Source organism: Leucoraja erinacea, chromosome 8 (genome assembly GCF_028641065.1).
Source record: "Leucoraja erinacea ecotype New England chromosome 8, Leri_hhj_1, whole genome shotgun sequence".
Taxonomy (NCBI): domain Eukaryota; kingdom Metazoa; phylum Chordata; class Chondrichthyes; order Rajiformes; family Rajidae; genus Leucoraja; species Leucoraja erinaceus.
The window spans coordinates 11654332-11942689 of record NC_073384.1 but is presented as its reverse complement, the minus strand read 5'-3'; the positions used below and the strand labels follow the sequence as shown (position 1 = coordinate 11942689).

Sequence of the window (288358 nt, the reverse complement as noted above, 5' to 3'; positions counted from 1 at the left end):
TCCTGCAGATTTTAAAAAGGGACTTAACTTGCAGGATTTCAGTATTTAAAAAGGATAAACTGAACCATTATTATCGTACTTAAAAATGGTGTCATGCATTTCCCAGTGCTTATTGTGCTTTGCAGGCTGTAGTTTAATCTACTTCTTCACAGAAGAGCACAAAAGCTCATCAAACCACAAAAGCGCTAAAGTATACAACATGTATTTTATAAGAGCAATAAAGTTTTATCTGCATTCACCAAAGTAGAGTTATTTTCTACATGACCGAGTGAGAACAGGGAATGACTTGTTGGCCTGAAGCAAGGGGATTGGTGATGAATCTTCGGAAGCTGGGTTCATGGCATTCGTTGTCATTTCCCATTGACAGACGGAGGCGAATCGAAGATTGCCATCTTCCAGGAAAATCCCATCACAATAAATGAGCTTGCATTCCGCCTCTTGAATGTAAGCGGCTACTCCAGCTCCTGCTGAAACTGCTGCATTTAATTGCATTGGGAATAAATCTAAAAACTGAGAGGGTCAAAGGTTAAAGGAGCAGGTTTTTTACACAGTGAGTTGTGGATGCCTGGACACAGGTGATGGTAGAGGGAGATATGATAGTGACGTTTTAGATACTGTAGGCACATGAATATGCAGGGAATGGAAGGATATGGACCATGAGCAGGCAGAGGAGATTACTTTAACTTGGCATCATGTTCCATGTCAACATTATGGGCTGAAGGGCCTTTTCCTGTGCTATACTATTCCGTGTTCTATGTTCTAAAATTATTGAGCAGTAGTATAATTGCTACAGAAACCAAAATTATTTGTTCAATGTAACTAATAAGGGCTGTAATTTTGGAAAATAGGCCAAGGCACAAAGATTTGGCTTCCTGCCTTAGACAATCAAACATTTGACAACAGCCAACTTGAAACATTAAAGGGCCTGTCCCACTTACGTAACTTTTCAGCAAACTGTCCGCAACTTTCAAGCTCGGGGGCACTCGCCTGAAAAACTGCGAGGTGGATCGACCGTCAGCGCTGAACACGCGCACACACACATACGCACGCACACACACACACACATCGCAAAGGCGGGGGCCGGGGAAAGTGTGGGAGTGCTGTCTGAAATTCATATGGTGCAAAGCCAAGGTGATACCCGCGATGAACAGGAAGCTTAAAGACGGCTGGCACATTGTATGGTAAGTCCTTTAAAAAGCGGGGCGGGGGGGCGGGGGGGGGGGGGGGTGAAGGGGGAGAGGGAGTGAGGGGAGAGGAGGGGGAAGGAGTGGAGACACTTTTAAGAAGCCAGACAACTTTTAATAAGCCAGAGATACACAGCTGTGAAGTTTAGCGGGCATTTAACATTACCGGTCGGTTTTCCTTGGTCCTGAAAACTTGTGCTGACTCTTTTTTTTCCCAATGAGCCAATTGAAATGCCCGGTCAGCAAAGGAGATTACCTACGGCTACCTACAACGACATGGCAACCCCACTACCACTGCAGTACGAGTTCAAAAGTATCGATTTTCTCCATGCAGACCAATTTTTACTTGCAGAATATTTTTCAGCTTATTGAAAATTTTTCAGCGACCAAACTGAGGCAGCGAGTAGTAACCACTATGCGGGAACTCCTATCAACCATGAAGGAGACTTACCAGTGACCACCTACGACCACGTGTCGACCGTGCTGCGAGCTTGCGGCGAGCGCAAACTCTCCTAAACTCCCAAATAAGGTTGCCATAGTGGGACAGGCCCTTAACTGTTTCTCTTCCCTGTTTCGCTGCCTGATCTTCTGAGTGTTACTAGCACTTTTTGTTTCTATGTGAATCTTATGAAAATATTTGCTTTTCACTGACATCCATTAGGTTCATGTTTCCCTCGAGATGAATTTGACCAAATGGTTCTGGCATTTGGAACCAGGTCAGAAATGATACAAACAAAGAAACAAAGTATTTTGGGCGGCTAAAGTACACCACACAAAGTACGGCGGTAGAGTTGCTGCCTTACAGCACCAGACACCCGGGTTCCATCCTGACTACGGGTGCTGTCTTTTTGGAGTTTGTATGTTCTCCCTGTGACCGTCTGGGTTTTCTCCAGGTGCACCAGTTTTCTCCCACATTTCAAAGACATGCAGGTTTGTAGGTTAATTGTTTTGGTAAATATAAAAATTGTCCCTAGTGGGTGTAGGATAGTGTTTTTGTGCGGGGATCGCTGGTTGGCGCGGACCTGGTGGGCTGAAGGGCCTGTTTCCGTGCTGTATCTCTAAACTAAACTGCACATATGTACACTGAGATGTGTGTACTGCTTTGCTGCCTGAAGTCAATCACTGTCTTGTCTTCATGACATTGAGGGAGTTTGTCAGGTTGGCACCATGTTACAAGTTTCTCAATCTCCTTTCTGTACTTCATTTCCTCATTATTCGATATCCAGCTCACTATGGTGGTGTCATCTGCAAACGTGTAGGTTGGCTGGATTGGTATTTGGCTGCAGTCGTAAGTGTACAAGGAGTATAGTAGGGGATTGAGAACGCATCCCTGCGGAGCACCTGTGTTGAGAATTATCGCGGAGGAACCATTTGTCACCTATCCTCATTAATTGTGGTTTATCTCTCCTCTACCCTCTGCACTGGCAGCAGCCTCTGCCTACAGCCTGTCTGTCATTTCTATCTTTTATTTTATTTTCAGTTAGTCCAGGGTCTGTTTTGGGGGGACATTTTTGCTTTTCTATGTGGGGGAGGGGGGCAGGGTAAGGGGGAAACCGTTTCCCAGTCTCTTCCTGGCGGGGACGCGACTATTTCTCCGAGTCGCGTCCTCGCCCCCCACCTCGCGGCCTACCAGCTGGATCGGAGCGGCCTTTCCTGCCGGGGACCAAGTACCGGACCAGGGCTGCTACAGCGGCGGCGCAGTGTTGGAGTCACCGCGGAGCGGGCGATACCTACCTGGGTCGCCGTTTGGAGCTCCGGAGCGTTGGGCCGTTGCTCCAACATCGTGGAACTCTGGTGTGGAGAGCTTCCAACGCGAGCGGCGCTGAACAACATCGTGGAGTCCTGGGGCGCCTTGCAGAGGGTCTACAGCGGCAGTCTCCACCCGGCGCGGCCTACGGACTTTGGAAGCCGCCGACTCCGGTAGGAGGGGGCCGACTCTGGTGTCCACGCTGCTGAGGACGTCCCGCAGCCCCAACGTCGGACTTGTATCACCCTGGCGAGCGGTCCTGGACATCGGGCCGCCCGTAGCTGCAACTGCGGAGGGCTTGGGGAGGCCCTGACCACGGGGAACAGTGGAGGAAGAGACTGACTTTGGTGCCTTCCCACACAGTGGGAAACTTTGATTCTGCTGTGTGGGGATGTTTTATGTCAAATTCTATAGTGTGTTGTGTTCTTTATTTTTATTGTATGGCTGTATGGGAATTTAATTTATGGGAATTAAATGTATCTTGTATCTTATGGGTCAAGAAGTCGAGGAACCAGTAGCAGAGGAGAGAGCTGATCAAGTTCTACAAGTTTGGAGATGAGCTTTGGAGATGGGAGAATGGTATTGAAAGCAGAGCTTCCTTCCTATCCAGGTGTACCATGGGTGAGTATAGGGTCAGGGAGATGGCATGAGCTATGGACCTGTTGTGGTGGTAGGTGAATTGCAGTTGATATAGGTTGCTTGGTAGACTGGAGGTAATGTGTGCCATATCTACCCTCTCGAAGCACTTCATTATGGCGGCTGTCCTGGTCACTGGACAGTAGTTGTTAAGGCACTTTGTGCTCTTTTGTGTCAACCAGCATCTGGAGTTCCTTGTTTCTACAAGCACTGCAGCTATTGGAAATCTGAATTAAAAGCGAATGCAGGAATGTCATCAGTTCAGGCAGAATCTACAGAGACAGTCTCTTACATTTGATTTAGGCTCCAGAATTACAGAGTACACTAATCTGACCAGGTTTTGGCCGCTTGCCCTTTGTTGACTTCTTATGCTCCTATTTTGGTAACCATGCCCGGGCTTAAACACTGGCAATGCAAAATTCTTCCACCTTCCCTCTCAACCTTAACAACCAACCTCCTTGGCTAAGTGTTTGGTTGCTTGTCCTAATATTTCAAATGTGGCCCTATATCACTTTTTTTTATGATGATGCGCTTGGTTCTGCTACAATACGGGCGACACACGATGGCGTAGTGGTAGAGTTGCTGCCTTACAGAGGCCAGGGTTCGATCCTGACTGCGAGTGCTGTCTGTATGAAGTTTGTACGTTCTCCCCGTGACCTGCGTGGGTTTTCTCCGAGACATTCCGATTCCACCCACACTCCAAAGATGTACAGGTTTGTAACTTAATTGGCTTGGTATAAATGTATAAATGTAGAATTGTCCTTAGTGTGTGTAAGGTAGTGTTAATATGTTGAGATCGCTGGTTGGTGTGGACTCGGTGGGCCGAAGGGCCTGTTTCCGCTCTGTATCTCTAAACTAAACTAAACTAAACTAAACTAATACAGGCACTATATTAATGCTAGTTATTCTTTAAGAAACCCAGCAATCCTATCCCCCATCGTTTTGAGACACATCCCATCTGAATTGACTTGTGAGCAGTATTTTCTAATGATGTCCAGAGGCAGCTTGATAGCTTTTGCCCACAAGAGTGTCAGGTGGTTGTGTTGCTGTCAATGCCGCAAGGTAATGTCAGATTAACTCTTATCAGAGATGTTTCTTCCCTGTCTACGGAGGAATTGACTGGGGGGCTCACATTAAATTCCAATCCAATGTTGCAATCAAGCTTCTATGAACGTCAATGCTGCACAAACATTCAATTTGACAGCAAAGAACTAAAGAGATTGCAGATGCTTGAATCTGAGAAAAAAACACTGTAAGTAGGTCAGTCAGCATCGATGGAAGCAAAAGGTATAAATGAGACTTCGAATCAAAACTTTGAATCAAGACTCTTGCCCAGAGTAGGTGAATCGAGGACCAGAGGACATAGGTTTAAGGTGAAGGGGAAAAGATTTAACATGAATTTGAAGGTAACATTTTCACACAAAGGGTGGTGGGTGTATGGAACAAGCTGTCAGAGGAGGTAGTTGAGGCAGGGACTATCCCAACGTTTAAGAACCCGTTAGACAGGTACATGGATAGGACAGGTTTGGAGGAATATGCACCAAATGCGGGCAGGTGGGACTAGTGTAGCTGGGACATGTTGGCCGGTGTGGGCAAGTTGGGGCGAAGGCCCTGTTTCCACACTGTATCACTCTATGACTATGACTCTGACTCCTTGACTCCCTGCCTCTATGACTGAGAGGAAACAGGACATATTGCCAGTATAATGGTATGTAGGTAAAGATAGAGGGTGGTAGGTAAAAGATGGAAAAGGGGGGAAGAGATGATTGGCAGATGTAATCTGTGGGGGGATGGGGGGATGGGGGGGGGGGGGGGGCAGTGGATGGCGATAACTCCCTGAAAATGAATTTGGAAATATTACATGTTATTTTAGGCAATATGATGGGGGCCATTGTGTTTATGTTACTTGGTTGCCATTTGACTTGATGTTTGATGGAGAAACCATTAGTTCTGTGGTCATCTTGTTGTTCGGTGTCCAGGTACAAACATATGAAGTGCCACCTGCATTTAACTGTTGGAGCATTCACTGCAATGTGGAAGAGATATACATAGAATCTTAGAGTCATGAAGCATAGAAACAGACCCTTAGGCCCAACTTGCCCACGCCGAACTTGACCCCATAGCAAGTTGGGATGGCAATGCTTGCTTATCACCAATGCATCTCAGGCATAAAGAGGCACAAGTTAGGGTCTTATACTGAGGTGGTGGGGCAATGCTGGCAGCAATATAAGCATATTGAGTTCTGAAGTATTGGGAAAAGAAACTTAATGTCCCAGCAGATTTAGCTTCCATAACATAAACTACAATTTTTAACTGATTTAGACACATTCAAAAATGTTTATTAAAGTTGTGTTTTTATTTCTCCTCAAGAGTATTGTTTTTTGAATTGGCATTTTACTGACTGGAAATGCGTTCATCTGAAAATGTTAATATAGATTGAAACCTTTCCAAATAAGGAGCTCGGCTGGACTGGGCGCCGCTCTGGCCTACAGCGGTGCAGTAAAGACTACGCTTGGTCAGGCCAACCCTGCAGCATCGCCAGGACAACGGGCCTTCATGGTCAGGTCAAGAACCCTGCACGTACAGCAACTGGGACTTGAAAATGGTGCCAAACTGCCGACTCTGTATATACTCAGCAGGACAGGCAGCATCTCTGGAGAGAAGGAATGGGTGACGTTTCGAGTCGAGACCCTTCTTTCGACATGAAGAATGGTCTTGACCCGAAACATCACCCATTCCTTCTTGCCAGTGATTCTGCCTGTCCTGCTGAGTTACTCCAGCATTTTGTGTCTATCTTCAATGTAAACCAGCATCTGCAGTTCCTTCCTACATTAATCTGTATATTATCTCTGTGTACTACTGCTATACACTTGTGCTGTATCTGCGACATTTATCTAAGATGTATCTAGGTGCTTATGTATCGTGATACTTGTACTGAACTGTGTACAAAATGAATTTCACTGTACCTTGCTACATGTGATAAATAAAGGACTGTACCGTACCAAATGCATGGTGTCTGCACTATGCCATCTGCACTTTAATTGTGCTGCCCTTGGTAGTGCCATTGACAGATGCATTAGGACTCTAATTAACTGATCAAGCCTATCAATACACAGAAACCATGTGGGTTGAGAATATAAGCAAACAGCCTCACTAGGAGTGGGTATCATAACCAGAGAGCGTGCTCTTGTTCTGCAGTTAAGTGTTTCTTACTTGATCCACTCACTATTACAATAAATCAAACTCCCATTAGACTGTTCAATATTTCTACTTTCAAATATGTTACACTAACTAATTAGACTTACCTTTTCAGACAAAACCCATTGCAGGTAATTTGCTCTCTGATAAACTGAGAACGCAGCTAGCATTGTGAGGCTGGTAGTGCCTTTTAAAACACAGTCAGAGCGCCCAGTCATAATTAACATATTTAGGATTAAGTAGGTTTGCCATCGCTAATCATTCTCTAATTCAGTAAGAACCATCTCTCTTCAATACTGGACATTAATCACAGTTGCGAGAGCATGAATATTACATAATAACTAATTACATTCTGCAGAATTAACAGGCCCTCATCAGTATGAAATGCAAATGGTCAATGTGTCATCAGCCTGTTCCTGCTGAAGAGAAATATAAATATGCTGCATAATTTTCTGATTGTATTAGCATAGAGAAGGGCACAGTTAGGGTTGTTTTCAATCATTAAGTGGTTTAATGCACAGAGTGGATGGAACCAAAGACGTTCTATCTCTGGTTCTGCTTAATGTTCAGACAAGAAAATGAATTTACATTTTGTTTTAAAATGCGTGTTCTTAATTTAAAACTACAATGAATCGCAGTTCCTTTTTGAAACTGGGATTTTTCATGAAGATTGTAAATTATAACTTGCTCTCCGTATAATCAAGTTACAAGCATCAAAGGGACATGAGCTGGATAAATATTTAATTGGGATTTTCAAAGCTTGGAAATTAAAGTAACCGGCAGCATACAACATGAATAAGTGTACAGAAATCATTGTTCAAAAATCTCAGTTCCACTCATTTCAAACGTTAATATTTTTTTTTGTGCAACCACGTTGTTGTAGTGTGAAAGATTGTCAAGTGTTCAGCTGGAAATTTGAAAAGCCTTTTTTAAGCATTTCAACACAGTTGGAGATATCTGGGGGAAAGGAGCTGACTAAATAAAACAATACGAAGGAAGTTAGCATTTCCAAATCAGTCATTTTTCTTTAATCACAAATATGACTGGGGGTTGTAATGTCTATTAAATGTCCTTGGTGCTCATCAGGTAGCTCATAAAATGAGAATGCCACACTTTACTCTCAATGCCTAGTGGAACCAATAGGAGTCAATATTGTTGATGAAAAAAATAACTATCTCTTAATTGGATATCACTGCGACACTCAAAGCCTTTGAGTTATTCAAATAATAACATTTATACAATCATTCCTGCTAACCTGTTGATGTAAAATGCATGAGGGAAGGATGTGATTATGGATCAGATATTGTCAGGGTCTGTCATATTAAATAATGATTCTCACAACATAATTTTAAAAGGCATTTCTGCACAGCGTGGAATTGTTATATGCCACCCTCACATTCCTTTTTTTTCGTGGTTGATTCAAAGCAAAAGTAAATCGCAACAAACTAGAATGGAAAAATCAAAAGCAAGTAAAACAATGAAAAATTAGTGATAGCGCTGTAGGTGACTGCTATTTGTATACATTGGGTATGTAGCAAAGAATTTCACTGTGCCTAGTCACATGTGACAATAAAATATTCCAATCCAGTCTCTAATTGTTCTCGATAGTTTACATGGCAGTTTATCCTGATCATGGGGCTATCAAGGAGATCCGTTGGATGCATTTTAAAGTAGCATTTGTGCATCAGATGGCAAATACTACAGTGCCCTCCATAATGTTTGAGACATAGACGCATCATTTATTTATTTGTTTCTGTACTCCACAATTTGAGATTTATAATTTAAAACATCACTTGTGGTTAAAGTGCACATTGCCTGATTTTATTAAAGGGTATTCTTATACATTTCGGTTTCACCATGTTGAAATTACAATAGTGTTTATACATGGTCCCTCCCATTTCAGGGCACCATAATGTTTGGGACACGTGACTTCACAGGTGTTTGTAATTACTCAGGTGTGTTTAATTGCCTTCTTAATGCAGGTATAAGAGAGCTCTCAGCACTTACTCTTTCTGCCAATCTTTCCATCACCTTTGGAAACTTTTATTGCTGTTTATCAACATGAGGACCAAAGTTGTGCCAATGAAAGTCAAAGAAGCCATTATGATACTGAGAAACAAGAATGAAACTGTTAGAGGCATCAGCGAAACCTTAGGCTTACCAAAATCAACTGTTTGGAACATCATGAAGAAGAAAGTGAGTTTACTAATCGCAAAGGGACGGGCAGGCCAAGGAAGACCTTCACAGCTGATGACAGAAGAATTCTACATATAATAAAGAAAAACTCCCAAACACCTGTCTGACAGATCAGAAACATACTTCAGGAGTCAGGTATGGATTTGTCAATCACCCAGAGCATCACCAGAGAAGACACCCAGCAACTGGTGATGCCCATGAATTGCAGACTTCAAGCAGTCATTGCATGCACAGGATATGCAACAAAATACTAAACATGACTACTTTCATTTACATGACACTACTGTGCCCCAAACATTATGATGCCCTGAAATGGGGGGGATTATGTATAAACACTGCTGTAATTTCTACATGGTGAAACCAAAATGTATAAAAATGGCCTTTATTAAAATCTGACAACGTGCACTTTAACCACATGTACCACATGTGATTTTTTTTCTATTACAAATCTCAAATTGTGGAGTAGAGAGAAAATAAATAAATGATGGGTCTTTGTCCCAAACATTATGGAGGGCACTGTACATTCTCCTACAGTCCTAGCCAGCATTCATCCCTCACCCTTCAACATCGAATAACTAGCGGATCATGCCATTTTTCAGGACCTTGCTATCAGCAATTTGTTTGGCCTAATTAACAAAGAGACAGCATTTCAAAGTCCGATGTTAGATAAATGCTGCTATTCTGCCAGCAGCAGAATATTTTGGCACATTTTGAGAACACACGACGCACTAAATAAGAAAAAAGTCACATTCTCATCCTTATTGTGGATGCAAACCATGTTTTTAAATCCATGACTTCTGTAGCTGTAGCTACGACCAACAAAAGCATTTGCCAAATTGCAAAATTCCATAATAAGTCATTTTACGATTTGCATAAACTCAGGCTGACTTAGACCAATTAGACTTTGTGTCCAAAATGGAACACATCTTATTTTAGAGTACTGTCTGATAGGCAGCAGTGGAATAATCTGTCCATCATATTAGTTTAGTTTAGTTTAGAGACACATCGTGGAAACAGGCCCTTTGGCCCATCGAGTCCGCACCGACCAGCGATCCCTTCACACTAACACTACCCTACACACACTAGGGACAATTTACAATTTTAACAAGACAATTGTTGGCTATAAACTAGTATGACTGGGATGTGGGAGGAAACCATGGCTCCCGGAAAAAACCCACGCAGCTCATGAGGAGAACGTGCAAACTCCGTACAGACAGCACCCGTAGTCAGGATTGAACCCGGGTCTCTGGCACTGTAAGGCAGCAACTCTACTGCTGCGCCACTGTGCCACATATGATAAACATGTTTCAGAATGTCGACAAGATGTCTCGACATTAAAGCTACATCGAAGATAGACACAAAAAACTGGAATAATTCAGCGGGACAAGCAGCATCTCTGGAAAGAAGGAATGGGTGATGTTTCGGGTCGAGACCCTTCTTCAGACCTGAAACGTTACCCATTCCTTCGCTCCAGAGATGCTGCCTGTCCCACTGAGTTACTCCAGATTTTTGTGTCTATCTTCGGTTTAAACCAGCATCTGCAGTTCCTTCCTACATATTAAAGCTGCAGGTCGCTCCTCTGTTTCACTTCCGATTCATTTCCCTGGGTTTGTGTTTTGAATCATCTTATTATGCTTGTTCTAAGATTTTCTGTCGGATGTCAGCAGTCTTAGAAATAAATGTAATGCTGGCACCTTCTGAGGATCAGTCAAAAATGGGCATATATTTTACCAGGCTCCCTTCCCAAACAGCAAATGAAGTTAGACTAAACGAGCGATTATAACCTTATTCTGCATTGTGGAAATGAGACTCACCCATTAACCATATGAAAGCATCACCTTCAAGCAGGCTCCTTTGTAGATATTATGAAAGAGAGGGCTCACCCGCTATTGGCAAAAGGCTGATTGATATACGCAGTCAAGGTTTCTGAAATGTCATTAGTTTCCAATCATGCAGATTGAATGCATAGCCTTGGACAGTAAAATCCATCAGAATGGAGCTATAGGAATTAAGGTTTAAACTTATCATTGTGGGGATCGTAAGATCATAAGTGATAGGAGCAGAATTTGGCCATTAGGCCCATCAAGTCTACTCCGCCATTCAATCATGGCTGATCTATCTTTCCCTCCTATCCCCATTCTCCTGTCTTTTCCCCACAACCTCCGACACCTGTACTAATCAAGAATCAACTTATCTCTGCCTTAAAAAATATCCACTAACTTGGCCCCCACAGTCTTCTGTTGCAAAGAATTCTACAGATTCACCACCCTCTGACTAACGAAATTCCTCCTCATCTCTTTCCTAAAAGAATATCCTTTAATTCAGAGACTGACCTTTAGTCCTAGACTCTCCCACCAGTGGAAACATAGTGGATCAGAGGTACATTAGTGATCTGCAAATCGTTCAGCTTAGTTTAATTTAGTTTAGTTTAGTTTAGTGTAGTTTAGTTTAGCTTAGTTTAGTTTAGTTTAATTTAGAGATACAGCATGGAAATAGGCCCTTCGGCCCAATGAGTCTGCACCGACCAATGATCACCCGTACACTATGGTTCTATGTTATCCCAGTTTCACATCCCATACACTAGGAGACATTTGCAGAAGCCAATTATGCCCCTGTCTCACTTAGGAAACCTGAACGGAAACCTCTGGAGACTTTGCGCCCCACCCAAGGTTTCCGTGCGGTTCCCGGAGGTTCCCGGAGGTTTTTGTCAGTCTCCCTACCTGCTTCCACCACCTGCAACCTCCGGCAACCACCTGCAACCTCCGGGAACCGCACGGAAACCTTGAGTGGGGCGCAAAGTCTCCAGAGGTTTACGTTCAGGTTTCCTAAGTGGGACAGGGGCTTTAATCTACGAACCTGCAGGTATTTGGAATGTGGGAGGAAACCAGAGCACCAGGAAAAAACCCACGAGGTCACGGGGAAACGTACAAACTCCATACAGACAGTACCTGTGGTTAGATTCGCCATCCTCTCTGGCACTGTAAGACAGCAGCACTACTGCTACTCCACTGTGCCACCCTAATTCTTGCAAATGCAAACTCTATGGCAACGTTGATTCTGGTCTCTACTGCCTTCCAGCATGGTACAGTGCGGCCCAAAACAATTTCAGCTATCTTATTGTATTTTGTTTTACAATGAATGATCCTGCAATAAGAATCCCAGTTAATTTATGTAAGTTCATGTGATAGAAGCAGAATTCGGCCATTCGGCCATTCGGCCCATCAAGTTTATCTATCTCTCCTTCTCAACCCCACTCTCCTGCCTTCCCCCCATAACCACTGACACCCGTACTTTTGATTCCTATCACTGTCATTTAAGCAAAGAATTTCAGAACACAAATGACCCCATAGCCAGGATTGGCAAATAATAGGCAGAAATCTGATGTTCATAAGTGATAGGAGTAGAATCAGGCCATTCGGTCCATCAAGTTTATTCCGCTATTCAATCATCTCTCCCTCCAAACCCCATTTTCCTGCCTCCTCCCCATTACCTCTGACACCCGTACTAATCAAGAATCTATCTATCTCTGCCTTAAATATATCCACTGACTTGGCCTCCACAGACCTCTGTAGCAATGAATTCCACAGATTCACCATCCTCTGACTAACCCTGTGATAACCCTGTTGTTTGCAAATACATCAAATTATAAAATATAATAAAATATAGAAATTAGAAACCTGAAATGAAAACGGAAATGCTGGAATTACTCTGTCAGAAAGACCATTAACTTGAGACATTAACTTCATTTCTTTCTCCAAAATGCTGCCTGTCCAGCTGACTATTTCTAATACTTACAAACCTAGGCACCCACCAACCTCTGTGTAAAAACTTGCCCCATGCAACTCCTTTAAACTTTGCCCACTCACATTACAGTTATACCCTCTAGTCTTTGACATTTCCACTCTGGGGAAAAAGGATCTGTCTACACTTTCTATGCCTCTCATAACTTTATAGTTATGCAGGCCCGGTGGACAGGAACATCGGGAGCTCCAGGTCCCTGGTGGGAGACCGCTTTTCGGAGCTCCCGCGACGGCAGCTTCTCCCGCTGGAATCGCGGGGTTGAAAGGACACGGAAGCGGGGCGTAACATCGCCCGGTGCGGGTTAGTGGCCACGGGACTTACCATCGCCCGCCGGGGGCTTTAACATCGGAGCCCCAGTTCGCCTAGATGCTGCAGTTGGACCGCGGGTGAAGAATAAAGGAAAGAGATAAGACTTTGCCTTCCATCACAGTGAGGAGGTGTTGGAGACTCACTGTGATGGATGTTTATGTAAACTGTGTTAAGTGTGCGTCTTGGTTTTTTTTGTAATGTACAAAAACTGTAGTAAATGTAATTTCGTTCAAACCTAGGTTTGAATGACAATAAATAGCGTTCCATTCCATAGCAGTCTATCAGGCCTCCCCAGAGAAAACAATGCAAATCTGTGCAACCTCTCTCCTTGCCGCTAATATCCTCTAATCCCAAACAACATTTTGGTAAACCGCTTCTGCACACTTTTTCGAAAGCCTCCACAGATACGAACGTATTGTGGTCACATGCAATATTTCTGGCCCCATAGCAGGAGCGTCCATGTCGCGGGGCTGGAAACTGGAAGCATCCCGAGCTAATTCTGCTACCACCATCATCTATTGCAACAAGTGATGGCTTGCACTGATTGTCGCCAGAAGCTTGCGCCCTTTTCAGGACGGACGATGACAGCGAGGTCAACATTTGTAACAAGACGGACACGAAAAGAAAAGAAGAAAAAGAAGGAGCAATATTTCTGTGGAAAACACTGATAAATTACCTGGGCACAAAATTGAATACTCTACCTCATTGTGTATGTGACTCAGGATTCCTTATATACTGGTAATTAATTTCATGTTTCATGTATATTGTTGGCAGATCAATTTTCCTCCTGGGATAAATAAAGTTCTATCGTATCGTTCTTGCAAATCACTAGCTGTGCTGTGCCTCGTTGCATGAATTTACTTTTGTTTCCTTTCTTGGTAGGTGATTAGCCAGACGTCACAACATCAGATTTATTGTTAAATGGTAAAAAAAAATGATGTCGGATGGAATTAGTTTTCAATGTTTATAATACTGGCCCAACCAATTTGAACCCTTCTTCAACCAATCCTTTCTTACAAAACATTGGACAAAGACTGCACTCTGGTCCCTACACATCAACAAGAACTGCAAAAATTCCCCACGAGTGAGAAGATAACGGTTCTGTTGTGAGGCTGCTAGTGGCTGACTACAAAAGCATATTTATCTCACTTTGTGAGTTTGAGAATGTAAGTGGTGCTTCCTGATGAGAAACCGGAATTCTGCATTACAGTGGATTTTGAAAGACCGGTAGAGATAACACCACACCATAATAGAAAGCTTTCAGCATGCGGGAAAAGGTCATGTGTTGTCAGAAACACAATGTCTACAGCTTTGTATTAAAATAAGATAATTTTCAGTACTGCATCATTTTCACTTCAGCATTCCTCTGAAAGTCAAGCACAGGTTGACTCTACCCACATTTATTAGAGTACCATACTTGGCCATTAACTTAATAGTAATTTTCTTAAAGGTTATTTGCTTCTTTGTAAAGAAATGCACCTCGCTTTTCCATCTCTTTTCTCTTTAATAATTTACACATGGTATATTCAGTTCCCTGACCACAAGTGAATGTCGGCCACATGCCAGTGTTGATTTGAAGCCTTGCTAGACAATAGACAATAGACATTGGGTGCAGGAGTAGGCCATTCGGCCCTTCAAGCCAGCACCGCCATTCAATGTGATCATGGCTGTATCCAATCAGTATCCCGTTCCTGACTTCTCCCCATATCCCACCGACTCCGCTATCTTTAAGAGCCCCATCTAGCTCTCCTTTGAAAGTGTCCAGAGAACCTGCCTCCACCGCCCTCTGAGGCAGAGAATTCCGCAGGCTCACAACTCTCTGTGTGAAAAAGTGTTTCCTCATCTCCGTTCCAAATGGTTTACCCTTTATTTTAAACAGTGGTCCTTAGTTCTGGACTTCCCAACATCGGGAACATGTTTCCTGCCTCTAACGTGTCCAAACCCTGAATAATCTTATATGTTTCAATAAGATCTCCTTCTAAACTCCAGAGTGTACAAGCCCAGCCACTCCATTCTCTCAGCATATGACAGTCCCGCCATCCCGGGAATTAACCTTGTAAACCTATGCTGTACTCCCTCAATAGCAATAATGTCCTTCCACAAATTAGGGGACCAAAACTGCACACAATACCCCAGGTGTGGTCCCACTAAGGCCCGATACAATTGCAGAAGGACCTATTTGCTTCTATACTCAACTCCTCTTGTTATGAAGGTCAACATGTCATTCGCTTTCTTCACTGCCTGCTGTAGCTGCATGCTTACTTTCATTGGCTGATTAACAAGGATCCCCAGATCCCGTTGTACTTCCCCTTTTCCCAACTTGACACCATTTAGATAATAATCTGCCTTCCTGTTTTTGCTACCAAAGTGGATAACCTCACATTTATCCACATTAAACTGTGTCTGCCATGCATTGTTGCTAGGAATTGTTCAGAGTGAGTTGACCTGATTTTTTCCTTCCTTTCTTTCTACGAAATATTGCTTGTTCTCTCTTTCCATGTCAGAAACTTTGTTTCCGGAAATTGTAGATTTGGAAGAGTAACTTATGGTGTAAGATACTACAGTCTAAATAAGGTTAGTGCATTTCATTCATGTTACTTTTGGTGACACAGTGGCGTAGCGGTAAAGCTACTGCCTTGCAGCGCTAGAAACCCGGGTTTGATCCTGACTATGGGTGCTGCATGTGCGGAGTTTGTACTTTCTGCCCGTGACCTGCGTGGGTTTTCTCAGAGATCTTCGTTTATCTCCCACACCCCATAGACGTATAGGTTTGTAGGTTAATTGGCTTGGTATAGTCAAGTCACGTCAAGTCACATTTATTTATATAGCACATTTAAAAAACAACTCTCGTTGGCCAAAGTGCTTTACATATGTTTTAAGAATAGTATAGACAAACAAACTACATACATATATACATATAACCCTTGCTCAGTGGACGTCAGGAAAGGCTTGGGAGTATAGATAAGATTTTAGTCTTGACTTAAAGGAGTCGATGGAGGGGGCAGTTCTGGTGGGAAGGGGGATGCTGTTCCACAGTCTAGGAGCTGCAACCGCAAAGGCGCAGTCGCCCCTAAGCTTGTACCTAGACCGCGGGATATTCAGCAGCCGCAAGTCGGCCGATCTGAGGGATCTGGAGGTGGAGTGGTGGGTGAGAAGACTTTTAATGTAGGAGGGGGCAAGCCCATTGAGGGCTTTGTAGACATAGAGGAGGGTCTTGAAATGTATACGGAACCGCACAGGGAGCCAGTGGAGAGAGGCCAGGATCGGGGTGATGTGGTCCCTTTTTCGGGTGCCCGTCAGGAGTCTCGCTGCGGTGTTTTGGACCAGTTGCAGGCGGGACAGGGAAGATTGGCTGATGCCAGTGTAAAGAGAGTTGCGGTAATCTAGGCGGGAGGAGATAAATGTGTGGATGATCTTTTCGAGGTCATCAAAGTGGAGGAAATGTTTTATTTTAGCTATCGTCCGAAGCTGAAAGAAGCTAGGCATTGACTTGTTTGTCAAATTTCAGTGCTGAGTCAAATATCACGCTGAGGTTTTTGACGTGAGATTTTAGTGGGGTAAGGCTTCCAAGACTGCCTGCTATCATTTTGATTGAGTCCGAGGGGCCGAGAAGGATGGTCTCAGACTTACTCTCATGTATAAATGTACAATTGTCCTAGTGTGTGTAAGGTACTTAATGTGCGGGGATCGCTATTCAATCGCGGACTCGGTGGGCTGAAGAGCCTGTTTCTGTGCTGTATCTCTCAACTAAACTAAACTAAACTTTTGGAAATCTAGTGGTCTTTTGGTGGTACTATTTATGAAAATACAGAAAGGAATAAGATGAAGAAACAAGCAAATGTAAACGAAGGAAGAAAGATACGAATGAAAGCCATATCAACGGAACCATCCCTTTATATGAGTCATCTGCATTGCAGTCTGATACGAAGAGAGATTTTTTGAAGAAAATTAAATGGTTAGATAGTTTCATGTAATGTGTTAGTTCAATGACTTTGTGAATTTTACCACCGATTGAAGTCATTCCCTCATTTAAACGTGCAAACAGTAACTGAACGTATGGTTCTTTAAACTCAAACTGAAAGGATATTTTTAGTTTAGTTTAGAGATACAGCATTGAAATGGGCCATTCGGCCCACCGACCAACAATCACTAGCTCTATCCTACACAGTTCTACCTACTGTTCTATACACTAGTTCCATCTTATCCTATCCCAGGGAAAATTTACAGAAGCCAATTAACCTACAAACTTATTATTGTCACGTGCACAGTGGTACAGTGAAAAGCTTTTATTGTGTGTTATCCAGTCAGCAGAAAGACAATACATGACTACAATCAAGCCATGTGTATAGATACATGATAAGGGAATAATGTTTAGTTCAAGGTAAAGCCAGCAAAGTCCAATCAAGGATAGTCTGAGTGTCAATAGACAATAGGTGCTGGAGTAGGCCATTCGGCCCCTCAAGCTAGCACCGCCATTTAATGTGATCATGGCTGATCATCCACAATCAGTACCCCGTTCCAGCCTTCTCCCCATTATCCCATATAATTTATATAAGAGCTTTGCCTAGCTGTCTCTTGAAAGCATCCAGAGAACCACCCTGGTTCTGCACACTCCAACATCGGGAACATGTTTCCTGCCACTAGCGTGTCCAAACCGTTAATAATCTTATATATTTCAATAAGATATCCTCTCATCCTTCTAAATTCCAGAGTATACAAGCCCAACCGCTCCATTCTATCAACATATGACAGTCCCGCCATCCCGGGAACCAAAGAGGTAGCTAGTAGTTCAGCACTACTCTCTGGTTGTGGTAGGATGAATCAGTTGCCTGATAACAGCTGGGAAGTATCTGTCCCTGAATCTGGAGGTGTGCATTTTCACACTTCTATAACTTTTGCCTGATGGCAGAGGGGGGCGAGGGAATGGCCAGGGTGCAACTCATCCGTGATTATGCTGCTGGCCTTGCTGAGGCAGCATGAGGCATCAATCAATATTTGATTGATTAGTGAAAATATATATTCTCTTTACCTGGATGAATTACTCTCATGCTTTGTATTAGATTTGTATCATTTTCTGTAATTTTAAAATAATGCTCATGTTTTGCTGTTTTTTAAATGGCTGGTGCAGTGGTGTATGTATTTATTTGTGGGGGGGAAATTATTCCAGCTGTGAAAGTCTCTTTAGGCTGAGAACCAGAATTCATTTCCATTCACTCAGTCTTCTTTGCAAACATGACATGCTGTGCTTGAAACTGTTTATTTCCAAATTCAGACCTGTTCTGCATCAATCATCAGCTTCAATTACTAGCGTTCCTCAGCCAACCCATCAGCCACTCTGACACTGAGGTCCAACCTAATTCCCACCTTCTCCAAAGTCAAGAGCATAATGTGCAGATAAAAAAGGTGGAAAATAGCTTTGTGTTCATTAGCATGCAGAGCCTGGCTGATCATTTGCTTGCTGCAAATGGAAGTTCTGACACTCAGAACCTCCTGGAATATGAGAAAAGTCCTCTTCAGATGATATGATGTCCTTACTGGATAGGAAAGGTCATTGAAAAGGCAGGCTGTGACCTTGCTACCTATTCTTCATGACTAGTCTATTGATTCCAGGGACACCTCATTACATGCAGGATCTACATATTATTCCCATGTTCTGTGAGTGAATTGTTTACAAGTGTCTTTATCATGTAAAAACCCCTTTCAGATAGGCCAAGGCCACACTCATTTGTCTGTGACCTGCCAATTAGATGTTATCCGATATGTGACTATTTGTCCTGATCTTTAACCAGGTCCGCTGCCCTGCATCAACATAGACCCATTACTGGAACCTATAAACACTGCTTGTGAAATCATCCATTAGCTTGGCAATGTGCAAGTCGTTGTCAGCTCCAGTACTAGCAGACTGAAGGTTATTGTTCAATCATTTCCCAGGCATAAGGTTTAATATCAGGTTTCAGACAGTGCCTTCCATTGCCATCACTGATTCCTATATAATACATTGAAAGAAAGAAAAAATATAAGATATTGTTTTTCATCATCTAGCAACTGTAAATACATTGTACTTTAATTATCTTACATAACATTGATTTTTAAACTGCACAATGTTGCATTCTGAATATTGAATTAATATTACATATAAGCATATGTTAAAAATATATTATAATATTGTGTTTTCAAAATGAATTTGCACAACATAATTTTATGCAATTAGTACTGTTATGATAGGAAAAGATCAGGGTAGATGTACAGAATCTCTTGCCCAGAATAGGGGAATCAAGGACCAGAGGACATAGGTTTAAGGTGAGGTGGGGAAAGATTTAATAGGAACCTGAGGGCTAACATTTTAACACAAAGGGTGATGGGTGTATGAAACAAGCTGCTGGATGAGGTAATTGAGGCATGGAATATCCTAACGTTTAGACATGCACAAGGACAGGTTTAGAGGGATATGGGCGAAATGCAAGCAGGTGGGACTAGTTTAGATGGGACATGTTGGTCGGTGTGGGCAAATTGGGCCGAAGGGTCTGTTTCCACACTATATCACTCCATGACTCTAGTATTCTTGACAAGTGAACATTAGCAGCAATGTGAATATTACTATCATATTGTAAATGGATAGACAGGCATGTTAACTTTATTGGAGATTTGTAATCAGGATGCAAAAGAAAGTTAGAAAGGATCCCCGCCTTTAACGTAGACCACCGAGTGTGGGGTTGTTCAGAAATGGAAAGTGAAGCAATTAGCATTAGGGCATTCGCAGTCTAATATTTGAATTCCAGGCCCATATGAAATGACTCAGTCGGAAAAAAATTCCAGCAATGTGGAGTAACAGTTCCGGGATAAGTGGTGAGCTCCCCCCTATGCCTTAAACAATATCTTCACTCCTGTGACATCAGTGAGATTGCATATTATCTTAATGCTATTTGTATGATCTTGCTGTGTCCAAATTTCTCACTGAATATCAAATACTTCAACAATTTCACAGTAAAATGCTTTAGTTTAGTTTAGCTTAGTTTGGTCTAGTTTAGTTCAGTTTAGTTTAATTTAGTTGAGTTTAGAAAAACAGCACGGAAACAGGCCCTTCAGCCCACCAAGTCCACACACCGAGCAGCGGTTCCCGCACACTAGCACCATCCTACATACTAGGAACAATTTACAATTTTACTGAAACCAATTAATCTACAAACCAGTATGTCTTTGAATTGTGGGTGAAACCCATCCCTCCTTCTCCACCCCACCCTACCCTTCTCCCCTCCCCTCTCCCCCTTTCTTCCCTTCCCCCTCTTCCTCCTTTCTCCCTGCTCCATTCTTTTCCCCCTTCTTCACTAACCCCTCCCCTCACATCCCCTTCTCCCCCTCCCTTCTCCCATTTTCCAACCCGCCCAACTTTCCCTGACACCCCCCCATTTGTGGACCCAGCCTGCGCCCAGCGATCCGCCGCAGATGGTCAAGGGTAGAGTCAAGAGTCAATAGTGTTTTATTGGCATATGTTCCAAAACGGAACAATGAAATTCTTACTTGCAGCAGCACAACAGATATGTAAACATAGCACTCTGTAAACCACAAAATAAACAACAAAACATTTAAGTATATTTTATAAATAAATAAATAAATGATGATGATAATAATAATTATAATAATAGTGCTAAGACAAAAACAATGCCCCCAAGTCTATGTAGTTCAGAGCTTATTTGGAGATAGTAGTGTTTGATTAATTGCCTGATGGCGGTAGGGTAAAAAATGTTCCTGAACCTGGATGTTCTGCAATCTTCTTCGTTCCTGGGTATTTGAGATGCTGAACCAGGCCCTGATGCAACCAGTCAATATGCTCTCTACTGCACACCTGAAGAAGTTCAAGAGAGTATTTGGTGACATACCGAATCTCCTCATTCTTCTAAGGAAACAGGGACTCCCTTTAATATTGCATCAATGTGCTAGGTCCATGGCAGATCTTCAGTGATATACACGTCCAGGAATTTGAAGTTTTGATTCTCTCCTCCTCTGTCCCATTGATGAAGACAGGTTAGTGGATCCTTGACCTTCCTCTTCCAAAGTCAACAATCAGTTCCTTGGTTTTACTGACGTCGAGAGCATGTTTGTTGTTCTGGCACCATTTGGTCAGTCGATCGATCTTCCTCCTATGTTCTGACTCATTGTCATCCGTAATTCGCCCAACAACGATGGTGTCATCGGCGAATTTTAAGATGGAGTTGGAATTGCATCCAGTATAAAGTGAGTAGAGCAAGGGGGGCTGAGCACACAACCTTGAGGTGCTCTTGTGCTGATGGTTATTGAGGTGAAAGCGTTGCTGCCAATTTGAACAGATTGTGGTCTGTTGATGAGGAAGTAGCGGGTCCAATTGCAGAAGGATGCGCGGAGACCCAGTTCTGTGAGCTTGGTAACCAGTTTGGAAGGGATGATGGTACTGAATGCCGAGCTGTCATCTATCAACAGCCTGCCATATGTGTTTTTATTGTCCAAGTGGTCCAGTGCAGATTGGAGACCCAGTGAGATTGCATCCTCCATTGACATGTTGCGGTGGTAGGCAAATTATAGTGGTCCAGTTTCTTGTTGAGGTTGGAGTTGATACACGCTATAGCCAACCTCTCAAAGCACTTCATCACCACAGACATTAGTGCCATGGGTCGTAGTCATTGAGGCAAGTCACCTTACTCCCTTTGATCACCGATATTATTGATGCCCTTTAAAAGCAGGTGGGAACCTCGAACCTCAGTAATTGGAGGTTGAAATTGCCAACAAGAATTCCTGCCAGTTGGTTTGCACAGTACAAGACTAGGTATACCACCAGGTCCAGGCGTTTAGAATACCGGGAAAACTAATCGGGAATGGGTTTGTTCTCAAGAGCTTGCTGTTCTCAAGGGTGGCATGGTGGCATAACGGTAGAGATGCTGCCTTACAGCGCTTGCAGCTCCAGTGACCCAGGTTAGATCCCGACTACAGGCGCTGTCTGTACGCAGTTTGTACGTTCTGCCTGTGATCGTGTGGTTTTTCTCCGCGATCTTCTGTTTCCTCTCACACTTCAAAGACATACAAGTATGTAGGTTAATTGATTTGGTTTAAATGTTTTTTAAAAATCCCTAGTGTGTGTAGGATAGTGTTAATGTGTGGGGATCGCTGATCGGTGCCAATTCGGTGGGCCGAAGGACCTGTTTCCGCACTGTATCTCTGAACTAAAACTAAAAAAGCTGGTATAATCTAATTGGGCTAAAATAGCTTTCTATGTTGATGTAAATGTGGTAATTACTTACATTTTCCATCTTGAATGACTGGGCTGTCTATATTTAAATGATTCTCCTTTTAGAATGCCTTCTGAATTATTTCTTTATGTTGGTTATAACTCTACAGGATTAATAGTTTTGTACAACTATCTAATGTAACAATCTTCAATTCTGCCACACTGTTATTTATTTCTCTGCAACAATAAATATGTTAACATTATGGAATTTGATTTAATAAGTAAACAGAATTTTCAACAGAGATAGACAAAAATGCTGGATAAACTCAGCGGGTGAGGTAGCATCTATGAAGCGAAGGAAATAGGCAAACCTTTCTTCATCAGAGATGCTAGTGTCATGAATAGGACACAATTGGCATTTAAAGCTTCTACTGTAGTAGAATAAATTAACAATTAAAGCTGTTAAAATTCATTGGGGTAGAATTTCTCCTCAGACACATCTGGTAAACTTACAACATTATAGTGTTGAAACCCTTCTTCAGAAGAAGGGTTTCAGCCCGAAACGTTGCCTATTTCCTTTGCTCCATATGCTGTTGCACCCACTGAGTTTCTCCAGCATTTTTGTGTACCTTCGATTTTCCAGCATCTGCAGTTCCTTCTTAAAACATTATAGTGTCTTCTGGTATTCTACTTTTGAAATTCTGTTCCATATTAAACCTCAGAAGCAGGCTGCAAAAAGCAATCACAAGTTTAATGTGATGGGAAATATCTAACCCAATTGGCTTACACAAAGGAAAATTTAACGTCAGACATATAGATACTCAGAAATTATCTCCCTAAGTCTTTCCACATTGGTACCTCTCCCTTAATGTTTAAGGCACTCCTTATAATCCACCTCTAAGACTGAGTTCTTGGTTGGTGTGATTTTGTTTTTAATTGTTATCTCATTCAAGGGATTTGTCTACATTTACCGTAAAACACCTTGGCATGTTTTGCACTATAATGTAGGCAGTACATAAATGCAAGTTGATATTTTCAGGATAGAATTAAAAACTGAACAAAACAAGAAGGATTACATTGTTATGAGTTGCCTTGATATTGGGTAATTGTGCTCCTGCTAGCGAAATAGTCACATTTTTTAAGGAATTAGGGAGAAATGTGGCAATAAATTAGGTTGGATATGTTGGAAAGATTACGTAAACTGTTATTCAGCTGATCTTTGTGTAATCTTGTCAGTAGACAACCATGAATCACCCTGTGAAAATCAATAGATATTTCTGAGATTAACTTCTCTTTATTAATGCTTCTGGTACATTTAGAGTCGTAGAGTCATAGAGTGATACAGCGTGGAAACAGGCCCTTCGGCCCAACTTGCCCACACTGACCAACATGTCCCATCTACACAAGTCTCACCTGCCTGCGTTAGGCCCGTATCCCGCCAAACCTGTCCTCTTGCAAGAGAAAGAGAACGCCATGCTCGCTGTTCGGATGATCTTCCTGTCCTGGTTGAATAGCTGACAAAGCATTCAAGATATGAGATTAACAGGAGGTAAATCTTGCAAGTATGGTCTATTGAACAGAGTTTGAGGAAAGTGACAGACATAAAATGCTGGAGTAATTCAACAGTTGGATCAGTTCCTGCGGACTGGAGGGTAGCCAATGTAACCGTACTTTTTAAGAAAGGAGGGAGAGTGAAAATGGGGAATTATAGACCAGTTAGCCTCACATCAGTAGTGGGGAACATGCTCGAGTCGATTGTTAATGATGCTATAGCAGTGCATTTGGAGAGCAGTGACAGGATCAATCAAAGTCAGCATGGATTTATGAAGGGAAATCATGCTTGACTAATCTTCTGGATTTCTTTGAGGATGTAACAAGTAGAATGGATAAGGGAGAGCCAGTGGGTGTGGTGTATCTGGACTTTCAAAAAGCCTTTGACAAGGTCCCACACAAGAGATCAGTGTGCAAAATTAGAGCACATGGTATTGGGGGTAGGTTATTGACATGGATAGAGAACTGGTTGGCAAGACAGGAAGCAAAGAGTAGAAATCAATGGGTCCTTTTCAGAATGACAGGCAGTGACTAGTGGGGTGCCGCAAGGCTCGGTTCTGGGACCCATGTTATTTTACCTCTCCACCAATTCCAATATTGCTGGCCAGTGGGGGGGGGGGGGGGCTTTCTGGAGCGCTAGTATGGGTGCTGTGGGCCAAAGGGACATGTTTCCAGAGGGACTGGGGTCAGATTAGGAAAAGGGGATGGACATTGTGGGCTGAATAGATTCTTGGGCTGGCAGCTCAGTCACTCATTGCTGGCCTGGTGGGCTGGCAGCTCAGTCACTCATACCTGGTGGGCTGGCAGCTCAGTCACTCAGGCCTGGTGGGCTGGCAGCTCAGAAACTGCCAGAAGGTCTGCCCAAAACAGATGAGAGACTCTGTGAGAGAGAAGGAAGGGGGAGAGGGTGGAGAATCAATTTTAGACCTTTTTCATCTTTTTCTGCAGATCACAGCAATGAAGGAGGAAAGTGATCTCACAGGGAGCAAATGAAGGGAGGGAGAAAAATATGGAGGTGAGGTTTAATACTTGCAGGGGAATACTTACTGATGGGCGGAAGGGATTCCTGGGCTAGTACAGGGCTGATGGGCTGAAGGAGCTCTTTAAAAAAAAAATCTGTGAAATCTCAGTGAAAGGCACTATTTCTGGACTTTCCTCCTGGGCTAATACGGGCATTTTGGGCAAAAGGGATTGGTTTCTTGGCTAATTGGGGCCTTGTGGGCTGGAATTAATGGTTTCAGGCAGGCCAAACAACTAATTGCTATACTGCACTGCTATAAGATCATTAACAATCGACTCGAACATCTTCCTCATTACTGAAGTAACAACTTTCATTTTCCAATTGCATTGCAGTTTCAGGCACAAGGCAGGCCGAATAGCTCATTGCATTTTCATTTCACTTCCATTGCCATTGCAGTTTCAAGCACAGGGCAGGCCAAGCCAAGCAGCTGATTGCATTTTCACTTCATTTCCATTGCCATTGCACTTTCAAGCACAGGGCAGGCCAAACAACTACTTTATTTTTCATTAAGGGCTTACAAATCATTTATTCAAGTACATTGCATACTCACAGTGTTCTGTAGTCTCCCAGTTCAGACAGAGAGTTGTGACCTCTCCCTCGCCATCTTGCAGACAGACTGAGCCACGCCCACACTTCCAGGTTTTATAATCCCTCCCCCCCTCCCACCAGAAGGGGCATGGCCTACATGGCGATTGACAGGAGAGAGAATCTCAAGATTTTTTTAGACACTAATAAGTCTTTTATTTTTCATCGATGGGAAAAATCCTCAGGGCCTGTGCAGCAGAGTAAGATGGCTAAAAATTCACAGACATATGTGGTAGCGTTTTTTTCTAAAATCAAAGCACTGTGCAAACAGGAAGTGGTCAAAATGATACTTTTAATTATATAGATAAAAATTGTAAAGGATTGGGGAAGGCAAGATGCAGGAAAATTGTTCCTGATGTTGGGGGAGTTCAGAGCCAGGGATCACAGTTTACGAATAAGAGGTTGGCTGTTTAGGACTGAGATGAGGAAAAACCTCTTCACCTAGAGAGTTGTGAATCTGTGGAATACTCTGCCACAGAAGGCAGTGGAGGCCGAGTCACTTGAAGTTTTCATGAGAAAGTTAGATCTAGCTCCTAGGGCTAAAGGAATCAAGGGATTTGGGGAAAAAGCAGGAATGGGGCACTGATTTTAGATGTTCAGCCATGGTCATATTGAATAGTGATGCTGGCTTGAAGTGCCGAATGGCCTACTCCTGCGCCTATTTTTCTATGTTTCAGCCCACATCTCTGGAGAAAAAGGGTTGTTGCCATTTCTGGTCGGGTCCCTCCTTCAGACTTGAGGCAAGTGGTGCAGTTGGTTGTTTGTGGCATAAGCAAATGCTTTCACTATCCTTGACCACGTGAACAAAGGTAATCGATCCTCCTGTGGCACTACACTCAGAGCTCAATTCCAGTGAGTAGGGCATCTCCCCTTCTCTCCAGTATTTAACCCACGTCCTCCACCAAGTCTTGACATGGGGCTACCTATCTTCAATAATGCCATGTATTTTTCCAAGTTAAAACCAACTCTACAGGGACTTTCACTTAAGAACAGCCATAGTGCCACTCTCCCTTAACAAATGCAGAATGATTTGAGATAGTATCAACTGGTGTTTGCCCAAGAAATTGGGCCCCCTGCAGAAGTGATAATATACTCAACAGCACATTGGGAGTGACCTCCATTGTGACTTTGGTGTGCTGCCTTAATTAGGGCAAACAGAATTGGGTTAGTTGCACATCATACTGTAATCCCAGTTCCTGTATTCAGACACTATCTAGTCCCTTCCCCACACGCCCAAACACCCTCCATCCACAGTAGCTTAATCAGAAAGGCCATGAAATCAGTATTTTTTAATTTTGATTATCTAACAGACATCAAGAACTACTACCTCTTCAGTTGCGAGGAATTGACTATCAAATCAAAGTTGCTGTGACTTTCTCCTTATGTGTTGTGCATTCTCGCTGTTACCTCCGGGTGCTCTGGTTTTGTCTAACACCCCAAAGATGTACAGCTTTGTAGGCTGATTGGCCTGGTAAATTTATAAATTGTCCCTGGTGTGTTTAGGACAGTGTGGGGATCGCTGGTTGGCGTGGACTCGATGGGCTAAATGACCTGTTTCTGTGCTGTATCTCTAAGCTAAACTAAAAGACTTCACTGCAAGTTGTCAAATGCAGTTTGAGTAATCTGATGCAACAGCATGACATTGTAAAATATTTATGGTCACATTCAAAATAAAATGAATCCATTTGGTTGAATGGGTAAGCTCGTTGTCTGGTGTACTGAGTTGAACATTCTGCTCAGGGTACACTCCATCCTTGGTCTCTACTGAATTACCTGATGTCAACTGAGGCAGCCATTAGGTCATGTGCAAAAGGTTAAGTCACTTCATGGACATGACTTCACTGAGCTAGTGAAGTACTAATTATCCGCTATTCCCATCCTTACCATCTGCCTGTTGATATTGATGGGAAATTTCTTCTAGTGAACACACTAGTAGGTGTGAAACTGCAATGGTCAGGTTACATGCCAGCATTTAGCAGAGGGTTGTTAGGTCGGATGTGTATCTCACCAGAAATCGTCATGTTCACAAGAAAAGGGACAAAAACTTGAATTCCAAAGAAAATCAAAATTATCAATGATTTGTCGGAACTAGGAACTGCAGATGGTGGTTTACAAAGAAAGACACAGAGTGCTGGAATAGCTCAGCGGGACAGGCATCACCTCAGGAGAATATGCAACGTTTGAGATGGTGACCCCAAAATGTCACCTATCCATGTTCTCCTGAGCTACTCCAGCACTCTGTGTCTTCCTCTATCAAAGATTTGCCTATGATACATTCATCTTATGCTCCATTTGATAGTTGAAATATGGTATCCCTTGAAATAGAGTAATCGCAAAACCAATTTTAAAGGTGATCCTTACTTTAAGCAATTAAAAAATATTCTATGATCAAATTCTTCTTTGAGTATTTCAGTGAGAATTTTGTCGTTTTTGTGAAAGAATGCTTTATCATTCTGCTTCAGAACGTTTCAAATTTCATCCCACAGTACAAATGATCTTAGTAATGAGGAAAATATAGCAATTGGATGGATTTGAGTGACTGAAAAATAAGCTGCCAAATAGATTGTGCTTCATTAAGCATTCATGAGATTTATATCTGATTTTTTTAGGTAAAGCTATATTTCACTATGTGCTATTATTTCCCTATTCTAGCATAATTATCTTACAAAAACTAAACCTATATCACAAAACCATGCAAAAATACTTAGTAGCTGTTATGATAGCCTGCATATAAAAATACCAGCAGAACAAAGACAACATCTGATTCTAAAATATCAGAATCATTAAAATTAATAGAAATAAATAGTTTAAAAATATTTGAAGTTGTAACAAACTTTGATTGTTTATTTCTAACAACAGTAATTTGTTTTATATTACTTTTTCTCTAAAGGGAATACTTTATAATCTAAACTTCAAGAAAAGGTTTGTTGAATCGATACCTTTTATTTATGTAAAATTACTGTAAACATTATTTTTTTTAATTCAGTTTATGTTTGAAATATTTTCAGTCTTCTATGCTGATTTTTTTCATTATTTTTTAAAATGAAATATGATCACATGATAAGCTGAAAACATAATTAAGCATATTGGATATTCTGGTACTTTTTAAAATATTTAATTGTGTATCTAGCATTAGGTTTGGACATGAACATTTGTTCGAATGTCAAAATTTAGCAACAATGGATTTCACCAGTCTTTGTGTAGAAAGGAATTGTAGATGCTGGTTTATAATGGAGATCTCAGTCTTTACTGGTGAAGTTAAGAAGATTGAATTGAAACTTAGTTACAACATACAATTAACCATGACTACTCACAACATTGATTGGATCCAGTCTCCAATCTCTCAGTGTTCAATGGTTATTTTATTAGCAAGATACAATGAACTTCTTTTTTTGCATACAGATCAGTAAGATTATTGCCATATACAAGTATAATCCCTGATGCTGAGAAACAGCCCACTGACGCTATATGCAGAAGTCACCAGGTTTTGGTGTCTCTACGCCACAAGATTCCTGTATGCAGGATGTGCAGGATTTTTTGCCTCATTCCACCAAGATATGTTTAATAGATGTCTCGATATATATCTCTAGATGTCTCTAGATGTCTTAGTAGATGCCATGCAACCACTGCCACCAAGAAAATAAAAACAGCAATGACATGGGAAATACCATCATTGTCCAAAGTTACTTACCGTTCTCAGGGAGAAATACTGATGTTCTTTCACTGTTAATAGGCAAGTGTGGAATTCACTCAGGACCACAAAGAGTGGAGCAATTCAGAAAGACCATGTAGGAATTTGCAATAAATATGGTCAGCCTTATCAATATCCCAGGGACAGATTAATAAGATTGAAAAGTGATAATGCAAAGCTTATTACAAAAATGTTGTAAACTGAACAAAATATTGAACAATGTGAATAAACAAGGATGTTGTCAGGACTAGAGGGACTGAGCTATAGGGAGAGGTTGAGTAGGCTGGGACTCCATCCCTTGAAGCAGAGAAGGATGAGGGGTGATCTGAAAGATGTATAAAATCATAAGAGGAATAGTTTGGGTAGATGCCCAGAGTAGGTGAATTGAGGACCAGAGGACATAGGTTTAAGGTGAAGGAAAAAAGATTTAACAGGAATCTGAAGGATAACTTTTTCACGCAAAGCGTGGTGGATGTATGGACCAAGATGCCAAAGGAGGTAGTTGAGGCTGGGACTATACCAACGTGTAAGAAACAGTTAGACAGGTGTATAGACAGCAGTCTGAAGAAGGGTTTTGGCCCAAAACGTTGCCTATTTCCTTTGCTCCATAGATGCTGCTGCACCCGCGGAGTTTCTCCAGCATTTTTGTGTACCTTCGATTTTCCAGCATCTGCAGTTTCTTCTTAAACAGGTATATGGATAGGATAGGTTTGGAGGGATATGGGCCAAATGCGGGCAGATGGGACTATAGCTGGGACATGTTGGCCGGTGCGGGCAAGTTGGGCGAAGGGCCTGATTCCATGCTATGATGCTGTGACTCTATGAAACGAATGCGCTGTCGCAATGAAAGGTTATGCAACAACAATGCAACATCGAGTAGCTTCCAGACAGGCAATTGTTTCAGACTACATTTCTGTGTAGGTTTATAAGCAGATATTTAGGAGGAAGGGGCCACTAATCTTTGTTTTGTGAGCTCAGTTGATATTCATCCTTCTCCAGTTGTCCTTTGGGACATGTGCTTGCAAAAGAGCAAATAAAAAATAGCATTGGCTGCACCATACCCTGAGTGATATGAAGTGATAAAAAGTGACAATGTAACCAAAACAGCGACTTAAATAAAATACTTACTTTGCATAGTCATTGCATAATTTTGGATTTTAATTGATACAAACCCAACCAAATTCTGACATTTTCTTTTATTTCCTGCGTGATTTATAAGACTAACATTTGTGTCAGTAGCAATAGATTAATAGGTCAAACAAACTTCTATATGAATTGGTTTAAAACTGAAGCAGTTTGATATGCTATATTGGGCTGACCAATATAGGGAAAGTGTATTGTACCATGGTATGGTATATTGTATCGTGTGATATATAGGTATGGTATAAATATACCAATTATATTGAAGAACTGATGTAATTTTAAGGTGAATAAGCAAATTACTGTTCCCCAAAATGAAAAAAAGTACTGACTACTTAATGCTTGAAAAAAAAAATGAACCAAAGTAGCATGTGATATTTCACGGTGAGAAAGCAAATCAGATTTTTAAATCAGGATAGTTACAATAGACAATAGACAATAGGTGCAGGAGTAGGCCATTCGGCCCTTCGAGCCAGCACCGCCATTCAATGTGATCATGGTTGATCATCCCCAATCAGACCCCATTCTCCCCATATCCCCTGACTCCGCTATCTTTAAGACCCCTATCTAGCGCTCTCTTGAAAGTATCCAGTAACCTGCTTCCGCCGCTTTCTGACGCAAAATAAATTCTACTTTTAAACTCTGGTCTTATTATTCTGATGTTATTCAACTCCTCTTTAAAGTGTAGCCACTTTTCTCGCCACTGCTGAATGGTTAATTCCAATTTCTAGGATATTTCTAGATCCCATCATACACGATTGAAATGTAAAAAAATACTGTGAGAAAGTAAGTTATTTAAAGTACAATCAGACCCTTTCTTTGTCAGGCAAAGGTGAGACAAATAAAAGCAACCTGGTTGAACATAAGAAGAATTTAGAAGGTAGACAAAAATGCTGGAGAAACTCAGCGGGTGAAGCAGCATCTATGAAGCGAAGGAATAGGCGACGTTTCGGGTTGAGACCCTTCTTCAGACGTTAGAAGTCAGTTTGCAATTTGAGCATCGAAAACAAGTTAGCAGGTGTGAAATAGCCTTCTGAGAATAAATATGGTTCCAAATTTTACAGTAACAACTTTTAGTTAAAAATACATTGCTATCAATTATAGAACCATATTAAGCCAGAATAATTACTTAAATGTGATGTATTGTGTATGTATGTACACGCTGAATCTCCAGCATTCAATAACTTCTTCCATATCAAGAATGATTAGTTGATTGATCCTAGAAAGATAGAAAAATAGGTCCAGGAGTAGGCCATTCGGCCCTTCGAGCCAGCCAATATGATCATGGCTGATCATCTAAAATCAGTACCCGTTCCTGCTTTTTCCCCAAATCCCTTGATTCCTTTAGCTCTCAGACCTAAATCTATCTCTAAATCCTAACGCATTTAGGGACATTCTGGGACACGAAAAAAATGGCGAAAGTAATGATTCATAGTCTGCAAAGCCTTCTTATCCTTCCGCAGTTTATACATTAAAATTGAAATGGTAGAGTGAAGATGTCCATACCACCTGCGCAAGGATAACACGCAAACTTAAAGGGGCCGAGTTGCCTGCTTATGTTTTGTTACAATGCTATTGTTATAAAGTTCCCTGACATTACATTGTATTAAAAAAATAATCTCATCGATTCCCAGAGAATACAGTCCCCTGAGATTAAAGCGCTATTAGAATTCTTCAACCAGTTTCAAGGCTTCTTCTTCTTCTTGCGTATGGCGTGCACAGCCTGAAGTTGTAGGACAACTTGTTCTATTCGATCTTATTTGATTGTGCACACCAGGTTAATTGCATTCGTCGAAACATGACGGACCGCGTGAAGGTTGCAATCTCCCACCCCAAGGCAATGGCACATATCCAATGGCTTTTGTAAATGTTGCAAACTGTCCGGTAATTGAATGTTTTTCCTTTAACGGAGATCCGTCGCATACAGCTACAAATAAATCTGGTGAAGAATTGAAGGAGGTTCTGCAATGTATTGTGTATCCCAGCCCCCCCGCCTGGCGCCAGAATTAGTCACAGCACAGAAACAGGTCCTCCGGCCCAATTTACCCAAGCTGATCAACATGCCCCATCTACACTTAGTCCCACAAGTCTGCGTTTGGCCCATATCCCTCTAAATCTTTCTTTCCCACCCACCTGCCCAAACTTCCACCATTGAGTATTGTTTGGATAATTCAATGTTCTACCTGACTGGTATCCAAAATATCTGACTGATAGTTATTCTCAAATTAAACCTTGGTGTTAATCCTCATTGTACACAAATATCAACCCAATCCGCCCGTCTCCAGCCCGGACTGCCACTTCAACCCAGAGCAACGCCGCAGGAGATTAATGAAGTATATGGAATTAGATTTTTTTTAAAAGCAGAAGTGTTCAAGAGCTTCACTCTTCATACATTTGTGATCTTGTTCTGTGCCCACGTAGGTATTATATTTGTCATGCATTATACAATCTACAATCGTTTGTGTTGTCAGGTGTTTGATCATAATAATATTTTATCATATTAAATCAGCCTCATGTACAACATAATTTCAATACGTCTTTCCTGTTCGGGAATCTGTTCTCCTGGTGAATACAGTGCTTAGCTTACTGCCGCTTTCTTAAACCACTTCGAGATGACGATGAGTATGTATCTTTCAGGTGGCGCGCTTAACGCTGTTTAAAATTTATCGCAGGTGTAACATGAACGTTCATGTAAAATATAGGTAAGTTGAATTCGAAAAGGACGGCACACATAAGGTTGGAACAGTTCTCTTCGAGTGAGGAGGAGCGTTCCGTGCAGTCATTGCCACCTAATGCTACCACAAAGCGTTACTCTTTTAAATTGATGAAAATAAGAATGTACAGATATTGGGGAAACTGCGGTTTCACTCTGTTGACAATTTAAACCAAAATTGTTTTAGTTTGTCATCACTGCATTTACCAGATCGCAAAACTTTATGGAATCACAATGGGTGTTTTGAAGATATTTTGCTCAACGCGGAGCTGTTAAACGCTCTCTTCATTTCTGTTACACATTTGGAGCCGAGCATCAGATGCCTAGTAGTAAGGATTTGGTTGCTAGGTTGATATGAATACGAATCATAGCTCTGGAAAGAGATCTCCGATGCAGACTAGTATAGGTGGGTAATTATTAACTTACACCAATATATAACAAAGGTTAATTTTTACGCAGAGCTGGATATTTCCTATCAAGCTCAATAATTAACTCCAATCTTCCAAACAAATGAACGGCAGTATTTCCCCGCCATGGCAGAATAAATGACTATATCGAAGTACTTTTTGTTGAAAAGAATGTTGGCCATTTTAGTGCCACGGCACCCATTAGTAAATGGTAACATTCTCATATTTCCAATCACTAAATGACTAAAACATTATTGTTCGCAGCTGTCGCGTGGAATATAACGACTTCAGTTCAAGATAATTTATACTCGCCATTACTGGTGTGAAATCTTCTAATTAAACTGTACCTTAAATTCAAAATTGATCTTTAACTTTACGTCGCCAACTTTTACTTCTACTACGGAGATGATTTGCAAGTCTTCTTTCAGTGAAACATCCGAAGATCCCTTTAAATTAGTAGGCACTTGTTATTTCTGTTGAATGAAATACGCTCACGTAAAGAGAGATAATCAAATAACGTATTGAACTGGAATCTACTTTTCCTTTTATATCTGATCTATCTATATAAATGTGTACGTTTAACGGTTGTAATTGTTGTTTTATCTTAAATTAGGAAAAATATCGCCGCATCCTGATAACGATCACGGTACAAGGTATGAATGTAACAGCAGATAACGTTATATTAATCCACTGGTTTATCTCGTGTGTTAATCCGGCAGTGCATAATTGCCAATGGGACAGGGAGCATGTCATCGCAATTACTACTTGGTACTGTTTTAAAAGGGGAAGTCTGTGATTTTATTTTGCTATTTATATCCTCCCAGAACCTAGCGTGTAGTCCCGATCTTCCAACCTGCCTCATTGCGGACCTTGGACTTTTCCCTCTGTAAGGGTCATGTTATAAAGTTGTAACATTATATTTTGTACTCCGGTGCTGATTTGATCGTACTCGTGTGTGGTGTGACTTGACTGGATAGCACACAAACAAAAGCGTTTCACTGTATCTCTGTAACTGTCTGCGCCAGAAACGTGGCGACTATTGTGGACTGCCTGGGTGAGGTCTGCTGGATGATTTTACGATGGTTCCAGGTTGTAGGCAAAACAAAGCATTTCACTGTACCTGGGCACATGTGACAATGAAGTGTCATTGGATCATTGAATGATTGAACATTGAATTACACGTGACAATAATACACCAACACCAAGCTCGTGTTCATGACAATGCAAGGATATTAACATCCAAACAGGCGAAGTAAACTACAAATGAACCTAAAAAAAAGTTAGATTGGGTTGTACACACGTTTTGCTGCCCTATTGTTGTCAATGGGGGGAAAAGGGAGATTCAAGATTTTTAAGTCTATTGCACACATGGACCTTATTGATTCGTTTGTTAGACACGCCCCCCGGAAACGGTAATGTGTGAGAACATTGTCTGAAAGTCTATACTTATCGTATGGTTGATTAATTGCAACCCCCCCCTTCAAGTGAAGATATTCAATGAATTGTACATTTCTCAGAAGAAACACATTTTCAGTTTCAATGCGACTCGCTAGATTAAAAAAAAAAGCCCCTATATTCATGCACGCACGCGAATGAAACAGGTAAGGTCAATATTCCCTGTCGTTTTTGAAATAACTATGTAATTTATCTCCAAGGCTTGCGCTTTCTCTCCATTCTCAATAAGGTGTAATTTCTTTCCACTAGGTATTTAATATGATGTCAATAGACTGAAAGGAACACGCGGCCCGCTGAACTAATCGAAACCTTGACAAATGATTACAGCAAAGAGACTAATCCAAGATTCCACCCCCCCCCCCTTGCTCAAGTACATCACGTGGAACGCGGCACAAGTTTTCAATTTCTATATTATTATTGAAAAATATATAAAATGTCAATACTGCCAGTCAAATACCCATAGTATGTATAGCCAGGCAGTAAACGGAAATGCTTTATCTCATCAACTGATGAAATCTAAAATATGTTAATATTAATTATGAATGTCCCAAAAGCAGCAGGTCGGCCGGTTAAATGGCGTGTAAAGAAGATTTGTGGAAATGGACAATGTTACACATTATTCAAACTGTGCACGCATCTTAAAAAAAGAAAAAGAAATGGTACATGAATGAACACCCGATAAACAAAATGACTCGTCTGGGTGGTTTCTTATCCGTTGCCTGAATCAAACGAACGATTAAATCCAAAATTGTGGCGAATGAATTTCGGCAGTCGTCAGATAAAGCCAGCTCTACATAAAACGCCATGCCAAATGTCGCAAGTCCCAATGACTTGCCCCTGGGCAGCCAGATGATTCGGAAACCATTTGTATTAGCTGTTTATCAAATTATTAACTGCACAGATGTTGTTTGGCTGAAGAGCAGCTGAACCTCTATCTATGAGACAGTGAAACAAAGGTCTGCAGGAATAATTGTAGATGTGCATGGAATATTAAATTAATTTACTGCACTTAATTCTTATGCAAATCCTGACCTCTGATGCAGCATATCAATTACCCCTCTGAACAGGAAAGGGATTTCCCCCCCTTTTTTTGTAATTCAGGGGAAAAAAACATTGAAAAGCTTCAGACACCAAGACCGTGGTATTACCATATTAATTTACAACAGATGAGAAATACAGTTCTTCAGACATATGCAGTTTTAGATAGCTTTAGTGTTGGCAACAAAGACAAAAAAAAATCTAAACAAGAGGCTTGCAGAAAGCTGCAGCTGTCTAAATTTGTGTGATCAGGCTGTTTCTATATGGCTGAAGGGACTGGTCAATAAAACCTCGAGCCCCCTATTTTAAGCTTTCATCATATTTTTAATGAGGAAAAATGAATACGTTGAATAATGCAGTTGAAACCTTCCTCGACCTTTCGGAGACCCCAGCGGTGAAATGATGTTTCTGCCTCCCTTCGTCACATACAATATGTGCTGCCTTTCAGCTCCCGGTAGCACAAACAAAAGCCATATAACAATATCAATTAATCATGCGGCAGGCAAACAAGGGTATTTATTCCACTACAAATAGCCTCACAGTGAGCGCATGAATGGCCGTGATTAGCATGAGAAAAGAGGAGCAAAACTCTACAGTTCAACAGCTAAAGAGCAATTTGATGGGGCTGGGATGGGGAAATTGCTTGATTAGTGGCTGTTGAAGGAGCTGACAATTAGGCACCTCAGCTGCGAAACACAGTCGGGAAATAGCCAGTGCATCTAGTCAAAACAAGAGAGTGTGCATTTCAGAAGTGAACCTTGTCATTTCAATATTCCGAGCGTGGTTCGAAACACGGGAACACATATAGGGTGGAATTCAATATTGTAATTCACATTTCATACGCATCATGCTTAATTTATAATTAAAAGGAACTTACAGGACATCATAGTCAACGCGGTGTTAATTATTGCAAAATAATTTCTTGATTTTGAGATATCCGCGTTGAGATTTCAACTTCAGTTTGCTATGGTTGGCTTGTTATCTCAATATAATATTGACTGTTACCATTTTAATGACCGAAGAAGTGAACGCTCCGTCGACTTGACAGATATATAATTCCAAAGTCAATATCGTAATTGTGTATTTAGTGCATGTGCACACTTACCAAGGACGTGCAGTTAATTTTAAGAAAATACTTTGGTTATCCCCCATAGTATTATTTTGATTCGTGCTTGAAGCACAAGAATGCCGTTGTATAGATGAAACTGCGAGCAATAAGCAACACTTGTTCACAAATGTTTTTCAGTTTTCATATTCAGACAACTTTTCTTTCGATTTTGTAGCACAAATTGCCTACACAGTTAATTGCAGTTAATATTGAAACTAATTTGAGTAGTATCTGAGCACACGATTCTTTTTTTTCCAGCTGTGTTTATATATATTTTTTGCATTAACTCACTCTGGGAAGCTATACATTTCAGTAACACAAATTAAGTATAAAATGGCAATTCTACGGCTATTGCAGAAAGTAGGAGAGAGAGAGAGAGTGGGGTACGATGAATTAAATTCGGCGAAAGCAGGGAAAAATATCTAACCCAGAAAACGGCAATAATAATATTATAATAATATATTTTATTGTCATTGCACATAAGTGCAACGAGATTTGGGTATGCAGCTTCCATCCGACATCATAACTTAAGCAACTACTAAAATTTAGATTTAGATACCCCAAATGATGGGAGGAAATAATAATGAGGTAAATTGCAGTTGGATCGGGAATTCGATGCACTTAATTATCTCCCTTTGGTGATGAAAATATCACCCATAAGACCCAGGTTCTTATTTATTAGTTATCATATCGTGCTTGCGTCGTTCACTCGCTGCAGTAGTCAGGACGTGGGTGAGATCCCTGTAACTCAGCGCAGCGCAGTCGCTGCGTCTCTTGCATGGCACCTGATCCTTCAGATAGGAAGGCAGTTGCACTTCTCAAGACGAAAGTAAAGTTGAGAAGCAGAACTCAACTGAGTTGGACGTATATACATTGAGAGCACCGCTTACAACGCTGCCAGAACGGCGCAGTAATACGCAGCCAGTCTATCTGGCAACGGTGACGGCAGCTGCAAGCAAATAAAGCCTTTAGTATTCAGCCTGCACCTCACAGTTAGCAAATCATACATTGTTCATGTACACATAGTAAGGATACATAGTAATTTTGGCCTGACTTAAACAAAAATCTGCATTAATCCATGGAATTTGATCTACAATGCAAACTGATAAACAAGATATATTTTCCATAGATAGTCTGAACTTGATGCGCAACATTACTGATTAAGGTAACATTTTTGAGTGAAGCAGGTTGAAAGATAGGCCAAAATTAAATCTCAGCCGCTGATTATCGTGACCTGTTCATTTTAAGATCCAACTTTTCAATAAAGCAGTAAATACGATGGAAACCTTAACTCGCATGGGAACGTCAGGAAAAGATATAGAAATGACAAATTAATGTGTAGTTTTCGTGTACCCTTCCCCCATTATTAACATATTAGCCGCACAGAGCGTTTCCAGGCACACGAGAAGGTGCGCTTCTGTTGTACTTGGGAAGTCTGTTGTTTGAATTCTGCCGGATTTCGTTCGCCAGAGATGCACAGCGCGATAAACGCAGCAATTTTCTCCAAAGGGTAGTTTTGAAGAACATGGCAATTTCAAGCTGCTGGATGTTATTTAGTGTAATAAGGAATAAAACGACCCAATTTCTGAAATAACAGTGTCTATCATCAGTTGAGCTGCGCTGAAAAGGTAATTGTTTCCTGATGATGGATCCATTACAGCTGATCGTGGCCTGAAATCATCCAATGCACCGTGAAAATGAAGGGCAAAATCGGTCTTTGCACTTTAATCATCAGTGTAAGTTTGTCCCGAGACGAATAGCTAAATGTTACACTCAATCGAGACAGCCCTCGGCCCTAGCCATTGAATTGTTAAGTCGCAAAAGCTATAACACCTCGTATTAGATCAGCTTTGCTTTCTCATCACCACAATTACAATCAGAGGGCGGAATTCAGGACACACACGCATTGAAATTGCTCATGTAAGATGACTTACAATTGAAGCAAGATATTTTCACATCTAATTTTCGATAAGATTCTGTGTTTGGAATATTTTTGAACGAGACAACATCGGCGCACATTGATGAAAAGACAGAATGGCATCGCATTTAGATAAAATTAAGGAGCGAGATCGAGCCCAATGAACGTTCAAAGTTTTTCAGTTTCATGATTTAGTTTTTATTTTCTGAGGTTCCACTGACCATAACACTGCCAGTCACCACTCACACGAAGCATGGTCAACGACCCCTTTAGGGAATAAAACATTTTATTTGTGCTAGCGATTGGTTTATATATCAACAACGATCAACCTTTACCAGAAACTATATGTAATCAGTTCATGACATTCGGCCAATAATCTATTTTTTTATACTTTAAGAGGTCTCTTATATAACCAATTAGCCTCACTATAAGCAATTATTATTATTTATTTTTTTGCAGGCTATTTCATACCACATAACTGATTGAGGCAATTGCCAACTCTGTACTCGAGAGAGACAAATATTTATCTGAATAACGAATTGCCATCCATATATTTAATAGGGCGAGGGAAGTATCGCCTTTACTTTACTAAATGTGTTTTGTGATTTGTTAGGTCCCCATAGAAATAAATAGTTTTCGGGGTTGGTTTGGGGGCATTCAGACATCAGATGTACCGCACACGGGATCCTATTAACTCGGGTTGTAATTCCTAAAAAATGGCGGAAGCTGAAGATTCCGTGCAAGCGCCGTTTTGGTGCTGACATTATTTATAGAACCTGCCAATAGTGCTATAACGGTGGAAACCTGTGCTAATTAAACGCTGTGTCGGATGCTCGCACTTTTTTGACCCGTGTTCCCATTGCCATCCTAGAGTGCAAACGCAAAGGGATGGAAAAGAGAGTAGAATTACTGAACTAATTCATATGACTTAAGTATGACTATCGCTTCTAATTTATCATCTACTGATCTATAGATTTAATCGATTAATTAACTGTTTGTGCTTGACTACGAAACTTACCTTGTGAATAATGTTTATGCGTTGGGTGATTCCGAACACGACGAATTCTTAAGCTGAAATCCCATTTCCCAATTTGGCGGCCGTTATAGCAGAACAATGAATTAAGTAGCAAATAAAGACAACAATAAAACAAATCTGTCAATTCAGCGTAGTGATATTACTATTCATATATGTACTTTATTTCTAAATACTATACCTTAATAATTAGAAATATAACAGTGATATTAACATATAGTCTCAGCTCGAATATTGTTTCAAGGTGTTTAAATAGATTCAACTATCATACTTTAGAGGTATTAACAGGAGAGGAAAACATTTTAACAAATGTTGGGCACTTTATTCCTATTTAAAACAAATCTTAAAAATATCATAATCGATCTTAAAATTCCACGAAACTTAAAAAAAAATCTATTTGCATGTGGCATAAATGAACAATATTAATTTGAGGCTAACGTGGGTTTTATATATTCCTTTATGAAACCACGGACAACTGTTGATCCGTGATGATTATAGCTGTATATCATGTCGCCACAAACCATTTTAAAGACCTGCGTTAAATATTCCCATCAATGTCTTGTTCAATTAATTATCGTTGCATTTATTGTTGATTGGTCTTTGTGAGGTTGTTGATCGCGATCTTTTATTTATTGCGAGGTTATATGCCTGGAGTAAAGTGAAACAGATGCTCCCGTTCAGCCACTGTGTTTGTCAGCTGTTACTGTTTGTTAAAGGTCATAGTGGGAGTTGGAGAAGGACCGACAACGAAGCAATTAAGTGGAGAAGGCAGAATGTTATAGACTGGTTCCAGCTTTGCACACAGAGAGATGGGGCAAAAAAGATATAGAAGTATCTGTGTGACATAACATCAAAAGAGTTTCATCCTCTACATTATCATTGTTATTTATTCATTGATTTTTTTTGCGCTTTCTATCTATATTCAACACATACAGGATATGCACTTCAAAGGGACTCATTATCGGAGTATAATGGACACGTTTTATTTCGGCAGATATGCTTACATATTTTCCCGTGAAGCAGGGTTTATTTAGTCATGTAATATACCGCTTAATTGTGTCTGTCATAAATTTGAGGTATATTTGTCGTTGACAGCACGTCATGAATAACCCCAACGCTTGATCCTCACTGTTAACCCATTCTCAGAAAGATACCTGGCATTGTCCTTAGTGTACACAACAAAGCTGGAGAAACTCTTCGTTTGAATGACATAATTGCATAACTTTCACAGTTTGCACTAAACTTTATCAAATAGGGAAACACATACTGATCTTGGCGCTAAACCTGGGCCTTGCACCTTTATAAATTGATTTTAAGGATAGTTTTGTTTAATTTCTGTAAAATGTTCTCTTTGCATGTGACATAAATGAACAATGTTAATTTGAGTCTCAACGTGGGTTTTATATATTCCTTTAAGGAACCATAATCATATCCATATCCCATGGAGAGTTTTGTAGGTGTATTACTTAAAATATTGAAACAAACCCGAATATTTCCACGTATCTTCAGTTAGATAGAGTAATTTGTAAGATGCTAACCTACAAAAAGTTCTGCTTTCAAATTAAATGAATCAGTGTTAAACTCCTACCTGTACATGTTTTTTACATATGGACCTTCATTGCTTTAACAAACAGATATGGTGATATTTTTCATGACATGGCAGTGGCAGAAATAAAATAACAAAAGACAAATGATTATCAACTAAACTTCACATCTGCTGCACATTATTTGGCCAACCTCTGGATACTCCCATTACGTATGCAGTAATGCACGATATAATGACTATATATTGCTGTGTGGAACGCAAATGAGAGCCTTTAGATACTTAGCTGCCATTGACAAAGTTTCCCTGATAAGTATTAGGAATGTCAGATCAGCATGAACACAAACTAGTGAGTCCCCATTGCCTTTGCCACTGTACAAATTTTCTACAATTAACCCTTTGCCTCAGTTATATCAATTACATATGTGTGGCACCTTTTCAGTATTCAGTATTCACTTTATTGTCATTTCACCGAGTACTTGTATACACAGAAGAAACAAAACAATTATTTCTCACCTTTTGTAGTTTAAGAACATGCCTCTTGCTTTTGGTGCCATCATTCCCAATAGCATCCAGCAGCCTATTTCTATGCCCATTTCTCTAATTATTCACAACTATTGTAGTATTTTTAATGACAGAAATCTAACCGCTAAGCTTATATAATGGTTTAACTAGTTTGACAATTAACCATTTTACAGTCGCCGATGTCAGATTAAAGAAAACAATCACTCTTCTATAACTTGATGGGTGGGGAAAATTAACTTCCCGGGAAGAGTACAAAGTAAATATTCCATAATAAGAATTAAATATTTGTATTATCATTTAAGCCATTTCTGTATTTGTGTTTAGAAATATGTTTCTGTTAAAAAGATACTCAGTTTCTTCATTTGTAGCATTTTTTAATTGTTTTCCTGATCTGATTGTCAGCATTACGATCAAGGAGGTGATGAAGGTCCTAACATGTATGAAGGTAGACAGAACTTTTGGGACTGATCAGATACTACGATCCAGCTGCTACGGTCAGGCAAACGCCTCCGTTGCCATCCGGTGAGAACGGAGAGGTTGAGAAGGAGTTTCTTCCCAGAGGCCATTCGGACTGTAAACGCCTATCTCACCAGGGACTAACTCTACTGAACGTTTTTCCTTCCATTATTTATTATGTAAAAGAATATGTGTGTTATGATTGTGTTTATAGTTTGTTTGGTTGTTTGTCTTTTTGCACAAAAGTCCGCGAGCATTGCCACTTTCATTTCACTGCACATCTCGTATGTGTATGTGACAAATAAACTTGACTTGACTTGATATATCCAAAGACACTGTAGGAAGTTAGGGAGAATATGCCAATGCCCTGGCTAAATGTATAAGTTGTCATTAAGACTGGACGGTGGCAAATGTTGTGTCTCTATTCAAGAAGGGCTACAGGGAAATGCTTGAGAACTACACCAGTGAGTCTAATATCTGTGGTATGAAAGTTATAAGAGTATTCTGAGGGATAATCTGAATGGTGGCCGATTAGGAAAAGGGGAGATGCAACGAGACCTGGGTGTCATGGTACAGCAGTCATTGAAAGTAGGCATGCAGGTGCAGCAGGCAGTGAAGAAAGCGAATGGTATGTTAACATAGCAAAAGGATTTGAGTATAAGAGCAAGGAGGTTCTACTGCAGTTGTACAGAGTCTTGGTGAGACCACACCTGGAGTATTGCGTACAGTTTTGGTCTCCTAATCTGAGAAAAGACATTCTTGCCATAGAGGGAGTACAGAGAAGGTTCACCAGACTGATTCCTGGGATGGCAGGACTTTCATATGAAGAAAGACTGGATAGACTAGGCTTGTACTCGCTAGAATTTAGAAAATTGAGGGGGGATCTTATAGAAATTTACAAAATTCTTAAGCGGTTGGACAGGCTAGATGCAGGAAGATTATTCCCGATGTTGGGGAAGTCCAGAACAAGGGGTCACAGTTTAAGGATAAGGGGGGTGTCTTTTAGGACCAAGATGAGAAAATCATTTTTTACACAGAGAGTGGTGAATCTGTGGAATTCTCTGCCACAGAAGGTAGTTGAGGCCAGTTCATTGGCTATATTTAAGAGGGAGTTAGATGTGGCCCTTGTGGCTAAAGGGATCAGGGGGAATGGAGAGAAGGCAGGTACAGGATACTGAGTTGGATGATCAGCCATGATCATATTGAATGGAGGTGCAGGCTCGAAGGGCCAAATGGCCTACTCCTGCACCTATTTTCTATGTTTCTATGATAAGATATACATGCATTTAAATAGATGGGGGCTGGTTAGGGATAGTCAATATGTATTTATTACAACGGAGATCCTGTCTCACAACTCTTATTGAGTTTTTTGAAGATGTGACGAAAAAGGTTGAAGGCAGAGCTGTAGACATTGTATATTTGGATTTCAGCAAGGCATTTGACAAGGCCTTGCATTGTAGGCTACATTGGAAGGTTAGATCACATGAGATCCAAGGAGAGATGGCCGACTGAACAGAGAATTGGCTTCATGGAAGGAAGCAGAGAGTGATGATGGTAGGTTGCTTTTCAGACTGGAGGCCAGTGACTAGTGGTGTGCCTCATGGTTCAGTGCTGGGACCATTGCTGTTTGTCACCTATATCTATGATTTGGATGGGAACGTACGAGACATCATTAACAAGTTTACAGATGACACTTTAGTGGGTGGTGTTGTGAATTACAAAGATGATTGTCAAAAATTGCAGCAGGATCTTGATTGGTTGGGAAGGTGGGCTGAGAAATGGTTGATGGAATCTAATACAGAGAAGTGCGATGTATTGCATTTGGAAAGTCTAACATGGGCAGGCCCTACACAGTGAATGTCAGGGCTCTGGGGAGTGCTGTAGAGCTGAGGGATCTGGGAGTGCAGGTACATAATTCCTTGAAAGTGGTGTCACAGGTAGATAGGGTGGTCAAGAAGGCTATTGTCACATTGGCCATCAGTCAGAGTACTGAGTATAGAAGTAGGGATGTCATGTTACAGTTGTACAATATATTATTGAGATCACATTTAGACTTTTGTGTTCAAGAATATTTGTGTTCTGTTATAGGAAAGATGTTGTTAAAATGGAAAGGGTGCAGAGAAGATTTCTGAGTATGTTGCCACAACTTGAGGGCCTGCGCTATCGGGAGAGGTTGATCAAGCTAGGACTTTATTCCATCGAGCGCAGGGGTGATTTTATTGTGGTATATAAGAAATAGATAGGATAAATGGCACAGTCTTTTACTTAGAGGAGGGGAATCAAGAACCAGAGGACACGTTTAAGGTGAGGGGGGAAAGATTTAAAAGGAACCTGAGGAACAATGTTTTTACACAAAAGGGTAATAAATTATCCCCATAATGTTTAAAAAACATTTGGACGGGTACATGGGTAGGACAGATTTAGAGGGATATATGGGTCGAACTCAGGCAGGTGGGACTGGTGTAGATCGGGAATTTTGGTCCGTGTGGGCAAGTTGGGCTGAAGGGCCTGTTTCCATACTGTAATACTCTATGACTCTATGTTGATAAGCTTGGCACTCCCAATTATTCAATGAGATATGTGAACAGAAGGATTTGAAACAAAGGAAGACAAAAGTGCTGGAGAAACTCAGTGGGTGCGGCAGCATCTATGGAGCGAAGGAAATGCTGCCACACCCGCTGAGTTTCTCCAGCACTTTTGTCTACCTTCGATTTTCCAGCATCTGTAGTTCCTTCTTAAGGATTTGGAACAACATAACTTTTGTCGGACCTACCACTGCAAATGTTTTCATAAGTAGATGAAATATGACTGATCCAACACATAATAACTTAAATGCAAAACATGCTCCTGTATTGAGCACAAAGTTTACTTTGAAAATACTCATCTTTCATATTTTTAAAATGACCAAAACAGGATAATTATTTGTTCAGAAATAAATAGATAAAACTGAATGTACTCAAGAAGTGAATGACTAACTGTGGAAAAAGCTAACATTTTAGATCAAAGGCAGCATCAAAGAGGAATAGAATTAACATTTCTGAGAACCTTTGTTGGACCACAAATGCAGACCTTTATGCTAAATGCATAGGTGCAATTTTTATAGGTGTCCAAAAGTACTTAAGTGATCGCATAAAATCTATCAAACATTAAAGTGTGCTATAGTTGTAACTTGTACTTATTTTATGCAACCTAAAAGAAACACCAAGTTGGTTATGTTAAGAATTTGATTGAACAGGGCCAAATTCATTTCACATGGATGAAACTTCATTCCATCAGTGTCTGGAATGGGGACTGGGTTATGAATCTGGTACTAGAGATATTCTGATTATATTTTTGAGGAACATATTTTTGATAAGTAAACAATGGAGCATTTCAGAATATATTTCCATGGCAGGACTTTTCTATGTAGGGACATTGTCATATCAGGAACTGGTAATTGAACTTAAGATGAAGTAGCAAGTCATGATAGGATTTATCCCAGAAACATAGAAACATAGAAAATAGGTGCAGGAGTAGGCCATTTGGCCCTTCGAGCCTGCACCACCATTCAATATGATCATGGCTGATCATCCAACTCAGTATCCTGTACCTGCTTTCTCTCCATACCCCCTTGATCCCTTTAGCCACAAGGGCCACATCTAACTCCCTCTTAAATATAGCCAATGAACTGGCCTCAATTACATTCTGTGCAGAGAATTCCAGAGATTCACCACTCTCTGTGTATTAAGAGAGGCAAGAGAGGAGTTTGCAAGAGCATTGACAAAGATCTTTGCATCTTCTCTTGCCACAAGCAAGTTCCCGGAGGACTGGAGAGTAACTAGTGTTGTTTTTTTTTAATTTAAGGAGGGATGTAGAGAGATTCCAGGGAATTATAGGCAGATGAACCTTACATCAGGGGGTGTGAAACTACTGGAGAGGATTCAAAAGGACACAAAGTGCAGGTGTCACATCATTTCTGGTGACCATAGATAGGTGATGTTTCAGGTCAGGACCCTTCTTCAGATTTTGCGGGGGGGGGGGGGGGGGGGTGGGGGTGGGGGTGGGGGTGGGGGGGGCAAGAAAGCTGGAAGAGAGGAGGTCGGACAAAGGATCACGGGTAATAGGCATATACAGTAGTGTGATTGCTTTCATAGGTTAGGGCGGCAGGAAGGAAGAGTCAGGAAGTTATGATGCAGATTTATAGGACTTTATAGGTTTACCAAAATGATGTGGAAAGGAACTGCAGATGTTGGTTTACACGAAAGATAGACACTAAATGCTGGAGTAACTGGCTCTATGACTAAGTTTACATTCAAATGACCCATTAACTTATTAAATAGTGGAGAAGGGTTGTGGGGCTAATTGGCCTATTCCATCTCTCTAATTTGCACGAATTAAGAACCATGAAAGCCAAATTCCACACCATTTAAGTAAAATGGTTTATTTTTATATTTGGGCAAAATGAGCAAATTTATGTTTTACCTGTAATACCCCATTTGCCAGATCTTTATTTTCACTTAATCTATCTATTTCCTTTGGAACTGCATTGTATTCTCCACAAATTACTTTCCTGCCTATAGTTTTGTCATTAGCAAATTTATCAACCTATCTTTGGTAACTTTACACAAGTTATTTTGATACATTGCAAAATGTTTGAAGCCCTAGCACTGATCTCTGTGGCACACCATTTATCACATTTTATCAACTAAAAGACGACCCATTTATGCCTATTTTCCGTTTCTTGTTAGGCAGCTAATCTTCTATCCACATCAAAATGCTACTTCCTACGCCGTATGATTTTATTTTCTGCAATAACCTTTGATGCAGCACCTTATTAAATGCTTTCCCGCAGAAATCAGGTTCTAAAACTGTACATAATTTCCTTCCTGTCCCTAGTAGTTGGTTGTGGAGGTTAATCACAATATTGATTCCAGATGTGACAAGTTTTTCGTACATTGATTATTGAATATCAAACCTTTCTACTCCACAGTCCTCATGAATAATCATTAAATAGTATATTTGGCAGTATTATTTTAGGTGAAACTTTTCTAATCAACTGACAAGCTCAAAGAAAATAATGAGAATGGGTTTTTACTTTATTACTTATAAATTGATTAACTGGAATGAAGCAGAAAAAAGGGAATTGACAGCAAAATCAAATTAGCCATGATTGAATAGTAGAGGCAGTCTGAGCGACTTTATGATCTCCTCAGGCTACTTTTTCTTATGTTCTTTTGTTCTTCCATTGCCTGGAGCTTAACAAATCTAGATAAACAAACATTAAAGGATACAGTATAGTGTCGTTTTTATCTGATGAATTTGATGTAAAAGATTCCTGATTCTTTTAAGGCTACATCATGGTCGGAAGAATTGTATAAAAAGCCACCTTCCTTTCAAAGTTTACATAATTCATAATGACCAGATCTAATAAGCTTCAAGCAACTCTACTTATGAAGTTTGTTTTAATATTATGCACTTTTTCATCGATCTTACGCTTCCCCTCACTCTTCACAGCAGATTTTTCATTCCTGATATTCAAGGTTGTGATAGCTGCTCATTTTCAAACATTTTCCTCTTTACCATTTGGAAAGAAAAGGAAAAGACCTGCATCGATATAACGTATATCAGAACCTCCTGAGTATCCAAAGCATTGAACAAATAATCTGCATTTTATAACATACTAGACCAGGTGCGGACCCGTTGGGCCCCATCCCCCAACGCAATATTCCACCACTGACCCATAGCCCCCAACTGCGCACGCGTGGCTGAGGGGTTCCCATTGTGAGGCCAGAGATTCCTGTTGCGATGTGAGTCATGGCAACCCTCCCAAACTGTGCCTCGCCATCCCTCTTCCTACCCCTATCCTCCTCCATTCCCCCTCATCCCTAGCACTCCCTCCCCCTCTTCACCTTTCCTCTCCTATCCCCTCTCCTCCTCTCCTCCCCCACTCCGTCCGTCCTCCCTTCCCCTACCTTCAGTCACTCCCTCCTTCCCTCCATAACCCCTCTCCCATCCCTACCCCCCTCCTCTTCCTATATTCCCCCCCCCCCCTCATCTCCCGTTACCCCCCTCCCCCCACTCCGAATCCAAGGATCCCGAGCGAGGCGGCGGGCGGGTGTTGACCCGAGGGGGTCGACCCAAGTTTGTCATCTTGAATAACCGGGGGGGAGAGGAAGGGGTTGGGGGGTTGACATAACTCTTTGGATATTTTTTTTTCAGTAATAAGCTGAGAAATAAAGCATGAAATGTTCAGATAACGTGATCCCGGCCTTGACGGGAAAAATGTCAACTGGAATATGTAAAAATGTTATCGTTACCGTGTAGTTTTTTCGCAAAGATGTAAAGACATATACACATATATACGGTTAGAGGATAGATAGATAGATAGATAGATAGATAGATAGATAGATAGATAGATAGATAGATAGATAGATAGATAGATAGATAGATAGATAGATAGATAGATAGATAGATAGATAGATAGATAGATAGATAGATAGATAGATAGATAGATAGATAGATAGATAGATAGATAGATAGATAGATAGAAGATAGATAGATAGATAGATAGATAGATAGATAGATAGATAGATAGATAGATAGATAGATAGATAGATAGATAGATAGATAGATAGATAGATAGATAGATAGATAGATAGATAGATAGATAGATAGATAGATAGATAGATAGATAGATAGATAGATAGATAGATAGATAGATAGATAGATAGATAGATAGATAGATAGATGATAGATAGATAGATAGATAGATAGATAGATAGATAGATAGATAGATAGATAGATAGATAGATAGATAGATAGATAGATAGATAGATAGATAGATAGATAGATAGATAGATAGATAGATAGATAGAGATAGATAGATAGATAGATAGATAGATAGATAGATAGATAGATAGATAGATAGATAGATAGATAGATAGATAGATAGATAGATAGATAGATAGATAGATAGATAGATAGATAGATAGATAGATAGATAGATAGATAGATAGATAGATAGATAGATAGATAGATAGATAGATAGATAGATAGATAGATAGATAGATAGATAGATAGATAGATAGATGATAGATAGATAGATAGATAGATAGATAGATAGATAGATAGATAGATAGATAGATAGATAGATAGATAGATAGATAGATAGATAGATAGATAGATAGATAGATAGATAGATAGATAGATAGATAGATAGATAGATAGATAGATAGATAGATAGATAGATTAGATTAGATAGATAGATAGATAGATAGATAGATAGATCTTACAGTGAAGGAGGCCCAGGACAGAAAAGTCAGTATGGGAATAGGAGGGGGTGGTAAAGTGTAGGAAGGAACTGCAAATGCAGGTTTAAACCAAAGATAGACACAAAATGTTGGAGTAACTCAGTGGGTCAGGCAGCATCTCTGGAGAAAAGGAATAGGTGACGTTGCACCCTTTTTAAAATACCTCAAAGTTTTTGCCACATTTTGGTATACTGTGAATATTTTAATATTTTAAATAATGTATGTCTATTGTCTATTTTTTATTGGTATGTTGTCTGTCTGTGTTTTTAATATTACTTGCACATTTGGAGTATGGGGAAACGTAATTTCGATCCTCTGTGTAACTACTGTTGCATAATTGAATTGACAATAAAGTTACTTTGAACTTTGAAATTTGAACTCGAGACCCTTCTTCATACTGAGAGTTAGGGGATAAGGGAAACGAGAGATGTAGATGGTGATATAGAACAAATAAGTGAAAGATATGCAAAAAAGTTATTATAATAAAGGAAACAGTCCATTGTTGGCTGTGGGCTATGTGAAAACAAGTTATGCAGACAATGAAGCTCAACAGTACAACAGTGAAACCAGTACAATGACTAGGGTGAGGGAGGGACAGAGAGTGTGCGGGTGCAAGGGTTAGTTTATGTTAGAGAAATCAATATTCAGACAGGTGGGTTGTAAGCTGCCCAAGCGAAATGCGAAGTGCTGTTCCTCCAATTTGCGTGTGTCTTCACTCTGACCATGGACGAAGGCCAGAATGGGAATGGGATGGGGAGTTACAGCGACAGAGACCCAGGTTCAATCCTGACTACGGATGCTGTCTGTACGGAGTTTTAACGTTTTCCTATGACTGCGACTGTTCCAGTTTCCTCCCACACTCCAAAGACCCACAGGTTTGTAGGCTAATTGGCTTCGGCAAAATTGTAAAATTGGCCCTAGGATAGCGCTAGTATGCGGGGATCGCTGGTCGGCACGGACTCGATGGGCCGAAGGTCCCGTTTCCGCGGTGTATCTCTAAACTAAACTAAAACAATGTCATCCAGAGGGGTGTGGGGACTAGGCCTGAGGTTGGGGCTTCAACAGCCTGACTTTGAAACATTGCTGCTTAAAATTCAGAGTAGAGCAAGGAGATTGAGAACCTTGTGTGCTGGTGCCAAGACAACAAACTTTCTCTCAATGTACACAAGACTAAGGAGATAGTGATCGACTTCAGGAAGCAAAGCGGTACACATACCCCAGTTTGCAATGACAGCGCCGAAGTAGAAATGGTTGAAAACATCAAATTCCTAGGAGTAAATATCACCAGTCACTTCTCCCGGAACACCCATATTGAAGCAACGACCAAGAAATCACACCAACGCCTCGGCATGCCCCTAACAACTCTCACCAACTAATACAGATGCGCTTTAGAATTTTTTTATCGGGATGAATCACAGCTTGTTTTGGGAACAGTTCCATCCATGACCGCATGAAATTGCAGCGAATTGTGGACGCAGCCCAGACCATCACACAAACCAACATCCCTTCCATTGACTCCATTTATACCTCACGCTGCCTGGGCAAGGCCAGCAGCAAAATCAAGGACGAGCCGCACCCTGGCCACTCCATTGTCTCCCTTCTCACATCGGGCAAAACGTGTGAAAACGCACACCATCGGATTCAGGGACAGTTTTTTTCCCAGCTGTTATCCGGCAAAGGAATCATCCCACCACAACTAGAGAGCAGTCCTGAACCACTATCTACCTCGTTGGTGACCCTCGGACTATCTTTGATCTGACTTTGTGTTTAAGAAGGAACTGCAGGTGCTGGAAAATCGAAGATACACAAAAATGCTGGAGAAACTCAGCGGATGCAGCGGCATCTATGGAGCGAAGGAGATAGGCAACGTTTCGGGCCGAAACCCAAGTTGCCTATCTCCTTCGCACCATAGATGCCGCTGCACCCGCTGAGTTTCTCCAGCATTTTTGTGTACCTTTGATCTGACTTTACTGACTTTACCTTGCACTGACGTTGTATCTGTCCAATGGCTCCATTGTAATCATGTATTGTCTTTCCGCTGACTGGTTAGCACGCAACACAAACTTTTCACTTTTCACTGTACCTCGGTAAACGTGGCGATAACAAACTAAACTAAAGGTTAAATTAAACTACGCCGTCGGAGGCATAGGGGGTGCGATTTTAAGCAGCGATGGTAATGAAATGAAGGTAGCAGCTCATCGCCGAGTGAAGGCCGCGACCACCTCCGGGAGCGCAGCGCAGCACAGCGCCGTTGCCCTTGGCAACGGTAGTCAAGCGGCGGCGAACATGGCGGCCAGCGAGCTGGACACCCTGGAGAAGGTGGCTGAACTTCAGCGGCAGCTGCACGCCAGGTGAGCCTCGGCTCTCGACCCACTCCTCTGCTGTACGTACCCCGGCAGGAATTCTTCCCGGCTCACGACAGCCGCTGGCCGCGATTCAGCAACACCTCCCCTGGTAGGCCTGACCTGCAGCCTCGGGCTCGGGTGGCGTTCTGTCCCGAAGTGGCTTGACTCTCTTCCCGCCGGAGGGCGGGGGATTGGACCGGGAGGTTGCTTTGTTCTTTTTGCAGTCGGTACGGATGGGACGCCGCAAAGGCATAGATTCAGCAGCGTCCCATCAGCGTGCGGGATACTGCTTAGCTGTGATGAGCAAATGCTGTCAAATCAAGAGTCAATCCTAATCATATCCTGCTTTGCCAGCAAGGAGCCTGAGGTGGTGAATTTATGCAGCGATTTCAGGCGCCTCAGAGCACTTTACAGCCTTTAAAGTGCTTTTGTATTTACTCATGCAATGTAGTCTATGCTTTGCTAAACGGTAACATTGTTTAGGGCGAATGAATGTTGGCAAGAACCACAGGAGTGGGCCACAGTGCCTCGCGTCTGGTTTTCCACATTCAACATTCATTGGAAACACGATAGGGTAGCAAAGGAAATGGTTTCTGGCTGTAGGACGACTGAACATTGAACTACAGGAAAGTATAAGAGAGGATGCAAGGAGTGAGAGGAGAGTGACTGATGTAGGTAATTAGGGGGAAGGTGATGGAGGTAGGAAGACTAAGCGAGGGAATACCATGCTGACTGATGGAGGCAAGGTGGATAAGGTGTATATGTACAGAGAGTGAATCTTTAAAAGGTACGCAAAATGTGCATGCACTGAAGAAGTCTGTGCAACAGTCACCAATTGTTTTGGAACCTCCATGAAGTTATGGCAGGACTTCACTTCATCAAGTGCAGGAGAAGGCCATTTGCCCCTTCAAGCCAGCACCGCCATTCAATATGATCATGGCTGATCATCCAAAATCAGTACCCCGTTCTGGCTTTTCCCCCCATATCCCTTGATTCCCTTAGCCCAAACAACTAAATCTCGCTTGAAAACATCTAGTGAATTGGCCTCCACTGCCTTCCGTTGCAGAGAATTCCACAGATTCACATCGAACTGGTGAAAACGGTTTTCCTCAAAGTCATAAATGGCCTACCTCTTAATCTTCAACTGTGACCCCTGGTTCTGGACTCTCCCAACATCAGGAACATTTTTCCTGCATCTACCCTGTCCAATACTCTAAGAATTTTACACGTTTCTCTAAGATGCCCTCTCATGTTTCTACATTCCAGCGAATACAAGCCCAGTCGACCCATTCCTTCATCACACGTCAGTTCCGCCATCCCGGGAATTAACCTGGTGAACCTACGCTGCACTCCCTCACTAGCAGTAATGTCCTTCCTCAAATTAGAAGACCAAAATTGCACACAATACTCCAGGTTCAGTCTCACCAGTGTCCTGTACATCTGCAGTTGGACCTCCTTGCTCCTAAACTCAAATCCTCTTGCACTGAAGGCCAATGCCATTGCCTTTCTTCACTGCCTGCTGTACCTGCATGCTTACTTTCAGTGATTAATTTACAAGTACACCCAGGTCTTGTTGCACCTCCCCTTCTCCTAATCTGACACCCTTCAGGGCAGCAATCTGCCTTTCTGTTCTTGCCACCAAAGTAGGTAACCTCACATTTATCCACATTATACTGCATCTAGAAACATAGAAACATAGAAATTAGGTGCAGGAGTAGGCCATTCGGCCCTTCGAGCCTGCACCGCCATTCAATATGATCATGGCTGATCATCCAACTCAGTATCCCGTACCTGCCTTCTCGCCATACCCCCTGATCCCCTTAGCCACAAGGGCCACATCTTACTCCCTCTTAAATATAGCCAGTGAACTGGCCTCAACTACCCTCTGTGGCAGAGAGTTACAGAGATTCACCACTCCTGTGTGAAAAAAGTTCTTCTCATCTCGGTTTTAAAGGATTTCCCCCTTATGTTAAGCTTTGTGACCCCTTGTCCTGGACTTCCCTAACATCGGGAACAATCTTCCTGCATCTAGCCTGTCCAATAAGAATTTTGTAACTATAAGATCCCCATCTCATTCTAGAGAATATAAACCAAGTCTATCCAGTCTTTCTTCATAAGACAGTCCTGACATCCCAGGAATCAGTCTGGTTAAACGTCTCTGCACTCCCTCTATGGCAATAATGTCCTTCCTCAGATTTGGGACCAAAACTGTACGCAATACTCCAGGTGTGGTCTCACCAAGACCCTGTACAACTGCAGTAGAACCCCCCTGCTCCTATACTCAAATCATTTTGCAATGAAAGCTAACATACCATTTGCTTTCTTTACCTGCCATGCTTCTGCCCATCACCCAACCTATCTAAGTCACTCGGCAGCCTCATGCAATCCTCCTCGCAACACACACCCAGCTTTTCGAGATGTTACATTTAATTCCCTCGTCTAAATCGTTAATATATAATAAACAACTGGGGTCCCAGCACCAAGGCTTGCGAGTTACATGGTTAAGAGTTTTCATTGAATGAAAACTGATGTGGGAGCAATATCACCGTCTATGTCTCTTGTTTCCCTTTCCCCTGACTCTTGAGAAGGTACCTACAGTATTCTTGAGAAGGTCTTGAGAAGGTACCTACAGTATTCCTTTTCTGCAGAGTTGGGGTCTGACCCGCTGAGATACTCCTGTTTTTTTGTGTCTATCTTCAGTTTAAGCCAGCATCTGCATTTCCTTCCGACACAAGTCATCCAGATCAACTGAAGAAACAAAAAACAGCAGATGTTGGTTAATACACAATATTGCTGGAGTAACTCAGCAGGTCAGGAGCATATCTGGAGAACTTGGATATCCAGAGATGCTGCCTGACCTGCTGAGGTACTCCAGCACTTTATGTCCTAAGGAGATAAGGACATTGTGTGCTAAGGAGATGATCTTTGCAATTCAATGTTTAAGACCTATAGTAATCAAAGAGTGTAAATTAATAAAGCTGGGCATGAGTGGAATGCATTGATTTTGTAGCAGTAAAAACAATTAATTTGTTTTACATTCAACTTAGATTTTAATGAGTTCAGTGGGTAGTCTCAAAATTGTGGCCAGTGATTCTCATTGCTGTTTACAGCATTATCCAATACTCATGAATGAACCAATTTGCAATGAATTTATGCTAATTGTGTTTTGGTTGCACACACGGTGTCGTGAATATCTTACTTCATGATATAAGGGTAAGAGATTTTAATGGTATAATACACAATCGTTACTGTTCAGTGAACAACTTCACCATAAAATAAAAAACACCTTAATTTTATATATTTAAGAGGGAGTTAGATGTGGCCCTTGTGGCTAAAGGGATCAGGGGGTATGGAGAGAAGGCAGGGATGGGATACCGAGTTGGATGATCAGCCATGATCATATCAAATGGCGGTGCAGGTTCGAAGGGCCGAATGGCCTACTCCTGCACCTATTTTCTATGTTTCTATATTTTCCATGTTTATTTTTTATTTTTGTAAACTGCTGTTAAAATGAAATTAAATCATCTATTTGTAATTGACTTCCAATTTTGAATTAGGGAAGACAAATGTTAGTTACATTTCTTGCCTTTGATCATACTTTTGAGTTTCTGGAGGTGCATTGATGACTTTAGCTGAAGATGTATTGGGTGGGCATCAACGTGATGACTTTCCCACTCAATAATCATGGCTCTGACAGTGTGTTAATACTGACCTCTTCAGCAAGATGCAAATGTTTTGCCACTGGAGTTGAACACTACAGTGTGTTTGCTGCGTTCAAGGAAAAGAGGCCTTGTATTGTAAAACTTTATGCTATATTGTAAAACTTTATGCATTTCTAGCATGAAATGTATTTCTTTGTCATTCATGTGGAATTCTCTAATTCTAACAGGTCTGTGTTCTTCAGTCAATTCTACTCCAATTTTCAGTAAATCAATAAATAATTTGCTTCTGTTTTAAAAGAAAACCAATTTGTCCAAATATTCCCATGGAAGAGAAATGTTTGACCTTCAAATTAATTTATTGTTTGTTATGCATTTTAAAGGCCTGAGAAACATTAAAAGATTTAATGTAATCCTCAGCAATCGTTGGTTTTCTCTTTCTTAATTAAGTTTGAATGCTCTGAATATACACGTTCAAGTTCACATTTATTGCCACATGCACCAATTAAGGTACAGTGGAATTTGACTTACCATGCCACAGCCACAAAGAACACAATACACAACAGAATAAAACATGAACATTCACCACAGTGGAATCAACATTCTTCATTGTGGTGGAAGGCAATTACTTTGTCGGTCCTCCTTTTTTCATCCATGGTTGGGGCCATGAACCATCCACAGTCGCCGCTACGGATGGCCCGATGTAAAGGCCCTCTCATCAGGATGCTCCGACTTTGGGACGGATGGACACTCTTGGAGGTTCCGATTCGGCCGCTTACTACTGGAGACCGGGGCTTCACTATGTTATAGGCCGTAGGTCGCAGCACTTTTTCTAGAGACCCCCAACAAGGGCTCGCCCGGCTCCGCGATGGAAAGTTTGCGCTGCGCCCGCTGCTGAAGCTCTGGACCCACTCCGGGAAAGGCCATACCAATCCAAGTTGTTAGGCCGCGAGGGAGGGCGAAATGCAACTAGGAGAAAAGTCGCATTCCACCGAGGTAAGTGACTAAAAAACAGTTTCCCCCAATTCACTCCCCCACCACCCCCCACATTAAAACACACTTAAACACACTTTTAGACATACTAAAAACAAAAAAAAAGTTCAAAGGACAAACAGCTACTGGCGAGGCTGCCGGCTCATGGCGCCACCCATCCTTTACCATTGTGTTATCTCTGAATAGCGATTAATGATAAGCATTTTCTGTTAAAGTTATATTCCCTTCCAATTTGGGACAGTTTTTTAATTAATAACACATGCTAAACTATTTATGTGATTTCAAATAGACTGTGCTAATTTAGATAACAAATTACTGGGTATCACCAAACTTTGAAATATGTTTATCTTTGAAAAGCAATCTAAGTACTAAAGAATAAGTACTGGAAATGCTCGAAATGTGAACTAAATGCTAAAATCTAAAATGCTGAAATGAATCTGTAGATATAATGCAACTTTGGCATTTGTAAAGTGAATAAAGAATAATGCTGCACAGTGTTTTTGTTGGTGGCAAGTGCCATGGCCAATGTCAAGTTCCCACAATCATAACTTCAATTAAAATGAAGCAGTGTGCTTTAGAAATGTTGTGCATCATTCCCTATGATGGAGAATTCCAAATGTTATAATAACCTTTGCTGGAGAGCCTGCAACTTTGATTTTGTATCAGAAAATCGTGTGATTATTCTTGGGAAGATTTTTAATTAAGATATTTTAAATAAAGGACAGTATAATTATCAGATTTTATGCTCTGAAATTCCTTGTGCTGATTATAATTTCTAAGACAACCCTCTCAATGCATTTGGAACAGATGATTATTTCACTGGTCAAAATTACTGTGCATACGGTTTGTGTGAATAAAATAGACATGTGCCATAACCAAGAAGTAGAAATAATAGGCTATTTTAATGAGTGCTGTGAGGAGTGTCCAATCCATTGTACTGATTAAAGCTATTGACTACAGTCACCGGATGCACTTGTACAAGTTATTAAGATACTGGCCATTCCTGCTATCCAAGCATAATGGTGTTGCTTCAGCAACGCAGAGTCACAGCATAATATACCAATCAGTTTGTAACTTCATTCTGTACGTGACCTTCAGTTCAACTTAAAAATAATCAGTTGGAAACAGTATGGTCATTATCGTTGGGGAAGGACATTCAGATTTACTTGTACTTTGGAAATTTGGCAGATAAAATGCAAATGTAGTATCTCAAATGTAAAGTCTAACAGAAATATAGATTAGTAAACAAGTGTTGAATGCCTTTGATTGCAACAAGATTCAGGTGTTTACTCTTTCAAGACTGGACCGTGTTTCATCTACTTGCAAGATCAACAGTAACCAACAGAAAACTCATGAATTGAAGGAAATAAATGTTATTTTATTGAAGATGCAAATTAATTAACTGATACAAAAAATTAAAATGGCTGTGCAGTTCAATTATATTGCATTTTGTTCATCATATTTGGTTACACAAAGTTGTGAATCACATTTAGAAAAAGTTTGATGGGGACACGGACGATTCTGTGGTCTGAGGTTTGCGTGAGAGCAACCTTCACAGTGGGTGAATCTACACCAAGTGTCTGGCCCAGTTAGCAGAGGGTGTGCCTGGCTGAGCACTAAAGGCCTGCGAAGACCAACTGGCTAGAGTACTCAACAATGTCTTTAACCTCTTGCTTTTATGGTATGAGGTTCCCACCTGCCTCAAAGAGCAATCTATCATACAATGCCCAAGAAGAGTATGATGACCTGCCTTAGTGACTGCTGTCCAGTATCACTTACATCTACCCTAATAATGTGCTTCAAACGGTTGGATATTGTGCAAATCAATTTCTGCCTCAGAAATGATCTGGATCGCACCAGGCTTCAATTTGCCTTTCGCCACAAAGTTCAACCATAGGTGATATCTCACTGGCTCCCCACTCTGGATCATCTGGATAACAGGAACACATACGTTAGGATGCTGTTGATTGACTACAGCTCAGCGTTCAATCATCCCCTCCAACTCAGCACTAAGCTTCAAGACCTGGGCCTCTTTACCTCCCTTTGCCACTGAATCCTTGACTTCCTCATAATCAGACCTCAACAATGTGAATTGATAACAATATCGTCTCCTCAATGACCTTCACAACGGGTGCCATTCAAGGCTGCGTACCTAGCATCCTGCTCTATTTTCTTTACAACCATGACTGTATGGCATTGGAGCTGCGCTCAACCTCATATAAATTTGACGATACACCACTGTTGTTGGCCAAATCACAGGTGACAATGAGCCAGCATATAGTAGATAGACAGAAGACTTGATTGAATGGTGCCAATGTTATACCAGTTTTCATTAGTGAGCCAGCGATGGAGAGAATGAAGAATTCTCATTCCTGGACGTTAACATCTAGGATGACCTGTCTTGGGCCTAGCACATGGATGTAATCATGAAGATAGTTTCTACTTCTTTAAAATTTAACGAGTCTTGGCACATCTTCGAATTCTTTAACAAAACTTTGATTGATGCACTGTAGAAAATATCCTGACTGGTTGCATGATGGCCTGTTATGGCAATTCCCATGCACAAGAACACAAGAGGCTGCAGAGTGTGATGGACCTAGCACGGTCCATCACAGTCACAGTCCTCCCACCATCGGAAGCATCTACATGAGGTACTGCCTCTAGAAGGCAGCATCTATCATTAAAAATCCCCACCATTCAGGCCATGCTCCCTTCTTGCTGCTACTATTGTGCAGGAGTTACAGAAGCCTGAAGTCCCACACCACTGAGTTCAGGAACAGCTTTCCCACAACTTTTATGTAATTGGTATTTTGAACAGCAGTAAAAGTCGTCCATTCAACACACATCGTATATATCTAAGGTAGACAAAAATGCTGGAGAAACTCAGCAGGTGAGGCAGCATCTATGGGGCGAAGGAATAGGCGACGTTTCGGGTTGAGACCCGTCTTTCTTTGCGTCTATACTTTTCATTGTCTTATTTAATTTATGTTTTTTGTGTGTTGTCCGAGTGTGCACCTCAGATAACACTGCAAGCAAATTTTTTTTTAATATACCTGTACCTCACCATACTTGTTCACTATGACAATAAGATTGGCTTCACTTGTTTTTGGTTATTTGGTACAAATGGGCTGTTTGATTTATAACTCCTTGAAAAGACAATGGCCTCAATTGTCTATTCACTAATATTTGGGTCATTGATGATAAATATATTTGTTCAGACTGATTATGATGTACAAAGACTAATCATTTTAATTAAATGGGAATATATTAAAAACAATCTTACCAGTTAAAAAGAGAGTAGTCGTTCCTTAATTTACAAATGTTTAATTTGCAAAGTATTGTTACAACAGAATTAATTAATTGTCTTCAATTGAATAACTAGCCTCAAATAACTACATTGCATTTCTGATTTCCAAAATTTCAATGAAAACTTTTTAGGAATGCATTTTTGTTGTGTAGTATTGTCTGGTTTTAGAGAAAGAATACTAATTTAAAGTTTAAACCACAAACAACCTTCACTTGGACCTAAGTATCAAAATAGCTGCTGGTACAAATTCTCTAATGTGCTACAATGATACTACAAATTTGAATGAATGAATGTGGTCCTCCTTGATGATATAAGATGATATATATGGAAGCCATGCGCTATGTGCATTTGATCTTTGGTGGACAGGCTATTTATACCAAAGCAGCCTTGAACTGTAGAGTTGAGGTTTGCATTGGAATAAGTCAAAGTAATCTTAACCTTGCTTTGTCTGCAGTTGCAGAGTTAGTTTTTATTAGTTTAAGAATAAGGGGTAGGCCATTTGAGACTGAGAAGAGGAAAAACCTCACCCAGAGAATTGTGAATCTGTGGAATTCTCTGCCACAGAAGGCAGTGGAGGCCAATTCACTGGATGTTTTCAAGAGAGAGTTATGCCCCTGTCCCACTTCCCACTTAGGAGACCTGAACGGAAACCTCTGGAGATTTTGCGCCCCACCCAAGGTTTCTGTGCGGTTCCTGGAGGTTCCCGGAGGTTTTTGTCAGTGTCCCTACCTGCTTCCACTACCTGCAACCTCCGGCAACCACCTGCAACCTCCGGGAACCACACGGAAACCTTGCGTGGGGCGCAAAGTCTCCAGAGGTTTCCGTTCAGGTTTCCTAGGTGGGACAGGGGCATTAGGAAACCTGAACAGAAACCTCTGGAGACTTTGCGCCCCACCCAAGTTTTCCGTGCAGTTCCCGGAGGTTGCAGGTAGTGGAAGCAGGTAGGGAGATTGACAAAAACCTCCGGGAACTGCACCGAAACCTTGGGTGGGGCGCAAAGTCTCCAGAGGTTTCCGTTCAGGTTTCCTAAGTGGGAGAGGGGCATTAGATTTAACTCTTAGTGCTAAAGGAATCTAGGGATATGGGGAGAAAAAAGCAGGAACGGGGTACAGATGTTAGATGGTCAGCCATGATCAAATTGAATGGCAGTGCTGGCTCGAAGGGCCGAATGGCTTACTGCACCTATTTTTCCATGTTTCTATTTGCTATGTAGGCCCTCCTATAAGGGTTGGACAAGAATGGCATTGGAACCAATCGATTAAAAACTTCAGAGATACATTTGGTTGTTGCATTTGCAATGTTTCCTTTTCAATGTGAACTTGGTGTTTGCTTTCAACTATCTCACCCATCTCATTGCCAATTTCTGTGGGGCTCATGTTTACACATCCAACTGATGCCCACCAAATAACCCACTCACTCCCCCAACCCACCCAACCTCCCCCCGTTTATTTGATTGACCTTCTCCCGAAACACTAATGCTCCCAAACCAAAAAGGCAAATTAAGAAATTGTATTTTGCAGCTTAGAATATCACATGGATATTATTGGAAATTATATTTTATATTTATGTTGATTGATATTGATGTGCCAATTGGCTTTGGAACCATTTGGTTTAGAAAATAAATCAACGATGCAAATGATTGCAGCATTTGAAGTGTTTGCTTTTGCACGTGATCTTAGGCAATTGATATTTCAGTGAATTAAATGTAAATGTGTTGCATGCTTGTTTTTATTCTACTGCATGTACAAATGGACAAATCAGAAATCTTAGTTTATGATATCCAATACTGTCTATTTAGATATATACAATAACTGTTGGATAAACATGGATTTCTATGTTTCTATTTTGCTCAAAATACAAATTTGATTAAAAAAAGTCTAATTATATGGTAACAATTATAATAATTCAATGGATGCACAAATCCATCATGGGATGATGGTCCATGACCAAGCATCTGCAACATCATATATATTTCCAACCTACAACCCCTGTGTATTCAGCTTTACATTTTTACAAGAATTTCAAATACAAAATAATTAACTTTCGGTATTTAAAAAAATCATAGGAGAAAATCAATTAATTGTGTGTTTTGTGGCCCTGACTGTGGTGATAATGTTGGAAATAGAATGACTGTGCCTTCGCCAGTCAGGTTTGTTGATAATTAAGTTACGTAGCGATATGGCTGGGGAGAGGATGTGGAGACACTTCAGATATGATATGGACAGGTGTTTGTGAATTGGTGAGGACGTGACAGATGGGACATAAAGTAGAAAAATGCAAGGTCATCCACTTTGATAGAAAAAATAGAAAGGCAGAGCACTTTTTAAATAATTGGTGAGAGATTGAATGATGTCGCTGTTGAGGAGGACGTGAATGTTCACACAAGAAAACCAATGAAAGTCCAGCAAAAAAATTAGTCAGCCTATATAGATGGTTTGTGCAGGGATGGTTCTGATTACATAAAACCCTGAGATAGCATCTGGAATATTGCACACAGGTCGGGAGTCTCTACCCAAGAAAGGATTTACTTGAGATGGGTAGTAGTGCAGTGAATGTTCACCAACCTGTTTTGTGGGAAAGGCAGGTTTGTCATAATAGGAAAGATAAAGCAGAATATGCAAGTAATTATAATGTAGAAGGATGGAAGTGATCACTTTGAAAGAAAATTCGAGTTATTGAGTAATTCAGTTTAGAATTAGACCATTCTGGCCTCCATGTCTAAGCCAACCATTAAGTCCTATCTATACTAATCCCATTTACTAAGACTTGGTCCATTGCCTACTCTGCTTTGGTAATAAAAATACTTGTTCAGATGCTTAAATATTACTAAATTCTAATGGGGCTTCATATGGTTGATGCAGGGATGATTCTTCCACTGCTGGGGTGACATGCACTGGGGCCAGTCCCAAAATAAGGTGTTGCCATTAGGACAACAATTAGATTTATTCCTCCAGCAAGTATGGATTTTTGAAATCCTCAACCCGAGAGGGATATGGAAATTCAGCATCTTCAAGGAGACGTAAATAGTTTTTAGATATCAAGGGAATCAAAGGATATGGGATTAGTGCAGGAAAGCAGCTCTGAAGCAAAATATCTTATTTCTGCTTCTCTTTATGATCTTATTTCCAGACCTCCGCTCTGGAAATAAGTCACTGAGCCTCTGCACCTTGTCATTGAAGATGTAATATTATATTCTGATCAAGCTAGGTAGTCCATATAACTTGAAATTAAAATAAATAAATTGAAGAAAGGAAAATTAATGTACAGTTTAAATATTCAAAAGAGAAATATAGAATAGAAATGCAAGTGGAAATGGAAATATGTATTTAAAATTTTAATGATACCATCTTATGCCTTATAATCTGAATAGAGTTATTGTATGTAAAACTTAAATTAAATAAGAAAAGTATCTTTAGTCCTTTGCAAGAAATGTCTTCCTTTTTCAGGTAATGTGCTCATGATTCAGGCAGCATTGGGCATCTCAGCTGTTCCAGTGTACATGTAATTGTAGTGGGCAGAGATCATTTTCAAAAAGTGATCAAAAAGCAGTCCTGGGTGCTTTTCCTTTTATCTCCATTCTAGTTCCAGTCACAGACTGATATACAGTTTAATCACAGACCATCTAGCTCACCTTGGATTGAAAGACAAATCCAGAAGCATACAAATCAAGATGGTTCACAACGTCACACAATATCAGACAATGTCAACTAAATTTTCTAAGTAAAATCACAAAGTTGCATAAAATTTCACCCAATCAATATTTAGTTCTGTACACGGTAGACACAAAATGCTGGACTAAGCTGAAGAAAGCAAATGGCATGTTGGCCTTTATAACAAGAGGAATAGAATATAGGAGCAAAGAGGTCCTTCTGCAGTTGTACAGAGCCCTAGTGAGACCCCACCTGGAGTATTGTGTGCAGTTTTGGTCCCCTAAATTGAGGAAGGACATTCTTGCTATTGGAGTGCAGCGTAGGTTTACAAGGTTAATTCCCGGGATTTGCGGGGCTGTCATATGCTGAGAGAATGGCGCAGCTGGGCTTGTACACTCTGGAGTTTAGACGGATGAGAGGGGATCTCAATGAAGCATACAAGATTGGTAAGGGCTTGGACACACTAGAGGCAGGAAACATGTTCCCGATGTTGGGGGAGTCCAGAACAAGGGGCCACAGTTTAAGAAGAAGGAGTGAGCCATTTAGAACGGAGACGAGGAAACACTTTTTCTCACAGAGAGTGGTGAGTCTGTGGAATTCTCTGCCTCAGATGGCGGTGGAGGCAGGTTCTCTGGATGCTTTCAAGAGGGAGCTAGATAAGGCTTTTAAAAATAGTGGAGTCAGGGGATATGGGGACAAGGCAGGAACGGGGTACTGATTGTGGATGATCAGCCATGATCACATTGAATGGCGGTGCTGGCTTGATGGGCCAAAATAGCCTGCTCCTGCACCCATTGTCTATTGTCTAATTCAGCGGAACAGGCAGCATCTCTGGAGAGAAGGAATAGGTGATGTTTCGGGTCGATTTTATTTCTAAACAAGATTGAACCGACCTTCATTATATTGCTAAGATACTGTAAAGCGGAAATATTTATAGATTGTGGGAAGGCTAATACTCTAAGTTTATTTTTAAATATATAAAACAAATCTTAAGTAAACCATTGTGACCAGACATGCTACAGAAGCAGGAGAGAGGAAAGTACCATTATGACACAAAAAGTTGGAGTAACTCAGTGGGTCAGACAGCATCTCTGGAGAAAAGGAATAGATACCATCATGCTGGAATCCTGGTCACTTTGAGAACAGATATCTTTTTTTGAAAAAAATTTGAAAACCATGTATCATTTTCCTTCCACTTCATAATTATGCGCCACTTTGTGTTGGTCTATCACATAAAATCCCAATAAAATACATTTACGTTTGTGGTTGTAACGTGACAAAATGTGGAAAAGTTCAAGGGGTATGAATACTTTTGCAAGCCACTGTAGGCAGTTATAAATTGTGATAATGTGAATACATGGTTCCATCATACCACTCATTTGTTATTGAGCACAAATGAGATGGACACAATTATAATTACTGTATTATAAAATCATGGACAGCATTATTAGGCATATCGGAGAAAGAAGATTAACCCAGTCCATTGTATTTAATTCATTTCTCAACCCACTGAAGTTCGCCTTGCTAAATGTTGGGAACCTAGGTTTATGACACTTGCTTCTTCCTCTCAAATAACAACATGACATTTAATGCTATTGTCACTTTTTGCAAGATGTTCCATTGTTATCATTTGCTAATTCTTGCTTGTCTCTCTTCATTAAATCCTGTTCCCATGTCTCTCAGAAAACATATTGTTTTAGAAAATTGACTTGAATATATTCCAGGAACTCATTGTTTTTCTCCATTGTGAAAATTCAAAATTTGCAACAGTGCCATATTGTTGTAGCTACATGTTTTCTTGATCTCCACATTTACATATCCATATTGACAGAAAATCTGCAGCTTCACCTCAAAATCTTGACTCGTTGCATAGTGCTTATCTACTCTCTTATCAGATCTTTTTGCATCAGTAGATCAGAATATTGGTCCTTTTTGGCAATGATACTTAGTCCAACTCCGATTAACGAAAAAAGGGAAATTGTCTTTAATTAGCACAACAGGAAGTAAACATCTGTGGTGGAATAAAAAGGCGGGATGCAGAGATATGTTGTCCAGTGATCAATCCCAATGGCGACACAAGAGACTGCAGATGCTGCAATCATGAGTGAAATACAAAATACTGAAGGAACTCTGGGTCAGGCAGCATCTATGGACGGAATAGAGAGATGACGTTTCATGTTGGGACTCTTCTTTCTCCAGCACTTTGATTTTAACTCATCAATCCCAATGTCAATGGTTTACAAGCATACCACTTTGATCCTGATTTGAACTGCTATGTGAATGTGGTGACACTATTAAATAAGCCAGCGAACAGGCTTGATGAGGAGCTGTGTATTACTCTCTGGCAGTGAGGGAGATCTGCCAATATAATGGGGTCCCTGCTGCAGAGTGCAAACCATTACATGAAGTCCTTGCCAGCAAGTGGTCGAAAAGGTACTGATCATATTGCATCCTTCGTTCTTGTAGCTATAAGTTGTGCCATTGCAGAATTTAGTTTAGAGATACCGTGTGGAAACTTGTGCCGACCAGCAATCACCTGTACACTAATTTCTTACCTTAGTTCTAGATCTACCTCACTGTTTAAATGAAAGGAAAAGGAAAGAAACAGTGCAATTTGTACCAATGCTGTAGTCAGTAGATTGCTTTTCCATGACGCCAAGGACTCTTGTCTTGCACACTGGTAATCAATTCCATCAATCTCAAATGCGTCTGCCGAAGGCTGCTGATTAAAAAATGTTGGTTAAAATTGATACCATCATAGAGGTCACAATAGAACTATTTATTTTTAATTCCATTCAAAAACCTTTATTTTTCTCTCCCTGCAGTAAGTGATTAATGTATTCAGGACACGTTAATTTGTTTTCATGACAACAGTACACATTGATCGAAGGCAGTCCCTCTGGACCGAGGATGACATGTTAATGATGCTTAATTGACAGCACTGAAGCCATTGCATATACAATCCACGGTTGGAAAGAGTAAATGCATTGCAGTACTATTGCAGTACTATGCAGTATAGAATAATAAAATCCCCTTTTCTTTGTAAATGTAGAAATCAGTTCTCTCAATTTATAAATGTAACCCATTTGTGGAATATTAAAACAACAAATCCAATTTACAACATATGCATTGAAGGAATAAGATGTAGGCAATAGAATTTGCTGCTTTCATGTATAATGTAAAATCTGGGGCTATTTCACCTATTCAACAACTTTATTTATACCAACTCACATTATATGATTTTACCTTGCACCTTACCTGGCTGGTCTTTGAAGTTGTGTATTATCCTTTTCAAGATTTTGTATGTGGCTACAAGGAATTTTTTATTGTTGCAGTCTTATTAAGATATTTCTTCTTAGTCATTGTACACTATGTGGAACAATGCAAGTCAAATCCTGATGAAATTGCAGCTTTTCAAAATAGCACTATTGTATCCTAATACACATTGTTCTGTTCATCTCCGAGCTGACTTAAGCTTATTTAGCAACGCCTTGAATTCAAAACTTCTATGTTTTTGCTTAATTTAATCCATAGACTTATACATCTTATGCCTATAACCTTGTCCAGTCTTACAGGCCTTTGAAATCACTGCACTGCGTGTAACCAATTCCTGCACATTACCGATTTATGTTGCCTTATCTTTGTGGCCCAAGCCTAGCCCATGAATTCCAGTCCATCTAAATCTTTTTGCCACTTTACCTTTCTCCAGTAAGAAGTTGCTTAAAATCTACTTTGGATTCCCATTTCCTAATTATTTTATGGCTTGTGGCAGGTTTTGTTAAACAATGTTCCTTTGAAGAACCTTGGCACATTTTTTTCTTACAATAAGTTGCAATACGATTGCTGTTTCTAAGCAAGCATTCCCACGATAGCAGTGATGTTGAAGTAGCAGACTGTCCTGATTATATAGTTATGGCCCTGTCCCACGATGCGAGTTTACCCAAGAGCTCTCCCGAGTTTAAAAAAAAAATCAAACTCGTGGTAGAATGTACGTAGCGGGTACGTCGGAGCTCATGGATGTCTCGTAGCGCTCGTAATGCTAACGGCAGGGAAACGCCAAAACTCGTGCTGTTTTTTCAACAGTGTGAAAAATTTCCAAGAGTAAAAAAAATACTCGTGATGAGGTACCACGAGTTTGATTTTTTTTTTAATCTTGGGAGAGCCCTTGGGTGAACTCGCATAGTGGGACAGACCCTTAATGATGCAGGTGCAGACTGTCTAGAATCCTGCCCTTATCTGGCACTAGTTTATGAAGGAGTCAGACTATTTGGGAGGAGTTTGTTTCAATACTTCACTTTAGAGTTAATTCAAACATGATATGAAAAATCATTGTGCACCAGCCCTTCACTTGAAAGCACTGAATATTTATTTTTTTGCTTTAAAATGTTCAGAATAATTATTTAAAGATGACTACAAAGAATATCAAATTTGGCCAAGTGGTGATCTCAAAGAACCAAATTGTCAAAACTGATGTCATCCTTGTCTTTCGTATTGCAATGTATTTGCAGTAATATATTAATTGCTGAGCACCATTTTTGAAATATTTGTTTTCAAAGTTGTTGGGGTTGTGGATTGTGAAGAAGGCTATCAAAGTATACAATGAGATATAGATCAGCTACAGAATGAGGTGTTGCACTTCGGGAGATTGAATGCAAGGGGAGAATAGACCATTAATGGCAAGACCTTTAACAGCATTAATATACAAAGGGATCTTGGGATCCAAGTCCATAACTCCCTAAAAGTGGCATCACAAGTAGATTGGGTGGTAAAGAAAGCATCTGGCAGGGACAGGACTTTGGTCAAGACAGAGAGTCAAGAAGTCGTGTTGTAGTTTTATATAACTTTAGTTAGACTACATTTGCAGTATTGTGTGCAGTCTGGTCGCCCCAATTCAGGAAGGATGGGAGGCTTTGGAAAGGGTGCAGAGGAGGTTTATCAGAATGTTGCCTGGTTTAGGGGGCATTAGCTACTGGGAGTAGTAGGTACGGGGAGATGTCGGACAGACTTGGATTGCTTTCTCTGGAATGGCGGATGTTGGGGGGGGGGCGATCTGATAGAACTAGATAAGATTATGAAAAACAAAGGGTAGATAATGTGAATATTTTTCTCATGAGGGAAATATCAGATACTATAGGGCATAGCTTTAAGGTGATAGGTGCAAAATCAAAGCAATTCTGCTGGCAATAAATGCATATTATTTTCAGATTTGTGAAATGTATTATTTGTGTATTTTATGTATTTCAGCATTTGTAATTATTATGTCCCTACAATGAAAACTGCTTTGCTATTCCCATACTTCCTTGCTAATAATGAGCCTTGCATTAGTTTGAAAGTCCCTTAATCTTATTCTCTGATGTCCAATGCTTTAACTAATGGTGAATTTCCTTTTTTTTAATATAGCGAATGTAAAAGACTGGAGTTGGAAAAGAACCTTTTGGCATGCAGCAAGTCAGATCAGTGGATGTAAGTAAAGGATTGTATTGTACTATTACCATTGTATATCCTTTTGGATCATTAATTAACATTAATTGTGAATATAAGTCCTGTTAAAATTAATTGGGCGATATTGTTTTTGTGTAGTTTTATACCAAATGCAGAGCTATCACATCTCCTATAAGATGACTCGTCCTTGGTTTGTCCCACAGGTTTGGCACCTATTGTGATTGTATTGGTCAACCATGGCCTTACGGCTGCACAGAGACAGACTTCCTACATTATCCATTAGAACAGCTTCCACCTCCCAGCTTTAGTCAAAATTTGCATTGTTCCATGCTTTCGCTCCCACTGTAAGATTCATCTTAGGAGAGTGACAATAATTTAAACAGATATCATAGTTATTAAGATCAGTTAGTTTTGTTTGTCTTACCATTATTAATATGCAGGAGTATTAAAGCAATAGCATCAATAACAGAGCATATTGTAGGTGATATTGCCCATTTAGTGTCTGGGAATGCATATGCCAGTGAAACCCATCAGGATGAAGTTCTGTGAATGTGTTCTTGGTGAGTCCAGCCATGACACACATCTTTCCCCTGGGACCAAAGAGAGAGATTAGACCAGCCAGCATCAATCCCTTCCTAATCTGATGTCAAGAGGTTTGGATCTGGACAGTAATAACATCCACTTTAGAAGCATCAGAATGCTGCTTCTTTCCCAACTAAAATAGAACTGCATACCTACCGTTAATATATACTAAAGGTTTGCTCAGAAATAAGTCAAATAGTGTCAAAACCATTTTTAAAATCTCAGATGGTCAAATAAAGCTGATACAGTATATCTGGTTCTCTTCTCCACTTAAGGTGTAAAAATATATTATCTCTGTATCTCATTTAATGTCTTAATCTCTTGGTTGTTAAACAACTCCAGGTTTCCAATAGCTTGTGATCAAATGGCTCAGAATTTTAAAACTTAACCTCTCTGGCTTGGTCTTTCTTTCCTGCATTCTTCTTGGCTGTCAGTGTTTTGTGGTTTCATGATTTTACTATAAATGCTTATTCCTGTGATCCTGAATTTAGGAGGAGATGTCCACAGCAGCTCTTACATGTTTAGAGACACAGGAGACTGTAAATTGAACCTTGAGCAAAAACAAAAGGCTGGAGGAACTCAATGGGTCAGGCAGCATCCGTGATGGAAATGACCAGATGACATTTCAAGTCGGGACCTTACTTCAGCTTGGGCATTTGTCAAGATACTATTTGACCAGCCTGAAGAAGGAAGGGTCTGACCTGAAATGTGCTCTGACCCATTGCCTCCACAGATATTGCCTTGACTCGCTGAGTTACTCCAGTTGTTTATTTTTAACTAATTTTATTTTAATAAACATTATTTCTAGTGGATTTATCTACTTGTTAATTTTTCTAAGGAAGTCCAGTATTATAAATGTTGTTATTTCTGACATATAGAAAATGTCAGCGCCCAGTGGAGCATCGAAATGTTTTTCCAATGTTACACCAATGATCATCTAGTTCTCAGGCAGCAGATGGGAAACAGAGAGGGAAGCAAAAGTTGGCATTCTTTTACTTTGTGGTCTATTTGCTAATGCATTTCTCCATGTTCTTATTTCAAGGCGAAGCAGTGCCAGATTAAAAAGTTATTTAAATGAAGTGCGTGAACGGGAGAGAACAGCCCAACTTCGCAACCAACAATTGCTGAACGATTTTGAGAGTTTTCAAGCTCAGGTCACAGCATTGACAGCAAGCTCAGACACATGGAAACAAATGAAGGTAGAAGATTGCCAATTGCTAACCCAATAGTTTACTATTCAGTAGGTTGACATTTTTAGAATATTAAGTATTTAATTACGCGACAGGCAAAAAGAATGCCTAATTGTGATTATAAGACAGTGCCTTGAGCCGAATTTCACATCCCAACTCTATTTGTTCATATCTTTAGCATTATAGAAGAGTTTAAACTTAAGTCTCATATTTTGCTCCTCACCTAAAATACCTGTAGCTTGATAAAACAGCTCTTAAGATGAGTTATTTCAATAAAAAACACATGCAGCATTGTAAAGAACTATAAAATGGAGACACAAGAGATTGTATTATTATGAGTGGAGAATGGATTGAATGAGTTAGGTCGACATTGGAAAACTCTAATTGAACAGATAATTCTAAATTTAAAATTACTTAATAGTTATGATGTTTGGTGTTTTTATCATTAGTTTACCTTTGCAAGTGAGAAAATAGATGCATCTCAGTAAACAATATATGGATAGTTCACTGCATTATGATTGAAACATCAAGATAACAAGGACACACTATGTCAAACTCCTATGTATTGACAATAGCTCTGCCTTCAACACCATGATTCCAACTAAACTCATCCAAACTCCGGCACTCAGGAGTCAGTGCCCCCCTCTGCAGCTGGATCCTCGACTCCTGACCCATAAACTATAATCAGTTAGGATAGGCGACTAAACATTCTCCATTATATTTCGCAACACCAGTGCTTCACAGGGATGTATTTTCAGCCCCTTACTGCAGTTTCTAAACTCTCACGACTGCAGCCAAATTCTGCTTTAATTCCATCTGCAAGTGTACAGATGGCTCCACTTTGGTGGGCTGGATCTCGAACAATGACAAGTAAGGTAAGGAGAATGTGTGCTTCGTAACATGGTGTCAAGACAACAACCTCTTCCTTAATTTACAGCAAGACGAATGAGCTAGTTTTTGACGGCAAAAACCAAGGTGGTGTACATGCCACTATCAGCATCGATGGTGCTGAAGTGGAGATGTTCAAGAGCTTCAAGTTCCAAGGCATAAATATGACCACCAATTTGTTGGTTACTTGTTGGCTCCCTGCTGGTCTCCTAGTGCAAACCTCCCCAACCCCCTCCCTTCCATGGTCTCCAATACATTCGCATTCCTAAGAACTTTTATCCAGCCAGAATTATTTCCTCCCAAGTTACCTGACATCTGTTTCCTGATACCACCTTCCTAATCTCCATGACCAAACTGATCCATTCCTCTGATCCATTCCATGCTATAACTCCCCAAGTGACCTGCTGCAGTGTTATAAACATGCCCAGAGTTAAATGCTCTTGCATCTTGTAAATTAAATCTTCCCTTTTGTGTACATTTACAGATGCTTGGTTTAAGTTCTTCTTTCTAAAGTATTTAAATTAGAATGTTATTAAATATTAAGTGCAATACTTTGTATTTTTATTTGATGTTGAAAGTTCCACCATGATGTATTTTATGCACTAACACCAGAAGTTGCAAGGAGATCGAAGACCTTTTCTACCTAAATAAAATTTTTGGACATTTTTATTTTATTCAAATGGCAAGCTATTTACTGAGATCATCAAAAAATATGAATAGATGGTCAAGGAAAATTGCAACATTCACCACTTAATTACACCACTGAATTATATTTTGACCTATGTAAAGGTTAGTGCAGTGACATAGTCTGTTCAACCTATTAAATAATGGAAACAAATCCTTCATAGGATAAGAACTGTGACTACCTATTGAAATAATCTTGCTTCTTTTTTGGAAGCAGAAATTGTAATTAGTATGATTATATGGAATCTAAATGGAATTTATGCCAAATTTGATCAAAATGGAATTTATGCCAAATTTCTCTCGTCTCTTACTGAATGGCTATGGCTCTATAGGCCTTATTTTAGCACAAGACCTGTGCATTGTGTGGTATCAGTATCATTTTAACTTGCAGGTCATCATGGGTCAGTACTATCTTTATTTGATATCATATAGGAACTTAAGTCACTGGATAGTTATTAGGATCAAAAACTTCTATTGTTTTTTCTCTTCAAATATATATAAGCACTTCCCAGGTTATGACAGGGTTACTTTCCTGAGGTATTCTTATTCCGAATTATTTCTAAGTCAGAAATAACTGAAAAACAGTGTGTGCGGGAGGACAACAGAAATAACTGTAACTGGAGAGTGACCAGGCGCAGAGAGCGGAGCGGCCACCAGCTGGCCCCAGTGACTTTGTGAATGTGTCTGCACTGCGCTCCCAGCTCTGCTTGGCTAGACCCAACCCCTGACCTATCACTTGCCAGGCCTTGTCCAGCCCCCACCACTTTGCCAGCTTTCTCCCCCCTACTATAATTAGTCTGAAGAAGGGTCCCAACCTGAAAGGTTGTCTATCCATTCCATTCAGAGATGCTGCCTGACCCACTGAGTTACTCCAGCACTTTGTGTTTTGCTCAAGATTCCAACATTTGCAGTACCTTGTGTCTCTCTGATTGTTGTGATTCGTTGGGGGCGGCGGGCGTGTCACCAGTGATGGAAAGGGGAGAAGGCATGCAGAAATGCCTCGTTCCCATCCTGTAGAAGATGCCAGCTAATCTGTCCTACCGGTCTCCCAATGCTCGTTCATTTGCATGGGGTGCTCATAGGCTTTTTGTTCATAACCTGGGGAGGACCTGTATCCACAAGGCCAGATTGCCTTTAAGAAAGAAGGGTCTTGACCCGAAACATCTCCCATTCCTTCTCTCCAGAGATGCTGCCTGTCCCGCTGAGTTATTGAATTGAATAACCTTTAATAATCCTTTACAGGAAATTACAGAGTTACTCCAGCTTTTTGTGTCTATCTTTGCTTTTAAGGAATCTTTTTAATGAATACATTTATTACCTGTGCATGACAATCACAAACTTTTAAAGTACAGCAGCAGAATACCTCTAGCTCAGCATCCGGTGCAAAGTATTGACTACCAGCATACATCAAGTGATATTGGATTTGCATATCTGCAGTAGCATTCTCTCATTGTTAAACCATTTATACCGAAAGAACAATCTTCTGTAAAAGTGAAACAAATGTAAGTGATAGAAGGACAATTTTGAGGTCACTCAGAACATCAGATGTGTGTTTTTTCATTCTAAAGGATACAACAATTAATTTGCCATTTTATTGGTGCTACTTATGAAAACTGTAGTCATATATTGTTTTTTATTAGAGTGCTGCTTTGTTGAATGTAGAGGTCAATATATTTAGTGTAACAGTGCAATTTCCTCTGAAATCATTGGCGTTACAATAACATTTTTAACTTGAATAATTGACATGGTATATGATCTGTAATGTTTGCTTCAAAAAGCAAAATTACTAATTAAAGTTCACCAGCAGTTAATTGATTTTCAATTATCTTCAGCATTTGTACTAATTATGTCTGCACTATTATTTGGAACCGAATAATGGACTCAGTCCCTAAATTTTCAGAATCTGAGACAAATGTATTGTCGTGGATCTGCTCATTTGCTTTACTCCATATATAGCATGTTATTAGTCCAAAAGAACAAACCGACTTGTCAGACTTGTTAAATTGGCAAATAATATCACAAATACAATTTAATCAGCTATTGTTTGCACTGTTTCTTTCTCCCCACCCTCAAACATGGTGTACATTTTTATTTCTATTATTTATCTACTATTATTTCACTCTTGTTTCTTTTCACAACTAAACATGTGCCAGGTTTTATATTTTGTATTTCCTATTGATAGAGAAGGCCATTTGGCCTGTCAAGTCCATGCCAGCTCAAAGAGTTATTCTCCCACTAATATTCTCCTCATATTTCCGTCAATTCCACCACTTTCTTGCACACCAAGAGCAATTTACAGGGCCAACCATCCAACTAACTTGCATGGTCTTTGGGATGTGAGAGGAAACCTCACGATCCAGAGAAAATCCATGCAATCCCTGGGGGAACATGCAAACCTCACCCAAGGTCAGGTTTGCACTGGGACTGTGACTGGAGCCACAGCTCTACTAATTGTACTACCATGCACCTCATCACTCAGGATTGGGGATTGGTTGAGGAAAGATGGAGAGTTTGCAACTTTCGAATGAAAATATGCAATCATATTGTTTTGAAATGTAATATTTGTGAATATAATTTAGTTAGTAGCCTGTTAACTATGAAGAAAAGCAGGACTATGTCCATTATTTTCTTAAGGAAGAATATAAATATTTATCATAATTTAAGCTATGAAAAATAGGAAGGTGGAACTCTCAAAAGACATATGTAATTCTCTGAAAAATATCCTATAACAACTCTGATCGGATTTGCTAAACTTTTAATATATTGCCTTCCATTTTGAATGTTTCAATGAGCCCTATGTCACCACAGAAGATAGCAGTCTGCCACATAAGTAGACAACCTGTGGAGTGAAGTGTCATCTAGATTAGGAAATGTATCTTCAGAAAATAGTTTAAATGGATTGATGTTGTCAAAATTGCTTGTTGACACTCAGTTTCTAAATGTAATAGAATTGAGGAATATTAAATGTTAGGAGGGCAGTGAGATTAAACTAGGCGGCCCATGTGGAGCAAGGGCCTGTTTCTGTGCCATAACATTCTGTGATGTCTTGGGATTCATCTTAATCTTACTTGCTAAGGTATTTAGATAGAGCTCTTAGGGATAGCGGAGTTAAGGGATATGGGGAGAAGGCAGGAACGGGGTACTGATTGTGGATGATCAGCCATGATCACATTGAATGGCGGGACTGGCTCGAAGGGCCAAATGCCCTACTTCTGCACCTATTGTCTATTGTATTTCATGGCATTTTTTGCCATCCTATCCTTTCTCTAGAAATCTGAGTAACCATCTTTCCCCTCTAAATACTTCATGCCTGTTAGGTTTTTTATTTCTGATTTTCTGCATCTGCAATCTTTGATTTCTGTGACAACTGCATTAGCAGTTGATAAATGTATTGTAATGTAAAATTTTGCAATGTCTTGGATACCATTTTAGGATAGAAGCAGGAGTTGGCTTTTGATGAGAGGCAATTATTTACTGCTCATTTTTCTGTTTACTTGCTGAGGCCAGAGTAGATTAGACCTTATCACATTGACTGGCAGGTTCTACCAATTGGGTGACCAGGTAGCTTAATCCTGCCCCTGCTATCTTTTGTTCAATTAGATATTAGAGGGACAGCATGGAAACAGGCCATTCAGCCTACCAGGTCCACACCGAGCACGCGATCCCCGTACACTAGCATTACTCTACACACTTGCAATTTTACCGACGCCAATTAACCTACAAACCTGCACGTCTTTGGAGTGTGGGAAGAAACCGGAGCACTCGGAGAAAACCCACGTGGTCACAGGAAGAACGTACAAACTCCGTACAGACAGCACCCGTAGTCAGGATGGAACCCGGTCTCTGGAGCTGTATGGCAGCAACTCTACCGCTGAGCCACTGTGCTCCCCTACTCATGGCATTCACACTGTTCTATCAGGATAGAGGTTTCAGTTTATAAGAGAAGTCGGAAAACTTATTTTGCTATTACATGCTGTTACCAAAGTCACTGCCCAGTTGCAACATTCATACAGCTGCAGACATGGTATTTCTGAACCACATGGGCAAGATCTCACTCAGAGGTGCTTCCAGTGTCAATAGTCCAGCTATAATAATCATCTGATGCTATAAATGACTATGAATTACTTTGGTAACCATGAGATGAAAACAATATTAACTCCTATGCGTTACACCTTTTCACAGATGGAATATGAAAAGCAGGTGGAAAGGTTACTTCCAGTTTGGAAGGAGAAGTTAAAGACTCAAGGAATGGACAAGGAAAAAAACATACAACAAGTAAGGCTGGAAAACTTTGCTTTGATTAAAGGAAAAGCAAAGATATGCTCATGTGCAATTCCATTTATTATTCATGTGATTATTAAGAAGACAGTAATTATAAAATGAATATTGCCAAGATTGTGTATATTCAGTAGATTTACATGTTTCAGGATTGGGATGATCACAGATAAAGATTGAAAACTTTCAGACATTTGGAGATGTCATTGTTGATTTACAATTGTGTGGTACTGTACTTGGAACTCCTCATTTTTAATCACACCATCTTTTGATGTAGTTTGGTGAGTGAGGCGATATTACATAGACAATGACTTTGTTGAGTGGTGTGGGCTGAATCACCTGCAGACTCACACCAACAAGACTAAGGAGTTACTGGTGGACTTTACAAGGAGGGGGACACCCCTGCCCTCTGTCTCTATCATTAGCGTGGATGTGCAGTTTACCAAGGAGTACAAATACCTTGGAGTGTACCTGGACAGTAAACCGGACTGGTCCAGGTACACTGAGGCCCTGTACGCAAAGAGATAAAGCCAGCTGTACTTTTTGAGAAGGCTCCATTCCTTCAATGTCTGCAATAAGATGCTGCAGATGTTCTACCAATCGGTGGTACCCAGTGCCATCTTCTTTGGTGTCGTGTGCAGGGCCAGCAGGGCGAAGGCCGCGGATGCCAACAGTATTAAAACACTCATCAGGAAGGCTGGCTCCGTCCTGGGGGCGGAGTTGGATTCATGGGAGGTGATCTTGGAGGGGAGGATGCTCCTCAAACTGTGGAGCATCTTCGACATACAGCTCGCCCCCTTCATGACACACTAGTCAACCTGAGGAGTACCTTCAGCACAGACTGGTTCCACTGAGATGTAGTACAGAATGCCACAGGAGATCCTTCTTCCCAGTCGCTGTCAAACTGTACAACTCCTCCCACTTCTGTCGTGGGATAGATTGACTCTCCTCCCCAAATCTTTGTACATCCCCAATCCTTTCATTAACATATATATTAATGATAACCCCCTTATCCCAGGCATCCATCTCCAGGGCCTTCATCATCTATATCCTTCCTTATGATTTGAGATCAAAGCCGCACACATTACTCCATACATGGTCAGAAGAACCATGCGTAATTACAACACAATTATCTTACCTTTTGTGGCAGCCTTTTGCCAAAAAAGGCGAAAATGCCATTTCTTGATGTACCAGCATGTATGTTTTCAACATTTAATGAACATGGCACACAGATTGGTTTATGCGCCCATGTTTGCTTGCCTGTTTCCTTCCTATCAAAGTAAATAACGTTCTCTTTCTCACTGTGTATTCCATTTGTGATCATCTTAAACCATGAGTGAAGTTTTTCACTGCCAAGTTTAAGAGTTTCTTCAAGAAAACAATCTGCTTCCAGGGTCTTATTATTGTTTTGGATTTGGCCTTCTTGACGTGTGATGGAATCAAGGTTGTACATGTCAAGTACACAGGTTGAGGTCTTTGATGTGTTCCTTCCACCAGGTGTTGACTGTCTCAATAGACATGATCAGCCATGATCATATATGATCATATTGAATGGCGGTGCAGGCTCGAAGGGCCGTATGGCCTACTCCTGCGCCTATTTTCTATGTTTCTTTGTTTCTACAATAGGCGCAGGAGTAGGCCATTCGGCCCTTCGAGCCAACACCGCCATTCAATGTGATCATAGCTGATCATCCCTAATCAGTACCCCGTTACTGCCTTCTCGCTATATCCTCTGACTCTGCTATCTTTAAGAGCCCTATCTAGCTCTCTCTTGAAAGTATCCAGAGAACCGCCCTCTGAGGCAGAGAATTCCACAGACTCACAACTCTCTGTGTGAAGAAGTGTTTCCTCATCTCCGTTCTAAATGGCTTACCCCTTATTCTTAAACTGTAGCCCCTGGTTCTGGACTCCCCCAACATTGGGAGGATGTTTCCTGCCTCCAGCTTGCCAAAACCCTTAATAATCTTATATGTGTCAATAAGATTCCCTCTCATTCTTCTAAACTCCAGAGTATACAAGCCCAGCTGCTCCATTCTCTCAGCATATGACAGTCCCGCCACCCCGGGAATTAACCTTGTAAACCTACCCACTCCCTGAGTAGTAAGAATGTCCTTCCTCAAATTAGGAGACCAAAACTGCACACAATACTCCAGGTGTGGTCTCACTAGGGCCCTATACAACTGCAGAAGGACCTCTTTGCTCCTATACTCAACCCCTATTGTTATGAAGGCCAACATGCCATTCGCTTTCTTCACTGCCTGCTGTACCTGCATACTTATTTTTATTGACTGATGAACAAGGACCCCCAGATCCCGTGGTACTTCCACTTTTCCCAACTTGACACCATTTAGATAATAATCTGCCTTCCTATTTTTGCTACCAAAGTGGATAACCTCACATTTATCCACATTAAACTGCATCTGCCATGCATCTGCCCACTCACCCAACCTGTCCAAGTTACCCCACATTCTCATAGCATCCTCCTCACAGTTCACACTGCAACCCAGCTTTGTGTCATATCGTCTTCCTGAAGCGTTCGCCCACCTTTAATTGTTGGTCAAACTGACAAAGATTCATTTATTGACAGTTGAGAACAGCTCTCATTCTCTGTTTTAGAGTCATAGTGATGCAATGTGGAAAAAGGCCCTTCGGCTCAACTTGCCCACACCGGCCAACATGTCCCAGCTACACCAGTCCCATCTGCCTGTGTTTGGCCATATCTCTACAAACCTTTCCTATCCATGTACCTGACTAACTGTTTCTTAAATGTTGGGATAATCCCTGCCTCAAATACCTCATCTACCAGTCTGAAGAAGGGTCTCGACCCGAAACATCAACCATTCCTTCTCTCCAGAGATGCTGCCTGTCCTGCTGAGTTACTCCAGTTTTTTGTGTCTATCTTCAGTGTAAACCAGCATCTGTAGTTTCTTCTGACATATACCTCATCTGGTAACTCGTTCCATATACCGATCACCATTTGTGAGAATTTTTTGAGTCTGTTAATCAATGACCTATCCATGTGAATCTGTTGTTCCACCAAACTTTGAGTTCATTGTAGAAAAGATGGGAGAAATAGGGAGGACAAAGGTTATATTGGTGATAAGCTGTGCTGAAAGAACCTCATTGATAGATTCATGAGAGATATTAGAGAGGGGAAAGACTAACATAGGGGCATGTACACACTGTGAAATGAAGATCACAGCTATAGTTAAGTTCAGAGATTGGGTAATGTCAGGGGAAAGTAATAAACTGAGTAAATTTTACAAATGGATATAACCTAGAATAGGACTGTGTAATTCTGCCACAAACAGAGAAAGCAAGTTTCCGAAAATTGTTGAATTTGATAATGAGTCATGAAAGCTCAAATGTACTTGGGCAGTCGATGAAGTGCTGCTCCTCACGTTTACATAGGGTGTAAGTTGAAATGGTGAACAAGCTACAGAATGGTCAGAGTGAGAGTGGAAATGGAAATTTAACTGTCCATCCATAATGGATTTCAAGTTCTGGGACATATCTCTATCTCAAACAAGAGTAGACAACAATCTCTGGTGTCTGATCTCATGGTTAATCTGCTCCTCAGGCCTTGTTTAAGCCTGGCAGGCGTAGGCCTAAAGGGGCTGTCCCACTTGGGCGACCTAATTGGCGAGTTTAGAAGAGTTTAGGAGAGTTTGAATAAATGACATGTTGAAGACCTCCTTCGACTATGTTGAAGACTAGCTTCGACTAGCTACGTCTAACTTCAGGAAAATTGGACACCGAATAGTGGAGAGTGGAGATGACCTCCTTTGATCTCCTTCGACCTCCCTTCGACTATGATGAAGACTATCTACGACCACCTTTGACTACCTTCGATCACCGTTGACTACCTTCGATTACCTACGAATAACATGACGACCTACTACGACTAAACCTACGTAAAAAAAGTATTGATTTTTTTCCATGGCGACCATTTTTTACTCGTGGGCATTTTTTAACATGTTGAAAAAACCGGCGCGACCTACCTGAGGTCTCGAGTACACGGAGACCACTCTCGAGCATGAAGGAGAGATGCAAAGACCTACGACCTCGTGTTGACCATGCTGTGAGTATGAATCGAGGGCAAACTCGCCAGAACTCGCGGATTAGGTCGCCCAAGTGGGTCAGGCCCTTAAGGCTGGATCTCGTCCATGGGGCATACATGGAATATCATTGGTTAATGTTTTGTATTGTTTTGTTTTTTAATGTTATTTTTATACAACTTGAAATATTTTTTATTGTTTTTAGAACTTTCTGTTTTCAATATTTCTAAAAGCCAGGAATGTTCAATAATAGAGGATTGTGTTAAATCTGTATTTATATAAATAAGACCTACCTTTTTGCTTGAATTTGCCGTGGGGATGTACTGCACAACTACTAAATTGTGCCCATTTAGCATTGCTCCCTGACCCCCAGTTTTCATTATATCTCTTTTAGTTCCAAGAGTCATGTCACTAATGCCAGTAATAACTGTCAACAGAGCTGTAATCTTATATATAAATAAAGAAAGCCTTCCCAGTAACCCTTGTTGCTTTTAATCACATTGTGCTTCAGGTATGTATGTGGCACTTGTGAAAATCGTATATCTAGAATTTTCCAAATATTGCTAAGTCAAGATATGCCTTGACCAAGCAGTAATTTGTGGTCCAGTTCTAACTTGAAAATAATTATGCACAGCAATACTTGATATAGTGTCTGTAAATAAATCTAAGATTGAATTCAATATTATGCTCATTTGAAGACAGCTGACACTGTGTTTTACACAGAAAGGTATTTGTCTTCTATAAATGACCACAACCCATTCCCTGGAGGAAACAGAAGATGACAGAGTACCATCACAAAACAAAAAGATGAGGTGAAATATGACTAAATCATGGACTGGTTATTATTTTATTTTGAAGCTCCCTTAAGAGTCAGGTATGCTTTTTAAATTTTGAATGAAGGTGTGTTTTTGTTCTGTTTAAAAAAAAAAAAAAGAAAAGAATATATTCACATCTATAAGGAAATCTAGCTGCTCGGAAGTAAACTAAGAATTAAATAATTTTGTTCTATACTGAGGTCAATAATTGAATACATTACAAATGTATGTGGACACGCTACATTTCAAGTGCTCTGCATCAAGAGCATTCTGGTACCAAGTCATGGGGTGCAATATAATATACCTCAGCCGAGCAATGCCTTCATTCTTTTTAATCACAAATAAGGCATCCTACTGATTTTGCAGTATGAATTTCAGTCCAGGTTGTGCCATACAGTCTGTTTGTTTTCACTTCAGATTGCACCCCCCCCCCTCAACAGGACCACTGTTTGTGCCATTTTTTAAATTTTTATTTGACCCCCAATGCCCATTTAGTGAAAGAATCATTGTGGCCTAATCCCACTTATCATGAAGAGCAATAGCTGCAAAATACAGACATTGGCAGCCATTCTCTTTCGGTTGTTGCTCAATGCTGTCGCCTCTAACCCTTCTTATGCTGTCTGCAGAAAATGCCTTCAGCACTGGGGGTGCTGTCAAAATAATTAGGTTGATGATGCCAGCACATTTCTCTAAGATCCAATATTACCAAGGGGATGATTATTAATTAATTTGAAGGTTTACTCTTGGCTACCTGCTGTTATGCCGATAGGTTGCTCCTCAGTGACATCATCCAAAAATATATCAGATATTTGTTGGCTTTTGTTTTGTTTTTCACTTAGCACATTTTAATATGTTCTGGTTAAATTGCTGAAGATGAGAACAAATTGTTTGTGATTAAAAGTAATTAAAAGCTTATATGAAAACTGTTGATGCTGGGGATAGACACAAAATGCTGGGGTAACTCAGCAGGACAGGCAGCATCTCGAGTCGAGACCCTTCGTCAGATTGCTTCAGACTTCAGATGCTGGGGATATATTCATCAGAAAAGTGGAAGAGCAATGTTTTGCAGAAGGTATTATTGGTGATTGGAATGTCAAATATTGCATTGGTCTCAATACACAATTTCATTTAATTAAATAATGTTTAATGAAGGAAACTATCTATTATGTGTTTCTCTTTGGAGGATTCCCCTTTTTATTATTTTCTATGAAGATGGTTATAGTAGGAATATATCATTGATGTCAACAAAATAGACATCTGTCATTAGTTTAGAGCTAGATTTGTGCATTTGGAACTGATCATATTTATTTTTATATTTGCCTGTTTATTGTATTACTTGTGTCAGATTGACAAATGTTGTTTTAAGAAACCACTAGAAGAGTGCAGAAAATGATGTCCAAAGTAGTGCTTGAGCAGAGAGGTTCGAGTCACTATAAAAATTGAAAAGATTGAAAAGTAGTCTGATATATGACCTGAGAAAAGGCTTTAGGAATATGTTTTTTCAGAGTGTAGACATGAAAAAGATGCTTCAACTTGTGGATTGGGTCAAAAGCAGGGGCAAAAAAATAAGATTTGTTTTATTCCTTCATTTTTGGTATCACTAACAAAGCCAGCATTTATTGTCCATTTGTAATTGCTATTGATAAGATGGCGGTGAGCCACTGTCTTAATCTGGTGCAGTTTTTCTGATAGAAGGTTGTTTGCGAGGTTTCTAGACTTTAGATCCAGTGCTGATAAAGGAATAAAGGTGAAGGACCAAGTCAAGCTGAGGTACAACTTGGAGGGGAACATGCGAGTAGTTGTGTTTCCAAGTGTCAGCTGCTCGTGGTGATAGAAGCCAAGGTTTTGGGAGATACTGTCGGATTAGATGAGGTGAGTGGATTTTTGTAGATCGTGGAGGAAATGAATGTGTAACGTGCTTACTGGGGCACCAGTAATGAGAGCTGCTGTGTACTGGATATTGTTCAGATTCATGAATATGTCTCTGGGGTAACAAGAGCTGTCATTCAGTGCAGGATACCTGGATTTTGACGAGCTCCTGTGACCATTGTAAATGGCCCAGCTGAGTTTCTGGTGGGGGCAAAGATGTGGATGGTGGGGACTTGATTTTTTTTTAATGCAATTGAATATCAAGGGTGGGTGGTTATTCTGCCACTTTACAAAGACGGTCATTCATTGGCATTTTTGTTGGGCCAATGCTATTTCTCAGATTTCAACCTTTAGGTGAGTGTTTTGAGGCTCTTGTTGTATGGAGAGAGAAGCTGCTTCATTGAGCTGTGAATGTGCAAACTTCAAAGGAAGACCACTGTTCAAGCAACTGAAGAGCACTGTTGAAGCATTTGAGAGCAGCGTTGATGGCATTATTTATCACTTGCTGATGATTGAAAGCAGACTGGTGTAGTGATTTGTCAGATTGGATTTGTCCTGCCTTTCGTGATCAAAATAAACCTGGGTATTTTTTCATCATTGCTCTTTGATAGTTACTCAAAAATAAAAAGTGGAATTCAGAAGGAATTTCTTAACTGAGATAATAATTGGGGCAGTGGCACCCAGATTTTATGTTTGTGGGACAATTTTTATGAAAATAAACTGTTGGGGAAAGTTGTTGCAGATTTTTCATGTGCATGTTTAGGGAGTGCATTGGGCATGCACAGTGACGTTGAGTGCAATATAATGTATTTTTGCACCCGAGTCCTCTGAAGCTCCCCACCTCTTCACAACCATTTGAGTTTGAGTTTAGTTTATTGTCACGTGTACGAGGTGAGGGAAAAGCTTTTGTTCCATGCTAACCAGTCAGCAGAAAGGCAATACATCATTACAATCGAGCTATCCACAGTGTGCAGATACACGATAAAAGGAATAATGTGAATAGCATTTAGTGCAAGATAAAGCCCATAAATTCCGATCAAAGATAGTTCGAGGGCCTACAATGAGATGGATAGTAGTTCAGGACTGCTCTCTAGTTGTTGGTAATATGGTTCAGACACCTGATAACAGCTGGCCTTAAATCTAGAGGTGTGCGTTTTCACACTTCTATACCTTTTCCCCAAGGGGGGAGGGGAGAAGAGTGAGTGGCTAGGGTTCGATTCGTCCTTGATTATGTTAGTGGCCTTTCCAAGGTAGCTTGAGGTGTAAATGGAGTCACTGGAAGGGAGATTGGTTGGTGTAATGGTCTGGGCTGCGTCCACAAATCTTTGCAGCTTCTTGTGGTCTTGGATGGAGCTGTTCCCAAACCTTGCTGTGATACATCCCCATAAAATGCTTTCTGTGGTATATTTGTAGAACTTGGTGAGAGTTGTCGGGGTATGCCAAACTTCCTAAGCCTTCTACGGGAGTAGAGTCCTTGGTGTGACCTCTTGGCCTTTGCTTCAATATGGGTCCAGGAGAATTTATTGGTAATATCTACTCCTAGGAATTTGAAGCTTTCAACTATCTCTACTTCGGTGCCGTCAATGCAAATGGGCTATGTGTACTTTCGCTTCCTGAAGTCGATTACTATCTCCTTAATCTTGCTGACGTTGAGTGAAATATTGTTGTCTCGACACCAAATCATGAGGTTCTCAATCTTTTGCTTGTTCTCAATCAAGCTTTTGATTCTTGCTTTAATCCTCATTAGTCCCTGTTTCTTTGTGCTGACCTCTCTGTAATCTGCTCACCATACCATAGTTATTCACAACCTCCTCAATCTTTAGCACAGAGGAAATTATATATCCAAGCTCAGGGGTAACTCAGCAGGTCAGTCTAGCTGAGGAGTTGTGTTAAATCCTGCTATGGAAAGATTGAAACAGCCAATGTCACTAATTCTATTAAATGTGAGACAGCCAATGCCACTAATTCTATTAAATGTCTAACCTTAAGATTTGAGCTTGCATGTGCAAAAAGCCTACTAACACAAATAGCAGAACCACGTCTGAAGAAGGGTTTCGGCCCGAAACGTTGCCTATTTCCTTCGCTCCATAGATGCTGCTGCACCCGCTGAGTTTCTCCAGCTTTTTTGTGTAACCTAGCAGAACCACTACCCTTGTACAACTTGCAGACATGCAGAATGACTAACCGCAGAGAACTGATTTTAACAAAGAATGGAAAACAAACAACTTCTTAATTGGAGGTGATCAACTTTAAGCAATTTTGCTGATAACCAACCTCAAACAAAGGGTGAAAAACAACCCCATATTTGAAGAAGACTGATAACATCATGCTAATGGATGACTGATGTAAAGGACTATGTGGAAGAAATGTAATTGGATAAGAAGGGGGAAGGAAAGCTTTGTTTAAAAGGTATATAAGGTAATGCCTGCAGAAGAGGAGTAGCGACTCTTTGCAGGGTTACCTGGCCTGCAGCCGGGTGAACTGATGTAAAGACTCTGTTCAATAAAAATGTACGTTTTTGGGAACCCAGTGATCTGGTCGATTATTGTCGCAACAAACGATGAAAAAGTCTTGAATCCTCATAGCCTTGCAGTGGCCAACAGATAGGAAGCCCATTGTTTACAGAAATAACTACACATGGAATAGTTGAGTCAAATTGCAATGATGCACTTTAGAGAAAGCTACTTATGAGAAAGGAATATGCTAATAAAGTTATATGACATAGGGAGCATAAACTTGGATCAGACCTGAATGGACCAACAGCATACTGTCATGTATTTTTGCCCCACCCTCAATCCCTCAATCACTTTAAACTATCAGACTGTGTTTTATCTTAATATTTCTCGATCTATGAATTGGTTTTAAATTAGTACCTGTTTTTTTCCCTCTATATTTAAAATGTGGCTAACTTTCTCAAAGCCACAATATTGCCATTCAACTGAGAAGTTCTTTGTGGTTCTTTCAGGTCATCCGAAGTGCAAGTACAGATTTGTAGCTTGTATGGGCTCGACAGAAGATATTTAGAGTCAATCTCGTAGTGTGACTAAAATCATGAGTTTGGTGGCATGTATTCTCTCTGTTAGTATTTGAGCATTTTCTGATGTTCAACTCTCTGCTGTGCGACTTGAACTCACAAATTAAGGCCCAGTTGAGGGTATTCCCAACTGAGCCCCAACGAACTGATTTTGAATACATTTCTAGCTCACGGATCTAGTTATTTTTCTTCTTCAAGAGGTGCATCCAGTATACAGGAGACACATGAGTTTAAAATGAATGTTCTTTTCTAGGCATTTTAAAATAATTTTATTTAGTTACCTTTATTTAGATAATGATATGAGGTTTCACATGTGTGCAAGACACCATGTAATATTGGTGACATTTAAATAAATGCTATGGTCTTGAAATTGAAAATAAATGAAGAAGGTTGCAATAAAATGAACCATACCACAATGACAATTTTAAGTTAACCAAAACATTATCTCAATTTTGTAGCAATATTTTGGTGGTTTAAAATGAAATTATATTTGATGTTTTCTATAGCACAATTAAAAATAATGAACTGTGAAATCAGCCATGCATTTATGCCAACTGCTGGCTGGCTGATCTTTTGTAGTGTTGTCAAATAAATGATGCAGTTGAAATCCACAGATTATTCCATGTATAGAGGCAGCAAAGCTCTTTTGAATTAAATGGCTGTAATATCTTGTAATAACTTGGAGCACACTGCCAAGAGTAGTCACTTGTAAATGCGTGCACAAACCCTCAGTTAGCGGATAATGGTATAAATAAAATGGCTCCAGCTCTATATTATTCAGGGAAGTTGCGATGCTGGCAGCACTTGTCCCTTAGGCTGCTTCATTCATTACAAGAAGCTGCCTATGCTGAAGCTGGAACGAGATGATAACATGTTATGATTTTCATATTTAATACATTCCTTGGAAGAGTGTGTGTGCTGTAGGTTGATAGAAGAATCAACTGCTACTTTCTGTGAAAGACTTTCTACTTTGCCCCAGAGCTAAAGATGGAATCACTCAGCCAAGAAATTAACTTTGTGTCTTTTACCTGCCTTGTATATCAACTCGGCTGGTTCTGTCGAAACCAATGAACACTATTATACAGTTAACTGTTTTATATTTAAGACTCTTATCAGAAAAGAAACAGAATCCATGCTCTTTGTTGTTGGGGAGGTAGTTATTTTACTGCAGTGCATCAGCAGAGATTAATCAGAAATTGTTTGAATTTTATTTTTAAATTTATAACGATAAACATGGATCTTAGAGGGGCTTTTTTTTAAAGTACAATATGATCTTATGGATAGCATTGGCAAAATTAATTTGTGTGTTCTTTAAGGTGTCAGACAGGTCACCTTTACTCAATAGTTCTTCCAATAAAACATTAATTTTAATTGAAGGTTATGACAAACTGTACTAGCAGAAGATGTATATTTAAATAACGACTTCAGCCATGCAGTCATTTTTAACAACCATATTGTTAAGATGCATTTATAGAAAGATATATCACATATATAATTTACCGCTAAAGCAATCTGACATTAAAATAGCATGGAAATGAAATTTGTAATGTTGTCTGTGTTAAACTTACAATGCAGCAATATATGCAGAATGGGTTTCTTTTCTTTGATTAAGACAATATACAATAGGTGCAGTAGGCCATTCGGCCCTTCGAGCCAGCACCGCCATTCAATGTGATCATGGCTGATCATCCACAATCAGTACCCCGTTCCTGCCTTCTCCCCATATCATCTGACTCCGCTATCTTAAAGAGCCGTATCACGCTCTCTCTTGAAAGTATCCAGAGAACCAGCCTCCACTGCCCACTGAGGCAGAGAATTTCACAGACTCACAACTGTGTGAAAAAGTGTTTCCTCATCTCCGTTCTAAATGCCTTATCCTTTATTCTCAAACTGTGGTCCCTGGTTCTGGACTCCCCCCAACATCGGGAATGTGTTTCCTGCCTCTAGCATATCCAAACCCTTAATAACCTTAAATTTCAATAAGATCCCCTCTCAGCCTTCTAAATTCCAGAGAATACATGCCCATTCTCTCAGCATATGACAGTCCCGCTATCCCGGGAATTAACCTTGTGAACCTACGTTGCACTCCCCGAATAGCACGAATATCCTTCCTCTAATAAGGAGACCAAAACTGCACACAATACTCCAGGTGTGGTCTCACTGGGGCCCTGTACAACTGCAGAAGGACTGCTTTGCTCCTATACTCAACTCCTCTTGTTATGAAGGCCAACATGCCATTTGCTTTCTGTACAGCCTGCTGTACCTGCATGCTTACTTTCATTGACTAATGAACAGGGACCCCCCAGATCCCGTTGTACTTCCCCTTTTCACAACTTTACACCATTTAGATAATAAACTGCCTTCCTGTTTTTGCTACCAAAGTGGATAACCTTACATTTATCCAAATTAAACTGCATCTGCCATGCATCTGCCCACTCGCCCAACCTGTCCAAGTCACCCTGCATTCTCATAGCATCCTCACAGTTCACACTGCCGCCAGCTTTGTATCATCTGCAAATTTATGTTACTTTAAATCCCTTCATCTAAATCATTGATGTACATGTAAAATTATAAAAGGACTGAACAAGCTAGATGCAGGAAAAATGTTCCCAATGTTGGGCGAGTCCAGAACCAGGGACCACAATCTTAGAATAAAGGGGAGGCCAATTAAGACTGAGGTGTGAAAAAACTTTTTCTCCCAGAGAATTGTGAATTTGTGGAATTCCCTGCCACAGAGGGCAGTGGAGGCCAAATCACTGGATGGATTTAAGAGAGAGTTAGATAGAGCTCTAGGGGCTAGTGGAATCAAGGGATATGGGGAGAAGGCAGGCACGGGTTGTTGATTTGTAATGATCAGCCATGATCACAATAAATGGCACTGCTGGCTCGAAGGGCCGAATGGCCTCCTCCTGCACCTATTTTCTATGTTTCTATGTAAATAGCTGCGGTCCCAGCATCCGAGCCTGGCGGTACCCCACTAGTGACTGCCTGCCATTCTGAAATGGACCCATTAATTCCTACTCTTTGTTTCCTGTCTGCCAACCAATTTTCTATCCATGTCAGCACTCTGCCCCCAATACCATGTGCCCTAGTTTTGCCCACTAATTTCCTATGAGAGACCTTATAAAATACTTTCTGAAAGTCCAGGTACACTACATCCACTGGCTCTCCCTTGTCCATTTTCCTTGTTACATCCTCAAAAAATTCCAGAAGATTAGTCAAGCATGATTTCCCCTTTGTAAACCCATGCTGACTCGGACCAATTCTGTTACTGCTATCCAAATGTGCCACTATTTCATCTTTTATAATTGACTCCAGCATCTTCCCCACCATCGATGTCAGGCTAACTGGTCTATAATTCCCCGTTTTGTCTCTCCCATCTTTCTTAAAAAGTGGAATAACATTAGCTACCCTCCAATCCACAGGAACTGATCCTGAATCTATAGAACATTGGAAAATGAACACCAATGCGTCCACAATTTCTAGAGCCACTTCCTTAAATACCCTGGGATGCAGACCATCAGGCCCTGCGGATTTATCAGCCTTCAGTCCCATCAGTCTACCAAAAAACCATTTCCTGCCTAATTAGGATTTCCTTCAGTTGCTCCTTCATCCCAGATTGTCTGGCCACTAGTACATCAGGAAGATTGTTTGTGTCCTCCTTAATGAAGCCTGATCCAAAGTACCTATTCAACTCATCTGCCATTTTCTTGTTCCCCATAATAAATTCACTTTTTTCAGTCTTCAAGGGTCCAACTTTGGTCTTAACTATTTTTTCCTCTTCACATACCTAAATAAGCTTTTAAAAGCTTTGTAGCTCTTTGCTAGAGGTAAAAGAAGTGAATGTCAAAACTATTTTTTACTCAGAGAGTGGTAGTGGTGTGGAATGAGCTTCCAGTGGAAGTGGTGTCGGCAGGTTCTTTGGTATCATTTAAAAATAAATTGGATAGGCATAGGGATGAGAAGGGAATGGAGGGTTATGGTATGAGTGCAGGCAGGTGGGACTAAGGGAAAAAAAGTTGTTCGGCACGGACTTGTAGGGCCGAGATGACCTGTTTCCGCGCTGTAATTGTTATATGGTTATTATATGGTTATATCAAATTACTGCATTGGGCAATTCGCACAGGGAACTGTTTGAAGTTCTGTGCCAATTATAAAACATTTAGCATAGATTTTATGGTAGCTGCCGTTCTTTTCACATTTTAAACTATGATGCCAAAATCCCGATTACCTCCAGTAGTCGGCAGGACGTTCGAAGGGATAAAAGGCTGGAAAAATACAAATTTACACTGGCCTTTAGAGGTGGAGAATGATATTAGCGATGATTTTTCATCCAAGTTATCTGATTACCCTCATTTGCCTCTCACTTTCATTTACTAAATCTTGTTAGTCCATCTCCCTAGAATGCTGTAGTCTTCCAAACACTGGTACTGATTCTTGTCAACGAGGGAAAATACTCACCACAATTGATGGTATGACAAGCTGTTGAAAAGACTCAATGCATTTTTCTACATCCTAATTTTAGACCCTCACTTCAGCTCACGATTTGTTAATTTTCCTACTTCTCTACATAATGTATTTTTTATGGTTCAGATTTTCATATTTCTTGGTGTTATCTCACAGCTGTATTATCATCCTGGCTTTTATCTACTTTCATGTTTCCAATCTTTTCCATCTTGATTGCTTTATTGGTGGCTTATTTTCACTGATGGCTTACTGATATTATTTTTATTTTAGCTAACTTGCTTTCTTTTTTTTCTTAGGCAGCCACTCAGAATCAGGGATGATTTATTTCCACTCAGTATGTAGGTTCAGATGCGGCTGGCGAGGCCAGTGTGGGAACTGCAGGCTTCTCCTTAGATGAGGCAAATGGTGTCTGATGAGGGAGGCAGATAGGTTGCTTATTTTTTAAATTATAAAGTTAAAAGTGAATCTTAGAGGGCTTTTTTAAAGTACAATTTGACAGACTGTAGTGATCTTATGGATAGCGTTGACTAAATTAATTTGTATCATCTCTAAGCTGACAGGCAAATCATCTTCATGCAAGGATTTCTCCAATAATATTTTCATTCCAATTGAAGTTTATGACAAATGGTATTTGCAAAGATGTATATTAAATAAAATTTTTTAGCCATGTAGTCGTTTTTAATAGTGATATCCTACTTTTAAGACAACACAGTGCTATGAACATTGAATTCTCCAATTTCAAGTAATTTGACATATTAATATATTTTCACGATTAAACAAATGTGTATAAATCATGCACCATTGTTTTTATTACTTTATAAAAGTGAAAAATACTTAAATGTATGCACTTAAAAAGCTGCAAAATAATCATGACGTCTGTACCTATTGATTTTCCCACTTGATAAAAATGTTCATGAAATTGCATTGTTCAAAAAAAACTCTAATACTTTTACTTGAACAGATATAACCCTCTCCAGAAACTAAAATTTATAGTCTGTTCTTTGGTTACAAGAGTTCAAGTGTCGAAACAAATTATACCAGATGCTTTTTTCACTGACATTTTTTTTCATATCTCAAGGACATAAATGCACTGCAGTAAATTGTAGCATCTTTTTCACTTCAAGAATTTTAGCTGAATAGAACAACACAAGATATAGTGCAACAATTACTTTGGAATAATACCACAGATTGCTTCAGTGCCACTCTGTACTTTTTCTTTGCTGATTTCATAACATCTCTGTAATTTTTAGTTTCTATAATATAAATAGAGAAATTAGGTTACTATGCAGTGTGCAGGTACAGGAAGTAATAAGGAAGCCCAATAAATTCTAACCGTTTATTGCCGAGGAGGTGGAAAAAGTCAGGGGGTTTATGGTTTAGGTATACAGGGCATTGGTTGGACCAAATCTGGGACACTGTATACATTATTGATCTCTTTATATAGGGAGAATCTTAATATGTTGGAAAGGATGGTCAGGATATGTTTATGTCTGCTGAAGGTTAGAAGAGCGAATAGGGACCTAATTGAAACACATAGGATCCTATACAAGTAAGATCTTGGCAGGATGGATTTGGAAAGGCGCCTTCTCTTGAAGGAAAATCTAGAACCAAGGGTCATTGATTAAACATAAGTGGTCACACACTTAAATCAGAGAAGAGATAATTTATTTTCTCGTAGACATTTCTGGGTCATTGGAAATCTCTTCCCAAAGTGGCGGGAGAAGTAGTCTTTGAATATTTTCTAAGGCAAAGGTAGATCGATACTGGGTAAACAAGATGGAAGATTATCAAGGAAAGACAGACATGCTGGGTTAAGGTTACAATTAGATGAGCCATGATCCTATCAAGTGTCAGAATGGACTCGAGGGGCTGTGTGGCCTACCCCACCTCCTCATTCACATGTTTTTAGGTTTGTATGTTTTAAATCAGAATATTGTCCTTGCATTTGGGAATTAGAACAGTTAAAGTCTTCATATTTATCCATAATGTTTGTATTATCTGAAATAAATGTTAAAGAAATATTTACATTATCCGGATTTGATATTTCCTCCATCATAAAATCTAAAAGTAGATTTCAAGAGAAGAATATAACCAATAAAATAAAAATTTCCTTCACTCAGAAGATTGTTACTACATGCATCAAACTTTGCCTTTTTCGAGGTTTAATATTCAATCTAAAACTGTGGTCTTCACCGGAATTAACCTGAAGGGTTATTCTGGTTATTTGGTATATCTGAAGGTTGTTCCTTCAGTTCACTGATTTGAGTCATACCACCTCTTGATATTATTATTCCATTATCTGCAATAATTTTTTCATGATTTTTGTGAGTCTTGATAATCAAATTTTAACCGAGGTTAGAAGTATGCCATAGATGAGGGATTTTAGGCGCTGGAATCTGGAGTGAAAGAAAGAGAGTTGCTGGAGGAACTCGGCGTGCAAGGAAATGGACAGTCAATACTTTGGGTCTCAACCTGAAGCATTGACTGTCCAGTTTCCTCCAAGGCTGCTGCCTAACCCGCTGATTTCCTCCAAACACCTCTTACAGAGTTATACAACATGGAAACAGGCCTTTCAGCTAAGCTCGTCCATGCCAACCAAGCTACTCTATCTAATCTAGTCCCATTGCCTGTGGTTGGCCCATATCCCCCTAAATCTTTCCTATCCATGTACCTGTCCAAATATCTTTTAAATGTTGTTATTGCACCTGCCTCAACTGCTTCCTCTGGCGACTTTTTCCATATATAAGCACCACCTTCTGTCAAAACATTTTCCTTCAGGTTCTAATTCATTCTTTTTCTCACCTCTCACCTGCTTCACCTTAAACCATGCCCTTTAGTAGTGTCAGGTCAAGGCGTAGCCTTGCAACTGGTACCATGTAGTCCAGTTCAACTTCTGGGACGCTCATCCTTCATGGAAAGTCTGCTTTGGCGGACCAGGCAGACAATAGACAATAGGTGCAGGATTAGGCCATTTGGCTCTTCGAGCCAGCACCATTCAGTGATCATGGCTGATCATCCACAATCAGTACCCCGTTCCTGCCTTCTCCCCATATCCCCTGACTACGCTATCTTTAAGAGCCCTATCAAGCTATCCAGAGAACCGCAGAAGAGATCTTTATGAACCAAAGGCTGGAAAGGCGACGCAGCAACGGACTGTGGAATGCAAAGGGGTAGTCAGAGCACTAAAGACGACATGGCCATCCACTACAGCCATGAAGTCTCCAGCCGTGATGATTTCTCATACCACTGGACTTTGACTTCTGCGGCCGAGAAGGTGGGGTTGTTACAGCGCAACAGCTTCTCCACCTTAAACTCATTCACGCACAGGTTTTTGTGCAGCCCTCTTCTCTACACAAAGCCCTGTGGCGATGGGCTAGGAGCAAAACGACAGGTAGAGGTTACTACTGGAAGTCGTAGTTCCGAACCTGCACGTCGTCGGCCTATGGTCGCTCTTCTTTGTACCAGGGCAGCAAGGAAGTTCGGCAGCATCCCAGGCGACTGAGCAGCCGTTCAAGACACCACTGCTCACCCTAGTAAGGGAGTGGACTGGACTCATGGGCCATGTCAGAACTCACCAGAATTGAGACTGCACAAACAGCCATCGTCGTTACCGACGGGCCACCACCCCTACACAAGGACAAGTGCATTCACCCTATCCCTCTCACTATTTCATACTAAGATCATCACTCAGCCTCCAGTGCTCCAAGGAATGTCGCCCTAGCTGGCCCAAATTCTCCTTATAACTTCAAGGAACATTGTCATAAATATTCTCTGCACTCTTTCCAGCTTGATGGTATATTTCCTACAGTAGGGTAACTACAACTGAACATAATACTGCAAACGTGGCCTCATCAATATCTTGTACAACTATAGCATAACATCCAGGAGCTACACTCAATTCCTCGACTGAAGGCCAATTTTTTTCAGGGAACCATGTACTTGTATTCTTCAATCCTTCTACTCTGCAACACTGCCCAGGACCCCACTGTGAACGTCCTGTACTATATTAACTTCCCAATATGCAACATTTTGCACATATCTGAATTAAGCTCCATTAGCCATTCCTTGACCCACTTGCCCAACTGCTCACGATACACCTATAATTCCTGATAATCATCGTCTCTGTCTACGATACCTCCTCTATAAGATTACCCTGCGCTCCTGGACCTGCTCAAACTTTCTGCTTCCCAAAAGTGCACATTTTGCAGACTTGCTGCATATGTAGAGCAGAGAGAATGAGAAAGAAAGCAGCAACGACTATGAGCATCAATCCTTAGATAATTCCATATCAACTTAAGTTGGTTTCATGTGTTAGTAAATAAATGCATTGCTGTTATGTTTGGCAATGTGGCTGGCAGCTAACTGGATCACGATGGCTACGGTGGAAGCTTTAACAAACCCGCAAGTTCCTGTTTCTGTGATATGAAATTGCCTGGGTATTACTGAATTACTGTTAAAACACAAAGTACATGTGCTACAACACCAGGATAAGTGCTCATCCAGGAAAACCAAGCCCAATGCCGAAGTCGTTTTCTAAACTACCTATACACGCCTATGCTGTAGAACAATAACTAATTTCACATTCAGTAATAAGCTATCTACTGTACATGTTAACAAACACACAAGCTAAATGTTTAACCAAGAACACAATCTCAATGCCACATGAGAATCTAAAACACCTTTGCACAGTTAAATGATGCAGCAGCAAAAACTAGGTGTGTATATGTCACTATATCATTTGGGTCATCAAGTGGGCACCTCCCTTCACTGGTGTTTTGTTGAGTTAGACAATAGGTGCAGGAGTAGGCCATTTGGCCCTTCGAGCCAGCACCGCCATTCAATGTGATCATGGTTGATCATTCCCAATCAGTACTCCTTTCCTGCTTTCTCCCCATATCCCCTGACTCCGCTATTTTTAAGAGCCCTATCTAGCTCTCTCTTGAAAGCATCCAGTGAACCTGTCTGAGGCAGAGGGTGGTGTTAGGCATTGTCCTTGCAGCTAACTTTATCACAATGGCTACTGTGGAACAAACCTGCAGGGTCTTCTTTCTGTTATATGAAATTACCAGGATATTAATAATATTTGCACTTTTTTTGGTAAGCTTGTTATCTTAATGCCATGGACAACCTGGGAAACTGTCAGGAATGAAGTGGAAAGTCTTGTATCTCAATGTAACAAGCCCATACTTTTTCGTGGCAGCTAGTTGAAATCTACTTTTGTATGTTTGGTTAATACATGACTAAGTTCAGACTAAGTTTAATTTTAAAGAAAAAGAATAGCTTTGATAATTTATTTGTTAGATGAGTATCCTGCTGCAGAAAAAAAACAATATCTCTGATCTCCAAGAGTAAATGTTGAGTATCTTATCTATAAATTACATAAATTGTAGAAGCTGATTAACTATGAGTAAAAGAAATAATCAACTTCTCATGTATTTACACTTGCTGGTAAAACATAATAATCAAACGACATTTTTAACAAAATATATTTTTTAAACTGTTACACATTTTGTTACAATATATATCATCTCATTATAATTCTCTGAGTTCTGGGACTCTGCTTGAGACTGACCTTGAGTCATGTTTCTTTTATGTTGTATTTCATTGCAAGTTATGCTTATGGTTTGTTCACTACAGCTCACAACTCATTAGAGCATGCAAAATCCTTGGCTCCCAAGGCTTCCTATAATGAGGGTGGAGCATACCATCAATGCAGCTTTAGCTTTTGTTCAGAGTAAGGGTTCTGAAAATTGCTTTCTCAGTTGTGTTTAGGGAGGGCAAGTTTTCCAGTTCCCCCATTGCTGATTGCTACAGGCTTACCTCTACTGGATGAGCACATCTGTTAGTGCAGAGTGGGGGAAAGATCAGACTTAGACTTAGCTGTATTGTGCTCTGTAATTGGATAGCCTGCTGGCACTCACTGCTAAGAATGATGCATGAATAATGACCACTTGGGCGAGATATTAGAAGGCAGTAAGAGTCGATGAAAAATGGTCCAATGGTAGTGCCTTCAGGAACGAAGAGGATATGAGAATATTTAAACAAAAATTCCACTGATCTTTACTGTCACCACACTAATTACAGAACTGGATTTATGGAAAAGGATCTTTCTGATGTGAATAGAAAGTAAACAATTTCTATTCCATGATTATTAAATTACAGAAAACACACTGAGGTTCTTACTTTGAAATACATTTTACTTCTTATGGAACTGGGAAATACGGTTCAGTGGTACTTTATTGTCACGTGTACCGAGGGGCAGTGAAATTTATTTTTGCATATAGTTCACTACAAGTGTTACTATACATAAGCACATATTAGTACACTGAGATAGTATACGAGTGTCGTCAGATTTGGTACCATTTTTAAGTCACAGTTGTTGTAAGTGCAGTGTTTCATAACCCGACCATGAAGGTCCGAGTCGTGGAGGCATTGTTGTGTCGGCCTGGCCAAGTGCTGTCGGTGATAGACACAAAAAGCTGGAGTAACTCAGTGGGACAGGCAGCATCTCTGGAGAGAAGGAATGGGTGACGTTTCGGTTTGATCCAAAACTAAAATGAATCGCGTACTACAAAGGTACTCCACACCTTATGTAAGGGTTAGGTTCCGTGAACCCTTAAGTAAGTCACATTTTAACGTAAGTGGGAATCATCATCCCCCTCCCCTGCCTGAAATAACTCATTAAGCCTGAAGAAGGGTCTCGACCCAAAACGTCGCCTGTCGTGTTCTCCAAAAATGCTGCCTGGCACGCTGAGTTATTCTAGCACATTGTGTCAGTCACTGAGAGTATTAACTGCATCAGCGGCATCTGACTGCATCCAGGACACTTTCTGCGGTGCACGGCCTTCTGAGAAAGCACCGCTGCCATTATCGGCTTGAGTTCCATCTCGTTGTTTGGGCATTTTCTTGCAGCACGTGGCCTTCTGGATAAGCCATAGCTGGCTTGTTTCGAGGTAAAATTTGAGTGATCGCACAATGTCATGGAAATTATAAACTGCCTTGATTGTACTAGGGACTGGGTATGTAATTGTTTACGTTGCCTATTTTTCTGTAAGTTGGGGAGTGTCTGTATATAATTGCAAGGCTATGAGAAAAGAGCAGGGAGAAGTGAACAGATGCATTACTCATGCAATCTCTCAAGTGGACTATGAGGGAAAAATGGCCTTCTCATGTGTTGTTATTATTCTAACAACCTCCAAGACAATAATCAGTAGAAAACAATGTCTCCTTGATTATAATCTGAAAGAGGAAGAATGGTATACCAATATCTATGATATTGACCTAAATTACATTGGTGATGCCACTGTGCAAACTTGCATGTTTACATAACTAACATCACCACTGCATCATTGAACAGTACTTTCCATGTCAAAACCTGGAAGGAAATAATGAATAGGACCTCAAGGATGTTGAACATTTTGCATCCTATGACCAATCTATGTCAGTCCATTTCAAGAGAATGTTGTTACAACATAAGTTCGGAATTTGAGGAGAACCAATTTAGTTTCATGCAACCTTCACGGTAGAATTCTTGGTCACAATTGATGCACATTTGAGTTTACTATGATTAATTTATCAGTTGTTATTTACAGTTTTGCTCCCCTTTTCAATAATTTCTGATAGACAAAATTAAAAATATATGTTTTCTTTGAACTGTTATGAGAGTCATTTTTTCTGTTGAAAACTAAACTGTATATTTCTTTTTGCAATAATAGTTTAGCAATAATATTGTTTATTTCTACCTGAACATTGGTGACCAGAATATGTTACAATTGCAAAACATTTATAGGAGCAGGGAGGTTTACTTGTTGTACAGGGTTTCTGGAGTATGCGTACAGTTTTTGTCTCCAAATCTGAGGAAGGACATATTGAGCTGTTAAGGTGTCACCAGACTGATTTGGGATGTCAGGACTGTTTATTCTTCTGTACAGCACTCTTAGAATTTAGAAGATTGGGGATCTTATAGAAACTTACAAAATTCTTAAGGGGTTACACCGATGTTAGGGAAGTCCAGGACAAGGGGTCACAGCTTAAGGATAAGGGGGAAATCCTTTAAAACCGAGATGAGAAGAACTTTTTTCACACAGAGAGTGGTGAATCTGTGGAACTCTCTGCCACAGAGGGTAGTTGAGGCCAGTCATTGGCTATATTTAAGACATTTTATGTGGCCCTTGTGGCTAAGGGGATCAGGGGGTATGGGTCGACGGGGGATACTGAGTTGGATGATCAGCCTATCATATTGAATGGCTGCAGGCTACGAAATCCTGGTATGTTTCTATGACACATTTTTGCGCCTCATGTGAGCTGTTAAGGTGTCTGTTTATGATGTCTTGTTTATTCTTCTGTACAGCACTTTGGTCAACATTGGCTGTTTTAAAGTGCTTAACAAATAAAGTTGGATTGGATTGGATGGAACATAGCAATGTGCGACAGGAAGTCACAAACATTTTATCCTTACACAATGGGTCGAGGTTCTATAATATTCTTACAATCCGGTATTTCTGACACACCTTTTGCGCCTCCAACACTTCAAAATTCTTGCAACCAAGTTTGTAGGGTTGTGGAAACGAGCCACTGCAGATTCTGGTTTACAAAATAAAAGTGCTGGAGTAACTCAGCAGGTCAAACAGCATCACTGTAGAACATGGTTAGGTGATGTTTCGGTTCTGGACCATTGTTCAGATTAGCCATGTATGAAAAGCAGTGGTCAAACCACTGTTCCAAAAACTTTCTTTCCAATAATCGAAATCTTGAAATTACTTCAGCAGTGATGTGGCATAGGGAATGAGGAACGAATGAAGAAACATGGATAGGGGAAAGGGAGAAAAATAATATCATCCATGATCTTTCTACTTGAGAGCACAGTACACAACACCCAGATTCAATCTGGACTGCGGGTGCTGTCTGTACAGAGTTTGTATATTCTTCCCCTGAACGCGTGGGTTTTCTCCGACACTTCGGCTTCCGAGATCTTCTGTTTTCTCCCACACTCCAAAGACGTACAGGTATGTTGGTAAAGTGTGTGTAGGATAGTGTTAGTGTGCGGGGATCGCTGGTAGCCATGGACCCAGTGGGCCGAAGGGCCTGTTTCCGTGCTGTTTCTCTAAACTAAACTAAACTAAAAGAATGGAGAGAACCCTGTCATATTGAATCTGCAACATCTCTCGGGACATCTGTGGATATATTGAATGTAAAATAACACTGTTAATGCTGCTATTGTGCCAGCCCGCACAAACCATAATATCCTCTAACAGAGTAATGCATTGGGAGTTTCAGCATTGGTTTAAGATGTAAGTAATGATATAAACAAAAATGGAAAAATTGGGTTAAAATGCATCAGCCGAGTCAGGTGTCACCTAATGGTGTATTTTTCTATATTTCACCACGCACTGTTGTGTCTAATCATACCACTTGATGGGGTTACAGATAATTTCATAATTAGATTTAATATAAGAATATTTTATTTGCATAATATATTGTGTTATGTGAAGTGCAGCTAATTTTCCCATTTCCAGTCATTATACAAACTGTTTCAATTAATGTTCTGAAAATAGTACAGTGGAACAACTTAGCACTGTAAGTTTTTATTTCTATGATTTAATGTGATGCATATGAATAGATTTTTTAATGGTCTTTTTGAAAACATGATTCTCACTTGATTCCTGAATCAATGTTCTGAATGTTTGAAAGTATATTTTCATTTGTTTAATGATAACAAAAAAAACCTTGTGTAAATGAATGTTACTGCTTCAGCGTCAAAAAGGTGGAGACTTAGGTTCATCAAACAGTTAATTATTCAGACGTTTTTTACTTAGTTAAGAATTCTTTCCCACAAACTCCGGCTTTAATCAACTTATTTGCATTAAGATATTAAATGACTCAAAAAATTGAGATCTATTATATAGCAAAATGTAATTATTAACATTGAAGCAGCATGCGATAAAAATATATGGTAATTTCTGCTGCACATTGCATTTTATATAAATCTCACTTTCGGGAATGAAGCACTGAATGTAACCCTCATTGCACAAATAAATGGAGAAGTGTACTGTCTACATATTTAATTGGAAGGAATTTGCCAAACTGAATTTTAACATGTTTGACTGAAAACGAACACATTTTCTGTACAAACATAATTATAGACTGTTAGAATTGCACTGAGAGATTTGTTTATTGTGGTGGAAAAATATTTCAAAATGCAAAATATACTTTTTTGTGTGAATGAATGCCAATATCATGGACCATATATTTAATTGCAAAGAATTTCATATATGATTTATTTATGGAATAGTTCCAGCGGTTAAATGAAATAAAACTGCATTGATTGCTAAGTAATATTTGATGTTTTTTTTACCAGGAAAGAAATTCATCAAATCAAACAAGCACAAATGTTGGCAAATACCTGTCAAAGGGATTATATCACACTGCCACTCACTTTATGGGCCAGCCAACATCAGAGACTGCAAATGGAACATGTTTGAGTCCACAACAAAACTATTACCTGCCCATGGAGAGCATTTTATCTCCTCAGCCAAACAGGCAGGTGGCAGCAATGCAGTGTAATTCAGTGATGGACAACTTGAAGGTACTCACGTCAAGCAAGGGAAGGCAAAACTTCCATACTGTTTCTGACACAATGGACAGGAAGACAGGGCTTCCAGACTGTGAAGTAATGCCACTCACTCCCATAATCTCTTCTAAAACTGCAAGACATAACAATGAAGCGATCGAAATTAACAGGAACATTCGAGCAAAAGGTTCAGTTGGCAGTCTGGAATTAGCTTCACCTGCGGCTCAGTTAGGGCCCATTAAGGAAGAAATGAAAGAAGGCACAATGCAAAAGGACGTTAAGAATCAACTGCCAGATAAAGATAATATTCGTAACAATCCTGCTACGCCTAAACAGACACCTGAGCAGTTTCAGAAATTGCCCATGGATCCAGCACACGACTCTGGTAGTTTTGCCATGACCCGACAAAGAAGCAAAGTATTTTATTTAGGTAATACTTTCTTTGCTCAGTATTCTCTTCTCTGTTCATGTAGGTACAATGTGGTTTATGCAAAATATCAGAAGACAGTTTATTAAGTTAATGCAAATTATAATGCAGAATTTGAGTTATTACAGCTTTTATTGGCAGCAGATAGACCAAATGCTGTAGTACTGTAGTACAGGCAGCATCTCTGGACAAAAGGAATAGGTGACGTTTCAGGTCGAGACCTTTCTTCAGACTGTGGCAGAACTTCTGTTACAAAGACATGATTTGGCATTTCCCATTTGCATTACCATGAGCTGAAAGTCATCTGTTTAACTTTGTATGGAACTTAAATAACCTGTTGTTGAGAAGTAGGAGTATCTTTGTGCAGAATTTAATTCAGCATTTGCATGCTTTTATTAAAAGCTGTAATGGATAGTCCAGATGTGAAATGCTGGAAGCTATTAGTTCTTTTTTAGTTGCCAAATACATGGCAATTTTACATTAATTCAAAAAATTAATAAGATCACTGGTCAAGCCACTTTGGAGATATTTTACAGCATTGAGTAACTATAAGTGTAAGCACTATTTAACCACAAGTTTGGAGAGCAATGGAAATTGGAAAATAATCTATTCAGTGGATTTGGAAACATCTTTAGAGTGAGTCAGAGGAATTGTGCCTCCCAATTGTCCAGGATATATTGCACTGAAGTCCACGGATAAGAATTTTGAAATGGAGACATTGGTTGATCAAAATCCAATCCAGATCAGCATGCGTGGAACTTGGCCTGGATAAAATGCAGATAGGCAGTGGTATGTTGAATGGAGCTCATGAAGTGTGAGGAATGAGAGAGTAGTATGAGAGAACCAAAAGCATGGATGAGTGGATCATCGCCAGGTGGACTGAGACAAGACAGAGGTATGCATTGTTATGTAGGTGGAAAGAGTACATTCAGAGAGAAATTCAGTGGGTCAGAGGCAGCATCTCTGGAGAACATGGATAGGTGATGTTTCCAGTCGAACCCTTCTTCCAACCCAAAACATCACCTATCCATGTTCTCCAGAGATGCTGCTTGGCCCATGAGATACTCAAGCACTTTGTGTCCTTTTGTGTAAACCAGCATCTGCATTTCACGGTTTCTAAATTCTGTCAGCAACCTAGTTCACTCAGATTTGGAGTTAATCAAGAGTGATTGAAGTTTGTGATGGAGAATGAAGCCAATGGCTTTGGTATTATTATTTATTTGGAGAAAACTGCCGCATCTCAGTTTGGGTATCAGGCAACAGGGACAGCTGTAGATCAACAGATATTTTGATGATGGAGAGTTATTTCATCATCAAAAGTGAGCATGTAGAAATCAGAGAATCCCAAGAGTAAATCCTTCATAGAGAGACAATTGGGTTAAAAAAAATGCATAGGTTGCAAGTGGTCTAAATTAGGTGTTATTAAATTGTTTGCAAATTATTACAAATAAAAGCTCACAATGAGTAATATCAATTTTGTAGGCATTTCAGCAAAAGGTCATATTATTAAATACCAGCATGATTAAGATATCTCAACTAAAGGAAAATGAAGCAAGCAGGCAACTAGACAGAATAAATAAAATTATCTTATGGATGTTGGCACTTGTAACTTCGGATAAGGACACAATCTGAAACAGTCAAAATTCACTTTTGCAGTCAAACTCTAAAGAATCTGTGGATCAATTTATCTTATTGCCACCAGATATTAGTAACAGATTTCATTTTCAAGCCTTGTCCGCTATCTTATACTGTACCCTTTCATCAGTGATACATTCTTAAGACAATTAAAATGATGTATTTAACATAAACCGACAGAACACTTCATGCATCCGCCTTGGACGTGAGCAAATACATTTGTTTTACAGGAGGTGGCGCTGCAGGAAAATTTGTGAGAAAATCACCTAACTTCGAAATATACACGTCTACCTTAGATACATACATCCTGTATTAACCTATTCTCTACATTTTGTTAATTGAGAAAGTAATATCATTTTTAAGCTGTTTCTGAAAACTAAGAACTGAAAGACATTGTTTTTTCCTTAATGGCAACATGGTCATATTTGAGACAGTCAATATTGATTTTCGGACTTCTTGCCTACATTGCCCACTTAAGATGTTCTATTGCAGTTGTCTTGCAGTAAACCATAATGTAAGTCACTCTTGGTCTTGTGTTCACAATGATCTTCACCTCGAGACGAACACTGTGTTGCACTCTCTTGTTATGCCTTCCTTTTTCATCCTATTTGCATCCATTTAAATGATCTTTGACAAAACAAATCGCAATCAGCAGCAGCAGACCTGCTAGGACAATTCCATGACCTGTTTCTCTCTTCCTAAGCTCCATGTTCTACATTTGCTCCTCTCAACCCCAATCTCTTCCCAATTAACCTCCATTCTGCTTCTCCATTACCATTTTCGTTCTTGTCCTCTCATATCCCATCACACTTTGTTCCCCCCTCCTTTCTCTTTGTCTCCTTTTCCCACTCCTTCTAACATTTTTCAACTCCTTTCTATTCTTGTCTCTCCCATTGCAAAATAGTCTGGAATGTCAAAATACCTTGCACATTCTCCTATGTATTTACTTTGACTCTTGAGGTACAAACGGTTCTTCTCACTAATCGTACATGAGCTGAACATTGCTCTTGATCGTGACTTTCCAAGTGGAAGTTGAAGGGCCAGTCTGGCATCATGGAATCCTTACAGCTGAATTGATTTTGTACCTTAAAATGAAAGTACAATGTATTGGAGATAGGTCAGTCTGAAGAAGAGTCCCAACCCAAAATGTCACCTATCCAGAGTTGCCGTGTGATCGGCTGAGTTACTCCAGCACTTTGTGTCCCATTGGAGACAACCTTTAGTCTGGATAACAAATCAGTGTAGTACATTAATTCCTCAGTAACAAACTGACTTACTAAAATATAGTATTTAAATTCCCTTGGTAATTTTTACTCTTAACCCCACTCCCATCCTCCCCAAAAGGTCACAAACTGCTAGAGTAACTCAGCAGGTTAGGTAGCATCTGGCACTTGATCCAAAATTTCACCTATCTATGTTATCCAGAGATGTTGCCTGACCTGCTGAGTTACTCCAGCACTTTGTGTCTTTTTGTGTATTAACCAGCATCTGCAGTTCTTTGTTTCTCCCATCCTCAACGCCAGCTTCAAGTCAATGACACTTAATGTGCATTGCCGTCTGAAATCTCGGCCAATGAAAGATATTAGTCAAAAGGTCAGTACCAGGCTGCTAGCCATTTGACGTTGACAGACTTTGGTCTTAACTTTGATTGTCTGCATACAGATCTTCATCTGTTTGCTTCCATCATGGGTTGCTGTACACCATCTGAACAGAAATCCTATCTGACTTTTCACACTGCATTCCTGCAAAATTATTTGCAGTGCCCTTAATGCGGACCCAATTTACAGTACATCAGTATAATGGCAGTCATGGTGGTGCAGCGGTATCGTTGCTGCCTTACAGCAAAATGCGGAGCCAGAGACCCGGGTTCGATCCCGACTACGGGTGCTGTCTGTATGGAGTTTGTACGTTATCTGCGTGGGTTTTCTCCAAGATCTTCAGTTCCCCCCCCCCCACTCCAAAGACGTACAGGTTTGTAGGTTAATTGGCTTGTTAAATGTAAAAATTGTCCAGTGCTGAGTGATGCTCTACCTGGAGCTTTTCAGCGTACTACATCCAGATCCAGTTAATTTGTCAATTTTAAATATATGTGTGATTTTTTTTTACCTTTCTTACTTAGAACATAGACTACATCCAAATTGTTGAGTCAATCTGAACAAACTACACCTGTATCTGAAGTACAAATGCACAGAAGCATTTGATAAGGTTCCCTGATAGAAACTCTAAACAAGTAGTAAATGTTCAGCATTCAGTCACCTTTTGATGTTGGGTACTAATTAAGCCACAGCCAGGAAATAGAACTAGACATAATTAATGTTCTGTGTTGAATTATTACTATTTATGTTTAATGTTTTATGTTTACTTTAATTGCTATTACTATCAATGTTTAATGTTTTATGTGTCATTCCTAACTGTCACTGGATGTCATGTTGCCACTTGCGGGCGGAGCACCAAGGCAAATTCCTCGTATGTGAATACTTGGCCAATAAACATTCATTCATTTATGAACAGGTTCTAAGAGGAGATGTTTCACAATATCTCAGTTTTTCACCCGATATAATTAATGATTTCCCTGATGGGAAGTACACACTGGATGCTGGTATAACTCAGCGGGTCAGGCAGCACCTTTGGAGAAAAGCAGTAGGTGACATTTGGGATCCTTCAGAAACCTTCTTCAGATCTGAAATGCCACCTACTACTTTTCTTCAGAGATGCTGTTACTCCAGCATTTTGTGTCAATCTTCAATGTAAACCAGCATTTGTAGTTCCTTCCTACACACTTTGTGTTCTACTCTCATTTTTTAAGAAACTTACTCTGTGTGTGTGAGCAGACTCAGTTGCTTGTTAATTACATATGTCAAGTGGGTATATAACCTTCTCACTTTTGAAGTGCAAAGCAAAATCTCTAGAGGACTTGGGCGTGAGGAAAGTTTAAATGTGACAGTAAAATATTACAGGAAGTGTTCAGACATTATCATTTCATAATAATCAATTGTTTTGTTTTTACAGAATCAAAAAATTGCCAGAATCAGAATAAGGATGCAGCCGAGGCTCTGAAATCAAGAGAGGATGTGCAGAGACTGGCAGATGAGCTGTATAATTCAGAAAGTGGTGCAAGTACTTCTGGTAGCAGTGAAGAATTGCACATGGAGGAATGTCTCGAAGACCCTTATGCTTCCGTTCAATATCCTAAAACAACTGTAAATGGTAATTTAGTAAAGAGCAACAAGTCACCTTTTACCAAAGATGAAAGGACTTCATCTTCCAAAAAAGAACACGGTGTGCATTCCATAACTCTGCCACCAGTAATAGACGGTGGCAAATCAGTGAACAGCACTCTTTGTGGAGAACCACATGGACCCCCAGAACAATCCCAGAAAGATGAGTAAGTATTGTTCTATCATATATATATACAAAGTAAGAGTACCTGTATTATATCTGTAAATATTTATTTAAATAATCTGCAATAATTTTTAAAGGTGGTTTCAAATCATGTTGTTATTAAAAAATATAGTTATCCAAAGAAAAACAGATATGTTACCTGTGCAGTGGTTCTCCGCTGATTGAGATTGCTGCGACCTCAACTTCTCCCAGCTTCTTTGGAGGAAGATGGACTGACGATGTTTCAGGTTGAGAACTGAGGGGTCCCAACCTGAAATGTCATTTGTCCTTTTCCCTCCACAGATGCTGCTTGACCTGCTGAGTTCCCCCAACAGTTTTTTTTTTTTTTTTTTGCTCAGGATTACAGCATCTGCAGTGTCTTGTGTCCCCCTCCCCTATTTTCTTGGTGTTATAAGGATATAAGAACATAAGGAATAGGAGTAAAATTCTCTATTTCGGCCCATCAAGTCTACTCCGCCAGTCATTGCATCTGCATTGAAGCAGTGCATAAAGGAAGGGCCTTCCTTGAACAAGGCTGACTCAATAATACCTGATTCCAAGAGCAATATGGTTTTGAGAATGCTGCACAATGACATTTTAAGGTGCTATTGCAGGCAGCAAAATGTGCTTGCTATAATCTGCTGTTGAAACAACCACATAAGGCTTTACACAAGTCAACCACGGAAGAATTAGCCTTCTCATTGGAACCTCAGTGCAAGTTTTCCAACTGTTTCTGTGGACTCTTCATGATGAGAAGGGTCAATTTGCATCAAATATCTATTGTCATCATAAATAGAAATTAGAAAGCTTTTCAAATCTAAATTGCTATATTGGAGCCACCACATAGAAACATAGAAATTAGGTGCAGGAGTAGGCCATTCGGCCCTTCGAGCCTGCACCGCCATTCAATATGATCATGGCTGATCATCCAACTCAGTATCCCGTACCTGCCTTCTCTCCATACCCTCTGATCCCCTTAGCCACAAGGGCCACATCTAACTCCCTCTTAAATATAGCCAATGAACTGGCCTCGACTACCCTCTGTGGCAGCGAGTTCCAGAGGTATTAAAAGCAATAAATACATTTGTGGAATTCAAATTTATGTTTGTATAGCATTCTTCCAGCTGGCACTGTAACATGACCAGCACCTCATCAAATTGAAGCCCTGTTCTTCAATTTAGAAAGATTGCTACATAATTTGCCCTACCCAGTTATTTTGTTCATTTACTTGTTAATTATAATTTCCCATCATTTCCCAAAGCATATTAGAAGTCAGCACCCGTAATGCTATCATTTGTGGTAATGTCTCCACCATTTTATATCCTTCCTAGTACAGTGAGGTCATTTTAAGGATCTGCTGACAGATGGAATTCTTGACCATCAAGCTCTCAACTGGGAACTCTGACAAAAGTGGTTGCAGATTAGAAATAAAAGACATGTAGCAATTTTACTCGTAGATGCTCATTGTTGACTAGTGAATAATAACTACCTGGCACATTTAATTGGCATATTATTGTTAGCTATTCTCCAACATGATCTTCTGTCCCCTCACAACTCGTTTTGCTTTACTATTGTGCAGAGATTAGCATGGGGTCATGGAGAGATTAGCATGCAGTTTGATTGCCTTTTTGAAAGTATACATTTGAATATTAAGTAAAGATGGAATGACCTAGATTTGCATGTTCTCTTAATATTCACATGTATATGTTCTTGGAAAATGATCAAACACTGACTATTTTCATTAGTCTGCATTCCCTATCTTACTCCAAAATTGATATGTATGTGCCTGTCACCACTGTTCCCTTAGCCAGTTCACAGGCCGAAACTAATGTCTTGTACGAGAATGATCCCAGGAATGATTGGGTTAACATATGATGAGCATTTGAAGGGACTGGGACTGTACTCGCTCTTTGAAATGTACAGAATCGTGAAAGGATAAACACAAAATGCTGGAGTAACTCAGCGGGACAGGCAGCATCTCTGGATCCCATTGCTTCTATCCTGAGATGCTGCCTGTCCCGCTGCTTGCGGGCTTGAGTTGGGTAGGCTGCAATTTTTTTCTTTATAGCATAGGAAGCCTTATTGAGGTATACAGATCATGAGGGCCATGGATAAAGGGGGGGGGGGGGGGGGGGGGGGGGGGGGGGGACAGCGGAACTGGCAACATCTCTGGAGAGAAGGTATAGGTGACGTTTCGAGCTGAGACCCTTCTTCAGACCATGATTTGTTCAGGGTCTTATATTGGTTCTATCCAAATGGTAATGAAACCAATGGGCATGTCATCTACCCTGCTTTTCCTAAATAAAGTGTACAAACTGGGGAGTTATGGAGCTAACCCTGGGAATTCCATGTTCTACAATTTCACATCGTTGCACACAGACATGATTCCTGTTCAGAGTCTTGAGATGGTTTTGAGATATTGTTCAACAAAGGGCCCATTTTCTATCATTAGAAAACTAAACAAGTTTCTTAATGAACCCTGTTAAACAATCCTCACTTTCAAAGTAATATAATATCTCTTCAGTATTCCTGGCACCACTGTAGTGTCATGATGTGGCTTTCCTAGGTATATATGCTTTTGCATCTTCATACATGGGTAGAGAGGTGGTTTCAGTTTAGTTAAAGTACACTGCAGAACAGAGCACAAACGTAGACTGGGCGATCGTTTCGCTGAACACCATCTCTCAGTCTGCTTGGACCTACCTGATCTCCTGGTTGCCAAATACTTTAATTCTTTAGTATTGCACTAACAACTGGTGCGAATAAAATGGCTAATTTTCCTGAATGAGCCCTTGCCACCTACTATTGTGTTTTCCATTCACCCTCATTAGATACATTTGCATGAACAAGCCAGAACAAGCAATGACCACAAAGCTGTTCCTGAAAGTTTTAATCTACATCGGCATTCCTTCCCTTGTTTTGTCAAAGCAATAACACAAAATGATAACTAAAATAGGACAAGAAAATGTAATACTTGGAAATATTTTAAATTAAAATCATGAAACCAGGCTCAGATTATCGCGGACTCCGGTGGAAGGTGGCCGATTCAGAGGTCCAGGCCGCTGCGGATGTTCTCCCGTTCGACGTCGTGGTTCCATTGTTTCTGGCGAGAGGGCCTGAACATCGGGTCGCCTGTAGCGGCGACTATAGGGTGCTCGGGAGGCCCCGACCATGGGTGAACATTGGGGAACATCAGTGAGGAGGTTGACTGGACTTTGGCCCACAGTGGACTGCTGTGGGGGTTGTTGTGTTGTGGAACTGTGTTTTTGGGGTTTTTTTTTATTTTACATGACTGTAAGGGAAAGGATTTTGTTGTTGACTGGATTTTTTTGGTTCCTTCCCTCACAGTGGCCGCCAGGCCTGGCTGCTGTCGGGGGGAGCTACCGGAGTGAAGGAAGTCGGCGGGCCGGATGTGAAAAATAAATACGCCTGTGGACTACTGTGGCCTCATTCGGTCGGGGGCCGTAGGTTGCCGACCCCTGATCTAAAATGTATGTTTTAATGTTTTCTATATCGGGTTGGTAGCCTTTTTTGTATGACTTTTGTAAGGGTCTAAAAGAGAATTCCTTGTTGTCATCTTAATTGAAGACAATGACATAATCCCGCCCTCATCCCGCCCCGGATGTCAGGCATCAAATTTTTTCCAAAGCCAGAGTTCGGCGCTCGGCGTACCAACGGACCCCGATGTGGGCGCTCCCCGGCCGGACAATCCCAAACCTGACAATTGTCCAGACACGCCCGTGCAGGCTTTGACCTCGACGCTCGCTCCGCAATTGTGGCCACCAGCACAGGCCTCCTTGCGTCCTTGCATCACCGCGCCTGGGCGCCTCGGGCCCGGGAGCTACCGGAGATGAAGGAAGTCTGCGGGCCGGATGACTACAGAAAAATAAATACGCCTGCGGGCCGGATGATTTCGGGTTACGGGCCTCATTCGGTCGGGGGCCGTAGGTTGCCGATCCCTGGTCTAAAATGTATGTTTTAATGTTTCTCTGTATGTTTTTATGTGGGGGGTGAGAGGGGCAATAGGGGGAAACCGTTTTCAGTCAATTACCTCGACGGAGATGTGATCTTTCTCTGTCCCCTTCCCGTGGCCTAACAACTGGATTGGTGCGGCCTTTCCTGGAGTTCGGTCTGCGGCTTCAAGCCGCAAGCGCGGCGCAGACTTACCATCGCGGAGCCTGCGATCCTCTGCCGAGGATCACTGTGGAAGTGCTTCAACCGAGGGGCTTGTGGACTTCAACACCGTGAACCGTAGTCTCCGGTAAGAAAAGGCCAACTCTGGAGCTCCCTGCTGCGGAGCGTTTCCGTTCCGTCCTGATGCCGGAGCCTCCTTCATCCCGACAAGAGGGCTTTAACATCGGGCCGTCGGCAGAGGCAATGCTGAGGGTTCAAGGCCCCGACCCTGACCACCACGGGTGAACAAAGGAGGAAGATGAGTGAACTTTATTGCCTTCCATCACAGTGAGGAATGTTGATTGCACTGTGGTGGATGTTTATGTTAAAATTATTGTGTATTGCTTTTTTTATCTGTATGGCTGTATGGTAACTCAAAAATCACTGGACCTTAATTGGTGCATGTGACAATAAATGTGAACTTGAACTAAAATGTAACGTATTACTTTCCCGCTTTCAACTTAATAGCCTGCTGGATCATGCACACTCTAACAAACACTGGGAAAAATCAGCAAGCTCTGGCTCTGGCTTTCTCACTTGACTCCACATGGTCTTAATTTAGTTTAGGATGCAGTGCGAAAACAGGCCCTTCGGCCCACCGAGTCCATGCCGGCAAGTGATCCCCGCACACTAGCACTATCCTACACACACTGGGCACAATTTACATTTATACCAAGCCAATTAGCCTACAAAGCTGTACGTCTTTGGAATCATGTGGCAGAGTACAGCCATGGAATCACTAGTGGAGCTCAGCCAGTGACTCTGGCATTTCCACTTTTCTGCAGATGTGCTGACAGCGGCCTGCGGTTTCTGTGGAGAATTGATATCAAAGCTCAACAAAACCCCTTTCCACAGTGATGGTTGGAAACCTTTGGCTGATATATCAATGGAATAAGTGGATATATTTAATGTGTGGGAACACATTAGAAATGTTACAGCTAAGCACAGCCTGCTGACTCCTCGACCACAGAATGCATTCTGCCCAGAAGTGGATTGGTAATTTAAATATTTTAAAAGAGTTTGGTAGGATTCACTGAATTTCTAGGAAACCCAGATGTCCAGGCTAAAACTATCTGTAAGATAAGATAGATTTACCTCTGGCCATCTGGATTTCTTAGACCTTAGAAGATCCGTCAATTGGAGAGAAGAACAGACAACTTGGGGAAGAAGTTAGATGCTTTTCCCCTTTCCACAGTCCCCCCCAAAAGGCTCTCCACAATCAGCCATACCTCACCATCCCCCTTCCAAGCTTGAGACTCAGACACCTTCCTACCCGCCCTCTATTCCTTGAAGCGCAGCAGAATGAAGGGTGATCTTATAGAAATGTACAAAGTCATGAGAGGAATAGATTGGGTAAATGCACAGTCTCTTGCCCAGGGTAGGGGAATTGAACCAGAGGACATAGGTTTAAGGTGAACGGGAACAATTTAATAGGAATATGAGGGTTAACCTTTTCACATAAAGGTTGGTGGGTGTATGGGACAAGCTGCCGGGGGAGGTAGTTGAGGCAGATGCCATCGCAATGTTTAAGAAACATTTAGACTGGTACATGGAAAGGATCAGGTGGGACATGGTAGATGCGACATGTGGGCAAGTTGGGCTGAAGTCCACACTATAGCTCCTTCCAATGACACTAGCAAAAGTGGGCAACTTACCTGCTTTGGCTTGTCACAACGGGAGTAAATGCTGCTATCCAACCAGAATCCAATCTTGTCAACTAGGCTGACTTTCAGATGGTGAATGGTCAAAGGGAAGGTTCTGAAGTTGTGGAGCTAAGACTGCTCATTTCACTGTGAAGTTCAAGAGGCCAGTGTGTGCATGTGCATTGTGGAGACAGTGTGCAGGTTTGGGAACACTTTGACTTGGAACTGATGCACTCGTGTTCTGCAGTATTTTTTACTGTAATCCACAGATTTTAGAGTAACAGTAGGCTTTGTCCCTTTGAAGGAAATATAGTTGCTTGAAATTTAACTACCTGCTCTCCTATCCCCTAGCTCATATCCCCACCACCGACTTTCCCAGTCTTGTTTCTTTGTGTTCTCTTTGTCACTCAATTTGCCCTTCTTGCCTACTTCATAATGAAACTCTCGGTAGCCAATGTTAATTTGCTAAAATTGAGACACTGTACCTTAAAACAGATCTAACAGTTTGTAGCTAATGTTTTTCAAATGCACGCTGATTTAATATGCAGCAGTGAAGCCAAGTCTGGTGACTTGAAAATCATATATATGCAAGTTATATGAATGGGAATAAAACCTGAGAATTTTTGCTGCACTTTTAAATAATATTTATTTATATAAAAACATGCCCAACAATATAAAAATAAAGAAAAATCCAGGGATTAAAAAAAATCTGATATAAAATATCTTTTGCAGGTTTTATTTTTTCTCATTTACTGCAAAATCTTTCTTAATTTACTTACGTATGATTGATGATTATTTAATTATTCAATTACACACACAAAGTGATGGGATTCTACTGTTATTCTACACAACCAAGCAGTTCATTGTAATATCGTTCTGAGAAAGATATTTAGTTTCACGAAATATATGGATGTTTCACATCAAGATGTATGAATGTTGACGATATCACTTCCAGTCTTTTGTAAATGATACGCTATGTATCTTTAGTTAAATATCAATGATTATAAAAGTAAAATTAAAACAGCCCTAATGTTCTCCATTTTCCTCACAATTACTTGCTTCAAGCTGCTTCATTGTAGTCTGTCAAATGGTTCTGTAGGGCTTCAGATCCGAGTGCACCATGGCAACAGAATCTAAATATATCACTTGAAAGGTTCAATCTCCAGCATGTTTTTTTGTGTAACAGAGCCAGGGTTAGGCTTGATGCCAAGGACCAGAAATAATTTGATGACAATCCAACAATTAAACTAAATCTGAGAGATAGAGACAGAACAGGGGTGTAGTCCTGGCTGCATTTGAGAGACTAACAATACTGTGGGCTTGATGCACACAACACATTCAGTTTGTTAAAGGTCTCTTTGAAGAGGACTGACAAATAAAGAGTATAGAAATGAGATGACTGCTTTGAGGCCCATGGTAAAGGAAGAAAGACCAAGCTTTTGCCCAAGCTTCTTCAGCAGCATTGAAGAGGACTTAGCACAGATGGATTGTCTACTGCAGAATGTAACAGATATAATTCAAGCTGTCAGCTTAATCAGGATGTTACCAGGAAGCAACCTGATGAAGAGAAGGATCCCTTGTTTCCTGACCTCTAACCCTCAGCCCATTACAGATTGTCATACATTCTGTTTTTTCTTTATATTGGTTTCTCTTTTTTCTTCCTCTTGTTGCCATTCTGTTTTCATGCTGCTGTTTCATTTGTAACACACAATTGCCTCCAGTGTGGACCACCCAGATTTTACCATGGGCCGGTGGTGGGTGGGGGTGGAAGTGATATGCTTTTAAGGATGAATGAGCCAAGTAGTATGAGAAATATTAGGACGATTAAGGGTAGTGGATGCGTAGTACAAAAAAAAGACGTAAAACTTTCTTGGAACATTGTCGGGATTGCCATTTTATGTTTAATCCACGGAGTGAAACATTCACTTCAACGTTTTTAAAAATGAACATATTACAGGTATTGTATGCATGGAAAAGCTGGGACCACATATTATGCAACAAGATGTGGCAGAATGATAAAAAACAGTCTAAAACTTTAACGTTATAACTTTTTTCTAAATATCTTGGGACCCTGGGTGAGAAGTGTACTGAATGCTTGCTGTTTGTTTGTTTATCTCATGGGTACTTGTACTCTTAAGAAAAAGTTTATAGAGAGAACTGTCACTAAAGTGCCTATGATTTTTTTCAGTGATCTTTTATGAATGGCAAATTGTCAATGATAAAGATAAAAATAGACAAAGTTGTAAAGTTTAATTTTGTAAAACAAGGTTAAAATGTTTTTTTCATACATGTGTTTGATACAGGCAGTTGGCATGCAATAGATGTGTACAATTTGTATATTGATATTAGCATTGATTGTTCTTCCACCACCAATGGCCACTATTTCCCCTCATTTGCAGGTCTTGCTTTGATTGATATTTCTGTTAACTAGAGATAAACTGTGCAGTACTAATTATCACAATAGGTGTTTTGGATCAAAAGACTCAAGTGAAGGAGCATTTTGTTAGTCATAAGATGGAGAATTGAGGAAAGTGCCGTAGAAAAGCTAATGGTAGCAGCAAGAGTAGCTTTTGAAGAGCGAAATGGAGCAGTGTAAGTAAGAGAGGCCAGTAGGACCAAGAATAGATATAGAAACATAGAAAATAGGTGCAGGAGTAGGCCATTCGGCCCTTCGAGCCTGCACCGCCATTCGATATGATCATGGCTGATCATCCAACTCAGTATCCCGTCCCTGCCTTCTCTCCATACCCCCTGATCCCTTTAGCCACAAGGGCCACATCTAACTCCCTCTTAAATATATGGCCTCAACTGGCCTTCTGTGGCAGAGAATTTCACAGATTCACCACTCTCTGTGTAAACAATGATTTTCTCATCAATCTCATATAATAGGCAAAATATTGGATGAAGAGATAAATATCAGTGCTAGGTGGACCATGTGACGGGTGAAACATTAGGAACAGGAGCAGGAGCAGGAGCAGAAATAGTTTGTCCTCAAGAATGTCCTGCCATTCAATATGATCTGGTTGATCTGCCCCAAGCCTCATCACCTATACAAGTTCTCAATTCTCAGAAGCATTTGTTGTTGGGTGTTCACAGTAGTACTTTGAGCCAAAGAATTGGTAGTGCAATGAAAGACAGCAGCATTATTTATTAGCAGAAAGTTAAAGAGTTCTTTATGGACAAGCAAGACTCTTCAAGACTGAACACAGGTTCTGATGGAGGAGACAGGGAATAGGAGGTATTCTATTGTATTCTTATGGAGAATGACAGACACTGCATTTTGAGATAGCTGAATCAAATTGATTATTAATAGGAAAAATATATTTGTTTTTTTTAGAAAGACAATTTTACTGATAGAAACATAAATTAATATTATGTTATCAAGGACCTTCTGTTTATATCTGAATTTTTGTAGTTTACTGTCAAAGGCTATTTCTGTTCTTCCCATTGTCCCAAAAAAGTACACCACTATTAAATGGTGAATGCGACATTTTGACAATCTGTTTGATTCTAAATTTGATAACTAAAATTCTCAATGTGAATCTCTATTCGTTTTTGTTTGAAACGTAAACATTTACCTCAATCGTGGATTATCAGTTGCTTTGATGAGAAATGGGAATTCACGTTTTCATGTACTTAGTGAAATAATGTTGGGGGTATGCACAGCATATTACATGCAGATTAGAAACATGTTTAATTTATTATTGTACAACTATATTTTCCAAGCATAAATGTAGGAACAACTCAACAATTAGAAGTGTGTAAAGCTTGTATTTTTAATCTCTTGATAATGAACTATAATAAACCAAATGCTGAATGAGCCGTGATATTTATGCAGGGATCCCCCTCTGCACATTTACTTTGGGTACAGTCATTTGATTGCAGGTGTCAAAAATGTATTTGATTGGGAAAAAGCCCACAGCCTGTAGCACAAAAGCAATGAGGAGCAACATATTATCACCACCATACTATTGACTGATGGGACTTAAGCGTGTTAATTAGGCATTGACCGCACAATACAGTCATGCTTCTGCATCAGTGAATGTCAGGTAACTCTGAGACTGGCCCCATGTACGACTGGTCACTTTTGGGTGGATAACATGTTCAGTGAATATTATACAAAACCTAGGGTCAACTAAGGCAGCGTTTCTGTGCTGAGAATCTGGCCTTTACCTAACCTGAGAAAAAGTCAATAAAAATGTAAATAAATTTGCATGTGTATTTTAATTCATGATACTAGATGTGATGGTGCATTTATATATGGATGTTTAGAAGTTTAAAATGCAACACCTATCTTATAATTTGGAAATATATGTGCAAACAATTAGATTATAATACATGGGCTCGAGAATGGAGTGTATATGTTTATTTAATTCTAACGGAAAGGAGATGAAGAAGTATGTTATCTGTAATTACAATATTGTTTGTGCAAAGCTCAATAGTTAAATACAATATATTTTGTGGTCTTTCCTTCACAGAAGGTAAATATATTGTATCTGTGATTAATAGCAGTGCAATTATATATTACATCTCAAATTATCATTCAGAAAGTTTTCATTAGCAGTTTAGAATTATTGCACATGGAGAGTAGTTAATGCGAAGCAAAATATTTAGTTTCACTGCGCAGTTAACTCACGCAAGCTATTATGTACACCAGCTGATAACATATTGTAAAATCAGTTTTGTTCGCAAAATTAGGTTGCAATTGAAAGAACTACAAGTATTTATCAATCAACAGATTATATAGTTGCAATCAATTATCTGCTGAATATTAAACTATTTGATATCAAATGCATGTACACATAAAATATAATCTGTTACTGCTGTGTCTGTTAATATTCCTATTACACCATGTTTAATCCATATGTGATATGAATGCAATGCATTTTAAGAATCCATGTCTAGTATTTTGAATCAATCCACTAAGTATGTTTTATTTACGCACCATTCCGAGTGGTACAATTGAATTAGTGTTATGTTAAAATCATGACAGTAATATCTTCATTATCCATTGCTCCATTAAGCTTTATTTGGTGCTAAAATGTGTCCATTTATTATTGTTGGCTGGATGCTTGAGTGAGAAGGATGTAATTTAGTTACAGGAAAGTAATTCTTATATTGCAACTAAGAGAATGTGCCCTTGTGAATGTGGAAAGACAGTTTATATCCTCATATTGTTGGTACCAGACATGGTGTAAAAAGGACTGGTACTTCAAGGGCATAGAGAACTCAGCTTCAATGTCACTTCAAATATTTTTTTGGAGATGACCTTGGGAACCCGCCCTCAAACAAAATACACAGTTGCTGATGTTCAGCTTTCAATGATTCATTATTGCTAAAGTTAGATAAGTGCACACTTTGGATACTAAATGTATTTTATAGATTCAAAAAGCTATTCTGTTTTCACATTAGCTTTTTGTTTCACATCATATGGTCCAATTTGCAATCATATTTTTGATTCTGAATGGACTAACAAGGATCTATAGAAATGTATGAAAATGTGAAACCTTGCCCAGTTTCTTGGATCAAATAGCTATTCGCTTACTGGTACTTTCTGTCACAGAAGTACCCCAAGAAAAAGGTTATTTCTGAGAAAGTAAGCAGCGTGTTTTTTAGAAGTATTTCTGAAGAAAACAATATGCTTCAATATTTTTTAATAGCCATTGGTTAATTGTACGGATGTAGCAGAAGAATGAATGTCATAATTTGAGAATCAAAAAGCGAACTTATTTTTAACTTGTCTCCCATTAGAATAGAGAGAAAACTTTTCTTTTTAAACAGACTCATTCTGTCAAAATCAGTGATGAAACCAGAAACTACAAAGCTTTCAAAGAAGAAGATGAATTAAAAAAAGAAATAAATTGTGGGGCATGGGCTAGGGACAGGTAAATAGGTTAAGGTGGATACCATTTTAAGGCCTCTCACATAGACACGATGAGGAGAATGGTTTCCATCTGTGGTATGAAGTTCTTTGGTGCTTAGATTTTGATGTTTATTGGATGAAGCACCTCAGAGAAAAGGGCGCCACAAATCTCAACCATTTTTAGACTATTTAGATTATTGATTTGTACTACATGGGAAATATCAGCTTTTACTGGTTGAATAATTAATCTCTGAAACATATTCCCCTTAAGTATTGCCTTTGAACCGTGCTGAATGCTTAGCTTCAAAGCATGGACGGATACTTGAAGGAAAATGTACAATAGATATTTAACTGGAAGATTCACCAGGTAGACAGTCCCAAAACAACAGTAGCAGAGCCCGGCCTTCCTTTCTGGATTTTGAAGTAAATGAGTGACTAAAAGATAAAAATTAAAATAAAAACATTAAAACGGTAAGTCTCAGCTCCAAGGTAGACAAAAATGCTGGAGAAACTCAGCGGGTGCAGCAGCATCTATGGAGCGAAGGAGATAGGCAACGTTTTGTGTTTCCAATATGTATTTTTTTTTCATCTTTCAGACTACAATTCATATACTTTAATATATAAACAACTATTAATAAGGCATTGACTTTTGATCAGGTAACATACTTATCTCTTTCATCCATAAAAACTGTGTGATGTCCTATTGTACATATTGACAAAAATGCAATTGTCCTCATTTGTAAGAAGGTTTAAGGTTAATTACTATATTTTATGATGCCAATTTACCTTTCTACTATTTTATATAAATGTTTGATTAAATAACATGAATAAATATTATCATGAACTTGATTTTTTCATTTTTATCTGCAGAGAGTGCCTTTCATTTGAAGGGTTTTGTCACTTACTTCACTCAATAGAAGATGCTGTAGGGGGAAGAAAGGCTACCTATTCAGAACTGTATCATATTTCTGCAATAAGTATTGAAAAACTGAAGGAAATCACAAGGTGATTATAAATCTGCTAAAAATGTAGTGCCAGAAATCAGTGTTTGCTCGTGTAAATGTTGCTTTTTTTTCAAGATATAATATAAACTGTCTGCCTAATATCTAGATCCAGGAATAGAAATGTATCAATTTTAAAGTTCTCACAGTTAATACATTAGTTCATAAATTCCACAACAGCACTGCTGACAATATTTTGTCAATAGTTGAGTAAACAAAATTACTTATCACACAAAATGAATACATTAATCGGACTTTATTATACACAGAAGTATGCATGATTATGTATTCTAAATTGACTAATTAATTAAAAGAAATATTTGTTTCTTTGAACACTCTAACTGTTATACCTCCATTGCTCTGGTTGTTTCTGTGCATTCTGATGGTGAAAAAAAGCATTGACTTTGCAATACCGACAGAGGAAGAACAACGAACATGCATACTAACAAACAAATTAGGAGCAACATTAACTTGTTTGGGCTCTTCAGCCTGCACCTGCATATATTAATGGCTGATCTAACTGTCCCCTCAAATGCACAGTCTAATAACCATTTTCACAACCCTTTTCACAAATCTATCTGCCTCTGCTGCAGACTGCTTCTGCCATCCTTGGATGAAGAGAGTAAGAAGATTGACAATTAGAAATAAAAAAACGTTCTCTGTCTGAATTGGTAGATCATTATTTTTAAACAATTACCCATGATTGTAGATTTGTTCAAAATAAGAAACGTCTTCCCCACAGTCACCTTGTCAAGACCTCTCAGGATCTTGTATGCTTCAAACGTATCTCCATTCTTCCTCTCCCCCCCAACTCTTCACTCCCTCTTTTCACTCTCTCGCTCTTCACTTTCACTCCCACCCTCTCTCCCTCTCTTTCCACTTCCTCTTCTTCTGCCTGTTACTCCCCCACTCTTTCTTTCCTTGTCCTCTTTCAAGAACATGGAACAGGACAGCTGAAGAATAGACCCTTCAGACCATAATGTCTGTGTCGGACATGATGCAGAGATCATCTCTTATAGACAATAGACAATAGGTGCAGGAGTACAAACTAATAACATTAACAAATGATTACGCACATACATATCCAATCAGGTCATTAACAAATACTGTATAAGGGGACAATTTTATCATCTTATGGACAGATGATGGACAGCTCTGTCATCCTATGATTATCTGACTGCCTCTTTCGTGTCTCTGAGCCAGAACAATGGCCCTAGTATTCATTGACCTTGTGTATCCAGCTTGAACTGCTTCTACTGATAATCAAAGAACCAACTAGTTAGTTCTATCTCTGAGACCGCTGAAATGGAATGTAATCAAGCCCCACAATAACTAGTCAGTTATCTATTTTGTAAAATATCTACTTGTGCATTTCTACAAGTCTATGTTTGCAATGCTCATTACAAACTGGATACTTCTCATAACTTGATCTACAATTGTACATACACTTTTGTTTTATCTCTGTCATAGTAGTACAACAGTAAATTATGTTCTTTTGTTATTTTGTTGGCAAATTGTATTCTGTCTAAATTATGCACGGTGAATGATTAGACTTTGAGAATAAACAATAATTGTTCAACTGTTGCCTCAGAATTGTTGACCAATTGGTACCATACATATTTGCCACTTATTGGTTGCGTTGATTACATTTCAGATTTATCAATTTCTTTTACAGGATATGCAACAGGAAAGGCAGTTTGAACAAGGAAAGCCTAGAAGCCTGTGGAGCAGTTGTTCTTCACCAGCTCAGGGAACTGTCACGGGGTTCTTCAAATGGCGCTCTGTTTCCTGACGAACTTTTGAATAAGTGCTGCGAAGCAGTTGATGAAATTAATTATAGGTATAGTCAGCCGAAGAATTTAAAAATAAACCAAAACTACTAGAGCAAAATAATCATGTATTGTCTTTCCGCTGACTGTTTAGAATGCAACAAAAGCTTTTCACTGTACTTTGGTGCATATGACAATAAACTAAACTTAAACTCAAAGCTTAAAGTCAGTGAGTCAGGCAGCATCTGTAGAGGAAATGGGCAGAGGACAAAATGTGGGGTCGGGATCCTTTTTCAGATGTAGGTAGTGGGGGGGGGTGGGGGTTGGTGTGGGAGGGGAGAGGCGCAGAAGCAGGAAAAAAGGCGTGGGTGGAGCAAAGCATGGGAAGTAATAGGCGGGTAGATGTGAGAGTTGGGAGGGGGGGGGGAGAGATTGGTAGATGGGTTAAGTAAATAAGTAAAGGGTAGAGGGCTTCTTTTGTACTTTGCTGTTGCCCATTATACTGACCATTTGAATTATCTCTTAACTGATTTGAACAGGTTGGTGAGGGATGATTCTTAATAGAATCAGGAGTAGGTGCAATCATTAAAGTTAACCTGCAGGTATACCAAGCAATTAAGAATACAAACAGTATGTTATCTGATATTCCAAGAGGGTATCAAGTGAAGTCGAGATTATTGTCACATGCACAAGTATGGTGAGGAAAAGAGTAAAGATACTGTTCCAGTTATAAGGAGCTCTTATATCCTGTTGGGATTGCATCTGGGTCTGCAGTCTCATCTTTATGAAGGTTATACTTATAATATATGTGGTACATCTAAGTTTCTTCAGATTGATTCCTGGATTGGCAAGTTTATTGTGTGAAGGGAGATTAAGGAAACCGTGCCTGCACTCTCCCGAGCTTGGAAGTACAAGACAATCTCATTAAATTATATAAAACTCTTCAGGGGCTTGACACGGTAATAGAGGATGATAGGGTGATATAGTTGAGTTGAGATGAGTAGAACTAGAGGTCGCAGTTTCAAATTAAGGAATTTACACAGAGAGTGGTAAATCTGTGGAATTCTCTGCCACAGAAGGTAGTTGAGGCCAGTTCATTGGCTATATTTAAGAGGGAGTTAGATGTGGCCCTTGTGGCTAAAGGGATCAGGGGGTATGGAGAGAAAGCAGGTACAGGATACTGTTGGATGATCAGCCATGGTCATATTGAATGGCGGTGCAGGCTCCTATTTTCTAAGTTTCTATGGTAATTCAGGGTGGATTTGGAAGAAATTTCTGATTCAAGATTCAAGAGAGTTTATTGTCATGTGATAGGACAATGAAATTCTTGCTTTGCTTCTGCACAAGAGAATATAGAATCTCCAACTTAGTAAATCTTCAGCGTTCTCTACCCAAGATGCTCATTAGATTTTTTTGCTATTACAGAACAAGGATTGAGAGGAGCAGTGTGGTGGTTAGTACAGGAAAGTAGGGTTGAGACAAAAGATAGCCATGACCTTATGGGTAGAGCAGGCACTCCTGACGTTTCGGGTCGAGACCCTTCTTCAGACTGGAATGTCTCGACCCGAAGCGCCACCTATTCCTTCGCTCCATTGATGCTGCCTCACCCGCTGAGTTTCTCCAGCATTTTTGTCTACCTTTGACTTTTCCAGCATCTGCAGTTCTTTTTTAAATATTATAAATGTATATAATTTTTATCTCTCACGACCTCCAGTTTGTCAATGTTGCTAAATTAGTAACCACCTGCTAACTAACATTTCCCCAAAAATACATCTTACCTTGATGCTACTGTAGTTTCCTTCCAGTCACTCTCAGCAACAGAAAATGTTTAATTTCTTAGATGTTGTATTATTTCTATGCTTTGAATCTGCAGCTTGTCGAAACTACCTGCTGAATCTGCCAGACTGTGGGACCATTGGTACTCTCACATTCTTTCTTTGTTGGAACATCAATTACTGAATATAGATGAAGCAGCAGAGATATTTGGACCTTTATTGGTTGCAGAGAACAGTAACTCAAAAAAGGTAACAATATTATTGTATTGTGTTCTTGGAGATTACAATATAAGGACTGAGCTGCATTTGTAAACAATGGATTTTAATTTGCAAATGTTAATTATTTTCTATTCTTGTGAATATTTCATATGCATGTCATATGCATACTTAAATGTAGTTTGTTGCTGGCTTGATAACATATTAGCAATTCATAGAAGTAGAACTCACCTGTTAATTTATTACCTGATAAACAAAGTGTTTAATTATATGAACTTTTTCAATCAGTCAGTTGACAGCTTTTGAACAATTTAATCAATTACATATAGAATAACAGAAGATTGTATAAGATGATTTTTTAATGATTGGAAACAGTCAATAGACAATAGACAATAGGTGCAGGAGTAGTCCATTCGGCCCTTCGAGCCAGCACCGCCATTCAATGTAAGCATGGCTGATCACCCCCAATCAGTACCCCGTTCCTGCCTTCTCCCCATATCCCCTGACTACGCTATTTTTAAGAGCCCTATCTAGCTTTCTCTTGAAAGCATCCAGAGAACCAGCCTCTGAGGCAGAGAATTCCACAGTCTATATTTGTTAATTTGCAAAAATGAATAAAACATAAATGTATTTTATAGGCAATACAGAGAAAGGCCTATTCTGCGTCATTCACATTCTGCCCCTTGTTGTATTAATTAGCTTCAGTCCATTTCCTTTCCAATCAAAAATCGAGTGGAAGGAAATGAACCTCAAATTGTTGAAAAACTTACAAATGTAATTCAGGAGAGAGGATGTAACACAATGTATTTTAAAGATGTTTCTCAAGGATGAAGAGTAGAAGTTTATTCTATGTGAATAGATAAATGTGTTTTCATTTTTGGAGGCAACATAGTTATATTTTACTAATTGCTCTGTGAAGATGTAGCATATTTCATTTTTTCTTTTTGTTGGCCAGGCAACAGAGTTACTGAAGAAAATCCTTTCAAAAGCAATTGAAAACCAGTCTGTTCAAAGCAACGACTCTTCTTGCAATTTATCATCCATTTTCAATGACAGTGCAGAAATTAACACAGTAGACCCCATGCCATGGCTCCACGTTAATAAAACGAAGCAGCAAGGTTAGTATGATACTAGTTATATAATGATTGAGAACGGCATTAAAAATTAACTAAATTGTATGATGTTACAGTGCCCTCCATAATGTTTTGGACAAAGACCCATCATTTATTTATTTACCTCTGTCAACAGTTTGAGATTTGTAATAGAAAAAATGCACATTGTTAGATTTTAATAAAGGCCATTTTTATACATTTTGCTTTCACCATGTAGAGATTACAGCAGTGTCCCCATTTCAGGGCACCATAATGTTTGGGACACAGCAATGTCATGTAAATGAAAGTAGTCATATTTAATATTTTGTTGCATATCTTTTGCATGCAATGGCTGCTTGAAGTCTGTGATTCATGGACATCACCAGTTGCTGGGTGTCTTCTCTGGTGATGCTCTGCCAGGCCTGTATTGCAGCCATCTTTAGCTTATGCTTGTTTTGGGGGCTAGTTCCCTTCAGTTTTCTCTTCAGCATAAAAAAGGCATGCTCTATTGGGTTCAGACCAAGTGATTGACTTGGCCTCTTAAGAATTGACCATTTTTTAGTTTTGAAAATCTCCTTTGTTGCTATAGCAGTATGTTTGGGATCATTGTCTTGCTGTAGAATGAACCGCCGGCTAATGAGTTTTGATGCATTTGCTTGTACTTGAGCAGATAGGATATGTCTATACACTTCAGAATTCATTATGCTACTACCATCAGCAGTTGTATCATCAATGAAGATAAGTGAGCCAGTACCTTCAGCAGCCATACAGGCCCAAGCCATAACATCCCCACCACCATGTTTCACAGATGAGGTGGTATACTTTGGATCTTGGGCAGTTCCTTCTCTCCTCCATAATTTGCTCTTACCAATACTCTGATATAAGTTAATCTTCGTCTCATCTGTCCACAAGACATTTTTCCAGAACTGTGGTTGCTCTTTTAAATACTTCTTGGCAAACTGTAACCCGGCCATCCTATGTTTTCTGCTAACCAGTGGTTTGCATCTTGCAGTGTAGCTTCTGTATTTCTGTTCATGAAGTCTTCTGCAGACAGTGGTCATTGACAAATCCACACCTGACTCCTGAAGAGTGTTTCGGATCTGTCGGACAGGGTGTTTGAGGATCTTTCTTTATTATAGAGAGAATATTTATGTCATCAACTGTGGAGGTCTTCCTTGGCCTGTCAGTCCTTTACCAGTGATCTCTTTCTTCTTAATGATGTTCCAAACAGTTGATTTTGATAAACCTAAAGTTGTCTGATGTCTCTAACAGTTTTATTCTTGTTTCTCTCTTGTAATGGCTTCTTTGACTTTCATGGCCACAACTATGGTCCTCATGTTGATAAACAGCAATAAAAGTTTCCAAAGGTGATGGAAAGACTGGTGGAAAGACTAGGTGCGGAGAGCTCTCTTGTACCCGCATTAAGGAGACATTTAAACACACCTTAGCAATTACAAACGCCTGTGAAGCCATGTGTCCCAAACATCATGGTGCCCTGAAATGGGGGGACTATGCATAAACACAGGTGTAATTTCTACATGGCGTAACCAAATGTATAAAAATACCTTTTAATAAAATCTGACAATGTGCACTTTAACCACATGTTTTTTTCTATTACAAATCTCAAATTGTGGAGTACAGAGGCAAATAAATAAATGATTGCTCTTTGTCCCAAACATTATGGAGGGCACTGTATGTAGCCTAACATCATGTGTGAAATTTTGGACAATTTGCACAGTTATAGTAATGATAATTTTGCCTGCTTACATTTTCTTTAAACATTGTGGTTGTAAATATATATTTTCTTCAGAGTACACCCAGTATAAATTTAGGAAGAGTAAACTGGAAGGTCTGCATAAGAGTTGATATCCAAATCTACTCAGGTTCTGTTTATCACTGAATACAGTAATCGTCAAAGAAAGGAGCAAGCCTGGGGGCTCAACAGTTCTTTAGTGATTGAAGCATCATGCATGCATGCATGCATACACAGCGACTAGAGATCTCTCTTCATGAGAAAACAGTGTTGGTTGTGATTGGGAGTCAGATACCTTGGCTAAGGACAGAGCTTCAGGAACCTCAATTTCCATGTGGCCACTGGAGCTCCCTTGCAAGTGCACAGCTTTTGCTGAACCCTAAATGCTTAAGCTGCCCTCGCTGCCAAGCGCATCGGAAAATCCCACAAATCCTCCTTCTGAATCCGCACACATTTCCTTCTATCCAGAAATGCTGCCTGTCCCGCTGGGTTACTCCAGCATTGCAAGGTTTAGTTTAGTTTAGAGATTCAGCGCGGAAACAGGCCTTTCGACCCACTGAGTCCACGCTGACCAATGATCTCCAAACACTGACACTATCCTACACACTGGGGACTATTTACAATTTTGACCGAAGCCAATTAACCATCAAACCCAAACATCTTTGGAGTGTGGGAAGAAACTAGTGCACCCGGTGAAAACCCACATGGTCACGGGTAGAAGGTACAAACTTCGTACAGACAGCAACCGTAGTCAGGATCGAACCTCGGTCTCTGGCGCTGTATGGCCGTACAGTTCTACTGTTGCCCCTAGTTTGATGACCAAGATTATGCCTTTTATTATTTATTGCAGTTTGTGGAAAACTGATATGTTAAAAGCTTGTGCATTTATCTGAAGTGCTCTGGATACCTTGTTAAACTGAATTTTCAGAGTTTCTCGTGTTCACCAGATCAAAACATAGGCTGAAGAAAGGTTATAAGGTAATTTCATGGAATCATTAATAGATGTCTTCTCATCTTTCTGCGAAAGGCAGCATTACTCCTCCGCATTCACTCTACATTGAACACAGAACAGTGCAGCACAGGAAGAAACCCTTCGGCCCACAATGTCTGAACCAAACACACTATCAAGATCAACTTTTATCTGCCTCCACATAATCCATATCACTCCATTTCTTGCATAACTATGTGCCTGTCCAAAACTCTCTCAAATTACACTATCGTATCTGCCTCCACCACTACCCCCGGTAGCACATTCCAGGCACTCATCACCCTCTGTGTTAGTGTGAAAGATACTTCTAGATGCGCTGGGACACATCCTCAGTGATGTGACCTGGGGTCATCGGGTGTTTCGGGTCTCACAACATCAGACATCCTCGCCCAGGCGACCCAGCCGGGGTTGATCAGGCCCCGACTTGCGTCCCAGCAGCAACCGCCCACGGATCAGCCCTCTTAATCCAAAGCCACCTAGTGGCTTTCTCTGCGGCTTCGCTTGCGGATTGAATGGCCCTCTTCTTTGCCAGCCCCGTAATGCCCAACTGGTTGAGGACTTTGCAGAGTGAGCGTCCTGCAAAGTCTCTACAGCCCACCTCTATGGGCTCATTGTATGTCTTCCAGCCACTGTCCTGGCACATCTCCACCAGTTCCTGGTACTTTGCGCGTTTCCTCTCGTTAGCCTCTTCAATACGCTCTTCCCAGGGCACTGTCAGCTCCAGAATGATCTGCTGTTTTGTCACTTCGGAGGTGATGATCATGTCTGGCCGGAGTGATGTTGCTTTGATGTTGCTGTGGACGTCGATCTGGGCAAACAGCTGAAATTTCCACAGCACATCAAAGCAACATCACTGCCATCGGTAACAGCAAACACCACCACGTCCCAAAGAAATCAATCACTTTTGTCAAAGCTGGTGAGAAGCCCCGACCACAACCAAAAACAAGGATGGGCCAGTCAGTGGCTGTGTAGAGGAGGCCAGTCCTTGTTTTTGGTTGTGGTCGGGGCTTCTCTCCAGCTTTGACAAAAGTGATTGGTTTCTTTGAGACATGGTGGTGTTTGCTGTTACCGATGGCAGTGGCTATGCTCTCAGCAACCACCTTGAGCACCTGGTCATTTCATCACCGATGGCGACTTTCCCCAAGAGACTTTGGGCAGCTGCTGAGGAGATGTTCTAATGATCCTCTTCCAGAGCAAAGTGGGCAGGAAGGTGTCTCGCTCTTGCCCCAGACGTGGAGGTTTGCTGGACTTGGTAGGGCATCGTAGATAGCTAGGACAAGGAACCGGACCCGCTGGAAGTCTGCCTGCATGATGTTTGACCAGGTAATCCTGCGCTGCGGTATACTCCCCCACCTTGTCCACGCTCCCTGCTGCCTGAGCCCCACCGTCCTGCTCAGACGCTCTTCCTCCACACCTGCTTGGACCTCTTCCTGGATTAGATGGTGTCTCTCCTTGCCCTGGGCCTTGCCAACTTGCCTTCCCTTGTCTTTGGGAAGTTTCCCAAACCCGCTCTACCAGTTGCCATGACTCCTACCAATGCCTTTTGCCTCAGGCGTAACTCTGCCACCTCCACTGCTTTCTCTGCCCTCCATTTCCTCCCTGTTCTCACCTCGATGCCAGCCGATGACACCTTCTGGTCCCTGGAGTCCCTGTACTGCAGAGCTTCTCTTGTTCGTGCCACCATAAACTTCCGTGAGGCCACTGAATGGGAGCTGCAAGATGTTGCTGGTCCCATACAGTGCAGCACTGTTGAGGCTGCGGGGAAGGCCGAGCCACCTATCTTGCACATCTCCTTTAAATTTTGCCCCTCTCACCTTGGATTCATGGCAGGTGGTCTTGGAGGGCAGGATGTTCCTCAAACTGCGGCAATACAGCTCACCCCCTCCATGACACACTAGTCAACCTGAGGATCACCTTCAGCAAAGACTGGTTCCACCAAGATGCAGGACAGAATGCCACAGGAGATCCTTCTTCCCTGTGGCTATCAAACTTTACAACCCCCCCCTTCTGCCATGAGGTAGACTGAGACTGAGACTGAGACTGACTTCCCTCCCCAATCTTTGCACATCCCCCAAGCCTTTCCACTCGTCATTTTAATTTCATGTTTCATGTATTTTGTGGTTTTTAGGACTTGGCAGATCAATTTCCTTCCTGGGATAAAGAAGGTTCTATCGTATCGTAAAGCTCTTTCCTCTAGGGAATCGGCGCTCCTCTCAACCTCTGGGGTTCCAGAGAAAACAATCCAAGTCTACCCAACCTCTTCCTGTTTCTAATATCCACGAATCCAGGCATCATTTTGGTAAAGATACCAAAGGTCCCCACTCAAAACATCATCTATCCATTTTCTCCAGAGATGCTGCCTGGCCTGCTGAGTTGCTTAAGCATTTTGTGTCTATCGTTGGTATAAATCAGCATCTGCAGTTCCTTTCTATATTGTTTTGGTAATCCTCATCTGCACCCTTTCCAAATCCTCCACATAATTCCTGCTGCTGTTCCTGTCAGACAAGAGGCCCAGACTGCAGGAGCCTACACTGAGATGGTGCAACCTGAGACAGAGGTTTTAATTTGCATATCTTCCCTTTGGTTTTGCAGAGAACAATTTCACTGCATTTTTGGGGTTCTGAGCATCTGCCCCTCTCCACAGTGTTCATTTCAAGCAAGGTGTTCAAATAGATGACGTAGAGCACCATCTCAAAGCATGCCCTACTTACCTGACTGCCTCTGATGCTCCCAGAGTTTTTCCCTCTTCTCCATTTCATACCCCTCCGCTCTCATCCATCTCTCCTTAAACCTCATGAGCTTGATCTACTGGCACGGGGGAATTGCGGAACATGGAACACATGTTGACCAAGTTTTGGAAGGTAGTTCCTGGCTTCTCATACCTTCTAAAATGTCTGCTGGAAGACTCCTGATTGTATGAGTCCTAACTGGTGTTTCTCAAGGGTGGTGTGAGATATGGTATTAAATGGTATTTGTTGTTACTTTGTGGTAAAATGTTGATTTAACCTCAAGAATGAGTGGAATTCACAGCTGTCTCGGTATAAGCACCCTGTGCAGATCGCTGGAGAGTTGGTACTATTTGTGCACTTGATGGTTACAGACAAGCTTTGTTTTGGGGAGTATAATCCTTCATTTAAAATATGGTGCATGATTTATTATTGGATACCATTGAAATAAAACCTATTTAATCAATTTTTAAATTCACTCAACTGCAATGCACTTTAGAATGCACTGACACTTTGTATAGCATATAATTGTTGAAAAAATATCTTTAAAGGTAGAATCACGTATTACACTACAATTTAGTTGGGAATCACGATGTGATATTTTAACATCCTTTTAGATAAATACATTTGTTATCAATCTTGTATAAACTGTGCTAGTTACATTTAGAAAAATATTCAAAAGTATGTAAGCATATTAACTTTAACTGGGTATGAATATAACAATGTAAGCTAATTAATTTTCAGAAAGTCTGGTACCCTACTGTTGATTCCAGCCAACTGCAGAGGCAAAATTAATTTAAAAGAAAGGCTTCACAAATGTCATATCCTCACAAGATTAAGATATGGTTTATATTCAACTTAATAGAGCAATTCCTGTTTTGAAGACATCTAAAGAGCATTCAACATGCTGATTTCCTAGTCTCATAGTATGTTTGTACATTTAAGCTGTTTTGATCAGTTGAAGCAAAAACCTCCAAAAAAAAGTTCATATAATGCTTCTGATCTAGTGATTTGTTTTCATCCGAGAATGGCCTGGTGGATAAGATTTGCAAACATGGCTTATATATGTTTCTAAGGTCAAACATCCAGCTGAAATGTCCTTATAATTACCTGTTACATTGCAGATATTTTTGTTCCTGTTATTTTCATGATAGTTCAAAGATTTGTTTCACATGATATGATGCAACAGTTTTTGCATATTACAGAGGTCCTTGTTTTAATTTGTGGCGCTAATTATGGATGCTGTGTGGTTTATGAAGCCTTAATTTGTTCTCATTAAGTTTGGAGAGCAGAAGGATGTGCAATGAAGAAATCTTCTCATCGCGACATTTCTGTTTATTTATTATCTGTGAAATTTTTACAGCGTACATTAGTAGGGTAGAAAGTGATGAGTAACAGAGAGTGACTGTTAATCGGTCTTTCAAGTGTCATGCTAATTGTGCACTACAGCTGTTTAGCATTCAAGGTTTTTCTCATTGTAAATATGAAAGTGCTCTGTTTTAGAGCTAGGTAAAATGAAAAAGGAAAATTGTGTGTTGGCAATTGCAAAAGAGGTTGTTCAGCATCTGAAAGAATGTTCAGATCAATGTTTCGTAAATGAACTTACTGTAGTATTCAATTAATTGGTATTTAAAAATTGAATGGTTCTTTTGTGTACCTGATCTGTAAACACAAAGCAAAAAGGGATCTGAGTGATTTGAGTCACTAGGGATATACCTGAAAGCATGATATGGTTTTAAATTTATCTGAGCGCGATCTATTTGATTGCCAAATAGGCTTGTAAACATTTTGATGCATCAACCATGCATGCCCATTTGCCCAGCTGCTTGGATTATTTATATGAGAGAATCTGCAGTTGATAGAAGATTTCAAGCTGCAAACTGAGTTTTTACATGTACCTTTATGAAAAAACAAATCTGGCATAATTTATGAAACTTTAATTTATTTTCAGATTCTTGGGTAATATATCATTTTGATCAATTATTCTGTAAGCACTGTGGAATTGTAGTCAAAGTGTGCATATTTCTAACTCTTTTTGAATGGAATACTTAGATTGGCATTAGTTTATAGAAGTTTTATCATAATTAATCACTGTCAAGCTTACTATAGAGAAATATATTGTGAAACAGTAATTAGAAAAGTTAATGTCAGGACATTGACATAATACAAGAGACTGTTTTTCTTTTTTCAGTATCTCTCCACCATTGACTTTGGGCATCCCTTTGTAATCTCTATCACAGTCCAAAGACTGAGAAAACATGTAGAATACTGTGTCTGTGATGAACATTTACTAGCTGTTATTGCTTCTGCATAAAGTTTAGCTCTTGCATATAAAGCAGAGAGACAAAAAGCACAAATCTGTACTAAGTAGACCTCTGCAATTGTTTTCAACTTTCATGCTATTTCCACAAAGAGATTGTGTTTTCATAACTGAATCAGGTGCAAGTAATCTAATATCGTCCAGTACATACATGGTGAGCAGATGTGATGACACTGCCAATCTCATTTACTTTTGGCAGGATCGGTTGAAAATTAGGTATTAGGTCCTCTAGTCTACAGAGCTCAGCCTGAAGGCCACAGAAGCCAAAATCAGAACCTGTTACCTTTTTCCAGGCTCACTGGAAAAACGTTTGGGATTAGAAGCCTGGAGCTTGTGTGAGGACTGCAGCTAGAAGACATTACTGTAACGTTTCCATGTAGGAGTCCAAGCAAGAAAACATTGGTCAATTAAATTGTACGTTGTTCTTTTTAGTTTTTAGTTTAGAGATACAGAACGGAAACAGGCCCTTCGGCCCTCCGGGTCTGCGTCGACCAGCGATCCCCGCACCGTGGGTGGCACGGTGGCGCAGCGTGTGGGGCTGCTGCCTTACAGTGTTTGCAGCACCAGAGACCTGGGTTCGATCCCGACTACGGCTGTTGTCTGTACGGGCTTTGTACGTTCTCCCCGTGTCTGAGTGGGTTTTCTCCAGGATCTTCGGTTTCCTCCCACACTCCAAAGATGTACAGATTTGTAGGTTAATTTACTTGGTATAAGTGTAAGAAAAATTTGTCCCTAGTGTGTGTAGGGTATTGTTAATGTAGTGGATCGCCGCTCGTCTCGGACTTGGTGGGCCGAACGGCCTGTTTCTGCGCTGTATTTCTAAACTAAACTAACACTATCCTACGCACACTAAGGACAATTTACAATTTTACCAAGCCAATTAACCTACAAACTTGTACATCTTTTCTTCTTATGTTTTATCCAGGACAAAATTATGAAAAATACTTTGGTACAGTTTTTTTTAATTTTCTGTGACTGAATAAGAGCAAACTTTGAGAGCTATTTTAAATTTTTTTGTTTGATTCTCATGTTAGTTTGGAAGTTTGTTACATCTGTTTTGGTGTATATCACACCAATAACATTTCACATTACTCATTCAAGCAGAAACAAGAGCATATGAACTTTTGAAACAATCAGCGATGCAGCCAAATAAGAAGAATGATTCAGACTTGCATTCACCAGGTAATGATCAACAAAATGATCTAGTAATTGCAACTAGATAATTGCATGTAATAATGACCTCCTTTATTTGAAGATATAGAGTACTTGCAAGTATAAAGATACCTTGTATAAAAATAATTTGATGGTATATCCATTTGTAATGAAAGGAAAGCATTCCTTTTTCCTTCCCTATGCAGCTTTCTTGTTTGCTGTGCCATATAATTTTGTTCTGACATGATATGTTGTACAGGCATATATGATTTTACTTATTGTTACTTAAGGTGTGGGGATTTCTTGCTATATGGAGGGGTGGAAAGGATTGGGCTGTGTTCAGGTGAGAGGTCGTGTGAGGAGTAGGTGGGGCATTATATTACATGGATAGGAAAAATTTAGAGGGATGCAGGCCAAACAGGGGTAAATGGGGCAAGCTTAGATGGGGCATCTTGGTCATCATTGACAAATTGGGCCGAAAGTCCTATTTCCAAGCTGTATGACTCTTTGACTATCAGGGAGAGGATCAAGGGGAGAGGATCTGCAAGAGGATATAGCCAGTACCACAAAGCCAGAAAGGATGGATGATGAGAGATCAAAGATGCAGACAACATTTTATTTTGGAAAATCTGCTACTCTGTCCCAATTCAAATTCAAATTCTGAGGCAATGAGGCTCCAAGGTCAAATTTTCTTGGCCAGAGAGGTTGTTTTGATATGATGACTGATCTCATCCTTTCATGCACTTCAATATTGAGATTGTTGTGGAGCGATTACCAAGTCACAGCCGGTGGAGGCATAGAGTAAATCAGACTACAGCTTTTTGTGTAGTGTAGACTACAGAAGTGTCTACCAAGGTTACTGTGTAATAATGGTGAGTGCTGTTCACCTTGCCATTATTTCCACTGCAAAGTCAGGGCCTATGTCAGTTCTGAATTACCAAAACCCACTATTGTGTGAAACTAAGCATTTTTACCGAGGGATCATTGCTTTTTCTGTATCTTTTATTTTCAATTGTATGTACACCAAAGGGTTTTGATAACATGGTTGCAGCACAAGCACAATAGCAGTGAAAAATTGCACTGCTGTGGCCAAAAATCGAAAGTAAAGCGATGGAAATTACTCCTTGAATGCCAGAAGTGCTTTAACGAAACAATATAATCCTGGCGTTTCATTGAAATAAATATTCAACAATTGTTTTGACCCATGCTTTCTTCTAGTGAAAAGGAACAAAAAATATACCAAGAAGGTGAAAAGTAATAATGATGATAATCATGAAACTGATTCCAGTGAAGAAAGTGCACCTTTCAGGTAAGACATTGACAATTAAATTAAACCATTGTGTGACACATTTTTCAAATAAATACGCACACAAATCTCTTCAGAGCTGTGGGTTTACAGCAGCAAAGGTGAGGAAGCTTCTTTACCATCACCTATACTTTCACTGGAGAATTAGAGAAACAGAAAACTCTGATATGTTGTCCCCCTGAGCTTATACAGACACGTTTCCACCCAGTGTGTGTATCCATTCTGATTTGCAGAGTGTTTACATTTTGGTGTGAGGTGGTGCTTTGGGCTCTTCTCCACCTTTTATCTGAGGAATGACAGACATAGTATAACACATTAAACTGTGATTCAAATTTACCTTTAACAACTTCTGCTGAAGTATGACAATGATAAATGTCTCAGAAAGTGATTTCTTATAAGTCAGTACCACACAAAATTCATGCGGTGACTGTTTCATCTCGAATCTACTCTTCAATGTATCACACACTGAACTTTTTTTTCTTCTCTCGTTTATTATATTGTGTACAGTGTACTATGTTTACATATTCTGTTGTGCTGCTCCAATTAAGAATTTCATTGTTCTATCTGGGACATACGACAATAAAACACTTGACTCTCAATGTCATGGAGTCACTCTGATTTATTCCAATGCAAAATATCAGCTGCCTGATAGGATCATGGAAAGAGATTTGAAGAACAATTTAAAATAAGGTATGATTTCGTAGAAACATTTTACAAAGTTTCAAATTCTTTCACATTTTTAAAACTATGAAGCATATCATTAGATTTCTCTTCCATGGGATCAATTAAGTTTGCTTTTTACCCAAGGAATGGCTTTGCTTTAAATGGTTTTTAATTATTTCAGCTGGAGGTTTTGCAGCACAGACAAATGTATTTGTGACATCTAGTGGGGGAAATTGGCACTGCATAATCATCTTTTTGTTTTGTTTTTCTTTACTAAAAATACAACTCTGCAAGATTAAGATCAAGTCTCATCCACCAGTTTGGAAAAACGTTTTGATTCACTACAGTTAGAATTTTCCCACTAATCCTGGATTTATGTATTTTCCAATTATATGCTTTTGGAATTGAATTTCAAAGTTATGAGTGCAGTTATATTATTGCCACCATCAATTTTCAACTTTTATGTTTAACTCTTTCTCCATTGGCAGACCAATATTTGCATTACAACTAATTTCTGTGCCAATTATAGTCTGAGCTTAACTCTTCAAAAGTCCCTGGTTGTCATGGCAGTATACACCGGGATAAATTAAGCAGGGAGCTATGCTCAAAATGTGCATGGGTTTGAATACGTGTGTGCGTAACTCCATCTCCCACCCACGTTGCCTTTGCAAACATGGCAAAAATTAATCTGCAATTTATCTTTTATATAGTATCTCTGTAATCAATCACATACTTATCAAGATTATATCTAATTTGTGTTACTTATGTTATCTGTAATTTTTTATCTACCCGTTTCAAACTAAAAAATATCTGTTTTTTTGATGAAAGATATCTTTGTAATCTCCTCACCAGGACTTTTAATAACTAATTCAGGTATTAATGAGGAAATTGGAAAAATAATCACTCAAAATATTTCTTTTTATAGTCTAACCTTACGTTATGTAGTATGTCTCTTTAAAACAAATCTAAATTGACCTTATTCCCCTTCAATAAGATCTGGAATCCACAAACCGGGTACAGACACTTTTTTTTGCTAGTGCCAAAAGCAGCTGCTTTGTCAACAGGGAATACAACCAAGCCATTTAATACAGAGCACGTCCATTGGAAATAACAAATGACCTTTCAAACAAAATGCAGCACCATCCAAACTTTACCCATGGAAAATAGTGTTTCCTCGGCCTTTTCTATGCAGTGCACGATGGGCTCAGTGAACTAACTATATCATGCTAATCATTACATTATATTTGTGCTTTAACTTTTTAAATTGTGATTTGAGGAGAATACATAAACAATGTAAACTGTCTATTAAGGCTTACTTAATAATCATGTGCATAATCTATATATGTCCTTCTTGACCATCTCTTTTGTATATGTGCTCTACTCCAATTGTGTACATATGGCTTTCCATTCAGTATACTTTATTTACATGTAAACCACAATATAGCATCATTAATTACGGCACTTCTTTGCAAGTCAATAATAGTCTTCCAAGATCTCTGAAAGAATTCATTCTCTCTTTATGTGTTCTGTTGACAATTGCAAAGTACATGTCTGACAACCAGCCCTATTCAGAAAAATACTGTTTCTATTTCTGAAGGGTTTTGTTGATTTGGATTGTTGGGGTAAATGGCAGCTGGCAACCTTCACACTTTCAGCAAAAGTTTGGAATGAAACCAGGTGCAGCAAGAGTAATTCATGTTCAGACTCCTTTGACTTAATGGTTAACTGCAAATGAGTGTATACAGCTGCTCCCAGTAGGGTTACTGGGTGACCAAACAATGAAAGGTTTGGCAAAAAGGTCTGAAAAGATAAATGCAGGAAGGAATGCATCAGCTGAAATGCAATGTATTAAAAATCTTATTGATTTAAAAAATTTTCTAGAAGCTGCACACCGTGCCATTTGGATCACTCTTAAAAACTAGTCATTACTGATACGCTATTTTATTTGCTTTTGTCTACGTTTGCATGCAAACTCCCTGTTGCCCATGATTAACATTTGAGAAAATTAATGTGCCATTTGGATCACTCTTAAAAACTAGTCATTACTGATACGCTATTTTATTTGCTTTTGTCTACGTTTGCATGCAAACACCCTGTTGCCCATGATTAACATTTGAGAAAATTAATGTAAAAGTTTAAAAGAAACAAAACCTTATATTTATGTCAAATTTAGAAGCTTGATGGGGGGGCCCTCATTGAAACATACAGAATAGTGAAAGGCTTGGAGAGAGTGGATGTGGAGAGGATGTTTCCCCTAGTGGGAGAGTTTAGGACTAGAGGTTATAGCCTCAGAATTAAAGGACATTCCTTTAGGAAGGAGATGATAAATAATTTCTTTAGTTAGAGGGAGGTGAGTCTATGGAATTCTTTTGCCACAGAAGGCTGTGGAGGCCAAGTGAATGGATATTTTTAAATTAGCAGAGATAGATTCTTGATTGGTACAAGTGTCAGGGGCTATGGGAAGAAGGCAGGAGAATGTGGTTAGGAGGGAGAGATAGATCAGCCATGATAGAATGGTGGAGTAAACTTGATGGGCCGTTTGGCCCACATTTCCGTTCCTATTACCTATGACCTTGTGACTTATGACCTTAAATCGTTCACAATCTGAGGGTATCCCAAAGTACTTCACAGCCAACAAAACTCTATGGAATTCCAATCACTGTTGTAACAATGGAAATAGAACCTGGGAGAACAGGACTGTCCTTCAACAGTACCAAATTACCATAATCTCTACTTCCTCGTACTACTTATACCTGTCTACATGCTAGAACATCTGGATCAGGTGGTAAAATTAAATACTAGATGGCATAGCTTTAAGGTGAGAGGGGCAAAGGTTAAAGGGGATGTTTGGGGCAGGTTTTTTGCACTGAGTGCCTGGGACGTACTGCTGGGGGTGGTGGTTGAGCAGATATGACAGTGGTAGTTAAGAGACTTTTGAATAAGCTTATGGATATGTAGGAATGGAGCGATATGTATTATGTGTAGGCAGACAAGAGTCGGTCTTGACATCATGTTCGGCACAGACATTGTAGGCTGAAGGGCTTATTTCAGTGCTGTACTGCTCTATGTTCTATCTGCATTCTTAGGATTTGAGTATAGGAGCAGGGAGGTTCGACTGCAGTTGTACAGGGTCTTGGTGAGGCCACACCTGGAGTTTTGTGTACAGTTTTGGTCTCCAAATCTGAGGAAAGACCTTCTTGCCTTAGAGGGAGTAAAGAGAAGGTTCACCAGACTGATTCCTGGGATGTCAGGACTTTCATATGAAGAAAGTCTGGATAGACTCGGCTTGTACTCGCTAGAATTCAGAAGATGGAGGGGGTTCTTATAGAAACTTACAAAATTCTTAGGGGGTTGGACAGGCTAGATGCAAGAAGATTGTTCCCGATGTTGGGGAAGTCCAGGACAAGGGGTCACAATTTAAGGATAAAGGGGAAATCCTTTAGGACCGAGATGAGAAAAACATTTTTCACACAGAGAGTGGTGAGTCTCTGGAACTCTCTGCCACAGAAGGTAGTTGTGGCCAGTTCATTGGCTATATTTAAGAGGGAGTTAGATGTGGCCCTTGTGGCTAAAGGGATCAGGGGGTATGGAGAGAAGGCAGGTACAGGATATTGAGTTGGATGATCAGCCATGATCATATTGAATGGTGGTGCAGGCTCGAAGGGCCGAATGGCCTACTCCTGCACCTATTTTCTATGTTTCTATGTTTAGGAACAACAGAAAATTGCCAAGACAGGGCAGAGATGCACACTTTTATAAAGGGCAGATCATGATTGATTAATCTGCTTTTGATAAACTACCTAAAGTAAAAGATGAAAGAATAACTCTCAATATTTTTTTTATACCATTTTTGAGAAGGCATATGAAAAATTCCTTTTGAGGGAAGATTATCCACAATTGAAGTTCATGGAATGAATGATTTCAGATTTGCCAGTGACACAGGAAAGGTGGCATAGTGAGCAGTATGGACGGGATAACTATAGAAGAGCAAAGAAGGAGTTCTTTACTCCTGTTCGGCTGCACTAGTTTACCTCCATGCCTTTGCACTTTTCTTCAATCATCATCGCAGTTCAAATGCCGGTTATATGAATTCATATCTTCAAATCAGTTAATTTCTCTGCAGCATACAAAAGTAAACAAAAGCATCATCTAGGTAGTTAATTTCCTGCTTTAAATACACCTATCAAATGAATCATAATTGTTACATTAAATGCTCCGTTTATCCCGAATGTACTTTGATCTATAGGGTAAAATAACACCTCGTGGGCTGATTGTCTATTGACATGCACTATGTCATCTCTCACCATGAAGCTGACCAGTTGAGACTTTTTAAAAAAGGATTCGTAGAACATAAAGTGCTGGAATAACTCAGCTGGTCAGGCAGCATCTCAGGAGGACTTGGAAAGGTGGCATTTTGTGTCAAAATGTTTCTTCAGACTGATTGTAGTGGGGCGGGGATGGGGGATGGCAGGCAAAGGTGAGGGGCGGGACAAGGACTGGCGATTTTAAAAAAGGATTTGTATTTAGAGAACCCTGGTCAATTCTGCAAAAAAGAAATGAAAACGGAGAGTTAAAATGCTTAAACAATTTCCGGCTGATTAGCCTGAAGTATAATATGGGATGGCACAGTGGTGTGAGGTAGAGCTACTGCCTACAGAGCCAGAGTTCGATCCTGACTACGGGGCTGGCTGTAGGAGTTTGTACATTCTAGAAACCTTGAACTTTCTTCTGAACCTTTATTTGAGTCCAGGGGTTCGCATATCCTGCATACTAACGTGGTAGTGTCCCCCCTAAAACTGTCTCTGAAGGTGGACTATTTGAACTAGTTTGAACCCTTGCATGGGTTCCTTCCCATTCCAAAGAAAACCTTGAGGCTGGGGCAGAAGAAGGCTTTCTAAGTCTGAGGACCTTCACTTGCAAATTTGTAGTCGGCAGAGCAGACCATTGTGGCAGCGTACTCTGCATATTGCCAAAGTTTTGACAGATTTTTGTGAACATTTTCAGTAATACTAACATAAAGCCTGAAATTTTCAGATAAGGCGATTTTGGACTCCACGGGAAAAATCTCTACCGGAATATGTTAACATTTTACTGTTACCGTATCGTTTTTTCGCGAAGATGTGATTACACACAAACACACAACAAATAAATACACATCCAAGATCAGAGTTTTATAAGTATAGAGATATGTGTATGGGTGGGTATGTGTATATATACAGTGCATTCAGAAAGTATTCAGACCCCTTCACTCTTTCCACATTTTGTTACGTTACAGCCATATTCTAAAATGAATTAAATTATTTTTTTATCATCAATCTACAAAATATAAAAAAGCATAAACAGGTGTTTATAAATTTTTGCTAATTAATTAAAAAGAAATAACTGAAATATCACATTTACATAAGTATTCAGACATTTTATTCAGTACTTTGTTGAGACACCTTTGGCAGCGATTACAGCCTCAAGTCTTCTTGGGTATTACGCTACAAGCTTAGCACACCTGTATTTGGGTAATTTCTCCCATTCTTCTCTGCAGATCCTCTCAAGCTCTGTGGGGTTGGAAGACGAACGTCGATGCACAGCTATTTTCAGGTCCCTCCAGAGATGTTCGATCAGGTTCAAGTCCGGGCTCTGGCTGGGCAACTCAAGGATATTCACAGACATGTCACAAAGCCACTCCTGCATTGTCTCGGCTGTGCGCTTAGGGTCGTTGTCCTGTTGAAAGATGAACTCCGGCCTAGTCTGAGGTCCAGAACGCTCTGGAGCAGTGTTTTCATCAAAGATCTCTCTGTACTCTGCTCCGTTCATCTTTCCCTCGATCCTGACTAGGCTCCCAGTTCCTGCCGCTGAAAAACATCCCCACAGCATGATGCTGCCACCACCATGCGTCACCGTAGATATGGCATTGGCCAGGTTATGAGCGGTGCCTGGTTTCCTGCAGGCGTGACGCTCGGCATTCAGGCCAAAAAGTTCAATCTTGGTTTCATCAGAGCAGGGAATCTCCTTTAGGTACCTTTTGGTAAACTCCAAGCGGGCTGTCATGTGCCTTTTACTGAGGAGTGGCATCCGTCTGGCTACTCTTTATGGTAAAGGCCTGATTGGTGGATTGCTGCAGATAAAGTTGTCCTTCTGGAAGGTTCTCCCATCTCCACTGAAGAACTCTGGAGCTCTGTCACCTCCCTGACCAAGGCCCTTCTCCCCCGATTGCTCAGTTTGGCCAGGTGGCCAGCTCTATGAAGAGTCCTGGTGGTTCCAAAGTTCTTCCATTGAAGAATGACAAAGGCCACTATGCCCTTCGGGGCATGCAATGCTGCAGAAATCGTTTTATACCCTTCCCCACATCTGTGCCTCGACACAATTTTGTCTTGGAGGTCTACGGACAATTCCTTTGTCTTCATGGCTTGGTTTTTGCTCTGACATGCACTGTCAACTGTGGGTCCTTATATAGACAGGTGTGTGCTGTTCAAAATCATGTCCAATCAATTTAATTTACCTCTGGTGAACTCCAATCAATTGCAGAAACATCTCAAGGATAATCAATGGAAACAAGATGAACCTAAGTTGAATTTTGAGTGTCATGGCAAAGGGTCTGAATACTTATGTAAAGATGATATTTCTGTTATTTCTTTTTAAATTACAAACATTTCTAAACACCTGTTTTTGCTTCTTCATTCTGGGGTATGATGATTAAAAAAAAAAGAATTTAAACAATTTTAAAATAGGGTGTAATGTAACAAAATGTGGAAAATGTGAAAGGGTCTGAATACTTTCTGAATACACTATACTTACCAAAGATCTTAGAGCTCTAAGATGAACCTAACTTACACTGAACTTTTTTTTTCGTGTTTATTATATTTATTCTGTTGTGCTGCTGCAAGTAAGAGTTTCGTTGTTCCATCTGGGCCATGTGACAATTAAAAAAAACTCAACTCTTGACTGTCTTGATTAATGCTTGTACTGAAGTTTTCACAGAAATATGATTCTTATTCATCTTGAATTCACTCTTAAAAATAACATTGAGTTTCGAGTGTATATATGCCATCTTGTTGGTTGGGTTCTCCTTGTTGAATTGGAAAGTTGTGGGATCAAGTCCCACTCCAGGGACTTAAGCACAATAATCTTAGCTGACTGAGGCAATGCTGAGGCTGTGCCGTCTTTCTAGGCCCTGCCTGCATTTCCGTGTTAACATAAAATATTTTATGGTACCATTCGGAAGAAAGGGTATGGAAGCTAATCCCTCTTATTCACAAAAGCATTATCCCTCAACTAGTATCAATTAAATAATGATTATTGGGCATTGGCATATTGTTATTTGTGAGAGCTTTCCTAGTGCAAATCTGTTGCCTCTATTTCTGCTTTCCAAGATGATTCCAAAGTGTTTAGGCAGAGATAGAAAGATTTTTGATTAGTACAGGGGTCAATGGTTATGGGGAGAAGGCAGGAGAATGGGGTGAGAAGGGAGAGATAGATCAGCCATAATTGAATGGCTGAGTAGACCTGGTTGGCTGAATGGCCTAATTATACTCCTCTTCCTTATGACCTTATGATTAGCTGTAAAATGTTTTTGGGACAACCTGACATTGTGCAAAATGCAATATGAAGCCAAAAGATATATTTTTCAAGTTATCGGAATGTGGAAAATTCAACAGTTTATGGTGTAAAAACGATACACAGAGATTTGTAAATTGTCTCAATCTATTGCACAATTTATGCAGCTCCACGGTTAAACATTATAATCGGGAGGCTCATTATTGATTTGTTTATGAGCCAAGAAACTGTTGGATTCAGGCAAGTTTAGCATGTTAGAACCACTATGAATCGTGTAAGGATTCAGCAATGAAATTATTAATGTTCTTTTATGTCACACAACCTTGAAAGCAACCTTGAAAGCATGCATCTCATGCCTTCAAATAGTAACCTGTTTCAGAAGGCTTTGCAATTTTTTGAAGTTTAGCTTTGTGTTTGAACTTTCATTATCTTAATTCATTTTTGCATCACTCCAATTCTTTTTTGCATCTAATTTCCTTCTTTACTGTTTGCTCTTTTTTCTGTCCTTAAACTTATTAAGACTATTTCTTCCATCATTCACTAAGGTCCCATAAATGAATTTAACCTCACAGTACTATAATCATATCACACAAATGCTGTTTGAATAGCTTCATTTATTTGACATTGTTTTTAAGAGATGTAATAAATATTGCCTATTTAGAAATAGAACATAGAACAGCACAGGTTCCTTGGCATATAATTTCTGTGCAGAAAATGGTGCCAAATTAAACAAACCCTACCTGCCTACCCGAGATTCATATCCTGCCGATATTTATGTGCCTATCTCCTTCAAAAATCAATCTGGTCCCAAGCAAATCAATGTTATTTTTTAAATTGTTTTTTATCAGTTACACTAACAGTTTATTGCTGTATGTTCTGCTCAGAGTGCGATATTACTTGCAACTAAATCCTTTAGTTTTAATGGGAAAATAATATGACATTGGTTTGGAGAGCATGGGTGACTGGCATCAGTTGTAATCCTTAGAGAGATTCCTAATGCTGGGGAGACAACTGGGCCCAAGTCCTGCCATTCTACTTAAAAGATAAAGGTCTTGGTTGGGAGAAGACTCCATCTTCTATAGTACCCATATATAATGAAAATAATGAATCCCATTGAGAACAGTGTGTAAACAATCACAGTTATGTAACTGTACAAATGAAAATTATATCTATACATTAGTATGTTTTAAATAAATATTATACAGGTAAACTCTGACAACCCAACATCTGATTATTTGGAAATCTTAAGATAGACACAAAAATCTGGAATAACTCAGAGGGTCAGATAGCATCTCTGGAGAAAAGGAAGAGTTGATGTTTCAAATCGAGACCCAAATAGAAACATAAAAACATAGAAAATAGGTGCAGGAGGAGGCCATTCGGCCCTTCGAGCCAGTACCATCATTCATTGTGTTCATGGCTGATCGTCCCCTATCAATAAACCATGCCTGCCTTCTCCCCTTATCCGTTGACTCCACTAGCCCCTAGAGCTCTATCTAACTCTCTCTTAAATCCATCCAGTGACTTGGCCTCCACTGCCCTCCGTGGCATAACTCTCTAGGTGAAAAAGTTTTAGATAAATGTGTAGCAAGAGCAGAAATCAAAATGTGACTGATTACCACAGGCATTCATATTTTAACCTACAACTTCACCAGATTCTGGAGTAGCAATGCCGTCATCTAATGTAACACGTTGCAATAAACTGTTGCACTTACATTATTATTATTTTTTTTAAATGTTTTAAAAACATTTATTGTCAAATATTATCATATACATGAGGGATCAAAGATAAATATCTTCAAACATATGATAAAGGGTTTTTTTATTGTGTGAATGCTCTCAATAAAGAACCTGTATTTCCAAATTATTCTGATTGTGCGCTATATTATAGGAACCAGAAGACTTCAGTAGTAATCTAATTAATCGGACAGTGGTCTCCACTGGGACCATTATTGTGTGTGCAGCCAGCCACTTTAAGATATGGATGCAGATGACTGATCCATCTGGCCTTCCACAACCTTTAGTTGGGCAGGTGTTCTCAGGAGCAACTGGGCCTCAAGTAGCAATGTGCAGGAGCTCTATAACCCATTGCCACCCATCTTCCTACATTCCCAGTCCTTGCTTACCATCTCTCTGAAACATTCTGGAAGCCCCTTACAAAACCGGCACTGATTTTAAGACTTTTTAAATATCTTGGAAATTGGATACCAGTAGCAAAATGAACATTTAAAGTCTTAATATTCATGATTTTTAAAAACATTAGAAATATTTAAATCGTTAAATTAAAGTGTCCTTCAATCCTCTCTAAATTCAAAGGAGGTATCTGAAGACTGGAAGTAGCAAAAGTGACATCCTGGTTGAAAAATCGGCACAAAGATATGTCTAGAATATGCCAATCAGTTTAACTATGGAGGTGGGGAAACATTTAGAATTGACATATGGGCAAAATTAGACTGGGGAAATCAAAGTTAATACAAATGAAGCAACATAGATTTGCTAAAGGAAAACAGTGTGTGAATAACCGGACTTATTTATTTGGATGTGGTAATCAAGAAAGTTGAGGAAGGAAATGCAATAGATATCTATTTGAATTTTCGGATAACTACACTAAAATCTGGCTTTCAAAACTGAGGTCCATGGAATAAAAAAGGATACTGATTTCATGGATAGCCAAATGGAGAAATTGGTAAACAGTTGTTTGTCAGCCCAGGGACTGGTTGATGATGATGTTCTCTTGGGATCAATTCTAGAAATGCTGATTTTGTTTTTGTTATGCATTAATATCCAGGTAAGATTTGAAAATCTGCAGATGAGGTGCAGTAAACAGTGAAGTGGATATTAATAGATGGCAAAAATACATAGATGGGTAAGGAGATTAGGAAAATAAATGATTCTTTAAATTGCGACATGACACACTGGCAGAGAGAATGAGGAGAAATAAAGTACCATATAACCATATAACCATTTCTAACGGATGTGCAAGAATGAGGAGTCTGATCAATTTGAAAATGGTTAGAAAAGTAGGTGGCCTTCATAAATAGTGGATTCACGAGTCAAGAGTGTTTTATTAACATATGTCCAAGACTGGGCAGTGTTCGCCACTTTTTGCAGGCTGATTCAAGATGTTGCTAGCGAATGGCGATTCTTTGCATGCTGGTCCCTGTAGAGGATCTACTGTCATCCACAACAATCATTCTGCTCCTTTAAATCACTACTTGTTGTACTTGTGTATGACCCGATTGTATTCATTCATGTATGGTATGATTAGAATGGATCGTGAGCAAACAAGGATTTTCAGTCTGTCTCAATACATGTGACAATAATAAACCAAGAGAAATGCCACAGAATACCAAAGGCAAGTTGACCCTTTATCAAACACTGGTTAGACAACAAGTAGAGAAGTAGATCCAGTTCTGGTCACCAAATGCATGAAGGATTTGAAGGACCTTGAGTGGGTGCAGATAATGTCTATTATTACTTTTCCTAATTGAAATGATTTAAGCAAAAAGGAAAATCAGCCAAGATTAGACTGGAAAGATGGGGTAGCCCTCTTATTCCTCATAATAGTACACCTACATGTATATATATAAATGTGTGTGTGTGAAATTGTGAGTAGGTGTATATATGCACACTGAACTTTTTTCTCTCTCTCATTTATCATATCCAGATCAAGGGGTCACAGTTTAAGGATAAGGGGGAAATCTTTTAGGACCGAGATGAGGAAAACATTTTTCACACAGAGAGTGGTGAATCTGTGGAATTCTCTGCCACAAAAGGTAGTTGAGGCCAGTTGATTGGCTACATTTAAGAGGGAGTTAGATGTGGCCCTTGTGGCTAAAGGGATCAGGGGGTATGGAGAGAAGGCAGGTACAGGATACTGAGTTGGATGATCAGCCATGATCATATTGAAAGGCGGTGCAGGCTCGAAGGGCCGAATGGCCTACTCCTGCACCTATTTTCTATGTTTCTATATTGCTTACAGTGTACTATGTTTACATATTCTGTTGTGCTGCAGCAAGTAAGAATTTCATTTTTCTATCTGGGACATATGACATTAAAACACTCTTGACTCTTATTCGAGCAAAGAGAAGATTTGATGGAGTCCTGCAAGCTCATGACAGGTATAAATTGAATAAATAGATAGATGTTCCCTTCAGCAGATGGTTCAAGAACTAGAACCACATTGGACGCCATTGAAATGAGGGTGAAGTGTACTGGGTGGGATATGCTGAAAAATGAGTGTTGTTATCGCTGCTGATAAGGAAATAGTCAATAGAGCTTTCAAACAAAATTGGATCAGTATTTGAGGGAAAATTAAATGCAGTAAAAGGATATTGGGGGAGTCCAGAACTAGGGTCCACAGTTTTAAGAATAAGGGGTCGGCCATTTAGTACTGAGATGAGGAAAAACTTTGTGAATTTATGGAATTCCCTGCCTCAGAACGCAGTTGTGGCCGATTCACTAGAGAGTTAGATAGAGAATTCAAAAGAGATTTAGATAGAGCTCTTAGGGCTAGCGGAATCAAGGGGTATGGGGAGAAGGTAGGAATGGGGTACTGATTGGGATGATCAGCCATGATCACATTGAATGGCGGTGCTGGCACGAATGGCCGGATGACCTACTCCTGCACCTTTTTAGGCCGCCTTCGGTCATGGCTGACCATGGATGACCAGGGTTGGAGGACGCCAGTGCGTGACTTTGATAACGTGGGGAGATTGGTGCACAGATAGAACCACACGGTCCTTGACAGACCTGGGTCAGGATCCTGTGGCATGGGGTCCAAGACGACCGGAGACCCTTTTCTGCTGCAGTCTTCATCCGCCTTCCCAGCCGTTGTGACACTCTACTAAGATTACCACAGGTGTGCCCATTAGCGACGGCAGGGATATGTGTTCTGAACCTTCCTTTGCTTGAGATATGGCGCTAACATTCCATTTCAGGCAGGTGCTACATGGAATAACCAAGTTGGTGGCAAGGGAGTTCTAGAGTCATTTAGTAAAATGTGTAGTGTTTAATGTCATTACATACCATCAAGGGCTTTTTGATTTCTGTAAGTTTAATTCTTTTTGGACTAATGCAAATTCTCCAAAGTTGTCATTGAAATAATAGCAAGAGTATTTTTTAATTCCATATAACCTAATGCCTTATTATATTTATGTAACAGTTTGCTGGTAACATTTAAGGATAATATATTATCCCAGAGTACTTTCTGTAGAAGTTGTGTCTCACTCTCCACGTTCCTTCCATTGTTTGTTCTTAAGGTATTCACCTTTGAATTCTTGTGCACTGAAAGTGACTTCAACCCATGATTACAACCTACTAATAGGAAGTTGCAACACAGTGTGGCAATAATGATTATCCCACAATCTCTCAAAACCTACTGATTATGCTGACAGGCAATAAGACATGCTAGACCCCTGTTTGGCCGTGTCTCCAAACTCTTTGCAAGTTTCTGCTGTCTCTTAGTTAAAGATCCATCCTGCAGATACTGAAACACACATATTGGCTATAATCGTGTCTCTCAATATTATCTTATTTATTAGTTTAATTAGAGGAAATATATATAACCATGGCTTATCAAAGCTATAATCTGGAATCTACCAAGGTTTAATATTGTAAACTAAAACTAATCAAAGTGAATGTAAATTTTCCAAAGATTTAAAATGCAAGCATATGACTAGAAAAATCTATTATTAATTATCATATTTTTAGGTGAATCCACTATTTCAGACAAGGCTGCAGTTTCTCCAATAACTTCAAATCCACGTTTTCTCACAGTGTCTAATTTTAAAATAGCTGCTGTGGTCATCTTTGAGTGCTTTAGGAAGAGTAGTTGGTCTTTTGACAGATGGAGAAGCAACACATGGTGCTTGGCATTTGACACCCATCTTCAAGTAAAGAGATTAGCAGTCAGAGGAAAAGGTTGCAATGGAACAGAATAGAAAACGATGGTGCTTTACTCCCTTTTCAGGATTAGCAATTGGGGCATTTCTTGGGTGCTTACAGGGGAAGATTCAACATACTTCAGTCACCTCTTGCGCTCTATTGCTTCCACAAGTGGTCTTCAAGCTAAGCACTTGAGCCTAAAAAATAAGGATATTGGCCGCCAGTGATACTTCTCCCTCTGGCCCTCCCCGAATCTGCCTTGCTCTTGTCAGTGAGCTGATTTGTGAATTAAAAAGCTGACCCAGCTAGACTCGTCTTACACCCAAAACTCTTCCAGAAAAAGAGTATATTCTGAAGCTCGGGCAACAATAATGAAATGCCAGTTAAGCCTGAGTATAGCTGAGGGATTTTGGTTTAAAGCAGAGGCTTTGGAGAAAAAATGCATTTATAACTCTTTGTGTGGTGTCTCATTATGTGTGGGCCTGATTCATTAAGTAATTGGTTTGCAGTTGTTTACATGGGTATTAAGGCCTTCTATTCAGAAGCTTTTGAGTGATACATTGTCCAAATGTAGCATGTTATAAATGCAGAATGAGAAATGGAACCGTGTCCTATTGGCTAGACACAGCACTTGGTTGAATAGAGAAAGTAAGACAGTGGGTTATGCTTTGCATAGCAATGACTCTTAATAAACTTTAGAGATTAATAAATGCATTTACAAAAGGAATAAATATACACGCCACATTTAAATGTGCCTATTTAATTATTATTCTTAGAAAGATAGGGAGGAAATTGAGTTCATTCATACTCCAGTTCCTTTACCACAACATCTTACTGCTGAAGTGTTAGTAGTATTTGATGTTTATTGTATTATAAATCATGGGGAAGCAGATAGATCGCAACACTTTATTATTAAGGATTCATTCATTGTAAATCTTTTACAGCTATAGTAGTTTCCAAAGGAAAATCATTTTGTGGTTGAGCAGGGATGAAAGGCATAATGTACGAAGGAGTGAGTCTTAATAACCAGCTGCACTCCATGTAAAGACCACTTGTTCCCTTTTGTTCCGAGGTGCATGCCACTGCTTCCTCTTCACTAAGAATCATTGTTCCATTTAACCAAAGGCATCTAAAACAGTTTTTTTTTTATTGCTGATTTATTTTACTGAGAATATCTTCCAAATTGTTTGATACCTATTCTTGACTTTGTAAAATCTTAAGAGTTGAGGCGCTTTTTTGTTATGAAGAGACTGAGTTTTGCATTGATTTGTGCAAAAACAAAACCACGCACAGCCATAGTGGAGTCTCGTATAACAGGAGCAGGTGTGCCGTACCACAGTACAGTGTAGCAGTAACAGCAAGCAGCCAGTGGAGGTCACTGTCTTTCTAAATACTGTTACTTCTGCACTTGGCTAGATTGCAGATGCACTTGTTTGAAAATGCATTCACAAACACGATAATAAAAAAGTGATTGTTTCTCTTTTCTTTCAATGTACTCAGAAATAAATATGTGTTGTTCCAAGCACAAAAAAGAGCATTTGTTACGTGGGTCTAATGTCTGGCACTTGAAAGACGTGTTTCCTGTTTTCTTGTTGTATAACATCAAGGCTCAATGCTCATTAATAAATTCCCACCATCTATCCCTGATTCCCCTATTACCCATTTCGCTCAGAAATTTACTAAATTAATTAGCAAGTGTTTGAGAGAAGAATATGCAATCTCCATACAAAAGGCACCATTCCTCAGAATTAAACTCAAGTCACTGAAACTGTGAGACAGCTGCACTTTCTGCATTGCCACTATATTACTTTACTGTAATTATATTTGCTGCATCTTGATCAATATTTTTGGTAAATCGTTACTTAATCCTAAAATCTTCACAATCTTCAGGCTTGGTAACATTATAAGCCTTTTCTCTGGAGTGCCAGAGGTTGAGGTAAGATCGAATAGAAGCATATATATGTGTCCCGCTGAGTTACTCCAGCATTTTCTGTCTATCTTCTCTTGGGCGAGACAGTTTGTAGCATGTGCTTGGCATGAGGCAACCAAAATTACTCATGCTCCAAGTCTTATCTGGGACTATCAAAGAATCACATTTTTTTTTAGTAATTTGGTTATTTCTTTTACATTTGCAAGTACAGTAAGAAAATTAGTAGTGGTTAAAATGTGCCTTTAAAAACATTTTTTTTTCAAAAAGACATTTAAAGACTTCAAAAAGATCTATTTTTACAAGCCATTTGAGGTTCTAAAAACATATGAAAGATTTAAGAGTATTTTTCAACATTATTATCTCAGCCTTTTTGAACTGTTCCAATCTCTAACCATGGGCCCCACAGCTTTTCCTTTCCATTCAAATCAAAGGTAAACTGTTTTTCAGACCTAGTTCTACAGTTTGTAGCTGAAGGTTAAGGCATTAACCCAAGTTCTCATTTTCACACCAAATTCCTTGTGGACTCTAGATCTGGAACACCTCCTGCTGCATCGTGGTGAATTGGTGATGGGTTCTGGATTTGCACATGCATTTGTGGAAATCTTAAAGTTACTCTCACTTATGCAAGGTAACTATGGCGAATACCAATAGCATTTTCATTGTAATTCAGCAACATCTGATCAATGAGAATCTCCGGCAATTTACGGAAGTAAAGATCTGGGAAATTCTCAGATCCCCTTTGGAAATGGAAGCTATTCTAGGAGTCTCTAGCCTTTAATGACATAGGGTACCTACGACATGCTCTGTGACCCAGCCTTAAACAACTCCAGGTTTCAATAGAAACAGTTCAATGAATCACTGACCAGGCAAGAGTCAATGGTCTATCCTGTGGAGGCCAATTGGCCAAGTATTCTGCAGTGAGTGTTCTTTCATCCTTCTGCAAAATATCATAAATACTAAACTAAAATTAAACAAATTCTATATGCCAACAGAAAATGTTGTTGTGGTTTCTAAACACAGTTATTCATTAAATAAGATTTGTCATTCAACAAAATGTTTGCAAACTGATTGTATGCCTCGTTGTCATCTTCCCCTCAGCTAACAATGATCCATTCTACATTTCCCTTTGTCCACATCCTCTTTGATCTTGTTTTCACATCCTGTCCTTCCATATCTCTGTCTCCCTCTCCCCTGACTCTCAGTCTGAAGAAGGGTCTCGACCCAAAACATCACCCATTCCTTCTCTCCAGAGGTGCTGCCTGTCCCGATGAGTTACTCCAGCATTGTGTCTATCTTCTTTTGTATTTCAATGTTTTTCTTTAGAAAATTGTCTTTTTCTGCAGCAGTTCAAATGTTCTTTAAAGTGGAATTCTGTATAATAAAATGTTAACTCGAGGATTCCGTTTAAGAATTTGCCAAACTTTAGCAGGGAAAGGAACAAAAATACACATTGTTTAAAGATGTACAGATTACAAATTAGGACCATGATTGGTGAATGCAGGGAAAGTTAGGGAAGAGGGTGAATTCTGAACATAATAAATGATTTCTGTAATTTTTAAATTTGTGTTAGAGAACAGCAACTCGAAAGCAGCAAGCTTTGATAATCACAGTTATTCATTGAAATTGCTCACAATTAAACATTAAAAGCAGGAAATTAATGAGCATAATGAATTTTAGATTAGCTATTTAATGTAATCAAGTACTGCTGAATTACTTCAAATTGTATGGTGTAATTGGCACACTATAAAATTCCTTCTACTTTAAATACTGATTACGAAGATTGCTTGGTAGTAATTAACATGAAGATAAAAAAAACATTGTTTTCTTACATCTCATATAATTCCCTGAATACAAAAGTAGATATGTATGTTTTTTAACATTAATGACATTAGATATATTTCCTGCAACAGAGTAGAGATTTTTCATACTTATTGTCAAAAATATGGTGAATACTAGCTCGATTGTTTGCTAGCTGAGGACAATTTAAAGGGGATCAGAGGGATAGATTTTTCACAGAGAAAAAAAAAGTTGGTATCAATAATGAGCTGGGAGAGGAGATGGTGGAGGCAGGAACAGCAAGATTTAAAAGGCATCTGGGCAGGTACTTGAATAAGCAGGTCGTAAAGAGATTTAGAATGAATGCAAGCAATTTGAATTACCGTATTTACCGGCGATGAAGACGCTATTTTGTACCCAAAAATAAGGCCCAAAAATTTACCTGCGTCTTGGAGGCCGAAGGTTAGATTGTTAGCCAAGAAAGATAGGGGGGGTGAGAGGGGGGGGGGGGGGGGGGGGGGGGGGGTGGTGTGGGGGTGGGTTGGGGGGGTGGTGGTGGGAGTGCGGTTCGGAGGGAAAATGTTCCTTCCACAGCGTGTGGGGAGTCTGGCCCGGGTCAGCACGGCTGGGCGACCAGAGGTAAACTTGCGGGAAGGGCAGGAGCGTTGAGAAGGAGGGGGTCGGGGATCATGCCAGCAACTAACTCAGTAGCTCGGGTGGCTGCGAGCGGCCACCAGGACCGGACACCGGAACCGGCCGCCACCTCAGCGCCTACTGCCAGTCCGCCCACCAGCCAGCCACGGTGTCCTTCGGCACAGGCGCAACCAGTGGAGGTAGTGGTTGGTGGGTAGCAATTGGATGGAAGACTGGCTGCTCCATCCCGGGCTCTCTCTCTCCCCATTATGTGATCTCCCCGAGCCAGGAAGTCCCCATCCCTCTGACCTGAATCGCACAGCGCGTTGTGGGACAGGCGAAGATGGAGACTCCCGGTCCTCATTGCTTCCGTGAAGGTGTCTTCCTTTCTTAACCAAACCCTTGATTTGTCCCGCCAGCCTTTTTCCAAAATGTAGATTCATATTCACGTTTATTGCCACATGCACCATGAAGGTACAGTGATATTGGAGTTACCATGCAGCCATACAATTAAAAGAACGATAGAACTTAACATAAACATCCACCACAGTGATCACTGTGATGAAAGGCAAAGTTCAGTCAGCCTTTTGTTTGCCTGTGTTTGGGGCCTTGACCCTCCGTAGTCGCTTCACGGACGGAACGATTGTACAGGCCCTCTCGTTGGGATGATCGAAGCTCCGATGTCGGGACGGATGGAACACACAAATTTAGCAACTCAAAATGGGGGTGCGTCTTTGAGGCAGGTGCGTCTTCATTGCCGGGAAATACGGTAGTATACAGTGCTTTCCATAATGTTTGGGACAAAGACCCATCATTTATTTATTTGCCTCTGTGCTCCACAATTTGAGATTTGTAATAGGAAAAAAAAATCACATGTGGTTAAAGTGCACATTGTCAGATTTTAATAAAGCCCATTTTTATGCATTTTGGTTTCACCATGTAGAAATTACAGCAGTGTTTATACATAGTCCTCCCATTTCAAGGCACCATAATGTTTGGGACACAACAATGTCATGTAAACGAAAGTAGTCATGTTTAGTATTTTGTTGCATATCCTTTGCATGCAATGACTGCTTGAAGACTGCGATTCATGGACATCACCAGTTGCTGGGTGTCTACTCTGGTGATGCTCTGCCAGGCCCGTATTGCAGCCATCTTTAGCTTATGCTTGTTTTGGGGGCTAGACCCCTTCAGTTTTCTCTTCAGCATATAAAAGGAATGCTTAATTGGGTTCAGATCAGGTGATTGACTTGGCCACTCAAGAATTGACCATTTTTTAGCTTTTAAAAACTCCTTTGTTGCTTTAGCCGAATATTTGGGATCATTGTCTTGCTGTAAAATGAACCGCCGGCCAATGAGTTTTGAGGCATTTGTTTGAACTTCAGATAGGATGTGTCTATACACTTTAGAATTCATTATGCTACTACCATCAGCAGTCAGCGTCAAAGAGTCATAGAGTGATACAGTGTGGAAACAGGCCGTTCGGCCCAACTCGTTACACCGGACAAAAAATGTCCCAGCTATCCTAGTCCCACTTGCCTGCGCTTGGTCCATATCCCTCCAAACCTGTCCTATCCATGTACCTGTCCAACTGTTTCTTAAACAACGGGATAGTCCCAGCCTCAACTACTTCCTCTGGCAGCTTGTTCCATACATCCACCACCCTCTGTGTGAAAAAGCTACCCCTCGAATTCCTATTAAATCTTTTCCCCTTCACCTTGAATACTATGTCCACTGGTCCTCGATTCCCCTACTCTGGGTAAAAGACTCTGTGCATCTACCAGATCTATTCCTCTCATGATTTTGTATACCTCTATAAGATCTCCCCTCATCCTCCTACGCTCCATGGAATTGCGACCCAGCCTACTCAACCTCTCCCTATAGCTCACACCCTCTAGTCCTGGCAACATCATTGTAAATCTTCTCTGAACCATTTCAAGTTTGACAATATCTTTCCCATAACATGGTGCCCAGAACTGAACACAATATTCTAAATGCGGTCTCACCAATGTCTCATACAACTGCAACATGACCTCCCAACTTCTATATAATACTCTGACTGATGAAGCCCATAGCGCCAAAAGCCTTTTTGGCCACCTTGTCCACCTGCGACTCGACCTTCACGGAACCATGCACTTGTACTCCTAGATCCCTTTGCTCTACAACACTACCCAGAGGCCAGCCATTTACTGTGTCCGTCCTGCCCTTGTTTGACGACCCAAAATGCAACACCTCACACTTCTCTGTATTAAATTCCATCAACCATTCTTCTGCCCACCTGGCCATTCGATCCGGATCCTGCTGCAATCGTTCACAACCATCTTCACTATCTGCAAAACCACTAACTTTTGTATCATCAGCAAACTTGCTAATCTTGCCCTGTATGTTCTCATCCAAATCATTGATATAGATGACCAACAGTAACGGGCCCAGCACCGAACCCTGTGGCACACCACTAGTCACAGGCATCCAGTCTGAGAAGCAACCTTCCACCATCACCTTCCATGGATCCAATTTGCTATCCATTCAACTATCTCTCCTTGGATGCCATGAGATCTAACCTTCCAGAGCAGCCTACCATGCGGCACCTTGTCGAAAGCCTTACTAAAGTCCATGTACACAACATCTATAGCTCTGACTTCATCAATCTTTTTGCGCATGTCTTCAAAAAAATCAATCAGATTTGTGAGACACGACCTCCCACTTACAAAACCATGCTGACTGTCCCTAATCAACCCTTGCCCATCCAAATGCATGTATATCCTGTCCCTCCGAATACTCTCCAGTATCTTACCAACTTACCAGCCTACACTTCCCAGCATTTCCATTGCTGGCACAACATTCAAAGTGGCACAACATTTGCCACCCTCTAATCTTCTGGCACCTCTCCTGTTTTTAAGGACGACTCATAAATTTCAACCAGAGCTCCCGTAATTTCCTTTCTAGTTTCCCGAAATGTCCTTGGATATAACTGATCAGGCCCCGGAGATTAGTCTAACTTCAAACACGACAGCACCTTCAGTACTTCCTCGACAGAAACCCGGACTGCCCTCATGACACTTCCAGTGACTGCTCCAATTTCCTCCGTCCTACTGTTTTTCTCCTCGGTAAATACAGAGGAGAAATACTCATTGAGGATCTTGCCCATCTCTTGTTGCTCCCCACAGAGGTGACCACTTTTATTCCTGAGAGGTCCCACTCTCTCTCTCTCTCTCTAGTTACCCTTTTCCCTCTTATGTATTTATAAAATCTTTTGGGATTGTCTATTATACTACCCGCCAGAGCTATCTCCTGGCCCCTTTTTGCCCTTCTTTTTTAGTTTGCTCCTTAGTTCCTGAAACTCCTCCAGGGAAACCCTCTTTCCCACCTGCTTATACCTGTCCCATACATCCTTCTTGTTTTTGACTAATGTCTCAATTTCCCTCATCAGCCAAGCTTCCTAACGTTTGCCTGCTTTGCCTTTCACTATAACGGGAACGTACACATCCTGAGCTTTCTTCAGCACACTTTTAAAAACATCACACTTGGCCGATGTTCCTTTCCCCTCAAATAACCTGCTCCAGTCAACTTGAGCGAGACCTTCTCTCATACCCTCAAAGTTGGCCTTACCCCAGTTGAGCATTTTAACACATGGACCCTCTCCGTCCCGATCCATAACTATCTTAAACTTAAGTTGTATCATCAATGAAAATAAGTGAGCCAGTACCTTCAGCAGCCATACATGCCCAGGCCATAACACCCCCACCACCGTGTTTCACAGATGAGGTGGTATGCTCTGGATCTTGGGCAGTTCCTGCTCCCCTCCATATTTTACTCTTGCCATCACTCTGATATGTTAATCTTCATCTTATTTGTCCACTATACCTTTTTCCAGGACTGTGGTTGCTCTTTTAAGTACATCTTGGCAAACTGTAACCAGGCCATCCTATTTTGGGGGCTAACCAGTGGTTTGCATCTTGCAGTGTAGCCTATGTATTTCTGTTCATGAAGTCTTCTCTGCACAGTGGTCATTGACAAATCCACACCTGAAGAGTGTTTCTGATCTGTCGGACAGGTGTTTGGGGATTTTTCTTTATTGTCGAGAGAATTCTTCTGTCATCAGCTGTGGAGGTCTTCCTTGGCCTGCCAGTCCCTTTGCGATTAGTAAGCTCACCAGCTCTCTTTCTTCTTAATGATGTTCCAAACAGTTGATTTTGGTAAGCCTAAGGTTTGGCTGATGTCTCAGTTTTATTATTATTTCTCAGTCTCACAATGGCTTCTTTGACTTTCAATAGACAATAGGTGCAGGAGTAGGCCATTCGGCCCTTCAAGCCAGCACCGACATTGACTGTGACCATGGCTGATCATCCACAATCAGTACCCTGTTCCTGCCTTCTCCTCACATCCCTTCATTCCTCTATCTTTAAGAGATCTAACTAATAGACAACTTTGGTCCTCATGTTGATAAACAGCAATAAATGTTTCCAAAGGTGATGGACAGACTGGAGGAAAGACTCGGTGCTGAGAGCTCTCTTATACCTGCATTAAGGAGGCAATTAAACACACCTGAGCAATTACAAACACCTGTGAAGCCATGTGTCACAAACATTATGGTGCCTGAAAAATGTAGAATTAATTTCTGCATGGTGAAACCAAAATGTATAAAAATGGCCTTTAATAAAATCTGACAATGTGTACTTTAACCACATGTGATTTTTTTTCTATTACAAATCTCAAATTGTGGAGTACAGAGGTAAATATATAAAAGATGGGTCTTTGTCCCAAACATTATGGAGGGCACTGTAGATAGGCATAGTGATCAGCAGAGATGCAGTGGAGCGAAGAAGGGCCTGTTTCAATGCTGTACGACTGTATTTATTAACATCTTTATCGACTGCCTTTAAAAATTGAGATGATGCACCGTTTATAATATCTGTGGGGTCTTACATCATGAAGCATGTTAAAAGGAAGATCTGACATTGTACCACCTCCAATTGCCATGTTCTAGTGGCCAGAATTGTGGCAGATCAAATTTCCTTCACAAGTTATGTGTCATTGTACCCATTTCCCTTTTGAATAGGTTTTTGATAGCTCCTCTTGCCCAATGTTGATTTTTGTTTAACAGTGTTTCTGTAAAGTGGTTTGGCAATTTTTAGTCAAGTCAAATCAAGTGTAGGCACAAAATACCGGAGTAACTCAGCGGGACAGGCAGCATCTCTGGATAGTAGGAATGGGTGCCTTTTCGGGTCGAGATCATTCTTCAGTCTAAACGTCACCCATTCCTTCGATCCAGAGATGCTGCCTGTCCTGCTTCAGTCACGTCTTGCACTCTATTGCTTCCAACATGGTCTTCAAGCTTTGCACTTGTGCCTAAAATATAAGGATGTTGTACTCCAGTGATACTTCTCCCTCTGCCCCTCCCCGATTCTGCCTTGCTCCTGTCAGTGAGCTGATTTGTGAATTAAAAAGCTGACCCAGATAGACTCTCCATACATCCAAAACGCTTCCAGAAAAAACATATATTCTGAAGCCAGGGCAACAATAATGAAATGCCAGTTAAACTTGTTGTTGACTTTAATCTTAAGGGTGCAAAGGATCCTGAACATTTCTTGATGTCATAAAGCATTAAAATATTACAAACAACGTTAGCAGTTACTGTTTTCAACCTTTATGCTGCTCTCACCCCAACCATGGACTGTTTACCCTCCTACCATCCGGGAGGCGCTACAGGTCTCTCCGTTGCCGAACCAGCAGGTCGAGGAACAGCTTCTTTCCGGCGGCTGTCACTCTACTAAACAACGTACCTCGGTGACTGCCAATCACCACCCCCCCCCGGACACTTATTATTTTTTTATTCAAATCGTTTGCTATGTCGTTCTTCAAGGGAGATGCTAAATGCATTTCGTTGTCTCTGTACTGTACACTGACAATGACAATTAAAATTGAATCTGAATCCGAATCTGAATCGGATTTATGTTACCTGAACCAGTTATGTGATGTAAAGATGAAAATAAAAACAGAAATTGCTGGAAATAATCAGCATGTATCTTGAAAGAAGTGTAAGTGAATTGTTGATTCACCTGGAAAGACTGTTTGGGCTCCTGGATGGTGGGAAGGGAGAAATGGGAGTACAAGTGTTGTGGTTGCAAGGAAAGTGCCATGAGAATGGGAGTGGTTGGTGGGAATAGAATAATGTACCAGAGCATCACGTAGGGACTAAATCTTGTGACCTGCTGGGAGAGGAGGAGAGGGAAAGCTGTCTCTTGTGGTGAAATCTCTTTGAAGGTGATTGAAATTGCAGATAATTATTCATTGAATGCAGAGGCTGGAGAGAGTGGTCCTGAGTTACTAACTACTTCATTGGAGGCCCTCGGACTATCTTTAATTGGACTTTACTGGGCTTTATCTTGCGCTAAATGTCATTCCTTTATCATGTATCTGCATGTACACTGCGGATGGCTCAATTGTAATCATGAATAGTCTTTTCTCTGACTGGTTAGCACACAACAAAAGCTTTTCACTGTACCTCAGTACACGTGACAATAAACTAAACTAAACAGGTGGCAAGGCAGGCGAGGAGCAGGAAAACTCTATCCTTGTTTTGTCTGCGAAGGAGAGTGGGTGAAAGCAGAGGCACAGGAAATGCACGAGATAGGGTCAAGGGCTTTGTTAACAATGTGAGGTGAAGATATATACTTTCTAATGCATTTTTCTAATTTGGCACTTTTGCAGTATCTAAGCTATGTATATATTGCACACAATAGATCAAAACACATCTAATTTGCTTGACAGTTTTAGAAGGCTAGTGATACTGCAGACAGACAATTGGTCGTTTGTCAGCTGTGCTGAATGCAGCCTGCATATGTATCAAGTCAGATCAAAGCTTTTTTGGAGACCTCATTTGCATAGTTATATTGATACTATGGGAACCCAGCAATCTTATTCTGAAACACTCGCAAAATGGGAATCTTATGAAAATCCTCACAAATTATTGAGTCATTTGTGCTTCATTGCTCTGTGTCTGTATATAAAAAAAAATAATTTAAAATAAATTCCACTTTCTAATAAATTAAAATTTAATTTGTAAAAATCTTGCATCTCCCATCCCTATTTAAACATCACATTCGGGAGAAATTATATCTTCTGGTTGTTATTGACTGGCAGCCTCTCACAAGAGGAAATTCAAAACGCTTCAACCAATTTTGTCTCAATATCCTAATTATTAATGAAACGATTACATGTGTCTACATGCCAATATACACATGAGATTGCTGCCACAGTAACATAAAGACTTATTTTTAAACCCCAACAAATCATGTTCTTTTGATAACTGAAGCAACTGTAGGAAATCTGAAGGTAAACACAAAATACTGGAGTAACAGGCAACATCTCTGGAGAAAAGGAATAGATGCCATTTTGGGTTGACACCCTTCTTCGGTAAATCTGAGTCAGCTCTCTCAATATACACTCCCCAAATACATTAGCTATGATTAACAAACATACAATAGACAATAGGTGCAGGAGTAGGCCATTCGGCCCTTTAAGCCAGCATCGCCATTCACTGTGATCATGGCTGATCATCCACAATCAGTACCCCGTTCCAGCCTTCTCCCATCCAGAGAATTGGCCTCCACTGCCTTCTGAGGCAGATTCACAACCCTCTGGATGAAAATGTTTTTCTGGACTCCACCAACATCGGGAACGTTTCCTGCCTCTAGCGTGTCCAATCCCTTAATAATCTTATATGTTTCAATAAGATATCCTCTCATCCTTCTAAATTCCAGTGTATACAAGCCCAGTCGCTCCATTCTTTCAACATATGACAGTCCTGCCATCCTGGGAATTAACCTTGTGAACCTTCACTGCACTGCCTCAATAGCAAGAATGTCCTTCCTCGAATTTGGAGACCAGAACTGCATACAATTCTCTCGGTGTGATCTCACTAGGGGCCTGTACAACTGTAGAAGGACCTCTTTGCTCCTATACTCAACTCCTCTTGTTATGAAGGCCATCATGCCATTAGCTTTTTTCACTTCCTGCTGTACCTGCATGCTTACTTTCAGTGACTGATGAACAAGGACACCCAGATCTTGTTGTACTTCCCCTTTTCCTAACTTGACACCATTCAGATAAATAATCTGCATTCCTGTTCTTGCCACCAAAGTGGATAGCCTCACATTATCCATATTAAACTGAATCTGCCTTGCATCTGCCCACTCACCCAACCTGTCCAAGTCACCCAGCATTCTCATAGCATCCTCCTCACAGTTCACACTGCCACTCAGCTTTGTGTCATCTGCAAATTTGCTAATGTTACTTTGAATCACTTCATCCAACTTTTGTAACTTTTCCTGTACTCACTTCCCCTTTCCTCCATCTTTATACTCCCAATTTGTCAACCCCTCCCCCCCCCCTGCTATTCAGTTTAAACCACATGTGTAACACCAGCAAACCTGCCTGCCAGAACGTAGGTCCCCCTCCAGTTAAGGTGTAACCCGTGCCTTTTGTACAGGTCACCCCTACCCCAGAAGAGATCCCAGTGGTCTACAAATGTAAATCCTTACTCCCGGCACCAGCTACCCAGCCATCCATTCAGATCCCCTATCTCCCTGTTCCTGCCTTCACCAGCACGAGGTACAGGAACAAATCCGGAGATAACCACCCTAGAAGGGTGCAGTCTGAAGAAGGGTTTCAGCCCGAAACGTCACCTATTTCCTTCACTCCATAGATGCTGCTGCACCCGCTGAGTTTCTCCAGCATTTTTGTGTACCTACCACCCTAGAAGTCCTGCTTTTCAGTCTTCTTTCTAACTCCCGAAACTCACGTTGCAGAACCTCCTTCCCCGTCTTCCCGACGTTGTTTGTGCCCACGTGCACAATTACTTCCACCTTCCCTCTTGAGGATGTTCTGAAGTCGGCCCGTGACATCTTGAACCCTGGCACCAGGGAGGCAACAGACCATCCTCGAGTCTCGCCTGCCGCCACAGAATCTCCTGTCTGCAGCTCAGACAATTGAGTCACCCATGAGTATTGAGTCACTCACCAATATGGCTCTGCCCGAAGTCGGTCTCACCGGTCGAGTCTCATCACAAGGATTGGAGCCACCGACCTGTCCGTTGCTCGGACTGGAAACGTCGTCTGCCCCGACAGCTGGGGTCTCCTGCACTCCACGTTTACTCTCATTTCTCACAGTCACCCATCTTCATTCTTCCTGTATCCTTGGTGTGACAAACTCAATGTAGGTCCTGTCCAGGAAACTCTCAGATGGCCCTGAGGTCATCCAGCTGCTTCTCCAGTTCCCCAACACGTTCATTCAGGAGCTGCACCGGGACACAATTTCTGCAGGTGTAGTTTCCAGAAGCTCCAGCAGTGTCCCTGACTTCCACATCCTGCAGGAAACACACTGCACCAACTTGCCTGCCATTTTTTCAATGGACAAAAATCACAAATTTTGATCAAGTTTAGCCTCCTTGAGTCAGCCTCCTCGCCGAAGACTCTCAAGCCAAAGACTCACACTTTACTCACCAAGACACTTCATCTCAACAAGGCCGCTCCTCTACAGCTGCACTTATTTATCTGTTATCTAATCAACTACTTTAGGGCTAAATAGTAAATTACTCGAACCCGGACCTTTGACGTTCTTTTTAAATCTTCTTTCACGCTTACTCACCTACTTCCAGCCAATACTAACTCTCGCTGCTTCTGGCTGCTGCTTCTCTCTGGCCTTCACGGAAAACACTTGAACCGGGCCTTTGGGGCTCTTTTTAAATCTTCTTTCCCTCTGCCTCACCGACTTCCAGCCAATACTAGCTCCCGCTGCTTCTGGCTGCTGCTTCTCGGTAAACCATTCATTACCCACTGTGCGATACTCCAAACAACACTCGTGTCACGTGGGCAAGCTTGGTCTCCACTCTAACACAAACATTCCCCTTCTACTTTATACTCCTCCCCATCTCTGCAACTTAAAATACACTTGTTTTCTTTTCACTTCTCCAGTTCTGAGAAAATAATTGCAGAGAAACATTAATGTTTGTATTCTCTTGGAATTTTCTTGAGAAAATGAACACCATGGGTGTAACTTAGCTATTGAAATTCTCTTCTTCTTCTTCCCAACTCCACCAGAGGCAATTTACTGTTACCCAACTAACTAGCAGCCCATTTTTAGAATGTGGGAAGTACCTGGGTCATGGGGAGAATGTGCAAACTCCACACAGATAGCATTGAAGATCGGAATTGAAGCTAAATTGCTGCAGCTGTTAGACAGCTGCACTACCTTCAGCATCATGTTGTGCTCTGAACCTGAGAATGATATGGTGCACCAAGAAATGGAAATGTTGGAGGGAATTATTGTCATTTGCTGAAACATTTACGTTCAATTGAGTGATATTTTTGAAGAGCTTTTATTCCATTTTTCCAAAATTACAAGTGTAAATGATATCAGTACTTCAGATTGGAATATATCTACATTGCTTCTGTGACGAAGCCGAATATGACCAGCTCAATTGTAGCGTGAATTAGGTAAAAGGGACAAAATGCTCTGTGCCAATGAAGGTGTTTTATAATCATACCATTATCAGTCATATTGATAATAATGTCTCCAAAAAATAACTCCTGCGATAACATGATATTCATTTTACATACCAGTTATCATTGTGAACAATAGAGACAATTTAATGCCAGTTAGAGACGATTGATGGGTAATTTTGAGCTGTAGCTCAAAATTACAATAAATTGGTTTGCACTTTGTCCAATCTAGACTTGGAAAGCTTTCATTCCATCAGTTTATATGGGGTTCAAACCCAGGATCTATACTTAAAATGATATGGTTCTTTTTCAGTCCATAATTCAACACCCTTTCAAACATATATAGAAAACTTGGAACAAACAGGTTTTAAGACTGAGGTAAAAATTATACATTTTTTCTTTCCAGATCAAGTAATAGATCAAAGATGATAATTTATTTCCTGATCTTGTTTAATGGACTGATTCTGCATCAATGAGTGCAAACCACCATACAACAACATCTCATTTTGGGTGCCGATGCGGTGTAGACAGAGGAATTGGGAGTAGGGGATCGAGTCTTTGCTGGAGGCAGGTGGGAAGAAGTGTACTAGATAGATTTGGGAGTTAGTAGGTTTATAATAGATGTCAGTCGATAGTCTATCTCCTGTGATGGAGACGGTGAGATCAAGAAACGGTAGAGATGTCGGAGAGATGGTCCAAGTGAATTTGAGTGCTGGATGGAAATTAGTAGTGAAGTTAATGAAGTCCGTGAGTTCAGCATGGATGCAGCCGTCAATGTAGCGGAAATAGAGTTGGGGGATAGGCCTGGAACAGGGATTGTTCGATATTCCCTGTTCCAGGTGCACACTGGCCTTATCCCCAAACTCCAGTTTTACAACACTGATGACTATCCTTCAGTGTTTGACCAAATTTAAATATGTTGGGGAGGAGGTTTCACTTACTTCTACTATTCATATCGTTGTAATCCACAGAGAAACTGCCCAATTAGATAATAAAATGGTGGAATTAGAGATGAGTAATGTTCAAAAACACTGCACCTGTATTTTCCCCAATTTGGAAAATGTTTGCCCTTCATTCGGTCCACTTTGTAGGCTTGATCACAAGTTGACATCCCAGTCTGAGTTTGCACAATTCCATTCATGGCACTACCTTCGAAGACTTTTCTTATTGCACTCATCTTCTTTGGTCTGCAGCAAGAATAGATGTGTCTTCAGACTGTTTTCTTCTACAAAACGAATAAAGTCTAAAAAACAAATAAATGGTTCATTATAGATTTCAAGTAGTCTTCAGTATTTTTGAAATCTATGTTCTCACAGGGTCTTTCTGCTGTATAAATGAGGCATTACCAATATAGCAAGGAACAGTATTTACTGGAAGGAATAAAAATAAACAATTGTGCTTTATTGCTTTCCCCAAAGTCATGCAAATCTCATGTTTATGATTGTCCAAACTGAAGAGAACATTTTATTTACAATCGCTGACACCATTCCAGTTGCCTGCCACAATTTGAAACAATGGGCAGATTGAACAACTAGACTTTCATCACTGAACATTTTATGGGTTTTTCCCCCCGTCTAATTTCCATATATACATACAGATTTGAATGAATATAATAATAATAATAATAATAATAATAATAATACATTATACTTATGGGCGCCTTTCAAGGACTCTCAAGGACACCTTACAAAATTTAGTAAACAGATTACAATACATGTAAGCGGAATGAGACAAAACAAAAAAAACACCAACAAAAAAAAGAAATTAAAAAAAATAAATAAAATAGTAAAGACATCAACAATACACAATTCAAAGAGAGAGCAGCGGCAGCTAATCGCGCCAGCGTTCACTCTCCCTTCCGGCAGCCATCTTGGAAACGGAACAATAAGAATCTTTAACATAAAAACATCCCCCCACAATGGTTTCCATTATGAGGGAAGGCACAATGTACCTTAGATGAAATGTATTCTGAAAGGCTGGTCATTGAAGCTCACAGAGAAATGGTTTTAATATATAAATGCAATACAGGTATTTTCTGGAACTCTGCTACATGCATGTTAAAATGAAAAATAATCTTTTTATTATGAAGATGTTGGTTTAGAAAACTGTGGTTGTTATGAACATTGCGCAACAATGTTTACTTCAAGGAAGAAATTACAATATTCCTTACGATTGCAGTATTTAGTTTGTGTGGTCAAACAATATACTGCCCTGAAGTCTACACTGCACCTAAAGAACTCATCATGACACATCCCAGTTCAATCGTGCAAACATAAAAGGTGGTGGCATTGGAACATACACTGTGCTCAAAGCCAATTACATTTGTCAAAACTCCACATAAAGTAATCAGGATGGCTGAAAAGTGCTTTAATTACTCAGAAAGCCACAGGATTCACCTGAGCCGAATATAAAATGTCATTTGTTGTTCTGCATTTTTCTCCCATATAATGTTACTGATAATTTACGGCTATCAGTTTTGTTTGCACCCAGAGTACACTCTCCTCCTGCCCTTGTTCAACCTTATGAATTAACGAAGCAGGAAAAATAAACCATGTGAACTGCTCGTGTATAACTGTGCAGGCTAAGCTTATTAGAGGCAGGTATGCATAGCATCTGCAAAGCCTCACTGTCGTGGTGAATACAGGTTTCATTTTCGGGATTATTAAATATAACCATATAACAATTACAGCACGGAAACAGGCCATCTCGGCCCTTCTAGCCCGTGCCGAACACTTACTCTCACCTAGTTCCATCTACCTGCACTCAAACCATAACCCTCCATTCCTTTCCCGTCCATATACCTATCCAATTTATTTTTAAATGATAAAATAGAACCTGCCTCCACCACTTCCACTGGAAGCTCATTCCACACAGCTACCACTCTCTGAGTAAAGAAGTTCCCCCTCATGTTACCCCTAAACGTTTGTCCCTTAATTCTCAAGTCATGTCCTCTTGTTTGAATCTTCTCTACTCTCAATGGAAAAAGCTTGTCCACGTCAACTCTGTCTATCCCTCTCATAATTTTAAAAACCGCTATCAAGTCCCCCCTTAACCTTCTGTGCTCCAAAGAATAAAGACCTATCTTGTTCAACCTTTCTCTGTAACTTAGGTGCTGAAACCCAGGCCACATTCTAGTAAATCTCCTCTGTACTCTCTCTATTGTGTTGACATCTTTCCTATAATTTGGCGACCAAAATTGTACACCATACTCCAGAATTGGCCTCACCAATGCCTTGTACAATTTTAACATTACATCCCAACTTCTATACTCAATGCTCTGATTTATAACGGCCAGCACACCAAAAGCTTTCTTTACCACCCTATCTACACGAGATTCCACCTTCGGGGAACTATGCACAGTTATTCCTAGATCCCTCTGTTCAACTGCATTCCTCAATTCGTTATCATTTACCATGTACGTCCTATTTTGATTTGTCCTTCCAAGATGTAGCACCTCACATTTATATGTATCTAATTTTATCTCCATAGGTGTAAAAACAAACGTGTGGGAAGTAATCCAGCAAAATCTAAAGGTAAGTTTGCGAATTAATACAGAAAACTGGTCAGTCACTGTTTGCTGCTCGTTCTTTATACTTTGGATTTGTTTCAAAATAGTTAGATCATATTTCCTAGACTTCTCAAATTCATTCCCAGTTGTATCAGGAAGTCATTATTACCTATTTGAGTCCATCAACCAAATCACAAATTCCTCTACATATTTCAACAAGCTTTATTAATTTTGTTGTTATATAGTTGCCTCAATTAATAGCAATATTTAATGTATAAGCTTGGTCGCTGTGTTCATGTATAAGTTTGGTTGCCATTACTACCAACCCCAATCATAGCTTTATTGGATATTCATATTATTATTTCCAAATACCATGAATAAAAATTAAGAATCCAGGACAGAGCTCTGATCCAGGATGGAGCTTGATTTTACACTTAAATAGCACTGTAAATTTTGTTTGCAGCTCCTCAAGTCAGTAACACTAAGATCAACTGTACTTTGCCGCTCCATTAGCATGACACAAGCCAGAGATTCACCCTGGATTCCAGTTACAGGTCCTCCCCCATTTATGCTGGCTAAGTTGTATTAAAAAAATAGATATGCATTTGTATTTATTTAAGTCTAGTCGTATGACAGCTTTGGGAAGAAACTAGGTCTTACTGGTGCTGTGCCATCATTTGGACTTGGATTTGGTTCTTGGATAGAGAGAAGGAATGCAATAAAACTCCTCATTCTTAATTATTGAATTGAATTGAATACTTCATTGTCACATGTGACAAGTCACAGTGAAATTCCTTGCTTGCACACGCAAGGTATGCAAATAGTCACCCATGAAGAGTGCTTACAAGGTTACAAATCCCCCCCCCCCCACCCGCGCTAGGTCCCCCTTTGTTCTCCCCCACCCCCCTCCCCCCTCATGACGGTCCCCCCACACTGGGTCCCCCATTCTCCATTGTTTTTCTCCATCCCTCACAGCGGTCCCCCCCATACCGTGTCCTCCATTGTTCTTCCCCCTGTCTCACAGCGGTTCCCCACGCCTGTTCCTCCATTGTCCATTGTTCTCCCCCCCCCCCCCCCCCATGGCGGTCCCCCCCCGCTGGGGTCCTCCATTGTTCCTTCCCTCGGCAGCGACGTCCTCACTTCCACATGTCCGTCCGTCGGCGCCATCATCGACCGCCGCAACGACCTCTCCACTAACGCTGCCGGGTCCTCTCCGGATTCCTCCGTGGAGCCGACCCAGGTCCCAGCCGCGGGGTCCGTCGATCCAGGCACCGTTGGCCGTGGGCTTCGTCGACCCACGAGCCTCCTTCGACCCGAGAGGTCCGGACTCCGGCCTACGAGGCTCCATCTCCGGCTCATCAGGCTCAGGCCCACGAGGCCCGCGAGGCCCGGGCTGTGAGGCTCCGGCCTCTGCTTCTCAGTGGCACCTCTGGCAGAAGTCTGCGGCTGCAGCACCTCATAGAAACATAGAAAAATAGGTGCAGGAGTAGGCCATTCGGCCCTTCGAGCCTCAGGAATGTGGCTGCTTTAAATGAAATTAAGTTGGTCAACCCCAATTAAGTGCACATTGGGTACATAACCATTATTTGACACTATTCCGTTTGAGTCTGGCTTGAATAGGGAATACCAATGTGCAGAAACTCAAACTCAGACACTTGGCAGATATTGTTTTAAGTTACTGCGCATTGATGGTGCCATCTAGAGGAGAGTCTAATTTGTACTTGACAACCATTTTGTCTGGCCCGACAATGAATCTCCCATCTGGTCAAAAATACGAATCTTACACATTTGAGAAGGCATGGTGTTGCAGAAAATATTTATTTATATAAACCATTGAAGCTAATAATTGATTAACGCCCTATATTTATTCAGCAAGCAAAAATGTCATTGTCCTACCTGGGACACATGACAATAAACTCTCTTGACTTGACTATTTACACATTGTTCAATATGTAAACCAATTATTTTAAAAAAAAATTAAGCATCCTTGTATTCCACATCCATCTTCTTGGCAAGCAGTGACAAATTATTGACTTTAATTAGAAGTGCATGTGCACTTTTTTGATTTCATTTTGACTACCTGGTGTATTCTACCATCACTAATCGCTGTCAGGACTTTGTGTTGCCATTGAGACTTTTAGTTGGGATTCCATTGAGATCCATTTGGGGGATCACCCATTCCAATATATGAGAATGGTATCTAAACTTATACGTAAGATTATATTCATAAAGTCAACCTGTAGCCTGTTTAAAGCACAAAAAAGAGAACACACTTCCTCAATGAAGTGGTTTTCAAATTTCTCTGCTCTGGAGCTGGTTCTATTGTTAATGCCACTGTAGTAGACTGCAATACATACTAAACCCTGGACCTAATTTTTAGACAAATAATGTCAGCTGAACAAATCATTGTGATGCAGGGTGTTACCAGACTGATTCCTGGGATGGCAGGCCTTTCATATGAAGAAAGACTGGATAGACTCGGCTTGTACACGCTAGAATTTAGAAGATTGAGGGGAGTCTTATAGAAACTTACAAAATTCTTAAGGGGTTGAACAGGCTAGATGCAGGAAGATTATTCCCGGTGTTGGGGAAGTCCAGAACTAGGGGTCACAGTTTAAGGATAAGAGGGAAGTCTTTTAGGAGCGAGATGAGAAAATCATTTTTTACACAGAGAGTAGTGAATCTGTGGAATTCTCTGCCACAGACGGTAGTTGAGGCCAGTTCATTGGCTATATTTAAGAGGGAGTTAGATGTGGCCCTTGTGGCTAAAGGGATCAGGGGGTATGGAGAGAAGGCAGGTACAGGATACTGAGCTGGATGATCAGCCATGATCATATTGAATGGCCGTGCAGGCTCGAAGGGCCGATTGTCCTACTCCTGCACCTATTTTCTATGTTTCGATGTTTCTATGTTTTGAATTCAAAAATAACAAAACTGAGAATCCATGAATTTCATTGAAGAAGAAAATCTATTGACTTTAAGAATTTGTTGAGATTCACATAACATCATGTCTGTGGGAGACCCCAATTAGAAAGGAAATCTCAATAAATGTTATAATGCATAAACTCTGTAGCTAAGTCACTGAAAAATTTCTGACTTTGACACTGGGCTTCCTTGCAAAGAGAACATAAATGAAAATAATTAAAACTAAATTTTTGCCCTATTTCTTGATTGAGGTTCTTTCAGCCTTTCTTGTAAAGATCAAAATTATTGTCAATTCATTTGATGAAGTGCAGCACATAAAATGGATTTTGAAATTGAAATTTTCAACCAGAGCCTACTCCGAAGACGATAAATTAAATGAGAATTAAACTGATTTGCAAGTATTGTTTAATGCTCTTTCATTGTCAAACCACAATTTCTCAAATAATGAGTGATGAATTGCAAATGTGCAATTGCTGATGTCATCTGAGTTTTTGGCATGTTAATGTTGACTTTTGTTTTGTGTGTTTCAGCTGCTAAATATTTATTGTCATAAATATTAACATTCTTAATTCTTAAATCTCATTTAACTATTTTTCGTGGCTTCCGAATGCTCCAAAAATAAGCATGGACACCATATCTTCTTTGTTAGCAGTTATTTGTATTTATTCTTCTCTAATCAAAACAAAAAAGATAATCAAAGATCAAAGGTAAATATATAAAAGTCAGTCACATCGCTAAAATGAAAGGAGAGCCTGATCCTCTTGTTTATTTTATTTGTACAGCTTTTTGGGGTGAATCTGATGACAGTGCATCTGATATTGAAGCAATTCTTCACCCTAAAACTTCAGATGTCTCAAAGGATGAAGATGATTTTGACGATTTCTTTTCGTAACAAAGACTGATTCTTTTACTTGCCAGAAGAGACACTATAACATAACCAGGATATGAATATGAATGTCATGTGTTGAAACAAAAAAATACTACAATTCCTAATGCTTATTTCTCTAATATTTGATATGTATGCAAACGTGAGAAAGCTAACAATAGTGAATCTTGCACAGTCGTGCAACATTGCTGTGCTTAACCTGTGCTGAGGCCACATTCATGGATATTTACACATAGACCCAAGGTATTCCTTGCCAACATAAATTGTGCTTCAACCAAGTGAACATTATTGGAAGGATGGAAGGAAGTCAGGTATACAAAAATAATAAGATACATTTTTTTAAAGGTTGTTTGTGATTGTGTTTGGATTTGTGGTAAAATGTTTTAATATGTTTAATTATTCCTTTAATTTTCATGGTTTTTAAGTGTTTCCAGAAGAGAGGGGTTGTATCTGAACTACCTCTAAAGTTCAATGGCATTTTGTAGGTGATCCGGTGGGAGATGGGAAGCCAGTGAAGTTCTTTGAGGACTGGAGTGATGTGATGCCAGGATTTGGTGTGGGTGATGAGTTAGGCGGCTGCGTTCTGGACCAGTTGGAGTCGGTTGATGTAGGTGGAGCTGATGCCAAGGAGAAGTGAGTTGCAGTAGTCCAGTCGGGAGGAGATGAAGGCATGGATGAGTCTTTCAACAGCGGGAGGTGTGAGAGAGGGTCTGATTTTGGCGATGTTGCGGAGGTGAAAGTAAGCCACACCTGGAGTCGATGAGGTTAGAGGACGCGCATGTGAGCCTCTGCTCACCTGGAAGGACTGCTGAGGTCCTTGGATGAATGTGAGGGAGGGGCTATAGAACTCTATCCTTGTTCCATCTGGCGGGGAGAGGGAGCGAGTGCAGTTCTATGGACGCAGAGGACTCACGGGAGAGGGAACCATTTATGACAGCAGGAGAGAAACCACGTTTACTAATCGGAGAGGACATCCAATGCAAAGCCTCATCTTGGGAGCAGATGCAACGGAGGCAGAGAAATTGAGAGTAAAGGGAGGACATCTTGGATGTCCTAGAATGGAAAGCCTAATCCTGAGGGCAAATGCAGCCGGCTTTGATGGACATCAAAGGTGGGAGAAGGGCTTTGTTTGTTGCCAGAGACTTTTAAAAACGTTTCATCGGACTTGTGCTGCTCACCCTTATATCATTGCATGAGATTCTGCTACCATGTAGGGCCCCTCTTCACCCTTTGGTATGTTGCTTCCATTTCTGCAAGAGATAAATGCCTCCTCTATGTTTTAAACTCACAGTATTATTTTAGTTACCATTTTTCTTTGCATAACATCTGTTCTGGAGATATCATATATACAGAAACCAATTCTCTAATACACAATGTAACATGGACACGTATTTCCTCCAGATACAATACCCATTCAAATATATCTACAACCTTTGTGAATATGCCTTAATGTGTTTGTAGGAATTTTAGGTCAGACAATAGGAAGATGCAAGATAATATTACAATGAATTAAAATCTGGTACTTTGAGAGGGACAGAATATTCGCTAAAGGCAGATTTGTGCTGGAATGAGCTAATTCAGTATTTATATTTCCTGTGTATCCCAGAGGTTTGTTCAAAAATCTTTCCGATGCCCTGGTGTGGAACGTCTCATCCTGGGAACAGATGCGGCATAGGCGGAGGAATTAGGAGTAGGGGATGGAGTCTTTACAGGGGACAGGGTGGGAAGTGTAGTCCAGAAAGCCATGTGAGTCAGTGGGTTTGTAGTGTATGTCGGTCAGAAGTCTGTCATCGTTGCTTTTTGCATATCTTTCATTCATTTGTTCTGTTCACATTCTATATCTCGTCTCCCATTCCCCTGCCTCTCAGTCTGAAGAAGGGGCTCGACCCGATACGTTACCTATTCCTTTTCTCTAGAGGTGCTGCCTGATCCGCTGAGTTACTCCGTTTTTTGTGTCTATCTTCATGAAAAGCATTATATCTTTCCAAGCATTGTGTTTTTTTGTTCTCACTTTCTTTCCCTGTTTGACGCTTATTTCTATTCTGCGGATTTTGTACATGGAACTTGAGCAGATGTTCCTATTCTTATTCATGTTCCTGTATCACCGATGGATAGAGAAGCCTAATAAATTGAATTCAGGATCCTCGTCATCAATTTGAAAAACCTTCATTAACACAGTCCCCTCTTTGACCCATAAATCCCAGGAGACACATATTCCACATTTCTCATGATGAAAGGTTTAAACCCAGTTACAGAACTTTCTTCTGCTCTCCCTTCCCAAAACCATTTATCATGCCCTGGGTTAAAGAACCTCCAAATTCCACTTGTTTCAACAATACTGTTGCTCATCATCTTTAGATTTTTCTATTTGATCATTTCACCATGACAATGTACGGTGCTCTGAGAAGCCTGTTTTTACATGAAAAATGCTGGAGAAATATAAATTGTTAACGCTATTTTTTGCATGGATATAAGATGAATTCCATGACTTGCTTGTATGATATTAAAAAAAAATCAAACCTAACTTTGATGGGAAAATTGTTCTTTTCTGTCATTTGATAGCAATCTGAAGTCAAATATCTTTCAGCCCAAGTGGCTTGTCCACAGCACAATACTAAAGTAGGAAAACTGCCAGTGTTGCAGGGAGTATATTTTTGTGAGGTTATAGATCATAACTGTTTGTTACTGCATAATTTATAAAACCATGTGCAATGCTCCTAAACGATACTCTATTTTTGTCTGTAAACATCATTATCTACTTTGTGCTTCAAAATGCAAATAGGATTTTACGACTGTAATGATCAAGTTACTTCAAAGAATGAATTAGAAGAAGGATCCTGACCCGAAAGGTCGCCCATCCACTTCCTCCACAGATGTTGCCTGACCCGCTGAATTCCTCCAGCGCTTTGTGTTTTGCTCAAGATTCCAACGTCTGCAGTTCCTTGTGCCTCTACTTCAAACAATGTTAGCCTCCAAACAACCTGAAGAACATACATGAAGAATATTTAAGGAACCTTAAAGGATGTAACAACGTTTCAACATACGTGTTAACATATCTGCATCATGAAATTCATCTGTGAGTGGGCAGTGCCCAAGTCAAACTCATTCAGGCCAATTATCAAGTGCTGAAGCTTGTTAAAATAAACATACTGCAGTACTCACTGTGCTGATCCTTTCTGACTTTTGGACCTGCCAGTGACCTTTACAACCAATTAAATACTGTAAGAATTCAATTCCAACTTGTGGAAATGCAGCAATCAATTTGCACAATGCAAGGCCCAACAGAACGCAGTTGGAAGGTAACCAAATAGCCAATTTACACACATTAATTCAGAGATAGCTATTTTTTGCTCTGCAATTTCATTGAAAATAACAAGTATATTTATACATAGAAAAGTATGATGCCTTTTTCAATTTTCCTTGTGAATTAGTTAATAGGAATGTGTGCTGGCTGTGTTATAATAAAGTGACCCTTCTAAGTGCTTGCACAATGCATAAAACACATTGATTAAAAAAAGACAAAAGGCTCACTGTAACTTGTTGAGAAAAATGGGAATTTACTCGAATTTGAACACAATTGTGTATTGGAGAACAGGAAGTTCTTAGAATGCTCTCCACATAAAAAACTATTTTGTTCTTTGCACCACGTGTCAGTAATATATATCACTCATGCTAATGCATATTAAAAACCAAAGCATTTGCACTTGCCCCTGCTTTGCTCAAAGGTTTTTTTGTTGTGGTCTTCCGATGTCAAGATGATTCTCTGAATGTCAAGTGTTGATTCTAATGAATGATATTTTCTGTTACAAGAATGTCTAAATGGAGTTTAGATTCCAGTAATAGGAAGTTTTGAAGAATGAAATGCATTAATTAGTTATTTCTGCCACAGTGGTTGCCTTTTTAATCATAAATAGATCAGGACATGGTTCAATAAAACAAAATACTCAATCTCTTTTGACAGCTTGTATAGTTACAATTGCTATACTCTTATCTAATCACAAGCAAACTATTAATTTTATTTGAAATCAACCGGAACTATCCTATTAACTATTGTGCTGCTATTTATAGAAACACATTTCTTATGCTGGAAGCCTATCTGGCAGTATATTGGAATAAAGCATTTTGTGTTGTTTTTTCAATTAATATTCAAGCTTTTGCCATAAAAGCAGCATTATATTTAGTAAATGGCATAATCCTATTGGACTCCATTCAATGGTTAGAAGCTGCAGCATTGGTGGTTTTAATTTGTATATATATATGACTTAATATGAGTTAATACATTAACACATTTAAGTATCATCTTAGAAAATACAATTGAAAATATGACCCCAGAATTTAATGGGTTTCATGTTTGCTCCACTGTTCACTCTTGCTTCTCTCTCCAAGTGCTCAATTGCAATGAATCTAAGCACCTTGCGTATGCCCATAATGAGGAACTTGCTGTAGCATTGGTCCTATCATTTCTTCTTCCATATTACCTCTAACCTATCCATCCATTTGATGAGATCTCCAGACTTGGACCATGTTATCTTTATCTCCTGCCTCGTCTAGAGATTCTGTTCTTATCTGTCAGATTTCCTTTCATAATCAAGCATTAAAACATTAATGATTACTAATTTATCTGGAAGAATTAATGTCCCTAGGGTCTGTTACAGTAGATAGGGAGTGTACTTTCTCAGACAATGTTAATTCCATTCACTGTTGCTTTACAAATTACCCTAGATATCTCAAGAAACTGCTGTTTGCTCGAGACAGCTTCCTTGACTAGAAACTATCTTGAGGACTGTAGCGGCAGATTTTCATATCTTTCAGGTAATTAGCACCCTAGCCACTATTTGGATGAGCATGGTTGAAGGGGGTGTCTTCTAAACGCACGCAAGCTCACTCACAGAGACCTTCAGATTCTCAGATATGACTTAAAAACAGTTTTTTGATGAATAAATGCTTTATTGTTGCTAGAAAACAGTGAAATACATCCAAGTTTCTCCCGACTCGTTACTACAATCTTCTTCGAACTCCAGCTTATTACTTTAGACATTAGCAAACTCCTTGTGTCTCCGTAACACTGACAAGATCCGCCTGTTCTCACATGATCTTACATGTTCTTACATGTAGCTCTTCCATGGTAGAAGGATTAACCTTCCCCATGGTCTCTCCAAACAAATCTAAAAACTAAACTTCTGCGCGAGCATCTAAGCTCCAAAGACGCCCCCAAAACACGTCATAAATCCCACCCACAATATAACGGGCAGTTTAAAATTTAAAGGCACATGCCATCCACAATGACATGCAAAACAGTTCCATTTGGCCACTACAAGGACCACAGAAAATACGGCAGGATCAAGTCTGATTGTGGGGTTCTTTGTCTGTAGTATTTAATGAGAGTTGGAGTATCTCCGTTCCTTCCAACCTAAAACCTTTCCAACCTGAAAAAAAAACTAAACTGAATTGAACTGAACCACTAAGCAATGGTATCAAGGCACTTCTCTTTTCCTCAAATTTCTCCTCACTTTTCAGCTGCTGGGTTTTCAAAGACCAATGCAATTTGGCCATTACTGTTAGACCTGCAAGCAGGTTGTATCAGAGACGGTCATTGTACTGAAATATCTACCAGCATCATTATCTTGCTGCCCTCCCAACTCGCGTTTAGATGCTGCTGCTGGCCCTTGTCATTTGAAAATAAACCATAATTTTAACCCAGTTTTATTTCACCAACTGTCTAAATTTTGTTCACTCTTTAAATTGTCAACCTGCAACCTGCAGAAATGGTCTCCAAGTGAATACTGAGAACACAAAAATTAATGCATCATAAACCGCACCGTGCATGTATGATCTCCCCTTTACTTCCCTAACCACATGATCCCCATCATGAATCCAACGTAACCACCAATCCCCAGCTCACATCACCACCAATTCATCAAGATTTCCTGTAAATAGTGCAGGTGAGAGAGGGCTACTGCCTGCTGTTAATCATGGACTTCTCAGTGCATGATATACACATCGAAGAGCGAGGAGGGCTATCAGAGATTGAGGAAGGCTATTGGAGAGCTAGTAGGCCCTTCGCAGAGCGAGACAGGCCATCGGAGAGTGAAGATAACCGCCGAGAATGAAGGAGGTCCCAGCAGGGGTGGGTTCCATCAAGAATGAAGGAGGGACCATTGAGGGGGGTGAGGTCTGCTGCCACACGCAGCGGCAGGCAGTAGATATGACTGTTCCCGACTGACTGGACATGTCAGCACCAAAACGTGGCGGCACTCGTGTGCTGCCTAGGTGAGATCTACTACCTGATTTTACCAGGTTGTATGCAAGCAAGGCATTTCACTATACCTAGGTACATATGACAATAAACTATCATTGAAACATGCGTGGCATTGGTTGGGTCATCACCACTCAATTTGGCAAACCAGCATCAAATGAGACAATTGTCTATCGCCCAGCCTAATGGGCATTATATGGGCAGCCGCAAGCAATCTGTTTCTTCACAACCTATTTTCCGATCAGTGTGAATCAAAGATTATACAGGAGCCCTTTGGTGTGAATCATATTAAAAATGTGCAAACAAGGTGGGAGAAAATCTGTGCCTCTGAGGCACTTTTGTGAGCAGATATTTTCAGTAACTCCATGATATGTATTGCAAAAGGGAAGATTAACCTGACAAGAAATCCAGCCGTATGGCCAGGAAATGTAAATTCACTAAATTAATCTGGAATTGAAAAGACAGGAGCGGTAGTGGTGAATATCAAACTAGCATTCTCGTTCACTGTTGATCTTAGTGAACCATGATAACTGGTTACCAAATAGTGCAAAGCCGAAGCCCATAGTCCAACCAAAGGCACAGTCCGCAGCAGATCATAGTTGCTGACGTTAGTATCGTGCAGTGTTCAAGAGCCTGATGGTTGCTGGGCAGAAATTGTTCTTGAACCTTGTGATCATGGTTTTCATGTTCCTCCCAATGGCAAGAGTGAAGTGAGAGCATAGCCAGGCTGATGTGGGTCTTTGATTATATTAGCTTTTTTTTTGAGGCACCTCCTCCTATAAATCCCTTTGATGGTGAGGAGATCAGTATCTGTTATGGACCAGGCAGTTTCTATCACTCTCTATAGTCTCCTCCATGCTTGGGCAACTGAGTTGCTGAACCAAGCAATGATGCAACTAGTCAGTATGCTTTTTACCAAATCACCTCACTCTTCTCAGGAAGTTGAGATGTTACTGAGCTTTCTTTGTAATTGCATTGATGTGCTAGGCCCAAGATAGATCTTCTGAGATATACACGCTCAGGAAGCTGAAGCTGTTCACTCTTCACCACTGAGGAAGTTAATCAAACAAGGGCATCAACCAATACAATGAGGAGTGCAGAAGGGAAGAATAGCACCGTGCAACTCATCAGCCATGTGAAGTTGCAATACAGGATAAATAAGTTCCAGGAGCAGAATGAGGCCATTTGGCCCATCACGTCTACTCCGCCATTCAATCATGGCTGATCTATTTTTTCCCTCTTAACGCCTTCCTCCTGCCTTCTCCCCATAACCCCTGACACCCAGACCAATCAAGAATCTATCTATCTCTGCCTTAAATATATCCATTGACTTGGTCACCACAGCCATCTGGGGCAATGAATACCACAGATTCATGACACTCTGACTAAATGTAAGCTAAGCAGCACAAACTGTAGACAACAGAATTAAGCAATCCCACAATCAAGGATTCAGATCAAAGTTCAACAATACTGCCATATCTATCGTGAATGCTGGTGGACAAATGGAGAATAATTAGAAGGAGTAGGCTAAAAGGACATTCCCACATCCTTACCATTCCAGAAATGAGCTTGTGAGTGCTGATGTCAAGGCTAAAGCATTCACAGCCACCTGAAGGTGGGGGTGTGGTGTGGATGACATATTCTGAAACGTCACCTATGCATGTTCTCCAGAGATGCTGCCCGATCTGCTGAGTTACTCCAGCACTTTGTGACGAATCGAGGACCATAGGACCCTTTCTGGCTTAAGTCCTCCCTCCACCACCTCCAGTTTAAATTCCATTTGGAATATTTTGGAGGACCAAGAACCAAGACCATAGGTTTAAGGTGAAGGGGAAAAGATTTAATAGGAATCTGAGGGGTATCTTTTTCACATGAAGGATGGTGGGTGTGTGGAACAAGCTGCCAGAGAAGGTAGTTGAGGCTGGGACAATCCCAACATTTAAGAAGCAGTTAGACAGGTACATGGAAAGGACATGTTTGGATGATATGGACTGAACACAGGCAAGTGGGTCTAGTGTAGCTGGGACATGTTGGCCGGTATGGGCAAGTTGTGCCGAAGGGCCTGTTTCCACGCTGTATCACTCTATGACTCAATATATATATATATTTTTTAATTACAGTTTTACAGTATTGTATAAGGAACTGAACTGAACAAGTGTATTAATTTAACAGAATCGCTATTTTAAGATGCTCATTGGGAATATGGCCTTAAACAAAGCACATTGAATTACTTTGTAGCTGACTGCATCTCCGTTTTGACCTCTCTCTCTTCAATATCCTATTATCCTTCCTATGGTACTAAATGCTACATTTTAATCTTTTTGAGCAATTAAATTGATTAAACATAAACAATCAAAAACAAAAACATTTTTACAATCCTTGCTGCTACTGTTTAGAAGTAGCATTTTCGAAAAGATAACAAGATGAGCAAGATGTGTACATTTTTTATGGTAAATCTACAAATTTGCTTGAAAGATTGTTCTGATCTTGAACATTCAGGTTCTTCACTAGTCTCTCTGACAATATGCCTTTGAAAACTACTCTGTGCTGAGAAAGTCAAGAGCATTGCCTTCAGGCATTATATTTCAAACAGATATTGCCTTGACAACATGAATCTAGATCAGTTCTTTACAAATCATCCATTATCCCTTTTATATTCAGAATTTTCTGAATAGATATTGCACAGATTACTGTTTCATAACTAGTGCAAATAAATTTGTTTAAAAAAAAACGTAATTGATCGTGAGTATAAACAGCAGGTTTAGTCGCTGACGATTTAAAGCCAGAATCAACAATTTTTACAGTTTTACCTACTGACAAATATTTACTTGGGCAGAATTATTTATGTCAAATAGAACAAGTTGTCCTACAACTTTAGGCTGTGCACGCCATACGCAAGAAGAAGATTTATCTTGCTTTTTAGCAAAGTAAGCAAATTGCTTTTTTTTAAAAAACTAGAACTGGAGCTCCCGGAGAAAACCCACGTGGTCACAGGGAAAACGTACAAACTCCACACAGACAGCATCCATTGTCAGGATTGAACCTGGGTCTCAGGCGCTGTAAGCCAGCAACTCTACAGCTGTTCCACTGTACTGCCCTTTAACTAATGCAATAAAACCAGTTTAAACCAGATGTCTCATTGAGGATATAACATTATCCCTTTAAATGGTGGTTTTTCTTAATCTTAGGAAGGGCCATGCAAGACTTTTTGCTAAAGCATTCACTTATGTATATTGAAAGGTAGTAGATCCCGGTGGCTTTGTTCGATGGGGTTTGGAGGTTATATGTGCGGGAGTGGAGGGAGGCATTGAAAATGGATGCAAGTATTATCAACATGAAGAGAAATAAGTTTTCATTGGCTCCAGGAAAATTGAGTGTAGTTTTCTTTTGCAGTAGGAACGTAAATTATTTCTCCTTGCATCCAAATGAATCTGAAGTCTGAAAGCTATCAAGCGGATTGGGCTGCAACATACAGGCCACAGCCAAAATCAGGGGCAATCCCTAGCAATCGGGCATCTCTACCAGATGAGCTCTATACCTTTTACACCAATTTTGAACAGGCAAACATGCAAAGTTCCCCATCCCAACCCCATCTTCCAGTCCCGCCTCAAGACCCATCTCGTCACCTCTGCCTATCCTTAGCCCCACGTGCCATCCCTTTTCATCTGTGCGTTAATTGCCCCATACTGTATTTTGAATTGTATTCTGTCTTTACTTTGTGTACTAGTCATGTCTCTACTATTTATTTCATTCCCCTTACATGTTTTTCCTCTACCTGCTAAATTTTTGTAAGGTGTCCTTGAGACTCTTGAAAGGCACCCATAAATAAAATTTATTATTATTATTATCTCCCGGTGGGTCGATCCCATACATCAAGTCAAGACAAGTTGAGTTAATTGTCATATACACAAATGCAGTGAGATATAGATGCAATGAAAATCTTGTTTGCAACAGCATCACAGGCACATAGATGGATGGATGGAGGGAGGGAGGGAGGAGGGAGGGAGGGAGGGAGGGAGGGAGGGAGGGAACCCCCCCCCCCCCCCCCCACAATTATACGACAGTTAAAATATGGGTGTAGAAACAAGACATCAGTACAAATCAAATCTATGGTGGTACAAGGGGCTCAGTCTATGGTGGTACAAGAGATAGGATGAGGATTGTGCAGATCGGTTTAAGAGCCTGATAGTTGTAGGAAAGTAGCTGTTCTTGAACGTGGTGGAATGGGACGTCAGACTTCTGTACCTCCTGCCCGACAGTAGCAGAGAGTAGAGGACTTTACCTGGAAGGTTGGGATGTCGCCTCATGTAAGTGCTTACAATGGAGGGGAGGGCAGTACCAGTGATAGACCGAGCTGAATCCACTATTATCTGCAACCTCTTACGTTCCTGTGCAGGGGAATTGCCATAACATGGCCATGGTCTTGGTGGCAGAAGTCAGATATGCTTCCACAAAGGTACCCATCCAGAAAGTGTTGGCAGGGTTGGAATCCCTAGATTAAGGAACAACTGGCCAGTCTTTATCGACATCTTCAATTTCTCATTTCACCAGTTCATTGTCTCCATTCACTTCAAGGAATCCTCCGTTATTCCAGTCTCCAAGTAAAATAAAGGAATCTTTTCCAATACCTACTGTCCAGTACTCAAACATCAACTAAAATGAAGTGCTTTGAAAGACTGAAAATTGCTCACATCTGTACCAGTCTTCCAAACAATCTACACCACTTACAATTATTGTACAGGAAAAATTGTTTAATGGAGGACACAATCTTGCTTACCCTATATCATGTTTAGTTGAGTTTACAGATGCAGTGTGGAAACAGGCCCTTTGGCCCACTAAATCCATGCCAACCAACAATCATCAGTACACTACTAATCTATACACTCAAGACAATTTACACAAGCCAATTAACCTACAAACCTGCACGTCGTCGGAATGTTGAAGTAAAGCAGAGTACCCGGAGTAAATCCACAGGGAGAACGTGCAGATTCTGCGCAGTCAACACCCAAGGTCACGATCAAACCCAGGTCTCTGGCACTGTGAGGCAGCAACTCTATCACTGTGCTGCCCACTAGACATCAGAGATACAGCACATAAACAGGCCATTCAGCCCACCAAGTCCGTGCCGATCAGCCTACATCTGGATTGCCTTGATAATAAGAACACCTCTGTCAGAATGCTGTTCATTGATTGTAGCCAGTCTTCAACACCATAACACCAAATAAGCTCATCCACAAATTTGTGAATTTTGGCCTTGGGACCTCCATCTTCAACTGCCCTGGACATTCTAATCAGCAGACCTCAATCTGTTAATATTTCCTTCACCATGACCCACAACACTGGTGCCCGTTGCTGTTGTGTGTTCAATCCCTTGCTCTAATCCCTCTATGACCCCAAACGTGGTTGAATCAACCTGAAGAAGGTTCAATCCTGAAACATCGTTTGTCTATTCCTTCAACAGATGCTGCCTGACCAGCTGAGTTCTTCCAGTGCTTTGTGTTTCACTTAAGATTTCAGCCGTGGTGCAGCTGGTGGAGCTGCTGTCTCACAGTGCCAATGACCCAGGTTCAATCCTGACCTCAGCTATTGTGTGTGTGTGTGTGTAATTTGCATATTCTCCCTTTGACCGTGTGGGTTTCCTCCCACATCTCAAAGAGGCAGGTTAATTGACCTGGTCAAAAAGAAGAACCAAAAGAGTCATAAGAATGTTTTGTTGTCGTATGTACCAAAACGGAACAATGACATTCTTACCTGCAGCAGCACAAATTGTAAACATAGTACTCAATAGATAACATAATAAACAAACACAAATAGTATGTATATATATATAATCTTATTTATATAGCACATTTTTAGTCAACTTGCATTGACCCCAAAGTGCTTCACATAATTACATTACATTTACACACAGGCAAAGGTGGGTGAAGTGTCTTGCCCCAAGGACACAATGACAGTATGCACTCCAAGCGGGATTCGAACCAGCTACCTTCCGATCGCCAGCCAAACACTTAGCCCATTGTGCATCTGTCGTCCCTTGTAGGGAGCGATAAGACAAAACTAGTGTGAACGGGTGATCGATGGTCAGGGTGGGCCAAAGGGCCTTGTTCCATGCTGCATCTTTCAAACTGCAGTCGCTTGCCAAACACAAAATGCTGGAGTAACTCAGCAGGACAGGCAGCAGTGTTCAAGAAGGAACTGCAGATGCTGGAAAATCGAAGGTACACAAAAAAAGCTGGAGAAACTCCATAACACCAAATGTGGACAGGACAGGCAGCATCTCTAGTGAGAAGGAAGAGGTGATGTTTCAGATCAAGATCCTTCTTCAGACTGAAATATATTAGTAACACTATCTTCTACAATCTGGTATTTTTCTATTTACACTATCTGTGATACTGAAGAAGGGTCTTGACCTCAAACATCACCTATTCCTTCTCTCCAGAGATGGTGCCTGACTTGCTGAGTTACTCCAGAATTTTGTATCTATCTTCGCCGTAAACTAACATCTGCAGTTCCTTCTTACACATAACTAGTATGATCACGGCTCAGGCAAACCCTTGGCATTTCCTGACCCCAGTGGCTTGCGTTCGATTTCATAGCCAGCTCTAATTATTCAGACGAAATGTGTAGGAAGGAACTACAGATGCTGGTTTACACTGAAGATAGACACAAAATGCTGGAGTAACTCAACGAGGCAGGCGGCATCTCTGGAGAAAAGGAATAGGTGACGTTTCGGGTCGAGACCCTTATAGGGGGGTTGCACGTAAGGTCATTGGGTATTAGGGCTTGACGCACGGAGCCGCTCAATCCATCTGGAAGACATCCGTAACTTCTGGTATATATTATTAATGCAAGAAACGCGTACTTTCCTACCTGTTAAAAACCGCCAAAATGTTGAATTTTTTAACTGTAAAAAATTGTGGAAGTCGGGGTAAGTGTGAGAGACATGTACCCAACTTCAGAATTCCAAACGTGAAGCGAAATGAAGGTAAAGAGAAGCGAGAGCTGAAGGGACAACACAGCTAACGTGCTTGCCGAACATTGGCCGTGCAGATATCAGAATTAAAAAGTTTGCTCACTGCATTTCATCAACAGTAAGGCATTATTTGTGTTTTTTCTTGATTCCTTTGGTATCTAAAAAGTCTCAGGTGATAAATCTGGCTGTAAATTTTGCTTCAGAGGCGTTTTCTTTTTCTATGTAAAAACCCATTTGAGAACCATGGGCGATTTAAAACATTTACAGCCAGATTTATCACTTTGAAACTTTTTAGATGCCAAAGGAATCAAGAAAAAACACAAATAATGCCTTAGTTGATGAAATGCAGTGAGGAAACGGCCAATGTTCGCCAAGCAGCTCTCGCTTCTATCTACCGTCATTTCTCCTCACTTTTTTAAATTCTGAAGTAGGCTAAATATCTCTCACGCTTATCCCGATTTCCATAATAATTTACAGCGCAAAAATTGACAATTTGGGCGGGTTTTAACGGGCCCGCTATGCTGGAAACAATGGTAAGTGCCTACCTGCACTACATCGCGTGTACTCCACTTGGAGTAGCGTGACCCGACTGCCGTGAAACCTCCCTATTAAGACCATTATTCCGCGTCTGCAGTTCCTTCCTACACATGCAGTTGTTGGCTGAAGATAGATACAAAATGCCGGATTAATCCGCGGGGCAGGCAGCATCTCTGGAGAGAAGGAATGGATGACGTCTCGGGTCGAGCCCCTGCTTCAGACAGTTTGGTAGCTTCTGCTCTCAAGGTGGGGCAATGGCCGGCGAGCGGAGGTGGTTGTGACGTCATGCAGAAAGGGCTCTATGCCGACAGCGCTGGTGGAAGTCGCGCTTCGCCATTGGTGGAGCCGAGGCCCGGGTCCCACAATTCCTGGCGCAGGGAGCGACGGCAGCAGCGGCGGCGAATCCAACTCTCCCCCCCCACCGACCACCGCTACCTCCACCTCCACCTCCACCTCCACCTCCACCCCCCTGCCACCCGATCCACCCCGAGCCCGGCCTTCGAAGCCATGGGAGTGCCGGCGTTTTTCCGCTGGCTGAGCCGCAAGTACCCGTCCATCGTGGTGCACTGCGTGGAGGAGAAGGTGCGTATGTGATCCTGCAGGCCTCACTCACCGCACTAGGCCGCAAGCCCCGCTTTCCCCGCCACCGCTACTGATGCGCCCCCGGCCCGGCCCGCCCTCGCTCCCCTCCCTCCCTTATTGTGTGTGTGTGTGGCGGGGGTGGGAGATAAAATCCGCAGGGTTTTTTTATTTTCGTACTTGGATTGTCTTATTGTCGATGATTAAGAACCATATCACGTGATGGGGAATCGATGGGCTCCTCCCTCCAAAGATGGACGCACAAAGTGCTGGAGTAACTCAGCGGGTCGGGCAGCATCTCTGTCTATAGACGCCAAAAGCTGGAGTAACTCAGCGGGTCGGGCAGCATCTCTGTCTATAGACGCCAAAAGCTGGAGTAACTCAGCGGGTCGGGCAGCATCTCTGTCTATAGACGCCAAAAGCTGGAGTAACTCAGCGGGTCGGGCAGCATCTCTGTCTATAGACGCCAAAAGCTGGAGTAACTCAGCGGGTCGGGCAGCGTTTTGTTTTGTAGACACAAAGTCCCACAGGCTATAAGACTGTTAAATGGACTTTGCCCCCTGCCAAGTATCGCGCACAAACCCCCACACTGCAGCAGAGCCACTGTTGTGCCGCTGCCGGTCGGAACGGCTGTTGAATGTTTAGTAGAGTGTTAAATTTGTTCATGACATGTATTTTTTATTTTTATTTCTATTTATTTTTTCATGTACACTGAATGGACACTGGTTGAGCAACGTTTTTTTGTTTCCTCTGGGTATGCGAATACTCAGGAAATGACAATAAAGATATACATACATACATACATACAAGTGCTGGAGTAACTCAGCGGGTCGGGCAGCATCTCTGTCTATAGACAGCAAAAGCTGGAGTAACTCAGCGGGTCGGGCAGCATCTCTGTCTATAGACACCAAAAGCTGGAGTAACTCAGCGGGAGTAAAAACTTTCCCCTGACTCTCAGCCTGAAGAAAGGTCTCAAGCTGAAACGTCACCTATTCCTTTTCTCCAGAGATGCTGACTGACCGGCTGAGTTACTCCAGCTTTTTGTGGCTATCTTTGGTTTAAACCAGCATCTGTAGTTCCTTCTGTTTATCTTTATTTATCACATGTACTGAGGTACAGTGAAAAGTTTTTGTTGTGTGCTAATCAGTCAGCGGAAAGACAATACATAATTGTAATTGAGCCACCATCAATGCACAGAGAAATGATAAGGGGATATAATGTGAATAACGTTTAGTGCAAGGTAAAGTCTGAGGGTCTCCAATGAACCTGGAGAACATGGATAAGTGACATTTGTGGTCGGGACCCTTCAGACTTCAAACGAGGGCTCCTCCCTTGTTTTACTGCCTGGAGTCTCAAACGTTTCTGTAGGAGTACAGAGAAGGTTCACCAGACTGATTCCTGGGATGTCAGGACTTTCATATGAAGAAAGACTGGATAGACTCGGTTTGTACTCGCTAGAATTTAAAAGATTGAGGGGGGATCTTATAGAAACTTACAAAATTCTTAAGGGGTTGGACAGGCTAGATGCAGGAAGATTGTTCCCGATGCTGGGGAAGTCCAGAACAAGGGGTCATAGTTTAAGGATAAGGGGGAAATCTTTTAGGACCGAGATGAGGAAAACTTTTTTCACGCAGAGAGTGGTGAATCTCTGGAATTCTCTGCCACAGAAGGTAGTTGAGGCCAGTTCATTGGCTATATTTAGGAGGGAGTTAGATGTGGCCCTTGTGGCTAAAGGGATTGGGGGGTATGGAGAGAAGGCAAGAACAGGATACTGAGTTGGATGATCAGCCATGATCATATTGAATGGCGGTGCAGGCTCCGAAGGGCCTAATGGCCTATTCCTGCACCTATTTTCTATGTTTCTATGAACTGCAGGTGTTGGTTTACAAAAAAAAAAGACACAAAGTGCTAGAACAAGTCAGTGGGTCAGGCTGCATCACTGATGGCATTTTGGGGTTAGGACCCTTCAATCTGTAAAAAAATCCTGACCATAAACATTATCTGTGACCTTTAGAGATGCTGTCTGACCTGTTGAGTTATCTGCAATTCCTTGTTTCTTCTAATTCAAACAAGTACTAGTCTTCAAATCAAGACGAGGATACTTGCACAAATACTATCTCTCAATGCGGTGATCAAAGTAAAAGTAGGCTGCTTTGCTGTCTGGATTCCCAACTAAGGTGTTTAAACATGCAAGGTGTTCTCAACAGTTGAAATGGCAGAAAGGAAAAAAGAAATTAGGGCATATTTGGGTCCTGACCCAAAAAACATAATCTATCCGTGTTCTCCAGGGATACTAGCTCGTGGAGTTACCCCAGCACTTTCTTTTATTCCCTAAACGTTTCTCTTCATTGCTCGCTTTTAGTAAGCTAAACCTTTTCAGTGATGATACAAGAGACTACAGATATTGACTTCAAGAGACTGAAGTACAATCATGTACTGTCTTTCTGTTGACTGGATAGCACACAACAAAAGCTTTTCGCTGTACCTCGGTACATGTGACAATAAACCAAACTGATTTTGAGCAAAAAAACAATCTGTTGGTGGAATTCAGCTGAGGCAATGAGATATTAAGCAATGGAAAGATCTTGGTGTGGATATCACACAAAAGTGAAAGGAATAGGCCTGATAGTGAAGGTGTTTATTAACGCAAGTGAGATACCTATTGTTATTCACTGAAGGATGCATTGAAAGCACAAGGAAGTGCTAGTGGAATTGTTTGAAACACTCATTCAACCACAAATGGAATACCATTTCCATTTCTCTTTACTTTAGTGAAAGAAAAAAATAATGGCACTGGAAATAATGCAGTGATTTTGGGTTGAAGGATTACTGTTCTGAGGAGAAATTAAGAAGGTTGGAATTGGTTTCTTTGGAACAGAAATATTGGAGCTTTTAAAAGGAATGTAGGAAAGTATACTATGGATAAACTGGAAGGATTTATTTTGGCAAAAGGGACAAGAATTAGAACATGTAAAATGCAAGTTAGTGGAGAGAAGAGTTGGAAGGTTTTTTGGGAGTACAGGTTTTTGCTCAGTGAGGACTTGTAAATCAATCCCTGAACAGATGTTGAAGAACAAACTCTGTTTTACATGCAACTGTAGCTGACTAGTTAAAGACTTGTAACATAGAAGGGTACCATTAGAGAACTGGGGAGAAATGAGTGATCTAAAAAAAAAAGAGGACACAGCCTATGTGCTATCAACCAGTAGCTACTGACTACCACAGTCTGAAGAAGGATCTCGACCCAAAATGTCGCCTATTCCTTTTCTCCAGAGATGCTGCCTGACCCGCTAAGTTACCCCAGTTTTCTTTTTGTCTGTCTTTGGTTTAAAGCAGCATCTGCAGTTCCTTCCTACACGCCACAGTTTTCTTGTCTGACTTCCTTCGACCCAATTTTCTGAAGACTAATCCATTCTTTATCTCTGATTTTGTCACATCTTGCTCTGACTACCACCTCCCAGGCCAGTGCTTCTGAAGTATTCCTTTCCTCATTCCTCAATGAGGTTTATGGGATTCTACAGTATCTGCTCTAGTTCCTCCAATATCTCGCATCCTGAGAAACAAATAGGTTTCACTTGCCTCTGACTTCTACCCCATCTACGTCCATTCAAAGATGACACGAGCTGCAGGAGTAAAACGTATATAACAAAAAGGAAGGTCTGGAACTTCTAGTTTGTTCCAAACATCAAACATACCTTTCCCTTCTCTTTATAAAGTATTTGGTCCTTAGCCAAGGTATGGGCTCACATCTCATAATTGGAGAAGTGATGCTATCACTAATACTGCAGTAAAACATGGTAACGGATTTAAATTAAAAAAACTATTCACTAGGAACATTTTCTGAAGAAAGGTCTTGACCCGAAATGTCACCCATTCCTTCTCACCAGAGATGCTGCCTGTCCTGCTGAGTTACTCCAGCATTATGTGTCTCACTTGGAACATAATCAGAAACCTCATGTAATTGAGAATATTTAGTTCAACAGACATTGTGCAGGGGAAAAAATCAGTATCAAAACATGTTAAGCTATGGAAAATAATGAGTCAGACAATGAGCTAATTGTATCGGGTGGGTCAATTTGCACCTGGCACCTCTGTTTACAGTGCAGAAGTCAGTGCATTACAGTGCAGAAGTCAGAAATGAGCTGCAGTTTGGGTGCCTGTGGTTGAGGCCAAGTCACTGCTTGCAATCTTGTGGGATAGCAATAGGTTGAGGACGATTAAAACTGCTAGGCTTCAGGAATGATGCAGACAATTAGCCACGTTGAAAAAGTTCTCATCCATTACAAACACAGTGTTTTTGTTAGGACCATGTAGCTGCTGCTGCCTTGGTGCCAGCGACCTGGGTTTTATCCTGACCTCGGATGCTGTCTGTGGTATTGTGACTGTGGGTTTCTTGCCACATCCCAAGGATGTTCCTTTGTTGGTTAATGGGCCTCTTTAAAATTGCCCCAGTGTGTTGGGAGTGGATTGGAAAATGGGATAATATAGAACTAGCGTGAGTGGGTGATTAATGGTCAGTCTGGACTCGGTGTTTAGAAGGGCCTGTTTCCAGGCTGTATCACTGAACAGAACACTTTTTTGTTGCTCTTGATCCATCTCTGATTATTAGTCAGATTTATTGAAATGCTCCTGTGATTTTATTTCTGGATCTGTTCCTTTTAGTTCTGACTTTAGTTTTCTTAAGCTACAGCCAAACAAATTAGATAGTCCCCATAAGATGTTATAAGTCTTTCCTCGTCATGATATCTTGGGATCATCCTTACTTTAAACTAAAATGTCCTCATGATGGACAACAGCAAGGCAAGTCTGGTAAACTTGGAGGGGTGGAGATGAGTTGCAAAATAATGAACATCTAGGAGGGTAACTTTTTATTCAATAATTATTAGTATTTTATATTGCACAACTTTTTGTTACTTGTAAAGTAACTTACATGACATATTTAAAAATCTAACAAAAATATTAATTTTACAAATTCTCCAGTAGTATAATAATCAGAGTTCCCACTTATACTTGAAGCTTGAACAGAAATGTTAGCTTGTACTCTGGAGACATGCTTACCTCAGAGTCAAAGGATTTTGGTTTTGTAGTCCCACTGTAGAGACTTTAGGAAGAAATCTTCCAGTAGCCTCATGTTCAAAAAAACACTACTACATTGCATCTCAGTAAAAATCTCTTGGGGAAAATTAATTATTGTATTTTGAAATGTGACAATCTTTTATTGATGTGTTGGGGCATAATTATTGCTGAATAATCTCTTGCTCTGAAAAGGCATAATATGTCCGGTCCCCTATAAAATGAGCATCCTCGGAATACAATGGGTGTGTAATGACTGTTTGTTGATACTTGAGGTCCTTGCCACCAAAGGAGCCTATTTTCAATCAATTTGATTAATTCCGTATGATAGCAAGAAGTGGCTGAGTGATCTGGATGTGGCAAGGTGTGGGCCTATAACAATTTGGGGTGGTGTGCCTAAAGAAGCAGGATACACCCATTTTGCCAACTATTGTCCCTTTAGTTAGCAGAGTTAGGGAAGGGATTGTCAACTATCATTTGGTATTTGTTTATTACTTACTTACTTTTTATTACAGACTCAAGTTCCAGATAAAAGACAATACATTACATTGAATAAATTGCATCCAAAAGCACAATAAATTACATACAAAAGCATAGTAAATTACTTACAAAAGCATAATAAATTACATACAAAGGCACAATACATGGTTTAAGATCAATAATTTAAAAAATCAGTGTCCTACAACTATACCAATATCCCCACAGGTGGGATTGGTAGCGTGTAGTGTTAAACCTTATGTTTGATTAGGCCAAGATGATTTCATTTTCCGAGTCATCAATCCGGTAAATTTATACATAAGATTTCTTAAGACAGTTTGTAAAGTATTGGCTCCTGCAGCCATAAGCATTTCACTTGCACTACACCATGTAAGTCGCTTAAGTAATATTCTCATGGCATCATTATAAGCTACTTCAAGTCTCTATAAGCTTGCTTTTCTGTGGTTTGACCATAGATATGCAGTATAGAGTGGTGTACAATATGCTCTGAACAGATACTTCTTCACTCCATTTGTACACACACTAAACTTGCGTAAGAGAATGTTTGCTTGTGTATTCATCATAGGTGTTGCCTATAAATATCCTCATCATCTGTCAGTTGTTCTGTAATAAAATGTCCAAAATATTTTACCTTATTACAGACACTAAAATCATTATCAGACAATTTAAAATCAGGAAATTTTAGACTTTTATCCTCTTTGGTTCTACAGATCATAACAGCACTCTTACCAGCATTATATTTAATATCATGTTCCACACCATACACAGAACATGGAGCTGCTAGAGACCAGCGCTAGATAGACTAAAGACCACAATATAATCTCCATACAAAATATGGTCCACTAGAGTATTACCAATCGTGTATGGAGATACAGTGGAAAATATTGTGTAATATCCAGGCAGATCAGATCATACACAATGGGTATATTTTAAAGAACTGTGATTAAAAATTGGAAATCCAGAGGAATTGAGGAGACCTTTGGATGGAGAAAAACAAGTTTAATAATTCAGTACAACAAAACATACGCAGGTACCTCATTGGAAGACTTCCAAACAAAATATGCCCCTGAGCTATATTAGGTATGTGAGTGCAGATGGTGAACAGCTTGGCTGAGGAGATAGGTTTTAAGTGTTGTAATGGAGGGAATAAATGGAGTGAAGACACAAAGTGCTGGAGTAGCTTAGTGGGTCAGGCAGCATCTCGGCAGAACATGACTAGGCGACGTTGTCTAAAATTGGATTACCTACCTAGAAGTGGAGAGGTTCGGCGAAGTCTTGGAGTACTTGAGGCCTTGTCCAATTTGGAATGAATTAAACTTTGTGGCAATCTTGAAACCAGATTGGAGGGAGGCAAAGAGCTTGCACTTGAGTTGGGCTGCCGTAAATCGGAGAGAACAGTGAGTTCAGAGGGTAAAAAAATAAGAAGATCATTTTTTTTTTAAGGTACTGTAAGTCAGCAAGCATGGGAGATAATGGGTGTTTGGGAATATGATATTAGCCTGTCCCTCAGAGTTACTCCAGCATTTTGTGTCGACACAAATTAATAGAATGATTCTAGGGTTAAACTATAAGAACAGATTCATACACTAGACTTGCTTTACCTTCAGCATGGTAGCTAAAAGGTTGACCTCATGAGTGCATTTTTAAAAGGAATTGAAGAAATAACTTCCTAGGTTGGGGGTATTAACCAAAGATACTAGAGGGACAGGCAGCATCTCTGGAGAGAAGGAATGGGTGACGTTTCGGGTCGAGACACTTCAGACACTATTAAATTGTGTGCTGCTTTAAAAAAGGCAATATCTTTTGAGGCATATTGTCCATAACATTATTTCAAACTTTAAATGACATCCACCATACCATACACCATAACATTTCTGATCTTTTAATATAATAAATGTTGGCTTTTTTTATGATTAGATTTTGTAGCTGCGCAGTAACTATTATTTATATAAATTAACTCCCTTAACCTCTGATTCTTTCATCCGCTTATCACATTTAGAGAATGCACCGTTCCACGTGCTTTAAGTTGATGACCATGCACCTTCCTATGTTGGAGTCACATCCACCATTGTTTTACCCACTTGTCTAATCAAACAAATATCTATTTGCAGCTCCTTCTCCATCCATGTTATTACTGGCTGTTGATAAATGGCTATAAAATGTGTGTTGCTGATGATGGGCCTGGAGAGGTTTGCTAATCTTCTTGAAAAAAGTCTATGACATAGAATATTCAGAGGGAAAATGTATCCTCTTTCAGTTAAAGAAAATAAGATAATTAAACATGGGTCATAATTTAGACAAAAAATAATCAAACATTTATTCGGCATCTTATCTGGTTGTTCAGCTTGAAGAGCAATTAAATACTCTGTTGTGGCGTAGCACAGTCATTACATTCACCTGAGCACCATTATGTAGTATGATCGTGCTGTCATGATGGAAAACTTTTTAATTTTATATGTGGAAGATTTTTTTTTAATGTTTTGAAATCATGGTGATGATTCTGATGGAAATCTGGCATAAATGTGGTAGAGATAAGGTGGATGGAAAATCTGCCCTATAGGTATGAGGTATTTGAGACTTTAACTGTACATGATCCACACGATTGGCTTCACTTCTCTAGTAGAATCTGGCACAGAGCACATCCTGGTGAAGGAAGAGAATATTTGGAAGTTGGTTCCGGAGGTGAGTGCAGTGGGATGCACTCATAATATCCAAAAGAACAATCTCTGGTACAATTCATGAGTTTAGAGGGGAAGAAGATGTCTGGCACAGGGTCAGATCACAGGTTATTTGTGATAAAATAAAAATACTTTAATTAATTTTTACCACTTGGAATGGTTATGCTGCTATTGGTCTCACGATAACTACCTGGTGTAATCAAGCCCAATCTGTATATTTAAACATTCAGGATTATAACACATGGCACAAGATAGGAAAGGTTTAGAGGAATGTGTGCCGAATGTGGAGAGATGGGATTAGCATAAATGGGGTAGCTTGGTTGGCATGGGCAAGTTGGGCTGAAGGGCTTGTTTACATGCTATATGACTGACTATGACACTAATAACGGATTAAGATCAGGGCCCGTGGGTTTAAATAACATCAAGCATGTTTCCTTGCTAGCTGGATGGGGTTAAATTCGGCCTTGTGTTGTAGTGTATTGTTTGACAATAATTGTATAATTGCTTCTACCATGTTCAAATGATGCACTAATGTTGATGAAGGTAGTTTGCACAATGGTTCCCCAATTAGCATCACTGCCCAGCGATCCATTGTAGAATTCTTGGCGTAGAGTGATTTTGTTTCATGAAAAATGGTATAAAACAAAACAAAATCCTTAATCTATCAACTTCCCAGTTTACAAGGTGATTAAGTGCACCCAGGTAGATTACAAAATATGGCCATATTGTACATATATACCTGGCCAATTGGAACATGTTAAATCATTGTCACTTGGCCATTGAGTGCAGAATATATGATATTTCCTTTCAGTTGATTAAATTAGTATTCCTGGAAAGACATCCTGTACACTATGCAGTTTCAGGATAATCACCTGTTTAGTCTTTTGCATTGGAGCAACATAATTGGTATTAAAGGGAAGTTTAATTTTAACATCAATAATTTTCTTCCCTTAATTATACTCAAGAGATAACTGAAAGAAAATAATTTCCATAACTTTGCATTTGTGTATTTATGACTTTTCTATATTCAATCTTGTGCAGGCTAAGGAAGTCAATGGAGTCAAAGTTCCAGTGGACTGCAGTAAACCTAATCCAAATGACGTGGAGTTTGATAATCTGTACTTGGACATGAATGGCATTATTCACCCTTGCACCCATCCTGAAAACAAGTAATATTTATTTTTAATTTTCATTTCTCTTATCGTTCTGTTTTTCTCTTGTACTGAGTCTAACCTTTATTTTTAAATGCGTCTTACAGGCCAGCTCCCAAGAACGAAGATGAAATGATGGTGGCCATATTTGAATATATTGATCGATTGTTCAACATTATTAGACCAAGGCGCCTACTTTACATGGCAATAGATGGAGTTGTAAGTATCTTTTTCTACATTCTACAGCCTGGTTGCATGCACTTGGTTTATAATCTATTTCCATTGATCTAGATCTAACTCGTTTGATAGTCCGTATATTAAGATTAAATCTTGACACGAATGGTTCCATGTTATGATCAATCTATGACCTCTGCCATGTGCTACTGGTAACATCAGAAATAAAATGATAGATTTTTAATCATGTTAAATTTCATTTACGAGGATGTCTGTTGAAACAGTTATTTTACATATATATACTCTGTCTCAAGCTGTAAAAATTAAAAAAATAAATTTGGAGTATCAGCATAGAAAACATCTATTGCATATTGCTTTCATTTATTGTATCTTTTCATTTATGGTACCAAAATGATTTATTCATGTAGAAAATGTTGGCATATACTGTACAAATGATTTACTGTTGGAAAATTTTCTGTGGAAGTGATACACAACAGTGAAATTGGCATTAAATTATTTTAACAATTGGAGATCCTATCAACATTTAAATGTTGGCGGCTCAGTAGCGCAGTGGTAAATTTGCCTCCTCAGAGGGCCTGAGACCCAGGTTTGATCATGACTACGGGTGCTGTCTGAGTTTGAGTTTGTAAGTTCTCCCTATGACTGGGTTTTCTCCGGGTGCTCTGGTTTCCTCCCACACCACAAAAACATACAATTTTTTAGTTTAATTGCCTTCTCTAAAATTGTCCCTCGTGTGTAGGATAGAACTAGTGTACGGGTGATTGTTGGTCGGCGGGGACTCAATGGGCCAAAGGGCCTGTTTCCACACTGTCTCTATACTAAACTAAACCAAACTTTGAACTGGCATTTTTTTGTTCCGGTCAAAAATATTTTATGCATTCAATAGCATAGTGGTATCAATTAATAAATGTAGCAGTCTATTATTTGTAAGTTGGCTTATTTTTGTAGTAGTTCTATTATTTGAAAATTTCAGAATTATCGTACAAATGAAGAGCCTATAAACTAAGAGAATGTTTAGTGAGTCAAATTTCCATGGGAATGTTTTTTGCATTATACTGATTCTTAGCTATTATTCTAGGCTAATAAGCTGTATTGTAGGTTTATCGAATGTGATTGTACTGATCAATTAATGAGATTTTAAAAGGAATGTTTCACGTGCCCAATTCAAGTGCTTCTAAATAACAATGCTCTGGCACAGAGGCGGTGAACATTCAGGAAAATTAACCACTAAATACTGTATATTTATACTGAATTATTTTATAGTTGTAATCACATTTTTATTTGCTAATTACATGGGCCTTTACACAGGCAGTTACGTATAATAAGGGTGGTAATTTTATTTGCAATACCACTGTGTATCTGTGAAACAAGATGATATTCTGTCCTGTTATATAATTTGGCGCAAAATTGAAAAGTCAAATCACAAAGATTTTTAATTCTTTTTTGAGCAACTTTTATCTTTCAAACTGCTGTTAAATCTGAATTTTAAATTAGCAAAGGAAAATTGTCTTCATATTTGACCTCAATCAATGTTGGTGAACTTGGTGGTCTACAAAATTTTCAGCAATTTACTTCAGTTTAGATTTCTTTGGCCTAGATTTCTTTGGTTTCGAGCACCCATCACTTGTTTTGTAGTTAATTATAAATAAATTGAGGTTAATTAAATTAAGGTTGCACTAAACCTTATTCTTATGTGAAACAATTATTTAATTCTGAGATTACAGTGATTGAAGTTAATTAATTTGATCTTTTTGTGATAAAGTAGACGCACAGAGTGTTTAGTTGTCTGTTTTTAAGTGGACACAAGCACAAGAGATATTCATGTTAACAATTGCTGAACACCGTTTGCAATTAGGTAATTGATAGTCCTCGAGTGTATATCTTTTATTATTTCTGTCATCAATTACCTCTGCATAGGTTGGGGTTAATTGTTTCCAGAGAAAAAATATCACCAGATTATCTTTTATTTTGATTCATTTTCTATATTTGTAATATTCTTATCTTGTGTATATAAATAATGCACTGAAATTATGGACTTTCTTATCCTTTACAGTAATAGTATATAACTAGTAATGCAGACAATGAATAGCAATGCACACAGGTAGATTCAAGATTCAAGATAGATTTAATTGTCACGTGTGCCTGATGGCACAGTGAAATTAATTTCCATACAGCCATACAATAAAAATCAACAGGACACAACACACTATAGAGTTTGACATAAAACATCCCCACACAACGGAATCAAAGTTCCCCACTGTGTGGGAAGGCACCAAAGTCAGTCTTCTTCCTCCACTATTCCCCGTGGTCAGGGCCTCCCCAAGCCCTCCGCAGTTGCCGCTACGGGCGGCCCGATGTTCAGGACCGCATGCCGGGGTGTTAAAAGTCCAACGTCGGGGCTGCGGGACGTCCTCAGTGGCGTGGACACAGAGTCGGCCCCCTCCTACCGGAGTCTGCGGCTTCCAAAGTCCGCAGGCCGCGCCGGGTGGAGACTGCTGCTGGCGGCCCTCTGCAAGGCGCCCCAGGACTCCACGATGCCGTAGGCAGAGGCTGCTGCCAGTGCAGCGCCCCTACAAAGGTACAGCTGTAACCAAGGGTTAACAGATTATAAAGTTGAATTTAGCGATCATTAATAATTACGGCATAATCAGCAGGTAACTGCATAAATGTTGTGGAGTTGCATAAATATTACAAAATATCCTACTTTCTCCCTTAACCACCCACCCCCACTAGTTAGAACATGGTAGAATTGAATATAGCTTAAGTCGTAAGAATACTTGTAACGAGCAGACTGACTGTTTTAGGCTCCACGCGCCAAAATGAACCAGCAGCGATCTAGACGTTTCCGAGCATCGAAAGAAGGAATGGAGCTTGTGGAGGAGAAGAAAAAAGTGAGAGAAGAAGTGCTTTCTAAAGGTATGCCATAATTCTGTTGTGAGAAATAGAATCGGTAGTACGATCTGTCCCCGGCACCTGTTTGGCCATTTTGCAAGTCCAGGTAGCTTGTCAATGTCAAAGGGTATGATTTTCCTCAAATTCAAATATCCAACCTTGGTTTTGAGCATCCAAGCTTCAATGGGATAGAGAATTTTGCTGATTTGCAAGCTCCCAGTTGATTGAATTTCTCTTGATTGCATCTGGAAATGTAGTATTTTGTACCATGATCTTGCAACTGAGTTGCATGCTTTCTATCTAGTACATGGAGCTCCTCAGCAATCGGATAAGTGCTCTCAGAATCTTACACCTTTCAACGAGTTTACCTTTCCTTCCAAACTCCAGTGAATATCTCACAATCTCTTCCCATTAGACAACTCTCATATCCAAGAATAATTGAACAAAACATTTGTTGCTCCTCTGAAGCTTGGTATATGTTCCCTTATTACAGAGAACAAAAATTCCCGGAATACATAAGAATGCAAGGAGTATACCTGTTGATCCCTTGAGCCTGCTGTTCCTTTTGGAAAACTCCCAGTTGATCCAATCTTTGCCTCATCGCCATTTTCCAAATCTTTCATACCTCTTTATTCTTGAAGATACAAGGAGCTGCAGGTGCTAGTTAAACAAAAAACCTTAATTTGAAATGATAAACCTCGAAAGTTAATCTTTGCATTTCACCAGCTGCAGTCAGCCAAACTGGAAGTAATCTGTGTTCCTATTTTTTTTTTTAACCCTTTATACTAATACGCTTTCACACGTTTGTCGCCTTTTCATCTCCAGCCTTTGCCACTTACTCTGTCCACCTGACTATCGTACCCCTTCACCTGTGTCCGCCTATCACTTGTTAGGCTGTATCACCCCACCCTCTCTTCCAGCTTTCTCCTCCCGACTATAATCAGTCTAAAAAAAGGTCTTGATCTAAATCCATCTTTTTCACATATGCAGCCTGACCTGCTAAGTTACACTAACACTTTGTGTTTTACTCAAGAAAGGAAGGTATGTAAATAACATTCTAATTGTCATAGAATCATGAAAAGCTATGGTTACAGATGAAAGCCATTTAGTTTATCATGTCCATGGTGGTCAAAGATGAATTGGATTAATCCCACATTCCAACTCCTGATCCCTTGCCATTGTGCGGAATGCTTTAATGGATGCAGGAGGGAGAAGACTGGGAGATTACAATGGTCCTTGAGATTGAATGAAATGCAGCAAAGGATTTGTTAGCATACTTTTACTATTCTCCTTGCAAAGGTCTTATTGAAACGTAATTTGCTTGTGACTATGGCATTTCTCCTTTTTGCTATCAACAGAATGAAATTAGACATGAATTTCACAGCATTTTGGGGAGTAATCCTGCAGATGTTTTTCAAATACAATTTGTGATATTTGTTGTGTATTTGCAGGTGGACATCTTCCTTCAGATGAAGCTAAAGAACGGTTTGACAGCAACTGCATTACTCCTGTAAGTATTATTCATCAGAGAATGGACGTGAATTTTCAGTGTAGATATGGTATTAAGGTTTTATCGTTGAAATCTTTATTCTAGGGAACAGAATTCATGGATAACTTGGCACAATGCCTACGATACTATGTGGCCGATCGCCTAAATAGCGATCCTGGATGGAAAGACTTAACAGTGAGTGTTGGCTCATTTTAATTTTAATAATGTGAATGATTACAAGCGGGTCAATGTGAATGATTGTTAAACCGGTCAAATTTATCGTATGGAAATCTTCCATCTTGTATTTATAATGCTCTTTAAATTGGGAATAAAAAAAATATGATAATAAGTAGGAACAAGAATGGACCATTCAGACCTCGTCTGCTCTACTATTCAGTAGTAATGGATGATCCAACCATGCTTGAATCCTTTTATTTGCCTTTCTCCAAAACTAGTCTGATGAAGGGTTCCGACCCAAAACGTCACGTATCCATTTTCTCCAGATATGCTGTCTGACCCGCTTGGTTGCTCCAGCAATTTCTACATTATTAAGTTTCGACATTAAGTTTCTACATTATTCCTCAATCTATCGGTTGTATTTTTTGCTGATTTGATGATGCTGTTTCAGTATACTGCTGCTAATCTTTACAACATCCCACACTTTTTTTTAAAATTGGATATCATAACCATTTCCCCTGTGTTATGATATCCAATTTATGTTATGAGATTCACTGACATCATCCACCAGTATGCCAGTCATATACACATGAAATCTTTTTCGGTTGTCCAAAGAACATCTTTATTTGCAAACTGATAATAAGGTGGCATTTATTACCCCATGGCCACTGCAGAAAAAGCCATTGGCCAAGTGCAACATGAGATCTACATTGTTGTAACCATTCATCATTCCGTCTTATTTTGTCTTGCACTGCACTGATAAGCTATTATGCTACAACCTCCAGATACAATCCATGTTGACCTGATGCTTTGGTTATTGAACATTACTGGTATCGCGCTTGCTTCTGAGCCAAATGGTTGAGTTCACATTACACACCAGAAAGTGAAGCGCAGGTTTATACTGACAGTCTGTGAACTGCCCAGACAATGGTCCCAACTCGGCACAAGCCAAATAATAAAAATCTATTAGTGCAACAATGAATTTTAAGTGCAGCATTGAGTTTCCAAGCAGATCCCACAGATAGATATTTAAATGCCAGTTTCACTACTTGTGGTATAATTTCCAGTGCAATTGGGCTAACTGGACTGCATGTACTGCCACTGCCATAGAGCACCTAAATGCATTATAATTAATCAAAACTGTTTAGACATTTGCCCGGTATTTTGATTTGACCAATTTAAACAGCAGGTACTAAATTGTGACCAGTTTTCAAAATGTGATGCCAAATTTTGATTAATGCCCATCTTGGCTTACTTTTCAAAATACTGTATGATGCTGCCATTGTCTCGAAATGTGCACTATTTTAGAGTGAACACATGATTCCAATGGATGCATATCTCTATTTAAAAAAACATCTTTGCATCTATAACGTGAGGAACCTTCTGTGGGCTAATGATCTTAATGCCATCAATACAGAAATCTAGTCTGTTTTAATATTTGGATTGCTTTTAGGTGCTTTTGTCAGATGCAAGTGTTCCTGGTGAGGGTGAACACAAGATCATGGATTACATAAGAAGACAACGAGGTACATGTGCTGCTTTATTATTGGGTGTGGTGTTTTAATGGGGTGGAGTGGGGGGAGCGCAGTTGGGAGGAGGGGCAGCGGCATGAGAAGCATTGATTGTATTTTGTTACAACTATTAATTTTTGTCTTGCAGCTCAGCCAAACCACGATCCAAACACTCGGCATTGCTTGTGTGGAGCTGATGGTCAGTGGTTCTTATTCCCCTCGTGTGAACAATGTAGATTTAATCCTGTTAAAAGGTCAAGTTCATCTTTCAGTATTACTTGATGCAAATGGCCAATAAAATAATGCTAATCCTGTTGTTTTTTGCATAGCTGATCTTATCATGTTGGGATTGGCAACTCATGAAGTGAGCTTCACCATAATCAGAGAAGAGTTCAAGCCAAACCAGCCAAGACCATGTCCTCTTTGTGCCCAGGTCGGTCATGAACTCAGCGAGTGCCAAGGTTTGCCAAAAGAGAAGCAAGGAGAGGTAAATTCAGTCAAATTCCTTTCATGATAAATTGTTACCATTTATGCTTCATAAAAATCAATTTTCAATATAGCTGGGAGCTGATATTCACTGCATTTCTGAAATGAGGCATGATTTGGATTGAAATTTGGATTGAAATAAGAGGTTATGTATGATGCTGTAAATTGGGTAACAACACTGGCAAACATTAACATTAACAAATCTCAGCTCTGGTATTAGAATGCCAAGATGCTTGTTCTTGCTCCCAGGCTATTGCATTTCAGAAAATCTCTCGCTATTTAAATAACATTCTACTTATCCTCTTTGTTGTGAGGTATGGAAAACTTAATTTCTTGCAAGTGAAGAAATGATATGGATAGGAAAAATTGAGGGGTCTGGGCCAAATATGGGTAAATACGGCTAGCTTAGATGGGGCATCTTGGTTGACATGAATGAGTAGGGCCGAAAGGCTTGTTGTCGCTCTCCACGACTCTGGATCGAGTGACCTGCAGCTGCTGCTTAAAATCAGAACTTTTTATTCTCTTGCTCTTCTCACAGATCCCCTATCTATCTTTGCGTTAGGAAACATGGATACATTTCATTCGGACCTTTTATCCAAGTTACTAATATCAGTTGTAAGAACTTTATAAAATTTACTTGTTATGGCTTGCCCATCTGAAAATGATCCTTTTTGTTTGTTAACCAGTTTTCCTTTTTGTATTTGTATACCATGATCATCTTCACAAACCCTTTCCTGTGGCATTGTATGATTTGCCTTTTGGAAATTCAAATGCATTACACCCCTTGCATATTAGCTCCCCTGTTATATACCCTGTGCGTTATGCAAAAGCAAAGAACTTAATAAATTAGGTGAATCTGATTTCCCTTTTGTAATAACACATTGAACTGAAATTGAAAGATATAGTATGGAAATGGGCCCCTTGGCCCACCGAGTCCACGCTGATCATTGATCATCAGTTCACACAAGTCAGACACAAAAAGCTGGCGTAACTCAGCAGAACTGGCAGCATCTCTGGAGAGAAGGAATCGGTGACATTTCGGCTCTGAAGAAGGGTCTCGACCCGGAACATCACCCATTCATTCTCTCCGGAGATGCTGCCTGTCCCGCTGAGTTACTCCAGCTTTTTGTGACTATCTTCAGTTTCAACCAACATCTGAAGTTCCTTCCTACACAGTTGACACAAGTTCTTCATTATACCATTTTTGCATCCATTCCCTACACGCAAGGTGCAATTGAGGGGCCAATTAATCTTCAAACCTGCACTACTTTGGGGTGTGGGAGGAAACCAGAGCACCCACATAATCAGAGGGAGAACGTGCAAACTCCATACAGACAGCACCTGCGATTGGGATGGAATCTGGGTCTCTGGTGCAATGAGGCAACAGCTTGACCAGCTGCACCACTGCATAATCTGACTAATCAGACCCTTTAAAACATAAGGATGCAGGATATTTAGTCCCATTAATGTTTGTTTTACTGTAGTGATGTGAACTGATTTCTCACTCTCTTTTCCTATGTTTTCCAATTTTTTGCTTGCTTTTGGTGCCTTTTGTAACATGTTGTTTGATCACTAGATTAATTTTGCTATAGTTACTCTTTTTGAGGAGCATATTATTGCATTTTCTCTGGTATTTTAAAAGGAGCATTTAGTTGGCACTAGAAGTAACCCTTGCTTTCCCGCTCTCCATCCCTTCCCCTTCCCAGTTCTCTGACCAGCCTGACTGTCCCCAATTACATTTTATCTCTGTTTGCTTTGTCATCTTCCCCTAGCTAGCAATGATCTATTCTACATTTTCTTTGAACCGCATCTCTTTTGATGACTCATTTTCGCACCTTACCCTTCGTCATCTCCATGCCTCCGTCCTCCTAGACTCGGTCTCAAGCAGGGTCTCAACTCGAAACATCACCCATTACTTCTATCCAGAGATACTGTCTGTCCCGGCTGAGTTACTCTAGCATTTTGTGTCAATCTTTGGTGTAAACCAGCATCTGTGGTTCCTTCTTACACATTTAGCTGGCACTTCATGGTCTTTAGCAAATTATACAAATAAAATTGTTTCCCGATAGGAAAGACTGGATGGGCCATTAAGATCATGTTGAAATATGAAACTGTAACTGGAATTTACACAGTATCAAATGCTACCATGCACATTGAGATGCTGTTATAGATGGCTAAATTGTTGAAGTGGCCTTATGATTTTAGAGCGTGTGTGCTAAGTCCTAGGGCTTGGCATCTTGGCAGCAGAGGTGCCAGTGATGGAGTGAAGAAAATTGGAGATGTGTTACAAGACAAGGTTGAAAGATCAGCGTTCCAGCGGGTTGGGGTAACAATTGCGAGACTAATTGTGGTCTTCATTGGAAAATGTATTTTGAACTGGACCCAATGTATTTTCCGTTTTAAATTCATGCTTTGGTTTATTTTTTCTTTAGTTTGACCAGTTTGCTGCTCCGAGTGGTTCAGATACCGAGTTCATATTTATCCGATTACCTGTTCTGCGTGAGGTAGGTCAATTCAAGAAATATTTAAATTGATTAAAGTATTGAATATTTGCCGTGGACTATGATTAAATACTTTTTTTCAATTACCAGTACCTGGAAAAAGAATTGACGATGGCAAGTCTGCCCTTCACATTCGATTTTGAGAGGAGCATTGATGACTGGGTTTTCATGTGTTTCTTTGTGGGAAATGATTTCCTGCCTCATCTGCCTTCGCTGGAAATTAGGTATGTTTATTTAAAAATGGGAATATCCCTTGTCTTTTATTGGTGTTGATATTGATTTACTGGGGATATGTAATTTCACAATTAGCTTTTTCTCCCCCAGGGACTTGACACCATGCAAACAATTTGGAGAACCTCAAACGAGCATTTAAAAAATAAAAGATTTTTTTTACTCCAGTTTTAAGATATTATCGTTAAATATGTTCTGTTAACATCTGGTATGTTGGCCTAGACAATTAACAAAGAAGGCCAGTAGAGCTAAATTTACATCTAATAAATAAAAAAAAATCCTTATTTCCAATTCCAACTGTAATTGCTGCTTTTTCTATCTAACCTTTTGAGGAGAAGCTTTATGTCGGCATCTGATCAATTTTGGGGACGTGGCTTTGCTGTTCATGTTCACTCTTACTGTCTTGTGCTCCTGATTGTATATAATTGGAGCACAAGACAGCTCCAGATTTCATTATTGGTTTCACTATGTTCTCAAATGTAATCTCATTAAGATCAAATATGGATCTCAAAGTGGTGGTAGTAAGAGCACTGCCCACGAGAGCCGTGATTCTTCTGCCCTCCATTTTACTTTCAGATTTCCTGAACCCTTGAATATATCAAGCAGCTGCAAAACTTAAGTTAGCCCCCAACTGTATCAAAATAGATATAGATATGCATATGGACGTATAGAAGGTAGACACAAAATACTGGAGTAACCCTGCAGAGAAAGAATGGGTGATGTTTTGGGTCGAGACCCTTCTTCAGACTCTTCCCCCTATGGATAATAGATTTGGAGAGAGTGTTTTTTGAAATGCAAACAGTTCTGTAAAATTGACAGTTTTTACTGAGAGTTCAGATGTGGTGGCTGAAATCTTGATCTCTTTCTTGAAACTGAGCTGGGTACTTTCTGCTTATTTTTTAGGGAAGGTGCAATTGATCGACTAGTGGGGATTTACAAGAATGTAGTACACAAGACTGGAGTAAGTACAATTTTTAAAAGGTGTCGCTCGCTGTATTTCACTCCCAAGCCAAATTCAGATGAAATTAAAACATTCTTCTTCTTTTCAGGGATATCTCACAGAGAATGGTTTTGTCAACTTGGAACGCGTTCAGATGATTATGACTGCAGTTGGAGAAGCTGAGGATAATATCTTTAAGAGGAGAAGAGAGGATGATGTAGGTTGATTCATGTTTTAGGTCTATTTTATGTTAAAGATATGATAATCAATAGTTCAATTTAATCTAATCATGGAGGACTTCTTCAGATATTTTTGAATTTAATTGAATAACGAATGAAATATATGAGTCAAAAATCACTGCACACTAGAAGTGTGTAAAAGTCTATCGAAAATCTTTTCATGGGGTTGGCATAAAAAAAGGTAATGTCTGCTTCACTGTTATGAAACTTGGGCGTAAAATGGGTATCGAGGCTTCAACAGACGGAACAGTTGAACCATAGTGTTCTGGATCTAAGTCCTCTTTGCTCTCAATGCTGGTGAGCATACATATTGAATGCAAATACTCACGATTGTAGAACAAAAGTGCTTTAAAGGAATTAAGCTTCTGTAAATAGATATTTTTTAAGTCCACTGTTAAACTAGTATCACACTTGAAATCTACTTACAGGTGTCATTTCGAAGAAGGATGAAGGAAAAAAACAAGAGGATGAAAGTAAGTAATTTCCTGATTGTGTCGCAGATGTGCTATTAACATTTGTTGGATTTTTAAGAATGTTTAATCCAAAATAATTCTATTGGCTGAAATGTTCTCATTATAACTGCTGAGATAATGGGTGCATTTTAATGTTGGTTAAATATATCCCTCACTTGTTTAGTTTTAGAAACAGTATTGGAAAAACTTGTAAGAATTTCTACTGTGCTCTTTGAAATAGATATTGCTTTCCCATAGTAAAATACTCAACTATTCCAGATAATTCGTGTTAACAAAGTCAAAGTTTTAAGGCCTGTCCAAGTGCATAGTGTTGAAAGAATGTAGATTCAATCCCTATTTCTACACTATGTTACAATGAAACTGAATAGGTGTAACTATCAGAGATACCATTTTAAGATGGAATGTTACATTGACAGGTTATTTGTCCACATGTGGATTTTTTCACACAGAGTTGTGAATCTGTGGAATTCTCTGACTCAGTGGGCGGTGGAGGACGGTTCTCTGGATACTTTCAAGAGAGAACTAGATAGGGCACTTGAAGATAGCGGAGTCAGGGGTTTGGGGAGAAGGTAGGAACGGGGTGCTGATTGTGGATGATCGGCCATGATCACATTGAATGGCGATGCTGGCTTGAAGGGTCGAATGGCCTACTCCTGCACCTATTGTCTATTGGATGCAGAATATATTTTGTTTATTTCAGTCAACGTTCCTGAGAACAGATTATTTTATTATTGAATAGTAGTTTGTGAGCTTTCTATATGATTCTATACGAGCAGCTTTCAGTTTCACTGTACATGTATAGTGACAATAAATGGCATATCATCATTATTGGCTGCTACATTTATAAAAATGCAACTGTGCTCTTGTTTCAAATGTTCTTTATTAATTCTAAAGTATTTTGGGATTGTTGTGAAAAGAACACATAAATATATCCAAATTCCACGTTTTGTATAAATTACTTGAATATAGACAATGAATTTGCTGATAGAAACATAGAAAATAGGTGCAGGAGTAGGCCATTCGGCCCTTCGAGCCTGCACCGCCATTCAGTACCCCTGATCCCTTTAGCCACAAGGGCCACATCTAACTCCCTCTTAAATATAGCCAATGAACTGGCCTCAACTACCTTCTGTGGCAGAGAATTCCACAGATTCACCGCTCTCTGTGTGAAAAAATGTTTTCCTCATCTCGGTCCTAAAAGACTTCCCCCTTATCCTTAAACTGTGACCTCTTGTTCTGGACCTCCCCAACATTGGGAACAATCTTCCTGCATCTAGCCTGTCCAACCCATTAAGAATTTTGTACGTTTCTATAATATCTCCCCTCAATCTTCTAAATTCTAGCGAGTACAAGCCGAGTCTATCCAGTCTTTCTTCTTATGAAAGTCCTGCCATGCCAGGAATCAGTCTGGTGATCCTTCTCTGTATTCCCTCTATGACAAGAATGTCTTTCCTCAGATTAGGAGACCAAAACTGTACACAATACTCCAGGTGTGGTCTCACCAAGGCCCTGTACAACTGCAGTAGAATCTCCTTGCTCCTATACTCAAATCATAGAAACATAGAAAATAGGTGCAGGAGGAGGCCATTCGGCCCTTCGAGCCAGCAACACCATTCTTTAATTCAATTTAATTGTCATTTGGACCCCTTGAGGTCCAAACGAAATGCCGTTTCTGCAGCCATACATTACAAACAAATAGACCCAAGACACAACATAATTTACATTTTACATAAACATCCATCACATCGCTGTGATGGAAGGCCAAAAAAACGTATCTCTCCACTGCACTCTCCCCCCCCCCCCCCCCCCCATGTCAGAGTCAAAGTCAAAGCCCCCTGGCGATGGCGATGGCGATTGTCCCGCGGCCATTAAAGCCACGCCGGGTGATGCAAGGTCGCACACCGGGTCTTGGTGTTAGAGCCCCCGGCGTGCGCTCGCAGAGTCCCGCGGCCATTCCAAGCCGCGCGGGGCAGTGATGTCAGGCCCCGCTCCAGGAGCTCTTCAACCCCGCAACTCGGGCGGGAGAAGTCGCCGTTGCAGGAGCCCTGAAAAGCGGTCTCCCTCCAGGGACCCGCGGGCTCCCGGTGCCGCCGTCCGCCAGACCCGCAGTTGCAGCCTCCGAATCTCCGGAGGTCGGGCCGCAGCAGCAGCAGCAGCAGCGCTCCACCACCGCTCCACCCGCTCCAGACTCGGCCAGCTCCGCGACGAGGTGAGTCGGCACCAGAGTCCCTGGTCTTCTCCTGTTGGAGGCCGCTCCACATTGCAGCCCCAACCGTGCAGGGAGAGATTTAAAAGTTACCCCCTCCCTCCCACCCCCCCCACACACACACACCCCAACAAAAAATAACAAAAACTACATAAAAACATAGACAAAAATAATAAAAACGCGGACGGGCTGCAGAGGTCGCGCCGCCTACCGATTCATTGTGATCATGGCTGATCGTCCCCTATCAATCCTTTTGCTATGAATGTTAACATACCAATCGCTTTCTTCACTGCCTGCTACACCTGCATGCCTACTTTCAATGACTGGTGTATCATGACACCCAGGTCTTGTTGGATCTCCCCTTTTCCTAATCGGCCACCATTCAGATAATAGTCTACTGTCCTGTTCTTGCCACGAAGTGGATAACCTCACATTTATCCACATTATACTGCATCTGCCATGCATTTATAGGGCTCTCACTTAACTTTTTTTCCCTGTTGCCAGCCGGGCAACCTTGGCAGCTTTTTAGGTTGCCAAATGACAGTTTAGGTGGTCATTTAAGATGGCTTGCATGACGCGTGCGATAATGTGCTCGGACGAAGTGCGTAGTTACCAGTCGGAATTATGGTCAATGAAGCATTCACATATTATTTCTGCTTCAAATAAAGTCACAAACAAAACATATTCACCAACCAAGACATGATATATACCACAATGATATGCAGCAAAATTACAGTACAGTATCTCATCTCTTTTTACACGTTGCAATGAATGCAATTTTTATTATCTCTTTCCTCTTCCAAACAAAAATATGGTTACTCAGCATATGATCAACCTCGGTGAGACCAAGCACAGGCTTGGCGATCGCTTCGCACAACGCCTCCACTCAGTTCGCAATAACCAATCTGATCTTCCGGTGGCTCAGCACTTCAACTCCCCCTCTCATTCCGAATCCGACCTTTCTGTCCTGGGCCTCCTCCATGGCCAGAGTGAGGCCCACCGCAAATTGGACGAACAGCACCTCGTATTTTGCTTGGGTAATTTACACCCGTGGTATGAACATTGGCTTCTCCAATTTCAGGTAGTCCTTGCTTTCTCCCTCCCGCGCGCACCCCCCCCCCTCTCGACATCAGTCTGAAGAAAGGTCTTGATTCAAAACGTCGCCTATTTCCTTCGCTCCATAGATTCTGCCTCACCTGCTGAGTTTCTCCAGCATTTTTGTCTACCCATTCACACATGTTCTGTTATCCCACTTTCCTCACCCACTCCCTGCACATTAGGGGCAATTTTACAGTGACAAGTTAACCTACAAAGCCAATGCGTCTTTGGGATGTGGGAGGAAACCCACAGGCTTGCAGGGAGAATGTGCAAATTCAATACACAGTGCCCGAGAACAGGATCGAACACAGATCTCTGGCGTGTGAGGCAGCAAGTCCACCAGCTGTGCCACTATATTTTATTTTCCAACACACAAAAAATTATACGTTGATAACTTTGGTTACTTAAAAAAAGAAACTACCCATTTTCTGTCTTAAATCTCTAAGTGACGCTATGTCCCCCTTTACAGCGACTGTGTGTTCAGTACATTGGCCATAAATTTGCTGCCTAAAATTGCCGGAGACCCGGAATTGAACCTGAATATGGGTGCTGTCTGTATGGAGTTTTGTTTTCTCGTTTATAACATTGCTTACAGAGTGCTATGTTTACATATTGTGTTGTGCTGCTGCAAGTAAGGATTTCATTGTTCTAACTGGCACGTGAGAGAATAAAACACTCTTGACTATCCCTGATGTGTGGGATAGAACTAGAGCACTGGTCATCGGTGCTCGGCGTGGACTCAGTGGGCGGAAGGGCCTGTTTCCATGCTGTATCTATAAATTAACCTGAAAACACTAAAACCAGAGGAAATGTAAAGAAGGGTTTCTACCCGAAACGTCACCCAATTTTTTCTATCCAGTGATGCTGGCTGCTCCATGTAGTTCCCCCGCACAATTAAAACATGGAAGAGTCTTCACCTTACCATAGGTACCAGCCACATGCAACTAAATTTAAGGTAGCTTTTTTTTCCCCCCCAAGAACCCTTTTTTTGCTTAAGTCCAAGTCAAGAGTCAACAGAGTTTTATTGTCATGAGTCCCAGATAGGCCAATTAAATTCTTGCTTGCTGCAGCACAACAGAATATGTAAACATAATACGGAACAGGAGATAAAAGTTCAGTGTGTCTATATACTATAGACCATATATATACACAATAAATAAACAGATAAAATGCAATAGGCTGTTATTTTTCAGAGTTTGGTGGTGGTGGGTCCACCAGTTTAAATTCCATTTTGAATATTTTTGGAGGACCAGGAAACCAAGAATCAAGAGTTACTCCAGCTCCAGGGAGTGATTCTGCGTTGTTTTGCAGGGGTCGTGGTGAGGCAGCGACCAGACAGCAATGGCGGCCAGAACTCCCACAATGCAAAGGGAGGGAGAAAGTGGCCGACGCCAACCAGTTGCCGTGGCAGTGTGCATGTGCAGGGCCACACATGCGCACAACCACGGCCGATGATGTGCTCGGCGTCCGGCCGTGCCGAGCGGAGACCTGAGACCCGAGCCGAGAGCTAGCGCCGAGCGGAGAACCGTGTATTCATAGCGATAGGCTTTGAGTATAGGAGCAAGGGGGTCCTACTGCAGTTGTACAGGGTGCTGGTGAGACCACACCTGGAGTATTGTGTACAGTTTGGGTCTCTTAATTTGAGGAAGGGCATTCTTGCTATTGTGGGAGAACAGCCTAGGTTCACTGGGTTAATTCCCGGGATGGCGGGACTTGCATATGAAAGAATGGATCAAATGGGCTTATATTCACTGGAATATAGAAGGATCAGAAGGGATCATATAGAAACATATAAGATTCTTACGGGATTGGACAGGCTAGATGCAGGAAAAATGTTCCCGATGTTGTGGGGAGCCCAGAACCAGGGGTTACAGTTTAAGAATAAGGGGTAGCCCATTTAGGACTGAGATGAAGAAAAAAACAATTCACGTAGAGAGTTGTGAATCTGGAATTCTCTGCCACAGAGGGCAGTGGAGGCTAATTCACTGGATTTATTCAAGAGAGAGTTGGAAATAGCTATTGAGGCTAACGGAAACAAGGGATATGGGGAGAAAGCATGAACGAGGTACTGAATTTGTATGATCAGCTATGATCATATTGAATGGCCTATTACTGTGCCTATTTTTCATGTTGTATCTGGGGAAAATGTGCATTCCATTATAGATTTGTTACAGTTTTGGGACAAGATTGCTTCTTAAAGTTGGTTGATATTGGTCTGATCTGTGCCCCTCTGGTTGTGCTTTTTGCTTGATTTTCTTTTCTTTGGGGAAACTCAACCTGCTGATCTACCTTTTGCAGTCATTTGGGTGTGCTTTGTGATTCTGTTGCACTCTGCTTATCTTGAAATTGTGTTGATTGCTGGTGTGTTGTAGATTTTTTACTTTTTTTTAATCAATGCTCTATCTATTGCTTTTTTTTCTTTCATCAGACCGATGCACCATCCTTTATTCCAGGTGGACAGCTTGCTCCACAACCTTTGGGCCAGCGAAGTGGCGGAAGTAAACCTCAGGCCGTTCAGAACCCGAGACAGACGGCCTATGACATGAGAGTACAGAATAGGGTGAGATTATGATAGGCATTAGGAACAAAAGCAAGTGTTTTGTATGATGATCAGATGTTCAAATAGAGTTTATCACCTATTAAAGTAATAGACTTTATATCAGAAGAATGATTTTAACTATTTGCTGCACTATTAACTATTTAACTAAGATGCTGCAGCTCTTGAACAAATTTTGAGGCCTCAACTGGGGGTATTGTTTTGTGGAGACTTGTATTTATTTTGTCGAATTTGTCATGTTAGTTCTCTGCCCACTGTTATTTAATAAGAACATCATCCCATGTCTAGAAATAATATTTTGTGTTTTTGTAACAAGTACACTCTCAGCTTTGTGGGATTGTTGACTTGGGTGAGATCTGGATTAACTGAAGTCTGTCCATTCTTTGGCTACATCCATGTTTTCCTGTGTCAGATGATAAAGTGAGAGAAACGGCCTGCTTGTCCAAGCAGTTTTGAAATTGATCTGAATGTTTTTTTCCTCAAACACTCGAGAGACATGGGTTGCTACAACAGTTACATTGAAAATTCAGTAGCTTCCTCATTGCTTGCTGCTCAAATGATCATGTAAAGCAAATGCACACGAAGCAGTGGCCGTAAAAAACTAGATTTCCATGTTTTAGATTCATGGATTTATGGAAAGAAGAATGAGCTTTGGTAAAATGACAATGAACAAATGTAAAAAGCAACAGACCCTTCTGAAAGGAATTCAAGAACATGAGTGGGAAAACATTGTGAAACTTATTGACTAATGATTCCCAGTTTTCAAATGGTTGCCTGAAAAGGCATTTTTCATGGGAAAGGAAACAATTTGAGACTGAAGAAAATGGCCTTGAAATCTAGAATGCGTGGATTTAGCTTTGGAAGAAAATGCACTGTAATTCTGTTGGAATTCTTACTGGATACAATGGTTGGTAGACGAGGAGAAAATTGAATTTATGCCTTTCAGAAAATGTTTGATAGGGTATCTTGACAATCTTGGTATGAGTTGGTGTTGTTTTATAGCTTTTCCATTTGGAAAAAATAGTTACTAATGAGCCTAAAGAACATATTTTCTCTAATCTCTGGAGCTAGAATTTACTTCCTTTTGTAATTTTTTATTTTGTGTTGTTTTTCTTCCCTCTTGAAAATGGTTGGGTAGAGACTCGGATGTGTGGAGTTTGTATGTTCTCCCTGTGACCATGATCGTTTTCTCTGGATGCTCTGGCTTCCTGTCACACTCCAAAGGCATGCAGCTGTGTAGGTTAATTGGCTTCTGTAAATTAGCCCTAGTGTGTAGGATAAACCTTGGTGATCGCAGGTTGGAGCTACCCTGGTGGGCCCAAGGGCCTGTTTCCACACTGTATCTCTAAAACTAAAGAATAGCCATTCTTGAATGAGCCAGTCTTACCAAATTGTGACAGAACAATAGCCACAGTTGGTGAAGCATTGAATTCTAGTTGCCGTATGGTAATGAGCATATCGGGGCTGTGTATGAGAAAATCAAACTGATAACGAGGATAATCACAAGGAGAGAGATTAAAGAAGACAAAAGAGACTACAGATGTTGGAAATAAACTGCTGGAGGAAATCAGCAGGTCAGGAGGGAAATGGACAGGCAGTATTTTGGGTCAGGACCCTTCAATTCTTCCCCCTCCCCCCCCCCCCCCTCCGACGATATTGCCTATTGATTTCACTCCACAGATGCTGTCCGACCACTGAGTTCCTCCAATAGTGTGTTTTTTTGTAGGAAATTAAAGAGACATGGTTATTTGAAAATTCATTTTTTATAGGAAAAAATAACACTTTTAGGATTGCTCCAAACTCTAGAGATTTGGAAACATAGAAAATATGTCAGGTGTCTTTAAACCCGGCAACAGTAATTTTTGAGTTTCATTGTAGGATGTTGTCAAGACAGTTGAAACATTCAGAAATTATTATTATTGTTGTGCACTGTGTACAAAATAAAACGAGAGAGAGATTTTTTAAAATGGGTCAGCCCAGATGAGTACTGATCTAGCCTATGTAATGTTGTCGGAAGAAACTGCAGCTAGATACAAAATGCTGGAGCAACTCAGCGGGTCATCTCTGGAGAAAAGGAATAGGTGACTTTTCAGGTCGAGACCCTTCAGACTGAAGAAGAGTCTCGACCCGAAACGTATTCCTTTTCTCCAGAGACGCTGTCTGACCTGCTGAGTTACTCCAGCATTTTGTGTGTATCTTGCGTACTTTCATTACTTTGTTATCCATTCATGTGGATATTTATATGAACTCTTTGTGTGCTGCCCTTCAGATATTGGTTTTTATTTAATCTATACACAGAAGCAGAATTGAGGTTTTGAACCACTTTGTTTTACTTGATGTCATACCTTAAATTCATCTAATGTACCAAACTGATTGGGCATCAATAGCGGCAACTACATGTGTTCTTCATTGCTATCTTGACCATAAAATGGGGAGAACTGCTGTTAACAGAATGGACAGTACACAAAAATGCTGGAGAAACTCAGCGGGTGCAGCAGTGTCTATGGAGCGAAGGAGATAGGCAACGTTTCGGGCCATGTTGGACAGTGTTGTCTTCAACTTTGTTCTTAATCTACAAGTCGTCTTAACTTGCAGAGCTTAGGGTGTTCTACCTGAATAGATGTTGTTCTATATGCTGGCTCGATAGGCCAGGCAAAGTTGATATTCTATAATGCAGGCTAGCAGTACACAATTAATATTAATTTGACATTTTCTTTTGTAGAAGTAAAGAGCTGAGTAGAGGTAGACTTGCTTTCCATCTCCCTCTGTAGTAATTTACCTCAGGGGGCTTTTGTTGTGTTCCTGGATGCCTGAAATGAGAGGAATACAAGTCCTCAGCATAATTTCCTGTTTGGTTGAGCACAGTTCAAGTCCCTTGCATTTCAGAATGGTTGTCTGTCACTATGATAATGGCTATTCATTCGTCACAAGAGGTCTACAGCACAGAAACAAGCCCTTGAACTAAAATAATGTTTCCACACTAATGTTAGCGTACTGGGCCTTATTCTTTAGAGCCTTTTTATTTAGAAAGCACCCTCCCATCATCTGGCACCACACTCACGGCGATCAATGATATAAATATCTCTGCCAGCGTCCCTGTAAGTTCTTCCCTCACTGCTCACAACGTCTGAGGATATACTTGATCAGGTCTCGGGCTTTTTTCGATCTCTGTGTATTAAGACCCCCAGCACCACATTATTCAATTACAAGAGAGTAAGGATACTGAGGAGCAGCTTGCTATGTATGCTGGCCTTCCCAAATCTCTTAAAGGGGCAAGACATTATCAGTTCCTCCTGCTGGTCACCTGTTTCTGGGGAGCTACATTACCTTTTGCTGTCTTCTTCCCTTTCTGAAGGGGTCTGTGCATTCTTTTACCTCACTCTCAGACAGTGTCTCATTGATATACTGTCCTGCAGGCACAAACTCAGTAACACATTAATATAATATCTTGTGTTCCCCACTCCCGTTTTTATTTGAAGTCAGTCCTTTAAAGTGGGGCTTGTCCCAAAAGTCGTATGGGTCGTCGGTGTTGTTTCTTTATTTAATTTTGGGTTATCAGCCGTGATCACAATGAATGGCAGTGCTGGCTCGAATGGCCTCCTCCTGCACCTATTTATAAATTTTGGATTCGGTCTTGAAATTGTATAGTACTCCTGCACAGTAAGTTTGTTTCTTCTCTCCCTAGTGCCATTTCCATCCCTTAGATGCCATCCCTTCTCATACTAGCTACTATGTTTCCCTGTCTTGCTGCTTCCTTTCAGTGTGGGTTTCTCGAGAATTGGATTCTATGTATCTGCTTCCTACTTGGAAGGGGTGGTGTTCTTTCTGATTTATAGTGCTGTTTATTTGAACCTTTAATAGCCAGGCTGCCTTGAGGTCTGACTGTCTGTGTTCTGGGGAACATTTATATCTGATGCGGGCATCTCCTTACAAGCACACTGTCTATGTGGAGTCTGTTCTAAATCCCCTTCATTGGTGAATTGCTCTGACATAATGATATTATCCATGTCTGGATCAATCCCTCCATATTCTCCTCCTTTCCCACCCTCTGAAAAACTATTTGTTCTATCGCGGTACTTAACGAAGAATTCTTTCATCCTCCTGCTACTGGAGTTCCTAATTAATTTCGGCACCCATGTCGATGGAGTCTTCCTTCTAGCTCCTTGATTTCCCCAACTGTCCTCCACTTGTGGGGCAATCATCGGAGATAGAGGATCTCTCCCCGATGTCTCTACTTCAGATTTAAATTTAGGGGGAGGAGCCGAAGATAACGCCGATTCCTCCCGTGTGCCCTGCTCGCAAGCTGTGCATGGTTTCTCCGAATTGGGAACATGAGAGTTCTGTGAGGAATGCTGTGGCTCTAGCTCCACTCCAAAAAATTCTGGACATATGATAAATATCTCTCCCTTCAAGATATGCAGGCACTGTTTCACTCTTACCGAATTTAACAGATTTAGGTTTCATCGGCACCTCATCTTTAAGAGCCGTCTCAGTAGTCTCCCTTTCAAAAGATGATACTCTCTCCTGCTCCTGCTGTTGGCTCGCTAGTTCTCCCTGTCCCTGCTCTGGAATGTCCTGAGAAGGATCAGTTCTATCGTGTTCTCCTATTCCCAATTTACAAGCCGCCATTCTTCGGGTGGACAGCAAAACAATTTCTTTATTTTTCTTTTAGTGAGGAACGTTCTCCACATCCCAATTAACTCATTTTCTTCTTCACTATTCCCATATTTTTTAACGATCATTTCTATATAGTTTATTCCTATTACAGATTTTAGTCCACCCAACGGCCAAAGTTCGTCTTTCAAAATTGCATTTAATTCCCCAGGTGATCCTCTTAGTCTATCCGCTTCATGTGGAAGCTCCTCGTAAATTATCCGTATCGGACTTTCTAATCTGTTTGATCGGTCCTTCTCGGAGACATTCCCCGTTCTCAGAACAATGCTCACAACACAAATTGCAAGCATCTTTGGAAACGTTTATTGCTATTTATCAACATGAGGACCAAAGTTGTACCAATGAAAGTCAAAGAAGCTATTATGAGACAGAGAAACACAAATAAAACTGTTAGAGACATTAGCCAAACCTAAGGCTTACCAAAATTAACTGTTTGGAACATCATTAAGAAGAAAGAGAGCATTGGTGAGCTTACTAATTGCAAAGGGACTGGCAGGCCAAGCAAGACCTCCCCAGCTGATGACAGAAGAATTCTCTCTAAAGTAAAGAAAAAACCCCAAACACCTGTCCCTCAGATCAGAAACACTCTTCAGTAGTCAGGTGTGGATTTGTCAAAGACCACTGTCTGCAGAAGACATAATGAACAGAAATACAGAGGCTACACTGCAAGATGCAAACCACTGGTTAGCCGCAAAAATAGGATTGCCAGGATACAGTTTGCCAAGAAGTACTTAAAAGAGCAACCACAATTCTGGAAAACGGTCTTGTGGACAGATGAGATGAAGATTAACTTATATCAGAGTGATGGCAAGAGCAAAGTATGGACCAGAGAAGGAACTGCCCAAGATCCAAAGCATACCACCTCATCTGTGAAACACGGTGGTGGGGGTGTCATGGCCTGGGCATTTATGGCTGCTGAATGTACTGGCTCACTTATCTTCATTGATGATACAACTGCTGATGGTAGTAGCATAATGAATTCTGAAGTGCATAGACACATCCTATCTGCTCGGGTTCAAAGGAATGCCTCAAAACTCATTGGCCGGCGGTTCATTCTACAGCAAGACATTGCTCCCAAACATACTGCAAAAGCAACAAAGGAGTTTTTCAAAGCTAAAAAATGGTAAATTCTTGAGTGGCCAAGTCAATCACCCGATCTGAAGCCAATTGAGCATACCTTTTATATGCTGAAGAGAAAACTGAAAGGGACTAGCCCCCAAAACAATCATGCTAAAGATGGCTGCAATACAGGCCTGGCAGAGCATCACCTGAGAAGACACCCAGCAACTGGTGATGTCCATGAATCACACACATCAAGCAGTCATTGCATGCAAAGGATCTGCAACAAAATACTAAACGTGACTACTTTCATTTACATGACATTGCTGTGTTCCAAACGTTATGGTGCCCTGAAATGTGGGGACTATGTATAAACACTGCTGTAATTTCTACATGGTGAAACCAAAAAATATAAAAAACATCGTTTATTAAATCTGACAAATGTGCACTTTAATCACGTGTGATTTTTCCTATTACAAATCTCAAATTGTGGAGCACAGAAAAAAATAAATGATGGGTCTTTGTCCCAAACATTATGGGGGGCACTGTAGATGACATCATTGATTTTTAAAAGGCCGTTTTCTCTCCCTTGGTACCCATTTGCCCATGGTATACATAGCATCCTTTTCGATTGTCCTTTTCATCTTATTTGCTAAAGCTGTCTCGGGTCCTCATTTTGACCTTCTGAGGTGTCGAGGTGTTGCCACACCACTATTGAGCAGTACGTAGAACCCCTGCATCATTGCAACAAATCATTTGCTAAGTTGTGATTTGTTTGAGTCAGATATTCACTTTTGAAATACCATTATTAAAATCTGTTCCATATTAATTTTCTAGACTCCATCGCAAAACAGCAGTTCAAATTCGGATGGGAGCCCAGTTCCACTGGGAATGAAGAGGAAGAATGGCGATAATGAGGACGATGATGATGAACCACCAGATAATATCAGGTTCGTTTATCCTGTGGTCGCCTTGTTTAACCATTCAATATATTCCCAAAATAGACACTAATTAGTACCACTTAATTTGAAGTAGCTAATGCCATAATCTCTCCATCACTGCTTTTCCATTTGTTGAGCAATAATTAATATGGAAAGGATGGGAATGCAGAGCAAAGTACTTTGAGACGTTGGAGCTATTAATTCTGTGTAGTGAAATTAGTATGCAAGTAGTTGTTCAATTAAAAGTTCTTTCTCCCACAGAGATCAAACTACAAATTAGGTAGACATATCACCATTTTATGAATATGTGATTATATAAACTGAAAGCATATGTGGATACCAAGTAGTTCTGTTCATTTGCAGTGCTTAACATTGTATTAAGTTACCTTAAGACTGTAATATCTGTACTGGTGGTGGTGACATGAGAAATACTTTTAAAAGTTGAATGTTTGTCTAAGATTGGCCCTTGGGAATAAGAGTGTTTTTAGAATAAACTCATTTTCTCAAGCCAATAATGTCAATTTATACTGAAGTCTTTACATTTGGATTCTGGCATCTGTAGTAATTGTAATTCATGCCACATGTCAACTCTTTATGCGCTGCGCATCCAAGCAGTGTGTATCTTCATAAGATCATGAGATCATAAGAGCATGCAATGAAGGTGTTCTGTTGTTCACAGCTAGCTGTCATGCTTTTTATCCAGTTTCAATGGTGAGCTTTGAGCTTCTATATCTTCTCTTAAACCCGGTGTGAATGTCAAAATAAAATGGATGACAATTATTCAGGAACCATTGTCTACATTGTTTCTTAACTTCCACGAGCTGAATTTCGTCTCTGGCTTTCTAGATTGTCAATGCTCGAAAAATTATGTATCCATATATCACTTTGTATATTTCAGTGTGTTTAACAAAAACTTCAATAATTGGCTCTTGAGGGAATGCTTGAATTGGTTTGGTTAATAGTTTATAAATGGCCACCTAAACTCTGCTTGTCAGGAAAATGAGTGATTTGGTTAGAATTACTAGGGTAGTGGTGTAGGACCAATTCAAATGTCAAGATTTTATACTGCATCAAGCATTTTGTGCTTTTGTTGGGTGTTGAAAATATTGGTTTGAAGATAATTCCATTTTGTTCAGTGCTTTCAGAACAGGACTAGTTTTGCCTATACTTGCTCTTTTTCTTTAGGTGCTCAATGACTTGGATTCATATGCCTGTGCATGGGTACCCAAAAGATTCAGTGTGATTTCTGTTCATTAAAAATCTTGCCTTCTTGCTTTTTCATAAGGCTGTGTTTTTTTTCAGTCATGTTTATATCTGCCCAGCTTTTAATGCTTTAGCCAAACAAGAAATTGTTGCAGGGCTTTGCGTAAACCTACTAGTACTGCTATACTTACCATGGTGGGTATTGCTGGAGGAATAATGGCCAAATTGGCCAAACAATGAGGGTTTGCCAACATACAGATTCATGTCATAGAATTCTTCAATTCTGTGCCACAGAGAGGCTGATTGAATTTTTGGACTCTCAATGTCAGGAAAGTAGCGATTTAAAAGTTCATCTAAAGTCATGAATGATGGAACAGGCTTGAGTTTGCCTTCATTTTGCTTTTATTTATTATGTTTTTAAAGTGCATTTTGATATCCTACCAAGCCAGTTTGTGAATTTGAATTTTGTTTATTAAATTATATTTGTTTAAAAATCCAAGAAAAAGTTGTGATCTCATGTTTCCGATGCAAGTTCAAGAAGCATTCTTAACTTATTCTCTTTTAAATATGATTCCAATGTTGCACCAATGTAGTTCACTTTTAAGGGCCTTGCAATGAGTCTAAGCAAGCAGTTCAGTTATATCACACTTTTGCTAGTGATAATAATAATATTTTTAAATTTTATTTTGCAGGTTGTGGGAAGATGGTTGGAAGCAACGTTACTATAAAAGAAAGTTTGATGTTGATGCTACTGATGAATCATTCCGCAGAAAAGTTGTAGAATCGTATGTTGAAGGTTTGTGTTGGGTTCTTCAATATTATTATCAGGTATGTACGATTTTTTGCTTCTGATCTATCTATTGAAGTAATATTACAGCAGATTCCAAATGTCTTTTTTAAGTGAGCATATTTTGAAATATTTCCCATTTTACTGAAATTCACAATCAAGAATCCTTGAGGCCAAGTAAAGGCATGCTGTGCAGCACCCTCTTGCAAATAGCAGGTGGAGGCGAAGAAGACATTTCCAAGCATGCTGATAGTTATTAATCCAGATGAAAATGCATTAATTGTCATTAAGCTTTTACTAGTTGTTTGTTGGAGGTATAAATTAGAACTTGCAGAAGAACCATCCATTTTGTCTGCTATGGCACTTGTCGCCGTAGCAGCCCATCGGGGAGTGGGTTCCTCTGTAGTTGAAGTGGGGTTGGGCTGGAGTTGCCACTGGCTGTGGGCCTCGAGTGTGAGCGGGGGGGTAACCGGGGACGGTCCAGTGGTGGTTTGGCAGCGCTTGCGATGCCGGGTTCTATCCTGGCTGCGGATGGGGTGCAGCAGCTGCCGGGAGCCGGTCCAGTCTTCCCCCCTCCCTTGCCCTCCGGGTGCCCGCCCCCCAGTCTCCCGCTGAAAAAATACAAAAAAATCGGACCCAAACTATACTCATCGCTTCGTTCGATTTTTATTTATAGCGTTCGCCCTTTGACAAATCCCATGATTTCTGGCGTTTTTCGGAATACCGTGCTCGCTTATTACATGAGTAGCTTACTGTCCATCCTTGTGATTAAAAATCTAAATACAAATATTTTTGTTTCCAAGGTAAATTGCATATAATTTTTAAGATCATTAAACGAAAGGGATTTAAAATAAAATTACATTCGATTTGCAGGGGTGTGCTTCCTGGAAATGGTTCTACCCGTTCCACTATGCGCCATTTGCTTCAGACTTCACAGACATTAAGGATTTGCCTTCCACGTTTGAAAAAGGAACACTGCCGGTGAGAAATTGACATTCGACACAAACGCATACTGCATACTGCGTGTTGCCTCTTGGTGACTTTTCCCCCTTTGTGTAAAAGTTAATAAAAACTACAGGAATGTAGATAATCCATTATGTAACTTGATGTTTTAAACAAATAGGGCAGATTTAGGTTGTACAATTTCCAGTGTTTATTGTCTGTGAATGCAGGATTCCCACTCCTAGCCAGGCCTAATGGTCTACCACAGCAGGCTGAAATGGTCTTGAGCATTTGAATGCAAGAAATAGATGCTTAGTTTGTTCCTCGTGACTTATTGAAAATACTCTACATGGGATAGATGATATTCAGCTATACTTGAAATGGTGTTCAGCTGAACTTGAAGTAATCTGTATTGTTAATCTGACTGTACAAACTTTCAAACTAAGCTATTTACATGTTTACCAAATAGATAATAGAGCCATTTTTGGTCATGTATGCTTGCTTGTTTGCATACATCTGCTTTTTTTGTCGGTGACAGTACATATTTTATGCTTAATTTTGAATAATGTGAACATATTTGAAATTTTGTTTGCAGTTCAAACCGCTGGAACAATTGATGGGAGTATTTCCTGCTGCAAGTGGTAACTTCCTCCCAAAGACCTGGCGGGTCCTGATGGAAGATCCAGTGAGTTGTTATGAAAAAAATGTCGACCTTTGTGGAAGACTGGTGTAAAAAACATATAATCTGCAAGTTATTGTCATAAAATGAACACTTCATTTAGTGTAGATGGAAAATATTTTAAAGTTTCAGTCCATTATCATTTCAATTATTTGTAATATTGTATTTGAAACTTGTTTATCTTTCAACCATCATTTCCTAAATATCAATATTCAATTACTAATCTTTCAATTCTATGGCCAATGTTTCTTTTCCGTCAGTTATGTTATTTTTTGTAACTTTACAGGATGTGGCTGGTGCTTTTGGAGTCCTTTGCCAATCATAAGTTCTAGCTGAATTAGGGCATTTGACACATCGTCTACCCGGTCATTCAATCATGGCTGATCTATCTTTCCCTCTCAACCCCATTCTCCTGACTTCTCCCCACAACCGCATTCTCCTGCCTTCTCCCCACAACCCCTGACACCCTTACTAATCAAGAATCCTGCTACTGTTGGTAGTGATAAACCTTATGTTGACACCGCCTTGGTTTACTAGGTCATCTCAGTGAGCAGTGAACACACACATTGCTTCAAAGTTTAGGGTCACACATAGGCTGTGTCACGTATCAGGAAAGGTTGGAGATTTCCTTGCCTGAATGACAATGACAAGTTTCTGACAATTTGGTACTCTCATGGTTGCCATTATTAATATAAACTTTTTATTCTACGTTTTTTAAATTGTGCTTGAATTAAACTCCCTTACTGCATTGAGATTTAAATTATTGTCTGGTGCTTCTAGAGTCCTTTACCAATTCCTGCTAGAGTTGAATTGTCAATCCTGGTCTGTGGTTTATCAGTTCAGTAACTTACATCCCCATGGATGGTAATGTAATTATTTAAGTCATCTAGAAATAGGATAACTAGTATATTGTGAGAAGAGTTGAGGTAACACATATCTTAATATATTTATTATGTCAGTATTCTCAGACGGATGTTGAAATTGGGTTTTGATGAGTCACTGCATTTAACCAAGGTACAAATAATTAAAAGATTTAAAATTGATTTGATAAAGAATTCAATGTTTAGGAAAATTCAAATCATGTACAAAATAAAACATCTTCCCATCATTTCTATCGACTATCCATACCACTTGGTATCTTACTGTATAGATGGCATGCCTGCTTCAAACGTTTAAAATCTAGTGTGTTTAATGTAATAATTTAGATAATTTCCTATCTCACAATGTTAGTGGAACTTGTTTTTTTTAAAAAAATACAAAATGCGATTTTAATTTCCATTTCTTAAGTCACTTAATTTTTACACAAATGATAAAGCTGGAGTTAATGTACATTAATGAGAACGGAGATGAAATAAATAACCTTTTCTTTGTTAACTACTTGAGAAATAGATGGAAATTAATAAGAATGTATGCTGTAATTCTGTACAAACAGATTTTAAGCTGTTTGTGATAACCTACATAAACCACAAATCCAGCTTTTTGGAGGAAAATGTCTGTGGTTGTTTTTGTATAGACTGAGATTGCCCAGAATACAGCTGAAAATGCAAATTTTATTTAACAGGACTCTTCAATCATTGACTTCTATCCTGATGACTTTGCACTTGATTTAAATGGAAAGAAATATGCTTGGCAAGGTATGATTTTTGACTTTCCATTAATATTCTCTCATATCCTAATGTGTTTCTCCTTTTGTTAATTTTAAATCAGGATTAAAGACAACTGTATTTTTTCATGAATTTATATGTACAAGCAGTAGGATATGCAAAACCCTGTGTACAAATTAAAAGTGGAAGTAGATATGAGAAAGGATGTCTTGTGTTGGAAGCAATTTGACTATATTATGATTCAGGAGCTGAACAAGGATCAGCAATGAGTGGGTAATTTTGCCTGTCATTAGTAACATGAATAAGTATGAGTCAGGTGGTAGTATTCCTGTTATTTCTTTCTTGTGTTATAATTAGATTGTATTTTTTATTTTCTATTAATATTCAGCTTAGAAAGAAATATTGAACTCCTGAGTACCGAGCTAGAATTTTCATGTTTCAAAGTTAATAAGGAAAATAGGTATTATTTAATGTGAACAATTTTGATCTCCATATTATAAAATGGAGGCACTGGAGAAGGTCAAAAATGATTTACTGGAATGGTGTCAGAACTGGAGATTGCACCTAAAAGGAGGATTAATGAAGGTCTTCAGGGTCATGGAAAGGTAGGTGCAGAGAAAATATATTATTACTAGCAGGCAAGACCACAATGAGAGGCTATGAATACAAGGTCATAACAGCAGTGAGTGGAATGTCAATCTAAACAGTCATAATAGCCCTGGTTGTTTTTTGTGTGTTAAGCAACCTCCCTTGCAGACTCGCTACAAACAACGGTTTGTTGTTCGGCTAAAACTCCAAAGAATTTTGCGAATGATCTTTTTTTTAAATCAATGTCTCGGCAGGAAAGGGCAACTAACCTTCGAAACAAAATGGAAATTGGAGGCAATAGACTTTGGAGATGGTCAAGATAAATAACTACAATTTACTTTGCTGACAGCACATATTGCAGCCACAGTGGTGGAGAGAATTAATGTACATTGCAGTGGTGGCTGTGGTAGTGATCAGGAAGGCAGCTTTACTGAAGATGGTGCTGAGGTTCTTTAGAAACATAGAAAATAGGTGCAGGAGGAGGCTATTCGACCAGCACCACCATTCATTGTGATCATGGCTGATCGTCCCCAATCAATAACACGTGCCTTCTCCCCATATCCCTTGATTCCATTAGCCCCTAGAGCTCTATCTAACTCTCTCTTAAATCCATCCAGTGATTTGGCCTCCACTGCCCTCTGTGGCAGGGAATTCCACAAATTCACAACTCACTGGGTGAAAAAGTTTTTTCTCACCTCAGTCTTAAATGGACTCCCCTTTATTCCAAGACTGTGGCCCCTAGTTCTGGACTCGCCCAACATTGGGAACATTTTTCCTGCATCTAGCTTGTCCGGTCCTTTTATAATTGTATATGTTTCTATAAAATCCCCCTCATCCTTCTAAACTCCAGTGAATACAAGCCCAGTCTTTTCCATCTTTCCTCATACGACAGTCCCAGGGATCAATCTCGTGAACCTACGCTGCACGAGGTTCACAAGGATGTCCTTCCTCAAATTAGGAGACCAAAACTGTAACACAATACTCTAGATGTGGTCTTACCAGAGCCCTACACAACTGCAGAAGAACCTCTTTACTCCTATACTGAAATCCTTTTGTTATTAAGGCCAACTTTCCTTCGGCTTTCTTCACTACCTGCTGTACCTGCACACCAACTTTCAGTGACAGGTGTACAATGTCACCCAGGTCTCGCTGCACCTCCCACTTACCTAACCTAACCCCATTGAGATAATAATCTGCCCCCTTGTTTTTGCCGCTAAAGTGGATAAACTCACATTTATCTATATTATACTGCATCTGCCCACTCACTCAATCTGTCCAGGTCACCCTGCAACCTCCTAACATCCTCTTCACAGTTCACACTGCCACCCAGCTTTGTGTCATCAGCAAACTTGCTAGTTTTGCTCCTAATTCCCTCTTCCAAATCATTAATATATATGGTAAACAGTTGTGGCCCCAACGCCGAGCCTTACGGCACTCCACTCGCCACTGCCTACCAGTCTGAAATGGACCCGTTCACTCCTTTTTGCTTCCTGTGCCAACCAATTTTCTATCCATGTCAACACCCTACCCCCAATACCATGTGCTCTAATTTTAGTCACCAGTCTCCCCTGTGGGACCTTATCAAAGGCTTTCTGAAAGTCTAGGTACTCTACATCCACTGGCTCCCTTTCATCCATTTTACTTGTCACATCCTCAAAAAATTCCGGAAGATTAGTCAAGCACGATTCCCTTTCATAACTCCATGCTGACTTGGACTGATCCTTTTACTGCTATCCAAATGCCCCATTATTACCTCTTTAATAATTGACTCCAGCATCTTTCCCACCACTGATCAGGCTAACTGGTTTGTAATTCCCTGTTTTCTCTCTCGCTCCTTTCTTGAAAAGTGGGATAACATTAGCTATCCTCCAATCCACAGGAACTGATCCTGAATCTATTGAACATTGGAAAATGATCACCAATGCGTCCACTATTTCTAAAGCCACCTCCCTGAGGACCCTGGGATGCAGACCATCCGGCTCAGGGGATTTATCATCCTTCTGTCCCATTAGCCTACCCAATACTATTTCTCGCCTAATGAAAATTTCTTTCAGTTCCTCTTCCCCCTTAGATCCTCTGTCCTCCAGTATATCTGGGAGATTGTTTGTATCTTCCTTCATGAAGACAGGATTGAAGCAGCACTCAATCCAGGGGAAGGGTCCACCACAGATAAACATTTTACTTCCAATATACCATCAATTCAAATGTGTGCATGGAAAAACATTCCAGACCTGCATTGTCATTGATGCATTTCATTTATTCTACTTCTCAATCTGATGCACTAATATTTAAGGTGTTCGTGACTACGAAGGATGTTTTGGCTACTCTTTATAATATCTGTCCAATTATATACATCTTTTACAGGGCTTCTAAAGTAAGTCAAAATTTTAGTTTTGTCTCTTCTCCCATACATTTATTTCCTCTGGCCATAGCAGTCATTTTCAGAGGCAAATTAGCCAGCTCTTCCATTTTCTTGATCGCAGTTAACATTGAGTTCTCTGGCAGTTAAATGTTGTGTAAGAACATTACTTGCCACAAACTCAAGTCACCCATAGCTGTTAATGTCTTCTGCTGTCTTCCAGTATTGCAATACCTATGCAGCAATATGCGTTTGAAAGGTTTCAGATGGGCTTGAAAGCTTCTTTGTTAACATCTGTTTAGGTTATGGGGAAGGAATGTCTACACTGGTTCCTTTGAAGGTGCATTTTTGTCCAGATTGCATGAAGAATTGTGTTTAGCCCAGCATTGTCTCTTGGTCAGAGTTATTTTGAGAAGCAGGTGATGCTGTTGTCAATCATGATTGAAATAGCTCAATCATTTAAAACTATTGAAAGTTGACCATATTTGCATCAGGCTACATATAGAGTAAACTACACAAAAGAGTTTTTGTGTGCAACTTTTGGAATAATGTTGGGAGTATCTGTGAGAACCACAATACATCCCTGATACCTATTCTCTGAGCATATTAAAATGGTGCAACATCACTATTGAGATTTGGAATTTGTATTCTGAATGATTAAATATAGAGTAGGATAAATACCAGAGTATTTAAGAGGCACTTTGGATCTTGCTTGGATTGCCACTTTGGATGAGTAATAAGAGATTTTCAATTGCTATGCAAGCCCAATCGATGTGTATTACCTAGTTATTTCATGTACTAATAGGAGTCTTGTCTGCCTCTTTAGGTGTTGCACTTCTACCATTTGTTGATGAAAGGCGGCTTAGAGCAGCTCTAGAAAAAGTTTACCCTGATCTCGCCGCCGATGAAAGTAAGTATGTTCATTCAGTTTTTAGTATCTAAAACACAAAACGTCAACAATAGTAAAGGTGGACAATTGATTTGGTTTAATCATTTCACATAAGATTAGTTGGGTTTTTTTTTAATTCTTGTACGTCATAAATGCAGATTATTTTGATAAACTTAAGTTTAAGATTTTTCTTTCGGTACTATTTTTAAGTTGCGTTTACATTTCATGTGTCAATGTGGTGAGGTACAGTTAGTGAAGATCTTGTTACAGCATCACAGGAATATTTACTTAGACAACACACAAAGCCATGAATAATACATAAACTACACAAATTCTACAAGACAGAGAAAGGAAGAAAACTGTAACCAAAAAAGTAGTGCAAAAACACAATTAGAAAATTTCTGTAACTCCTGCTTAATGTTAGCCGTGAAGGTTTGGTCCGGATGGTAGGGATCCTTGATGATAGATGGCGTAATTGAATTCAGAAGAAAAGATGCTTGAAATAGTTGTATTGAACTAAAATTTTGAGTATCTTAATTGCAGCTCGACGTAATAGCCTTGGGAGCGATGTGATATTTGTTGGAAAGCACCACAAAGTATTTGACTTTATTGCTGAGTTGCAAAATGGTGATGCTGAGGTAAATTTGAAACATTTAATTTATATTGCTACTTGCTGCGTATTTTCCTCCATGTATTTTTACCTACCCTTATAAAATGAAACTTGTCGTTAAAGGGTGTAGAGATGCCTCCTGAACTTTGCCATGGCATAAAAGGTCTTCTAACATTGGCTAGTGATGTAATAAAGCCAGGAAAGTAAGTGCTTATTCTATCAAAATATTTATAATGTAGTAAATAGTGTGATCATATTATGCAATAATATCATATGTGACCTGTGGCGCCGACGATGGCTGCCACAGTGTACTGCTCCTTGCTGTTGTTTGTTTTTGTTCGTTTATGTCGTCTGTGAAAATCCAACAAAGATCGCTTTCATGAGAGAGGTGCTTGTTAACATCAGATATTCAGTATCGCCAAACATTGTTCCGGATTTCTCTCACTCGCTGGATTATTTGGACATGCTCGTCGGCGTGGCTGTGTTCAAGGTCTTGAGGCGGAGGAGGACCCGTGGAAAGTGCTCCAGAGCACTAGCCCGACTCTGGTGACGAGGATTACGCACACTGCTCCCGAGTATATTCCTTGTAAAACTACGTTCTCTCAACAACAAAGTGGACGAACTGCAACTCCTGTGCCAAACAAACAAGGACAGATATCACAAGCTGCTGCCCTGTGTTTCACCGAGACATGACTGTGTGAGTCGACCCCGGACAATGCGCTGCAACTGACTGACTTTCAACTACACAGAATGGACCGCAAAGCGGGTAAAATCAAGAGGCCGGTGGAATATGCTTCTATACTAACCAGGGCTGGTGCTGTGACATCACGGTACTGTCTAACTTCTCTTCAGCTAATCTGGAATCTTTTTTTATAAATTGCGAACCCTTTTATTCTCCGAGGGAATTTACCTCATTTATCCTCGCATTTATCCCCCCTCCCCCCAAGCCTGCTTAGGTGACGCGCAAATGCATCTCGCTAACATCATCCGGGAGCTTCCAAAAACCAGACATCACGTTACCTGCCCCACTAGAGGGGAGAGACCACTCGATCATTGTTATACTACAATCAGGAACGCATATCGCTCTGTTCCCCTTGTGGCTCTGGCACTCTCTGGTCATTGTTTAGTTCACCTTATTTCGACCTAAGCAGAAACTAATCTGCTATACCTGTGGTCAGAACAATGAAAAAGTGGACAAGCGAGGGCATTGAAAACCTACAGACTGTACTGATTGGAATGTGTTCAGGGAAGCAACCACAAGCCTCGATGAATATACAGACACTGTGACATCATATGTCAGCTTTTCTGTACACCAACAACTGCACATCCACAGACTCCTGTCAAGCTTCTCAAGTTTGCGGACGACACAACACTGATTGGACTGACCCAGGATGGGGAGAAATCTGCCTACAGACAGGAAGTGACACAGCTGGCTTCCTGGTGCCATCACAACAACCTGGAGCTCAATGCTCTTAAGAAGGTGAAATTGATTGTAGACTTTAGGAGAGTTTCCTCTCCCCTCCCCCCACTCAACATCAACAACCCGCAGTTACATCTGTGGAGTCATTTAAGTTCTTTGGAACCATTATCTCCAGGGACCTTAAATGGGAGGCCACCGTTGACTACATAGTCAAAAAGGGCTATGTAGTCAATAGAAACACATTCTGCCACAGGCAACAATGGTCCAGTTTTATACCGCCATCAAAGAACCTGTCCTCGACTCCATCATGGCCTGGTTTGGCTCAGCCGCCAAGCATGACATCCGGAGGCTGAAACGCATCGTTCGATCAGCCGAGAATGTTGTTGGCTGCAACCCCCCCCCCCCCCCCCCCCCCCCCCCCCCCAATCAACGAACTGTACACTGCAAGGGCCAGGAAGTGAGCGGGTAAGATCACCTCTGAACCCTTTCACCCTGGCCACAAACTCTGAAGCACTTCCCTCTGGAAGGCGACTCCGGACTATCAAAGCCACCACAGCCAGACATAAAAACAGCTTTTTTCTGCGAGCAGTGGCTCTACTCAACAGCCAAAAGTCTGTAGCCTCCTTTTGCTCTGGTATTTTATTTAATTCTTCACATGATTAAATTATAATGTTTTATTTTTAATTGTATACTGTATATCGTGTTGTTACTTGCGAGCAAAGCACCAAGGCAAATTCCTTGTATGTATACATACTTGGCTAATAACATTTATTCAATTCAATGTAGATCTAATTGTATATTTGAGTGACAGAAAAGCTGTGTCTGGATTTGCAGGATTCATTTAATAAGTGTAATATTTTGTTTCTGTCAAAAAAAAAACACTCATCTCCTATGCAGGAGGAGTACTAGAAAGATGAATGTAATTCATATAGTGAAAATGCACTTCATTATTCAAGGTAGTCAAGTGTTCCTTTGTGGGCTGGAAGGGGTGAGGTCCAAACTTGTCAACAGATACAACCAGTTTCCCAATTATTTTTTGTGCACTGAGCTGAATCCTAATTTGAAAGGAAATGGGTGTGTGTGTTTATTTGTAGGATAAGGGATTTGCCATGTACACATAATATAAATGATCGGTAACTTGAGGTGTGTTGATTTAATGTGAATGCAGGGTAATTAATGACTTTTAAAATGCTTAGATGGCTTTGCAAGACACTCCTTTGATATTTGATTGCACAATTTTTTTTCCCTCCTTAGGCCGGTTGCTTCTCCCATTCCAGCATTGAACGACATTGTTGAGAATAATGCATGCAGGTGCGTGAAAATGTATTAGTTGTACTTAATAACATTTATTCTGTTTTGTTGATATCTGTTAAAAAGAGGAATTTTCCTAATCAAAATTTCTCCCTACCCATTTCTAGTATACTATTCAAGGATCCTCAGTTTGATGATGACTATATATTCAAAGCTACTTTAATACCAACAGCAGTGTGAGTAATAACTTCCAAAATTTTTATTTTATTGTAGCATTCACAAAATGTATCCCAATACTCATCTGTTTAAGTATAGTCCCCACTTCTCATTTAGTTCTCACTTCGAGATGCAAAAGTTGCTAAAGTGCAACCAGCGTGGATATATTAAAGATAAATTGCATCCAAAGGAAAAACCTGGAGCGTGGACCTAAATTGGTTGGGGAGATTATGATTTTGACGTAATCGTCCCTGTTATTGTACACTGAACTGGCAAAATGGTCGCCTGGCCTGAAAGATGTAATGCTCATTAAATTGTTTGGTGCCTCGTTTCTTTTTCAGAAAGCCTCCAAAAACGCTAAAACCAGGTGATTGGGAGCAGGCTAATTCAAAACAGCCTTGGAGGCCTAGACTTGGCTTTAATCCAAATCGGCAACAGGTCCACCTGGATCAGTCAGCATTCAGAACATTGGGGTAAGTGACCTATCAGATCATCAGAGTAAAAGTCTGGTGAAATATGCTTTGATCAAAAAGATCATTTCGACACCTCCAAGACTCTCAAGCCTGTTTATGTACTTGAGAGGACTAAAACAGGGATTCTTTTTTCATGTAGTGGAATGTGACTACCTTTCTCTGATTCCTCAGAGTCCATTTTTTCCACACAAGAGGACTGTCCCTTTGGGGAAGCATACCCCCTGGAGTGTGGAGTGATATGCAGGCAGTTTGGATAGCCATGCACTCGGTTAATATCTATCAGTCAGTTTTCAACTGAGTTTGTTACTGTTGCTGTTATCCATTCTAAATCCTAGTTTCAAAATTTGGCCTTGCTATAAAGGACGTTCTTGCCTTTCGACTTTGATGTTTGTCCTGGTTTTCTTCCATCATTATACAACTGCTGCACTGAAGTCTGTTCCAGATTCCATTCAAGGGCTTGATATAATTAATGCAATTGTTGGATGGAAACAGTGCCTTCAGCGTGTTTATTAGATTTTGGATTTGATCCTCTCATGCCAGCTTGTGCAGAAATTAGAATGCAAGTAGAGACTATTTGGAAAATTGAATTTGTAAAGACTTGGGCATGGCGCCATTTCCACATAATCATGCCCGTCATTGAACATGAATTAGTCACATTGTTGGTCCATTTCCATTTTGACCACAGAAGTAGAGCATATAAATCATTATTGTCATTCAGATAATTGCTGTTGATACAGATTTTAGCACAGACTGAAGTAGCACACTAGCTCCTAAAATTGTTTGGTGTGTTGTTTCTAGTTTACGTGTACTCTGCTTCTGTGCATGGCCAAACTATATGCCAGTACTTCTAGGGAACATCACCTAATGTCACTACAAAGCTTTTGCATTAGGACATGCCTTGGTATATGGTCCAAATAAGTTTCTTCCCTCCTAACTTCACTAATACACCCTTCTATTCTTTAATCCCTTGTTTATGTATTGAGCTTCTCACAGAGTATGTCTTGTGATGGCTTGTTTTGCTCTGAATGTAGAGAGCTTGCCTCTGAACCCCATCCTCAATTTGTTTGGGGTTATCTGATATTTACAGCACCCACTTCAGGCCTTCCCTGTAATTGGTGAAACATCTTTTCTAATTCTGTAGCATCAAAATGTTCCATAATCTTCAAAACTGGCAGGTCATCGTCCACCAATCATTACAGCATTAAGTCATCATTACAGGCCCTGACAATATTTTCTCAGTTAAGTTCTCAATTATGCATCAGAATAGATGTGTCTACTTACTGCTTTGTCAAGTACATCTGTGAAAATAATATGATTCAGATTTGGTAATCTTGGTCCCTTGGTTGTTAATGTTCAGTTTAGAATTGTTACAGATAATAGTTATAGGATTTAGACCTTTGAAGGCTTTTGACTTCAATTTCCACCACTCAAATCAAAACACATTTAGTTAGTTAAAATAAAAATAACCTGAGTTGTATTATCTGCACAAGTGTACATATTGTCTCTTTAATTTTGTTTTAGCCATGTTATGTCAAAAGAGCGCACACAGGGTGTTTACAGTTACACTCCTCCGCCTAGTTATCAACAAGCGAAAAATTCTCGTCCCCCACTGATGAGAGCACCACCATCTCTTACTGTCCCACTGCCAAGTAAGTTTTCTGATGGACATGATTGACAGAGTAAGTAGTAAACTTGTCATAAACTAAGGCCTGATTTGCCAAATTTGCAGAAATAGGTTTCTCTTTTACAAATGAAAATAAAACGCTAGTAGTTGAGTTATAAGTTGCAAAGCAATGGCCTAGTTGCTGTATTTAATCACTGGCCATTAAGAAAATTAATTGCAAAACTGAAAAAAATATTTGAATATCCCTTCCTGACATTCTGCTTGCAGGCATATACAGTGCCCTCCATAATCTTTGGGACAAACCCCCGTCATTATTTATTTTCCTCTGTACTCCACAATTTAAGATTTGTAATATAAAAAAATCACATGTGGTTAAAGTGCACATTGTCAGATTTTAATTAAGGCCATTTTAGTTTCACCATGTACAAATTACAGCTGTGTTTATACATAGTCCCCCTGTTTCAGGGCATCATAATGTTTGGGACACAGCAATGTCAAGTAAATGAAAGTAGTCGCGTTAGTAATTTGTTGCATATCCTTTGCATGCAATGACTGCTTGAAGTCTGCGATTCATGGATATCACCAGTTGCTGGGTGTCTATGGCTGTATTGCAGCCTTGGTTAGCTTATGCTTCTTTTGGAGGCTAGTCCTCTTCAGTTTTCTCTTCATCATATAACAGGCATGCCCACTTAGGCTCAGTCGGGTGATTGACTTGGCCACTCAAAAATGGACAATTTTTTAGCTTTGAAAAACTCCTTTGTTGCTTAAGCAGTATGTTTGGGATCATTATCTTGCCATAGAATGAACCGCCGGCCAATGGATTTTGAGGCATTTGTTTGAACTTGAGCAGATAGGATGCGTCCATACACTCCAGAATTCATTATGCTACTACCATCAGCAGTTGTATCATCAATGAAGATAAGTGAGCCAATCCTTCAGCAGCCATACATGCCCAGGCCAAAATACCCCAACACCGTGTTTCACAGATGAGGTGGTATGCTTTGGATCTTGGGCAGATCCTTCTCTCCTCCATACTTTGCTCTTGCCATCACTGATATAAGTTAATCTTCCTCTCATCTGCCTACAAGACCTTTTTCCAGAACTGTGGTTGCTTTTTTAAATAATTCTTGAAAAACTTTAACCTGGCCATCCTATTTTTGCAGCTAACCAGTGGTTTGCATCTTGCAGTGTAGCCTCTGTATTTCTGTTCATGAAGTCTTCTGTGGACAGTGGTCAATGACAGACCCACACCTGACTACTGAAGAGTGTTTCTGATCTATTGGACAGGTGTTTAGGGATTTTTCTTTATTTTAGAGAGAATGCTTCTGTCATCAGCTGTGGAGGTCTTCCTTGGCCTGCCCGTCCCTTTGCGATTAGTTAGCTCATCAGTGCTCTCTTTCTTCTTAATGATGTTCCAAACAGTTGATTTTGGTAAGCCTAAGGTTTGGATGATGTCACTAACAGTTTTATTCTTGTTTCTCAGTCTTATAATGGCTTCTTTGACTTTCGTTGGCACAACTTTGGTCCTCATGTTGATAAACTGCAATAAAAATTTCCAAAGGCGATGGAAAGACTGGAGGAAAGACCATGTGCTGAGGGATCACTTGCAGTGCATTCAGCAAGTTTTCAGACCCCTTCACTTTTTCCACATTATGTTACGATACAGCCTTATTGTTAAATGGATTAAATTCATTTTTTTTTATCATCAATCTATCACAATACCCCATAATTATAAAACAAAAACGGGTGTTTAGAATTTATTTCTAAGTAAAAAAGAAATAACTGAAATATCACATTTACATAAGTATTCAGACCCTTCATGGCTTGGTTTTTGCTCTGGCATGCACTGTCAACTGTGGGACTTTATTATATAGACAGGTGTGTGCCTTTCCAAATCATGCCCAATCAATTTAATTTGCCACTGATGGATTCCAATTACGTTGTAGAAACATCTCGACGATAATCAATGGAAACAGGATGAAGGGTTCAAGCTAAATTTTGAGTGGCATAGCAAAGAGTCTGAATACTTGTGTAAATGTGATATTTCAGTTATTTATTTTTAATTACTTTGCAAAAATTTCAAAACACCTGTTTTCGCTTCAATCTGGGGTATTGTATGTAGATTGATGATTAAAAAAAATTAATGTAACCCATTTAAAAAAAAACGGTGAAACATAACATTATGTGGAAAAAGGGAAGGGGTCTGAATACTTTCTGAATGCACTGTATACCTGCATTAAGGAGGCAATTAAACAAACCTGAGCAATTACAAACACCTGTGAAGCCATGTGTCCCAAACATTGTGGTGCCCTGAAATCGGGGGAGTTTGTATAAACACAGCTGTCATTTCTACATGGTGAAACCAAAATGTATAAAAATGGCCTTTAATAAAACCTGACAATGTGAACTATAACCACATATGATTTTTTGTATTTCCTATTACAAATCTCATTTTTCCTATTACAAATTGTGGAGTACAGAGGCAAATAAATAAATGATGGGTCTTTGTCCCAAACATTATGGGGGGCACTGTGCATTAATGGGAAAGTTCATACCTCATGCACTGCAAGCTAAGTGTCCCTCCGTGCTGCATATTTGTCTCTTGATGGCATTTGCGCATCTGCTGTCGAGATGATGTGGCAAACTTGGATGTTTTGTATTTAAAACAAATGTAGCTGCCTTAGGAGTTAAACCAATATTGGATTAGCACATGGCTTGCCACCTGGGCACTTTAAATATTTAAAAAATCCCTGTAGGATCATGTTGGATGGGAGAGATCTCCTGGATTACACTCTCACACTGATCAGCATAGATGCATAGTCAAAAGCCTGCCGTTTGCTCCCGCTTCAGATGAAATTGTCTGTCCCTCTTCACGTCACCTTAAACCTCACCAGCTTCTTCCCCGCCCCCCACCCCCCACCCAAAACCCTATGTGATCCACGTGGTATGCTGAAAATCAAGAAAGTAATAATTGCAGGCAGCCTATTATAAGCAAGGAGAAAAAGAACAATTTTAAAGGGGAGGGAAGGAGTCGAGGGACTATTCGAATAGAAAGATGGAACGCGTGTAAATATAAGATAACAGAAATTTCATGGGTCCTTCAGCCAGTTTCCACCCTCCCAGCTGTCTTCACTTGCTGATGGATCCTGGTTTTCCTGCCCATGCTCCCTTGTATGTGCTCTGAGAGTACATTGGGGTGATGCAGTGGCAGAGTTGCTACCTCGTAGTGCCAGAGACCCAGGTTCGATCCTGATTATCTGTGCATATCTGTACAGTGTTTGTACCTTCTCCCTGTGACCTGCGTGGGTTTTCTCTGGGATGCTCTGGTTTCCTCCCACACTCCAAAGATGTACAGGTTTGTTGGCTAATTGTCTCAGTATAAATGTAAATTGTCCCTTGTGTGAGTAGGATAGTGTTAGTGTGCAGGGATTGCTGGTCGGTCAGAAATCTGGTGTGCAGCTGGCCAAAATACTTGTACATAGAAACAGAGAAAATAGGTGCGGGAGTATGCCAAGATTCAATGTGATCCCGGTTGATCATCCACAATCAGTACCCCGTTCCTACCTTCTCCCCATATCCCCTGATTCTTCTAGCCCTAAGAGCTCTGTCTAACTCACTTTTGAATGCATCCAGTGAATCGGCCTCCACTGCCTTCTGATGCAGAGAATTCCACAAATTCACAAGTTTCTGGCTGAAAATGTTTTTCCTCATCTCAGTTCTAAATGGCCTACCCCATATTCTTAAACTGCAGCCCCTGGTTCTGGACTCCCTCAGCATCGAGAACATGTTTCCTGCATGTAGCTTGTCCAATCCCTTAAGAATTTTATATATTTCTATAATATACCCTCTCATCCTTCTAAATTCCAGTGAATACAAGCCCATTAGTTCCATTCTTTCATCATATGACAGTCCCACCATCCCAGGAATTAACCTGGTGAACCTACGCTGCAGTCCCTCAATAGCAAAAATTTCCTTCCTCAAATTAGGAGACCAAAACTGCACACAATGTTGCAGGTGTGGTCTCACTAGGGCCCTGTACAACTGCAGTAGGACCTCCTTGCTTCTAAACTCAAATCCTCTCGCAATGAAAGCCCACATTCCATTAGCTTTCTTCACTGCCTGCTGGACCTGCATGCTTACTTTTAGTGACTGATGTACAAGGGCACCCAGTTCCCGTTGCATTTCCCTTTTTTTCAAATCTGACACCATTCAGATAATAATCTGCCTTGTTCTTGCCATCAAAATGATAGCCTCACATTTATACACATTATACTGTATCTGCCCACTCATCCAAACCTCTCCAAGTCGCCCTGCATCCTCATGGTATCCTCTTCATAGTTCACACTGCCACCCAGCTGGATGTCATCTGCAAATTTTCTAATGTTACTTTTAATTTCTACATCTAAATCAATATATATTGTAAATAGCTGATGTACCAGCACCGAATCTTGAGGCATCCCACTCGTCACTGCCTGCCATTCTGAAAGGGACCCGTCAATTCCTACTCTTTATTTCCTGTCTGCCAACCAATTTTCTATCCATGTCAATACCCTACCCCCAATACCATATGCTCTAATATTTGCCCACTAATCTCCTATGTGGGACCTTATCAAAGGCTTCCTGAATGTCCAGATACACTACATCCACTGGCTCTCTCTTATCTATTTTACTTGCTACATCCTCAAAAAATTCCAGAAGATTAGTCAAGCTAGATTTCCCCTTCATAAATCCATGCTGACGATGGTGTCACTGCTATTCAAATAATTGACTCCAGCATCTTCCCCACCACCGATGTCGGGCTAACTGGTCTATAATTCCCTGTTTTCTCTCCATCCTTTCTGTTTACAGATGTTAAAGCATCTGGTTCTTCTACTCTTTTTAAATTTTAATTGTTAGCTGTTTTCTATTCTCAGTGGAATTGGAAAACACAATAGCTACTTTTTTTTAAGGTTAAAAGAGGCCCCTTGTTTAACAGATGTATGCCATCATTGAACTTTCGCAAAGTTCTCGCTCCCTACTTTGGCTAACCGTTTAAATACACCTGTTTAAGAAGGAACTACAGATGCTGGAAAATCAAAGGTAGACAAAAATGTTGGAGAAACTCGGCGGGTGAGGCAGCATCAATGGAGCAAAGGAAATAGGCAACGTTTTGGGTTGAAACCCTTCTTCAGACTGATGTGGGGGGGGGGGAGAAGAATGGAAGAGGTGGAGACGGGCTGAAGGAGAGCTGAGAAGGGGAGAAGAAAGCAGGGACTACCTGAAATTAGAGAAGGCAATGCTAATACCACTGGGGTGCAAACTGCCCAAGGGAAATATGAGGTGCTGCTCCTCCAATTTACGGTGGTCCTCGCTCTGGCCATGGAGGAGGCCCGGGATAGAAAGGTCGGATTCGGAATGGGAGGGGGCGTTTAAGTGCTGAGCCACCGGGAGATCAGGTTGGTTATTGCGAGCTGAGGTGTTCATCGTTAATTATCGTTACCTTTTTGCATATCTTTCATTCATTGTTCTTTATCTCCACATCACCATCTATATCTCTCGTTTCCCTTATCCCTAACCAGTCTGAAGAAGGGTCTCAACCCGAAACGTCACCCATTCCTTCTGTATATATGCTGCCTGTCCCACTGAGTTACTCCTGCATTTTGGGTCCCTTTTCAATTAGATCTTTTTTTTAAATAGTGGCGGAATCCAGGTGTGGCTGATCACAACTGATAGGTACCATTATTTAATATCTGACTTCTATCCACTGATGTTTCTCAGCACTCATTATGCAATTAAATTGATTTTTTAATTTATTTAAATTATGTCAAACTTTTTTGTCAATTTGATGTAGGGGCTTTAGTTTTATTTTAAGAAAATAAATGGATTCTAACTGTTACGACTATATTAAGCAAAATAATTGAATCGTAAGCTAGCAGATCTCAACAAACTACATTTTCATACATACAGACACGCGTTTTGATTTGGATGCAGCTCAGAATATTGTATCTACGGAAAATGTGTGTTGGGGTAATGGAGTATTCAATGCTTCCACCGGTGGGGATATTTAACACTCGAGTTAAATGGTTTTTCTGATTTAGGCACTCGGAGGAAATTATGTTATCATAAACCAGCATCCTATTGTCTTATATTGCACCCATTGCAGAAGATAGTTTAAAACACTTGTGTTTTGTAGGTGCAGATTGGAATTTATGGTCATGCAGTCTTTACATGGATTTCCTTTTGAATATGTATATTGGTCTCATTTCATGACCTCAACTCGTTCCTTCTAGTTTGTGGTTTGTAGAATTGATGTATCTTTTCATTTCCAGTTCTTAATTTTCTTAATTCTTTATAAAATTGGAGGATCAGAAAAGCACCACATTTAGATCCCGTTTTGCTGTTATAAAGCATTTTAAATTTGAATTAATAGCTCAATAATATTTATTTATTCCACTGATATCCACACCACCGACCCACGGTTTTGTTTTGTCTGTCGAAATTTGTCAAAGGTTAGTGACGCTGAGAATTGGTCATAGATCGAGGAAGGTCAGGCCAGTCAATCAGAATGTTACTGCTTTCTTCCCTTTCTACCCCTAAAATATATGTTTTAGTGTTTCTATCAGCAGTCTGATTTGATTGGGATATTTTAGTCTACGTACTGCTGATGAATTGCCTGAATGTTGATAACTTGTGGGTGTCAAGTGCAGTCTGCAAGCACTCAATGTGAATAGCATATTTGGCTTTTTGCAATCCAAAGCTGAATCTGATTTATGATGTGCTTTCCATTTCATTGTAAGCTCACCAATTAACTGCATTTGAAACTTGGTTTTGATGAGTGCAATCAGTAAACACCAAGGCCTTTCCTGATTGTCACACTGATTAGAAGAGTTCTCACCAGTGGAAATATTAATAAGCATCTAAAAATATGGCCTAATGGTGTTGGAAAAAATAATGAACTTTCCCCTCTGCAATTTTATCTTCAATTTTATAAGCAAACATTTTTTTATTGAACTAAAATTCTGCTTTTTGGTATGTCATCATATTTTCTTACAATGTATCGTGATCTGATCCAGTTAAATCAACATGTTAATTTTGCAGTTTGATAGCTTGATTCCTCTCTCGACATCTGCAAAGATTGTGGCAAATTGTTCAAGAAACATGCAGTGATTCTCACAAGCTATGACCTAATCAGTTTTCATTAAAACCCATGAACTCTCACTCAAATATGTCTGAATCTTAAGCATTTAAAGTGTGATCAAAATTGTGACTATAGTTCCTCCAAATAGGATATGTAGTTAGAAATTTAGTTCATTGTCATCTTTTAATATAGTATTTCCAATTTTTATAATAGCATTAAACTCGCACAAACGTGTTCATAGTCCCTATCTCTAATGATTATTGTAGTTGCTATTTGATCAGTTCCTATTCTATTAGCTTGCCAGAAATTATCTTTTTATACTTTAGAACTACTATCAGATATATCGATGTATATGTATTCTCTTTGTACCATGCAGTGAAGTCTTTGTACAATCCCTTTCAGGATGTCAGGAGCAGTAATGCTTCATTGCAAAATCGCATTGTAATTCTTTGCTGAATTTGGATGGCTTGCTTCTTTAATAATATGAATCAATCTGTCACCTATACATTAAAACTTTGTGGCAAATATGAATCGGATTACCTTAGATTATTGTTTTATATAACAGGGAGGAATGATATTCCTTGTTCGTATGTAGCTCAGAGTAAACCTTAGATACAATAATGATAAATACAACAGTAAGCACATTCGGAAGACACAAAGCACTGGAGTAACTCAACAGGTCAGGAAGCATCCCTGGTGTACGTGGATAAGTGACATTTCGGGTCGGGATTCTTCTTCAGGCTTTGGATAATCCCAATGATGTGCAAAACAGCAGAATTGTGCAATGTAAAATCTGTACACTGGACAACCTGCTTGTGATCATGTATAATCTTTCCGCTGACTGGTTAGCACACAACAAAAAGCTTTGGTACATGTGACACTAAAGTAAACTAAACAAAGCAAGTAATATAACAGAAGAGTAGACTGCGGTAGAGTTAGGAGTATGTGGCAGTACTTCCGGGAAGAGGGAATTAATGGTTCTGAATGTGCAGTTGGTTGGGTAATAAATCGATCGCTGATCACTTTGCTCATATTCATTGGTTTCACTGAAACAACGCAGTGACGGTAGTCATGGCTTAGAAACATCCAAATATTCTCCAAAACATAATGCACATGGAGAGACACTGCATGGATCAACCCTTTCAGAGCAATGAGTCCATGCCAACCATCTAATCCTCCATTAAACCCAATTTTTTATTCTTGCTTAAAAAAACACTTCTCTCTCTTCCCAAATTACTGGCTTTACAAAGTAATTGTTTAATTTTAAAATTCAAATTTTGTAGACAAAGGCTTTTTAACTTATTCGGAAGAATCGGGCAAATAGGCAAAATGAATCCTATCCAGTTTCCGATTGTGCAGCAACGCAGTCCACGCGCTGTTGAAATTGTTAATCGTGCGCAATCATTAGCTGTCAATGACACATTCCTCATCCACTCCAGTCTGCTCCCTTTTTTCTCTCTGCTTTCATCTGTCTCATCAATTCCTAAAAGCTATAATGTAAGTATTCTGGTTGCTGGCTGCCAACTTCACACATGCTGATTTGAGCTTTCAAAATCTAGTTAATTTGCATTTCATTTTGAAGGGATAAATGAAATCGGGTTGACGTTAGTCTGCCAATACAACCATTGATGGAATGTTATCCTTGAACATAGATTTTATGTGAAATTCAACCATACAGATGCATTCTGAAACATCCACCACTGAGCAATGCAATTTCAATTGATATTCATATCCCTGGTTAATATACTCACCCCAACTTCTGTTTGGGAGAGGGAAATGGTTTTTAGATAGTTCAGCGAACACTTTCAGCCATTGTTATTGAACATGACTTTTACCAGTACATGTACCAGGAATGTCCGAAGTGTAATAAAAACAGTAGCAGCACCTGTGGAAAGAGAAACCGAGTTGGTGTTTCAGGTTGATGAGCCTTTTATCAGACAAAAGGTCATCAAACTGAAACATTATCTCTTTTTCTCCCAACATAGATTCTGTCTGATGTAAAAATCTCTAGCATTTTCTTTTTTTATTTTAAATATTCAGCATCTGGATTACAGTGTGTTGCTGTATGCCCAATTTGTCTTGGCTTGCTGACCATTGTCCCATGGCTTGATTATTTCTGTAAGTGGGAATTGGGCGAAGGGAGCAGGATGTAAATTTTATAGGGAAAATAATCTCTGACAGGACATGGGGCATAGATGCCGGAAAACTAGTGACCTGATTCAGGACAAAGATAACTGATCAAATTCCTTTTTAGCTTGATGTTAGTTCTCATGATGCTTGTACATTTTATGATAAATTATTGTGAGAGTTTTTAAGATAATGGTTCGTCTCCGAGAAACTTCATTTAATCTCTGAAGTTCTGTTTGATTCTTCTGATATGGGCTGCCTTAGCGGTTGATGAATGGCATTTGGTCTGATGATGGAGGGTGGAACCAAAACATGCTCAAGTTTGCATGCCGTGAATTTCAGTGTTTTGAGACCAGGAGGAGAGACAGCAAAACCTTTGCCAAGACCGAAGGCACAAGTCTCCAAAATGAGGATGTGTTGGAGAAAATTAATGGCTTCTATTACTCGAAACTGAAGGCTCGGTTGGAAATTTGAAATTGTAATTCTAATGTGTCAAGGATGGTTGGTAGAAGCTGCAAAGGTTTGACTGAATTCAGGAATATAATTACGGTTGGAGGGGATAACGGTCTTGAGGATAAAGGAAAGTGGACATATGTAATGTTGAGGGCCATGGGAGTATACAAGGGGACATGACTTGAGAATTAAGGGACAGAAGTTTAGGGGTAACATGAGGGGGAACTTCTTTACTCAGAGAGTGGTGGCTGTGTGGAATGAGCTTCCAGTGAAGGTGGTGGAGGCAGGTTCGTTTTTATCATTTAAAAATAAATTGGATAGTTATATGGACGGGAAAGGTATGGAGGGTTATGGTCTGAACGCAGGTGTATGGGACTAGGGGAGAATACGTGTTCGGCACGGACTAGAAGGGTCGAGATGGCCTGTTTCCGTGCTGTAATTGTTATATGGTTATTGTATGGTTATATGTCATATGATATGCTGATTGTGAATATAGGTGAATATCATTTTTACAGAGAAAAATGTATGGGAAACTTAAATTGAAGGCGAGAAGATGGGGGCTGTGTCTGGATGAAGCTTGGGACTGTTGTAAAGTGATGTAGATCCTTAAGTACATGAACAGGTATATAGCTAGATGAAGTGCCCATGGAAAGATGATAGGACTGACAGAGAAGTCAAGGTGTGGTCAGGGTGAACCACACTTTAGTCCGTTGGTGTAAACTATCATCAGATGGAACCTTGCAAAAATGTACAATCTATATGGTCCATGCAACCATTTATATGGGAAAGAAAATTCTTATTGATCTTGTTATCATTCATTAATGACATGAACCACAGAAAAGTTATTTGATGAGGGGTGGCTTGATTTCTTATGCAGTACAAGGTGTGAGCAGAAGGTGGAGTGAGCAAAACCAGAAGGTGACGAAAGTAGTTTCAACCTCAGTGAATATATTTAGGATCGGGAACCATAGTGTAGCTGTGTGGTAGAAATGGAAGCAGATTGCCCAAAAGGAAATAGCAATAACTGTCTAATCAACAAACTCCATTTCTTAATTACCTTTTTTCACCCCTCTCTCCTTTTTTTCTTTTTTTTTTTTTTTTCTTTCATTTTCCCCTCCTCTTTTTCCTCTTTCTTCTATTTCACCTCTTAGTTATGCTGACAATTCTAACGGCATGGTAGTTGTACAAGAATTGATTTGAAGCTTGTAGTTTTATGTATGACTTAAGCAGTATTTGTTGAACAGAAGATTTTTTTTCCCTACAGCTATCTGCAGACTAGTGTGAAGATTTTCTTTCAGTCTATAGAACCAACACTTGTTCCTGATTAGAAATCATATTTGTTAAACAAAGAAGACAGTATTTTTGACTCTGGATTGTTCAGTATTGTGGAATGATAATAGAACAATTTACGTGAAATTCTTTTAGTGTTCAGTTATTTGAGGTCTATGCATTGTTTGTGGAATTCCTTGCACAGCAATACACTTGGCACTAAGCAGATGTAAAAGTAGATAACTGGATCTTTCCTTTAACATACTCACCATTTTAAGAGGTGTCTCTGAATTTCAATAGAATGGGAGGGAATATTATGTTTAATTTGAAAAATTGTGGTAATTTCACATCAACTCGTGCTGGTTAATAGAAAGGGAGGGAATATTATGTTTAATTTGAGAAATTGTGGTAATTTCACATCAACTCGTGCTGGTTAACAGTTCATAATCTGGTATACCTTTTACCAGTGAAAAGATTGTGTTTCCACGAAAGTATGATGAATTGGGCCACCTGGACAGATCCGTATTAGCGTAGAGTTAAACTGAATTGGGATTTGAGGTCTATAATCTGAGGTAGGCTTCCATCCACTAAAACAAAGGCGCATTCCATTTGAAAAACTAATATCCTATAAGATTTCACTCAACCTTTCCACAATTTAAACATTGTATTCGAGAACGAAAGAGTGATATACGACATCATTGTGTTTGTATTACAAGAAAAATTTCAATTTTTTTCATAACACTCCAGTTGCTGCCTTTAATGATGATTTAATCTATACTTTTCATAACTGTAACCTCCCCTACTGTCAACTTTTATGCAACTTTTATGGTTTTGTGGAAAACAGATACCTCCATAGTAGAAACAAATGTTTCTCTGCTGATATAAACTCCAGGTTTGATATTCGTAGTACATAAGCTAGAAAGCAATGTAGAATAAGAAAACATTACACTATATTTGTATCTCGGAATGTACCTGACTACTGATTCTCCATTGTCGCAAGGCATAGGAAAAGATTAATGGTCCACAATCTCCTCTTGTAATAACAATTTGTAAATGCCAAGACTGTGTAATGACTTGAATATTATGCATGTTGAGTTCTGCTATTTCTCCTTTTCTTGTGGGCAAGGTCAGGTGAAATTGTATGATGTGTTGAATATGTCTCACATCAAGTATAACACAAAAAATAATCAAAAGCAAATTCATCCCTTTTGTCTGAATTTGTGTGCATCAAGGTGAGAGATGATTGATGTGTAAGTTGAACACTTGTCATTTTGGAAACCTGGCATCAAGTACTTTCCAGTCATTATAACAGCAAGTTGCGGAACAGGAAGTATTTCAACATTGTGAATCAACCCTAACCTAGGGAATATGCACTTGTGAATCGCTACAAATCTTTCCAACCAACGCAGAAGAGCTAATGGTTTTAGATTCATTTTGTGAATAACTAGCTTCCTCACCCAATGTCATATGGGATTGTATTTTTAAAAATTAGAGTAAAAATACTCCAATACTATTTTGGCGGGTTTTCACGTGAAGCAAAATTTAGACAGGGTTGTAATATCACTAAGGGATAGATGGGATTATAGGTGCCACTGCATACCAGAAAATCATTAGCAGCACTGACTAATAGTGAAAATGTCTCCTGTGACCATGGGCATTGTGATAGATGACATTAACTAAATTAGAAGCATCTTCCAGTTTCTGCAATCTGACCATTGAAAGATACAGAAGGGAAGCGAGCCTACTTCCACTGAGTCTACACCGATCAATGATCACCCATTCCCATTAGGTCTAGCTGAGATGTTTTTTTATAAAACTGCTAGCTGTTGATAATTGAACCGCAAGCATTTCCTGCTGCTCCAAGTCAAAGTTGAATGCTCTTCTTAGTTTAAAGGTTTTAAAAAACTCCAGATAGTCGTTATTATAAGTAAGAACATAAAATACTAGAAATACTTAGTAAGGTCTCTGGAGCTGTAAGGCAGCCACACTCGCTGTGCCATAGGACTGAGGATTTTAATATCCTATAGGAAAGGTATACAAGTCACTCAAATTTCCTTTCAGATATGGAAAGTTGTACACAATACAGGATTGCTCACAAGCCAACTGTGGACTCTACAGCAAAGTGGTTGACTCGAAACTAACCATTCAAATGGCCTAGTGCATCACTAAGTTAGTATTAAATACTGGCTGCACCAGCACATACTGTGAATGAGATGTAAACAGTTTTTTTTTTAATCAGCAGAAGAGCTAATTGAAAGAACTAAAAATTACATTGTAGTTTCCTGAACGTTTGCTTGGTCCTTGGATATGTATGTTCTGCAAAAGGTGGTTTACTTGAAACGCATGTAAAGGTCTTCATTTTTTAAATATCCTGTTACTGCTTGTGTTTTATTTGAAGTGCTCGAATTATGGATGGGTTATGAGAATAGTTATTACCGACTAATGTAGTTCTATCACTTGCAGGTTTGAGACCACAAGACTCATGGCGAGGTCCACAACCACTCTTTCAGCAGCTTATTCCTCAGCGGTAAGACCTGTAATGCACTTTTATATCTGTTTTATTCATCCTATGAGGAGCAGCAATGTATTAATGCAATCTATTACTTTGTTGTCTCAATTCAGCAGCAACAAAAGCAGCTTAATTGATCGCTAACCTCTTGTAAATGGAATTTTATTCTGCATCTGCATGACACTTCTTTAACATGAGTGGACTTGCTTCATTAATCACTTTAGTGGAGTTTGCCTGTTCTCCTTTTTATTGCATAGATTTCCCCTAATGCCCTGGTTCCACCCGCCTTCTCAATTTGTCCTGGTCAGTATGTTGACTGTGGATTATTGTTAACATAGGGAATAGGGGAGTTAATGGGCATGTGAGAGCATAGGTTTCTATAAATTAAGTACGGGTTCAGGACTTCTCAAACAGGCAGCAACAATTAGATTGGCTGCCATGTGAGAGGCTCCATTTTTTGCTTTTTTTCTGGGTATAAAATTAGCTTGTTTTGGATTTTTTTTTAAATAGTTTTGCCAAAAAAAACCCACACCCCTAAATAAATAAATAAATAAATAAATAGTGGGGAACGGGATTTAACATGCGTGCTAAATGCAACATGTCTGAAAGCAGTTTGTAGTCTTTTGTGTTGTACAAACTGTGTCAGTGGGACATTTAAAAAAATATTTTCTGGAATTTTAGCAAAATTACTATTTCTTCTTCTGTCTATTGGCCAAAACTTTATTTTATGTTTGTGTAATTAAAACATTTAGGATTGGAACCTTAAATTAGGATTAGATTTTTGTGAAGAGCAAACACATTTCTTTTAAGGAACATGGAGCTTAATGAGGCATAACTAATGTGTTCCAGTGTTATCATTTTGTGCTGGATCCACTGTATTAGTACAGACAAACCATTGATTCTTGCTACAAACCACTTCAAGTACTAATCAGCTTCTTTGGTACAACTTTTCAGGCCTGACAAGCCTATTGTGAAGCAGTGTCACTGTAGGTCAGTAGTTATTAGTGGCAACCGAAAACAGTTTCTTTAACTACTTAAGATTGAACTGAATTAAATGCAGAAGAAACCTGAAGGCGGATTACCGAATTTGTAAAGTTCAATAGTACTGTGCAGTAGAATGAATGTGACATGTTTTTGTAATAAAGGATTTTGTTAGGGATTTTGTGTGAATGTGAAATTCTTGTACCGACAATTGTTTTAATTTCATCGGTTTATCTGAAAATATTTCCAAAAGTAATTTCAGTATCTGAATGATGTTCCTATAGTCAAGGGCACATAAATGAATTTTAAAGTTACTGATTTTAACTATATTTTGATGCAGAATACTGGTCTTCAGGTGAAGGTTGCTTGAATTTCTTTCTTGTGCTGTGATTTGAATATTAACAAAATATAACCATTGAGTAATTTATAAACTAAACCATGCAATTTATATTGGGTGTGTTTTGGAACTTAAGTAACAGCTCACACAATAATACTTTGGGCATACATTTTGTACTTGGCCAGCTTGAATTTATCAAACTAAGAAGATTGCTGTACTACTTGCATCCTGCTTTTTAAGTGGGTATACTGGTGCACTATCGTGGAGCAAATTGTACTTTCTCCATTTCTTTTATTTACTGCAAAAATAGCTTTTAAATTGTGTTTGCAGTTCTCTCAAAGGAAGTACTTGTCTATTAATGATTGTACGTCAAGTGAGAACCAGGGAGGTTCCTTAGTAGGAACTCGGTAAAGTGGTGGGGGAGGGTAGTCTGCACAGCACCCACCTCGAATCTGGGGATTGCATATTCTAAAAGTGGGAATCTTTGTCGAGGAGAATACGTTTCCTTAAGTAACATTAAATTGTACGTGGTGATTATGGTTGTTCATTCATTTATGCATAACTTAATGGCTGAATAATGTGAAAATAATAAGGTATGAATACAGTTTTAATTTGTGAACTTTAATTGCTTGTTCTTAAAAACAACAGTATAAGGATTTTGAACTTCCAGTGCAAGTTTTGCAATGTAAATTTAATGCTTAATTTCATGTTGTGGCTATTTAGCCAGATATTAATGTCATTTGGCTGCTTAGGATTCTTCCTGTAATTCATCTACCTGTGCCTATGTGTTCATTTTAAGGATAATATGACAGTTCAATATTTCTTCCAGTGGGTAACACAAGCACAGAAGCCGTGCTATAATTGATGCAGGTTCCCATATCAACTGTACATCGAAAGTCGGCCAGTCTGTGCCAATTAATGCCTGTGTTGCTAGGTCACCGTGGTCAATTGAAACTGCATCAATAGGACTTGAAAAGGTTTCTTCCCGATCGGACCTTCTGACATATTGAGTAGCATAATGGATGGGAAACTACAGCCATTGCCCTACCCTAGATTCAAAATACTTAGCTGGAAGAATTCATTTACAACCTGCAATTAACTCAAAAGAATAGGCTTCATTAAAGTGTCTAGCTATTTATAAAATAAAGCCCCCTTCTGCGGGTGGATTTGTTTACTACTCCTGTGGATTGTCTTCCTTTTTTGATTTGGCCAAATCTGCTTTTTCCATTGGAATAGCAGAAAAGAGCTGGAATCTATGTTGTTGACATGTTAATCTGGGTTTTTTATGGAAAGTTACTGGACAAAATCAAGTTTAATCACAACCAAAACTTATTAAGAGGACTATGACAAATAAATCTTAAAACTAGAATTTTTGTCCACCAATTTTAATCTGCAATGGATTGGCCTGATTGCATGGTTAGAGTTTTAAAATATTTTGTGATTTTTATAAGCTTTTAAACAGGGTTGCGTGTGCATTTGGAAAACCAATCATGATACACAGTTGATATACAAATAACCATACAACATGGTTCATTTTGAGTGCCAAAAGCCACCCTTGCTTAAGGTGAGCTTTTAAAAGCATGGTTTAAGTAGGATCTCCTAGTTCAGCAAATAAAGATTTTTAATATCAAAATATGACGTGATTGCTGCATCTCTGTGGAATCTCCTGAATTGCTGCTGAAGTTTTGCTGCATGGTATTTCACAAGGTGTATTTAAATCATTAAAAAAAATCTATTACTGCAGCAAATGAGAATGGGAGAAGGGATAAAGTATATATAAATGGCATCGTAAATTTGAAAAACTGACCACTCAAAAGCTAATGTAATGTGTAGGGAAAAGTTTGAAACTTGCATGTGTAATTTTAGTTTTCCCTTGTGTTAAGGATGTGTTTATTTGAAGAATTCAACAGAATGCTAACTTTTAAACTGCAAACAAGTTTGGCAATTTTAGTATGTACTGCTTGTAGATCTTCAAGCAGCTAAAATGTTGAGGCACCATTGATTGGGGAGCCAATAGGTTTTTTTTTTAAAAATACCCATTCATATGATATTTAAGCATTACGTTGTGAACGGGGCAGTGAATTAATAAACTGTTCCCCAGTCTACTCTATTATACGTCTGTAGCTAATGTTCTATATTGCCCGTGCATCACTCTCTTGAATTTTTTTAGGTAGCAGTAATGTCCATAGTTTTTTTTTAATATTTTTTTTCTTGGTGAGATATTGTACTTAAATGTAGTCCAATAACTAACAGCAAACTTAACTTTTCTACTTCATAGAAACCAGGGGGTTGAGCAGCAGTTGGCATGGAATCGGATCATTCAGTCTCAAGGTGGTTTGTTCCAGCAGAATACCCTCAGACTTGGATCAGGAGTGCCAGGTTATTTTCAGCAGAGGCAAGATGATCGTAGAGGGCGCCAGGTAATGATGTGGATAATATTGTCGACACGTTGCTTTCATTTGTTGAACTATATTGCATAATTGAAGCTGCAGTAAAAAAAAAAGACTGGAACAGTTTATTCCCCTCCATTATCAGGCTTCTGAAGGATCCTTCCATAAACTATAGTACTGTTTGATTCACCTTTACGCTATTCAGGACATACGAGTTTGTCAAAACAATTAAAAAGGAATGATATAGGTCATCTGAAAATATGCAACATTGGAAAAATTAGGATCTGTCCAAACTTTTATCTCTTCCTGCAATCCCTGGCGGATGATGGCAACCATTTTACTGGTTGTTAGGCTTTGTAAATCTTAATCTGATTGACTGAAAATTTACAATAATGGACTGAACTTAGTTATTTTACTTGTATTTGTTCACTTTGCTCCTCAGCAAAGGTGGTTTCTTTCTTCAATACCACAGGCATTTGTACGAGGTTCCTCTTTTTAGAACGGCCACTTGTTACATTGACAACTGTGAAAACTCAACTTTATCTTTGTGGCTATTGACTCAGAAATTTGATGGTGGGATTTATTGTTGTATAGTCATTGCTCAGCTCGTAGCACATGCATTTGAGTCAGAACCTTATTGGTTCAAGTCCCAAATGTAAAGGATCCTGTGCCATTGTAATCGATGAAAAGACAGTATTCTTAGTATCCTGGCAAACATGTATCCCCCAATCATACCACAACTCTAGATTTGGCCTAAGGTTTGCAGTCAGCAGCAGAGCAATGAAAGTTCCCACCGATCTTGAAAAAGCCTCTTGCAGGGATCTAGTGAGTTGTGACCAGAGCTTGGCCATGTGTGAAGACTTCTGTCCCACATAACTGAGGGGATTCTCTGTTGCTCAACAGCTGCGGTGTCATCAAAATGATAGCATTGCCAATCTCACTGAGGAATTTTTAGTGAACAATAGTTTTTTAATTGTTTAATTGTCAACCTGGAAACAGTCTCATTGATCCAACTTGTCCATGCTTACCTGAGCTGGCCCCATCTCCCTGCCTTTGTCCAATATTCCTCCATATTCTGTCCAAATATCATAAGACAATATAATTGTACCTGACTCTGCAACTTCCAACTGGTAGCTCCTTCCACATACTCTCCACTGTCTGTTTGAAAAAGTTGTCATTCATGTCTGTTTTAAATCTTTTCCCTCTCAATGTAAAGCTATACTCTTTAGTTTTAGACTCCCCTACCGTGGGGGAAAGACTGTGCCCCTTCACTGTGCCCCTCATGATTTGATTCTCTTCTTAGAACTCCTTAAGTCAAGCCGTCCAGTCCCATATCATCCTCCTCATGCTGCAAAAAATTGGAACATTTGTGATTTTTGAGTTGAAGTTAAAAATTAAGTGTAATAAAAAAGTATAAACCTTTCTTTTCAAATATTTCTGTATAGAAATTACAGCAAACAACAATTTTTAGATCTGATAATTTGATTAGCAATAATTAGTGCTTAATATGCAATTGAAACTCTGACATTATTCCTAAGAGGAAGTATTTTCAGATATTGTTGAGTGATCTTGGTGTATTTGACGAGTATACCATTCAGTCCATCTTGCTTGCTCTATGATTCGTTAGGATTGTGGCTGATCTTTACCTTAATGCCACTTTCCTGCACTCTATATTTATCCCATGATTTTTCAATATCCAAATATCTGTTGGGTTTTTTCTTGAATACCATCACTTTATGTACACTTAAAATTACATCAATTCTGGTTACTTCCCCTTTTCACATTAAAGAAGGCTGCAAATAGTGCAGCTGGTTATGGCATTTTCACTTTTTTTGCGCATTAAAATACACACGGGCAAGAATCTCACCACCTCCGTCAGTTTAGTTTTGGGTGTATATTCACATTCATTGCACCACTAAAATCCATCATATCAGTGTCTGATCCCTGTTCCATTATAGTTTGTCAGAGAATACTGTGAGCTAATTAGCTGTGACATGCTAAAAGGTTACACTTCAGCAGCACTCTTTGGCTATAAAGTGCTGCGGGATGCCTGAGGTGAAAGGCACAGTATAAGTACAAGCCTCGATGCAATTATTACACATTCTGCATCTTCCTTGGATCTTCTATGATCTTTATTAGTTGTTAATTAAGCTGAATGAAATGCTCTTCCAACTATTGTCTAATCATGCAGAAATGAACCAGGATGGTGACTTGTAATTTGCAAAACCTAATTCAGATTGTGCCTTTCACACGTGCACTTGAGTAATCTCTCAGCAGGTATACAAACAAAACAAGGTGGTGGTGAGGCAAGACCTGATCCCAGTCATTAAGCAGCTTCACTTGCCAGCCAACGTGTGAAAGTTGCAGAGTGACAATTATAATCAAAATGCAGAAAGAAACAAGGAACTGCAAATGCTGGTTTACCAAAAAAAGCCACAGTGCTGAGTAACTGGGTCAGACAGCATCTCTGGTGAACGTGGATAGGTGACGTTTCGAGCTGACGCCCTTCTTCAGACTCATTGGGGGGGGGGGGGGGGCTGCCTTATCACCCCATTTTAATGTTACTGCCTTATTGAGGAATTTGCTGATAATCCCGTCAATCAAACTCTAGCTCCTCCCCGATGATGGGCACCCCAAGATACCAACTGGCCAAACGCATATTTCTCAAGCCATTTTGTAAAACAAAGAATAATGGACTCGTGATTACCTCTTTAAGGGAGCACTGTAACCTATAATTTTAAAATTTCAGAATCTGCTTTAATTTAAAATGTTGAGGATAGACACAGAAAGCTGGAGTAACTCGGAGGGTCAGGGAACATCTGGAGAATAGGAATAGGTGACAGTTCTTCAAACACAACCTATTCCTTTTCTCCAGAGATACTGCGTGACCCGCTGAGTTACTCCAGCTTTTTGAGTCTATGGTTTAAACCAGCATCTGCAATTCCTTCCTACACATTAATTTAAAATATATTAGTTAAACATATTCAGGTTATTCCTGTAGAAAGAATGGACACATTTTTTTTCTTGGCAGTAGTGTTCAATCCAGCATATATGGATTTGCATTGATCATTATTCTGGCCGTACTCTTTAGTTACTGGCATAGGTTATATTGTTGTGTAAAATATTGGGTACATTTTATTTTTCAGGGATTTTCTGGGAGACCTTACCCATTGCCACCAGATTCTGGAAGATTCAACTGGAATTAAAAGCTCCATCAGCTCTGCAATAGAAGCTGAGCCTTACAGGGCCCATTTAATTAATCGGCGAGCGCAAAGCTGAAATTTAACCGATGTACCTGTAAAGAGTCCTGACTTGATTTTTAATGTGAAACTATAATACTTGTTTCTATGTATTTTTGTGCTTCAGTTTTCACTTGCTACAATATGGATTCTGCCGTTTACTCTTTTTTTTTGGAAACACTCGGAGAGTGTGATAAATAGATTGCAGAACAGATACAGGCAAGCCTTATTGTTGACATTGTAATAGTTTTTAGTATCTACCAAAATTGGAAAACTAAATTGAGCTTTTATTTGTGTACATCAGGAGTGGTCTTTAATAAAATGTTTTGCCAATTTTGGTTTACTTTTGTCTTTGTTTCATTTATTCCCTTTCAATTTTCATGAAGCCAATTAATTTGCAGAGAATCATATGGAATGTGAAAATATTTACATTTTTATTGGTTACAATAGAAGTTTTCAGATGGCTTTTTTTCAAATGCAATTTTTTTTTTTCCAAACTTTGAGCACTAGTGTTGATTCCTGAAAACTTTCATCACACCAGGAATAGTTGCAGGAATGTATTGAAGACCTTCCTAGTCACAAATATTTGTCACTGAGATTATTGTAAATCTGCCAATACATTGCTTCAGTTTCGAGCACAGAAATACCATCAAATGGTTTTTTGTTTTTGTTTATTAATGTTTGAATTTTATTTATTTGCTTATCTTTGTTTTTTAAGTACCATTGCCCATCCTCGGGATGGTTTGCAGCAGCTGAGCATCGTACCTCGGCATGAAGAAATGTTAAAATGATAGAGTGGATTTTAAGTTTCACCACCAGTGATGGTTAGGGATTATCTACCCAAAACACATTCCAATGGATTTTCCTTACTTCCACAGTGGACAATCAATCTTCTGATGGTGAAGAAGTGTGAAATCTTAAATGATTGACTGTCTACTGTAAATTAAAAGGGAACTGATTGCCCTACGTTCTAGGTCGATAATCCACAACAATCACCTATGTTCACTGCAGAAGGACCATCAAATATTGTAATTAGAGTGGAGTTGGTATTGAGATAATGAATGTGGTTTGTACATTCTAAAGGGAATGAGTAGATTTGTGCGTTGTAAGGGAAACCAGTAATAATGGCTCTTGTGCTGCACAGAAATGGGCCCATCAGCCCACTATGACCATGCTGACATTTTTGCCCATATACACTAATCCTATTTGCTTGTATTAAGTAAGCATCCTTTTATGCCTTGCCTATTATACTGCCTGTTTAAATACCTCTCAAACCTGGCCATTGTATCTGACAGCAAGTTCTAGATATCAACCATTCTGCATGGGGGATATAAAAAAAAACCTTAAAACACACTTTTGAAAACTTATGCCCTCTTGTTTTTAATATCCTCTCCATGAGAAAAATAGATTACTATTTTCCCAACCTACGATTCTCATAATTGTATGTCGCCCCTTGGTCTCTGTCACTCCAGGGCAAAGCTTGGCTTCTCCGTTCTGTTCCCATATCTAATGTCCTCCACTCCAAGCAACATCCTGGTGGACTACTTCTGGCCTGCCTTTAGTGCCATCATATCATCGATGAAAGCTATTGATCCTGCTATTCATGCTATTTTAATTAGATATTTGATTAATATGGACGCGTGGCTGGTCTTTAACCACCATGATGGGTGTTGAACTTGTCTTAAAAAAAAATTTAGTAGTTTGGAACAGATCGCATTGGCCATAACTTTTGGTTCTGATTGGAACAGCTAGCACTCAATCATTGAATCTAGGATAAGGCTAGCATCCCCTATGAAATGAACTAACCCAGGAATTAATGGCAGATTCAGAAAGTTGAACCTGTTACTTCACACCGCCAGTGATTGACACAAGTCTTGCTGGAGTTCAAAGTTTGCTGGGTTCTTGACATTTGAATCCTATGCTTGGTCAGACCTGGTGGGGCATCCAAAATTCCATTGGTTTCACTGGAAGTTGTCGGGCAAATGAATCAGAAGGAAAGGAAAGGATACCTTAATCTATTTTTCATTATTTTGTTTATAACTCTTAAATAAATGAATTGCAAAACAAATCTTCAGTAATTTTATATCAATAGTTATTAAATGTCTTTGCATGTCAGGCATTTTAAAGTCAATTGCTACCTCCTGTCTATTGCCATAAAGAAATGTCGAGTTGAATTTATTGTCACGTGTACCGAGGTAGAGTGAAAAGTATTTCTTGCGTGCTAGCCAATCAGCGGATAGATAATACATGATTGCAATTGAGCCATCCACAGTGTACAGGTACATGATAAAGGGAATAATGTGGATATTGGTTAGTGCAAAGTCTGATCAAAGATAGGCTGAGGAACTCCAATGATTGTATTGTATTCAAATTTATTGTCATTGTCTCAATTAGAGACAACAAAATGAATTTCCCTTTACAGTCAGTATCATAAAAATAAATAAATAATAACTATTAAAACATATTAAATAAATAAAATAGAATTTAAAAAAAAGCACAAACACAGAAAGTCCACGACACAACACAACACAGTGGCACCAAGGTGAGGAAGGCACCATTGTCCAGCCAGCCTTCCCTCCGATCTTCCCAGATCTTCCCAATGATGTAGATAGTAGCTCAGGACTGCTCTCTAGTTGGAAATTTGGGGGGAAAGGCAATGGTGCTCTTGATGCTGTTGGGATCCATGATGCAAGGGATCGGGAAGACAAGTCCATACGTCCAAGTGAATGTGAAAGAATAACCTAATCCTTGTGTGTGATGCTGTACAAAACTGATGGATTGAAGAAAAGCAAATCAAGAAGATGCTGCAAATTTCAAATATTGCGAGATATATTTAGGTGCAATAGACCAGGCAATGTCTGGAGAGTTACTATTTTGGGGTGATGACCTTTTATTAGAACAGGGAAAAGTTAAGATCTAGGAATAAATAATGGCAGCTTGTATATATAGTTTACAGTGGTCATTTTCTTGTCCTTTGAAAATATTAATTTAAATATTTGTACATTTTCCTGTCATTAAATACAATCGATTGATTTTGGGGTCAGTCCAATAAAATTGAATAAATTGGTAAAGTGCCTAAGACTTTACAATGAAGGGCAAAGTCTCATATTTGGCCCTTTTGAAGTTGTGGCTGATTCATGATAAAACCTTATTGTAGTGCTTTTTCAGCCTCTTATACTAAGTCACAAATAGGAGGCCAATTTCTGTTTTAACACTATTTACACGTTTACATATGACACCACTTAAGTGGGCCAACAAAGACAAGACTTGAGTACAGAAAGGAAATGCAGAGAGTTTAGTAAAATGACGTCAAGACAACAACCTCTCCCTCAATGACAGCAAGACAAATAAGCTAATTATTGACTTCAGGAAGCAAGGTGGAGTACATGTCCCAAGCAGCATCAATGGTGCTGAAGTGGAAGTGATCAAGAGCTTCAAATTCCCCAGTGTAAATCTCAACACCAATTTGTTCTGAACCAACTGAATTGAAGCAGTGGCCAAGAAAGGACACCAGAACCTCTGCTTCTTCAAGAGACAAAGGTGGTTCAGCATATCTAAAATATATCTTGCTAACTTCTACAGATGCACTGCAGAATGCATACTATCTCACCTTGGTTTGGTACCAAAGCTGGATTAACTCAGTGAGAAGGGCTGGATTGGTGCCAGCTCTGCCCAAGACAGCAATAAATTGCAGACTTGAGCATCTACGGTGTAACTCCGTCCATTAAACAAACCTGCCTCGCCACCATCAACACTGCACACTGCCTTGAGAAAGAGTGGTAAAGAAGGCCTTCACGGGTCGAGGCATTGAGTATTTGAGTCATGAAGGCGACACAGCTCTGTACGACTTTGGTTAGGCTGCATTGGAGCACTGTGTGCAGTTCTGGTTGCCCAAATACAGGAAGAATGTGAGGCTTTGCAGAGGAAGTTTACCAGAATAATGCATGAATTTGAGGGCATTAGCTACAGGGAGAGGTTGGGCAGACTTGGATTATTTTCTCTGGATAGCAGGTCAAGGGGAGACCTGATAGAAGTAGATCAAATTGGGATGGAGGGATATGGATTGCATGCAGACAGATGAGAGTTGGTCTGTGCATACTACATTCAGCACAGACATTGTGAGCAGAAGGGCTTGTTCCTGTGCTGTGCGGTTCTAGGTTCTAAAGACCTTTCTCCTCCCCTTCCCATCAAGCAGAAGATGCAAAAGCTTGAAAGTGCGTACTACCAAATTCTGGAACAGCTTGTTCCCCATTGTTTTCATACCATTGAAGGGTCCTTCAATATGATAGTGTGTGGTCCCAATCTTCCAACTTGCTTCATTGTCCACCTTGGACCTTTCATATTCTAGCATCTGCAGTCCCTTCATAATTCACACGTTAGACCCACAAAAAAAATGCCGTCATATTTAATGTCCATAAACTTTGAGGTGATTTAAATAAGAGGGGAACCACGGTAATTTGCAAAGGCCTCCCTCTCCTGTTGATTTGTGGAGATTACCAGTTTTTCTTACCATAAAATAGGTGCCATTTTTAAAAATAACGAGTAAGGCTCCTCCCCAAGTACTAAAATCGCAGATAATTAAAAGAAAATTAACATTTGTGGGCAAATAACAAGATACAAATTCAGGTCTGTTAGATTTCGACCATAATATTTAGTATCACATTCTGGGGAGGAACACATTTCTTGATTTTCAAATTTTATACATTTGGAAGATTAAACTCTCACTTTGAATTTGAAATGCATACAAATAGGTTGCAGAATTGCGCAAAATCATCAGTAGAATTATCTTATGTCAAATGACAGAAGATTTTTAGGTATTTGCACCTTCTAGCTAAATGGTAAATTTCTGAAGAATTTAGAGATGTTAGATTATTTTTTAATAGACCATCTAATGGTGTATGCCGTCATTTTTGATGTGTGCTTAGATATTACTGCTTTAATATACAAAATTATAGTGTGTGGAAACATACTGGGGAAACCAGGGTGCCTGGGATTTTGAACAAGAAAAGAAACTTAAATCTGGGCATTAGAAGGGCTTCTAAATTAACTGCAGATGAAATGAACAAGCGGTGTAAATTAAGATGTTAATGTACAATCAAACACAGATCCCCCGACAGTCCTTTCAGGTTAGGCAAAGGTTCACTTGCACCTCCTCCAACCTCATCTACTGTATCCGTTGTTTAAGATATGGACTCTTCTACATCGGTGAGACCAAACGCAGACTGGGCGATCATTTCGCGGAACACCTTCGCTCAGCCCGCATGTACCTACCTGATCTCCCGGTTGCTCGACACTTTAATTCTCCTTCCTATTCTTCCACAGACCTTTCTGTCCTGGATCTCCTCCATTGTCAGAGTGAGGATAAACGCATATTGGAGGAACAGCATCTCATATTTCGTTTGGGCATCTATATGAAATTGATTTATCTCACTTCAGGTAGCCCTGGCATTTCTCTCTCTCTCTCTCTCTCTCTCTCTCTCTCTCTCTCTCTAGCCCTCCCCCACCCAAATCGCACCAGCTTCTCATTGACGAAAAGCTAACAATGACTGTTCCCTTTATCATCATCACTTTTTTGCATACAGTATCTTTCATTCATTGTTCTTTATCACTACACATCACTGTCTACATCTCTTGTTTCCCTTATCCCTAACCAGTCTGAAGAAGGGTCTCGACCCGAAACATCACCCATTCCTTCTCTCTAGAGATGCTGCCTGTCCCGCTGAGTTACTCCAGCATTTTGTGTCCATCTTCAAATGAAGGAAACCTGGATTTATATGGCACACACTGTTTAAAAGCTCGTGGGCTAGAAATAATGCTCTGTGCTGAGTTTAGTTCATTTCAGGCACACCAATTCAACAACATATTAGCATCTGTTACATTTCAGTGTGTGATTTATGTAGCATGAGACCTAATTCGCAAAGAATAACTGCAGTCTGTCACAACCAGATAAGGACCTCATTGTTGTTATACAAATCTGACCCTTACCAAATGCTGTGATGCTGTTTGTGGCCAAATAATGGTGAGCATAATCAGCTGTGCTCTTCTTTGGCAACGATGTCGGCCTAATATTATACTTATTCCCAATGTAGATTTGTCCATTTTCTGTTAAAAACAAAAGAACGATCATTCCTAATGATTGCAGTGCTTCTGGCTGCGGCACAAACTTGAAATCTTCGACCGCCGGCCTGCGGCCTACACCAGCCTGAAGCCGCGGTCTCTGGTGGGGAAGAGCCGATTCTTGACTTACCTTGACTTTTACCTTGTCCTTTTACCATCTGGACGCGCCGCAGCGATGGCTGCGGAAGGTTGAGGTCGCGATCACGGGAGAAAATGGAGGAGGACTGGCCAATTTCTGTGCCTTCCACCACAGTGATGAATGCTGTGGTGGATGTTTGTGTTAAATTTTTGTTGTGTTTGTGTGTTCTTTATCATTGTACCACTGCTGACAAATTCATTTCACTTGCACTTTATGTGCAATGTGACGAATAAAACCGTATTATATTGTATTGTATTATAAATCCACTAGGTTGCGAATGAAACAATGAGTCATTTGTTGCAGATTTAGTAATTCAGTAGATGAGATGGGCAGGAGAGAGTATACCATTTATAATTAATAATTCAGGACACAACGTGTTGGAGTAACTCAGCAAGTCAGGTGGCATCTCCGAAGAACATGGATAGGTGACATTTTGGGTCATGACCTTCCTCCAGAAATGTCACGTATCCATGTTCTCCAAAGATGCTGCCTAACTCGCTGAGTTACTCAGGTACTGTTGAGTCCTTTTTTGTAAATCTGCAGTTAATAATTAAATTGGATTCATTTTGTCCCTTCCTATAATTAGGCGACGTACACCATACTCCAGAATTGGCCTCACCAATGCCTTGTACAATTTTAACCTTACATCCCAACTTCTATACTCAGTGCTCTGATTTATAAAGGCCTGCACACCAAATCAAGGTACTCTTGAGTCCTTTTTTGTAAATCCGCAGTTAATAATTAAATTGGATTCATTGTCCAAGGACGAAGCTCTCTGAACTCAAAATATGTCTCATAACACCGTGCACACCTCATTGTGGGGAAAATAGGAATTAGCTGCCTCACTATTTGGTTTGAGGTTTTTGAGGAGAGGCCTGTCCCACTGCGGCGACCTAATCAGCGAGTTTAGACGAGTTTGCCCTCGACGCAAACTCGCAGCATGGGCGACAAGTGGTCCTAGGAGGTCCCATGAAGTCACTGGAACTCTCCTTCATGCTCGATGGAAGTTCCAGAATGCTCGCGGCCTCAGCTAGGTCACGGAAAATATTTCAGCATGTTGAAAAATTTTCCGCAAGTAAAATTTGGTCGGCATGGTTCTTTTTAACTCGTAGTTCAGTGGAGTGGGGTCGCTAGTTAGTTACAGGCAGTCGAGGGCAGCCGTAGGCAATCTCCTTCGCTGACCCGGCATTTTGATTGGTTCGTTGGAGTTTTCAGGACCCAGGAAAACTGACCGGTAGGTAAAATGCCCACTAAACTTTATTATACGTCTTAAAAGTGTCTACACTCCTTCTCCCCCCCCCTTTCTCCTCCCCTTCTCCTCCCCCTCTCTCGCCCTCTCTCGTCCTCCCACACCCTCCCCTTCTGCGCTCTCTAAAGGACTTATCTTACACTGTACAGCCGTCTTTCCTTCCTCTTCATCGCGGGTGTGAATTTCAGACAGCGTTTCCCCGCTTTCCCTGGCCTTCACGGTGTGTGTGTGTGTGTGTGCGCGCGTGTGTGTGTGTGTGGTCGATCGATCGATCCACCTCACGGTTTCATCGTGCACTGTCGATCCAGCTCGAGTTTTTCCCGGCGAGTGCCCTCGCGTTTGGAGGTCGAACACACTCTTCTAAACTCGCGAATTAGGTCGCCGCAGTGGGACAGCCCCTTCAGGACAGGGTTTTGGTTGCTGTCCATTTGGACTGCAGTAAGCTATTTGACAAGGTGCTGCATTGTAAGCTGCTCTGAAAGTTTAAAGCACATGGGATTCCAAGTGAGCTGCCTGATTAGATGCAAAATTAGCTCAGTTATAACAAGTCATCTCTGACCATTGGAGCACCTGATTGTGAATTGACCTGATTGTGTTTCAATGCACTATGTTTTGCACATAATATTATGACCATATGTCTTATATCTGTACTCATATGACCATGTGTCTACTGATGGAAGTTTGGATCTAAATGGCAGATTTCATAATACTTGAGATGAGCAATATTCCATTGCTTTCCAAATCACTGTCCTGGGATTTAGTGTGGTTGGGAGTTGCAGGGCAATACAAATCTCCTCAATGAGTGCCTTTAAACATAATGGGACTCCCTGACGTTTGGTGCTGCTAACGCCAAGACTCTGTGGGGAACGACCACAGTCTATGGTACTTCCGCTACTGGACATTGGGGAGCAAGGTCTGATGGAGGCACCCCTCAAACAAGGGAAGGGATATCGCCCCAGGAGGCTACATGAGTGGTAGGGACTTTGTTTAAGGATGACATGAACATTACCGAATATAACACTAATTAATGTATAAACTCTGAGAATGTCATAAGGGTTTTTGCACTGTTCTTGTTTAGTATATAAGTTTATTTTGGGGGGAAAAATGTGGTTTTCCATGAATGAGAGACACTTGATGTAAAATGCTCTTGCTTTCTTTCATGTTGTTTTGCACCTTCGCTTCTTAACTCCCTTTGATAGTTTTTTATAAATTGGGCCATAATTACAATAGCCAATAGACAACAGGTGCAGGAGAAGGCCAATCGGCCCCTTGAGCCAGCACCACCATTCACCGTGATCATGGCTGATCATCCACAATCAATACTCCGTTCCTGCCTTCTCCCCACATACATTGACTCTGCTAAGTTTAAGAGCTCTATCTAACTATCTCTTGATAGCATCCAGAAAATTGGCCTCCGCTGCCTTCTGAGGCAGAGAATTCCACAGATTCACAACTCTTTGGGTGAAAAGGTTTTTCCTTGTCTCCGTACTAAATGGTCTACCACTTATTCTTAAACTGTGGCCTCTGGTTCTGGACTCCCCCAACATCGGGAACATGTTTCCTGCCTCTGGCATGTCCAATCCCTTAATAATCTTATATGCTTCAATATGATATCCTCTCATCCTTATAAATTCCAGTGTATACAAGCCCAGTCACTCCATTCTTTCAACATATGACAATCCCGTCATCCCGGGAATTAACCTCGTGAATCTACGCTGCGCTCCCTCACTAACAAGAATGTTTTTCCTCAAATTTGGAGACCAAAACTGCACACAATACTCCAGGTGTGGTCTCACTTGGGCCCTGTACAACTGTAGAAAGACCTCTTTGCTCCTTTTCTCAACTCCTCTTGTTATGAAGGCCTACATGCCATTAGCTTTCTTCACTGCCTGCTGTACCTGCAAGCTTACTTACCAATCCTGGTAAGTTCTTGAATGGCTTTGAGTCATTTGTGGATTTTTAAAATACCTTTTTTCTCAAGTTCCTCTCCACTATATCACACAGCCTCATATTTGGCCTTATTTTTTCTTTCCTCCCTGTGGTATCATTTTGGTAATTTGCCACCATGCATTATTTTTTTCTTTTAACATGACCACATGGAGTAATTTGATGTTACTCCAGCTTTTTTGTATCACATGAGATAATTCTTTGATTGCACTGGCTATTGACAGTTTTTTATTCAAAATTAATACATTAAGCATTGTTGGGGTAAATCAAACCAGCCTTAAGCCTTTCAAGATTATGTTAAAATCTTTGCTAGGATTCATTTAGATATTGCTTAAACCTTCAGCAGAATGTTTTTTTTATTGAGACAATCGAATTATTATTTTGATGGGTTCAGCCATCAAAATTCATAACATGTGCGACCTTCCTTGAGTTAGATAGTATTTGTCTTGCTAACATTCAATGGATGGATACCGACTCTACAGATATGTTTTCGCCAGGTTAGGCTGTGCTGGTAATCTTGAAATAACAAATGCAACGCGTTTCGCAGTGGGGACCAGAGCGGGTGCTAAAATCCTTGTGTTTTTTGTTGTTGTTTTGGCTTGTAAACAGTTAAATCTTCCATATGATCAGCAAAGAATTTGAGTGGGAAGTGGAAATTATGTTATCGCTGAATAGTAAATGAGTTTGCTGGATAGATGTATTTCCTCTGCTAATATTAACAACGGTAGACAAATATGCTGGAGAAACTCAGCGGGTGAGGCAGCATCTGTGGAGCGAAGGAAATAGGCAACGTTTCGACCCAAAACGTTGCCTATTTCCTTCGCTCCATAGATGCTGCCTCATGCGCTGAGTTTCTCCAGCATATTTGTCTAACTTCGATTTTCCAGCATCTGCAGTTCCTTCTTAAACACTAATCCTAACAACGTTGCGGCAACACGTTCGCACAATATTTATACGAGTGTAAAGATTGAAGGTGTACCTTGGGTCGCTGCGAAAAATGTATTTGAGAGAGAAGGCTAGCTAGTTCCTGCTGAATTCCATTCACAGTACGTTCCCATTCTGCAGTTCTATGCTTTCGCCAGATTGCTTTTTGAAGCTAGTCTGCAATTTGTTTTGTTTTAAAACTTTCGCTTCATAGTTAGAACAACGCGCGTACATTCCTCAATCAATTACGCGCTAGCTACAACACTCGACAACCCGCGCGTTTTTAGGTTGAATACCTGTGATTGTTGGGGGGTTCACAAGATCGACCTTGAGCTGTCGAGACACGGCATCATCTCTCCATTATCAAGCCTGGCCCGTTGTTGAGATCTTGAGGCCAATTCGCGATTATCTTCTCGTCGAGTAAGTGATACCGCTGGCTATGAAATTGGATATAGTGTGGTTACACCGAAGGCACAGTGTAACTGGGAGAGTGTGGACAAGTATATCAGACCAAGCCCACTCTCTTTTTCGTTCAGAGCGATTGTATCCATCAGAGAGATTTCGCCTTCGTCAAGTGATCATTCTGCTTGCAATGAGGTTGCTTGAGTGGTACTCGTTACCGGAAAGCCTATCAAGCCTCGGGAAATGAAGAAGACGAGGCGGCTTTGAAAGGCGGACCTCGCATTTACTTTCCCACAGGAATAAAGAAATTAAGGATGGCTCAAACATCCGAAGGAAACTATATGCGACCTTAATAGAAGTATTCAAGTCGCTACGTTTAAACACGGTCAGTGAAATTGAAGTTAAGGTCACAGTGGTAATGCGATATCATTTTAATGGAAACTGGGATCGTGCAGGCAATTTTAGGAAACAAGCGTATAGTTTTGGATAGAAAATTTAAGTTCTAGTTATGTAGCTGTTCGAAAGGAAGACAATTTGGAATTGCAGTATTTTTCCGGCCAGACCAGAACCCGTAGCCCGTGTCCCTTAGTGTAAAACCGGCGTTGCAGCGAGTCCTTTATTTCACCCATTAACGATAACATTTTCATAACATTTGTTTAAGAAGGAACTGCAGATGCTGGAAAATCCCAGGTACTTTTTCATAACACATTTCGAAGTTGCAAGGAGGAACTTTTGACCAGTTTCCCATAAATCCAGAGCGGATAAAGTATACAATAACACCGAGCTTTTCTTAAAGCTTTCCTCTATCGTTAATAAACAACGATTAAAACAACCCAGAGGCAGTCACCTGGTTGAATAAGAAATGTTGTTTACCTGCGTTACTGACGATGGCGAGGAAGCGCCGCATCATTCTGGCGTAAAAGGTTATTTAAAAAAACACGTTTTGTTTAAATTCCCAACTACTTTTTTTTCCAACGTATTTTCATTTTATTTCCAAAATGCACGTAGTTCGTTGGATCGGCAGATGAGCGCCCGGGAAAGCTCAATTTGAAAGCACCAGTCTGCTCCCAAAACCCAAACATTTTGAACTGCCTTATCGAATCTTAACCTCGTTGTCATCGTTCGGTCGCCCGCAACCCTAAGCATCACCCCTTTGCTCCTCATATACGAAACGGTTCACTTAAAACATGCACATAGTTTTCCTAAGATGAACATTACTGTTATACTAGGGAGGGCAGACTAGGTGAGGGTGGAGGTGGGAAATGTTGTTTTTTTTAATCTATTGATATTGATTTATCTTAAATGTGTGGGAAGGAACTGCAGATGCTGCTTTACACCGAAGATAGACACAAAATACTGGAGTAACTTAGCGGGACAGGCAGCATCTCTGGAGAGAAGGAATAGGTCTGGGAAAGGAATAGGAAAGTCAAGCCAAGTCAAGTTTTATTTGTCAATTGCACATAAAGTGCAGTGAAATGAATTTGCCAGCAGCGGTACAATAAAAAAAAGAACACACAAAAATACAATAACAATTTACACAAACATCCACCGCGGCATTCATCACTGTGATGGAAGGCACAAAAACTGGCCAGTCCTTCTCCATTCCCCCCCGTGGTCGGGACCTCAACCCTCCGCAGTCCAGATGTTCAGACAAGGTAAGTCCAGATAAGGTAGACAAAAGTGCTGGAGAAACTCAGCGGCTGCAGCAGCATCTATGGAACGAAGGAAACAGGCAACGTAGTCTATTTCCTTCGCTCCATAGATGCTGCTGCACCCGCTGAGTTTCTCCATCACTTTTGTCTACCTTCGATTTTCCAGCATCTGCGGTTCCTTCTTAAACACTAAGTCCAGAGTTAGTGGACTCTGGACTTAGTCCTGAATCGGTGCCTCCCCACCAGAGACCGCGGCTTCAAGTTGGCGTAGGAACATGGAAGGACTGATTTATCATAAATTTAACACTGAGAATGAGAGGGGAAGGGTGAATATCTGAATGTGTAGGAAGGGACTGCAGATGCTGGTTTAAAATGAAGATAGACACAAAATGCTGGAGTAACTCAGCGGGACAGGCAGCATCTCTGGAGAGAAGGAAAGCGTGACGTTTTGAGTCGAGACGCTTCTTCAGACGTAACCGTGACCGGAATGCTCGGGGTCACGGTTTGGGGAGGTCTTCCCTCGGGACCGCCCTGTCTGTACACAACCCACCTCCCCTCCCGTGTGTAGTGCAGCGCGTCCCCGCCGCTCCCAAACGAACAAATGAGAAGCGAATGTAGACAAAAAATGCTGGAGAAACTCAGCGGGTCAGGCAGCATCTATGGAGCGAAGGAAATAGGTGACGTTTCGGGTCGAGTCCCTTCTTCAGACTGATGTGGGGTGGGGTGGGGTGGGGTGCGGGAAGAAGGGTCTCGAAACGCATCTCGCCGCTTTGCTCTTAAGACACTTTGCTTGGCTTTGAATCTCCCCGCAGTATTCTAGTAAGGATGTATAGGCAAGGTTGCGCCGTGTGTTGGAAGGAACTGCAGATGCTGGTTTAACCCGAAGATAGACACAAAAAAACTGGAGCAGTTCATCGGGTCAAGCAGCATCTCTGGAGAAAATGTATAGGTGACGTTTCGGCTCGAGAGTTTCGGGTCTGAAGAAGGGTCTCCCGACCCGAAACGTCACCTATTCATTCTCTCCAAAGATGCTGCCTGTCCCGCTGGGTTACACCAGCATTTTGTGTCTACCTTCGGTTTAAACCAGCATCTGCAGTATAGTTGCTCCTTCCTACATACTTGGCGTTTCTGAGACTAATGCGTTTGAGGAGGGGGGAGGGGGGATGGGTGAGGGCGGAGAATCATTCCCTAGTCTTAGGTATTGTAAAGATTTTGCATATCTTCCATTCCTTATCGGGGTAGTTTCAAAAGACAAAGTTTTAAAAGATGAAGCGATATAGTTAGCGTTATGCGGCCACGCGGCTCATCACCAAATAAATACAACACGTGTACCCAGCGGGCTAGGCATCGTCTCTGGAGAAAAGGAATGGGAATAGGAAAGGAACAATTTATCTTAAATGTAACACCGTGAATGAGATGGGAAGGGTTAATACCTGGATGCGCGGGTCGCGGTGGTGAACCCTTTTCTCCAGAGATGTTGCCTGACCCGCTGGATTACACCAGCCTTTTGTGTCTATCTTCGGTGTCAACCAGCACCTGCAGTTCTTCCCTACACAATAACACGCGTGTTGGCTATCCACCCACAATTTAATGCAAGAACATTTAACTGATAGTTGAATCGTCAAATCAAAACCAAGTACAGAATTCAAAGCGACCCATACTTTGTTGTAGGTTGGAACTGCAGATGCTGGTTTAAAGCGAAGATAGATACAAAATGCTGGAGTAACTCAGCGGGACAGGCAGCATCTCCGGAGAGAAGGAATAGGTGACGTTTCGGGTCGAGAGCCTTCTTCAGACTCAAGTGAGGGTCGCAAAAAAACAATACCTGAAATCTGGTCAATTTACCAATCAGGGCTCAACACGGTGAATTAATTTGTAATTCGATTAAAATAGGACTGACTGGCCAGTGTTTTAACTCCCCCCCCCCCCCCCCCCCCCCCCCACCCTCCCACCCAATACTTCACCCGCGGCAGCAGGAGAGCCGGCCCCAACCCCTGCAGAGTCCTCTCAAGCCTCAACAGCTTCTCCTGAAGTGGACGCCAGGCTGAAGTCTCAGTCCATGTTCTGCTGCGGAGCTGTAATGCCATGTGCCCATAAGTGCATGGAAAATTGGCACATTTGCCCAAACGTATATTTGCTGGGACAGACAGACAGACAGACAGACAGACAGACAGACAGACAGACAGACAGACAGACAGACAGACAGACAGACAGACAGACAGACACAGACACAGACAGACACACACACACACACACACACACACACACACACACACACACACACACACACACACACACACACACACACACACACACACACACACACACACACACACAATCACGCTAACGTCCTATCCGGTACAAAACGTGGCACGACATTGTAGTAAAGGTTAAGGACCGGTGCTCTCTATTCTGCCTTCAAGCACAAAAGCGTTGGAAATTTAATTTGAATGTATATGAATTCGACCAGGAAACAGAGCTCATCCTTCTTTGGAAGCAAGGATTATTGTTCCAAACTAACTCGATGTTTTTCCCCACAAGGAGTGGGATTATAATTAGTAAAAACTTTTTTTGCAAATTTGCAGTAAAAGTTGGTATTTTAAGAATCAAAAGATTTAAAATATAAACCGGATAGAAATAAAAACGTTTAAATCATGCAACCGGGATAATAGTCTCATTCTAACGTGGCAATGAATTGATGTTTTAAATAATGCAACGAACTATTCAAGGACTGTGGAACGAACTGGCGTAACTAAATCCAAGAAAATAAATATTAGTCGGGGAAAATCACCTAGACTTGTCACCCACATAGTTAGTGGGAAAAATTATTAGAAGCAGTGGGATATATTGTTAAATGCCAATTGTACTGCTTTGATCATGAAACTGCGCGGTGCCATCAATGCGTTGAATATATCTCTACCGTAGAATTTAATTTGAGAGCATTTGCGTTGCATTGCAATCACCCCGAGCAGAGATCCACACCAATAACCGTGAAGCGTAATAACCTGCATTTGGGCCATTTGTTTATTTGCAAGTATTATTAGTTTTGTGTAAGTTCGATGACTTAAAAAAAAAGGTGGCAGAGTAATTTAGGGACAAATAATAAAGAATATCGATTCGTTTCATTAGCTGTTGATTTTTTCAGTGGTGAAAGACTTCCCACCACAGCCACATCACCGCCCCCCCACCCCACCCTTCCCTTCCTCCACACCCCAAGCCCCCTTTAATACCTATTAGCCATCCGCTTAGTGAACAACCCCGAACTCGCCCAGCTTCAGAGTTCCAGGCTGAATGCAATGAAAGAGCCGACAGAAGGCTGAGAGAACCACAGGTCAACAACAAGAGATGTTATTATTGAGCCCTTGTTGAATCTAAAGAGACAGCACTCGTTTCTCGAGTTATATTCAGTCCCCTGTGGAAATTGGAATTTACACTCCCCACCACGAGATGGGTTACAGTATTAATACATGCACATTAAGACCCAGCGCCGGTGCTCGCAATTAATTTTGCAGGATAACTGTTGGTTCCCCAGTTAAATGACGGTTCCTGTACACCTACAGCTATGTGTTACATCGGAATACAATCTCATTGAATGTAGGGATAATGACAACATTTTTTTAATTTAGTTCTATAGAGTCAATATTGCAACATGTTTCTGACTATGCTGTTAGCGATTTCTCTTCAGATCTTTTACAATTTATACAGTAAAGTTAATGATTTCATTATCATGATTTGTCTTTTACCAACGATGCATACGATATTTTAAACGGATAAACCCCTATTATAATAAATAATAAAACAAAATTATTTGACATTTTCCATTGAAATTACAAAGTCATTACATCGCGGTGTGAATATTGATAATGTAGCTTTTACATCAGTTGGGTTTTTTTTTAAAGCTCTCCGAATTATAAATAACAAATTATTCAAACAAGACCGTCGTTTTTTTCGAAACACCTTGAAATGACACAAACAATATCAGCGCTTTAAACATTGTTAGTCGTGGGGTCTTTTAGGATAGTTTTACGAAAATTGGCATTCCAGTGTCAGATGCATGATTCAAAATAGTAAATAAAAGGCCCATGGAAATCGCATTAGAACTGGTTGGCAGTAAATCCAAAACGGCGATAGTGTTATGATCTATAGTAGCTAAACATACATTATCTATTTATGTTTAGTCATTGATATCTTGATCATATATCAAGGTGTATATTGAAGAAATATATACCTTCGCCTATATTTTCTCGAAGATAGACACAGAATGCTGGGGTAACAGCGCGGGACAGGTAGCATCTCTGGTGAGAAGGAATAGGTGACGTTTCAGACTGAGAGTCAGGAGAAAGGGAAAGAAGAGATATAGACGGCGATATAGAGAGATCGAGCACAAATGAATGAAAAGTATGCAAAAAGTAACGATGCCCACAATGATCCATTGTTGGCTGTGTGCTGGGTGATAACGAGTTGTATAGACAGTGTATAGACACAACATGACGACAATCAAACTAGTGCGACGACTAGGGTGGGGGAGGGACGGAGAGAGAGGATGCAAGAGTTACTTGAAATGAGAGAAATTCATACCGCTGGGTTGTGAGCTGCCCTAGCGAAATATGAAGTGCTGTTCCTCCAGTTTGCGTTTGGCCAGTTGCCTCCTAAACATTTAGCTTTTTACTGGTATCAACCAAGATTCCGGATGGTAATGTAACAGTTAAAGAGGGTGGTTAGTCACATAAGCCTGGCGACCAACTCGAGACAAGCACGAACTTCCTATCCACGTTATTGCAGATAAAAACTCCCCGCCAAGTGTATGTGCATATTCTGTTTACGGTCAAGCCGACAGTGTGGGAAAATTAATGCAAAATATCCTTTTTGTTTCATACCATTTAATCCTGGTCTCCCCTCACCCCGCCAGAATACACACTAACATTATCACTTTTAAATTGCTTACTGTATGCTATAACACACCTATCATAAATTACAGCTCAATTTGCTATCAATAAAAACCGAATGAAATCGCCCTCAAGCACATCCATTAAATTTATTTGTTATTTATACGTGAAAGAGTTAACGCTGAATATTTAAAAAAAAAACATACACCAGACTTCTTTATGTTAAATTCGCGAAACTCCAAGTGTCACCGGCATTAAAACACAGAGGGGTCGATATTCAGTCCTGAAACTACTACTTTGAACGGACTGCAAACTCCGGAGGTTGATTTACAAGAATGAATAGTTAAATTCGCCATATATTCTCAAATACATTAGTAGAGTCAGTGTTCTGGTAGCGGCGGCCTGGTGCGTGGCTGCTCTGATCGTTCTACCTGCAACCTCGCTGCTTCTCCGAAGCCGATTCACCCGAAAATTTAACAAGGTTTCACAGTCCCCTTCAACAATCTGTGATTGCAAGTTGTCTGAGCAATCCGAGAGATCACAGATAGTGTTTGAAATTATCTGGCTTTTTGTTTTACAGCGATTGTTTTTCCTGTGTTGTCCTCAGACCACTTGTCCTCCGGGTTTTTTTATTTCAGCCCAGAATCAGGTCCGCACATCCGGGAATAAAAGTTAGGAGGACTTGCGGCAAAGTTTGCCAGTTCAAACATTATAAGCAATGTCTCACCTGTCTCCAGCCTGTTTTGTACCCGGTGGTGGTGGTGGGGGTTTACCAGGTTCTGCCGTAGAGCAGGTTAGGATTCACCATACTCCCCGTGTAGTCCGCAGTAGCCGAGTCCATCTGAGACATGTTGGTCACCGAACTGTGGAGGGACGTCGAGTTTGGCGACACCTGGCCTAAGTCTTGAGGTTGAGCGAGTGAATTCACTTGTTGGCTCTGCTGCTGTGATATGGCGGTGCTGGCGACGGGGTGGATCCCGTTAGCGCCTTGTTGCTGCTGTAGGTTGCTTGCTTGGTTGGCGGCCGGGGTACCCGAGCCGTTCTGACACGGTTTACCGTCTTTAACCAGGACCGGCACGGCCACTCTCCTGGGAGACTGTTGCTGTTGGCACAGGTTGTTTTCCTGCTGCATCTGTTGCGTCGCCTTGTCTTTGGCCTGGCGCTTCATCTTGTAGCGATGGTTCTGAAACCAGATCTTTACTTGTGTCGGCGTCAGGTGGATCATGCTGGCGAGATGTTCCCTTTCTGGAGCGGACAGATACTTCTGCTGCTTGAAGCGCCGTTCCAACTCGTAGACCTGAGCCTGGGAGAACAGGACCCTTCTTTTCCTCCTGGGTGTAGCGTGCAAAGGTGCCATCGGTTTGGTGGCGTCTCCCATTCCAGTCAGAGCCCCCATTCCCGCCATGTTCATTCCAGAGGAGGTCCCCATGAAACGGGATACTAGACAAACGTTTATAATGAAAATGTTCTGGTTATAAAATGCAGGAATTTTAAAAAGCGATCAATAAGTTACACAGCACTGCTGCGGAGCAATGCGGGGAGATATGATTCATACACTATTTATTTATATAACATTTCTTTACAACTCAAATTACAAAGGGCAGAACGGTAAATATTGAGCAACAACCAACCGACTCGAGTGGCAGAATTTTAGATGGAATATAACACTTCAGAATTAACAAAGATGGTATGATTCTGATAATTAGACAAAGAACAACAAATCTAATCTTGTCCATTATACCATCATCCTCTACTGACTTTGCCCAGGTTTGGCCAAATTACGGCCATAAAGCCTTTCTAGGCATTTCTCAAAAGACCCGTTTGATTGTGGTTTGGTAACTAAGACTGGATATTTGATAGCAGTATAGGCTTATATCTTACGCGAAAGTTAACTGGCCACAATGGACGCCTTGCACTGAAGCGCCACCAATGTATACATTTTTTCTTATTGATTCTCCATGTTTAACTAAAATACTTTGAAAACTCTGCCACGGAATTAAGATTTAAAAAATCGTCGCTACATTCACACAAGAACTTCGCTTGGAGACAATCTTACTTGTTGAGTATCTGGGGTCGGGGTTTGAGCCGTACCAGCCGGTGGCCGCGGCGCTATTCCTCATGGTATCTTGGTAAGACGGGAGATCCCCCATGTTGCCAATACTCCCGTTACAGTAGCCTCCCATGGCACCGTGAGAGAACTGGGACACGCCGTGCGGCATGTGATAGGTGGTCGCCACCGTGGCGTTGTGACCCATACTGTGCTGTTGCATCGCAGCCTGAGAGACCTGCGGCTGGCGGTAACCTCCCAGAGGAGGTGCCATGTTGCCAGTGCCGTCCATGGCACCAAACTTCTTGTAGGTCTCCTCGATCGGGCTCAGGATGTCTGTCACTGAAAAAGGCGTTGTGTGCTTTGGGCTCAACGACATGATTGAGCAAGCGGGCAGTGCAGGTAAAATTGTCGAGAGGATCAACTGTGTGCGCTCTCCCTCTCTCGCTCCTCTTGTGGCTGATGATGTAAGAGGGGGTTTGGAGTCCGCCTGAGATGCGATTGATCGGTTTGGAAGAGGCAAGCCTCGATTCTGTCCTCTTATCTTTGATTTACTTTAGCCAGGCGCCAGGTTTACGACAGAGCCCCGGGGGAGGAGCGTCGCTCCAAACGAGCAAACAATAGCGTTTGACATCTTCACCAAGATAATTAGGGTAAATATAGATAGGTCCATATCAAGATAAACGCGATGCCAACAAAAAAAAAACTTGATTAAATACTTTCTGAGCTCTTCTTGGCTCTAATGCAAGACTTGTTGATAGAAATCAGATTTACCCAATCATGACATTTCTCTGAGCAACATGAACTTGCGAACTTTCACAAGCAATAATTGAGTTTTACTCATTAATACCTATCCAATTTTCTTGGGGAGGGAGGGTACCACGGGAGTGTGTTGTTCCCCATCAGTTCTTCTCCTGGCCTGCACTCACAGGCTGAATGCTGAATGCTGCCTAAAGGAGCTCTTCGCTCCACGAAAGAAAAGGCGCCAGGGCGCACAGTCAAAGCGAGAGAGAGTGGAGGTTGTTCTCTTTTGTACAACAACCTAATTTATGCAACTTAAGCATTTTGTTGCGGCAAAGGGGGGGCACTTAAAAACCAGCGTACGTAGATCCGATGCGTCGAAAGAATGGTTCGAAAATTCAGACCATGAAGTTGTAAGTATTTTTGTGACTGTTTTATTGTGTTCAACCCACCTCCCTACACATTGGGAATAATGGCCGAGAAACTATCCTACTCCCCTCGTCGTTTTTGTTGTGTGTTTAACACCTGTGACAATATGGTATCCGTGTTGAATCATTCTTTCGACCTAACGAACCAAATTGAGGATTGATTGGGAAGCGAAAAGAAAGAGCGAGCCTCCTTCCAAATCACCGGCCGATTAAATCCAAATCAATGTTAAGGTGATGCCGCGTCTCCCCATTTTAATTTGATTGGGACAAAGTGAGAGAAACACTACAGTGTAATGTCAGCTGCAAATCCTTAGAATCTAATTAGGAAATTCCAACTGAAAAATATACATTGTTTTGGTTTGCCTAAGACGTGCTTTTTTTTTGTTTCCAAATACTCTACTCGCTCGGGTGGCATGTAAGATATATTTGATCGCTATTCCCTATGTTCCAAAGCACGTAAGAAATCGTAAGCTGAAGGAAGGAAGGTCAGACGTGAGCCTCTCTACAAAGGGAAAATTCGGGGTTGATAATTGAAGCATATTTTACTGAGCTTTAATAGATAGAAGATTTAACAACGCAGTATTAAAATGAAAGAAACTCCCAAGCTGATTGTCGCATTGTTGCCTCTCAACGAAGGCCACGAGGTCCGATGTAAAGTGCAGACACATTAAAGTCTTCTTGTAAAATACAGTTACATTGCAAAATGCGAGTCTTTTTGCATAAAGCAGTTATTTTGCAATGCACAAAGTATCGTGTAACATAAATCATTTTGCCACCACAGATTTAACACTGGCCCTTCTGTAAATCTTTGTAATGCAATTTTGTACTCTTGAAGATTCCAAGTAAAGCAAAACAAGGAATTATGATAAAGCTTTCCAGTTTTACTAGTCACTCGTGTAAAATATCACAACTACTTGGCCGCCTGTTTTTATTTTGCGAACTGAGGTATCAACAATGACACCCCTTGATTTCCTGCTTTCCTTAGAGCCTGTTTTGACAATTTTCGGATTCATATTTATTGAAAACGCTCCAGGGTCCTTCTTTCCACCATCTTTCTTTCTTTCAAAACATTTATTTTTAAAGTTCAGACATTTAAACGCCGCTCAGAACAAAAAAACAAACAATCGCGTTTCTCCATCAATCTACTGTTTTGGAAGTGTGGCTTGCTAAATAATTCTCGAGCACTAACTAGTTCATACATTCGCCGCAGCAGATCATTATTTTTACTATCCTTTCCTGGATTAGTGTTTAATAAATATACTCTTCTCCACTCAGAGACTCTTTCTGCTTTATTAGCCATGTTGCAGGGTGAAGTACTTTTACTTTTGGTTAGGTACTGTGTGATCCTTCACCCACCAGACTATGGGTTTAGATGAGGAGACCGTTCAGACTCAATGACTTTGCTGCCACTCGAGAGGTTAGGAAAAAGGAGACATTGTCAATAAAAGTTGCCACTAATCCTGGAACTATGCACCTCGAGTTTAATGCAAGCGGTGCCGACCAGACTAGTGCATATGGGACTGTTCTCAAACAGAGCCAAGCTTTACCGGTCGAAGAGAGGAGCTGAGGGCGGAAAAAAAAACCCTAACTCAGCGGGCCTCACATACAGCAATTGGAACTTGCGGTGTGGTAAGCATATCATGTTTCCACGGTGAATGGGAGTTTGTGAAAAATGAGTGGACATCTAGCTAATAATCCCCAACTGGTTGGTATGATCGAGATTGTGTATAGGGCGACCATGGTCTGTCTTTGCGTCGAATTGTCAGGGATATTGCCCGTGGTAAGTTCTAGATATTATTTGACAGTCCCATTCTCTAAACGTACCCAGTTTTCCAGGTAGGTGATCTCCCAAAACAAATAGACATAACAAAAGCGTTCCATTGCCAATGTAGGCAGCACCGCTCGATAGTTTAAAACAAACGTTATTCATACTCATTGGGTAGTTTTGATACCAATGTGTACAGTGAAACCGCAAGACTCGAGGACAATCACTGAAAATCACTAACAAAGCTGGAATTTGTAAGATTTTTTCAAAGGACGAGAAATAAGTGACTGAACGGCAAGGCCAATTGTTGAAATTACAGTCAATTCTCCAAATCAAACCCCAAGCTAAACGGCACTGAATTTTTAGAAAATGATTGGGTTTTTTAAATTCCATTAATTTGGGATTTCATTTTGGAACAGCCAAATAAATATTTACCCTTACAGAGGTTTAAATAATAACAGTGCTCTTGTTTTAAACCACTTCCGGACAAACGATCAGAATTTTGAGTTTCGTTGTTTTTGATACATAATTCGGGCTGAAACATACACCGGCGTTTCTGTTTCATGTGTGAAAGAAGAATCGCCGTTGCAATATAACGTCGGCGGATGTTATAACATGGGCAATATATAAATGATACTATCAACTTCTAGCAAGTAGTCAGTCTCCTTCACTCTGGGGATTGCGCCGCTACTCAGTGGAAACGGGGTTATAGGAAAAGCGGATAAAGAGTAACTCTATGAAATACTAAACTGTTCTTATAAATAATCGATGTTCAGCATACAGGTATCTCCAGACGTCACTGTTGTGTTGAGCGTTTTCTTAACAAATAAGGATCACTTTAAACTTTTGGAATGAAAATGTGTTATGGGGTTAATGAAATAATTTGTCATTTAATTTTTAAACTGAATGTACGGTGGCTGAATTATTTGTTTTTACACATCTATATGTGGGGCAATGGGCAAAACTAGACCGTGTGGAATAATGGATGAACATTTGAAAAATAAACTATGGAGTAATCCGGAGAATAAATGGCCGTACAGATTAGTTTAGACTAATGAGTAACCTGTCTCAGTCAGTGGGAGCGTAGAGCTCGTTTAAATCTGCTGTTTCTCTAGCACTGAATCTCCCTCGCATTCATAAAGTACGAGGTTGGGATAATGCTCTTTAGACAATTTCTCCACATTGCATTATTTTTGCATTTATTAGTGAGAGAGACCAGCTTATAACATCAACGTGTGTCTGGAGTGCAAACTCGAGTAACGCTCTTTCTTCTCCTCAGTAAGAAGGCCAAAATGAAACTGTTGACAACGTTTACAGAGGAGACGGACGGGGAACTGAACGGGGAACCTCGGTTTCCGAAGGATGGTGAAAGTGGCGAGGGAACCCACTAATACAATTGTTTCTAACATGTCCTTCACAGTTTGAATCCATCGACGACTGTGTTCTTAGCATCCAAGTTCAGCGTTGGGCGCTTGTTCCTCAACCCACCAATGTTTTGTCTGGAATTAACACTCCTTTAAATTGTGGAAATTGACCCACGGAACTCACTGTTTATTATAAATCCCCTTTATCACCATTTAGCCATTTGGTGCCTGTCTACAAATATAGCCGCAACTAGTGCTGCCCGATCCCCTGCACATAAAACCTGACCGTGCAGGTATCATATAATGTAAAGAAGTGTGTTTATTATAACAATATACTCACGAGTATTTACATATTTGTGTTGAATTTCCTGCATATTTTTTATCCATTCACTTGTTGAGCGAACAGAACATTTCAATATGTGCACGCAATGATCAAAGTTTGTAAACTATGCAATTGACTCTTTATTTTGGTCTGATATCGGAGAAGAGAAATTCAGTTTCTCTGCGGCAATTTCACTATCTGTTGCTCTTGTAAAGGGTTGAACACATTAATCTGGAGTTTGTGTAGATTTTCGACCACAAACGTGATTACAGATTCCAAAGCCCTGCGTGTTTTGCCTGTTTGCATCTTGTCCGGGTTGCGTGAATGCAAAGCCAACTAGAAATGTTATGTGTAAGAAAGAACTGCAGATGCTGGTTTAAACCGAATATAGGCACAAAAAGCTGGAGTAATTCAGCGGGATAGGCAGCATCACTGGAGAGAAGGAATGGGTGACGTTTCGGGTCGAGACCCTTCTTCAGACTGGTTAAGGATAAGTGAAACGAGAAATATAGACGATGATGTGGAGAGATAAAGGACAATGAATGGAAAAAAGTAACGACGTTAAAGGAAACAAGATATACATAAACACGATGATAAAAGAAAATGTTATACTCACTTGGGTTTAAAATATTTTATAAACCTTAATACTTTGGCAAATCTATAAGGTGGCGCAATACCTCTGTGGCCCAATTAAATCTCAAATGAAAATCCTAGGACTATATGAAGGAATCAAATAACTTTCTAAAGAAGTGGATTTTTGTCTACTCGATAAACAGCACAAAAGATTAACAAACAGTTCAGCCCCCCTGATGTCTCCTATCGAGGACCGAGCTGATTCACTTGGTGGTGATTAGAATGGGAGTTTTCTGTCTTCCAGGCCCATAGTTACTGATACCTGTCAGTATAATTCTGGTATCTTGACTTATCGAACGAGATACATAGAATTGCACATAAATCACATTGTGATGAGGCCGCGTTTTCCCCCCCATTTGGGCTGTAATTCTAAATCCACGTTCCCTCCATCCACCCTGTGTTATTTTATATATTCTCCCAAGCACTAGCATGCATGTTGTGTTCCTCATCTTCACAACTATCTTTGCTCTCTTGCCGTTATTCTATCATCAATTTATTCCAACACTAGACCCTGTCAAACACTCCACAATGTTTTTTTCTATACACATTGCATCAAGTTAGTGAATGAATATATTTAAATCGCTGGTTTGAAGGAAGAGTTCTGAATCTGCAGAAAAATAAATTGGGCATAGGATAATGTAGACTCTAACACATTTATTGTGGCAAATGACTCATCTCCATTATATGTGTAGACCATTTATAATTTATTTTAACATCAATCACCATATTCTAATAAAAACAGCCACAATATTTCAAACCTTTCTTCAGACAGTATCCTATCTGAGCTGTACCTTTTTTTATTGCCTCAATATCTTCCTTGACGAAGAGTAAATGTAGACACATCTCCCTGGTTCAATGTATTGAGGTCCACTGTATAAATATGAATTTATTTAAGGGAACTACTAATAGAAACATAGAAACATAGAAAAACATAGTAAACATAGACTAATCCGGGAGGTGCAGGAGCTAGGCCAGCAGGTCGGCTCTTCGAGCCTGCACCGCCACTTCAATATGATCATGGTCTGATCATCCAACTCAGTATCAAATCTGTACGCTGCCTTCTAAATGTATTTTGTTGTCTCTGTACATACACCCCTGAGTTGAATCTGAATCCCTGAATCTAGCCACAAGGCACCCCACATCTGAACTCCCTCAGTATCCCGTAAATATGATCCCAATGAACAAGGGCCCTCTACTACATATCTGAACTGGCCTCGACTACCCTGTGTGGTCTTGATCTTCACAAACCCTCAATCCAGTCAGAAGCTCTCTGTCAGATTGGAAAATCTGCCAATATAACCCTAGTAGCAAAGAGAGTTATAGGAGCAAAATTAGGCCATTTGGCCCATCGTCTAATCCGCCATTCAATCATGGCTCTCATGCCTTCTCCCCATAACCCCTAACACCCATACTAATCAAGTGGACAGATCATTTTGTACAGAATTTTATCATAATTCAGCTAGTTTTAATTTTGCTAAAACTTTGTATCAAATGCCTTTTTGTGTATCCTGTGTTGAATCACTTTAGTAAGTCCACATTAGCATACTTCGTGGAGACCCTGTTGCCCAGCTCCTAAATAACTTTATTCAAATATTCAGCTTTGTTATTCGATGCTAGTCATCCAGTATAAATGAAAGCTAAAGCCTCTCTTTCATATTTATTTATTACAATATCAATAATCTTGGTTTGATCCAACTCAGGATTTCATCGTTCTTTGACTTCTTTGTCGTTAAGCTGCACCAATGCAGAATATTATTGATCTTTGTTGCTAACATTCACTTAGCCTTGATTATTCTCTGCTCTCATATATCCCACCTCACATTTAACCATCCTCATATATTGATATGATGGTTTCCCCGCTGAGTTTCTCCAGCTTTTTTGTGTACCTTCGATTCTCCAGCATCTGCAGTTCCTTCTTAAACACTCATATATTGATATATTTGTGAAATACTATATAACTTTTTTGTCCCCCAATTAACAAAGAGACAAAGAGTATATAAAATTATGGGAGGCATCGATAGTGGAAACGTTCAGAACTGTTTCCCCAGGATGGGAAGTGTCAAATACTAGAGGGCTTTAAGGTGAGGGGGCAAACGTTAAAGGAGATGTGTGGGGCAAGTCTTTTTACACGGGGGATGGTGAGTGCCTGGGACCTGCTGCCAGGAGTTGTGCTGGAGGCAGGTACAAACGTGGCATTTAAGAGGCTTTTGGATAGGCACATGGATACGCAAGGAATAGCAGATTCTGGGCAGGCAGATAAGAGTTGGCTTTGGCATCATGTCAAACAAGTGTATCTTATTTAAATACTATTGTAAGGATACCAAATCATTTCTATATAATTATGATTGTGGCTGATTGCTCTTATTTTATGCTGATAAATTTGGTCAGATTCAAGGAAAAATTAGGAAAGGTGTTAGTGCATAAGGTGAATACTAATTCAGCGTTGTATTCTTTGCTCAACTTTTGCAATTTCTTTTCTGAAGGATTTAATTTTTCCTCAGCAACACTTGGCATTCATGTTCAGCACAGATATTGTGGGCCAAAAGGCCTGTTCCTGTGTTGTACTGTTCTATGTTCTAAGAGTCTAAGATCTAATCTTATATCTACAGTCATTCACACACCTCCAGATTCAACAACTCCAGGTTCAGGAACAGTTTCTTCCCAGCTATTATCAGGCTACTGAACCATCCTACCAACAAATAGAGAGCAGTCCTGAGCTACTATCTACTCATTGGAGACCCCCGAACTATCTTTGATCAGACTTTATCTTGTACTAAATGCTATTCGTGTTATTCCCTTTATCATGCATTTGTACACTGTGGATGGCTTGATTGTAACATGTATTGTCTTTCCAGTTACTTGTTAGCATACTACACAAGCTTTTCACTGTACCTCGGTACATGTGACAATAAACTAAACAAAACTAAATCTATACATTGGCCATTATCACACTTAATATAGGACCTGTTTATACCTGTTTCCCACTTGCTTTTTTGTCCAAGAATATAATTCCCAACTAATGTTTTTAATTTTAATTTTATATTCTTGAACAATGAAAGTCGAATACCTCTTTGCTGCTTTTGCCTAGTTTGGTTTAAAGCTACTTCAGCAACCACTCAGAATTGATTGCTGTACTCAGGTAGCTAACCAGTAAAAACGAATCCTGCCATACCTCCTGATTCATCAAAGAGAAGCTTTCTGTGCATCTATATGAGTGCAGCTGAAGACCTCTCTTGCCTCCGTGGCTATATTTCAGCATTAGGAGGGTCATCCACTTCCTCATGGCAATAGAAAGATTTCAGTGTTGGAATAATTCCCTGCTGTTCAATGTTGGTGGATTTTCCCAGTTTCCATAACAGGAGCAATAATATTCTTCTGGAATGAGGTTCACAGACCTTGGTCTCCTTTGAGTCACACAGCATATTTCCCGTCTCTATCAGGATGTCTCATGACATAGCTAAGAAATGCTTTTACAATGTAATTAGTGCAGAGCAAACTTCCACAAACAGTAAGATGGTGATGGTGAACAATTGTTGGTTTGATAACATTTTGGGATGAATATTAGCCACAGAACTGAATAGTTCAGAGGAGATTTTTAAGGCAGAGATAGACAAACTCTTGATTAGAACGGATGTCAAGGGCTATGGGAAGGCAGAAAAATTGGTTTAGTAGGCAGAGATCAGCTATGATTGAATGGTGGAGTAGACTTGATGGGCTGAATAGCCTAATTCTATTTCTATAACTTGTGAACTGGGTACATCACCTGAGTTCTGCTGCAAAATAGTGCCGTAGAATATTTAAAGCCAATCTAGGAAAAACTTTCTTGCTTTTCACCTGTCTAATCAAAGGCATCAAAAGATGTAGATTATCTATACAAAAGGACACAAAGTGCTGGACTAACTCAGCAGGTCAGGCAGCATCTCTGGAGAACATGGAGAGATGACATTTTGGGTCCGGATCCCTCTTCAGACCATCAGGTTTAAAGGGTGAAGTGGAGGTTCAAACAATAGACACATGTGATGTACCTAGTAAATATTAATTAGTGTCTTCAGAGTTTATTGATGACCTTCAGTGCTTACTTTTCTTGACTATTGAATTCAACAATGTTTCAATTGAATTTCTAAGTGTGGGCATACTACCATTTATGATCAAAATTGTCTTTGTTACTGGCCTTGAGTATTGAGCTTGAGGAATCAAAAGACACGATGGGTATTCACTTCACTTGAGCATGAGGGAAAGGAATTGCTAGTGTTCTTTCAGCGCTCTATTTCTTCAATGGGTCACCTCCTGTTGGATCCTGAGATCTTTGTTTGGCCTTGTGGTCTAATTGTAAAGCTATTATTCCTTCTTCATTCAAGTCACATAGTGCTGTAGAGTTCTGGAGTTGTGCAGGGTAGAGACAAAGCATTCGACCGATAGGTCCACGCCGGACTGTTTGTCCATCTTGCTAACCCCATTTTCCCACATTAGAGCCGTATCCTTCTATTCCTTGCCTCCTTCTATTCCTTGCCTCTATGTGTTTGTCCAATATTCTCCTGAATATAGTAAATACATCTGATTCTACAACCTCCTCTGGCTACATGTTCCAAATATGCCAGTTTCTGTGTAAAAAATCTTACTCTTCAGATCCCCTTTAAAACTTTTACCTCTTGCCTTCATAAGATCATAAGATCATATGATTGGAGCAGAATTAGGCCATTTGACCCATCAAGCCAACTCCGCCATTCAATCATGGCTTAAGGGGTTGGACAGGCTAGATGCAGGAAGATTTTTCCCGATGTTGGGGAAGTCCAGAACAAGGGGTCATAGTTTAAGGATAAGGGGGAATTCTTTTAGGACCGAGATGAGGAAAACTTTTTTCACACAGAGAGTGGTGAATCTCTGGAATTCTCTGCCGCAGAAGGTAGTTCATTGGCTGTATTTAAGAGGGAGTTAGATGTGGCCCTTGTGGCTAAAGGGATCAGGGGGTATGGAGAGAAGGCAGGAACAGGGTACTGAGTTGGATGATCAGCCATGATCATATTGAATGGCGGTGCAGGCTCGAAGGGCCGAATGGCCTACTCCTGCACCTATTTTCTATGTTTCTATCTATCTCTTCCTCCTAATCCTATTCTCCTGCCTTCTCCCCATAACCTCTGACACCCATGCTAATCAAGAATCTATCTATCTCTGCCTTAAAAATATTCACTGACGGCCTCCACAGTCTTCTGTGACAAAGAATTCCACAGATTCACCACCCTGTGACTAAAGAAATTCCTCCTCATCTCCTTCCTAAAAAAAAGTCCTTTGATTTTGAGGCTATGACCTCTAGTCCTAGACTCTCCCACTAGTGGAAACATCCTCTCCACTTCCACTCTATCCAAGCCTTTCACTATTCTGTACGTTTCAATGAGGTCCCCTGTTGAAAAGCTCATCATATGTTAACCTACTCATTCCTGGGATCATTCTTGTAAACCTCCTCTGGACCCTTTCCAGATCCAAGCCCTGCGTATCCAATCTTTTCGCATAACCAAAGTCCTCTTATCCTGGCAATATTCCAATTGTGGCGGCTCGGGACTTTTGCCCCACACAATGAACCTTCTTTGCAGTCTCTTGAATGCAGTCTATATCTTATGGTGTGAGACCAGAAACTGCATGCTCTACCCAAAATACTGCATCCTAACCAAAGGTGAGTTACTTGATTTCAGCTGGGTAGTTGCAATTAATTTTAGCATCAATGCACTAGGGGGGAGGAAAAATAAAATCACCTAAACGTTCTACTGGCAACTGCTGCCCGCTCACCTCTGCAGGAAGCTATGGAGCATGGAGATTAGTTAAGAGAAAGATCAATGTTGACTTCATTGTCTTATCAGCAACTGTGTGAGTCTGTGTAGGATGGAAGGTAGCTAGCGGGAGTAGAACTGATGCAAAGTTAAATACTGCAGGAAAGGAATTGCAAAAGTCTTGCAAAGAATACAAGCCTGAAGTGGTTTTCTCAATCTTCCTTCAAACAGGTCAAATTTAACAACCGAAAATACGAGCAATTGTTCACAATCAGAATGTTAAAGAAATGACTTGCAATCATTACAATGGTATTGAAGTAATACACTCTTGCTTTTTAGATAATTGAACATTGTAATTTTAGCAACAAGCATAGGTCCAAAAAACTGTTAGTGTAGAAGTAGGACAGCCCAATATCTTCACACCACTTCCTTTGGAAACAATCTATTCAATTCCTATCTTCAGAAGAAGGGCAGTGTGTTTTGTGCTGCCCACAAGAAGATACATGGTGCTTTGTATAGGCCAAGGAATAGATTAAAGTGTAAAAGTGGCCCAAATCAAATAATTGTAGCTAAGTCAAGAATGACTAACATTAATTTAGTTATTCCCCCATCTGACCAAAAACATACCCAAAAAGCCTGGAACTAATTAAAAAATAATTATATTATATGTTCTCTCTATTTCAGTGTGATCTTCTTCAACCTTCCCAAAGCAAGGAATGGGCATCCACTGATGTGCGATGCTTTATTTAATGGTCAGGTCTGTTGAATCTCCTTATAGACACACGAGACTGCAGATGATGGTTCAATGATGCTTTATTGTCACGTGCGCTGTACAGTGAAATTCTTTTTGCATCACTCACACACGAATAAGTCGCCATATTTTAGCGCCTTTTGCAAAAGTCCAAAGCGATCTGGTAGAAGATGGAATCCTGAGCTGAAAATAAACTGCTGGAGGAACTCAGAGGGGTCCGTGAACTCATTGGGTTAGACAGAGAATCAGTGGAGGAAAATAGACAGACAATGTTTTCCAATCAGGACCCTTCTTCAGACTGATAACATTTTAGGTCGGGACCCTTATTCAATTTGAATGAATGAACGAATGAATGAATGAATAAGTTTATTGGCCAAGTATTCACATACAAGTAATTTGCCTTGGTGCTCCGCCCACAAGTGACAACATGACATACAGTGAAACATCGTCTATCCATTTCCCTCCAAAGATGCTGTATGATAAATTGAGTTCCTCCAGCAGTTTGTTTTTTAGTTCAAATGTTAGCCTGACTTTTTGTCTGAAAGCACAGTAGTCAATTGTATGCCTATTACCCAATACCTCAGCTGCTAACCTAACCTCAGCTTCATTGCAAATTCATATTTGTTCCAATTTGACAATCACTTCATGTAATGTTTACCATATAATTGTGGGTGGTTAATTTTCACAGAAGTACCTCAGAGCAAACCATTTGATCTTCCAAATGGCGTAGATCATATCTGTTCTGGTCTCAACCATCCTAATCAAATCCCCAGATGATTTCAATATTTTTTAATACTCTTGGAAGGAATGACCCCACAATGGATGATCTTGGGTGAGTTGCTCAGTCTAACGGTGTGTAAAGCTGAATTATCTTCAGTATGTGGCACAGTGGTGCAGCGGTAGAGTTGCAGCCTTACAGCGTCAGATCCCAGGATTCGATTCCGACTATGGGTGCTGTCTGTATGGAGTTCGTATGCTCGCTCCATGACCTGCGTGGGTTTTCTCCGGGTGCTTCGGTTCCCTCACACACTCCAAAGATATACGGGTTTGTAGGTTAATTAGCTTGGTAAAATTGTAAATTGCCCCTAGTGTGTGTAGAATAGTGTTAGTATACGGGGATAGATGGTTAAACATAGAAACATAGAAAATAGGTGCAGGAGTAGGCCATTCGGCCCTTCGAGCCTGCACCGCCATTCAATATGATCATGGCTAATCATCCAACTCAGTATCCTGTACCTGCCTTCTCTCCATACCCCCTGATCCCTTTAGCCACAAGGGCCACATCTAACTCCCTCTTAAATATAGCCAATGAACTGGCTTTAAGGGAGTGCAGAGACGGTTCACCAGACTGATTCCTGGGATGTCAGGACTGTCTTATGAAGAAAGACTGGATAGACTTGGTTTATACTCTCTAGAATTTAGAAGATTGAGAGGGGATCTTATAGAAACTTACAAAATTCTTAAGGGGTTGGACAGGCTAGATGCAGGAAGATTGTTCCCGATGTTAGGGAAGTCCAGGACAAGGGGTCACAGCTTAAGGATAAAGGGGAAATCCTTTAAAACCGAGATGAGAAGAACTTTTTTCACACAGAGAGTGGTGAATCTCTGGAACTCTCTGCCACAGAGGGTAGTTGAGGCCACTTCATTGGCTATATTTAAGAGGGAGTTAGATGTGGCCCTTGTGGCTAAGGGGATCAGGGGGGTATGGAGAGAAGGCAGGTACGGGATACTGAGTTGGATGATCAGCCATGATCATATTGAATGGCGGTGCAGGCTCGAAGGGCCGAATGGCCTACTCCTGCACCTAATTTCTATGTTTCTATGTTTCTAACTACATTCTGTGGCAGAGAATTCCAGAGATTCACCACTCTCTGTGTGAAAAATGTTTTTCTCATCTCGGTCCTAAAAGATTTCCCCCTTATCCTTAAACTGTGACCCCTTGTTCTGGACTTCCCCAACATCGGGAACAATCTTCCTGCATCTAGCCTGTCCAACCCCTTAAGAATTTTGTAAGTTTCTATAAGATCCCCCCTCAATCTTCTAAATTCTAGTGAGTACTAGAATTTAGAAGAAATTTGAGTTTAGAAGGAATTGGAACGAGTTAGCATGGACTCGTTGGGCCGAAGGGCCTGTTTCACGCTGAATCTCTACATTAAACTAAAATGTGAATTCACTTAACTAGCTCACAATACCACTTAAGCTGTTGTGTTAATTTATGTTTTTAATGTTCTGGGGCTCAGCCAGATTTGTTACCAGTGTTGTCAGCGATGACTGTTAAACCTGCAGTAAAACGAAAAGGTTAAACTTAATTGTTGCTTTTCAAAGTATCTTTATTTTTTTTAATATCGACGGCAAGGCTTCCTCTTTATGTTTGCATCTCATTAGCTGCAATTATATTCATTCTACTGAAATCAGAGTAATTTTGGAATGGAGTTATAAAATGAGAAGAAAAAAATTATGAATATAAATAAAACCCATCTTGAATAGTTGAATGAATCTGACTGGGAGACATATTTTCACTATTGAAAGCTAAATTGTAAACATATTCTTCCCGTATACTTTTGTAATTTCCTCGTAAATAGTAAGAAGCATTCTGGATTTTAGACTTTAGAGACACAGTTCCATCAATCCGCTGAGTCCGTGTCGACCAGCAATCACCCCGTACAATTTTTACTGGAGCCAATTAATCTACAAACTTCGTTGTTTAAGAAGGAACTGCAGATGCTGGAGAATCGAAGGTACACAATAAAGCTGGAGAAACTCAGCGGGTGCAGCAGCATCTATGGAGCGAAGGAAATAGGCAATGTTTCGGGCCGAAACCCTTCTTCAGTCTGAAGAAGGGTTTCGGCCCGAAACGTTGCCTATTTCCTTCGCTCCATAGATGCTGCTGCACCCGCTGAGTGTCTCCAGCTTTTTTGTGAACCTACAAACCTCTATGTCTTTGGAGTCTGGGAGGAATCCGGAGCACCTGGAGATAAACCACATGGTCACAGGAGGAACGTACAAACTTCGTACAGACGGCATCCCTAGTCAGGATTGAACCTGGGTCTCTGGGGCTGTAAGGCAGCAACTCTACCACTGCACTACTCTGCCTCCCATAAATTGGATCCAAGGGGTGGTTACTGTAGATTGGGTCTGATTATCTATATATGGAGCCACACTATCTGATATATAACTACATAATTGTGTAACCCAAACATATACTAGCAGAATTAGAACTGGATTTCATGTTCTTCATGATTGACTCTCTGATGTTCTTAAATATAGGAATTAAATCCCTGGTGAAGCAGGTACATATTGTCCAGCTGATTCATTTCATAGACACCAATTAAACACAGATAATAAATTGAATTAGTTAATTCATTCTTATAAATTTAGGATTCAACAAAATTAAAGGAGCAATGAATAGCTCGTTTAAGTGCCTTGTCTATTTTTTGGACAAATTTTTAATGGAAAGACACTTTTCATTTAAACTGTGGGTATGGAATTGTACCATGCAGTCTTTTATGTAGAAACATGTGATTTTCCTTCTTCTTGGTTCATTCTGACCTCAGGACAGATGGACACCATCTCTGATCATGTTCGCAAGTTTATAAGTCAGAGGAGCAGAATTAGACCATTCGGTCCATCAAGTCTACTCCAGTATTCAATCATGGCTGACCTATCTTTCCCTCTCAACCCCATTCTCCTGCCTTCTCCCTATA

At 40.2% G+C, this 288358-nt stretch overlaps 3 protein-coding genes and 1 non-coding gene across 9 annotated transcripts; 3 read left to right on the top strand and 1 right to left on the bottom strand.

Annotated features, from left to right (window-relative positions):
- Positions 1-31706: 31706 nt before the first annotated feature.
- On the top strand, positions 31707-31813 carry LOC129699913 (U6 spliceosomal RNA). The gene has a single exon (XR_008723952.1). It is a non-coding gene; the product is annotated as a U6 spliceosomal RNA (small nuclear RNA).
- A 20018-nt stretch (positions 31814-51831) lies between these two features.
- Positions 51832-173949, top strand: kiz (kizuna centrosomal protein). 4 transcript variants are annotated; one of them, XM_055638983.1, is made up of 14 exons: positions 51832-52091; positions 69095-69157; positions 70761-70917; positions 76663-76755; positions 101356-101998; positions 106640-107015; positions 119561-119695; positions 121367-121531; positions 123334-123484; positions 124407-124569; positions 133431-133511; positions 134700-134790; positions 167215-167258; positions 173827-173949. In XM_055638983.1, exons 1-14 carry the CDS (start codon positions 51922-51924, stop codon positions 173883-173885), a joined length of 2391 nt encoding a protein of 796 aa, XP_055494958.1. In that variant the 5' UTR covers positions 51832-51921; the 3' UTR covers positions 173886-173949. The 4 variants fall into 4 exon arrangements, with proteins under 4 accessions (XP_055494958.1, XP_055494957.1, XP_055494956.1 ...); XM_055638982.1 differs by lacking the exon at positions 173827-173949 and adding an exon at positions 170941-173795 and having other exon boundaries at positions 133434-133511; XM_055638981.1 differs by lacking the exon at positions 173827-173949 and adding an exon at positions 170941-173795.
- An 11247-nt stretch (positions 173950-185196) lies between these two features.
- Positions 185197-253868, top strand: xrn2 (5'-3' exoribonuclease 2). Of its 3 annotated transcripts, none has more exons than XM_055638979.1 (30): positions 185197-185392; positions 194680-194807; positions 194897-195008; positions 197789-197900; positions 199328-199386; positions 199471-199560; positions 200996-201068; positions 201202-201252; positions 201383-201540; positions 203972-204043; positions 204131-204264; positions 205175-205232; positions 205321-205428; positions 205879-205923; positions 211656-211787; positions 218355-218467; positions 220354-220489; positions 221322-221429; positions 221986-222075; positions 223631-223703; positions 227447-227530; positions 228053-228147; positions 228243-228322; positions 230794-230850; positions 230958-231026; positions 231348-231479; positions 233001-233128; positions 246533-246596; positions 250175-250316; positions 253433-253868. In XM_055638979.1, exons 1-30 carry the CDS (start codon positions 185318-185320, stop codon positions 253490-253492), a joined length of 2838 nt encoding a protein of 945 aa, XP_055494954.1. In that variant the 5' UTR covers positions 185197-185317; the 3' UTR covers positions 253493-253868. The 3 variants fall into 3 exon arrangements, with proteins under 3 accessions (XP_055494954.1, XP_055494953.1, XP_055494955.1); XM_055638978.1 differs by having other exon boundaries at positions 246518-246596; XM_055638980.1 differs by lacking the exon at positions 211656-211787 and having other exon boundaries at positions 246518-246596.
- A 16414-nt stretch (positions 253869-270282) lies between these two features.
- Positions 270283-275854, bottom strand: LOC129699313 (homeobox protein Nkx-2.4-like). Its single transcript, XM_055638977.1, has 2 exons — positions 272898-275854; positions 270283-272281 (listed from the first exon to the last, which is right to left on the bottom strand). Exons 1-2 carry the CDS (start codon positions 273265-273267, stop codon positions 271611-271613), a joined length of 1041 nt encoding a protein of 346 aa, XP_055494952.1. The 5' UTR covers positions 273268-275854; the 3' UTR covers positions 270283-271610.
- Between the last annotated feature and the right edge of the window lie 12504 nt (positions 275855-288358).

What these genes read in the sequence shown, in the direction of transcription:
- LOC129699313 (XM_055638977.1), bottom strand. Translation starts at nt 273,267, where the DNA reads ATGTCGTTGAGCCCAAAGCACACAACGCCTTTTTCAGTGACAGACATC. An exon ending in CGACCCCAGATACTCAACAA is followed by an intron (nt 272,282 to 272,897) that starts GTAAGATTGTCT and finishes ACGTTTGTCTAG; the next exon opens with TATCCCGTTTCATGGGGACC.
- xrn2 (XM_055638978.1), top strand. Translation starts at nt 185,318, where the DNA reads ATGGGAGTGCCGGCGTTTTTCCGCTGGCTGAGCCGCAAGTACCCGTCC. An exon ending in TTACATAAGAAGACAACGAG is followed by an intron (nt 201,069 to 201,201) that starts GTACATGTGCTG and finishes TTTGTCTTGCAG; the next exon opens with CTCAGCCAAACCACGATCCA. An exon ending in TCAGCATTCAGAACATTGGG is followed by an intron (nt 231,480 to 233,000) that starts GTAAGTGACCTA and finishes ATTTTGTTTTAG; the next exon opens with CCATGTTATGTCAAAAGAGC.
- kiz (XM_055638981.1), top strand. Translation starts at nt 51,922, where the DNA reads ATGAAGGTAGCAGCTCATCGCCGAGTGAAGGCCGCGACCACCTCCGGG. An exon ending in ACACATGGAAACAAATGAAG is followed by an intron (nt 70,918 to 76,662) that starts GTAGAAGATTGC and finishes ACCTTTTCACAG; the next exon opens with ATGGAATATGAAAAGCAGGT. An exon ending in GAACAATCCCAGAAAGATGA is followed by an intron (nt 107,016 to 119,560) that starts GTAAGTATTGTT and finishes TTTTATCTGCAG; the next exon opens with AGAGTGCCTTTCATTTGAAG.